This window comes from Peromyscus eremicus, chromosome 10 (assembly GCF_949786415.1).
Source record: "Peromyscus eremicus chromosome 10, PerEre_H2_v1, whole genome shotgun sequence".
Taxonomy (NCBI): Eukaryota; Metazoa; Chordata; class Mammalia; order Rodentia; family Cricetidae; genus Peromyscus; species Peromyscus eremicus.
The window spans coordinates 35,635,325-35,852,505 of record NC_081426.1 but is presented as its reverse complement, the minus strand read 5'-3'; the positions used below and the strand labels follow the sequence as shown (position 1 = coordinate 35,852,505).

Below are 217,181 nucleotides of genomic sequence, written 5' to 3'. Positions count from 1 at the left end.
AGCCCTACATGGTCAGGCCAAGCAGACACTGTGTCCCTGTGTGAACTTTTCCTTTGCATTTCCAGGCCAATTCTACATGGAAAAATACCTGGTACCTCAGGTCTGAGGAAAGTGGGGCCCAGTTATTTCAGGGTTGGAGAACTTCTCAGTTTCACTTGTCTTCAGGGTCAAATCGTTGAATGGTGACCAGAATTTCAATGCCACTGTGATGGCAGGGCTGGCACCTACCAGTTGATCTTTGGAAAATAAAAATTCTCACTAACTTAAACCTGGAATTTCCCAATTTGAGGAAAAAAACATAAGGTACTCAGTCATTAATAAGGACATTCTGGTGGAGCTCACATAGTAGAAGTGGGCAGGAAGGTGCTTTAAGAAGTAGAAACCTGGCTTTGTGAGTGTTTGTTTTTAGGTATACAATGACCTTCCACCACCTCCTCTGTTACATTTAAAAAGAGAAAATGTGATAGGATCCCTATACATTGATAAACTGAAGAATTCCTGGTAGACACCAGGTTGTTTCCACCTCTCATTTCAATTCCAGCAAGCCAGGGAAGTTTATCCCACATATCTAGTTTAGAGCATGCGGAGTAACCACAGTTCCAGTTCCTTTCTCACAGGGCGTTTGTTTTGACTTGCATAGTATATTCATGAGCATAATGACTCCACTAACACCTGTCCTCCTACTCAATAGTCTACAAGCCTCACACTTAGGAGAGACATAAGTAAGGTAGAAACTCTTGGTTTTCATTAATTATTTTCTAAGGAATCTATTTGTAACACTTCCTGTGTAACTGATCTGATGATCTGTTCAGCGGCTTCACTAGTTCTCTGGAGAAGTTTAGATTCTTCTTATGGCTCTGAAGACCTCTTATGGCATGAGCTCTTGCTCCCCACCTGGACCCCACATCTCTCTGCTATCATTTTTACTCTTTAGATTGGCCCAACTTACAATTCCTTCTTATACTTTGGTTCAATTTCTCTTTCGTTAATTTTCTCGTCCTATCCTCCAAAACCATTGATCAAGCCAAGCTGAGACTGTCCTTTCTCAGGAGAGGCTGGGAACAGTAAAAATCAGAGTAGTTGCTCCCTGCCTCTTGGGTTGACAAGAGGAAGCTCATGGATATTCTTGTATTAAGAAAAATTTTATATTATGACCAAGTCCCATGAGCTTCCTGTGGTCATTCTCTAGACCCTTCTCTTTGGTGCTCATCAGCATCTTCAAGGTTCTGTAGGTAGTTTCCTCCACAGACCTGATCGCAATACTTTGTGTGTGTGTGTGTGTGTGTGTGTGTGTGTGTGTGTGTGTGTGTTCAGCTAAGATGATATACTATTGATACTTTTCCTTAACATTTTAGACATTTATTTATTATCACAAATTATTGGAGGAAATTCTATGACCAGACATCATTATAGAATGTGAGCCATTAAGGCCTGTGAGTTATAAAGGAAGGACAAAGAATATTATATAGAAATATCAAAAGAATTGTGATGCTGTCAACAAACCATCCCCAGAAGAACCATGAAAGCATTCATAATTTCAGTGTACAATGGCTGATATCTAACCCCTTTATAAGTATGTTCCCTCTCACATCATCTCATACTGACAAGAGTCCTTTGAGAGAAGTATGCTTGTCATCATTTTGCAGCATTAGAAACTGAGGTTGAGGAACATGGCATACTTGTCCAAAGTGACAGCTCGTCTGCAGCATATATAAGATTGCTTTCGTGTTTTCCTCTTTTAAGTTTTTGAGATTTGGATATACTCAGTGGAGACTTGACTAATGTACAACTTAACCAGTTTTTCCATTTCTTTTATAAAGGAGAACACACTTCATTGCTCCAGACTGAATGGTTCATATTGGCATAAGATTGATCAGTAAACTACAGCTTTTATTGTCAGGGAATTAGTTTTTTTTCATAGCTTTTTATATTACAAGATAAAATCTAGGAAATGTATTTATTTATGATCATGTCTCCTTTGACCTATGAATGTCTTACATTTTCTTAGTTTTATGACCTTGACAGCTTTGGAAGATTATTAATAAAATATTTTGTAGTATGACCATCAATTAGGGTTTATCTCCCCACCTCAACTCCATGGTTGGATTGGATAGAGTATTTGGAGGAAGGCGTGTGTAGATGTGAGGAACCCATCTTTCACACTGTGTCAAGGAACACAGGAAGTCACAATGGCTTACGTCGGCCCATGGCAACCTTCAGTTCTGGTGTTTTTTAGGGGTGTCCTCCACAGGGTTATGGCTGGACTCTTGCCATGTTGTTTTTCAGAAGAAAGTCACAGTGAAGGGTGAGTGACTAAGCTCTGTCCTCCTGAAGAGCAGAAAGTGTTAGTGGAATTCTTTTGTGGGCAAGATTAGAAATGCAAGCTTGATCTCTTTTTAAAAAAATTATTTCCTTTATGTTTGAGATTATAATTACTTTGATTCCTCCCTTCCTTTTCCTCCATCCAATTAAGGAATTTTCGAAGTAGGAGCATTATGTAAAAAGAATAATGATAACAGTACGACTCATGAAAAACTGGGGCCTTCTTTCTACGACCTGCATTCTTCCGATGCCTTTCTTTTTTGCCTGTGCTTGTAGAAAGGGTACTCCTTCAGTATCTGTCACGTGTGTGCGTGGTGAAGATGAAGAGCATTTTCTCAGTGCCCAGGATCCTCAACTGAGCTTCATCAACCAGACTTTAAACTACATGGGAAAGACCATGCCATGAAAAAGTACAATTGCCAGTGTTTCCAGGGAAACCAGCGTACAAAAAGGCTGTTTGCCTGGAGAGGTCTGCTTATTTTGTTTTATTTTTATGGAAACCTATCAAGAATAACCCTCTGAGATGTGACGTTCTGTTTTCACAAGCACAGTCAAGGTGTCAGACAGAGCCCAATTTCATATTCCTTGAAAACAGAGCCTGCTGCAATGTTTGCTGGACTTTTCAAAATGTCACTTTCAACCAATTTTATGTACAAATGGGTTACAGTCCCAAGAAAATATTGAGAAAAAGAGGAAATAGTTTCAAAACGTTGTATTAAGTATTATTACGTTGAAAGCCATTCAGGGCAGAAAGCCTTCCCACCTGCCTTCCACGTTTCAAACACCAGGGCAGCAGAGTATCTGTGTGATATGGGAAAGCCCATCTTTAGCAACCTGAGGTCAGTGGAAGCCACTTGTTCAATTGTCCATTCATCTCCCCTCCTCAGTAACCATGCTTGCTTTGGTAACAGCCAAAAGCCACTTTCAAAGGCATCAGTGGTCCCAGGCTCTCTTTGGTTCATATTTTAATTTTTTTCTTTGCTATGGTTGCATGATTCATATACTTTGCCCCAAATTAGAACTTTAGACATGAGGAGAATTTATCACAGGAGATTTATTGAGAAACATTGGATTGCAGGGTATTCTGAAACTCATTTCCATCTTCATAATATCTTCATAATATCTTCATTTAGAGGACTGAAGGCTTCTTTCTCAGATCTGTCATTTTAAAATATGCCCCATCTCACACTACTGAGGCTTTGATGCAACCACGTCTGAGCAGCAGGCTTTCAAGGTTGTGTCATGACAAGAAGTAGGGATAATTTAAAGTGATGGGCCCAATTTAAAAACAGAAGCCCAGTGTTCCTTATTTTGAGGACTGGGCTCCAGCTGAGGTACTTTGTGGCCTCCAGAGCTTCTTAGAGAGTTTTTCAACTTTCACTTCAGTCCCAGGAAAATGAGATTTTTCCACCAACCATCCATGTGGGGGCTTTGCCCTGAGTAGATATCTACGGCTGAACTCAAGGGGTAGCATGCAAATAAGTGAGGTTTTTGTTGACTCTCCCATGCTTGGTTTTTTTTTTTTTCCTCTTGGCATTGCTTATAGTTTATAGATACATAGTCTGTGCACAGAAATTTTTTAGTTCCCACATGAAATGTCCCCAACATTTCATCTTGTTGCCTCAGTGAAGTGAGAATCAGAAGTATCAAGGACAACTGTAGAGGAATTATCACCTATGTAGAGGGCTCAGTGCCGCTGTGCAAATACCTCTGCTGCTGTGCTTTGAGTTGTGGTCCTAGAAACAGTGTGTTCAAATATTACCTGTCAGTGTTTGTGAATACGACCTTACTTAGAAATATATTTGCAGGGATTTTGAGTGGAGATCATCCTGAAGTAATCAAGTGAGCTTTCAATGAAATCAGATAATCCTAAAGAGACAGAGGAGGAAGAGCCATAGATGTGGAGGAAGAGGTGAGTCAAGAGCCAATGGAGGTGGAGACATGGATTTGAGTTACACTTTCGAGTGCCAGGGAATGGCTTGTGGATTAGTTACTTCTCTAGTGCTGGGATAAAATACCAGGACCAAAAGCGGCTTGAAAAAGAAAGTTCACTTGGGCTTATGACCCCAGAGGGCTAGATAGCCATTAAAATGGGGGGGAAGGCACAGTGGCAGGAGCAGAAAGCTGAGAGACCATATCTCAGGGGCACACAAGAAACAGAGAGAGCAGGTAAAAGCAGGGCAAAGTTACAACCACCCCTCTCCCCAGCTTGTCCATGGAGGTACACTTTCCCAGCAAAGCTGTACTTCTTAAAGTTTCAGTAACATCCCCAAACAGTGCCAGCAACTGGAGACCAAGCGTTCAAATCCAAGCAGATAAGGAGGACATTTCTCATTCAAGACATCTGGAATCACATGAGACAAGGCTCCTGAAGGAAACATGTTGCCAATATGTTCGTTTCAGACTGGAGACTCCAGAATGGAAGACCATAAAGTCCTGTAGTGTTTCAATCACCCACCAGTGATTTGTTCTGGCTGATACATGCCCTGGGACTGCACAGGGAAGGAGATGGTCTTTCCAGCTTTAGAAAGTAGCATTAGAAACTTGCAGATGTTGTTATGCCTCTGTGTTTTCCTGGGGAGGGTTTCTTAGCCCTGGTCAGCATGGTTTGATATGGAGAGATTTTGGTGCTAGGTTTTTTTCTGTGCATTATATAATGTTTCACTACACTCTGGCTTCTACCACAGATGACATTAGTAAGCAAGTCTGTTCTCAATTGATGGTAACAATGAAAAGTACACCCACCTAGTGCCAAAGATGTGCCTTCTGTGCTGTGGACATGGCCCAGCACCTATATAAAACTCAAGGCATGGTAATACGTGTCTGAAACTCTAACACTGGGGTGGGCAGGGGAAGATGGGACCTTTGATGCTTGATGAACAGTAAGTCTAGCCATTTGATAAGACTTAGTTGTTATAAGAGACCTTGTCTCAAAATGAAGAGCACACCAATTGGTTATCCAATACCAAATGGTGAGACCTAAAAACATACATATAAGTAATATCATACAGTATGAACAGGTTATATTTATGTACTTAGGAATCAGTATCTATACACATATATGAATGTAACAACAATTAATGAAAAAAGAGGCCATGAATTTGAAAGAGAGCCAGGAGGGATATAGATGAGGCTTTGGAGGGAGAAAAGGGAAGGGGGAAAAGGATTTAATTGTTTTTTTAATCTCAAAAAAATAAAAGAAATAGTAAAGAAGTAACATGGGGAGCAATAAAGACACCGATATCATCTACATGCACATACACATGTATTCATGTACAAGTGCACACCCAGAAATACACACACACACACACACACACACACACACACACATATGCTACAAACGTCATAATTTAAAGAATGCATCTTGGAGAGAACTTCCATTGATGTGGGGGCACTTTTCTGTTGGAACCACCTTGGCATTTTAAGCTTTTGAAGCATCTCTTGCTTTTCAGGTCTGAGAACCCATTCTCATTTGCCACATTTCCTTTGTGCAAACTTTGGTTGAAGCCGCCGGCTCAGAGTCTTTCTGTGTTTTCTGTCCACACCTCTGTTTTTCTGCAGAGCATAATGTTCTGCAAGAGAATAATAAAATGTTATCTTCACATCTTTGTTTCCCCCACACCTAAGGCTTAGTGGGAAAAGAAGGAAAGAGCAACCTGAGCATACTGTGAGGCCCCCACTGGAGACCCAGCAAGACCCATCAGCCAAACACCTCAGCATGAGAAAGAACTTTGTCCCCAGGTCTCAGTGTCATCTCCTGGTGAGCCAGGGTGAGCCTAGTGTAGACCACAAAAAAGCTTCTTTTGTACCTCTGGCCCACAGCCAGCGACTTGAGTAGTGTGGGCAGCTTCTGCAGTCCCTTTGCTGGGACCAGCATTTTGTAAGCTTGTTCTGGGGCCCAGATGCTCTTGGTGAAGGTCCTCTAAGGAAGGGTCTTCATGACCACAGATGTCTAGGAAAGTTTACCTTCTAGAGTCCCCCTTAGAAATTCACCAGGCACATTAGTGTAGATTGGCGATCAAGAAGGGAAGCTTGTTGCACATTATTTAGGTTAGTTTTCTAAACTTACCAGACCATGGAAGTTATCAGACACAAGAACTTGGTAACATCATGAAATGTATTTTAAGAAATTAATTTAAATCTGTACCCTAATCTTTTCCTAATCTAAGGCAGCATTTGTGTACTGGCCTATACAACTACTAAAATAACATCTAGAAATTAGTTTCACATAAACATAAGATTTGACTTTATTATTATTTTTTTCCTAACTTGTAGAGTTGGCTAGAGCAGCCGGGCATCTGCTTTAAATGGCTAAAATGTCCTTTGGTGAATTCGAACCCCTACCATCCCCTTTCACCTCCTGAAAGATACCTTTTATTATATGCTATATACTCTTTTTATGGTGTGAGAAACATTACTATCTTAGCAATGGAGATAAAGAAAGAGATGCTTAGATTGTGGATGTAAGTAATTGATATCTTGATACTTGGGCAGGTCTACCTCTTTTTTTTTTTTTTTGGTTTTTCGAGACAGGGTTTCTCTGTGTAGCTTTGCGCCTTTCCTGGGACTCACTTGGTAGTCCAGGCTGGCCTCGAACTCACAGAGATCCGCCTGGCTCTGCCTCCCCAGTGCTGGGATTAAAGGCGTGCGCCACCACCGCCCGGCGCAGGTCTACCTCTTACACACTAAAACTTTCACTCTTTCTATGGCGAAGAGAAACAAAGGAAAACTAAACTTTAGGCCAAGCTCATCTGAGCAAACAAAGACTCTTTCCTGTAAGACATGAAGCTACACATCTAGACAGTTAGAGTTCCTACTAGAAGTGGGGACTACCCATTTTTCTCCCTAAGGAGGGTCCCTATGAAGTGAGGGATCATTAGAAATAATCTAATTTGGTATCTGAATATGAGGGAGGGTATATGAATATGTGAATTCCTGCTAGAGATGGTAGAAAAACAAGTTGAGAGACTAGAGAAGGCAAGCCGTGTTCACCGCATCTGTAGGACGACCTACTAAGAAGCTGGGATTTGCTGCGGGACTTCATAAGTCAGAGCAACATGCTGTTCGCCTGAAGTATATACACTGAGAAGAAGCTGTTGCATCACTTCTTGGGAAGTAGGGAAAGGATTTGGTAGTAGACAGGGAAGAGAAATGAGATGTAGTAAATAAAGCACCCCTCAGAGCTTAGACTTACTGGATTGGAAGGACATCAGCAGACTCTGGGTTACCTCTTCTGAATTCTAAGACACAGACGGGCTTTCCCACATCAGAGAGTCATGAAAGTTCAATAACTATAAAGACTCAAGCCAAATAAGGTTTGGAGAAGTGGCAGATATCAGAGGGTGCCTGGGAAACAAGTTGGGTCCCTCTAAGCTACTCTGCCTGAGGGACTGGGGTGACACAATGCAGTGTTTTGAGGGTCCAGACAGGCATTTGAATTTCAGTGTCCAAGCAATAACAGCACCTTCTTCTTGATGTAATCTGTCTTTATGAAATTGTTCACATTTCCCTAAGAGTTAATCTGGCCCCTGATCACAACCAGTGCAATTAAAGTGTCATTCACACTCTCAGCTCTGGGCTTTAAAGGGCCTCAAATAAGACCTGAGGGCCCTTTAGGGAATGAGATAACATTGTTATTGGTGTGAAAGGCGGGTGAGGGGGCAGAAGTTCAGGGTCTAACCCAGGGAAGATAAATGGTCCTGTGCTGAGCAGAGGCCTGGCCATCTCCCAGCGATGTGGACTTTATATACAGAATCTGACTTGAGATTCATTAAACCATTCCTGTCCTAGCCACCAGTGCCCACAAAGACAGATCTGTGCAATCTCACACTGCAGGAAGTCAATGCAAAATTGCAGGCCCGTGAAATGAACTAGGCTGACAGGAACACACAAACAATCAGGTCGTAGGCTTCGCCCCATGTCCCCCTCTGGTGTTTATTTAGGAGTGGAGGTCCATTAAGTGCTCTTCGATGGTCTTCTGATAACATCCCCACCTTTGGAGGGCCCACCAGAGATGGCTGGCTGCCCTCAAATGTGGTGGCTGACATTTTAGGATGCACTTAGCGGTAGGCTTGTCCAATACAGTGCAGAGGACAGAAACCACACACTGTAGAGTTACATCTGATAGTCCACACTTAGGATGGCAGGATTGTTACAGGGCTTTCCATTAATATGGAAGGTCTCTTTCTCCTGTGACAATATTGTAAAACATGGCCCTAGAGATTTGGGACTAGAGGGACCTACATTTGGCACAGGCTTCTGAATGTGTCAGAAAAACCCATGATGAGATACATGGATTTTATCAGTAGTATAAACTTTGAGCTTGGGATATAGTGACATAGCACAGTGGTAGAATGCTTGCCTAGCATGCATGAGGTCCTAAGTTCAATCCCCAGTACTGCAAAAAGAATTTATAAACTAGCAAAATATATTGTATGAAAAAAATTAAATTAAAAATAAGTTAAAAAAGAAAAACAAATAGTGCAAACTTGGAGGGACCCAGAGGTGAGGCCGTTTACCCCATTAAACTTACATTCTTAGGAACCAAGTCTCCAAAATTTAGAAAGAGAAGTTTAGCTATGAGGACCGCAGCCTACCCCTAAATCGTATCTCTTTGGCTTCCTCCAAGTAGCCCAGTGTTTTATTTACACTAGCCTCACCTTTGTACCTCTGGTCACCACTTCTTGTCTCCCACATTGCTAAAAGGACTTACCTTTTTCTTCTTCTAATTCTCTCCTTTTTCTTAATAATAACCAAGTACTTGGACCTGCCCTGGTGCTGTGGATGCTGCAATTAGCCACTCTGAAAATTCTCCGTTGTGGACTTTACATTTGAGGGGTAGGGCAGGAAGGTGAAAGTAAATGAATGTGGGTGATACCTTCTGAGAGGGATTTATGCTATAAAGGAAGTGAGATGAGGTGATGGGAACCAGAGTCATGGTGGACAGATTTAATCTGGGTGGTGAAGGAAGACTCCCTGAGGGGCTAACAATGATCAAAATGGTGAGTGGGACACTTGGCTTTGAGGTAGCTATTCCATTTGGAGAGGTGGCAGGCAGTGTGCAAGTGAAGCTGAGGGACAGGAGAAGTCCAGAGATCATGGAAGGAATGTATCCATGGTACATATAGGTGATGAGGTCACAGAACTAAGAAGGGCCATTTTCAGGGCTCTGAAGGTCATGCGTAAGGTACAATGTCCAAAGTACAATGGAAAACATTGAGTGCTATGGATATTACTCTGTATAAATAAAATGCTGATTGGCCAGTAGCCAGGTAGGAAGTGTAGATGGGACAAGCCGAGAGGAGAATTCTGGGAACAGAAAGACTGAGTGAGGAGATGCCAGCCTGCTGTCCAGGAAGCAACACGCAAAGGCATCAGGTAAAGCCACAGAACACGTGGCGACATACAGATGAACAGAAATGGCCTGAGTTTAAGTGTAAGAGCTAGTCAGTGGTAGGCCTGAGCTAATGGCCAAGCAGTTTTAAATAATATAAGTCTGTGTATGTTTATTTGGCTCTGAGCAGCTGCAGAAATGCAAGGACGCAGGAGCTGGGTGGACACAGGAAAACTTCAACTACAATTGCGTATTTAAGTGGGGCTGAAATGATCAGATATGAATAAATCATTTGGTTTAAATCTCTTGAGTTCAAATGTATCTGGAGCTATAGACATGTGCTGGTAGAATGAACCAGTCCTGGGGTCCTGGCCTCATAGTACTAATACAGACAAGTTAGGGCATATGTTCTCACTGATGGGGAGCCCCAGGACAGTAGGAATCACCACTGAGTTGGCTCTGCCTCCCACAGTGCTTTGCACACAGTGCCTTGATGGTAAATGTCTACTTCACTGGTCTTAATTATGAGCTCTTGGAGGTTAGTAACTTCTGGCCAGTTTACTTTGTAAAGTTCCAGTGGGCCCTTAATAAAAGTCCTTTCATGATGAATTGAGCTCTTGGAGCCCCAGTTCAAATGGATCATTCCACAGGTGGCTTCTACCAAGGCAGAAACTAATCAAGGTGAACATGACCAAAAGAATTTATTCAAATGACTTCCCCATGGTCATTCAGTTTCCTGCAATGGCTTTAGCATATTGCTTAAAGGTTCAGGCAATGAAACCAAGATGAAAACCCTGCACTCCATCTTGTGTGTCCAGAAATAACCACACATTAAAAATGGCTGCTCCCCCAACTTCGAAATTGAACATACTACATTCCTGGGAGTGCGATTTCAGCTTCTTTACATTTATGACGCAAATGCAGCCGTCCGTCCTCCCTCTGGTCTATAAAGGCGAGACTCATTAGAAGGAGGAAATTTCCTTTATCATTAATAGGCCTCACTCACATGATAAAAACCGTCTCTGCTCCTGCCTCCTTCGAAAGCTCCGATTCTCATTTTAAGCAGTTCCCACATAGACTATTTATCTTCCACAGTTTCCCAACTCTCAATGGCACCATTATATCCTTTATTTGGAATCATAAAACATTGAGAATAAAAAAGAAGCAAATTAATCCTCCCAAGGGAGAAAAGGAAGACAGCCCCTGCCAGCTTTTAAACTGTAGGTTGGACTGGCTTCGAGACACAGTTTTCTTTTTCAACAGCTTAGCCGGTGGGGGGAAATGAATGGTTCTGACAGAGAGTCCCGCAATGAAATGCAGAACTATGCAAACGTGTTAAAAACTGACATCTGCGAGTAAAACCTGTTGAAAGCCTAAGAAATAAACAATGCGGGCTGGAATGGAAGCCTCTGGAAGCGCCAAAATGGGTCACTCTGCTTTTATTATTCACGGTAGAAAAATAGCTTCCACCATGATGCGAAAACCACAGTTTCCTTTATCTGTGGATCATGCCAGACTGAAAACAGTCAGAGAAGGAGAGTGGCTGGGAGAAGCGGCAAGTCCAGGATCCTGTCTGGGATGCTGGCTAGCTTCGCGCAATTGCATAAGTCACTTAACCTCGGCGTGACTTCTGCCCCATCATCAGCCTGGAATTAAGGAGCTGGCCTTTCCTCTTGGGCTGTGATCTGGGCTTCCTGGCTGCCAGTTAGAAAGTATGCTTTGCTCATTGCAATTTGCTCCTAAGGAGTCTCAAGGTTGTTGTGAAAACAAAGGATAAAAGTCAGTTAATAAGCCGGCTGCCATCAGATCAGCCAATGAGGAAGCAAGGCCACAGAATGCCTCAAAGCAAATCTTCAGGTTTGGGGTTCTGGAAACAGATTGTACGGCTAGCAAAGCTTTTAGTTCTTAAACTTTAATTGATTTTTTATTACCTTTTAGATTGTAAGGTTCAGTCCCGGGACAATGGGTGGATATTGTGTTCTCATAAAGTAAAATGAGAATCATCAACTTGAGAAACTGTATACACATGGAATATAGTCGGAAGTCTCTCGGAGATGATCTGGTCTAGCATGTTTAGTTTTTGGGGAAGACACTTGTAGATGCGGAGGTCTGAGTCACTCACCTATGCTCCTGGACTCATTCACAGGTCAGACAGTCTTGCCAGCTTTGAAACTGGACTTGGACCGTGGTTACATTAGTTCAACAGATTGGATATGGATCTTCCAAGATGGCTGACAACACTGGAAGCTTTTACGTAAGAAGCTTTTACGTAACAGTCAATTTGATGGTAGGCAGGAGAGATCCAAGTACTATGGTGATAATGTCTTTTATTATGAAAAATGTATTACAAATGTCAAAGGGGCATCGTTTAGAGAAATAGTGGGGCATAGCTGTTGACTGCAACATTGGAATACAAATCTTCCACAATCTTGTTTAAGTTTTTCCTCCCTTCTACCTTTCCTTTCTTCCTTTCTCCCTCCTCCCTTCCTCTCCTCTCTTCCCTTCTTTTTGATCCTCTCTTACATCTTAGCATTGGTTTAACTGAAGAGTCATTCTGGAGAGAAAGCCCTGCAAGGCTAGGGCTAGGCTCCTCTGGTGACCTAACATCCAGAGGAAAAACCAAGAAAGCAGAGGGAAATGCAGGCGAGACAGGAAAGATTTACTCTGCCTTGCTAATTTTCAGAAGGAAATTAGTAAAATTGATTCCAGCAAAAACTCTAAGTGGACAAATAGAAGAAAAACAGATCAAGAGTTGTGAATATGCTGGGCAGAGAGCAAGTTCTTAGAGAAATCGTTCCCTGAGGGAGAAATAAATATTTAGGAGAAATCACTGACTGTAAGGGTCGTTAAAGCAAGGATCACTCATAGGATGGAGGCAAGCACTTCTGTCAGCCAAATATTAATCTGGAGTCCTACACTCGGTGGCAGTAACATGATTAGTTATTGTGGGTTCTGGAAGAAAGCAGAATCTCTGGCTATAAAGCCATGGAAATATGTATTTTTAAGTACTATAAAAGCCATGGGCAGCAACTTTTCTTTTCATCCCGGGGGCTAGAAATAATACACCTGAAAGGACAGATGGATGGCAGAATGTTGGCCTTCAATGGGGCATTAAACCTTCTGTGCCACATTTATGGGGTTTTCCTGTCATTAATTCTAGGTAAAACAAACTCTAAAAAATGTTTTGTTGTGCTTTTAGACCGTGTTTATTTTCCGCCAACTTGCTTTTCTTTGCCTTCCGCCAGCCAGCTAGGTTCTCGTATCTGTTATGTTTCCTTGTGTCCATCATACTCATGGCAAATTTTTTAACTGTACCTCTGGCTTGCCACCTTCCTTTTTGATTCTTTGCCCCTTCCTTGGCACTCTGTCTTTTGGGCTGGCTGCACGTGTTTGGACCCATGGTAGGGTCGGATGTGGCTGATCCGGTGGCTGGCGGGAGTTTCTGTGGTTTGCTTGTGGCGCCCTGGCATTGGCCTGGTCTTGGTTGGCCTGTCCAGAAACTACAAAGATTGGGGCAACCGGAGTCCCTCTGTTACTACGGTTTCCAGTCTACAATTGGTTGTGATAGTGAGGCCTTGTATTTCTTTCTAGTTTTATTTGCGGCCTTCTGTCTTAATTTGGTCTGTCTCCTTAAACCAAAGGACCCCTCTGTATGAGCAACCCGTCTGTTTTCCCTTTTCAGTTTGATGAAATTGACAATGAAGGGACACGGGATGGTATTTGGGGAGAAGCAAGACATAAATCTTGAAATACCTGGCCCATGGGTCTCTATTCAGCCACTCAGTGTTGTATGAGGTTGTGAGAGCCTTGGAGCTCTCTGACGGGCAGTCTTTAGTGATGATCTCTCCTCTGCCTCCTGAGATCTGTAGTGTATCTACTGGAGAGACACGAAAAACATTGGTTCATCTCAGACGATGTCCATCTTAGACAGTGCCACACAACAGCTGCGTTTCTGAAGCCCCACCTTCAGCTAGCCTTCTACCACCTAGATCCTTACACTCCAGCTCCTCAGTGACTGTGAGTAGTTGGGAGACAAGAGGGTATGGTAGTCTGTATCTCACGAGAAGTCCGATGATCCATCCCCTTCTTTTCTTCCTTCCTTCCTTCCTTCCTTCCTTCCTTCCTTCCTTCCTTCCTTCCTTCCTTCTTCCTTCTTTCTTTCCCTCCCTCCCTCCCTCCCTCCCTCCCTCCCTCCCTCCCTCCCTCCCTCTCTCTATCCCTCTCTCCCTCTCTCTCCCTCCCTCCCGAGGGTCCTCCTCATCCTCATCCTCATCCTCCTTCTCCACTCCTCTCCCTCTCTCTCTCTTTCTTCTTCCTGGGAATGTTAAGCCCATAGCAGAACTAAATGTTCAGTGAATAAACATCCCATTGTCACCATGCAGAAAATGTCTCCCAGACACACTGTTCCTCTGCTCTTGATCTTTTGCAGTTTTGATCAGTCCCCCATGACTAACCATCAGTTTATGAGTGTCATCAAGCCATGTCCTTTCTGTTTGAGTGTCCTCAGTGACATCAGAATGAAATACTGTGAATTATCATCACGTTTGCTGATATAATGAATACGACTAAATTAATGAATTTAGATCTAACATAGGCAGTTTGTCCAATGCAAGGCTTATCAGCATGTTCTGAAGAAGTCTACAAACAAATAAGAATTAAAGCAGAATACTAAGAAGTATATGTACAAAAGACAATATGAGCAATCTTACACTAGATAAAGGAGTAAGCAACATTTGATTTCACTGTTATAAGAAAGCAAACAGCACACCCTTCACTGATAGGTTGTTATGGCTTAGAATCATCTTTGTATTGTTAGAAACAATGTTATTGGTGCACATCACTTCATATTGACAATGTGTATCATAACTCATAAAGCATTCACATGTTTTGACATAATAACTCTATTACTGGGAACTTATTACAAGGAATTAATTAATCACAAGGAATTAATTCTAAGTAAAGGTATAGTTATCTATACTTTTCCATAGGCCTGTACATTATTATGATGGAGCAAAGCTGAAAATCTCATATCCAATAAAGAAGATTAGATTCAACCTTACACAAACACCTATGTGAAATATATAGCTACTATAAAATGTATTTTGGAAGGCTCTTTTTTTAAATCAATATTGAGTTGGAGGTTTAAATACAATATCCAAAGATAGAATATTATCATTATTTGGTAGTAACACTAAGTAGAGGAGAGTGGGTTGAGTGAGTTTAACAAGAGTTAAAATTCTAGGGGTGGTGTGAGGACATTTGTCTGGCCCTGCCTTACCATTCTTGTTATCGTCTTTATATACCAAAAGGGCAATTTTAAAAAAGTGTGGTATCTGATGTGTCCAAAGTCTAGGGCCTATTAGTTATAAGCAGCTGTAGTAAAGTATATGGGATAATCAGCCAAATAAAGGACAAAGCTTTGAGGTTGTGGCTTAAGTTTCAGCATTTTCTGTCCTAGTTATTTGGCCTTGTCACTTTGGGCTTGTGTTAGCTCAGCGTATCATGGTGGGAACATGTGAGAGAAGGCCCCTATATACCTCCAGACAGCCAAGATGGAGAAAAGGGGAGGGAGGGGGGAGAAAGAGAGAGAAATAGGATATGCAAGGGAGGAAGCTCACATCTTGAAGGATCCACTACTTCTAACTATTTATTACGGAGTCTAGGACTCAGTCTTTCACACACAGGGTCCAGGAACCTTCCAGATCCAGTGTGTAACACAGAGTTTAAGCACAAATGTGTGTTCATGCAATCACTATAGTATTATGATTAGCAAAATTTACTATGTCTAAAATCCAGATCAAAAGGCCAGGACTATAAAAACTAGTTCAGACTGAGTGTAAAAAAAAAAAGTGTTAGGTTAAAATTCCATCACAGATGAGAAAGGGATGCCCGAGGTCCTATTCCTAGCTGAAGAGCTGTTAGCAGGTGTTGGCTGCTGTGGAGGGAGAGTCATTTTTCTTTGGGGTGTGGCCCTTTTAGATTCCCAGTGCTCTTGTGGATGGCCCCACACATAGTGATGCCCATGTGCATATGGGCAGCACTAATTGGACTCAGTGGGACTTAAAAAAGGGAGACATGAATTTGGGAGGGGGACATGTTGAGCAGATTTGGGGGAAGTTGGAATGGCAAAATGAGGGGTGATGGGTAGGATCAATATATATTGCTTGTATATATAGAATTCTCAAAGAATAAGTGAAAAATGTTATTAAAACATGACTTCTGTATGCAATGTGGAAAATGGATTGAAATTCTTTAAAAATAAAGAACAAAAAATGGGCCCACATGTTGCTCCCTGCTATGGTAGTTTGCAGGAGGGACCGATGCTGAGATGAGGCAGGATTTGGGGGCAGTTTTGAAGGATGGGGAAGTGACAGCAGCTAGCAACCAGAAGAAAGAGGGATGGTGTGGACAAGTAGGGAAACAGAGTCAGTGTGGGCTGTCAGGGGAGGCTGCTGATTGGTAGAGAGACCTGTTTATATGAGAGTGTGTTAGGATAGATTAGGTGGACATTCTTTAGAGGACTTTTCTTGGAATCCAGTTTTCAAAATAAGTATGTTTAAGTGATGATAAATATTGAAACACAAAGTTTTGGAAATTGAAAGCCAATGCTGTTCAGGATGCTTCAGGATGAAGTGAAAGCTGTAAACAAATGGCCCAACACCCAGCTGGAAAATGAGCTAAAATTAGTCATTTGTATATTAAATCTTTTTCCTATTTTTAAGAATTAAAAATTCTTTAAAATGCTTACACTTACAGTTGAATAGACTGTAGCCCATTGTTTTGTGAGAGAAGATAACTAGTCATTGGGGACAGTAGAAAGAACTACACTCTTTTTTTTTTTTTTTTTTTTTTTTGGTTTTACGAGACAGGGTTTCTCTGTGTAGCTTTGCGCCTTTCCTGGGACTCACTTGGTAGACCAGGCTGGCCTTGAACTCACCGAGATCCGCCTGGCTCTGCCTCCCGAGTGCTGGGACTAAAGGCGTGCGCCACCACCGCCCGGCTAAGAACTACACTCTTAATTATGACATTTCATGCATATATTGCCATCAATTATGTCTGAATATAATGCCACTTTTAGCATAAACACATGACTTAATTTGATCATTAACTGACTCATTTATCCATCCATTCATCTAATTATCACTTACTCTGCAACCTTTTGCTAACTATTTGCCTCATGGGAACAGAATGGTAGGCCACTGGAATTACAAAAGTAGCTGTGACAAATTCTTGAGCCAGGAGATCTTAGATTACGGTCCACACAAGACCCTTTGAACTTCTCTATCAGTGTGTGTGTGTGTGTGTGTGTGTGTGTGTGTGTGTGTGTGTGTGTGTGTGTGTTGAATTACATAGATACAGAGTGAAATAAGATGAATATTCATGGATATGGAAATCTCAGATCCAGAGGTTTTGAACCTGCTAGGTAGCTAAGTAAGCCCTCACTAGCCATGAGTATAGATTCCAAATTGGATACTGTGAAGGGCCCTCAAGAAGATCCCTCCCAAGTGTTCCTAGCTTCATCCCACACCCCATGCCTTACTCTGAAACTGACAGTTAAATATCTTCAACCAGAGTTTGCTTCTGAACATGCAAACATTTCACAGCAGTGTGCTTTTGTGAACGGGCTGTAAATAGTTTCTCTTTGGAAAAGGCTTCTTCCATCTCTTCTGGTCCCCACACTTGTCCTAATCCTGCTCCCGTTCTGTGCTCTCTGAAGCCTTGCTGGTCCTTCCCAGGTGGAGAAAGCCACTGTCTTAGATATGCTCAAGGGACCCCTGGCCACAGTGTAAACCCACAGTTGTCAGGCAAAGAGGAAAGCTTGTGATTTTAAGGACAGAGTTGACCATGAATCTAGGCTCCAACCCTTGTTTACGGACTTCTTGACTTTAGTCTAGCTCTTCCGATTTCTACATTCCTGCCTTTTTCTCCTGGTGATGTAGCGGGGCTAGCGGCCATGTCACCAAGAAAGGACTGATCTCTGCTTTGCATGTGTGTGTGCTCAGTATTTGCTCATGTAGCTTCACCGTTTTCCTCTTTGGTATGGCTGACTCCACTATATTTGGTGATTGCCAGTGTACTAGTTCCTTCTCAGTACCCCATAGGATTAACTTAAAGGAAGATTTATTCTGGTTCACTGTTTTAGTCCATCATAATGGGGAAAGTTTGGAGGAGTTCATTATGGTGGGCATGTGGGGCAGCTTGTTCTGTTCATATGTTGTTAGATCTGGAGGCAGATAGCTCAGACTGGAGCCAAAACCAGCTATCACCATCAAGACCTGAGAAGCAAGATGCATTTCTACCAGCAAGCCCACATGTCCCACAAGTCCACAACCTCCCAGATGGCACCACTGGCTGGGAACCAAGCACAAACAGATAAACCTATGGAAGGAAGGCATTTGGCCATTCATATACTTGAATCTGCATCTTTTCTAACAGCCAGCAAACACTTCCCAGAGAAAGCATGGCATAGTGGCTGTGCTGGGGATGGCCTGGGGAGTCTAACATCAAACTGTTATGTGAGGCTGAGGCTTCTACTTCCTAGCTAGGCTGAGGGAGGTGACTGGCTCTATGGCCTGGTTTTCTCATCTGTCAAGTGGAGATAATCATAGTTTCTGCTCCCACAGGGATTCTAGGGGTTTCCATAAGGACCTGGCATTGGTAAGCCCTCATTAGGGGTGGCTATTATTAGTAGGTGTTTGGGAACTGCTTATTGAGAGGCCAATGAATAGGTTTTAGTGTGTGATAGTCTGAGGAGGCCTGGCTCATGCGAAGGTGTTTATTTGGTTCAGGATGGCTGCTTCTTGATCTATCTATAATTAGTTTATAGTATGTTGAGTGGAAATACTTTCTGTGATGCTCAGTGTCCTGAATTCCTGCAGGGCAATGCTCCCGATGCTTCACACACTAAAGTGGAAATTATTTTGTGGCTTTTAGTAATATGGCTGAGTTCTATGGTGAGTAGTTGGTAGAAAGTACAGATTTTCCTGTAAGCTGTGACCAGAAGTAGCTGCTCTGGTCTGGGGAATGTCTGGAGGCCTTCTCTTCGACTCTTATTTCTCCCATGCTAAAGGACTCCAGGCTGCTGCTTGTCTTGTGTGTGAGAAATTCAAGAAGATTGTAAACCACCTCTTCCAACCCCAGTCTTCAACCTCCACAGAGGGAAAGAGGCTTGCCTTATTTCTTGAATCCCATCCAGCTCCTAGAACAATCCTGACCCTAAAGCTCTGCCCAGTAAAGAGTTATAAATTAATTATTAAAATAATGAATATTTCAGCTGGGTGGCGGTGGCGCACACTTTTAATCCCAGCACTCGGGAGGCAGAGCCAAGCAGATCTCAGTGAGTTCGAGAACAGCCTGGTTTACAGAGCTAGATCCAGGACAGGCACCAAAACTACATGGAGAAACCCTGTCTAGAAATATAAAAAAAAAAATTTTTTTTTCCTCCTTTTTACCTTAGAGAACACCTTGAAGTCCCCACAGTGGCCTCACTGGCCTCCGGGAAAAAACGTTGTGTCATTCTGTGTACATTGTTTCTTGTTTCAACTTTAAAACAGTTTGAGGAACATAGTGGCTTTCTGTGAAAAGTATGGCGAGACCTGTGACCGGCATTGCCTCTGACTTCACTGAGATTCTGGTCACCACCACCACCCTTAGAAATTTCGTTTCTTTGCCCTAGTAGAAGACGGTCAGTATTCCTGAAGACATCAGTTTTGATTGCCCTCCTGTGACAGCTTTGTGCCATCTGGCATTTCACTCCACAGATAGATACCCGATCAGTGGTGACTTCAGCCCTGCTCCTGTAACAGCCGAGGAATAGAAGCTGAGGGTGGAGGTGCTCACTAAAGGTATATAATGGACTCAGATTTGAGCCTTAGCTTCTGTATACTTCCTGAAGCCACGACAAGTCATCAGTGACAAAGAGCCTTCATACGAATGAGGTTTTCCATGGAGCATTAGGAGATGACTTCCCCAGGGTGCTAAAATCTCCCTTTGTTCCTCACTTCCTCCCTCCCTAACTCCACCCCTCCCAACACTCATTCATTTAAGGCTGACCATGTCCACAATAACGTTCCCTGGATACTCTTCCTCTATTGCCCTGTGCTTCTCCTTTATTGTATGGGTGATAATTGTTATCAAACCATTATTTACCTGCTTATGTCTGTAGCTAAAAATGGAAGCCCCAGAAGATCAGGGCTTCCTCTGTATGCATCCTGAATTGAGAGCTTATCTAGTTCAGAAAGCTAGACCCTATGAGCAATGTTTGTGAGAGAATTGAAAGAATGATCTCCCACTGTGTGCCACATGCTGGGTGAAGTCAGAGGAATGAGTAGATGATAAAAGATAATAATGTGTCTGTCGAACCAAGCCTTTCTAACTGGCAAACAAATGAACATGCTCCACCATACATCAAGTGACCACCCTTCTGGAGTGTGCTAAAAGATCTACTCTGATTGGACAGAAAGTCACGCGTGATGAACGTTAAAGTCCTCAATGATCGTGCTATGTTGATTAGTGTTTAGTCACTCACTCAGTCTCTCTGTTAAGCAATGATTCCTACTTCAAACATTTACTGAGCACTGTGCGAGCTGCTGCTGACACAATTGTGTACAAAGAGCTTATCATTTAGTAGAGAAGAATGCTAGTCCCTCTTTGCCAGTACCTCCCAGGAAGTATATACACACCATCTGTGGTCTTCATAATGACTGTGAAGGTCATTGTTGTGGAAAAGGTTCAGGAAGGTTAAGTGGCCTAGCTAACTAAGGCCACACAGCTAGGTGGTGGCAGAGCTGGGACTCCCACGTGATATTGATAAGATTCTGCTATTCAGTGAGAGTGTGCTGTTTTAAAAGGACAGCGTGTGTGTGAAACATGAGGTTGTTAAGTCCAAAGTTTGCTTGTTAAGGTGCTTCACAGAGGTGTAGAACCCCAGTGCAAAACTTAAGGAGGTATCAGTGCAAGGGGCAAATGCAAACCAGCTGCAGCTGGACATGCTCCTCCAATAGCTCTGTGGAGAAGGTCACCTGGAGACAGTCTGGGTGGAAAGACAGGACCCATGGATGGGGGCTGTTGAGGCTTCCCAGGCAAGGAAAAGTCTCACACACATATTTTATTTTTTTTATTTTGATGGGGAAAGAGGTTGAATTTGACTTTTTTGGGATCGTATAACTTTCTTTAGCTGCTCATTGATGCTTATATTGAATGATGGGGTTTGACGGCTGTGCATCTGTTGACTGCACACCAAGGACTTCCTGGGAGAAGGTAATTTGCCCTTGCACAGCCTTTACCATGACAAGCAGAAGCTGGGCAAACACAGGCAGCCAGCATTAAGAGTATTCAGTGTTCACTTTCTAAAGCCAGGATGGTGTTTCGTGGGGAGCTGAGCACTGATTAAGCATAAAGAGTTTGGGTTTCTGGTTCCTCCTGGGACTGCTTCTAAGATGATGGTTGTTTTGCTGAACGGTCATGCTGTCCAACTGCGCTCTGTATGTTTGTGTGTCAGCCTATAGATTTGTGCTGCTCTCAGAAGCTTCATTTTGCAGTGGATAGTGGTTAAGGAACTATCACTCATCAGAGTATGACTATGAACAACTGTGAATGCTCAATAGTGAGGGGGTCTTCTATATCCACCTTCCACTGTTCAGGGCTCACAAAAATTTTTGGGAGAGGGGTGCTAAAGAATGGTAGAGCAGGTAGATGTGAGTGTAATGTTTCTGCACATGACCTGACTTGGCTATAGCAATTCACAGCAACTGTGGTTACCTGCATATGACCTGCACAAGATAAAGTCAAAATTCTTGCATGGATGGGGGAGGAACCTCCAAATCCCACCCCTGTTGGGAGAGTTAGTGGAAGTTGATGGCTGCTGAGAGGTATGGGAGAGTGTCACTCCACTTTGCTGGTGGATTGCTCACACTCCATTGGATAGGCACACACACAGGTGCATATTGGGAGCATTAACTGAATTCAGGGAATTCAAAATAACAAAATAAAGAGGAGATGAAGTTAGGAGGGAGGTGAGGTGTGGAGCACTAGGGGAACTTAGATGGAGGGAGGAGTGGATGGATATGATTAATATACATTGTATAACTGTGTTAGACTTTCAAAGAACAAAAAGAATTATTTAAAAATAACACGAAAAACTTATTTTTAATAAGTAGGAGGCCAGAAAGGCCACAATCAAGGTGCCAGTGGATTTGTTTGGCAAAACTCCAGTTTCTGGTTTTGAGATGTTGATTATTTTACTTCATCCTTACATGGTGGAAGGAGTAAGTTAGTTTCCTTGGACTCCATTTCCCAGAGCAGTGATCTCATTCACGAGGGCTCAGACCTCTTCCCAAATGGCCCGCCTTCTGAGATTTTTACCTTGAAGCTTATATTTAAACACTGTTTTTGAGGGCACATACAAACTTTCCATTTTTCCTTAAGTGTTTTTATGATTTTGTTCCTGTCCCTAGAGTAATTAGGCGGCCTGAACCAGACTAGAGGGTGACAGTCTACATTAGAGCGTAGTGTGGGCTCTGAGGAGGGCTCAGGTGCACCTCAGCAGCACTGTTCTTGCGTGTGTTCCTCACTGGTGTCGGCTTCCTGTTTCATTTGAACCAACGTTCCTCTTTTTGAAGGGAGGAACAGGTCTCTGGGAACTGCAGTGCTTGGAAGACTCCTTACAGGGATCCTGGCTGCCCACTGCACATTGGGCTAAGGTTTCCCACCACCTCGTGTAACTCCGGTCTGTTACAGTCATGCAGGCCTGCTCCAATGCAGCCCCGAGAACCAGGACTTGGTTTCAGGCCAGGAATCTTGGTAATGTTGGTGTGGACTGGATCTGGATGCAGAGCCTTCCAGAGAGTGTGACTTTTGGGGAGGACTGGGAGGAAATTTAGCAAGTCATTAAGGAAACCGGCTGGTGTGAGTTCGTGATCTGCGGCCAGTGTCGGCTTGTTTGTGTGACTGATGGTTGAAATCGTATCCCACCTGTAGCTTCCCCTCGAGTGGCTCCAAGCCAGCCCTCCAACAGTCCGTCTCCAGCGTCTAGTCCCCATACTTCTTGAACTGTTAGGACCCGTGACACATCAAGTCAGAGACTGAGGAACATCCAAGAAAAAAACCTGAAGCCAAAGAAAGTTATCTCTTGAGGTTTCTCTCTTTGACAGTCTGGAAAGTTCTAGTCTAAATTCCACGCAAAAAGAGGCCATGGATAGAACTGAGGCCTTTGATTGCGTAACTCTAGACAAATTACTCTTCTGAGTGTCAGTTTCTTGGTAATATAGAAACAACTATTGTATATGCTTCCTCAAAAGTCTATAAATTCTACGCAATAGAAATATCTGCCTGTCACATAGCAGAGACCGTGACAAAGGAAGAAGTTATTTCATTTAATATTCAGTTCTCTGGAACCTTATTATTTCAATTAAAGTAGTTATAAAGACAATGAAGTAGGAAGCTATTGACTTTTGGGTCTGGGGACAATGACTTTTTTTGTATGTGAGTGTTTATGTATATCAGTGCATATGATATGCTCTTCTATTGCTTTGGTATGATATATGTGTATGCGTGTATATGCCTAGGTATAACACACACACACGTATGTATATGTGTGTATATATATATACATACAAACATATCTACACATACACATGTGTGTGCATTGTGTCTAAGCAATATCTGAGCACATAATATATTCAACAAACAATGTGTATCTAACCATGCCGAATAGGTAAGAAAACTTTTCACTCATGGTCTCTGCTCAGTCACTTGCTTCAGGAAGAAGGAGAGTGTATCTACCTCAGATTAGGCATGGTGCTAGGTGTTGAGGATGCACTCAGGGTGCCTTCCTCAGTTGACTTCGCTAACACAGCTGTATAGATTTTCATCCTCTCACTCACTGAACAGCATTTAACTGGTATCGACTTTGTGCACAGAATTCTTATAAAAGTTATGTGAGGCAAGAAAACACTGAAGATCCTTTTCCCTCTCAGGAAACTTTGTCCTGTGCGGCAAGGGGGTTAGTTTGTAGCAGCCATAGGTATATAGTGGCTAGGATCTTAAGGCAAGATGATTCGGGCTCCCCCCATGGTACCAAAATCTGCATGACCTAAGGGCTCTTACTAGCAGTCTTTCACTAGAGAAGGACTGGTTCCCGAGGTGGTTTGCAAGCTCAACATCAGATATAGGAGAGTCGATCAAATTTCAAGTGGGAATCAATCATTCTCCTTCTATTTTGCTTAATCAGTTAAAATCCAAAGCCAACACAATATGGGTAATGACTTACTCTTCCTGGGGTTTTATCCCTGAACCAAACAGTTCTAACTTCGAAAGCATTTAATAAGTATTTATGGAACCGAATAAGAAATAACGGCATTTTTGACATATTACTTAAAAAGAAATGCTTGAGAAGCACTGCCACTGTGTGCAAAACTCCGAGGTACTAGGTTTTTTGTGCAACCGTTATTTTTAATAGAAAGATCCTCTTTGTATCCTCCTTGCTTGCAACCTGTGGCTCCAACTGTGGGTGTTCCCACAAGACTGCTGAATCAGTGAAGAGTATGCTGCAAGGTACTGAGAGAAAAGGAGAATGGTGTCTCTGTGGGGAGGACTGTGGGCATTCTGCTTCCTCTCCCACCAACTCCAATTGGTGTCAGGGGGAACCAGTGTAGGGGAATGCTTACTCAGAAGAGAGGAAAGAGATGGAAGTGGGGCAAAGCTGAAGTGATTTAGGGCTGGGAGATGGTATTGATCTGCCCGGGACACAAAAAGAGAAAAACTCTTTATACATGTACATATATATATATATATATATATATATATATATATATATATATACATTTAAAGTCTCAAACATTGGGTTATATTTTACAATTTCGGTTGTATGGCAGAGATAATGCTAATATTCTCATTCATAGATTAGGACTGTATGTTAAAATTGGAGATGGGGTACCAGCTGCTTTTATGAAAATTCTGGAGAATGTACTGGAGCATGCATCCAGGGCTCCTGGTGACCCCACGGATGGTATAGTATGTGGAAAAGCATACCCAGTGATGACTGATCAGACAGGAGATGTGCAATCTGTGCATGCGGCGATTTTATAAATACCTAGATGATTTAGTTTTGCTTATATTTTCTTTATGTATTCAATCCTTAAGTAAGTCCCAAAGTTCTTTAAACCAGTGGAAAATTAAAGTTCTGGTTTAAAAAAAAAAAAAAACCCAAAGCCAAGTGCAGCAGGCTCTGCAGTCCCTCACACTTCTTGTCCAACTTCGTTTTCAGTTCCGTGAAAGTGGACATGGCTGTCCTTACCATGTAAAAGAGGCCTCTGAAGTTCTCAGGGCATTTCTGTCCCTTGTCTCAGGTAGCTCTGAGTTTCCTTTGCAGAACTGAGAACTGAGGCAGGGGGTTGAAGACAGCGGCACTTTAGGGGCTTCTAGGGGAAAGCCTGGATTCTTACAGCCTCACTTAGAGAAAATGATACTCCCTGTCCGGCCATATTCTTGTTTTCCCACTTCTATCCTCAGGAGCAATTGTAGATCTCTTTTGAGTTATCTCTCTGTGGGGGCTAATAACCCTTCCTCTGGTGGCCATTTGCATTTAGGTCACCTCCATCTCAGCTGCCTTCTCGGCTGGGGCTCAATAGATCATTTCTCTCCCTGTCTCATCTATTTAGATAGAGTCTTTCTATCCCACTGAGTCTATTTTTAATTTTCCAAGAGACCCGTGTGTTAGAATTTTAATACTGGAGCCTGCTTCCCGGTTGGGTCTTGTCTCAGCCAGCCAATGATATCATGTTTCTTTTAAACACATGGCCGGTGGTTTCATTCTCTCCCACATTTGGATGCTGTTTATGGCTTCTGTGAGGGAAAGGTTAATTTCCCTTCTTGGTGTCTGAATTTCTTCTTTTTAAGACATAAATAGCTGCATGGTTTTAGTTGGAATCAGATGTCTCTGTGTTGACCTGAACTCTTAGTGTCTGCACAGTGCTCAACAGTGCTTGACTAGTAATTTGGGAAGTACGCTCTGCGGGGATGGCCATGCTTGCTTTGGCTTTCAGGTCCTATTGTGTCTCGCTCAGTAAAAAGCTGTGTCTGCTCTCTTCTCCCTGTTCCTGTTACTTTCTGCACTACTCAGGCTTCTGTGTCTTTTTCCTAGACAACCCTAGAGCCATTGGTCTCCTTGCTCAAGTCTATGCCTGCCTCCCTTTTCCATCTCACCCACTTCTACTAGATTCTGGAGAGATTGCTCAATGTAGTGGAGAAGGTACCCGCTGCTTCATTTCTTAAGTCTTCTTCAGCATATATTTCACATTTTTCTGTCTTATTAAACCTCTATCCTGTTGTTTTATACGTCAAAGAAAGATGTCATCTCTGTTTCTTCCAGGCAAGCCTTCCAGAGGCACAGCTTGGATGCTATCATACAACCTCCGTAACCATCCATGACTACTACTTCCTACGACAACCAAGCTCAAACACCTTATATAAAATCTCAGCTGAACCCTGAGCTTTTTTTGTGAGATTTTATAGCTCAAAGTCACACATAATAACTGGGAACTTTAAATCTTCTGAAAAGTACTCTCATCAACTGGGAGCTTCTTTTTACATCACTAATTTTTACTTAGTGTGCAACAATGATGGGCTTCATGAGACTTTCATGGGCGTGTGTGTGTGTGTGTGTGTGTGTGTGTGTGTGTGTGTGTGTGTGTTATTGTCTCTCCATTCTATTGTTCCCCTACTGCCTTCTCCTGTCCCTCCCTACTTGCTGGTCCCTTTCTCTTTCCCAGTGGTCTCCCTTCTGTTTTCTTGTTGAACCTCCCAACACACACATAGTCTAGATTTTGCATATGGAAGAAACACGTGATAGTTCGTTCCTCTCTTCTTCCTTAATCTCCTCTCCTTTTAAATATCTTCTCTCTCTTACTATCTTCCCTCCCCATCTACAGTCTTGTCATTCATATTTGTGTACAAATTCCACAAACAACAGAAACTGTGGAAAACTTGCCTTTAAGCCTGGCTTATTCCAGATAATGTGGTGATCACATGTTCTAGTTATTTTCCTGTGTCAAATTTCATTATTCTTTATGGTTGAATAAAATTCCATGTAGTGTATGTGCCACATTTTCTTTTTTCACTCATCTGCTGATAGATATCTAATCTGACTTCATGTCTTGGCCAATGTGAGTAGTGTAGCCATAGACACAGATGTGTAAGCCTCTCTGGAGGGTGCTGACTTGAATGCCTTTGGGTGAATAGCCAGGAATGAAAGGTTTGGCTGAATCATAGGGTGTAGTTTTAGTATGTTTTACGTGTGTGTATGTGTGTGTGTGTATGTGTGTTTGTAGGACAGAAAAGGGCATCTGATTCTCCTGAATTGTAGTTACAGATGATTATGAACTGCTGTTTGGGTGCTGGTAACCAACTCCAGATTCTCTGGAAGAATAGCCAATACTAAGCCATCTCCTCAGTCCCTACTACATTAAAAAAAAGATTTATTTTTTTTATGTGCCTCTCTCTTTTTCTGAGTGCATGCGTGTGTGTATGTGTGTGTGTGTGTGTGTGTGTGTGTGTGTGTGTGTGTATCCATGTGTATATTTCTATGTATACCAAGTGTGCATGGGTGTCTCCAGAGTTCAGAACAGTACCTCAGATCCCTTGGAATTTGAATTATAGGCACTGTGAGCCTTTCTGTATGAGTGTTAGGAATTGAACTCAGGTCCTTGGGAAGAGCAGCAAGCTCTCTTAACCACCAAGCCACCATTCAGGTTTCTTTCTTTCTTTTTTTTTTTATTTTGCAATACAGTTCAGTTTTACATATCAGCCACGGATTCCCTTGTTCTCCCCCCTCCCTCCCCCCTCACCTTCCCCCCAGCCCATACCTCCTCCAGGGCAAAGCCTCCCCCACAGACTGAGATCAACCTGGTAGACTCAGTCCAGGTAGGTCCAGTCCCCTCCTCCCAGGCTGAGTCAAGCGACCCTGTATAAGCCCCAGGTTTCAAACAGCCAACTCATGCAATGAGCACAGGACCTGGTCCCACTGCCTGGATGCCTCCCAAACAGATCAAGCCAATCAACTGTCTCACCCATTCAGAGGGCCTGATCCAGTTGGGGACCCCTCAGTCATTGGTTCATAGTTCATGTGTTTCCATTCGTTTGACTATTTGTCCCTGTGCTTTATCCAACCTTGGTTTCACCAGTTCTCGCTCATATAAACCCTCCTCTTTCTCGCTAATTGGACTCCCAGAGATCCACCCGGGGCCTAGCCATGGATCTCTACATCCAGATCCCTCAGTTGTTGGATGGGGTTTCTAGCACAACAATTAGGGTGTTTGGTCATCCCATCACCAGAGTATGTCAGTTCGGGCCAGCAGTCTGTTGTTGGGGTATCTTTGTGGATTTCTGTGGGCCTCTCTAGCACTTTGCTTCTTCCTATTCTCATGTGGTCTTCATTTACCATGGTCTCCTATTCCTTGTTCTCCCTCTCTGTTGTTGATCCAGCTGGGATCTCTTCCTCCCCCAAGCTCTCTTTCCCTCGACTCTCGCCCTTCACTACCCCCACTCATGTCCAGGCTGTTCATGTAGATCTCTTCCATTTCTCCGTCACTGGGTGATCCCTGTATCTTTCTTGGGGTCCTGTTTTCCAGGTAGCCTCCCTGGTGATGTGAGTAGCAGTCCAGTCATCCTTGTTCCACATCTAGTATCCTCCTATGAGTGAGTACATACCATGTTTGTCTTTCTGAGTCTAGATTACCTCACTCAGGATGATTTTTTCTAGATCCATCCATTTGCCTGCAAACCTCATGATGTCATTGTTTTTCTCTGCCGAGTAGTATTCCATTGTGTATATGTACTACATTTTTTTTTTATCCATTCTTCAGTTGAAGGGCATCTAGGTTGTTTCCATGTTCTGGCTATTACAAACAATGCTGATATGAACATAGCTGAACAAGTGCTCTTGTGATATGATTGAACATTCCTTGGGTATATGCCCAAGAGTGGTATAGCTGGATCTTGGGGGAGATTGATTCCCAATTTTCTAAGAAAGCGCCATATTTAAATAGAAACAGTCATTAAAAGTCTCCCAACCAAGAAAAGCCCAGGACCAGATGGTTTCAGCGCAGAATTCTACCAGATCTTCAAAGAAGAGTTAATACCAATACTCTCTAAATTGTTCCACAAAATAGAAACAGAAGGAACATTACCAAACTCCTTCTATGAGGCTACAATTACCCTGATTCCTAAACCAAACAAGGATACAAAAAAGAAAGAGAACTATAGACCGATCTTCCTCATGAACATTGATGCAAAAATACTCAATAAAATACTGGCAAACAGACTCCAAGAACACATCAAAACAATTATCCACCACGATCAAGTAGGCTTCATTCCAGGGATGCAAGAGTGGTTCAACATACGAAAGTCCGTCAATGTAATACACCATATAAATAAAGTCAAAGAAAAAAACCACATGATCATCTCACTAGATGCAGGTTTCTTGTTTGTTAACTAACAAATACTTAATTTTTCTTCTTTCCTAAACCTCTGCTCCCCCCTCACTCTCATGTGTACAAAAGCAGTTGTCACAGAACTGCAGACTTCATCATGCAGCCCATTCCCTCACATGCTATTCTGCCCTCCCTCTCCCCTTTAAGGCTTTCTTACCCTCCTCTGGTCCTCTGCAACCTTTTTTCTCTTTTACTTGCTCCTCCTGTGACAATTTCCTCAACATCTTGCCACAAATGGCACTTTAAAAACAATTAAACACATTTGTCGCTTTCTTATCATTGAAAAAGAAAACAAATCCTTCCTTAACCCTCTCTCATTCGGCCCAACACCCTAACCTCCTCAGCCAAGGATGAAATCAGAAACTGCTTGGCTTGAGGAACTGGAAGATGGTCCATATGAATTGACCTTGTGACCCAGGAGTTTGGCTTGGAGACGGGGCTGAATTTGATCCTTAAGGGATGTTGGCTAACTTGGATGACACAAAGCATTACATTACCAGGTGGTGGTGGTTTTTTTTTTTTCTTTTTTTTTAAAGTAACATTTGTCAAGGGTTTAGTAGCCACATCGAAATGTGAGTCAGAGTCATTGCTTACAAAGAAGTTAAGATCTAGCTGGAGAGAGGCATTATCAGTGCTTGAAGAGGTGGTCCGAATAGGTAGATGATACTGAATGGGTTAAATCTGAGCACACATCCTGAACTGGATCATACCTTACTACCCTTTCCTTTCTGTGATGGGAATTCACAGCCCCATTCTTCACTGGATTTTTTTTTTTTTCATTAATGTTCTGGTTGACCTTCTCACTATCCTCTTCCTTACTTTGGCCAATTTGCCAAGTTCTCTATACGTTTCTTTGCTCTAAACTTTCTGTCTGGATTCCAGTCTTCAGGAATATTCAAGTCAAATACTTACCACAATCAGCATGACCACTGACCTCTGGCATCATCCTCGACTGTCTAACTGGTTTGATTGGCTACAGTTACACAGACCTGTGTGCTGAGGCTGAAGTTTACCGACTGGATACCTGCCTCAGGGACTTTGCACTTTGTGCCACTCCTGTGTGGCCAACTATTTCCTTACCTGTCATCTTGGGTGCTCTTTTCCATCTGTCACCTTACTAAGGGATCCTCTCCTGATCAAGTGTATGCAAAACAGCACCTCTCTCTCCTGGTTATATATTGTTTTACCTTTATTTTTCTAGTGCTCATCACCATCCATAAAGCAGTTTTTAAAATATATTATATTTATTATATTATGTTATATTATATCTAATTGGAATATAGACTCCATCAAGGCAGAGTCCTCATCTGATTTATTTTCTGATATACTTCTAGGCCATTGTACCTAATAATTGCTTGATAGTGTATGGATGAATAATGGATGATGAAAAAGAATCTATTCCCCAATCTGTCCTGTATAATGATTAACTTGACAGATGTAAACAGAGATGGAGTTTTTCTGTCCCAACTGCTTGGTCCCAAATAAACACAGAAAAGCTTATATTAATTACAAAATCATCGGTTAATAGCTCAGGCTTATTACTAACTAGCTCTTACATTTAAATTAACCCATTTCTATTAATCTATATATTACCATGTGGCCCATGGCTTTACCGGTCCTCTAGCATCTTGCTTCTTGGGTGGCTCACTGGTGCCTCTCTGGACCCCACCCTTCTTCAAGCCAGTCCTCAGTTTGATTGTCCCACCTAACTTTATCCTGCCTTGCTATATTATTATTTACCAATGAGAGTAATACATATTCACAGTATATAGAAGGATCATCCCCCAGCAGACAGAGGTTTAAGTACCTATTATGTACTAACAGAGGCTTACTAACATTTTTGAGAGGCTATGTGTTGAGTAAATCATACAATCAATCCAAGTGCTTCAATGACTTCCAAGGCAAACTGAGGTGACCCAGTTGCCCCCGGTTCAAATTCTGTGGCTGAAGGCTGGAGTGTAGTTTAGTGATAGAGTGTCTGCCTGGCACTCCAGAGTGTCTGGGTTCCACCTCCAGGACAGCAACAGATAAACAGACAAAGCAAGCAAACCCAGCCTGGTTAAGAGTAAATGAGTCCCACACAGCAGGTCATGGAGTGAGCAGGTATCCATATTCTCCTGTTTGGTGTGGGTGTCAAATAGAAATTCTGAGCATCCAGAGGTTGGAAAGGAGAGTCAGGCCATCTAGACCTAGGATATGGCTTTACAAAGGAGGACACTGAAGCCGAAGTAGGAGGACCCTTGCCTCAGGTTAGAACAATCCTGGAGTGCTGCTTCATGGACTCCCAGAGGAGCTTTCTGCTCCACCACACTGCCCTTCCTACCCACTCCTTCCTTCACCCCTTCCTCTTAGTGTCCTTTCTTTAAGACAGCCAGAAGCTTGGTAGGGAGCCAGGTAATGTGTGCTATAAAGACAACTTTACAGTCCTGTGCTGTTATGATCATATTTGGGAGGTGGTGAGAGAGTGGGGAAAGAGCCCGGAAGACTTGTCTGCAGGATGCTGTGTTTTAATGGGATCCCTGCTGGTCATTCTCACTCTGGGGCTTTCTCACCTGAGGGCCACATCTCGGTCACCCAGCAGTCAGGGAAATGAAAACAGTAATCTTAGAGCCCAGAGCAGAAGAGAAGACAAGACCCCTCCCAGAGAGGCCCAGACAAGGCAGCAAAGGAAAGGAAGAAAGGCAGGGAGAGAAGGGTCAGCAGGGACCCTCCAACAGGAAAGATGGAGGAATTTATTTTTTCAGAGAAGTCAAAACAAGAGTGATCTAAGCTGATGCATTTTTGACTAAGATGAAAACTATGATAGGAGAAACTGGTGGAAAAGAACCTACTGTGTTCACTTGATTCACTACTTGATTCACTTATGAAACATCTGTCCTTAAAACTTCTAGAGGCAGAATTTAGAAAGCTGTGATTGTCTGATGAAAAGTATCATTTGATAGCCCTAAAATAGCAATATCAATAGTTAACAATCACCAATGTGTCTCAGGAAGTGGAATGATGCCATGCATACACTCTTCAGTTTCCTCTTCAATCTGGTAAGAAAGGTGCTGTCTGGCCCTGGCATTGCAGTGGGGAAACAGAAGGTAAGAGAAGTTAATAGCTTACCTCAAGTTAAAGAGCTATTAAAAGGTTGCAAGAGGAATCTATTCCACAACCAGATTTCAGTCCCATCTTAGTTAGAGTTTCTATTTCTATAATGAAACAGCAAGATCAAAAAACAAATTGGAGACAACAGGGTTTACTTGGCTTACTTTACTTGTTCATCATGGAAGGAAGTGAGGACAGGAACTCAGGCAGGGCAGGAATCTGCAGGCAGGAGCTGATTTAGAGGCCGTGGAGGGGTGCTGCTTACTGGCTTGCTTCTCATGGTTTGCTCAGCCTGCTTTCTTATAGAACACAGGACCACCAGCTCAGGGCAGGCATCACCCACAATGGGTTGGACCCTCCTCCATCAATCACTAATTAAGAAAATACCTTACCAAAGCCAGAGGAGTCCTGAAGAAGAGGAGGAGGAAGAATTCTAGGAACCAGAGGGGTCAAGGACACCATGAGAACATGACCCACAAAATCAACTGGAGAGGGCTCATAGGGGCTCACAGAGACTGAAGTGACAATCATGGACACTGTGGGTCTGAGCTAGGTTCTCTGCATATACCTTATGGTTGTATAGTTTGGTGTTCTTGTGGGACTCCTAACGGTGGGAATGGGGGGTATCTCTGATACTTTTGCCTGCTCTTGGGACCCTTTTCCTCTTACTGGGTCACCTTAATGTGAGGGTTTATGCCTGGTCTTTTTGTAATTTGTCACGCCAGGTTCAGTTGATATCCCTAGGAGGCCTTTTTTTTTTTTTTTTTTAGATGGAGGAGGATGTGGGTGGAGGAGAGAAGGGAAGTGGCATGGCTGGGGGAAATGGAGGTAGGGGAAACTGCAGTCAGGATGTAAATAACAACAAAAAACAAACCTGGAAATAAAAGCTAATGGAATATATTATGTTGAAATGTAGAGAAGAGTTATTTTGAAGCCTTATGTGGATTGTTGTCTTTAAAAAAATCCTGGATTTAAAGACAGCTGTAATTTACTGGGTTGTTAGTAAATCTTCTAACCACCTTCACCCTAAAAAAACCAAAAAATCAAAAACAAACAAACAAACAAACAAACAAACAAATGTCCTACAGGCTTATCTACAACTGGATCGTATGGAGGCATCTTCTCAATTGATGTTCCCTCCTCCCAGATCACTTCCGCTTTATCCAGTTTACATAAAATTATCCAGCATCCTCCCCAACCATGTTACTAATTCTACTGATGTATTTCCTCATATTGTTTTGGACACTGATAAAATGACACAAACTGAGTAAGAATAACCCAACTCCTGTCCACCAAGGGGACACTTCTCTGAAGCAGCCAGCTGGTAAGAAGTGATAGAACTGAGTTGAAAATAAAGGCAGCTCACTTGATGTGGTGGTGAATGCCCATAACCTCAGTCTCAGAGGAGCTTAGGAAGGAGGCACAAGTTCCAGGCCAGTCTAGGCTACAAGAGATCCTGTCTCAAAACACAAAGGGCTAGTGATGCAATATAGAGATGGAGTGCTTGTGTGCAGGGTCAAGACCCATGATTCTATCCTTAGAACAGAAAGAAAACACAATAAAAACACAAATATGTTGATTCTAATGTTTGTGTACTCTACGTTTTCCTGGGATTTTAACCTTTATCAACACAGACCCACTTTACCCTATCCTCCCATCTTCCCAGAAATACTCCACTTGAACTAACTCCAACTAGTCTTCACATAACCACAGCAGGTCTATGCATTTGTACTGTGTCCGTCCTCTGTCTGAACAGGATGCCTGTTCTCCTCGCCTCCCAGCAGATATGTCTCAGGACCTCTAGGGTCCTTGAGATTGTTCTAAGATTAGCTTATCGCAGCTTGTGGCGTTCCCATGCCAATCTTGTCGACTGTAGTAGAGGCAGAATGTTTTGGTGTACGTACTGGCAGATGAATGGATGTGGTGATCTCTATCAGGGGGTATTGATGTGCTCTTCTGAGATTATTTATTAGTTTTGATTAGTTGCTGATCTTTTCCAAGATCTCAAATCACAGACTGGGTTAAGAGCTAAGTTATTCCTGGGTAGCAGGTTGTGGACTAAGCTGACATTCGCATTCTCTTATTCAGGTCCCCTCTCTCAGTGAAACAGGCTGCAAGGACACCATGTGAAAGTCCTGAGGGAGAGGCTTGGGGTTTTTAGAGAGAGATGAAGGTATGGTCGGCTGTATGGGAGACTAGAGAATCAGAAAGCAGGGAGAAATGCTTGTGTCAGAGGCATTCCTCCAGAATGGGTGCCTTGTATTCCAAGTGACATCTGTCTCTGTGGTGTGTTTTTCTCTAACCATAATCAGCTGCTTGGGTGCAGGAGCTGTATTCAATTTAGTGGAGGCTAGGTTTCTCTAGGTGAGTGCAATAGATGGTGTAGGAACAAGATGCTGAGCACATATGCTAGAGCCTGGGGAACATATGCCAGGACAGAAGAGAGCCAAGGATAGTGAGAAGAACCCCAGCAGGAAAGTTCCTGCATAGAGGGAGCTGAGGGACAGGGAAGGGCAGAGAGCTGAGGAAGCTGGCACAAGGAGGTAGGGACAGTAGTTAGTCAGGACAGCATGTCAACTGCAACCCTGGAGGGTGGCCAAAGTCCAAGGAGAAGAGGCCAGAGATTAAGAGGACATTTATCTTCGAGTGTGTGTGTGTGTGTGTGTGTGTACTCATAGGAGAGAGTGCTGCAAATCAGTTTCACAAGGGAGTGTTGGGGATTCGTCCCAGGGGGGTGGGGTGATGTCCTACTTCATTTCTGTTGCTGTGACAAATGCCTTGACAAAAAGAAATCTAGGAGAGAATAGGTTTTATTTAGCTTATAATTCCACACTACAGCCCACCACTGAGAAGAAGCCATGGCGGGAACTTAAGCAGGTGGTCACACCGTGTCCATAGTCAAGAGCAAATTGAGAATGAACACGGACTCTGCTTGCTTGTTTCCTCATTGCTCAGCTTAGCTTTCTCTACTCTTAAACAGTCCAGGGTCCAGCCCATGACATGGTACCACCCACAATGGGCTAAGTCTTCCCAGATCAATCAATAATGAAGACATTCCCCCATAGAAAACCCCCACGTGACAACCTGATCTCAGTAATTCCTCATTAAGACTCTCTTCCCAGGTTATTCCAGGTTGTGTCAAGTTGACAGTAGGAACTAACCGGAACAGGCAATGTGTTCTTTTGGCATACATTTCTAAGTAGCATTGTGCTTCTAGGGTGGAGGAGTGGCTAATGGTCAGAGTATTGACAAGGGAAAGAAAGGACACCCATTCCCCCTGCAACTCCGCAAGGTTTGGTAGACCGTGGTAGAAATGGTGTTCTCAGGGAAAGCAGATTTAGGTAAATCAAAAGATGTAGGGACCACCCTGGGACGAAGTCCAGGCACAGGGACTTTTTCTGATGACAGATTATGACTTGTCCCAGACTTTGCAGTTCACCTTTTAGCAAAGAGCCTGTCTGGACTGGTGCTCCTTTTCTGCTGGAAGAGTGAGGAGTGGCTGGTGGATGAATGAATGAATATATGAAGGGATGAAGGGATGTATAAGAGCCAGCTCAGAGTGCCTGGAACAAGAGGTTCCAATCTGTCCCTCAAAATTAAGGCTGAGTTGGCAAACATTTTGCTACCTGACTTTCAAGGCCTTTTGTATTTCAGCTCATTCCAGCCTATCCTATCTTGTTTCCTCTTAGTCCTAATTTCAGCTTCTGTACCTGACAGTTTAGGCTTCTAGTTGCCCATCCAAATAGTGCACACATTCTTACTTCTCGGTCAAGCTCTGGTATTTCCTCCCAGTAGAATGGCCTGTTGTCACCTGCCTTCTACAGCCAGCTCTGCTCTCTCCTTCAAGGCCATGGCAAGTCAAACTCAGGAAGATTTTCCCTGATATGAAAACTTGCCCATTGCAGATTGTCTAAGGCATTTGTGAAACGAACATCATGCTGCATGGTGAAGTATGCCTCATCTTAGATTATTTATGTTAATGAGCTTTGCGTTTCCAGGTAAATACTGGGCTTCTCCATGAAGGCATGTGTCTTCTGCAGTGCGTGTGATTCCCTCCTGGCAGCTTCCTTCCCTCTGTGTCTGACGGTGGCTTGTCTGAGTCGTTTCTGTTGGCTCTGCTGTTCTCCTCTGACAAACTGAATTCTGCTCACTCTCCCTCTTAGGCTTCCCTAATAACACTGCAGAGAAATGGTAATAATAATACTAAAAATAACACTACAGAGAGATGGTCCTACCTTTCATCTTCCCTGGCCTGGTTTCTCTTCTTCAGTGTGAGGTGTGAGCACACGTGTGCTCAGTACCTTCTTATCTCTTTGTACCTTCTCTAGAAAATCATGGACATTTGAAGCATTACTAGTTACAATTACACAGTAACTTCAAAATTAATTTCTCTTCAAAATTAGAAGTATTTCTGTAACTATATGTTGAACATTTCTATGAGGGTGTCTCTTCCAATTCACCATGCTTGATTCTATCTCTCTCTTTCTCTTTCCTCCCCTCCTTCCATTCATCTCTCCCCCTCCTTATCTATCTAAATCTACTCTTGTATCTGTGGGTATTGTCATATGTGTATATATGTAAATAACTATATATAATATATTAATAAGATTGGCATTCTTAGCGTACTGAAGACTATTGGATTCCTTATGACCCATAGAATAAAATTCTAATTTTTTGTTATGATGCTGAATAATGTTGATTGGATTTCTATCATCTCTCCAGCCTCATTTTTCTGATGTTACAACTTGAAATTCAAGAATAATAAAATTATCCATTTCCCTCATGTGAGATTCAAGTTCATGCCTCTATGTTTGGTTTGTGTTCATACTATTTTTTTCTGCCCAGACACCGTTTCCTTTTTCTCTAAGGAAACCTTTATATCCAGTGCCAGTGTGTATTAGTTATTTTTTTTTTTTTGTCTTTCAAAAGCATGTTCAAGGAGGAGAGATTTATTTTAGCTCAGGTTTTCATGGGGTCCATTCCATCATAGTAGGGGAAACACGACACAGCTTGTGGCAGCAGGATTGTATGGTGGATGCTTGTCTACTTTTTCGTGGATAGGTGCTTGGAGGGCTAAACCAGATTTGGGATCACAGCCTCTCCTAAAGGTACACACTTCCCTCAGTCAGGTTCTGTCTCTTGAAGGCTCCAGAGCCTCTCAGAATATGCCACCAGATGGGGGTTGAACACTCAAACTGTGAGTCTACAGGAGACATTGCTCATTCAAATCGTGACACCTTTCTTACTCTGCTGAGTTTTTCACTGCCATGCTAGTGGGTGTTTTGTGCACTGGGGTATACCAGGTCTAAGACTCATTGTGTCGTACTGTTTATGTCCACATGGAGCGGTCTAGAATGCAAGCTCTTTGTTTAGAGTCTCTAGCACAGTGCGTGGGGACAATACACAGTCATTGAACAGATAAAGGTACAAATGACCAAATGCAGGCGGCTTCTCTGCCTCCTCAGGCTTTAAATGTTGGTTTAGATTTCACTTCCTCCTGTTCTTTGGCTCATCTATAACTGTACTGAAAGCACACTGTCCACGTCATAGTCTTTACATCTAGACAACCATGATAAAAACAAAACCTGAACATCTCTGCTCCTACGTCTGAGACTTCTGTCATAGCCATGGATACTATTACTCCCACCACACCCAGTCTGTCCATGGCTCATCTTTGTTCACAAAGAGCCCCACGTTCAAGTGTGAACTGAAAGCAGGCGGGTAACTTGACTGTTCCCCAGAACTTTTGAATATGGTTTGTGTCTCTGTTACCAAACACACTTTCCTGTATCCTTTATCCCTAGGTTGTCTACCACTGGGCACTTCTCTGTATTTTCTTTCCTTTTTTTTTTTTTCTTTTTGGTTTTTCAAGACAGGGTTTCTCTGTGTAGCTTTGTGCCTTTCCTGGAACTCATTCTGTTGACCAGGCTGGCCTTGAACTCACAGAGATATGTCTGGTTCTGCCTCCTGAGTGCTGTGATTAAAGGCATGCACCACGACTGCAGGGCTCTGTATTTTTCTGTAATGCTCAAAACAACAGTTTAATTTTATAGCTATCTATCCTTTAAATATAAGGAATCTAATTCTCAGGTGTGCTAAGTAACTTATTGGAGACTGCCAATATTACAGAATCTGCAGTTCCCAATAGACATCTATATTATGGGATTCATTTTTCTTAGGTTTAAGTCTTATTTTCCCACCCAATCCTACTTGTTCATGGAAATAAAATCATGAGCTCAATGTTGACATACATATCGTTTTCAAATACCCTTGAATATATTTTGTAACCACAGGTTGAAAGTGATACAAATCTTCAAAAGTGTATGCAAAATTCAGGAGGAGTCGGTTACATACAATATTAAAGAGTATTTAACACAATTCTGGCATCTAAATGAAAAACCAGGCCAGCAGTTACTCATCATTTCCCACGACCCTGGGCTTTTATGGACTTTCTCAGGTGGTTCAAGCCAATGATTGATCAACTTGATTATCCCTCTGAATGTCTGAAATTTATGAGGTGTCAGCCAGTCTTTCAGCCACGGTTTAATTGTGTTAACTGCAAGTGCAATTAATTGTGTCACCTTTGGGGAAGAATTTCACAGCTACATTTTGGGGGGAGGGTGATAAGTCCCTTATTAAAGTACTATGTGTTGAAAAATCTCAGGAGAAACTCCAGATTCTATGATTTTTGTGAGGCCTGATCATATTCATCGTTTTACGTTTTTGCTTGTTTTTCTTATTATTTCTTAATTTCTGTTCATCCTGGCAGGCAGTAGCTGCTTGTTGGTTGCAGTTTAATTTGGGGAACAATAGCAAGAGTGTGTGTGTGGGGGCATTTTACCTTCTTTAATACCAGCCGTCCAAATCAATAATACCCCAGTGCCTCTCCCCAAACAGCAGTACCTGTTCTCCTGACTTGATTTGCTTAGGCTTATCCTTCTTCATCTCTGGCAGCATCCAGGCACTCTGCCCGACCCTGGGGACCCAGGACAGGTTCCAAATACCCCCTCCTGCTTCCAGCCTTCCACTCACTCCCGCCTGCAGTGGCTCCGGGTCTGCAGAAAACAAATCATTTTTACCTGTTTCTAAAACATCAGTCTGTGCTGTGATTTCTTGGGAAAGGAATTTAAAAAAAAATAAAATAAAAAAAAATTTAGGGAATTCTCACGCTAGAACTCACGGCCAAAGAAAGAAGAGTTGGGAAGTCTCCAAGGAGATGTGTGTGAGGATTTGGGGGACCACGGATCTAGGTGGGTGTTGGTGGTGAGGTTGCGCCAAAAAGGCTGAAGTTTTCTTACTTTGGCCAAAGAATCTCTGCAATGTGTGTGTGGAATTCCACGCCAGAAATGCTGGGAGAATTTAACATATCAAGCACAAACAACAGTGACATGCAGATGGCTCGCTTGTGAAGCAGCCTTGTGCGGCGCTGGGCATCCTCCATGCCTGCGGTTTTCCGAAATCTCCTAAGTATACACACTGGATTAAACTTGCTCTCTGCCTTTCCAAGGCTTGCCCTTCAGTCCGAAACCCGCTCAGGCTCAGGTCCTGTCGGTGGAACCCAAGGCCAGCCAGTCCCCAGCTCGAGAGCCATTTAAGATTTTCTGTGGCTCAATTAAGCATGTGCAGTGCCCCACAGCCGCAGAGGGCTGTTTATTCAGTGAAAGTGCTCTGTAATTTATTTAAAATAATCCATCTTTCACAAATAAAGGGGCCATTGATGGTCCTCCCGCCCCCCCAGGCAGGCCTCCGCGCAAGGACCCCTCTTGACAGTGGGCTTTGCTGGTCACAGCTTAAACGGCTGACAAAAGTGATTCAGGCTTATTAATTATTTTTTCCTTTCTCTCAATTTTCTCACATAAAAGCTTAGGGTTTTACTAAACTGCCTTGTTTTCTTTCGTACTAGTAATCACTGTGAGGCTTCCTTCCCTTGTCTTTTAAAAATTCATTTTTAAAATTAAGGGAGAGAGAGAAAAAAATTAGTTTGGCCATTAAAATGATTAATGCCGGCCAATTTGATAATTGCCGGGTGGAGGTGCCAGCCGTTCTGGGGTTTAGGGCGGCCGGAGACCCAGCTTCTTTATAGCCCCGGGCTAATGAGGAGCCGCATTAGGGCCTTTTTACTCTATATGAATTGATTGACTGAAAATGAGATTGCGTCCGAGGGTGACACCCACGACAAAAGGTTCTTTCTTCTCTGCAACTTCCAGTACCGGGTCACCACTTGAATCTGAAGACAGGCCTTTCTCTTAGAACTCCAGAAAAACATGGGAAGAACCTAGGGAGTACTACAATAGAAGTCGGGTCAGCCTTGAAGACCTGCCAGAGGAACAAGAATGTGATCTTTGGGACCAGCATTCAGGTCTCTGGACTGGACAGGTCTGAGTGAGAAGTGGGTCAGGAACCAGAAGTGTGCTTGATAAAATCGGACTCTTTTCTTTCCTTCCATTTTTCCTCCTCCATCCTTTCCTCCAGATGAACCACATATATGAATCTCGTTTATCAAGCGTGTGTGTGTGTGTGTGTGTGTGTGTGTGTGTGTGAGAGAGAGAGAGAGAGAGAGAGAGAGAGAGAGAGAGAGAGAGAGAGAGAGAGAGAGAGAGAGAGAGAAGCTGGTCACTGAACACAAGGCTTGCACCCTAGTTTTTTCCCCCATGTTTTTGAGAATTTCATACTTATATACAATGAAATATGATCATATCTACCCTTACTTACCTTTTAACATCCATCCATAACACCCCAGCACACCATCTTCCCAACTTCATATCTATTTCTTTTCTTTTTTTGAAACCCTCTAAGTCTAGTTAGTGCTGCCTATGTATGAATGGGTATGGGACTGTCCACTGGAGCATGGAAAACCTACCAGTGGTCACATCCTCAAAAAATGAATGATTCTTCCTCCCCACACCTCCCAGCAATTATCAAATGCCAATAGCTTTTCAGGTGGATGGGGCCTGGAGATCACTTACCCCATCTGTGATGAAGCTTTTGCTAGTCTGATCTTGTGTAGGTCTTGTGCAGGTAAGCACAGCTGTTGTGAGTTCACGATGTCAACAGCCATGCCATGTGCAGAAGTCAGCATTTCACAGTACACCTCCACATCCTCTGGCTCTTCACGTTCTTTCTGTCACGGTGCTCATGCATTGATCTAGGTGTTCTGAATAGGGCTGACCACTCAGGCTCATTCTCAGGACTTTGGCTAACTATATACCTCTCCATTGACTGCTGTCTACTCAAAAACAAGTTTGTCTGACCAAACTTGAAAATAGCCCAAGTTTATGGGTGTAAACATAAAAATTTAGGAGGCAATTTGACCTCACACATCTTAGCAAAATAACAGCAGGTTTTACCCAAGGACTCATGACCTTCCCAGCCATTTTTTAACCAGTCATGACATTCCCTCCTGTGGAGAAGGCCTCATATCCAATCAGAAGGCTTAATATATAGTGGTAGTGTCCCTATTTCATCACTGGGCACATCTTTCCAGGAAGGTCAATATTATAGTATTCAGGCTCCAGAACTGGGGGAGACTGATGTGTTTTCTCCCCCAACAGCCTGCATAGAAACTTCTGGTACTATGAAAGCTAGACACCAGAGAGAAAGCTTCCTGCTTAGTTTGAGATTGATTTCTCTTATCCCATAGGCAAAGTGCATGATGTCTTCAGCAATGTGGTCTTTACATGTAGTTATGGTGGGCAACCAGAGGAAATGGTCATAGCCTATGTTGTTTTGGAGATCTCTGGGGCCTCCCTGACCAATGTCTTTTAGGGAGGCACCCCATGCCTTGTAACCTGACTCTCATTTAATAACCTATCTTGTTGGAGAGCCATTGTTCACCCATGCAGGATAATTCTGTTCCATGACTACAGTAGTCTTTGATCTGTTGTTAAACCTCAGAAAAGACTTGCCTAGGTAGTCCTGTATGAAGAGAGAACCCAAAAGTTGTGTCTTCTCAGGGAGAACCATTTCAAATGAATTTGTAAGTTCTATACATTGGAGCCCATGAAATGTAGAATCTGGCTAATTCCTGAGATGCCCTCATGAAATTTTCCTGTGGTCCTGGTGTAAAGTATTTGTTTTCACATTTTTCTCATTAATTAATTAATTAATTAATTAATTATTTTTTTTGGTGTTGAGTTTATGGCCCTGTGTGCTGCTGGACAAGCACTATAACACTGAACAAATCCTTTAGCCCTTTCTTTTCTTTACAGTTTTTGAGTCGTGGTTTTGATAAGTAGCCCAGGTTGGACTTGAAATGACTCTGTAGCCCAGACAAGCCCTGAATCTAGCTTCAGAGTTTCCTTTGAGAGTCAAGCCAAATTAAGCCATGAGTCCTTCTGTAAATAAATAAAAGTTAGCTGTCACTTACTTCTAATATGTAGTGACTCAGAGTAACCAGACCCATTTCAAAAAGAAGGAATAGAGATGTGGAAAAACAGAATTGGACCAAAGTAAGACAGAAACTCAACACGGAAACCATTAATCCTAAAGTTCAATGAACAACACTGGGGTCACACTGTGATCAAATGTAGAGTTGAAAGGGTATGACAGCCATGCACCCGTAACCTTGCTGGTTAGGAACACCAAAATCTATCTCTTGAGTCCCTCTTGTTCCTTAGTACCTGTTTCTTTCCTCAGTAGGTTTTCCATGACCCACATTTCTGGAGTCCTGGGGCCCTTCATTGCAGCGTGGGCTTCACTACCACACCTCTACCATCAACCTGCCGGAAACCCTTTCTAAGAACTCACTCTAAAAGTGCCAGCTCTCCCACGCTTTCCTTAGAAACCCAGGAAGAAGCCTTTCTGATTCCACGACACTTGATTTCTACAAAGGCAGCATCATATTCATGATTCTGAGCATGAGTGGTATTTAGTCTGAAATGTACCTGAGTGTCCTGAGAGCTAAACACAGAACAGAATTCTGGGGAAACAACCCCATAGGTGGGTCTATGCATCAAGTCATGCTGTTTTGTTTGTTTGGTTGGTTGGTTGGTTTGGTTTTTCCCACACATGGAAGTCTTTGTAGTAAGCTTACACTTAACTTACATTACTTTGGGCCTTTGGGGCTTGCTGATTCATGAGCAATCCTTGAGTCCTCTTGGCTTTTTGTCTTGTGCAAAGTCCTTGGCTTCTTCTCCAGTGGTGCTAATCTCTTTAACAACTGTACTCTTCTTGGAACCACCCTTCAACTTTCTTTGTTTCTGGTTATATTGCAAGCTGCCCAAATTTCCTACCCTGCCATTCTTTGCTCCTGATTGTCACGGCACAGTAAGTTTATTTGGAAGGAGCCAACAATGTTTCGGTCTAAATGGTGTGCTTGGAATTTCCTCTGTCAAATCAACTAGCATATGCCTTTACACTCAGCCTCCTCCAAGATCTCAGGGCACAGACATAACAATTCAAATTCTTTGCCCTAGTGTGGCAAAGACATATGCGAAACATTGAGAAAATCAGTAGATGTTCTTATATAGTAATCCTTGGTTTATGGTGGGTTTTCCTGATAAATCTATTGTGAATTGGATATATCCCAAGTTAAAAAAATACATTTAATCATACATTAGCCTAGCTTACCTTGAATATTCTCGGCACCCTTATACCAATTAACAGGTGGGCATAATCACCTATCACTAAGCATATTTTATAAAGTATTTAATTTCTCACGAATGTATTAAATACTGCATTACAATTAAAAAAAAAAAACCAGAATGGTTGCTGAGGCACACTGGGCCTGGAGAACATCTAAAATGTTGAACAAAAATTAATTGCTGCGTAATTGAGCTGCTACAGTGACAGAATCATCAATCTCTCTTTTGTTGATATTCTAAAATGTCTTGTAGACTACCTCGGGGCATCAATACATATTGCTTGTTGATAGGAATCTGTAGGAAGAAATCAACTTTTGACTGTATGCTATATTTTTCCTTTACATTAATATTTCTCTTCAGCACATGAGAATCTTGGTTAAAGTCTTCAGATGTGTTTTTGTGTCTTCACAATTTCCTTCCAAATGTCATTCATTGTAGTAAAGTGTGAACATGTAGCAGCAATGTTGTATGTAGATGGCCCTTAGAATAGCAACACCTTTCCCAAACTTCCGGAGAATTTTGCCAAGATTCATTTGCTTCATCAGGATGCCTACACACTTGTATAAAGGTTATTTTCCTCCATTGGTTGAGTGAGTGCAATTGTTTTCTGCAGCAAATACATTACCTTTACATCAGTCAAGATACATGTCCTGGCATGCTGTAGGTGCCCTGGAGCATTGTCTAAGACTCTTGATTGAGATGCCATTTTACCTCTCATATCCTTGTACCTGCAGAAGTAAATAGATCAAGGACAAGTCCTGAGACAGCAGTTACATCACTCAGGCTTTCTTGCTATGTTTATATTAGATAGGAATCTTTATACACACACACACACACACACACACACACACACACACACACACACACACACACACAGTCATATCCTTGAGTGCTCTTGTGCTCTTGGCTACTAAATTAGGAATGGTTTCACCTTGACCTTGCAAGATCTACACCCCCAGATAGCATTACACAGTATTCCTTGGCTATCTTGATTGTGATATTTTCTTGGGTTCTTGATGAGTTTTTGTATGCTTTGCCATACACTTCCAGAATAAGACCTTTTCATTTATATCATGTCCTTGTGATGATGACCTCTCATTTGCAATTATCCCATTCAGCTCTGCCCAAAGGTACTGGTATTTGTGGCCTCATTGTTGACCTTCACATTATGAATATTACATTACCTCTTGAAGTACTTGAAGTACTGGAGCAAGTATGTACTTGCTATGAACATTCTCATATATGTAAGATCAGCAGCACATTCTGTGTGTGTGTTGTGAATCGACTTACAGTTAGGCCAGCGTGACAAGGAAATGATATTGCTGGAGGCTCCACTCATGATTCTTGAAGCAAACCTTCTCCTGGTCCAGCCTTGGATGACCATACCTCTGCCTAACACCTTGGCTGACACTTCTGAGAGACTCTGAGCCAAAGGATCCAGCTAACCTGTACTGCAGCTTTTTGTTTGTTTGTTTGTTTGTTTCACTCTTTGCTCTTTGAGGGCCTGCCACCCAGCTCCCAAATAAATACACAGAGACTTATTATTACTTATGAATGCCCAGCCTTAGCTTGGCTTATTTCTAGTCAGCTTTTCTTTTCTTTTTTTTTTTTTTTTTTTTTTTTTGGTTTTTCGAGACAGGGTTTCTCTGTGTAGCTTTGCGCCTCTCCTGGAACTCACTTGGTAGCCCAGGCTGGCCTCGAACTCAAAGAAATCAGCCTGGCTCTGCCTCCCGAGTGCTGGGATTAAAGGCGTGCACCACCACCGCCCGACATAGTCAGCTTTTCTTAACTTAAATTATCCCATCTACCTTTTGCCTCTAGGCTTTTACCTTTCTGTATTCTATATACCTTTCTTTGCTTCTTACTCTGTGGCTGGCTGTGTGGTTGGGTGACTGGCCCCTGGCATCTTCATCTCCTTTCTTTTGCCACTCCCCCCCTTCTCTTTCTTCTATTTATTCTCTCTGCCTGGTAGCACCACCTATTTCTATCTCCTGCCCAGCTATTGGCCATTCAGTACCTTATTAGACCAATCAGGTGTTTTAGACAGGCACAGTAACAAAGCTTTATGGAGTTAAACAAATGCAACAAAAAAGAATGCATGTCGGGTGGTGGTGGTGCACACCTTTAATCCCAGCACTTGGGAGGCAGAGCCAGGCAGATCTTTGTGAGTTCAAGGCCAGCCTGGTCAACAGAGCGAGATCCAGGAAAGGGGCAAAGCTACATAGAGAAACCCTGTCTCGAAAAACCAAAAAAAAAAAAAAAAGACTGCAATACATCTTTGCATCATTAAACAAATATTCTGCAGCATAAACAAATGTAACACATTTTTAACTAATACTCTACAACACCGTACCCATATTTGGGGCACACAGAGCTATCTAATACATGTTGTTTTAATCTGGTAAGGCAAAGGAGCCATCTTCACTTGTTCATTTCCATACCTGTAAATGTGGGGCTAACAAACAGTAATATGTGCCATGTTTCTATGTTGTGTGACAAAACCATATATAATATGCCTAACACATAGCAAACATTCTATTGAGATGATCTATTATTGCCCTTCAGACTTGTTCCATGGAAGTGTTTAGTTCATTTTTCCAACATGCATTCTCATTAGTTCTATATATTGGATCTTGAATGTTCCTCAAAGGCCCATGTGGTAAAGGTCAAGTCCCTAGGTGGTGCTATTGATTAGATGATAGAACCATTAGGAGGTGGGGCTTAGTGAGGGGTCCTCAGGCATCATCAGCTCTGCACTTGGGAGAGACTGTAGGACTCTGTCTGTTCTGGGTCTTTTTGCTTTATAGTCTGTCTTGAAGTGAGTGATTTTGCTCATCATTCATTTCTGCCATGATGGACAGCCTCAACACAGACCCAAAGCAATTGAAGCAACTGATCAGGGCTCAAAAATTTGAGCTCAGCTAAACCTTTCTGTTTATAAGATTTTTTTTATCCCTGCTTTTTGTTTTGATTATTTCTTGTGATAGGAAGTTGACCAACACAACAGGAAACTGAAATTCTCTTTACAGCAGTTGACTTCCAAACTAATTATTAAGAGCTTTAAACATTTATTTATTTAGTGCACATGCATATTCATAGGTGTGGTATGGTGAAGTGACAACTTATAGGATTTCATTCTCTTCTGCCACATTGGTTCTGATGATCCAACATGGGTCATCAGATATGGTAGTCATCTTTGCCTGCTAAACCATCTTGCTGACCTAGAATCAGTCTTTACCACTTCTTTCAGTTCAAAACAATCTTTTTGGTGTCCAGGGAGATGGCTTAGAAGATAAATTACTTGCCATGCAAGCATGAGGACCTATATTTGGATCCCCAGACCACAAGGAAAGAGCCAGGCATGGTGATATGTGTCTATAACCTCAGTGCTGGGGGAGAGAAGACAGGTGGTTCCCAGTGACTCGCTGGCCAGTCTATGTGAAATGGTGAGCTCCAGGTCCAGTGAGAGACTATGCTTCAAAACAGAAGGTGGAGAGCAATACAGGAAGACAATATCAGCCTCTGGCCTCCGTGTGCACAGACAAGGGCACAGATTCACACAAAAAGCTGAGAACCTACAATGGCTTGCAATTACTATAGGGTTTCTTCTCTGCTCCAAGTGAGTTGTCAGGTCTTGAAATTTACTTGCCTTCCTAGCCCACAGTTTACTTGTTTATGACAAGTAAAAGATGGTGCCTTCCTGTGTTGCCAGAATCGTGCGATGAAGTAGGAACTACAGGCACTCCTTCCCTGACATTTTCTCAGGAGTTAGTATGAATCAATGCTTGCTTCCCTCGTCCCACACTTCTCTTTGATGTTCATTTCCTTCACCTATTTCCCTTCCACACATAGTACTATAATAAATGGTAAGAACTGTGAATTTTGCCAATTAATTAGTTTCATGCAGTGTTGCTGGGTGGCTTAATTCTCTTTCCTAGCACACCTGGGACCATATGAAATACAAGACAAGCATTCTTGCTGTAAAGTTATATTGAGGAATTTAATGAACAGAAAATGCTATACACCATCTGTATCAAAATAAAGTGTGTGACTTGTGCTAGCCACAGACTAACTGGGCACCTTTTTGTGCAATATCTGTTCTTTCTGCTTTCACACACTCTCTGCTGCTCTTTTCTAGCTTTCTACTATCAGTGAATTCATCTAAATGAGAGCATTTGGCCCTCTCCTGGGTCCATGCTTGTTCATGGTGGATTAAACTCATGGAACCAGGGCAGTTACCTGAATTCAAATGCCAGTTCAAGTAACAAGGATGGCCAGTTTCTATAACAATGCCTCAGTTACCCCTCACATAAAACAGTTGAGTGAAGACAGGGTGATTTATACTGTTTTTCTAACTAAGCAGGTATCAATGGCTTGATGCAATTATATTTTATTTCTTTCTTCCTTTTTAGCCTCATGATGGAGGGTATGGAAGGTTATAGTGGTTATCACAGAGAAACTATGCCTGGAGGTAGGAAGATGCCCTCTGCCTAACTTCCATGAGCCAAGATCCAGGAATCAGTTCTTGTTGGGAGTCAGGAGAGAGTGGTAGTATGAGATGTGGCCCTCTTGGGTGTCAGAGGAAAATGTGGTAGTGACTAGAGCTTTCATCATTGTCTCGGCCACAGCGGGGACAGTGGTGACAGCCATGATGACTAGGAAGTCTCTCCATGCCTCGTGCACAGTAAGACCTCAACAAGCGACAACTACTCTCATCAATGCTCCCTTGTCAACATTGCCATCTGATGGTCTCATGGTCCTTGCTTGTCCAGCTGGTTGCAGGGAATCCCAGAAGAAGCAGACATCACTGTTTTTGGAACCATGACCTCAGGGTAACTGTCAGTCTCTTGGAGAGGCAGCTAAAATTAGTGAAATTTTTTGGTAATTTGTGATTCTTGTATTTATTTTTGGCTTCTCAGTTGGCTTAAGGCGACTAGTAATTTCTGAGTATCTTCATGGTGATTTCTTGAGAGTATGAACACAATGGGGACCCTAGTTAGCTTTATGGGAGAAATGGATTCAACTTAAACCTCTCTGAATCCTTTTTCTGTGAGGATTATTTTTCATCTCCTGAGTTCTCTCTTTTGCAGCTACACTACTGGAGTCATCATTCATTCATTCCTTCATTCATTCAAAAAGGTTTCACAGGACGTTATGCCTTGGGCAGTTCTGGGGAATTTATCAGTGAACAAAAGATACAAAAATATCCTCAAGGGTTGATGTCAGGGTGAGTGGGGACTGGCAGGAATTGGTAATGCAACTCTAACTATGTCCCATCAGATTCCACGAATGCCATGAAATAACAACCATGCTCAAGACCTGGTAAGTATGTGAGAGAGGAAGAGAACTGTCGTGTTTGCTTCTTGGACTGTTTCTCTTTTAGGTTTACAAACTAAGCAGAGACCGTCAGTAGTCTTTCTTTCTCCCAAACCTCCTTGTTGCTATTGTGAACATTTTGTGGTAAGGGAAGGTACATGTCCTATACTTGATGAATTAATATTAAAACATTGATTTCTTTTCTTTTCTTTTCTTTTTTTTTGAGACAGTGTTTTTCTATGTCATCTAGGCTGGGTTCAAACTTACCATCCTCCTACCTCACGATCTGAGTGCTGCCATTACAGGTGTGTACCACCTTACCCAGCGACACACTGGAGACACTGATAGTAATTAAACTCCATAATTTAAGTTAGACTGCACATCCTTATAGCTCTGTGGGTGAGCAGGAGCTTTAACGCAGGTCAGTAATTGATACCTCCCGCACTAACTTGACATCCTCTCGACTCCCCTTTTAACTGCTTTTTCATTAAGCTGGCTGTTCTCTGCCTGCTGTCTGACAAGCATGCTGGGAAATGCCCAGCCATTCTGATGACTGGTCCTATAAGCTTGACGTCCAAGGATATTAATTATTTCATGAGGAAGTCCTTGCACCATGGAGTGTAGATCTGTTGAGTAAGATCCCCTTCTCCTATCCTTGGATGACAACTAGCTCTGCAGGAAGTTCTGCCTGCCTACTACTGGTCTTATCCATTTGCCTAGGCTCTTGTCTTTCTATTGTCCTCTTTCTGCCTACTAGGCTCAGTTCCATTCTTTGTCATCACTTATCTAAATAAAATGTCTGTAAGCAAGTCTACTTTTTCTGGGAGACACTTGCCAAGTCAGCTCCATTTTTTTTAACTGTTTTGTGTGAATGATAATTATACTTTACTCATAGGACTAAACACTAATAATAGGTGAGTTTGGAACAGTATCATGTTCATGGTGAGCCTCATTAAATATTGGTGGTCATGGTGGTAATCCAAGCTATTGGCATGTTAGAGTATGTCTGTATTCACCATTTCACTTGAGTTTGACATTAAGACTGTCACATAGGCAGTTATTATTGCTCCCATTTTACAGATGACAGAACTAACAATTGGTATGGAGAAACTACTTGGTCAAGGTCTTGTGACTGAGAAGCATAAACTGATGTTGAACACATTGGCAATGCAGGTACAGAGAGGCTGAGAGGTCACTCGGACCACAGAGCTCTTCAGTGGATATTCTGGAGCTGAGCTCTAGATATTCAGGCTTGAGTGCTGTACTTGGTGAGGGTGGAGAAGGATGAACACATTGAACTGTCACCAGGTCCCAGTGGAAACATAGATGGAGATAGTCACACTGGCCTATGTCTTCCCACCACATTTTGTGTCATAGTTCCTATTCCCTGCCATGTATTCAAATGTTTGTGAAGGGGAACTGAATGCCTGATGCCAAAGAACAGTGTTTCTAGTGCCTCATTCTGGAGGAAATCTGTACCTGAACTGGGTTATCACAGATCTAATAATCTGCACTGTGCTTGTCTCTCTCTCCTCCAAGTCGGTCCTGAGAAGCTCACAGCATCCACAGCTCAGGGGGGTACCACAGTTTCCATTTTACTGTGAAGGTTTTGGATCAACTTCCCTCACTCCAGGATGCTGCTACTTGACTCCAAGGTGACCTGGGCTGACATACCTCTGAGAGTTCCAAACTCTGAACTTTCCATACTCCTTTAGGCACTGGGCTTTTTATGAGTAAGTTTTGGTGAACATAAAATGTCTCAGATTCTGCCAAGACCCGTGTAGCAAAGACATCACAAGTCTCATTGGTTTTCCAGCACATTTTCATCCTTTACCTTGGACTCCTCTTCTCCTCATGTCCTCAGCCTCCATAGCACCAGCCATGCTCCCAAGACCTCATGGGTATGGAGTCATGGGTTTTAGTGAGTTGTAGTAAAAGATGTCCCTTTGGGTGACCAGAAGGAAAGGCTAGAGTTTTCTTTTTTTAAAATTGCTCTTTCATTGTGAAACAGAAATAGGACAGTAGTCAGTAATAGATTCTTCCGAAGCCTTTATTTGTTGTTTTGTGGTAATAACTGACATGTATACAAGGCTTACATAGTTAGACTCTTATCTAAGTCCCTTCAAAACACTGCTTAGCCTTCACTATGATCCCAGGCAGTACTTATTGCTATCCTATAATATCATCACCACTCACCACTCTCGGCATCATCATAGTCACAACCATCACCACCATCCTTGGTTTTCAATCCTGGCAAAGATATCAATCAAGGCAGAGAAAGGTAAGCTAATTTGCTTGCAAAGTGCTTGGACTTGGGCATGGTCTGGCTCTAGGGCCTATGCCTGAGTATAAACCATTACCTAAAACATCAGAAGAATCAGGAACCATTTCAGCCAACTTATTTAATGATGTTGCTCACTCAAGTACCACAGGGAAACGACCCTCCTAAAATGATAGTGTGTTAGTGGCAGCTCAATTTTAGCTTGAGGTTGTCTCTTGTGTAGATTCATCATGCTCCTGAACTTTAGGAGAAGGCTGAATGCTGATTGAAGTAGATGTTGGATGGCTTCCTATTTGAGGTAGGTAAGTAACCTGCCTAGGAAGGCAAGAGAGAACTGACGGAACAGTTGGGGAGAATGTGTGTGGGAGGAAGGAGGATGCTGATTTTAGAAATCGTGTTGCATTACGCTCTGGCCAAGCTCCAACTACTTTTATTCATTATTATTATTTTTTATGGGAAAAGGAACCTGCAACAGTTTAGTCTTTGTTATTTGCCTTCAGGCATTGGTTTGTCAGATTGGGATCCAATGCCAGCTCAGCACAGTGGGTGTTCATGGGTGGTGTGCGTGTGCCCTTCTCTGTGTGTGTCCGTGGCGTTGGCGTGAAAGGCCCCATCCTAGGACCTATGTGTTGCTTCTCCCTCCAGCCCACCCCCCTAATGTGTCAAGAATTATAAATTAATCACCTGGCTGGTTTGCACTGAACTTACATGTGTTTATGAAAGAGAATTCATTGGATATGCCTGTTAATGGAACACGTGTAATAATACTAAAGCCTGTGATTAAAAAGAAATTTAAGGCCCACGAGTTTTTAATAGAAAAACATGTCATTTGAGTGTTTATTTGCTAGTATAAAAGGGGTAATTTTTTAAAGGGAGGAGCTTCTCTATTGCAGTTTCAGGAGGACCAAGCCGTTCATACTGAAAGCTGATGATGCGGGCACAGCAGCCCTGTTGTGTTTTCGGAGCACTATCTGGATAAAGTAGAAGCCATTTGTTGCCTTGAGCAACAGAAAATACATTCAGAATGCTTTTGCTCACCTCTTTAATTTATTCATTCACTCAAAATTTATTTTTTTTTTATCTTAACAAGGCACAGGTCTGGTCTGGGATTCAAAGATGAAAACATTTGGCCTTTGAATATGCATGGTCCTCGGATGGCCCACAGTTTGTTGGAGGAAACAAATTAGCAGAAATACTTCAGATAACTCCCTCTGAAGGAGGCATGACAAGGGACAAGGAGAAGCCCATGTCTTCCCAGGGGAGGATGAATTCAATCCAGGCCTGATCCTGTCCACGATGATGGGAATGGCATTCCAAAGTGAATTTGAATTCAAGTTGTCTGAGGACCAAGATGCATTTGGAATAAACTCTAAGTAATCTTTACCTTTGGGAAAGAAGTGTTAGTCACCAAAGAAAAAAAATATTGGCTCTGATCTCTCACTCCTGCATTTATTCTTCAGTTTACACAAAGTTGCTATTCTTTTTCAGAAATGTACACGCTGCATTTGCATGCACGTGTATATATCTAATATTCGTTGGTGAGGTATGTTTCTTTGAGATATATATGTTACATTTTGGTAAGATTTAATCATCTACATTATTTTATAGTGAGGTGTAGAAAGTTCTGCATGTAAAATGAAACTAGTTGATTTTGGCTTTCCTGAAGTTTGCCTGTGGGTTTTAAAAAAGTCTTTCGATTTTCCAGGGAATGTTTGCATAATTCCTCTACAAATCCTATTTATCTTTCGAAATGGCGAGGAGAAGAAACTGCGTTGGGTTTCATAGACCTGGGAGACAGTGCAAAGTCTCTGCATGCTTTGGGGACATTGGAGGAAAGGCTTAGGAATCTGGGATGACTTTAAGAGAGAAACTGTTTTTGCTTCACTCTTTTTCAACGTTGCTAGTAGGTTTTAGGAGAGTGGAAATAAGGCTCTGAAAACTTGAGCTTCCTAAAAGCTGAGCAAATAAAGCATTCATTAATTGGTCACTCCCCAAACGCCAGCCAAGCACTGTGAAGATGAAGCCTAAGAAGAAACGCGAGACGAAGTAAACCCGAGCTTTGAGAAGCTTCATGCTGAGGCGAGGGAAGGAGGACACAGGAAGGACATGGAGGATGGTGGAGGCCGTTACAGAAATGTTCTCAAGAAAGAAGAGACATGGGCTGTGTCTTGAGCATCGAGGATGGGCAAAGCTGGGAGAGACATTTCAATAAAAAATGAGCACAGGCTATGTTGAGATTGGGGTTTAACTGATTGTGCAGGGGCAGGAGGATGCCTGCTTGTTGACCGTACAGTTCTGCTACTTCTCAACCACAGAAATAACAGGTGAAACACATTGAATGAAAGGGGAATGCACACGAGGTAAATATCAGGACCAACATTTCTGTGTTTCAGAGAATGAAAGGACACATGAAGGTGAGAGCTTATCACCCAGCAGGTCACTGGGTTTCTGACAAGACAGAAGAGTCCCCGTATTCAGTTCTTGGAGGTAGGTGCCATTGACCCTGCCTCCAGCTTCTTGGTGGGGTCTCCTAATGGGAGTCAAACAGCTCCTGTTTGGTTGTAAGATATGCACAACTTCCAGACCTGAGACAAGAAAATCTCCAGCTCAATGATTGTGCCCACATGTTTTTTAAGGATAGCTGAGCTCCAGGAGGCAAAGAGGTAGAGAAAGCAAGGCCCCAGGAGAAAAATCAAGATGGGGACTCGATCACAATCACTTCCATCCACAGTCAATTCCATCCACAATCAAAACTACCATGTTTTCTCTGATTTGGACAAACCTCGCAGAGCAGTTGCAAAACCAGATGTAGGAGCCACTTAAAGGAAGAAAATATGACCCATGGTTGGATGTGTATGATGCATGAAATGATAATAGAGCTGCAGAATACCTCCAATTAGTAAGCAGCAAGAGATGCAAAGGTAAGGTGTGATAAGCAATCAAACAAATTATAACAGGTGTATGTTTTAAAATATCATAAATTAAATTGAAAATTAAAAACCATAATTATAGAAATAAAAGACTCAATGGTGCATTTCAGGCTGGGCAAGAAAAACAGTTAGAAGATGTCAATAGCTAACTTATCTTAAGTATGGAAGAAAATATAAAACAAAATCATAAAATATTAGAGAAGAAACTTTGGAAGGTGAATGGTCATTATTGTCAAGAGTTGTAAGATGGGGGAACTGGACCAGATAGACACACCTAAAGCCAAACTATCACAAGACAATGGAGGAATGTGAAGGTTAAAAATTGGTCATAAAACAGAGACAGCAGGGACTGATTAATGATAAAGGAACTTACAAATAACCTGACTGTGATTTATCTTTATGAGAATAGATGGTGGAAGCCACTGGAATACCATCTTGAAAGAGAAAATCACAGTGAGTTATAAATTCATACTCAAATGGCAATTGCCACTCACTAGGAAGGGTGAAATTTAAAAAATCTGAAGAGCAAGATTAAAGAAATTCATCATTTAAATATCTCTATTTTTTGAAAATAGATGTTTTATATAATGTGCCATTTGCAAATCTTACTGATAGAACTGATAAATTATCTACTAAAAAGAGAAGTAAATCCACAAAGGAGAAATGACTGTGAGTAAGAACACAGAACAGAAATTATTTTAATATTCTGTCTTGATGTGTTGAATGAAGGTGAAAAATATAGAAAAGAAAATCACTAAGTGAAGTCTAGATAGCAAGAGGAAGAAAATAAAGACTGAACTGTATATGAGGAGTTGAAATATAGTAAATTCCTCAGCATGTTTGGGAGAAGACAGTGGGAAATTTTAGGCTTGTAAAACAGTTATAAAAATTTGATATTAATCAGCAAAGGAGAAGCACAATTTGTGGACTGCAGGAAGAGGAATAATGGGACCAGGAAGGCATATAGAGGGAACTTTAATTCTGTTTGTAGAATTTACGTCTTCAGAGTATCAATGGAAACAGATTTGGGTGGTGGAAACAAAGTCATCCTTATTTTCTGCTTCTTTAAATATTTCACACTGAGTATTTCAGTGGTGTGGAGACTGTTCTGGAGGTCTTAGCAGGACCATCAGGGACAGTGGACTTTCCACAGATTCCATCTATAACTAAATACTATCCTCAACATCATCATTTACAGTGGATGATAGAGCAACTTGACACTACTTGGGTTTCCAAACTTGAGTTTCCAGCGTCACTGTCTGAACCAATATTGGCTTAAGAAAGACACAGGCAAAAGATAGGCAGCTGTCTGTGCAGCACCCTCTGGCCTTGATGCCCTTGTTCAGGATCTAGCTTCCTGGGAGAATTCCTTTCTCATACTCCTATCCAGGTCCATTGGAAACTTCATAGAGTGAGATCCCGCCTGCCTTCCCCAGCACAGAATGCCTATTACCTGTTGCATTTTGAGATCATATTCTTATTTATAAGCCCACAGTAGATGCCACCTCTTTAAAGTTAAATCAATATTTTTATTAATTCCTTGAGAACTCCATTCAATGTATTTTGATCATATTCTTTCTCCATTTTTTCCCCTAACTCCTCCCAGGTACATCCACCTCATTTCCTCTCTAATCTTTAAAAATAACCCATCAAGTCCATACACTCCTGTGTGTGGGGCCATCCATTAGAAGGTGGTGAACCTAACACGACCATACCTTTAAAGAAAACCAACTCTCGCTTTCTCAGAAGCTTCCAACTAGCCACAGCTTCTCAGTTAGGAGTGTGGGGTCCATGAGTTCCTTTCCCTTTGTAATACCTTCTTGGTATATAAGTCCTTTATCTCCTTAAGGTCTATTTTAGACAGAATGAATGATGATAGAATTTTATGACCCTGTATCCAGTGCATGCATTTCCATGGCTTCGGATAACAAACTGTTTAGATGCCAACTCCCCAAGTACTAGGTTTATATCTTTTTTTAAAAAAATCACTGTTTCTATGATCTTTGTGCAGTGAGCAGAACAGAGTGAGTCTTTAGTATGTATTTGCTGAACTTAGGACATCCACGGGAGAGCTATACATCCATGGTAAAGCTATGTCTCATTCACTCCTCAATCATTCAAAACTTAGTGATGCTTCCTTCCTCCCAAGGACCACTGAATGATCCTAGTCCACAGGTAAATCTTCCATCACTTCCGTGGGAGATTGGAATTAGTTCTTTAGGGTTGATGCCATGGGAGGGTCAGATAATGTGAAAAGCAGAGAGAGAGGTCATCTTCTCTTCCCAGGTTGATGGCCAATGAATGGCCTGAGGCCTAGCTCCAGCCCCCCTGCAGGAGGACTCTTCTGCTCTCTCAGCCCCCCACTGCTGCCATCTGTTGATAATTACTGTCCGGTCTCTGCTGAGAACTTGTGATATTTAATATTTCCTCACCACTTGAACAAACATATGGCGATAACAGCGAGGCACTTGGCCACAGGAGTAGAAAGATATATTTGCATAAAAGAGTCAGTGTACACCTTGGGCCAGGCAAACAACTGCTGCCTTCTCTTTGCAAAGTTATGAGAGGTCCCCATGGTTGAGATGCTGAAGAATAGTTACATTGATTTAGGAAGTATTTTTGGAAGAAAACTCTTAAAATCCTAAATATCAAGAAGATTGGAAAACAAAACAGAACCATTACTTTTCAGAACTGATGTGATTTTACTCTTAATGAGCAATCCTCAGGCCTTCCCTGAAACTCTGCAGCAGTTTTGGAGGGAGCTCATAGCCTTGCTAAGCAGTAGTGATGAAAGAATGGCATTTGTATACTTGCTAAAGAGGCCTCCCAAACAAAGCCCCCCCTTTCCTGTAGTCCTTTTTGGGGGAGGGGAGATGAAGTTTCCAGTTTCATTTGCAGGTGGGGAAATTCAACTTCCTGCTTTAATAATAGCAAGATTCAACAGGGCCAGTCTCCCTGCCCTGATTTGTGCATACAATAAACTGTAGGCTACTATCTTGATCGGAAATAGAGTGTTTTCCTTCATGAAACATTGGGACCTGAAGCAGGGCAAAGTGAGACTACTGATGACCATCCTTAGTGGATGATGGTTAGGGGTGTGAAATTCAGAAGTTATCATTTTACAGGAATTAAGAAAACACAAAACAACAACAACAACAACAAAAACACAAGCCCCTCCCCAATCTTCCTCTTCAAAGTTTTTTTCAGGAATACTTTTGATTTTCTTGATATTTATTGTGGTACAGAAAAGTTAAAAGAATTTTAGGGCAAGCACCACTGTACTTGACTAGACTCCACCAGTAGCATTTGCTCTGTTATCTTGTACAGGACAAAGCATTGACTAGCTTTACCTAATGCTCATTTTCTATTTCCCTCCTAGTCTTCAATCAACCTATAGTATTAATGTTGATGAACTTTACAATCTGTTGCAAGAAGTCATGAGAGCCTTTCCTATGCCTATTGAGACAGACTCTCTGTTTGCTTAGATTCCTTCTTCATCAAAAAGGCCTTCTCTGAAGATCATAGCAGCCATGGTACTAGTTTGTGCATGGGTATTGAAGATATTGACCACTTGGAGGGTGGCAAGTTAAACACAAAAAGACAACGATGTACACAATTGTCCTTTGGGGTTATAACTATGACGGGGAGGACAGAATAAAGGGGGCATCTCTTTCTCCTTTCATATTGCTACAAAAATAACATCTTAGAGCATAGCTCAGATTACCACATTTGATAAGATAAATCAAAGGTCATTAGCAGGATACTATAGAAGTTGTCTTGTATGCCTAGATAAAGTTTATTTTCATTCTGTATTTATTAAATTCTCATAATGATGCACTTGGATAGATGTCATAGCTATTAGAATAAACACACCATGGTTATTAGCCTTAAAGATTTTATGGTAAAGTTGAATAAATAGATCATTTCAACATGATACTTAAAATGCTATGAAGCATGAAGGAGGAGCAAGGCCAGCTACAAAGCACTCAGAATTTGCTGGAGTAGTGACTGTGAAGTTAAATGGATGATGAGGTGTGAAGGCTACCTTACAGGGGGAGCTGAATATGGGGCTTGGTGGGAAGAACTTTGTCCTGTAGCAGCGAAGGAACCACTGAAGCACTTAGAAATACAGGACAAAGCATTACTTAGAGGATGATAGGTATGAGCAACCGTGTGAGCAGGAAAACAAAACAAAAATCAACCCTAAGATTGTGCTGCAGTCATGCAGCTGAGATGACCTAATGCCAATTGCCATAAGTACTGGGCAAGGATGACTAATGCAGAGAAAGCTTGCGGGGTGAAGCCAGGAGCATTCAAGAATGGAGCAGGTAAGCACAGAGGTGTGAGAAAGGAGAAGGTCAAAAATGAATCCTTGTTTTCTGGCTTAAATGGGTGAGTGAACATTGCATTTGAAGACTGGAATTTAGCTGCTGGGAGGAGAGTCAGTTTTCTCTAAGGGTAGCCTCTGGTAAGTGGACCACTTTCCAGTGAAAGACCACAGATCCAAGAGTATTTGGGCAGTACAAACTGATCTTGAAGGATTAAATTGCAAAAGGACACAAAGTTGGGTGAGTAAGGAAGAGGGGATTGATCTGGGAAGAGTTGAGAGAGTGGGTTGAGTATGACAAGAATGCATATAAAACTCTAAAAAACTAATAAAAAACAAAAAAAAAGACAGGAAGGATGGAGTGTAGTGATAGAGGTAAATTTTGGAGACATACTGGTAGAGGCACCCAGAGTATGGTAGATACATGAATATGAGGTTCAGGAGAGAATTTGGGTGTCTAGTTATGTGCTGGTAAAAGACTAAAAGCATGCAAGCAAGACACCACATTCATCATACTTGATGTGTGAGGGAACTGAGTCAATTTTATACCAATCATTATTAGTTATTGAATACTTCCAGGAAGTATAGGGTGCTACAGACTTCTGGTCTGCCTTTATAGTTAGGTATTAACCACGAAAGAGAATTTGATTATGCTAAGTTGGCTTGGCTAGAAGTCAGTCTTCTAATTTCTGATTTTGTTGTCTTTCCCCTGATTTTGTCTCATTTGCCATAACAATGGTACATATCATTCCATTTGTTCCTCCATTCTTTCTTAACCTCAAGCATTAGACACCTCCTAGTGCCAGGCAGGACCACGTACTCTTTCAATAGGTACTGGATGTTTAATGCATACACATCCTTGAAGAACCTCAATATTACTCCAAATTGTTTGCATTTCCTGAAAGGAAGATATGTACAGAGAAGAGGAAGACAAGCAGGAAAGGAGATCCTGAATGGCACCTCTCAAGGGCTTTGTGGGCTTAAATGACACGGTGTTGAGGTGACAAGGAAAACGATCCCTCTCCGAGAGTAAGCATTACATCAGCCTATGTGAAACTACAAAGAGCTCCCTGTCTGCATTTGCAAAAGGAAAATTCATGTTTCCTATGGCCTTTACCTTCTAATCTTTACTGGTTACAGGAGGGTACTCTAGGCAGTCGAGTGCTTAATAAATATTATATTGTTTGCTAATGGCAGTGCTATTGGGGAGTGATATTTCCTTCTGAATGTGCAAGCCAGGTTTAACAAATCTGTCGTGTGTAGTTTCACCTTTCATTGTGTTGGTTGAGATGTCTCAAGGGCACCTTCGGCGGGGGCTGGGAAACAGTTCAGAGACGCAGAAGTAAATGAGTCTGCCGGATGTGTTAATAGTTTTTGTCTGTGCTCACTTCCCCTCTGTAGTAGGAAGGTACCAAATACCAAGGGGCTGCACTGTGTGAAGTAATCAGTAATCGTGCGCCGTCTCACCGAAGATGCAAGATGCTTGCGGGGAGAGAAGAACATTTTTTTTCTACACACTTGCTGTGCTTTCCAACTCTTGAATGCACCTGAGCCCTCACATACATGGGTTCTCATCCAAATGTCCCTTTGTGAAAGTGTTTTGGTTAGATAAGTGACAAGTATATGAATATTTTCTGTTTTCTTCAGTCCCTGGGTAAGTGAGGTGCAAAGGCTGGGACTGGTGATCATGGTCTTCTTGAGACCTGGACAGAAGTTTGAGTCTTGTTTGTGCCTCTGCTTTCCTCTTTAGCCTCCTCATTCATGCTGGTGTCCTAGGAAGGGCAGTCAGCCCCTCGTGTGAATGCCCTGCTACACTATTCAGTCTTCCTGCCTCCTTCTTGTTGCTTCTTTTCTCCTTTTCAACCAATGTAGACTCTTGTAGGAGGCACAGGGGTCCTTGTGCTCACAGATAAGCACTAGGGAACCTGGGATGCTAACCACATGGGGTTGTCCTTTAAAGGAAGGGATTCATAACCAGCTGTGCACCCAGAAGGCCGGGGTTGGTTGTGGCTAATAGCCTGGTGATCTTTGTTCTATCTGCCCGACCAGAGACCACACAGGGTCCTCCCCCAGATCCTTATCGTAATCTTGTTTTTCTCAGTCAATATACAGAACCCATCTTTATGGAAGGTGTCATGTATACTTTACAAAGAATTTCAATGTAGTCACATCCAATCTTTATCTAGGTTACTTTGTGCTTTATTGTACATGAGATTGAGTTTATCGCCAGGAAAATTTTCAACAAATTTTGCCGTACTTAAATATGCCTAAAATATGCCTAAGATAGGCAGGCAGTGGTGGCACAAGCCTTTAATCCCAGTACTCGGGAAGCAGAGGCAGGTGGATCTCTTTAAGTTCGAGGTCAGCCTGGTCTACAGAGTGAGTTCTAGGACAGCCAAGACTGTTACAATGAGAAACCCTGTCTCAAAAAACAAGAAACCAAACCGAAACAAAACTGTCTAAAATAAGCTACTCAGGGTCAGACTCCTTGAATCAACACCAGCAACTTAGTTGTGCTGAACCAAGCTCCCTTTTTTCCTCCCATGGATCATTACCCTGCTAGCAATGTTGGTCACAGAGACCCCCACAGACTCTTTCTTCTTGCAGAGTTTTATTCACTTTTAAACGCACAATAGAGACCATTCCTCTGGAAAAATTAGGTAAAAATCTGTTTTGACTCATACTTTTCTGCTACGACCTCATTTTGCTTGTCCTGGTTGAGTCACATGTTTCAAAGAGTTATCTACATATGCTGCATACAACTCCTCATCTCCCTTGTAGCCTTTAGCCTTCTGCAGCCTGCGTTCAGTCCCTTCTGGTCCCCCTAAATTACTCTCAAGTAGATGGAAATTGTCTCTTAATGAAAATATTTCCTCTAAACCAGTTAACCATTTTGCTGTATCTACTAAGCCACTTTTGTGTTGTTAGTAGTTTAAATTTCTTTATATGTTTTATTTGATAATCCTGTTCTCAAAGGATGCTTCTTTTTAGTTAGATATTTTGCATGTAATGGGAGTAACACCTCCCCCCACCCTCTTTTAATCAAATGAGCCCCAGTAACTGTTCTGTAATATGGACTCAGAATTACGGTGAGGAGGGAACTAAATAAGCCCAGCTTCCCTGCCTGTTTGTGAATTTTACATATGAACTGAAACCTGTTTAAAGGAGACAAACACTGGTACTGTAGCACTGACACCAATGTGTTTGTCTGATACTAAGGATTCACAGCCAGATGTCCTACAGATATGTTAATAGATAAAAAAGACAATGCACTTTTTAAAGGTAACGAGGTATGTTTCGTCAATCCTTTATTATTCTTCGTTTTGCTTGAGCCATGTCAGGTATTCATTTTGACTAAATTATTAACTACTTTCTCAACTATTAGAAGCTATTTATGCTTCCTGGTGAAACTTCTATTTGTAATCATAAACATATGTCATTTCATATGTTTCAATTGTTTTTTTTGACAATTTCATATGTGTGTATGATGTATTGCTCCCCCACCCACTCTCTCCAACCTTCCTCCTGTCCCCATGTCCCTTTATCCTTACGAGTCCTGTTCTCAGGGTTTGGACTTCTGGTTTTATTTTGCCACACATTTAATTTAACAAGGAATGTCTGTGTGAGCACTAGATTGGAACTGCCATTGAAATGTGTGGAATCACCAGTGGGTATACAACCGAAGACAATGAGTCTCTCTCCCTCCTGAATCCACCTAGAGCAGTGGTTCTCAGCCTTCCTGATGCTGCGATCCTTTATACAGTTCCTCAGGTTGTGGTGACCTCAACCATAAAATTATTTTCACTGCTATTTCATCACTGTGATTTTGCTACTATTATGAACTGTAATGTAAATATGTGTGTTTTAACTCAAAATAGCTTCAGGAAGTCCCTGAAACTGACCGGATTAATCAAGGCCCTTCCTCCCCAAGCTTTTATAAGCTATAAGGATTGCTGAGAGATACTCTAAGAGCAGCCATGCTTCATGGAAGAGGCTCAGGAGAAACTGAGTAATCTGGAAAGGATGTTCTCTGTGGTGGTTTCAATAAGAATGCCTCCATAGGTTCATATATTTGAATGCTTGGTTATCAGGGAGTGGCACTCCTTTAGAGGGATTAGGAGGTGTGGCCTTGATGGCATAGGTATGACCTTGTTGGAAGAAGTGTTTCACTGTTGGTGGGCATTTTGGGGTTTCTCTTTTCCTGCTGCCTGTAGAATAATACTTCCCCAGCATGATGTCTGCTTGTGTGCTGCCCATGCTCCCTGCCATTATAATGGACGAAACTTTTCTACTTCTAGTATTCGCCCTTTCTGTCTTCATATTACCCAGGTTGCACTACTCCCATCCATCCCCTGAGGCAGTCCACTCCAAACAGCCTCTTTCTCATTTCTTGACTTTTACAGGGACTCCATGTTGAATACACAGAATTAGAGAGTTGAAGCCCAGATCCACACATGAGAGACAACATGTGGTGTCTGTTTAAAACAGAGGCTTGGCTTACATCAGTACAATTTTCTGCCATTCTATTTGCTTATGAATTTTGTTTTTCTTTATAGCTAACGAAAAATTCCAATGTATATAGGTACCACATTTTCTTTCTCTTAAGTTTAGAAAAAGATCTTCTGGTTTATATGTTTGGATGCATATATGTCTGTTCACCACACAAATGAAGTACCTGAAGAGACCAGAAGAGGGTGTTGGATTCCCTGGGATTGGAGTTACAGAGGGCGGTGAGTCATCCTATTGTACAGCAAACTAGAACTTGGGTCCTATGGCAGAGCCACCAGTGCTTTTAACTGCTGAGCCATATCTCTAGCCCTACAATAATGAAACTGGAATGAATACAGTTTCATTATCCACTCATCAGATGATGGATGGACATTTGGATGATTATATTTTCCAGCTATTGTGGGTAGAACATCAATGAGCATGGATGAGTAAATATTTCTGTAGCGGAGTAGAGTCCTTTGGTTACATGCCCAGGAGAGGGATAGCTTGGTTATTCTGCTAATTTTCAGAGTGGGTGCACTAATTTTTGATTCCACCAAAAATAAATAAGTGTTTCTCTTTCCTCACATCCCTGCCAACATTTGCTGGCATTTGCCTTCTTAATGATAGCCATTCTGACTGGGATGAGATGGAATGTCAAAGTGGTTTCAAGTGTCATTTCTCTGATGGCTAAGGATCCTGAACATTTTAAAAGTTATTAGTTATTCACATTTGGTCTTATGAGAATTCCCTGTTTAGATCTGCAGCCTCGTTTTTTTTATTCAATTGTTTGTTTTCTGAGTTTGATATATATATATTAATCCCCTGTCTGATGTACAGCTGGTGAAGATTTTCTTCCATTCTTTTTATTCAGTTGACTATTTCTTTTGTTTTACAGAAGATTTTTGGTTTTATGAAGTCTCATTCATCAAGTTTTGGACTTATTTTCTGAACCACCAATGTTCTATGTACACATCTTGATTTGTGTCTGTGTTGTGGCTGACTCTCTACCTTACTCCTAGCAGTTCAGAATTTCAGGTTTTATGTTGGGGTTTTTGATCCACTTGAAGTTATGTTTTGTAGAGGGTAAGAGATAAGGGTGTAGTTTTAATTGCCTGCCTGGAGAATAAACACTTGGCTTCAAGGGACCTCCAGGAAGTCAAGAATATTCAGAAATTTATTTTTTGTTTCCTTTTCTTCAGCACCCCAGACCCAACTTTTGTGTGCTGACTTCTGGTTCACACAGTCTCTGTTTTTAACTTCTATCCTGGAGAATAAACCTGCATTTGGTACTGGTACTGGAGAGGTAGTTAGGATGTAGAGATGCCACCACTATTTGAAGTTCCTCATCCATTTCATCTTTACGGTTATGCACATCTCCTAGTGCTCTGTCGATGCTAATTCCTCAACCTCGTGCAGGTCGCATGGTATGGGATGGGTGGCTCCCAGATCTCTGGTATCTTCTAGGTTGAGTTTGCATGTTGATTTGCTTACTAGTGCCCCAAACCCTATACCTGCCGTGTCTTTTCTGATGTTCTTTGTCCATGATGTTTCATAGCTTAAAGCATCAACTTATTGGTTTGTTGGTCAGATTTTCAGATGATAGGATGCTAAGTGCGTGTTTTGCCTGCTGTTCTCACTTCAAAACCAAAACTTGTTTCTTCCTCTACTCTCTGGCTAAGGATGTGAGGATGAGAAAATGTTATTTCACACAAACACTCGGTCACTCTTTCTTTTGTTCCCAGGGCGTGTTGGCTGACTCTGTCATTTGATGTAGACAGTTTTAAAAAGTCTTAGTATTTTTTTTGATACAACAACAAACTCAACAGTATAATCAAGACCTTCACAACTCAAAAATGTGTCCTAAGCATTCACAGTATATGGAACCTTGGGACCTAGCCACATTCTCCAGCATTTCATGGTCTAGTGTGAAAAATTGATCTGTAGGGCGAAAAGAAGTAATTTAACAGGATACTGCAAGTAGTTGCACTAGTTTCTACATTACTGTGCCCACATATACAGAAGCAGACAGGTCCTTCTACAGGTACCTACAAAGAAACTGCAGATTCTGACCCATGCACCAGGGTGGGGGAAAGGAGCCATGTGATGACTGAGAACTCAGTGTGATGATGACCGCTTCCTCTGCGGACATCTTTAAACTAAAACTGTGATCTTTCAGAAGGAGTGTGGCCCATTCTGGAAGAGATGGAATATTTTTTTGTGCCTATTGGCATTATAACTAGACTCCTCTCCACGTGATGGGTAGCTCACATTTCCTAAACATAGTGATTATATTAATTTATACTAGGACAGAATTTCGAATAAACAAACAAATATTTTTTTAAAAGGTTGATCAGATAGTTTCATCTAAGGAGTCATGATGCCAAAGTTATGAGTTGCTAGGACCTTCTGAACTGCCTCCTCATGGTCCAATGTATAGATTTCTTATTGTCTAAGACAACACCAACAGCTCTTAAAACAAACAAACAAACAAACAAACAAACATCACAATTCTTTACTGACTCTTGGGGAATTTCACATCATGTAACCCAATCCCACTCATTTCCCAGTCCCTCACCCCCACAGTGTCTCCTCAAAAGAAAATTTAAAAAATTAATTAAAAATAAAACAAAAGGAACAAACAAAACCCCCACTGTGCTCCTCTGTCTTTCTCGCCTCTACAGCACCTCTTCGCCTCTTCACTAGTCTTTGCGTCATTGAGAGCTGTGGTGTGTCACCCATGTACCCTTTCGTCTACTCAGCTTTTCTTGCAGAAGTTCATTGCAACGCAGCTCCTCCTCCTTCTAAGTGCTGGAGCTTTATGGGACTGTGGCCCGCAATGTGGAAATCGAATCCATTTAACTTCCAGTCCTATATAGGTTGTTCAGCAACTGTAAATATTATGTAAAGTCATATGGAAAGCACAGCACCAAAAGCAATTTTTCTCAAAAATGACTACTGATCTTACCAAGATGTAATTTATTTACTAATACTGGTTTCTATTAAACATGAACAGATAAAGAAGTAGACCACAATTTGCACAATACTCGAAGGATATATCAGGTGATATATTTAAAAATAAAACTTCAATTTAATGAAAATATGTAGGTAGAGACACATATTAGTCACTTGACTACAATTTTTAATAATACAAACCATTTTACATTGTATACTTTTCCTTTTCCCTTTTTTCTTTTCTTCCTCCCTCCTTGCTGAGGAATTAATCTAAAGCCTCGACCATGCTATACAAGTGAGCTATACTCCCAAACCTACCTCTTCTTCTTCTTCTTCTTCTTCTTCTTCTTCTTCTTCTTCTTCTTCTTCTTCTTCTTCTTCTTCCTTTTTTTTTTTTTTTAAAAAAAAATTCCACTTGGGAAAAGTAGCAACAGTTCCTACAGTTCTACTTGATTTTGGTCTGGTTCTCCAGGAAATATACTGTGTATCCCTATGGCTTGTATGTGGTCACTAAGAGTGTAAAGATGAGTGGAAGGAAAGATTGAGGAGAGGCTGGTCTGGGATGTAGTTTCATGGACAGCCTCAGCTCAACCCACAGGTGCTCTGAAACTAGGGAGGCCCCATAGTGCCTTGAGAATGTAGTCATTTCCTGGCATATGCAGAGGTGGGATGAGATGATACCCTAGGATGGATAGGATCATGGCCAAGGGACTTTGTCCATCAATGACTGTGAGCCTCTGAGCCACCGTCCTCCACCTGAGTGGTAGCATCTTCCTGTCACATGGTTTCCCCAGTGAGGAAGTATTCCCCATTCATATGTCTTAAATAGCCATGCTGTTTTGTATGCTGCTGGACTGTTGGAAAATTCTAAGTAATTCTACGTAAGACTAAAAGGCCTGCTCATTTTTTGAATTATTTTATTGTTTGAGAGTTTTATACAAGTGTAAAATGTGTTTTGATCAAACCCATCCCCATCCCCTCCCCTTCTCCCCCCCCCCACCCTCATGTGAAAGCCACTGACTCCACTTGGTGCTGCTTCTTTATGCATGGGTGTAAGACTACCTACAGGCCCCTGGATAGTCTCTTAGGGGCTGCGTCCATGAAGAAAATTTACTCTCCCTCCTCTGGCAGTGTCAGTTGCCAACAGCATCTCTTCGAGGAGTGGGCTTCATGAGCCCCTACATTGTTTCCAGGGTGATATTTTGGCTGCCTGTCCTGATCTCCTACTGGTCTCATGCATGCAATCAGAGCTTCTGTGAGTTCGTATATGCACCGTAATGTGTCAAGCTAATACTGCTCCCCTATAGTCACCTACCGCCTCAGTCTCTTACATTCTTTTTGCTTTGTCTTCCTGGATGTTCCCTGATCCTTGAGGGAGGAGATATAACACAGATGTCTCATTTAGAGAAGAGCACATCACAACCTCTTATTCTACACACACTGAGCATTGTTAGTCTCCGTATTAATCATCATCTACTACAAAAAGCAGCTCTCTGGTGAGGGTTGAGAGACATACACACAAAGATAAACATTTAGGGGGTTGTTTATTAGTATGTCCATTTAGGAGAATAATAGCATTCAGTTCTCCCATGGGGTCCATGGTGAAGATAGCTGGTCTTTTTTTTTCCCCAGTTAGTAGTACCAGGCATGAGTTACATTTGTGAAACAGGCTTTAAATCTAGTGAGGAAGCGGTTGGTTATCCCTCCTGTAACTTTCATAACATTATTGCAACACTAGGCCTATCTTTCCTGGCCAACTGTTAGTTTAGCTTGCAGGGTTCACAGCTAAGTAAACCTGTTGATTAATTTTCTCCCTGATTGCTTATGTAGCAGCTTCAAACCAGGAATCCAGTTCAGTGGTCAAGTGCTTGTCTAGCATGTGTGCCGCCCTGAGGTGAATTATGAGCACTGTCAAAAGAAAAGAAAAAACTTAACCAACCAACCAAACAAACATGAAAGAGGACCAGAGAGATGGCTCGATAAAACACTTGCTACACCAGCCAGAAGCTTCTGAGCTGAAAGCTCAGAAGCCATGTCAAAGTTGAATGAGGTAGTGAGTCTGTAATCCCTGTGTGTCTAAGGAAGGACAGGAAGTGGAGGCAGCTTTTCTGGAAGCCTGTGAGCTTATATACACATCACACACCAGGGACAAACCAAGAAGTGACTGTCTCAAACTAGAGAGAAGGTGAGGACTGACCCTTGAGTTTGTCCCATGGCCTCCACATGTGTGCCTTGTCAAATGTATACCCTTCACACATGGATGCACATGCAAACATACACACATATGTACACAAAAATACATGGAAGAGATGAACTATTTGCAGCCAAATTTTTATAAACTATTAAACTTTTTAGTGTAAAACTATTGTTTCTAGAAGCATCTTTAAGGAGGAAAGATTCTGGGTCTCTAGCCCACTGGAAATACCCTGCTGTTAGAATTTGAAGCTACATTTTCATAGTTCCTAGCTGTGTGGCCCATGAAACTTCTCTGTTTTAATTTTTAACCTAAAATAAAGCACTTATTCCTGGACTTACTTGCCATCCAAGGATGCTGATTTATGAGGATATGCAGCCACTGCCTCCAGTAGAGGAAAACTAAAACTTGGGCCAGTGAGATGACTCAGTGGACAAAGGAGCCTGCCTGCCAACACTGATGACCTGCCTTGGAGCAGAATGTAGTAGAATAAGAGAACCATCTCTATCAAGTCATGCTCTCCCCTCCACATGTGTGTCATGCCATGCAGGCACAGACACATATACAAAATGAATGAATGAATGAATGAAAGAATAGAATAGAATAGAATAATAATAAAAGGACCATTGTAGGCCTGACCACTCTCCTAGCCATTTGTCTGTGGAATTAGCTTACCATCAAAGAGCCCCTTAGGAGGTGATGCTCAACACCACTGATGCCATTGGAAAGCAGTAAAACATAACCTCATGTCAGAGCTTCCATATGTCCAAGTCCACATTAGGAAAGGCTTAATTCGTTGGCTCAGTCTGAATGGGGAGATTCAAGGAGGGGCACCCAAAGAGGTGCCAAGTTGGGAGGTGCAACCTCAGATCACATTTCAAACACTGGGATCTGTGCAATTAGATTGCATTTGCCCAGCACACACCCACTCTGGTGGTCCCTCCTGAGCAGCCACTCACTACACTGGAGTCAAAGACTAATGAAGACAGAGGGGCTTCCCACTGTGAAGAGCTGGACTCTGTTCAGCTCTTGAGCTCAGCAAGCATGACTCATTCCCTGAGCTAGTGTCCCTTTGAGACTCCAGCCCGGGCTGTCAGACTCCTACACATGTACACTTCCCTTCTTTTCCTTTCCATTCCTAATTGCAAGAAGACATGCTTTATTTGAAGTGAGAATCCCCTTGTGACCACGAATGTCCTCCACTCCTGCAAATGGCTGCAGAGGGAATAATAATTCAAAGAGTGAAGACAGAAGGCATCTTGGTGACCTCATAGAAGAGCTGGTTAGCAAAGCAGGGCCAGGGGCTCCAGCGGCTTTGACTGAAGAAGGTCTATTGAAGAACTGGGTGAGCATTCATCTCCATGTTCAGGGCAGGGGGGGACCATTCCCAAGCTGTGCCTTCTGGGGCTATGGTGCAGCACAGAGTATGACGGATGAGAAGGATCACTGCTCATGGAAATCCAGAATCTGTCAATCTGTCAACAGCATCACCTGGGAGTTTATTGAACACGTGATACACAAGTGAGCAGAAACCTGCATATGCTGTGATTCATTACATTGAAATGGCCTAGCCAATATTCAGAGTGAGGGAGTAATTGGCTTCTTTAAAAACTGGCAGGGTTGGGGATGTGAGAGAGAATGAAAATCTACTCATACACAGTGTGGTAAAATGGCATCTTAGCTTTTCCCTTCCCCTAAAGCAGAATTTTCATTTGTTTGTTCAGATATGAGACCCTGCTTACCTTAACTCTTTTGCATTCGTCTTTGTCCTGGTTTTGTGCTCCAGAGGTAAGAAAGTGGCTGGTAGTGGGCATTTCTCATTGTGGGGACACCTATCCATTAACTCTTGAGTTATTCTTAGATGGCAGTAAGATGTCCTTCTCCTGCCTGAGCCTAATTCTTCTACTTAGAACTAGTGACTCACTTGGCAAGGCCCCAGACAAAAGAAAAATGTTAGGTTGAAAAGTCAGTGTCCCCTCACATGGCAACTGCCTCAGTCTACAATGCACAACTGCTCTCCAAAGGACTGCTAACACTGTAGAATGAGTTCAGTCACAGGGCCCAGGATGAATGGGAGACTTCCACTACATTGGCCAAGAGCCAACCCTGGTGCTTCCTACCTCGTTAGTGGACACTTGCTGTGACCTGCCTCAACACGCTGTGGACCAGGCACTAAGCATTTAATCACTACCACTCCAGAGCCCAAGACACAAGGGGGTGATGGCACACAGGCCTTTCCTCTACCAGCACCACTAGGTTCCTACTTAGAGCAGAGAGTGAAAGGCACAGGCAGACCTAAGCAGAAAACTGAGAGGGAATCAAAAGAAGACTTAGAAAATGTCCCAGGGAATCTAAAGAGGGAGTCTGACTGCTTGTTTGTCCCTAATGTGGTGTGTTCCATTGTCCTGTGGACTTTATGGACAGGGTAGAAAAGAAAGATGGCACTGTTTCAGCCCCTCACCCAGCTCTGTTCCAAGTCGTCGGGAACTTTCTTATGGGGGAGCCAGTGATTCTTCCTGTGCCTAGACAGGGCTGGGTGAGCATATTTGCCACCAACTATCCTTGTTTTACAGTGACATAAATGCCATCCTGGTATGATCTTACGTGGGACAAAAGATGCATGGAGGAGATAAGACCATTTAAAAGCAGGGGACATAAAAACCATGCCTGCTATCTATCTGCCTCTCTCTCTCTCTCTCTCTCTCTCTCTCTCTCTCTCTCTCTCTCTCTCTCTCTCTCTCTCTCTCCCATCTATGTAGCTATGTATGTATGTATGTATGTATGTATGTATGTATGTATGTATGTATCTCTTGTACATGCATATATGTATATATACTCACACAAATATGCATGAGCCAGATAAATTGTAATTGTAAAGCTTCCCTTTTCATATTTGCATATCCATGGGCTTCTCTTCTGTCAATTCAATTAACAGTGGGTGGAACACATTTGAAAAAGAAATTGTATCTGCACTGAGCAAATGTGAAACAAACTTATTTTTTTAAATATGAAATTATTCTCCTTAGACAATATAGCCAAGCAACCATTTACATAGACTTAGCTCATACTATATGTTATAATTAACCTAGGGATAATTTCAAGTGTATTAAAGGGCATACATAGGGTATATACAAAAGGTATATAATTTTACATATAAGACTATGTAGATTTTGATATCCTTGGGGGTCCTGAAACCAATCCCTTGTCTATATTAAGGGATAGTTACATATGGGTGATAATTCTAAATAAAATACGACTTACGTGTGTTATATTAAAATTTTACCCCTTTTACCCCTTTTAAGTTTTACCTGTAAACCCACCTTTGGGTCTTTGCTAAGACACTATTATTGCTTCAATGCCTTCTATTCTCAATTATTTATCAAAACCTAACACCCAGTATAATAATATTAAGGGGTGGGGTTTTTAGGAGATGATTAGGTCATAAGGGTGGAGTCCTCATCATTGCAAAGAAGCCCAACCAAGGAAGCTTGTTTACCTCTTTGGCCCATTGAGGACACAACAGGAAGACTCTGTCCATGAAGAGCATACCTTCTACCAGGCATCAGATCTGCATTTCCTTGAACTTCACAGTCTACCTACGAACAGTCCATAATGACTACTTGTGAGTCACTCAGTTAAATTACATCGTTATAGCAGTCTAAACACAAGGGCAGCCACTTTCCTAGTAAGTAATGCCATGTCTCTAAGGTTAGTTATTATTTTCCAGTTCAGAAAATAAGCACATAAAAATTCTTCCATATTTCAAAGTTTATAAAGTATACAAACAATAAAACTCATATCATGCATTTAGTTCCTGTGGCTGTTGTGGCAAAATACCACAAACTGGAGGATTAAAATAACACATTAATTCTTTCCCAGGTCTGGAGGCAGAGTCTGAATGAAGACTCGGCAGGGTCATGTTCCTTTAGAGCCTTGGCATGAGGTGTTTGCCTCATTTGTCTTCTCAGGGTCCCAGGCATTCTGGCTTCTCTGCAACCTCTGTCTTCTTCGTGTGCATTGTTCTCTTCATGTGGCCGTCAGTTTGTAAAGAGACAAGTCATATAGAGTGTTCCAGTCAGACCTATTTCATTTTAACTGCTTACATCTGTACTCATTTATTTTCAAATAAAAGGACATTCTGAGGATAGTTACTGGGGATTAGGATGTCAATATATTGTTTTGGAGGCGCATAGTTCAAGTAGCAACACATTATAAAAATGAAGCTGTTTTGATCAAGTGCATGCCATTTAATTTATCCAGCTTTGGCTTACTCACTATGTAATGAATAGAACAGCACTTGAATTAAAGAGGAAACTTAGTCTGGATGTGGGAGGCATCAGGAAGACTTTGTCAATAAGGAGGTTTCTACGACTACGAGTAAGAGGCCCCCTTTCACCTAATGTTTGCTAGGTTGTGCTTTCTTAGGGTCAGTGTGCTGCTTCTTTCTCAGCAGGAAATTGATTCTGGGACCGCGCACCCACTAGGTCTTTGTTTCTTGCAGGTTGTCTTGGCAGCCCCATGCTTCTTAATATTTTCCCAGCCGGAAGGTACTACTATGCTGTGAAATGGGGTGAGTCTTGACTGATGGATAGCGAGTTGTAGGGATGGCAGAGGAAGCCAACAGCGGGGTCAGAACTTACATTAAGGACCATGAGATAAAATGCAGCACTGACTGGGTTTCTGGCCCCACTCACCCCCTAGTCTTACTGGGGGGGGGGCACAAATCAAGTCTGCCATGATTATGGTTCTTGGGAGAGTCAGGTGCTGGAAGCTGAATTGGAGGAGCCTTGGGATAGCTGCTTAGGAGTCCACATACATGTTACTTTCTTGACCTGGCAAGCAAGCAGCCCTGCTTCACTGTGGCTGGCTCTAGGCTCTTGGGAGATAGGTCACTGGTACCCAGAGCCCTTTGCTTACATTCTTATCCACATGCCTTCCGCCCCTTGTGCACCTGCTGATGTTAACCTAGTTCCAGCATCACTTGGATCTGAGAAAAAGTATCCATCTCCGACATTAAACATGCCATAGGAAGCCATCTCAGCTACTAGGCTGTTGCTTGCTCACTTGAGTTGCTGAATCAGATAAGCTTATGTGGTGAAGCAATCCTTGCCCAGGTTTTCTGTGGATCAGTGATCTAAGATACTCCAGGGGAAAGGGATTCTCTAGCAGATGAAGTGAGAATTTGCAATTTCACCCCACTTTCAGTTCTCTCTCTCCTTACTGTGTGATGAAACAGGATCAACCAGCTTCCTAATCTTGATGTGTGCTGCCGTGTCTTCCTCACCATTATTTAACATGCCCCCCTGGAAACATAAGACAAAATAAATTCTTCCCTTTGTAAGTTGCTTTTGTTCATGAAGTTTATCACAGCAATGAAAAGTAACTTATAGAATGATTGAATATGAAATGAAATTATACCTGTTCAGACGATGACGCACTAGGAAGGCTATTTTCCTTTATCCTCATGGCATCCTGATATTTCTCTTTTTTTTCTGCCTTAAATAAGTTTTGAAATTATTAAATCAACATGTATTTGTCACAGGCTTGAACAATTCCCAATAAAAAGAAAGTTAAGAATTTACAACTGTATGTGCAGTCTCACCACCCAAATACTCTAACATCTTCTTCTGTGTTTAGATGTGTGTATTTAAAACATTATTAGTTACTATGTTGCCATGTATTGCACTAGAGGAGCCCCAAGTCAGCATCTTGACATGATGAGAGTTAATTTGCCCTCATGTAAAGTTTCTGACTGGAGGGCTCCTGTCTCTAGACAGTGACTTAGAGACCCAGGTTCTTATCATCTTGTAATTCTGCTGTCTTTAGCCCATAATTCCTAGGTTGTTGACTGGAGGCTTTTCAGATGGATATTTTATAGGTAGACTTGGAGGTGGCCATGATGCCTTTTCTATACTGTATTACCTTGGTTCAGAGTTAGTATGATGAGCCCTATGTTAAAACTATGGTCATAGCTAACACCAAGAAACAGCACTATATCATGATCAAGAGTCAAGAAGATACAAGTTGGTGAACTTTTAACACATATTCTGCAAATTGAAATAATTCTATGCTTTAGTTCATAATTTTTAAATTAAATTGTTACTAGGCTTTCTCCATATTATTATATAATCTCTCTAAATGGTAGGTAGATGTCATGTTTCCATTACATAGAGTTTCAGGAACATGCCTGAGGCCCCTCAGCAGATGCATGGCAGAGCTGGTCCTTAACCCTTTACCTCCTGTCTTCTGTTCTAATGCTTTGTAACAGTGTGCATCTTACACTAGCATAGGGACGAAGAATAAGAAAATATCTGTCATGATGGAAAAATGGGAAGATAATCTAGACATTATTTCAGAGTTTGCTACAAAATGACAGACTACAGCTCAGATATTTCAAAGAGAAAAAAATGAAAACTCTTAGTATAAATGGAATATGGATGTGGCTTGGTGGGTTGTGAGCGTTTAGAGAGCTCATCACTTCCACTAAGTGGTTGGTGTGGCCCATGGCCACTGTTCTTTGAATTAGCTTTGACCCTTAAAAACTTAGTCAACTGGCTAACTGCAAGGCCATCCAACCTATGCATGAGGTTTATGGAAGATGAGGATTGGCCTCCTCTGTCTGTTTTGGAATGTCAACACTGACTCTTGGAACCAAGAAAGTGTTTTGTTAGGCTATTTCTTTCTCATAGTATCCCATTAAGGGTCACTAGCTCTTGAGGTTTGAGAGTAAGTGGTACTAATTCAGCCTATATCTATTTTCAGGCTCCCAGAAGCCATGAAAAATGTATATGATACACAGAACAAAGTCTCGATGTGATATACACATATGTATATGTATATGTATGTATATGTATTGAGTACCCTGCTGTGACTAAGAGCTATCTAAAAAGAAAAAAAATACAGCCATCCCCTGAAGCATGTATAAATTGCTTTTTTAGACCCTATAAAATTTTAGCTAGCACCAAACATAGACCTTCATTCATCATCCTGCAAGCGAGGCCTGCCAAAGGAAGCCAGTTCTTCCCGAGCCCAGAGTGGCAACACTCCAGGATTGGCAGAAATCAAATGAGTCATTTCCTGGTTTAGTTTTAGATAAATAATCAGAAAGATTGTCTAGATTATGATCCAAAAGGCATTTTTCATGGCTCTGAAGACCTAGAATGTCGAAGAGCTTCAGATGGAGGCGCCCTTTTCTGATGACTTGATTGTACAGTACTGAAGGGATGACAGATAAACCGACAGGATGCAGACTAACATTTCAGCACAGAGAAGATTTAAAAGTTCAGTGTGGTGAACACACAAAGAATTTCTTTCACCTTTCACATTTTGATGCTTTGACCTTGGAAGCCTGGCCGATGTCTAGGTGTACTGCATTTGGCCATGACCACATGTTCCTGTGCAAAACCACATGTCTAGTGCCCACCTGGGTTCTCTCTCTAGGTCACTGTCCACTTGTCTCAATCACACTGGGGCCAGATACCAGACAACAAGGAGAATCCTGCTTGTCCTAGATCACACTGAGATAATTCAAATGAGCTACCCCTAAGCTCGCTTAGAGAACTCTCATTGGTTTTTTTTCCTACAGAAATCACAGGATATTCTTTTGCTGATATTTCTACCACTCCCTCTTTGCAATAGCCTGACCTTCTATTTTCCTACATGGCCCCTCATGTCACAGGGTGCCCCTTCCTCTTGGGAAGTATAAGCATAGCAAACTCTTTCCAGTGGCAGGCATTTCCTTATCTATTGGCCTTGTCATCTCTGAATAATAATAAAGCCAACATTTTAAGGTGGCAAAGGGGAAAAACATGAAAATAAGAACAAGGATCAACATGGGTTATAGTCTCAATTCTGTCCCTAACTTCTTGGGAGACTTTTGGCAAAGTCTCCTACTTTTCCTGTGTGTTAGTTTTCTGGTCTCTAAATAGAAGCAGCTGGATTTTTTTCCAGTGAATCTTTAAATTTCTTTAAGATCTTCAATTCTACCAGTTTATTCCTTTAGCATGTGGAGGTCTGTTCCTTGAACAGTTTGAAGTGATGCAGTTTCTTCATTAGATATTTGTGTAGGATTTGCTGTTTGACAAGTAGCAACATAGGTACGATGGATCAGAAGAATTTTTTAATTCAAATGTGTAATGTGCTATCCCATTAGTCGTATTACCTCTGGGGGTCCAAGAAATACCCCTGTAATCTCTTAAAGAAGGCTTGCTATGTTCCTAAAACACTAGGAAACACATGTTAAAAGCTTAAATATCACACAAGGCAATGTAGAATTAACTTTAAATGTATGGACTAGTTATTGTCATGGTGAGATGCCTCCCATTTCCACTTTCCTACTGCATATAATATATATATATACATATATATATATATATATATATATATAGAGAGAGAGAGAGAGAGAGAGAGAGACCGTTCTTCATGGATGCCTTCCTTATTTTATATTTTCTTTATGTTCTATGGCCTCCTTACTGCTGTTAGCCAATAGTCAACACTCTGCTGCTGCCCTTCTGGGATTTTAATGTACTCCCTCAGATATGCTTTCCTGTTTGCAGTATGGATAATATTTTCAAAAAAATATTAAAACAAGGTATTTTTCCTTTCCCATAAAATATGTTGCATAGCAGTTCAGCCTGCTCAATGAATCAATGCCATTCATTGCTGTGGGAGATTGTGGCTACTAACTAGAACAAAGAATTCATTGCTCAATTTTGAGTTTCACACTAGATTTTTATTTTAAGTACATGTAGAGATAACAGTCTTGACAGCCTACTTTTCATGGACAAAGATTTGTTTTCTTTACTTTAAATTCCCCAAACCACCCTTTATGTAAAAAAAAAAAATGAGGCTAAGTATCTGAACTATGCTTGCTCTTAGATGTAGTGTAGAGGGGATATTGAAATTCATTCCAAACAGGACAGAAAGATACGAGGAGGGAGCTAGTGAGTAGGAAGATGTTATCTTGAGCTTTCAAAACTACATGAAGTGTTAAATTCATTGCATCCTTATTCATGGTGATTAATATGCTGGTCATGCCATGGAGAAGCTGAAGAAAAGAAACAGCTTGCTTAAATTTCCTTTGGGAATTCTAGAAAGTGTTTTCAGTTTGGTAGCCTCTGGTGAGTCAACCAGACTCTGATGATTAGTCCCAAACTCAGGAGCACAGAATTAGTGGTGATGAAACTCTGTGAGAAACTAAATAAAACCGAAACTAGTTAATAAGGATAAAAGATTTATAGCAGGGGGAGGAGGAATTGCAGGGGAGGAATAGGAGAGACTAGAATACACAATGCACATTTATAAAATTGTGAAAGAACAAAATTTACTAAAAATAAACTGAACATTCAATTTAACAGCCCAGGTTAAGTTGTGTGATGTGCACTGCATGTTTATCAGTTGGTTATCCTTTATAGCACATATGTAGTTATAAATACCTTGTATTTTATGAAAGAGATAGGAGTCTCAAAATGTACATGAAGGAATCAGGAGATGGCCCTGAGTTTACATGTCCAGAACCCATAAATGACATATAAGCATCTAGCATCCCAGTGCTTCTATAGGAAGACAGGAGGTGGAAACGGGTGAAACTTGAGAAGCTGGTGGGCCAGCTACTCCACAGAAAAACTACAGAGATTTCGTCTCAAACAGAGCAGAAGGGAAGGACTGACATGTGGGGTTGTCTTCTGACCTCTACATGAAGACCACATTCACACATACAAATGAATCTGCACATGCACATACATTGCACACACACACACACACACACACACACACACACACACACAAAGAAAAACACAGATTTATATGTTGAATGTTATAGTATAATTCAGCAGACATCAGAGCTGCAAATGTACCTTGCTCTGGGCCTTACAGCTGGTTCACTTGAAAGCTGAAACTAAACTGATAACCTGAGGAATGGGTTGGGGTAGGCATCTCTCCATGACATTAGCTGTATCTGAAATGTTCGCTTTAGTTATACTATTCCTGACATCGTTCTCACAGAATTTTATAAATTTGAACAATGAATTACAGAGGTTTTCTTTTTAGCCCAGTTTTTAATCTGTAGAGAATTCTAGATGCTATCAAAATGAAAAACAGTTGATTATTTCAGTGGCACTCAAAGTGTGGTCCTTAGACCAGCATCACCTGGGAATGTGTGAGGGATTAAAATTCTTGGAACCTAAGCCAGAACTACTGAATTAGAAACTCTGGGGTGATTCCCAGAAATGTGTTTCAACTGGCCCTTCAGGAACATCTGATACAACACAGCGAAATTTGAAAATCCACTGTGTTATCGTGACAATCATTAGTGTATCCAGAAACTCATTTATTTCTTCTTTCCAAGACTCACAAATAAAATTCCTATGCATATTTCTAAATGGGGGGATGGCTGCCTGTTAAATGTAGTACATAAAAGAACATTTCTGTCTCTACTTAGAGAACCACAGGAAACCACAAGAGAAAGGGAAACAGAAATAATAAAATCTAAAGTGAAATGACTAATATATGCTAAGCCCTAGGAAATGTGAATTGGATAAGGAAGGCATTGTGCTAATGCACATATACTCTCACACTTGGAGGGAAACACAGGTTTCTCTAGAGTTTAGTGTCAAAGTCTCAGAGAAAACTGGGTATAGATGAACATGCTTGTAATCCACAGCACTGGGGAAGCTAGGGCAAGAGGGTTGTGAGTTCAAGATCAGCCTTGAAGACTCTGAAAAAAAAAAAAAGAAGATCCAGGCAATGGTCATCTCACTAGCACACTAAGCTGTAGGTGTGGGTACTGGCATGAAAGGTCTCTGTTTGACACAGAATCAGTAGAAAGGCATGAGGCAGATAAGAGTTTTAAGTAGCTTACAAAAGTAGTAGAAGATGAGGACAATAAGGCAAAGGGGCTGATTAGTGTTAGAAAATGAGAAACATGATGAAGAAAGTGAAGCAGAGAAGAGAGATGGAATCCAAGGGGTGGTGATTGCTATAAATTTTCATGGCGAAGATTAGCAATGCATAAGGATTTACTATTTTAATTTAGACTGGAAGAAGATGAGTGAATAACAAGTCATGTGCTCACCTGTGCATGAATAAGAATGAGCAGCAGGTGCAAATGGCCCAAAGTGGGAGTTTAGCTAGTGATCTGGGGATGCTAGAAGACAAGTATTGCTAGGAGGCATGAACTAAGGCAGAGTTAGAAAATGTAACAAGCAACTCAGGCAAGATGCTGAGGCCCCTGTAGCTCACTGTTGGGACTTTGGTATGTGTGAGAGATGGAGTTCCTATAGGCTTCTGAGCAGAAGGGGCTTTTTGTAAATTTGGAGTTGAGAAGAGACTGTGCAGGTGGATTTAGAGGCCATTGAAACCTTTCAGGTGACAGATAATGGTGTCATAGTTGAAGGCAACAAGAAGGGGTTTGATTATAGATATTCATTGTCTGCATATCTATACTGTGATGTGATGAAATATATTTTCTTTTTTGGCAAAGATACACTTCTCAATTGACTTGATCCAGCAGCCTCTAGTTAGAGAACATCATTTGGAAAAATTAGAATTGCATGTTCTGTTCAGAGGGAGTAAAGTACTTTGTGACTAGGACAGACGTTTGAATCTTCTAGAACCCTCAGTCTGCTGTATTCATACTCTATTGACAAGTGTGCAGACTTAATCTTTACTTGCCACTGAAGATGTTCCTATGTTCTGTACATTTATTTTCAAGAGCAGTCTGAGACAAGATTACCTGAAGGCTCAAAAATTTATGAAGAAAAACATGTCTAAAAATAGAACTGTGTAAAGACTGGCACACCTCCAACTCTTTAAAGACAAGACTTCTCCTCATTTGTACTAATTTCTCATTTCATCTACAGTTATAATTATTTACTCCAAGTAATCTTGTCACCTATATAAGCATTTAATACGTTTATATAAACCTTTTCTGTTGAGACATCTTTTTAAATCTGTAGACATTGTTTGAGTATCTTGAGTTGAGATAGAAAATGCCATAACCTCCTCATTAAAAACAATGCCCTTACTACACAGACACCAGAGGTCAACAAATAAGAATCCTAGTCCCAGGAGAAGGTTACATTTTTGGAGCTGTTGGACAATGAGGTTCCATAGATCCCCAGACATTACAGGTTATTGCCACTGCTCTTGGTTACCCTCTAGAACCTGATGGTAAGACCCTACTGCTGGAGACACCACATACTTGAGTAATAGAACATGATGAAATCAAGCTGGCTATGGACCTGGACACTTCTCCTTACTGGCTAGCTTTCATAGTGCTGGGCGTGCTGTTCCAGCCACTGGAGAAAAAAAAATCATCAGTCATAACCAGCTGTGAACTCTGCAGCAATGACTGACATGCCCACTGATGAAACATTGGAACAAATATCATGTCTGTAGCCAACAACTTTCTGGTTGGATTTAAGATGAGGCCCAAACTAGCACCGTTGTTGAGCCAAGAACCTATGGCTAGATGGTCATAGGCTCTAGGGGAGAACCTACCTTTATTATGTCACTAAATATACATAGGATTAAACTGACTGCTAATGACATTTCATTATACCCATAGATCAATACATCCTTTATCACTTAGCTGAGAAGCCTCTATTTATAGTATATGATGATTAGCACAGAGACTCTCAATTCACTAAGGTTCAGACAATAAAAGGCTGCAGAATAATCAGCCCTAAAGTGAATTTATATATTATGCACTGCCTTCCAAGGCTCAGGGATCATCCTGGAAGAGTGAGAAGGAGTATAAGACCCAGAGAAGGTGAATGACTACAAGGAAACATCTGAACATAGTAGGGCATCTGAAAATATAAACTCACAGTGGTTGTGACAGCATGCACAAAACCTGTGTAAGCCCAAACCAGACCAAATACCAGCATGGACAGAGGAGTTGGGCATAAAGTTCTATCCATAGCTGCGGAGTGATTGGTAATTGTTAGCTTCTAGGAAAGAAGGGTCTGTATTCTCTAAAAATGTAGCCTCTGGTAAGTTGAACGTGCCCCAGTGTAAGAACACACATCTTTAAGGTTTAGGAAGAAAGAAAGAAAGAAAGAAAGAAAGAAAGAAAGAAAGAAAGAAAGAAAGAAAGAAAGAAAGGAAGAAGGGAAGAATAAAAGAAAGAACATTGAATGACAGGCAAGTGGGATGGATCTAGGAAGAGTTAGGAGGACCAAAACAAGTTATACAAAGCTTAAACTCTGAAAGAACTCATAAAAATTTGAAGGAAAAAAACCCCTGGCTTTTCAGAAAACAATTGTTGAAGGATTTATATCTCTGTGTTCCAGTCTTGTTTTTGTTGCCATGGTAAAATATCCCAACAAAAGCAACTTAGGATAGTAAGGGCTTGTTTTAGCTCACAATTCTAGGTTACAGTCCATCATATCAAGGAGGTCAAGGAATGAAGTAGAAGTTGATGCTTTCAGTCACATCTAGTGAATGAATGTGTGCATTGATGTACTAAGCTCATTTTATTTACTCTCAGGCAATTGAGGATCTCAACCCAGGGAATACTATTGGCCACTTTTAGGCTGTCTCTTTCCCACATCAATTAACAGAATCAAGACAATCCTACATGTCAACCTTATCTGAACAATAGACATGGCCACAGGCCAACCTTATCTAGGTATTGAGACTCTCTTCTTTGGTAGGTTATAGAAGCTGACAATTAAAACTAACCAACACACTTAGTCTACTCAGGCTGATATAGCAAAATACAATAGACTGGGTGGTAATAAGCAAGAGTAATTTATTTCTGATGGTACTAGAGGTGGAGAAGTCCAAGATTAGGTCACTAATAATTATGTGTCTTCTTAAGACTCACTTTGTAGTTCACAAATGGCACTCTCCCACTGTTTTCTCATGTGGTGGAACCAACTATGACAGTGTCTTGGATATTTTTCTGAGGACACCAATCCTAATCATAAGGTCCCCACAATCATGCTCTAATAATCCCTGGAAGGCCCACTTTCTACCATCAACAATAATTTTACAGTGACATTTACATTGATACCTTATAAGTTTCAAGTACAAATTGTGGTCATTTAAAAATATAAGAGCAGAACTTGCAGAATTGATGACAGTATATGAAGCATGTGTGTCCAGAGTAAACCCAGGGTTTGACCTGGCAGTGTGACCAGGGTCTCTCCCTGGTGCATGAGCCGGCTTTCTGGATCTCATTACCTATGGTCGGACACCTTGCTCACCCGGATAAAGCAGGGAGAGGCTTGGTCCTGCCTCAATTGAATGTACTAGACTTAGCTCTCCCCCCATGAGAGAACTTACCATGTTGGAGGAGGGGATGAGGGGAGGGAGTAGGTGGGGGGAGCGGGAGGAGAGACGAGAAGGGGGGAATCTGTGGTTGGTATGTAAAATGAATAAAAAAAATAAAGAAAAATATTATTAACAAAGAAAATGAATGTTATAAGGTTGACATTAAGTTAAATGAAGATTGTAAAAGGATGACATTAAAAGAAGAAGATTGTAAAAGGAAGATAGATAGGGTCATCAATGAAATATTAAAGTAAGAGAAACAAGAACAAAGAAGCAACTGAGTAGACTGTTGTATGACAGTCTAGATTTCAGAGAAGTAGTCTACATTAGAAATATAAGTTTTAGTGGTGTCAGATATCGATCACAGCTATGAGTCTGGATGTAATTGGAGAAGAGTAAATGAACATTGGTGCCCTTCAAAATGAAGAAACTTGGAAGCCAAGAAGGAGCTACCAAAGGAGATAAGGGGCAGCCATTTGTGGGAAGCAGGAGACTAAGTGTGCTCAGTGTTCTAGAAAACAGACAGAGGGTGGCTCCAGAAGACGGGCATGTTCACTGCTGGTTATGGGTCAAATAAGATGAGGATAGAGACTCAAATCTAACAATCAGGAGAACTTCATTTTTCTTTTTTTCTTTTGTTTTTTTGAGACAGGATTTCTTTGGGTAGGTTTGGAGCCTGTCCTAGAACTAGCTTTGTAGACCAGGCTGGCCTCAAACTCAACAGAGATCCACCTGCTTCTGCCTCCTAAGTGCTGGGATTAAAGATGTGTGCCACTATCGACTGACTTATTTTTTGTTGTTATAACAAAATACCATTTTTCAGGTAACTTACAAACAACAAAAGTATATTTAGGAAAGAGTAGAAATGAAAATTGAAGTAGAGACACAGGCAATAGACTCAAAAGCATGAGTCTATCTGTAAGACATTATAGGGAAGATGAGTAGTCTTCATCACTAGTTTTCATTGCCTGGGCTGAGAGTAGATGATGGCAAAGCAGGATGGAGACTGTGACTATAGCTGTTCTGTATCTCAATTGTGATAATATTTATGATTATGGCCTATGTCAATATTCTCTGAAAAGAATAACATAAGATGATTTTTGTGGTGGGTAGCCATTCCAGCTTTGACCTGGAAGCTCCAACCCCCACTGAGGCTTCGGTAACTGTCACGCCTACAAGGCGGGGCTGAGAGAGGACCCTGAAGACCTGAGAGAGGACGCTGAAGACCCAGGTTCCAGATGCTCGGGCTCTCTTAGTTCCTGGACCCTGGACACTGGAGGTAGACTGAGCAGAGTTCTCCAGAGAACACCGCCGGACTGCGCCATGCCTTTCCCAGACTCTGTAAACTATCCATTCACTTGTAAGTTACCCCACAAAATAAACCTCCCTCTTAACTACGTAGAGTGGCCTTAATAATTTCACCAATAGATTTTGCTGTATGTTGTTATAGAAAGAGGTACTGAGAGAACCAATACTTCTTTTTAGAAGGTTTAGATTTAAAGATTAGCAGAGAAATGTGTCAAAACTTCAAAAGGAAGTAAAAATATTATTTTAAAATTGCATACATATATTTTGATTATTTCCACCCCACTAACTCCTTTCAACTCCCTTTCTTCCAGTCTGTCTCCATCCTAACTTAGTGTCTATTATTATTATTATTATTATTATTATTATTATTATTATTACTGTCATTGCTAACCCCCTAAGTGCAATAAACGCTTCTCATGTGACAATGGGTGTGGGATCACCACTGAGGCACGGACAACCTATCAGTAGCCACATTTCCAAAGAAAATGACTATTCCTCTCTTAGAACCTATTAAGTACCAATAGTTCCTCTTCTAGGGGTGGAGCATTGGGATCCATCCATGCTGGAATTTTAACTGGCTTTGTCTTGTATAGGTCTTGTACTATTGCTGGGAGTTCATAATTGCAATAAACACATCATGTCCAAAAGACAGCAGTTTATAACATTTTTTCCATCCTCCACTCTATATTCTTTCCAGTTCTTCTTCCATGATGTCCCATAAGCTTTAGTGGTGGTGGTGGTGTGTGTGTGTATGTGGGGCTGATATACATGTCCCATGATCACTCAGACTCTTATTCTTAGCCCTTTGATCGATTATGCATCTCTCCCTGGATCTGCTATGCCCTGAAAAAATTAGCTTCTTTGACCAAGGTTGAGCACAGCCCATATCTATGAGTATAAACATAAATATTTAGAGGACAATTTGATGAAATGACCATTTAGGAAAATAACAATAACAGGTTCTACCCTTCTTATCAATGGGCTTTTGACCAGGATTACAGCACTGACATGAAATTCTCCCTTGTGGATCAGGGTTCAAGTACAATTGTAAAGCAGTTATTTATACCATAACAACTGTGCCACAATTGTACCAGTAGGCACATCTTCTCTGGAAATTTGGTATTGCAGAATGCAGATGTCTTTTCTTTCCCAGCTGCCTACATAGCACCTTCCAGTATTGTGAAAGCTAGTCAGCTGTGGGGAGTTTCCCTGGTAGGTTTGAGATGGATTTCTTTAGGTCCCACAGCCAAAGTTTGTGGTGTCTTCAGCAATAGTCTTACTATGCAATTATCATGGGTAGCCAATGGAAATGGCAATAGACTGTGTTGTTTTGGAGACATCTTGGGCCACCTTGACCAACCAATAATAGTTAAGGAGGCATTACATGCCCTGTACTGTGATGCTCACTTAATAATATAGCTTATCTTCTGTAGCAACAGTGTATACCCATATAGGATAACTACTCAGACTCTTTTTTTAAGTTGTATTTTGAAATCAGCTTGCTAACTTGTGGAATTTAGTAAAGCTTTTTATAAATCCTTAGTTTTGGATAAATCACTCACTATCCCCCTGTCTTTCCTACCCCTGCCTCTACATCCCTGCTTAATCCTTCAATTCTACCATATAGTCATCTTTCTTTTCACATATTCTTTTTTCACCTATTCTGTGATTTTCCCTGTTCCTTTGCTAAGGCGAGGATGATACTGATGTCTAATATTGATAAATATTCAAAGTCATATATTCTCAGCATTTGGAAAAGTTATGATTCTCTTTATTAACCATTTCTACTGCAAAAAAAGCTTCTTTGACCAAGGTTCAGAGAAGGAGAAATCTATGTATATAAACATAAATATTTAGAAGGGAGCTTAACAATGTGATCATTTAGTGAGATAACAACAGTAAGTTCTTTCCTATCTAGAACCCAAGTTCCCTCTAGCCACACGCTTGTGACCAGGTTTACAGTATCATGCAAGAAATATCTCCTGTGGCACAAACTTAAAATCCAATTAGAAAATGGTTGGTTACCCCCATAGCCATTGTACCATGATTTCACCAGTGAACACAACTTCTCTGACAGGGTAGTATTGTAGCACTCAGGGGCCAGCACTGGCTAAGACCAATGAAGATTTTTTCTCCCCAGAAGCCTGCATATCACCTTTCTGCCCCATAAAAACTAGATAAATGAGTAAGTGATGCTTTTAGTGACTGACAGCCCACATAATTTATAGTTCCCTAAAATTTTCAAGTCACTGTCTTCAATAGTTAAATTTTAAACATAGGATTTTCTATTCTTTGGGTTTTATAAATTATGTTTTCTAAGAAATTTTCATCTAAAGTTCGACATATAATTGCAATTGTTGTACTGTATTTCATACTTTTAAAATGTAGCAATTTGTGGTGTGCACACATGTGCATATACACACACACACACAGACACACACACGCTAACATGAGCAAGAAGAGAAATTTGCTAAGGTGATGTCCTTGCACAGGCTAGACAGAAAGCTGACCACATAATAAGGAGATGAGGGTGGTTTTAGAGAACCATATAGACAGATCATCTCACCAACAAATACTGACACTGGGTAGATGTGAGTGGAATGGCAGGGAGAATTTCTACAAGTCTTCTTTTTACTGATTTTGTTTTCTCAATGAATCAGAAATCCAGAGAAGACAGAAAGAGAAGATGTTGGGGTTTGAGTAAGAGAGCATATCAAACATTTGTCTTAGAGGATATGAAAGGGATAATGAGATAGTGCAGTGTGATTGTAAGGTGCTAAGTGGAAGTGAGTTAGGTGAACATGATTCTCTGAATTCCTTTGTCCAGAGAAAGAGGTGAGCTATATGTAACCTGGTCTGAGGTTTGGCCAGAAATGAGGAAAATTCATAAAGATGGTGAGAGGTTCTTCAGACTGACCTTGCGGAGGGAGGTGCTTGATTAGTCTCTCCAGTTCTGACTGTTGTAGTTCCTTGTCATGAACTAAATTGTCTATCTCCTCCAATTCACATGAGGAAGAAATCCCTTTTGTAATGATATTTGGTGGTAGGCACTAAAAGGTAATTAAAATTAAATGAGGTTATGGAGGTAAGACCCTCAAGAAGGAATCTAGCTCCTGCCCAAGGAACAATGCCAGAGACATTTGCTCCTCTACATTGAGAAAATACAATGCACAAACATAGTGATGCATTAACTTTTCTGAGAAGACATGAAAAAGATCTGTTCACCTAGAATTGGGGACCAATGAAAGACCAAAGGAATGGTTTCATCTACTTTTAGCTTTATGAGCCACTGATTTCAACTGAGATTACTTACCGGTCCATGGATTACCTACAACAGTACAGGTAATTTGTGGGTGGCTATACCCTGAGGGGGTTCATTACACACTGGTTTGTCAGCCTTCCTCTGTGTCATCTCATGAGCTACTTTTGTGAGCCTTTGTTCAATATCTCATGAGCTGATTGTAAGCTGCCTTATGTTCTATAGAGACCCTCCTTATCTCCATGAGGGAGCATTAGTAAGTTCAATTTTGTGAAAACCTGTGGATAATCATGGCTTCTCAGATTTCAAGATAGCAATGACCAGGGCATGTATGGAAGACTGTATCCCATAAGGAAGAGGCAGGCTTATTCCATAAGCCAGGAGGTCAACTCTTATTAAAAACTGAATCTGTCATTGCCTTAAATTTGGACTTCCCATTCTCCAAAATTGTTTAGAAAATTAATGTTGTTTTAGCCACTTGGGTATGACATTAATTTTTTATTGATATTTTACTTCTACATGTGTGGGTGCTTTGCTTACATGTGTGTCTATGCATCATATGTGTGCCTGGTGCCTGCAGAGGTTAGAAGAGGTTGGATCTTCTAGAACTGAAGGTACAGATGACTGTGAGTCACTATGTAGGTGCTGGGAACCAAAGCTGGGTTCTTTGGAAGAGCAACAAGCGCTGTTTACTGTTGAGCCATCTCTCTAGTCCTGGAATGTTACATTTTTGTTATGGATACCCCAAGCTGGATAAGACACCTCTCTTCTATTCATCAGTTTTCAAATATATGTTTGCCATGACACATGTAATTTCTCCTTTAGTGAAAATGGTTTCAATTTGCTTACCCCCATTTTCTTTGAGAATGTAGTCAGATGTCACATTCGATTAGGCCTTCTATAGCTAGTCACTATCGCTGAACTCCTCACTATATAGTACCTTATAATCTCTACTCCCCAATAGCTTTATTTTTCCCATCACATATAAATTTTCTAACATTTGGTATGATTTACTTACTTGAATTCCTCTGCCATGTTAATAGACTGGTAGCACCATGAGAGTAGAAACTTTGTCTTTAGCTCACACTGACACCCATAATGTCTTCAGAAAGTACTTGGAATATAACAGAAACTCAATAAATATTTGTTGAATCAATAAATGAAGTCAGTATATTTTCACTATTTGACATTATGTGTCATTATGTGAATTAGAAATTGACATTCAAATATTCCATGTGGTTGTCAATGCGGCTGTTGAATTTTGGTTTCTCTACCTTGAGTCCTAACGTTTCCCCTGACTTTGTGGCTAAGTCTTCTAGGTATTATTTTAGATCTCACCCACCTAACTTTTGAAGGTTTGTATTAAGACACCATAATATGTGGTTCTTGTGCGGAAGAGCTCTCATTAGCAAGAGTTCCCAGGGTCCAGTTGATTCCAGTTCCATTTTAATCTGTGGTTCTTTCTTGCAACTCCAAACTTGAAGTTGACTTTGGATCATCATCTTTCTCAAGTTCCCACAGTATTTGCTCTAGACTAATGAAAAAATGAATGATCATAAATATAATTACTCAGAAGGCCCGAGGGTATTTTTGGTATACTTGGGAGGAAGATGAGCTTGAAAGAAAAGCAACCGCCTGTAAAGCCTTTAGGTTTTTTTCTCTGTTAAAGTTTAGGGGGATGGATACCAAAAATAAATAGCACCTCTCATGCCCAATTGGGTTCTGAGAGTTGGAGCAATAAAAAATAAGGGCCATGATATAATGTGGACCAAAATGTCACTTTAATTACTGCTAGACATTGGGGAGGTAGTTTAGTGTGAAAGCCAGAGGAGCCTGTGCCCAGGATGAGGCTGATGCCCCATGCTGACTGTGGCAGTGGAAAGAGCTACTTTTGACTTAGCCAGGAGACTGGGAATCCCCAACAACAGCAGAGCCTTTGGCTGTCTACAGAGAGAAAGTAGGGCAGGCCAGGAAGCTGCCCAAGAGACATTTCTTTGCTAGGATGGGAACTGCGCCTGTCAGTTCTCGATCTCTGTGACAAAGCAGCCAAGGAGAACAGCTGAACGAAGGGGAGATTCATCTGGCTCCTGGACTTAGAAGTCTCAGTTCCAAGTTCCCCTGGCTGTGGTGGTTCTGAGGGGAAATAGTGTATGACAGGAAGGAGGACTGGGTGCAGCAATTCAGCTCACTTCATGCTGGCTAGTAGCAAAGACAAGGAAAGACGTGGTCACTGTCCCCATTTCCCCATAAAGTGCAAGCCTTCAGTGATCTCTTGCTCCTGCTAGACTCTACCTCCTAAACATCCCAGCTCCTCTCAGTAGTGCAACCCTTCTTCAATACATGGGGAAGATTCACACCCAAACTACAATGGCACTTCCTAAACATGTTCGTGGGACTATTCTCATGTTTGATGTATAGTAGTATGGTAGTATAAGGAAGTTTCCCTGCTAATGTCTGCATGGACAACTGAGGCAAATCACATCTCTAATACAGTTAAGAAACAAAACAAAACAAACAAACAACAACAGAAACAAAAACCACTTCTCTTTGTGAAGCTCTTTTGATTGATATTCTCATCGATGGCAGATATTTAACGAACTTCTTTATAAGATACTATTCATTATGCCAAGTTACTGGACAGGTAGGAAAAGGAGAGAGGAGGGTACAAAGACAAGATGTTCCCTTGCTCCTAAATAACATATAATCTGAGCAGGTCAGATGGGTACATATTTTTAAGATCACTTGTAGATGTGGTTTGAAAAGATTCTTCAGTATATAATGAAAGTGTGCCATAGTGGATTTAGATGACTTGCCCTGTCCCCAAACTTTGTTCTTCCTTTTCATCAGCTTACCATCTCTGTGACAAAATATCTGATGTAAACAACTTATAGGAGGAAAGGTTTACTTTGGATCTTGGCTTCAACCCATTGTCATTTGGCCCTTTGAGCTTGTAGAAAGTACATTATGATTGGATGTGTGTAGTTGAGCAAGATGCTCACAATACTGTGGTTAGGAAGCAGTAAAGGAGACAGGAAGGTGCTAGGGTTTCACTGTCTCCTGTAAGTGTACACCTCCAATGACCTAACTTCCTCCCACTGGGTCATGTCTACTAAAGACTCCACTACCTCTCACTGGCTCTCTGGGCTAGAAGTTAGGCTTTACAAACATCTGCCTTTGAGGAACATTCTAGCTCCAAAGTAAAATGCATGTCTCTTTGTAAGATAGGATTTAACAATGGTGAAAGCCTTCTGAACTTCCAACATCCTAAACAAAGACGGAGATGTGAAATCTGTGAACTTTGCTATAATATGCTAAACTAACCTCACTGCAATCCTGCAACACCATCTGGAAATGTCCCGACTTGCTTCATTTTTTTTCCCCCTCTTAAACTGTGGTGTAAGGTGTATGGTTTTTAATGATACGCCTTTAAAACATGAATTATCAAGACAGCGTAGAGAAAACACACTTAAATTCTGTGAGAAAAATGTTTGTTTCGTGCCTTGCTTCCAAGAGTTCATTTTCTTTAAATGCATTAATACTAAAATACAAACCACCACCAACTTAAAAAAAATAGACTTCTAGAAGGAGAGATATTTTACTTGAAATATCAACATGAAGAGATTTTTATGGCTGGTTTAAAACCCCTTAAATTAGGGGGTTGTAATGGAAAATCTGACAAGCTCAAATAAGGCAATTCAAAAATATATTCTGAACACTTAACACATACTATACATGAAATGTATTTTTAACATCTATATGTTTATTACAGATTAAATACTTAAAAATGGAAAAACAGCCCAAATGTTTCTTAAATATTTACTTAATATAGTTAGAACACGTTGTGAATTGTAAGCCTGGAGCATATATGTTAAGTGTTTGACTAACAACAAATGTAATAAAATGTTTCATTTGAAATGTGAAGCGGTTGATAAAAATGCCATAGGAGTTGACAGATTACAGTTCCCCTAAATGTCTCTCTAATTAAGGGTGAAGCAAGGAAAGACACCCTTTCGGCTCTAAACTCAGAACTTGTGAATTCCGTAATATTACAAGTTCCTTGACTCATCTCCCTACTCACAGTCGCCTGTTTAAGGGTCTCTGAAATACTGATTTCCTCTCAAAACCTCAGTTCCTTTTTAAAGCCATTTCTGACCACTTTAAGACAAGTTTGGTAGTGTTCCTCTTCTCATCGTGTGTGAAGAGACAAATCATGTATCAATAAACTTCATTATACACCATTAAACAAAAAAGTGTCAACTGTACTGTTACCGGCTGTGTGACCTTGGACATGTTACTTATGTCTCTGTACCTTACATTCTTCTATAAAATGTTCAAGATGAAAGAACCAAGTTCATTGGGCTGTTGCAAGAAGGAAGTGTGTTATAATGAAGGGAGATGTGAGATGTTTGGGGAGCAAGGGTCAATCAAAACTATAGACTATGAAATCACATAGGAACAGACTACTTACATACTAACCAACATAAATTTATATATAAAAATGAACAACTTGAATGAAGCTGCCTGTATGGTGATAATTCTGCTTTCAGAAATCATAGGATTTTAAATCAGAGTTCTAGTGCCAGGTGTGGGATAACTCTATGCATTGTTGACCAGGGACCAGAGGCTCTCAAAACAATATAGTCTATTGCTAATGCTCTTGGCTGCCCATCAGAGGCAGATAAGACCCCGATGATGAATATAACAACTCTTTGCATCAAGGACAGAGAAAAATCCAGAAGAAAGTAATTTGGAAACTTCCCCCTGATGACTAGGACTTCATGGTCAAAAATACTACACAGGCTATTGGGAGAGAAAAGTCATCAACAAACTAACCTAACTTTGGACCTTGTGTGATACAATGCCTAGCTGCTATCCAAGTCATTCGGATGGGTGAAATAGTGGTATGGATATTCCAAGGGCAACCGTCCACTTCTTTATTGGATCTAAGTCCCACTCCATGGGAGAGAATTTGTGTTTGGTGCTATAGACCTGATCAAAACCCCAAGGTTAGTGAAGCCATAGTTATAGGCCCTATGGAGGAACATAGTACTATTATTTTTTTGGTTCTAAACATTTGTTTTACTAAATTGACATGGCATCAAATTACTTTACAAATATACATGTTTATAACCATATGCAGACAAATGTTATTGTTAGCCTTGATCAGGGATGTTTCTTTACAGTGAGTGGCAGTGAATGCAGAGACTCACAGCTACTCAAAATGTTGAGAATAAGTTAAGGCTGAGTGTTTAGCTTTCAACAGGACATTTACATCACCCTTCTAGGGCTCAGGGAAAAATCATTGCTGGGGATGAGGGAGAGAATGTATGATTTGGGTGAGATGTGAAATGCTGTCTTCTGGGCATGACATGCCTTTGTAACCTTGAACTTGCAGCAACTGATGCTGCCTATACTGGACCTGGACAAAACTAGGTATGTCAACAGTTAGTTATGAATGAGAGAGGAACTTGTTGGGTCCTACCTTCCAAGTAAGCTACTGGCTCTATATGAATCTTGTGGATAAGGAGTCATTGTTTTCAGTTACCATGGTGACCTCACCAAGCTTCCGTGGGATAGTTCCACACTCATGGTCATGCAGATAACCCTGGGTAAGTATAGTGTGTCACAAAACAAAAAAAGATGTGAAGGTGTGAAAGGTCCATGTAGGGAGGAGCAGGTATTGCCTGAGGTGGGAGGGAGATAAGAGATGAGAAAGGTAAGAGTAATCATACATGAACTTGTCAAAGAACAAATTTAATTAAAAATAATGTATAATGAATATGCTTAGATCAAGTCCCAGCAATCTGCTACCTCAACACTTGACATCTACTCTTCACTCTAAAACATTTCAATGGATTTTAGATATATTAGGCAAATATTGAAGGCATACTTGGGTTTTCTGCCTCAGTTAAATGTATTTTAATTAAAATTCTTTTCATACATAACATATGTAAGATAAAATTTAACTCAATTATTTTTTTGAGAAAATTTACTTTTTAATACTGTTCGGGGGTTATCTGGTAGAAAGTATGTGTTCTGTCTCCCATTGCATTGTGATGTAAGTGATGGTATTTGCTGTCCATCATGAATCTTGATAATGAATAAATGTGAGAAGGGATGATAGGTGTGCAGCCTCCACCAGGCCACTTAATAAATATCTGTCTCATTGATCCGGTGATATTCTTTTTAGCTTTTGACAGTTCCTAGGATCGCAGAGATTTCGGATTAAATGGCACTAACTAGAGACACTTCTGAAGTGTAAATTGTTTACTGTTTGTTTGGACCTCCCCCTCAAATTCATTAACTAATAACTCAAGCGAGGCCTAAGGAAATGAGGTTTGGCAACTGTTGCAAATGTTAGGAAAATGCTTCCTAATTCCATGACCTTGGCCATTCGCATAACTAGATCTTGATTTCCTTATCTGAGTACTTGGGGAGAAATACCTGCTTTGCAGGCTAAATGAGCGAATAATTGAAAGATCTTGGAACAGGGCCCACTCCATAGAATACTGTTAGCAAATGTCAATCTCTGTTACTATATTGCTTCATCTTATTATAATAATTACTATAATTGCATACACAATAAGCATCACATGATTTCCTAAACACATTACTTTAGTGTTGTCCCTATTGCTTAGCAAAGTGGAGGCATCCCATTTTTTTCTTTTGTGTTCATGTGTTTTCATTCTTATTTTCCATCTTTAGGTTGTCAGTAAGCCTGGAAAAGAGGGACCTTGTGAATTTGCTCCATCATAATTCCCCAGAGTTCCCCTCATTGTTCTGATTGGTAGAGCTCATTGGACTATGGTTCACTTTTTTTCTGCCTCTTTCCATGTAGGGACAAATACTGCCAGAATGAGAGAATGGAACCCCATTGCACCTAGAAGCAGATACCACCAAGCACAGAACATCCATTTCTTGGGTGAATTAAATGTGTCTCGAGACAACAAATTACAAAACCTATCCCCACATTAAAAGAAAACGTTGGTGGCTTGAAAAAAAAAATGAAACCAATAATTGAGTCCAGATGGCTCAGCTGCCAACGAGTCTGCTTCCTAGAGCCAGTGTGGTTCAGGGTACTTGGAAATTAACACGGTGGAATTAATTTGAAGTCTATAGCAATTTTGTACATAAGTTCTTTAACACTAATCTCCAATGCTTTATCTCCACAGCACTAATAGGTCAATGGCTACTTTTGGAAAAGTCTCAAGGATTATCCTCCTTCTTGACAAATTGGCCCAGGTTAAAATTGACTTCTTTGTTTTCTCAAAAATCTTGTGCTATTATTTAACTTTAAGTACACTTTCTACATCTTTACCACTCTGTCCTAAACATGTGATTTCCAGTGGTGAAACACACTAATGATTAATTTAAATGCTCTGTTTTTAAGATAAATAGAAATTGAGCATTTTCTTTGATGTAGAGTTGACAAGACTTATAAGAGAATGATGGGTTTTGTGGAGCACTGTACATATACTAGAGAGTTTAAAAAATAATGGCTTTATTTAGATATAACCACATACCCTAAAATTTTCCCTGTTAATGTACACAGTTTGGTGGTTTTCAGTATATTCATAGTTATTCAACCATCATTACTATCTAATTTCCAAATGTGTTCCCCCCCAAATAAAAACCAGTACCTCTAAGCAGTTACCCCTCACCCCCTGACCAATTCACAAAGTCTGGCAAGCACTGATCTATTTTCCACTTCTAGGTATTTGCTTATGGATTTATGTCTATAGATTCTGGGAATCCCATATGGACAGTGTAGACAAATTTCTAAACAGTCTTATTAAATAAGAAACACAGAGCCAGATACAGGGGTGAAAGCCGTAGAGATCAGAGAGCCACCAGCTAACCTTAGCTCACCACGCAGCTGTAGCTTCCCAAGAGAGAGCTTCTTCCTATCTAACCTGTGCCTTTATTGCCTTGCTGTTCTGCCTTCTCATTGGCTCTTAGCTCAGCTACCTCACTTTCTTGTTACTGCCTGTCTGTACAGACCTCCAGGTCTCTATGGTTGGTACTGAGATTAAAGGCGTGTGTCACCACGCTTTGCTGTTCCCTGCGTGTCCTTGAGCACACAGAGACTCTGCTTGCAGATGACTGGCCACACTAGTGGACGCCCATGAACTCTGGACTGGTGACTGTGGAGCCCCTATGGGACTGGACGGTTGTTTGGCTCGAACTGTTTGGGGGGCACCCAGGCACAGGGATCAGGATCTGTCCCTGGTGCATGGACAGGCTTCTGGGAACCTGGTGCCTGTGGTGTGATGCCTTACACAGCCTTGGTGCAGTGGGAAGGGGATTGGACCTGCCTAGGCTCAGTGTGCCGGTGCCTACCAGATCTCACAAAGGTTTTCCTTAAAAAAAAAAAAAAAAAAAAAAAAAAAGTGGAGCCTTTGAATAGTTAAGTGGCCTGGTTCTGAGGCTTCAGAAAGAGGATAAAATGTGTGTGTGTTGGGGGGAACATCTGATAAATTCTAGGAAATAACTTCCTGGAGTGATGCTCATTCAGGGATGAGACAGAGAGAGAACAGAGGTGGATGTATTAAAATGCTGAGAGGTGAAGCACTGGGAATGTATTTTACAGAGCAATAGCATGTGTTTCGAGTGGTTAGAGCAGAAACAGCTTCCAAATGCAAACTTTTTGGTTTTTCGAGACAGGGTTTCTCTGTGTAGCTTTGCTCCTTCCTGGAACTCGCTTGTAGCCCAGGCTGGCCTCGAACTCACAGAGATCCTGCCTGCTCTGCCTCCCGAGTGCTGGAATTAAAGGCGTGCGCCACAGACCAGCCCGGCCAAACTTTATTTATTAATGTACAAATAAAATATCACCACATTTCAGCAAAAATAAAATATCACCACAGGACAGACTCAGACTGTACATGGTCTTTTGCATCAAGTTCCATGGTCTCAGCACAATGTCTCCAAATCCCATCCATGTTGCACTGTGTGTCAGTAACTCGGTCTTTGCTATCACTGATGCATGGATGCACCGGGTTTTCTTCACTCATTTTTCAGTTGCTGTGGAATTGGATTGTCTCCAAGTTTTTGGCTGTTTGTGAGTAACACTGTTATGAATACTTATTTTCTAAATTTTAGTGTAGATATATATTTTTAAGGTCTTTTGGGTACATACATACTCAGGCGTGGAATTGCTGAGTGATTAAGGTCTCTTCTGGAATTATTCAAGGTCTTTCGTATATTAACATTCATGGTGAATCATAAAGGTGAACAAACAGAACATCTGTATATTAGATTTTCCATATCCATAACTCAGTGTGTATATGTAGCATTCATCAACTTGACCTATAAACATTCTTCTGCAATAGGTTTTCTCTATTTCTCTAGTTCTTTTTCATTGGTCATTTCTATTCCTAGAGCTTGTTGATTTGAATTGTGGTAAAAGAACAAATTAAGGTCAAGTCTTATTATAGCAAATATGGTTATAAAAATATTAGTATAGCAAAACTATTTTAAAATCCTGGCTGTTAGCCTAGAGCAATAGAGGCTCACTGATTTCTTGAATACAAATGTCTGCTCCAAATAATTTAGTACAATGGCTGCTTTTCTTCTGACTCATATTTTTTACAATAGAGAAAGGGGGATCAATGAGTATTCACTGACTGCCTCCCCAGCACTACAGTGCCCCCATAGGGGACACAAGCTTTCTCTGGCCCAGGATTCCAGATCTTCAGATACTCACGACTTGCTTTAGGGACTGAAAAATGCAGAATCTCGGAGCTTTTAGATGAACAGGGAATGTGGTTGACATCTCAAAGTTAGCAAATGACTGAAGGAAGCAAAGTGAAAGAAGGCACAGGGTTACTTGGACTTTGTATCTGGAAGTGAAGGAGGGCCAAGAGGACTGGGCCTTACTTGTCCTTCTCTGAAGAGCTCATACAGCAATTCCCTCAGTCTAACCATGGCCTCAAAGTCTGATCTCTTAATACTGTTAGAAAGGCAAGGGGGTTTCCACTTGACTCGAAGAGGGGACAGACATTTAGAACCATACATTTAGAACTCACACCAGGGTTGATCCTCTGTAGGCACACTTCATCTAGGGTCCTCTAAAGGAATCAGGAAGGAGGGAGAGAGAAAGAGGAAGAGGGAGAAGGAGAGGGAGAGGGGGAGAGATAATGAAGTTGGTTGGTAGAGAGGTTAGGAAGATCTGGGAAGAGTTGGATGAAGGAGAAAACATGATCAAAATATGAAAAAAATTAATTAAAAAAGAAAAAAAGAAAGAATATAAAATATTGAATGGAAAAAAAGAAAAGAAACGGCATGCACATTTGGTAGTCCTGGTCTTAGTCCAAATGAGACCGCCTGCTGCAGAGATGCCTTCAGGCCACTTATGCCAAAAAGCTACTCTCCTTGTACTAAACTGTAGAATTATTAGTTCTTGAAAATATACTACGTCTACCCCTTCCATTGAAGCACTCCAACTCAATTAAAACACCATGGTAGCCCCACAGGGCACAGTTGCCCTGGGAAATGATCTTGGGGTGTTTCCCTGGCTGTGAATGGTCCCTCAATGTGCAGGCGACCACACACATGTGTAAAAATGAAAACAGCCCTGGTGGTAATGGAGCAATTCAATAATGCTAACTTGCATTTATAGAGCAAACCCTCTTCTCAGGTTAAATACTGGTTGGGTTAATCATGAGCAGAATATAACCTGGGCTTTGTCTCAGCTGTGAGCTTATTCTCTTTGTGGATTTCCTTCCCTCATGCAGGCCTTCTTTTTTTTTTTTCTTTAATTTTTTTTATTCATTTTACATAACCAACCACAGATCCCCCTCTCATCTCTCCTCCCTCTCCTCCCACTCCCCCACACCCCTCTTCCCCTCCTCCATTGGGGTAAGTTCTCCCATGGGGGGACAACTAAGCCTGGTACATTAAGATGAGGCAGGACCAAGCCCCTCCCTGCTACATCAAGGGTGAGCAAGGTGTCTGACCATAGGTAATGGGATCCAGAAAGCCAGCTCTGTACTAGGGATAGATCCTGATTGTACTGCCAGGGGCCCTTCAAACAGACCCAGCTACACAACTGTCTCCCATATGCAGAGGGTCTAGTCTGGTCCCATGCAGGTTCCGCAGCTGTCGGTCTAAAGTTCATAAGTTCCTTTGAGCTTGCTTCAGTTGTCTTTATTGATTTCCCCATCATGATCTTGACCGCCCTTTGCTCATATAATCCCTCTTCCATCTCTTCGACTGGACTCCTGGAGCTTGGCCTGATACATGGCTGTAGATCTCATTCAGACCTTCTTACTTGTCCCATCTTTTCTCACTCTTTAAGGTCTATGTGCAGTATAACTCCACATATCCAAATTCACTTTGATCCCTTGCTGTGCTTTAGGTAATACATGGGTCCTGGGTCTTCCCTTACAATTAACATTGATTCAACCTTGTGGAAACTTCTTCCACTTTAACCATTCCCTACCTGGACTGTCTTTTGGTAATTTAGACTCAAGAACAGAAGCACTTGGGATGATTTTTGAGTCTGTTCAGTATGAGATCATTTGTCTCCTTATACCTGCAGCTATGTTCTCTCTCTCTCTCTCTCTCTCTCTCTCTCTCTCTATATATATATATATATATATATATATATATATGTATATATATATTTGTGTATGTATATAGTTTCTCCACCAGAAAAATATATGTCTGCCTTTGCCTGCTGATTATATTCTGCCTATCCTTCAATACAAATCAAACATCTTTTCAATGATTACTTTCACCTCTCCCAACATAATAATTTCATAGGGTTTACCCATTGTTGCATGTAGTTTTTTTTTTATTAATGTATCATTGACAGAAACTCCAACACCAATGGGACCATTATTTACCACTGTCTTCTTGCACCCACAAAGAGTCTGGCATAAAGTTAGCAGATGTATATTTGTCAGGAGACACTACAGTATTCTGGGTAACAAACATCCTCAAATTTCTGTGACATATTATAGCTGGTTATCTCTTGCCTTTGCTAATACAGCCTTAGTGGTAATGGAAGGTGCTTTTCCCAGAGTCATCTAGGAATCAAGGATGTCCTGAATGTCTTGGCAGAACAATCTGGAATCTATAATCTCCTCAGTCATATCCTAGAGGAATAAAAGAGTTTCAGGACTCATGGTTTTAACCCAGAAGTGACCCACATAACTTAAACTCACGCTTTACTGATCACACTTAACCTTGTGGCTGTTTCCACCTTTACAAAGGGTGGGAAATACAAGGAGAATGATACGCATTCAGTGACTGTTTTCTACGACACCAAGCAGTGAAAACTTGAAGAGGCCACCTAGGTCTCATGAGTCTCAACTTTCACTTCTGTCTCAGTGTTCTATTGCTATGAAGAGATACCACAACCACATCTACTCTTTTAATAGAAAGCATTTATTTAGGGCTGGTGTACAGTTTCAGAGGTTTGGTCCATTATCTTCATGGCAGGGAACATGGTGGCATGCAGGCTGAAATGGTAGCTGAGAATTTCACATTTGGATCTGAAAGCAGAGGAAGAGAGAAGTAGATGAAAGTTCTATTTCCAGTTCTGTGAACAGCAGGAAGAGAGAGACTCTGGGTTTGACATGGGCTTTTGAAACCTCAAAGGCCACCTTCAGTGACACACTTCCTCCACCAAGGCCACACCCCCTAATCCTTTCAAATAGTGCCACTCCCTGGTGACCAAGCATTCAGATCAAACCTATGGGAGACATTTTCATTTGAACCACCACAACTTCTGAGAATTATTGCGAGAGACACCTACCTGTTATTATTTCTATTGTGAAAGTGAGATGATTTATAAAAAGCCATAAAGATACCCTTTAAAAGCAGGGCCAACATGATGGCCCACTTGTGTCTGTAATTTCAGTGTTTAGGGGGAAGAGAAAGGGGAGACAGGGATCCCTGGAGACAAGCTTACTAGCTAGACTAGACAAGTTGGTGAGCTCTGGGTTCAAGTGAGAGACCCTGTCTCAGTAAGTAAATGATTAAGGAAAATAACGTCAACTATGACCTCTGTATTCAGGCACTCATGCATGCATGTGTACCCATACATGTGAACAAGATGTGTATGCACATTCATACCACATACACATACGTATACAAAATGGATGAATCCCAGGCATGATGCAAGGCTACACCATTTCAGGCACTTAACAGGTATTATTCATTTGGTGACATCTGGTCCCAGGGAGGCTGAGTCACATGACTGTATCATCTAGTTAGAGAGTAATAGATCGGGCACTTAAATTCTGGATGCGTAATTACAGGTCCCTTGCTTATAACTCTTATCTCAAATCAGTTACTAGCTCTTATGGGGGCATCTTTAGTTTCTTGATATCTTTTGGGTAGAAAACTTGACAACCTACATTGACAATAATTTAGAAAGAATAGAAAATAAGTCACCGTTGTACCTTTTGAAGTTATAGCTCTATGGCTTAATTGGTATACAAATGAAATTTCAGTGAAAGCCTAGGACAAAGCCTGGGGCCTCTTCTTAGCCTTCTCCAAGGTGCTGCTTGGTTAATGAGGCTATTGAGCAAAAGTGAGGTGCTAAGTGTGTGGGTGGCATTTGAGGGAATGTGATAGGTCATGATGGGTACCTATGTCTGAAGTTTTCATGGGTTAAGGCAGAAGTTGAAGGTGGTCTTTAATGCCAAGATGAGCGAGCTAATGAAGGGAGAGCTATTTGCATGGGTTACCAAAAGCAATCTACTTGGACTCTGAGCAGACGCTTTGACATTCTCCCCTCTCCCTTTCCTTCCTTCATGTTGCTTCCCCTTCCTTCTGTCATTTTCTTCATTTCCCTTCTTCTCTTTTCCCTAGTTTCATTTTGCAGCGAGAAAGAGCTCTGTATAAGTTACTCCATCGCTTGTCTCAACATGGCCAAGGAGTTCCCTGTCTCCTTCATCCCCACATTCCTCTAAATCCCTCAGTCAGGACTATGCTCACTCTGTATTATACCCACCTCTTCTGTTCCTGACTAGGTAAGTACATGGAGAAAATTCCTTATTTATCAGTAGCACGGATCACAGAGGCTTGTAATAATCAATATCAATTTCCTCTTGTAGATTAGGAAACCTGGATCTTAGATGAAGGGTCCTGTTCTGTCTTTACAAAAGCAGCAAGTTACAGTAAGGTAGGCTAGAAACCCACATAGGTTTAATTCTCTACGAAAGGGCCATTTTTACAGAATAAATTCCATCATGTCAGCATCACCTCCTTGTTGGATGGGATCACTGCACCATTTTGAGGGGGTCTGATGGGTGTTCTGAAGCTAAGCATCATCTGTGGCTCCTTCCTGATGTCCTCTCATCAGAGATGGACACACATGGCCAAATCAGAGTGCAGGTACGTGAAAGAGTTAGTAGAAGGATAACATTCATACTGTCTGGTATGTGTGAGATGTGCGAGGTGTGTGTATGAGGATGGGAGGGAGGACGGGAGTGAAAGTAAGAATGAGAGAGAAAGAGAGAGAGAGAGAGAGAGAGAGAGAGAGAGAGAGAGAGAGAGAGAGAGAGAGAGAGAGACTGCTATCCTTTTTGAGGAGAGTAAATCACATTATCAGAAACATCGGTGTCAAACAAGGCCAGCCAAGGGTTCCTTTGTTATGTAAGAACAGAGATTTAGGAGAAAGTGACTCTTAGCATTGATAAAAAGTGAGTCCCTGGGGCCTGCAATCTGGCTTTGCAACCTCTGCAGCTTGTGGCTCTTAGGCTTGGTGCTCTGGGTGCTTCATTGCTCACAACACTGGGCTTGGAATGTGGTGAGTTATCTTCATTCTCAACTTGATGCCTTGAGAACCACCTGACAGACAAACCTCTGGTTTTGTCTGTGAGGATCTTACCAAAGAGGTTTCCCTGGGGAGGGGAGACCCACTCTGAATGTGGGTGGAAACGTCTTAGAAGCTGGGGTGCTCGGCTGAATAAAAATGAAACCGAGCTGAGTACCAGCACTCATCTCCTCTGACTCCTGAATGAAAACGTAATGTGACCAGCTTCCTCATGCTCCTCACCACGACTGACTTCAACCTCTGACCCAAAGTAGATCTTACTCTTTAAGTTGCATTTGTTTAGAATTTTGTCACAGCAATGACCAGCATGTCAGACACAGACCCAATGGTTGTCAGTTAAGTCACAACTTTTGAACCTCAGCCCTTTAACCTTTCGCTGCTCTCTGGAACTCTTCCGGTGATCGGGGCTTGAAGTCTTCACAGACTCAACATGCACCTTTAGCTCTTATGGCCTCTTGCCTCTGTGGTACTAACTTCTCCAACATCTGTTATGCTATCAGCACTTCTCGGTCTGAACTTCTTATAGATTCTCCTGTTGGTCATTCTCTGGTATAATATAGCCACCTGCTAGTGTTACTCAGAACTGCATTAGAGCACTTTGTTATCTGTGGCTCTCTGGAACTCTTGGCTACCTTCTTAGGTCTATAGCCACTTCCAGCACCTGGGTTTTGTCTGTTCTTCTGCAGCTAGCCCAACCTGCTTTGCCCATGATAAAGACCACAAATAGGCAAAAGACCATTCAGGAGGAGTCTTTATTGAGTTTGATGTTATAACGTAGGAGGAGAAAAGAGGGCACAGCTTCCAAGGCCAAACCAATATGTCTTTGAAACAGCCTTCTTTTGTAGCTTCTAGAGGTACGGGAATGTGGGTCTGCTTATAATTCTACCAGTCACAGCCTTGCATGCACACAGCTTCCAGTTTTACTAGTGATATGTGCCACTTACTAGCCTCACTTCTGAGCCAATCACAAACCCAGATTACACCAATCACAGGCTTTTTGCTGTAGGTCTGGGAAAACGCACCCCCTTCTGGCCTGAGAGTCTAACTCAAGGGTGAGTAGGGACATACAGAGTTCACCTGGGCTTGCTGGGACTGCCTGGAGTAGGGTCTTCCAAAGCTCGTGCCACTTGCTTATAGGGTATGTGACTGGAGCAAGTTCACCTGAAACACAAGTTCTGGCTTCAGCAGCTGCCACAGTTATACTGGTCTTTGGAGCTTGAGTGGAGTTTCCTCATAGTGATCATAAAGTATTAAAAAGAGCCAGAGGGCAGTTCTGCTCATTGCCAAAGAAAAGGCTGCTTGGCTCACAGCTGCTTACTCATGGTAGCCTAGCATAAGAGAAGGGTCTGTTAGCTGCCATCAAAGGAGCTGACTGGCCTGCTCTTGACAGTTTAATTTATTTAAAGGGAGAAAATGCATCAAATACTACTTACAACAAAGATTTATCATTGACATCAACATTCACTGTCAGTAACTTAACAATGCTTATCTGCCAGCCAAACACCCTTAGGACGACCTGGGTCCCTCTTATCTGTCCTATCAGGGCAGGGGAAATAAATTCAGGCACATAAATGATGGAATATATTCAAGTCAGAGTTCTGTTTGTTTGTTATGCAGTAACACGAATCATTTTACTAAGAAAAGAAAAGAAATAACAGGAAAAATAAAAGTAAGGAGGAAATTTGTATAGAAGATATACCATGCCTCAAATTTAAATAAAATCCCCATTTAATTCTCAATTTTGGTTAGAATACAGTTGTAGAATCTTCCTTTCCTTGATAAATGAAAAACAAAGCCAACCAATATGGATTTACCTCTAAGTCTTACTAGAAGCCCCTTCATTCATCCAATAAACAGGCATTGAATGTACATATAGGGTTAGGTGCATGGGCATGGGAGAGGCACTGAAGAACTCAGCCCAACACTCTACATTCTAGGCAAGACATTGAAGAACCATCAGCGGCATTTGAAACTGATCTGACAGAGGAGAGAAATGAACAGTAAAGCAAGGCAAAGTGGGCATGGCAAGAGGATAGGGCTTTACATGGCTGATGGAGAAGGCTCATGGTCAGCAAGTATCACAGAGTGTCTTGACCTGTTATAGGAGTGACTCATGGGATATGTGGTGGGAGAAACAGACAAAAGGACACATGCAAAAAGTCCAAGGCCAGAGCTTGCTTGATAGGTGTGAAGAAAAGCAAGACTTACAGTTTGGCGGAATAGAGTGTTGGAAGATAGGAACACTAGATGTCAGGGATGAGATGGGAGAGGGACTGAAAAGTGCATGCAGTTCATCCACTTAAAGGACTTCAGCTTTTTGTCTATGATTAGTGACTCCTTATAGGAGGTGTGGATAATCTAACTTGGGTTTAGCGTCATCTTTCTAGCAACAGTGTTGAGTTTCTGCTATAGAGGAAGCAAAGGTGAAGCCAGGCAGATTGGTTAAGCTTTGCATTGGCCTTAGTGCTACTCAGATACCTCATACAAAGGGGTATGAGTCGGGCCTGAATATTTCTTTTTCAGAACCAAGGGAATTTTTCTGTCATGTTCTCTGGAGTTTTACGTAGAAGACTCTCAGACAAATTGGCCTGCCTTAAAGAAGCTCAGACAAACCCAGCTGCCAGGAAAGTACATGCCCCAACCTGTTGAGGTGCCTAGAGGCTGTGCAGTGTGCTCCAGGTTTCCAGCTTTGGTGAGTTGTCAATCATGCTATGGTGGGATTTGGTGATACAGTGGTCTTTGAGTCATTTCTGCTTCTATAAGAAACCCCTCACTCAGTACAACTCATTGGTATGCCCTGGATCTTGGTACTATCTTTTCTTTACAGTCATCAATCCTCTATGTGGGGTGAATAGGCATATGATTTGTTCACATCTCCTCAGGTATACTGTCACACAATATTTTGTTCATCCATCTCTGGAGGCTCTGCCTCAGCTAGCATCTGGGGAGCAGGGCAGCCACTTTTAGAAGGTGTGGTAACATTACCTACACTACCATGAATGGAGAGAGCCAGGGACAGCCCTCAAGATGCAGTTCTTGAGGACCTGTGTGGTGTCAGAGCCTCAGAAACCAATCAAGTGCCCAAACCACAAGGGCAGAACAGATCCCAGCTAGAAGATCAGTCCAAGGGTGATGCACAGGGGAACCTCATTCAGAAGGTAAACAGACTGAGGGTGCTATACTAACTGGAAAGGGTTGTCTGCATTGTGGGTGAGCAGACAGACACAGTAGGGATCACTGTTGTGGTTTTCCTTCCACTCTAGGTTCCAAGACAGGAGCCACTTTGCTTTGTCAGTTTTGCGCTGTGAACCTGGAATGAATCAGTGATGTTTAGAAAGGGAAAGGCTCTTGTTCTATGTTCTTTCACTCTATTGATTAAGAATGTTAGAATGGAAACAGTACCAGACAGCACTCACAGTCCTGTCTCCAGGACTGGAATTCTCGAATGCCACCCCCTTGCAGTCCAGGCCTTACACTGCAGGGTTCCCTACCCTTGACTTTGCATGTTATTTAAATGACCATACCTGGCACTTTGAAGATATGAACCATGACCTTTTCAGATCTCATGCAGCACCTGGAAAAGAACCATTTCCTGGGTTATTATCCATGGGGCTAGAGTGTGGTGGTGGTTCCAAGTCCTTGTCCACACTCTGTTTATTTCCCACCAAGCAAATTTGAATACTCCTTTCCTTGTTCCCCATCTCCCCAAAGTCGAGTGATGGATCCTAAAAAGGCCTTTGATTCATCCAACATCTGTTTCTCTGATTTTCCAGGCTCCTTGTTGTTTGGAATACCCAGAATCAATGTTTTAAGTGCATATGGGCATAATATTCAGCATATTAATACACACTGGAGACAGTCTTGCCTACTAGAAAGCCAGGTACTACAGGGTTATAAAAGTCATTTGAAACCTTGTAAAGCCCAAGACACCTAGCCAATGCCCAGGCCCTGTTTCTTGATGTAGTCAGGTGATAACACATGAACACTTGTACAGCCTTCTCCAGCATGTGCCAAAAGTTCATGCTAAGTACTACATAAATTATCACCTAATTAAGTACTGTTATGATTTGGATTGGGAGGAAGTGTAAACTTGATTCTCCTTGGAGAGCAGTATGCAGCAATATGATGTGGAATTAATTGTGTGGGTCCAGGTCAAAGATCAAAGTACACGTGGAATGGCTATTGCAAAGGGAGACTTGGAAAAGGATTTTTGTTGGCATCTTAGTAACTTCATGTTTTAAAATCATTCCGTGTCTGCCACCATACAACTGTTCCCTTTCCTCTTTCTTCTCTAGCTCACTATAAATGGCTTCTCTAGCATCGCTCTGGTTTACCTTCTGCAGTGTTTGTCTAGCTCAGTTCTTTGCCAATTAAGAACAGTGGTAGGAAGAAAAATCCACCTGCATTAGACAATTTTGTTTGAATACTCTTTCTGCTGAATATTGACTGTCTTTGGGAAAGTGCTCTAATTACAGGGGACTCAGTTTCTTTTATTAAACACTAGTGATCACAGTTCCTATATTATATGCTTTGTGTATGTGTGATGCTGTGTGCAGACTCAAAGCTTTGAGATGGGAAAAGTTAAATAATTTCAACCATTTTCCCACCATCCCTGCTTCTGCTGTGCCATCTCTCTGGGTATCCAGTTTTGCTGGTTGTATTGTCTCTTGGCTCTGATTATACCAGCTGGGTCTTATGTCTTCACCAAAATACCTCTCTTTGGTGTTGTTGTGTCTGGTGGACTTTGGGTGGCCTTAATATTCTCTTTCTGGTTATTCAGTTTTCTAATTAGCATTGTAACTTGCTTTGTGTGTTAATTTCTTTCTATCGAACTATCTAGAATGTGTTCTCTTTTGCTCATTGATAGTTTTATAATCTACAACAGATTCATACACACAGCTATTTAGATGGTTATCGGCTTGTAGCAAATACTCAGCACGTCTGAGTTGTTTGCTTTGACCAGTGAATTTGTCATGTCAAAGTTTGAGCAGACATTTATTTGATGTATCTCCCTGCCTTGATTTAACACCTGTCCTGCACTTATGTGTTTCTGTGTCTCTACTACAGCAGTTCACGAAGCTGGCAATGGCTGTTCTCCTCTCAGTGATCTCTTTGCCACTTGCTTGTGTCTCCCATTTCTTGAGTCTCGGGGAGCTGACTCTTCCATGTCCTGCCTGCCCACCTATGATGTAAGAGTGGTCATCTCATTGCTTGGATGGATGCACAAATCTCCCTGACCCCACATTACAGCTTCTGAATGCCTACTGCCTTATTTATAAATCGAGTGGGCTGCAAGATTGACAACATCCCCTGCTGGCCCTGAGATTACTCAGTACCATTCTTCCTATTGGAATTACCTCGTTTGCCATACCTGTTGGCAAAAATTTGTCCTCTGAAGTCCTTATTACTACTCTAGGAATCTTTTGATGAGTACATACAAAGGGCTGAAAGCCCTCAAACATCTCTAGGGTCTTCCTTACTTAAGTTGAGTGAGTCCCCTTTTCAAAATAATTTCTTGTGCATTTTTCAAAACACTGGGACAATTTCCAAACCATGTCATGCTTTTCCATGAATCCATGTAACAAGATTTTTGTGATTAAACACTATGGCACAATGCTTTCCACATTTATTTTAGATGTTCATCCTTTCATTATTCCTCCAAGATAATAAAAAGTTATTGACCAGAGCCAGCTTATTTGAAGGTACACAGTAGCAGAGTTTATCTTTATTTTAATTCTATAGAGGGATAGACAGTTTAGGAAGACTCCACAGCAGTTGGAACTGAATTTTCACTGTGATTTAAGTAGTCTGTTAAGTGCTGGAGATGTCCTCACAGGTCAGACATGAATCAAAGTCTTAAAGAGGCAACAGTCAGAGAAAACATAAATCTCTATGAGCATACATAATACAGAACTGCAAAATGCTTTGTGGGCTTGGCAGGGGCACGGTGGATACCCTGAAGTGGGGAGGATTTGGAAGCTGGGGCCTTGGCTGATAGAGATATTTCAAAAGCTAAACATCAAAACCTGAGTGTCAATGTTTCTTTACCTCTGGACATCTCTGATTTGGTTGCCCTCCCCTCCAACACACCCACCCACTCCACAGCATTCAGTTACATGACTGTGAGCAAGAATGGCTGCTTTCAACTAAAGGCCCTGGCACTGTACCATCCAGAGTTAACAAATCAAAATTATGTTCTGCTTGGTATCTTAAGCTTATTACTAATGATGATGTTACTATAGCTGTCACTACAGTTAACTGCTCAACTGATTCTGATTCTGCCATCACCACCACCCACGATTCCTCCTCTCTATTCTTCCTTTACCCCCTTTACTGCTATACAATGCTTATTTCTACCTAATTTTACTGTTTTTAAGCTCTTTATGTATTTAAATTAGAATGCTGCATCATTTTTAAAGAAAGATTTTCAAGCATACTGACTAGTGGTGCATTTTTGTCATTAGAAAAATCTTAGCCAATAAAACGCCCTCCCTTTCAGAAAGTCCTATGGGAATTGGGTACTGGTGATCTCCCTTTCTGGGGATTCCTGGGAAGGAGTGTTACTGTTTTGCACATAGTCATGTCTCAACTCTGTGTCAGTGTGTTTAGGACACCAGACGCTTTCTTCTGAGTCCTTCCGCACTGCTTTCTTTCTGAAGCATTTCTCATAGTAACTGTCAACTCTGGCCGAGGGTTTGCTATTTTCAATTCTTCCCGAGCCTGATATTTTCTCACGGTTCCTCAAATTCAGTTTGCTGTCTTATAAATCCAAGCCTCTGTGCACACATGTTCTTCCCTGGTCTGAAAACCCCCTTCCTCTTCTGACTGGCCAACCTTGAAGCAGTCCTAGAGGACAGTCGGTCAAGTCAAAGGATATTTCATTTTCAAGCCATTTCCTTATTACTTGGAGATCTGAACCAGCAGCACTTTGCATTCTCAAACATAATGAGCTCCTTTTAACCATTAGATCTTACAGGTTCAGTGTAGTACATGCTATTATTGATTATCATTATATGTCCACCGATTTACTTGTTTTTCAACACCTCTGTGCTATTTGGAGAAAGGACATTATCTTCCTTTCACTAAATACAGTGTTGTGCACAGAGTGATAGTAGGAAATACATATTGGATGAATGAGTAAGTGAATGAAGTTGGGTTCAGGGATGATGATGAATGGAGATAAAACCCCTTTCCCTGTCATAACATTTCTATGAACAGTTTTAATTTTATTGCATTTGTAGTGCTCTCTCATCTCCAAATTCAACCACATTACAAAGAGTTATATGCACATATGTCACCCTGACCACCTAATTGACTATAATGGCCTCGGGGACAGCAGTGGAAATATTTTACTCAGTCTGCCAGAGCTAGAAGAATGTGATTGGAGAATACATCAAACACCAGCAGTTTAACCCAGGGAGCTGGAGTCTATTTTAAGTTCAAGAACTGGATATATTCTCAGGGTGGGATGAACAGAGTGTAATAACTTTGTGTGAGCCTCTCTACTGGCAACACTAATGAGAAGCGACCTCACTCAGTGCTGAATGGCATGAGCTCAGGAAAGGCCCTCTGAGGTTGAGTCTGTTGTAAATCTCACTGCCTGACTCATCTTGGTACCAGCTCCTTTAAGTTCACGGAGTCTTGGACAGTTTCCTCTCTCTGAAATTAAGTGTGTATGTTGGCCAGGACAGGCACAGCAATGGCAATTTTGGCTGAGTTGATTCCTGGAGGAATGTTCTAGTTAATTGGATAAGAAAATTTTGAAAGAAATGATTTTGAATACAACATTGTCTTTAAAGAAATCACCTTCAAATGGAGCTACCTTCGTTTAGGCAGAAGACATTTGATGGGTTGTATGAAGAGGCTTGAGGTTCAAGTGTAAAAGGTTCAGAAGAAGTCTAACAGTCTATTACAGAAAAATGGAAGCTGGAAGAGATTATTGGGACTTGAGAAATAGAAAGGAGAAATAAAACCTTCCTAGGCTCAGCTCTGTCTTCTCCACACGCATCGAGCAAGAGAACACTGCTGTATGCCTGTTGACCACTCACAGATCATCCTTTTTGAGAGGTCCATGAGTTCTGTTCCTTTTCTTCTCTCAACCATTTCTACATGTATTATTTAGTTTTTACTTTTGCCTTTGAATCATAGCTGTTAATTTTGTATTTTAATACCCTTCTGTGATACTTCCACTGAAAATAGCTTTCTACCATTTCACAGTTTGACTTTTCATTTTTATTTTTGTAAGTATTCTTTCTTGTTTAAAATTTATTTTTATTGTATGTCTTTCTGTGTTATGTGCATATGCACTCAGGGGACTAGAAGAGAACATCTGATCCTCTAGAACTGAAGTTCCAAGTGGCTGTAAGCTGCCTGGTGTGGGGACTGGGAACGGGACATGGGTCCTCTTTAAAAGTAATGTGTGCTTTTAATGACATAGATATCTCGCCAGCCCTCAACTTGTCATTTTAAATTATATCTTTTGATATAAACTTTAGGGAAGCCTAATTTGCACACACACACACACACACACACACACACACACACATTTGATTTTTTTTTTTTTGGTTTTTTGAGACAGGGTTTCTCTGTGTAGCTTTGCGCCTTTCCTGGAGCTCACTTGGTAGCCCAGGCTGGCCTCGAACCGCATTTGATTTTTATCACTGATATCTTCAGATAGCTTTTGCTGTGTCGATGTCATGAAGATGTACTCTTGTGCGTCATAGTTTGTCTTTTACCTTCTGTATGCAATTATGGGAAACAATTTTACATGGAACATGAGGGTTTAGATATTTGGCCCTTTATGAATATTCTGTTATTTTAGCACAGTTTATTAAACATTTTTCCTACTGAATTATTTCAAATACTTCATCAAAATTACTTCACATTAGAAGTGGGTGAATATTATTTTCCCTGTTCTCATTCTCAGACAAAAAGCTTCCCACTGGGTTTCTGATGTGAGACCAACCAAACATTGTTTGAATCGACTCATGTCAATCACAGTTCATTATATTTTTATTATAGAGCTAGATTTTATTTGCTAATATTTTAAAACTAATTAATCTAGGTACAATATTAGATATTTTTTTCTGTGAACGGCTTGGGGTCTTTATTGTAGTGGGCCCATAAAATAATTGCTCAAGATTGAAATGAGAACATCTTTTTTACCTACAGATTTCTTATGTTTTTAAATATTCATGCTCACCATATCCCCAAAAATTTAAATAGAAATTTAAGAAATAAGAACTTCATCAGCTTTTGTAAGTAGTGTAAGAAGACATCACACTACCCTACTCCATCCCACCCAGGGCTCAAATCATCCCTTTACATAATATACCATGTTATAGCTGCCTAGTCATTAGTAGCCACTTGTTAAGCAGATCAATTGTGTTCACATAACCCCTACTTTATTCAACAATGGTTCCAAAGAAGAAGAAGAATGATTCTGGCACGTGGGATATGTGAAAGGGGAATGTAAAGCTCTTCCTTTAAGAGAAAGAGTGAAAGTACAGGAAGATATTTGGGAAAAGAGAGAGAGAGAGAGAGAGAGAGAGAGAGAGAGAGAGAGAGAGAGAGAGAGGAGGGAGGAGAGCACAATCATATAACTGTTTCTGTATGTGTGGAATGTGTGTGTATATGTTTGTGTGCATGTGCGTTCAAGTAGAGGCTGGAGTTCAGTGTCTAGATCTTCTTCAATCACTGTCCTCATATATATATATATATATATATATATATATATATATATATATATATACATACATACATATATATGTATGTATATAGTTTTTGAGACAAGGCCTTTCACTGAACTTGGAGCTCACTGATTTGGCAAGACTAGCCTTCCAGCAAAGCCCAGGGTTCCTCCTGTTTCAGCTTCACCAGTGCTCAGATTTTAGGAGCATGCTGGCACACTTAACTATTTTTGTGAATGCAGGGAATCCACACTCAAGTCTCATGCTTACGTGGCAAACACTACCAACTGAGCTGTCTCCCAAATCCACCAATATGCCTTTTACTATAGAATTATCATATAATTGTTATATTTTATTGTTACTGTTGTCAATTTCTTACTGTTAAACTTAGAAATTAAACTTTGTTATTGGAATGTGCATGTAGGAAACAACCCTGATATATGTAGAGTTTGGTACAGTGTGTGGTTTCAGACATCCACTGAGGAGCTTGGAATAGGTCCCTTGTTGATAAAGAGAGATGACTCCATTTCTTATTTGGCAGAATAAACTAGTGATGCTGTGTGGTTCTGGATGTTTCTTTGTGATATGCTTTTTAAACACTAGGAAACAGTTACAAACATTCTTCTTTGAAGAGAGTTTTCCCACATTTCAACCATAATCCTTTCCCTTGTCAGGAATGAAGGTTTGCAGCATCACATCTTTTTAATAATTTAAAACATGCTTGCCAAATTTATCACATGACCATCCACAAGGCTCAACTATACTCCCTGTAGATAGATACCAAAAAGTAAGACAGACTCTTATCTTAGAAAAGCCATGGCAACTCACGACAAGTCAAAAGTAATTAAGTACAGTGTGTGTGGGAAGTGACCAAGAGAGAAAGAAGCACAGGGACTTTCATAGGTCAAATGGTGACATGGTCAGCCTCCAACCATTCCAAGTCTTGTCTTGGAGTATTTCCTGAACGTCCTCTGGTACTCGAATGACACAATCCATGTGGAAGTCACTCTTATGGAATTTAGGGTGGGGAAGATAGCCTTTCAGAAGAGCCAGAGTTGCAGGGCCTCCGAAGGAAGCTTCCAAAGAAACTTTCTTGTACCCACAGGGAAGAATGACTATCATTGGTCCAGGCACAGAGAGCATGAAGCCACCAACCCAAGTGGAATCACCTCATTGCCATTTCTTCTCTTTGGGAGCCTTCTCTCTTTGGCATTAGGGGATGCATAACAACTACTGGGTGAGAAGAGGATGAATCTGACATAGAGAATCCAAACACATCTCCAAGGGCAGCTGCCCTCCTGCGCTGAAGTGGATGTTGGGAGTAGGAGGATAAACCTAACCTTGCTGGAGGATTGACCTGGTGTGCAACCATTGTTAGCCAGGTATTGTTAGTAACTGAATTAAACTTTCTTTGTGGCTGTCTGATGGTAAAGCAAAATGTAAAGTTACATTTCCTGATATTTTTTTCCTTGCTGAATCACTTTGAAAAAGGACACAAAAGACAATCCAGCTCTTTACATCATTTCCTGTGCATTGTGATAATTTAATTATCTGTAGTCAGAAAATGCTCTCTACTTGCTCATTGTGATTTCTTCTAGTTTGCAGATTCCCCGATCCCATTACACTAGGCTAGGGAAGGATTTGACTATCTTGTCAAAGTTGCCACTAGACTGGAGTCTAATAGAGGACTCTGGTATAAAGGAATAGCTTTATCTGCTCTGGGACAGAGTTCCAGGGATAGGACACTTGGTTTGGAGGCTGGAATGTTCAATTAAATGAATTTTAAGTGTGCTTCCAGTGTGGAGTGTCTTTTTTTCAAGGCAAGGGGAGGGAAAAAGAAGCATCAACTAAAATCCCCACTAATAATGGGGGAACATCTAGTCAATGAAGGCTACCCAAGGAACAACTTTTGGTGATCATTTTACCAACCGCCTCTCTAGCTATTTCTTCGGTAAATCTTGGTTCTATTTGGAAAGACAAATAGCACTAAAACTAAAGAAAGTTCCATGGCTGACTCTACAGCCTCAGAACTGCCCAACAAAATTGCTGTCTGCAGAGAAAGTGTGGCTAAAGGCATCCCAGGGAAAAATAGAACCCTGTCTAGACAGATTGGAACAAGTCATGTGCCTAATTAAACAGTCCTTCTTCACAGGGCCAGTGCTATGTAAAAGTTGCTGGATTATATTAATTGCTTGCAGAACACACCTTTAAAGGGACTCCATGTACTATGCTCCCTTGCATGGGTTCACGGGGATTGTGTCAAAATTAAATAATACAATACTGTTACACTTCCAACAAAGAAAAAGGAAAGTGTTACACAGTGCATTGATGGGGATGCCAGAGTTAGAATCTAGGCTTCCAGTACATGGTCCTGAGCAGTCTCTGGTCAACCTTCCTGTCAAATAGACTCACTCCTCAAAAAAAAAGTAACAAAAAGCTTTTTGTTGAGATTTCTCTCCTCTACATGAATATATTACATATGCATGTCTCTCATTTCTGGTTCGTCTCTTGAGTTGTTGGTCTGATTATCTGCTTTAAATATGCAAATGCTATTTAATAGACTAGGTCCTATAAAGGGACCCTGGAAAAAGGATTTGAAGTCATGTCATTTATTTTAGAGGTGACATGGAAAGATTAGTATAGGAATGGAGAGGACATGGGGGTGGTCTACAAACCAGGAAAGCCTGTACAGTTAACCACCCCGAACACCAGAGCTCAATCACTTTGGTGGGCCCTGGGAGGAAATGTCAAATGTTTCCCATCAGACAAGCAGCTAGGCTCTGTATCTTCCAACTGTTAACTGCCATTGGCTGAGAGCTAACCCTGGGGGCTATTATCCCTACGGTTTCCATCTGTTGTGCTTGGGCTAAGTTCTCAGACAATGTCACAGCGGCCTTTATATATATAAGATATATATATATATATATATATATATATATATATATATATATATACATATACATATATATGGTCTGTCTCCACAGCACGTCCTAAGTAGAGGACAGGGATGGGTCATGGACAGTACCTGCTACTGGGCTGCTATTAGTCAGTCCTTCCCAGATTAGCACACACGAGTCTGTCTTCATGCTTCCCTCCATGGTACCTAGTTGTTAGACCATAAGAGAAATAGCACCCTGCTGTGGTGGGAGGAGTCGTGGTGAAGAGTTTGGGCAAATAGACAGAATCTAGAGAATAACAGGCACAGACAGGTGATGAATCTACAAAGCTGGCCTCTGGAGCGCCGACCAGGTCACAGGTTGCTTGACCCAATTAAATGTTTTACAGCCAAGAAGTTATGGTCACTGGCGTCCCTAGCACTGAACTCCCCATTTTTATTTCTACTCTCAGTCTTGGACAAAATATAGTAAGTTAGGAAGTATAGGGTAAAGTAGTATTCATTCATGTTAACTTGTTTCAGGATGGACTGGAGGTCATCATATTAAGCAAAATAATCCATTCTTGAATAGACAGAGATCACATGTTTTTCCTCATACATGGATCCTAGATTATATATGTATATATATATATCTATTTTATATATATAAATAAAATATATATACACATATACATATATTTACATGTACACACACACACATATATATATATATACTTGATATATTTTATACATATGTGTGTGTGTGTGTGTGTGTGTGTGTGAGTAGAAGCAATAATATCTGAAAATATGACAGCAGCATTTGGGAAGGGGGACAAAAAGGGTGTATAGAAGGGTGAATATGGTATAAAAATAAGTCTGACTACTTGAACAAAAATGTTACAAACACTGTCACTTTACAAAATGAATATATACCACTAAACAAATACATACTTTAGATCTGACTCAATTAAAACCAAACATCATCATTGTTTTTTAATTGATTTTATGTGAAGCTGTATTGGGTCAAGGTCTTACTGATTATCTTTAGGTAATCTTTATGTACTCAATTACTATATATCTTATGACTTCTCTTTGGCTAAATCCCCTTGCAGTAGCCTTGTTGAAAGACTGTATACTGAGCTTGATCTTCATATATACCCTAGCTTGTTCAGTGACTAGTATTGGTTGGGAAGAACAAATTGGATTAAAATAGGCTTTAGTTCTGAGGCGTCTCTCAGTGCCTGCTTAGTAAGTGGATTCTACGGAAAAGCCATTGCATTGGTAAATCTTTGTTTCTAAAAATGGGGTAGTCACCACTAAACAACATGACTGTGTATTCTGTGAAGAATGAGTGAAATAACAGGTAGGAAATCACTTGTATCATGTAAAGCAGTTATTATAAAAACATTCCTTCAATGTGCACTGTGTACCTGAGCACTGTATACTATGTCACACATAGTATAGGGAAATATGGATATGCAGGCTGTGTATGAGAAACTCCAGCTTTCATTCTCATAGAGATGGACTCTAGAGACAGCACTGATGTCGCTAGTATCTACCATAGTTTGCGAGGCAAAAAAATATGCAACATACATAGTTATACAGTTCACAATTGAGGAAAGGGGATGAACATTAGTTAAAAACAAGAGAGCAGCATATATGATTCTAGCATAGTGCTAAGAAGTATGGAAAAAGAATCATATATGCTTAAATGTACAGCTCACGCATATGTGGGCTGCGTGGCACAGCCTGTGACTTTAGGCCACAGGATTATGCAGTAATTTGCTGCACTGAGTCATAGCCAGTTACTTCATGACATAGATGTTTATGTATCTAAACTTACCTAGTACTAGAAAAGGTACAGTGAAATTATGATAGAAAAGTTAAAAAATAGTACACCTGCATAGGGAGCTGTTGCAGAATATTTGTTTATGCTGTGTGAAAATGTGTCACTGTGATTGGTTTAATAAAGAGCTGAACAGTCAATAGCTAGGCAAGATTTCCAGGGAGAGAGAAGAAAAGGAGGAGGAATCTAGGTGTGTGGATTAGGCTACGGAGATGCCAAACAAGTCGGACTACAGAAATGGAGAAGAGGTAAAATAGCCACGCGGTAGAACATAGATTAATAGAAGCAGATTAAGTTGTAAGAGCTAGTTGGGGGAAAGCCTAAGCTAAGGCCAACTTCCAAAACTAATAATAAGTCTTTGTGTCATTATTTGGGAGTTGGCTGCTGAGATAGAGAAAGACTCATTACAGGAAGCTAGCATGAATTGAGCTTTCAGGACAGGAAGCTGGGTGAGTCAGTAAGTACCTGATGATTGAAAGGGTAACTTGGGACATCACTGTGCATTGCTGTGTGCCTACAAAGCACTGGACACTTAGGTGACACCAACTTCATATTTTTTAAATTATAAATTAACAATAACTTAGTTGTTAATATGCAGACTTTTAATTATAAAGTAACTCTCTTGCAATAACAGTTTAATATACAAACAAACTGTACAGGCAGACAGTATCATTTCCTTTCCATGTCTATTCTATACATTTTTTCCCTCTTTTTTCCTTTTACTTTATTTGTATGAAAACCTAAGACAGAAAATTGCATAGGAACCTAAGCTACACAATCATTGGCAACACTGTCTTATTCCACTGGGGATTATTCAGGGTCACAGCAGGCATGGAGCCATCGTCTTCCACGACACTTCTATCTCTGGGTAGTCCTCAGGAAACTGCCTGGTGCTGTTTTACAGTTAATTTAAAAATTGTGTGTGTGTGTGTGTGTGTGTGTGTGTGTGTGTGTGTGTGTGTGAATGTTCATGATGCGAGGGCATGTGTGCTATAGCATGTTTGTAGAGGTCATAGAATAACTTTCTGGAGTCAGTTCTCACCTTTCACCTTTATGTGGGTTCCTAGAATTGAACTTAGGTCACTAGGCTTATACAACAAGCGTCTTCACACATTGAGACATTCTGCTGGCCCAGCAGCTAACTTTAAGAAATAAGTAAGAGTATAGACTACATTAATGAAAAGTAGTTAGCACTGTTCATATAAAAGCCAGCAATAAGACTTTGTCTCCATCAAGTATCATGTGCTTCATTTAACTATGTACACTATCTGATTATGGGATGAATATCACAGTGGGCTTACTGCATTGTGTGATAATGGGTTATGCTAAAATGTTAGCATAGGTCCTATCTTAGCAGGTAATAAAAATTCCCAGTTCCATTACACTTTTGTGAGATCCTAGACCTCTATGTGGTCTGTTGTTGATCAAAATATAGGTATGTGGTATGTGGCTGCTACATTCCAGACAAGGTACCCATAAAGGAAGGGATTGAAGAAGGAAAGTGTTATTCTAGAAATTGCGGGTCCCAGGTCCCAGTATTGGCTTTGGAAACCTGGAACACTGACACAATAATTTCCTATTATCTATAAAATATCCTTATATTCAAGTAACTGAAATCACTTGCAAGAACAACAAACAGTGGTACGAAAATGATGATGCTAGGTTCAGGGACCAGTTTTACATATAGCTCTAACATGTTGAACAAAATGACTTAAGCTGCTAGATTCTTTATAAGATATGGATATAGTAGTCATATGGGGAAGGAGTGTTTAAGCTAATGAAGGCCTCTCCTAGGGTTTTGCAACTTCTTTGTGAAATATACAAATGATAGTCCAAGGCCAGCAAGATCCTCATGGTTTACTTATTCTGTAATATATTTCTATGTCCTAAACTAAAGTTTCTTGCTGACCATCATTTCATGTGAAGAGAGAATCCTGTTAGATCATAGAACCTCTAGCCACTGTGAAGAGTCTCACAGACCTAGCTACACTCTGGTTGTCTATTTCTTTTCACAGCATTCACAAGAGCTGAGTCCCTCCACTACCCATTCCACCTCCATTCTCCCAGGGACCCAGCATTTCCAGTGAACAAATCCCAGCCAGAGAAAGGCTGAGATGGAACTGTCTTATCTTGTGTTTTCTATCATGATAGTTGTTGTGCTTCCAGACATCCCTTACTCAAGAATGTTTGTGGAACCTTTTAAATATCCGCTTCAGCCAGAAATACACACAAACACAACATTGACAAGTCTAACTGGGTGAAGTCAGCTGTCCTTCAACCAATTTCCTTGGGCAAACACCTCTGGGTCCCTTCTTTCTATCTTAAGGGGCCATAAAGAACTATGCACTGTCTCTGAGTGGGTGGATGCCTTTTCCCCCACCCCACTGTTCTGCCTGACTCTCTCAAAGGCCTCTGACTGAGGGCTGAGATGCCAGTCTCTCTCAAGCCTCATGCCTCTCCCAAGCAGAATGAGTCCTCCATTCTTATCTGCATTGTGTGGGCTGGACTTTTGGTTGCAGATCAGACCCCATGGCTCCAGTGAGAAATGCTGTAAGAGTCTTAGAAGTGAAGGCGCAACTAATATTTTGGGGCTCTGCCCCCCAAAAAAGGAAAGGGGGTGACTAACAGACTCTGAGAAAATGATATGGCTGGTGTTTAATGCAACATTTCTTTTTCCTAAGCTTTTTCTTTTTTTCTGTCCACACTATGAACTGAGCTTTCTCTCTGTATTCCAAAGACCCTCCCCTTGCAACCATATGGCTATTCTTCCTGTTCCTGCTGTTCAGAAGTGTTCTCCATTTCCTGCCTCAGTTTTCCTCTGTCTGAGATGTTTTAGGGTTTCACAAGTGCCTTGCTGTGCAAATTCTGTGTCCTAAGTAGAGGGTTAGGGATTTTCCCCCCACTGAATGAAACTTTCCTCTTTAAGGTAAGTCAGTTATTAAGAAAATAGACTTGTCACTATACTACCTCCCTGCCTAAGCAACATACCCTGGCTTTCCTTCGCTCCTCCCATCCTTCTGCATTTCCAGAGCTAGAAATAGCCTCACATTGGGGAGTCAGATTCGGGAGGAAGAATCAAGACTTGGAATTATTTTCCAATCTAACTTTCTTCTTAGTGAACACAAGTTTGGAACCTGTGGCCAGTAGAGAGGTTGTGTAAACGAAAGCGAAACATCAGGGTAGGCAAAGGAAACACGGTAACGAGAAGCCAAGAGGCAGGAGCGGTTCTGAAGGAGGCATGTAAATCAAGGGATTCCTTTTTACCCTTTTATGAGAGGCCACCCGGATGGTCGGAGTGCCACCCCAGCCATGATGTTGTGAGAGACAACAATGCAGACTGCAGGATGTCATAATACAAACAGCTCTCAGTCAGGGGAGGGTGGGTGTCTGCTCCAGCCAATGGTCACACCCAGCCTAGTTCTTCACTTTCTTCTTCCTACCTTCCTTCCCACATCTCCCTCTGCTGGTGTCTCCACATGGTTTGGGTTGAGCCTGGATGGTCCCTAAACACCTGGTTGAACAATAAACACACATGACTCTGGTGGTCCTGTCAGCCCCCAGCTCTCTGTAAAGGACTGCTGATCTACAGCCCTGGTTACAATGGATTTCCCAGATCACACCACATCTTTCATTGACAGGCAGGGACGTGTGCCCTGTACTGTCCTCCCTTCCAAGACGCTAAGGTCCTCAGTAGCAGAGAGCATTGAAGAACACACCCTGGTCTTGGCCCAGGAGTCAGTTACAAATCAAACACTGTGCTTACAAACTCTTATATTTTGAAAAGCACACTTTGCAGTGATTAAATATTTATGCATGGCACGCACTTGCAACCTTGATGATTTATTTGGTCTCTATAGCATATAGTAAAATATAAATTCCTTCCCAGGGTGACATTAAAATATATAATGATATAAATACATGTTTTTATGTAATTTATTTTCCCTGAATATGGGGTATCTAAGATGCTGGATAAAAAATGTATCTGTTTTCGTGTGTGTGTTTGTGTGTTTTTAATGGTCTCCATAAATCCAGGGAACTCCGTCTTGGACCACTAGCCTCTTTCAGTAGAAGAAGAAGCATGTTTTCACTGGGATTTCCACGTTCATAATTATCCCTCTCATTTCTCTGCTGTGAGAAGACAAGCTGGTATTTCATTGCTTTGGGGAAGTTAATAATATGGTAGGCAAAACATCAGGAAAAATCATAATGAATGAAGCTATACAAATCAGAGGGAAACATGTGTTGCTGTTCTAAAATGTTCCTGCCATAAATCCTGGAAATTTCACTATAGTCACAAGCAAGTAACTCCTTAGCGCATAAACACTCAATTAATTAAAAGTAATATGCTACATAAGCTTGAATGGATTCTAAATAGAAAAATGGTCAAATAATGCTACTGTAGACTGTTGAGTAATTGATGTTCATCTCAGCTATTCTGTATTTCTAAATTAAAGGACTGATTGTGGTTGAAATGGAGCATCCATGGTCCCCTTTAAGAGAGCTCCACACATAGCTTATAAAAATGATATTAACTCTGTATCTAGTATATAATCATCAAGCCTCATACCCAGGCTAGAAAAAAAAATCTTTTTTTGTTTTAAATGTCTACCCCTTGGGATGTCTCCGGAGCAGAGGTTTGAAGAGTTCTGGTTTTCCCATTATTTCTAATTTATGGAAGCCTGGGTTTTATTGTCCTCCTGCTTCTCTTAAGTTTCTTGAACCGTTATTCTATGGTGCTTAAGGGGACACATGTCACCTGACCAGTATTTTGTAATCCCTAAATAGCTACTTCTTGAACAGGACTCAAAAAAACACTTCTTATGGATGTACAAACATTCTCAGAAATGAAAAGCCCCCTCTGACACCAGGCTGGCTCAGGTGGCTCTTTGTAGCTCCTCATTTCCCCAGGCCTTAGCCCGTGCTGCACTCACCATGTTCTAGTGGCGGCTGTTTTAAGTCTGTCTCTTCCCCCTGCATGTTTGGAACTGTATCTTTTCCATCGTTGTAATCCGGGAGGCCAGCACCAGGATGTGTAACCCAGTGCAGAGTGGAGTTCAGTCTCACCCTGTCACTGTCACTCATTGGTTCAGTGAACACCTATTGAGTGTGGCTTCCTTACTTGGTATAGAACCAGATGCTGGAAAGTGCCTATAATCAGGGATACGAGGTTCTTAGTAACGTAGGGCTCATTAATGTTTAGGTAAATAAAAAATTTTCTAAAATGAAAGGACCTGGCTAAATTGATTCCCAACTTTTTTTAAATTATCTAATGGGAGGATATAAGCCCTTTTTGGTAAATAACAAAGGTAGATTATTTCTCTTTTCCTATAGAGTTAATCTAAACAGGAAAATGATCTCCAGGAAAGCTGTGTGTCTCAGAAACTTTATGAAATAGAATTATAAACCGGAGTCCCCAGGAAAAAGCCATACCTTGATACAGATTCCATAAGGTTAGTTTACTGCTTAGAACTTCCATGATTATGGGGACTTGGAATGTTGCAGCTGTAGAGCCAAACTATCTTATGATATCTTCAACCCCCTTAATGGCCAGTCATTGCCCATCTCTGTGTTTGACTTAACATTCTCATGACTATTAGTTAGATTCTTTTGGAATGCCATCAGATAGCATCTGAAGCCTTATAGCAGAGATTTCCTGGCTTTGCTATAATTTGCCTACCTGATGTTTCCATTAAGGTATTTGAAAATGCCTTGATTTATGACTTTTTTCTTTTATAAATATAAAAACTTTATGAATCTGTTATCATATTGGAACACTATAGCAGAAGAGTGGGAAGAAAATTAGTGCATAAAAGAAACCAGACTGGAAACCCCTCCCCATCAAGGTTGACATGCAATAGCATTCTCAGAAAAAGATAAATACACAAATGACTTCTAAAGGTCTCCAACTGCTGGCCACAGTACCGCTGAGCTTCCAACCTTTTCTCCAAGGTCGGGTCCGCCTTCACTCTCAGAGGTACCTGTTTTACTTAGTAAGTGGTCTCTGTTTCCACCACTATTCACTTGCCTTTGTTTTTTTTTTTTTTTTTTTTTTTTCTGGGACACAAAACCTTGGTAATTCTGGCAGGTGCCTGCTAATCCCTAATATTTGTCTATAATGGTCAGCAAAACAACCAAGAGGTAAGATTTATGCTTTCTTGAAAACTTGCCTCTAGCTCCGAGGGTGCCTAAGAGAAGCTGCTTTAAACACAAAGGAGCCCAAAATGCTTTCTTTTTCTTTCTTCCTTTACCATTGGCTCCGTCTCAGGGGCCCACGTTTTCTGCCTTCTCTCCCATCCTCCTTTTCTTAGGATGCATGAAAATGGCTGGCAAATGTCTGTAGGAGGTGTGAGGAGGTGTTGTAGACGAATTTCTAATTGGTCTTATTAAATAAAAAACACGGAGCCAGAAATTTGGGGTAAAGCCTCGGAGAGATCAGGGAAATATGGAAAGCCACCAGCTAACCTCACCTCACCAACTCTGCAGCTTCCAAGGAGAGTAACTTCCTGTCTACCCAGGCTTAGATGCCTTGCTTTTCTGCTCTCTCGTTGGTTCTTAGCCCAGCTACCTCGCTTCCTTTTCCTACGTAGCTCTGTCACTGTCTGTCTGTCTGTACAGACCTCCAGGTCTCTATGGTTGGTACTGGGATTAAAGGCATGCGTTACCACACTTGGCTCTGTTCCCTAGTGTGGCCTTGAACACATAGAGATCCTGCCTGCTAAGGGATTAAGGGCACTACTGCCTGACTTCTTCATTTAATTGAAATGGCTGGCCTCCCTCCCACCCCCATCTCCAGGCAAGCTTTATTTATTAACGCACAAATAAAATGTCACCACAAGGTGTGATGATAGTGTCACAGCAGCACTGAGTCTCACAGTTACTTCCCTTATTACAGTTTATCAGGAGTTTGGAAGTACAATCAGACCCTTGCCCCACTGTGACTGGGAGCATGTGGGGTTGCAACCACCTGAGAACTTTGGGATACAATGATAGCTGTCCACCAGCTTTAGGTGTACAGCAGCCAGCCACAAAGATAAAAGACAGCAGTGCAGGCACAGGAGATGCCAGCCAAAGATGATAACACTTATGTGGAGGCCTTAGCATAAACGATCTCTTGTTCCCTTAGGGATGAGAGCCCCATTTTTGCATCGACAATATGTAGCTTGTGTAAGCATGTAAGTAGACACAGTGGTCTCTCTGGTTGTTGTGGCCCTTTGGCCTCATTTCTTGTGCCGATAGGTACTCTCCTCTCCTCTGTTTACTCTAATCAAATCTATCTTCTAAACTATGCTTTGGGTCTTATTTGAATTCACTGAATACAGAACTTGTATTTTGGCCTGGGACCTGGGAGGGGGTAGCAGAGTGCTATCTAAGCAGCTTGACTAGCTTTAACTAGGGCAAAGTAAGAGGAACAAAAGAGAACAGGCAGAAATCCATGTAATGATTTTGGGCTCTTCTGGTAAAAGATATCAGATCCCAAGTCAGGCTGCAAGTGCCATGGTAAAGGCTGACATCATTGGGCTAGCAGTGGCTACATTTTCACGATACATCTCTGTCCACATCCACAGTTCCTTGTTGCTTCAGTCCAGGCTAGAGAGCGACTCACCTTGGAGTGAGTCACTTGGATTGTGAGTCCTGAGCTCTAGAGCTCTGACTTCTCCCCTTAACCTGCTATTCCCTAGCAAGGAAGTTGGCTTCCTGCTGCTTCTGACTTCTGCCTTACATTTTCCTACGTGCTCTTTGGACCCTCACAGTGGGATTTCAGATAGATCTTTATAGTAATTCACACATACAGCTTTTTTTTTTCTTCTCTCACATGGCTTCTATTTTCCTTGATGGTTTTTCTAGGCTTACAGGCCATCTGGACTCTCTCTTAAGAAAGGAGACCAGGTTAAAGACACATAAGTCATATAAGACATTTCTTGACAGTGAATGTGGCTGTGACCTATTCTGTGAGGGCCAGTGGGCATTGGTCACACACAGAAAGGACACAATGTGTAAAATGAATAGTAAATGCTTTCTGCTGTTACCTTACTGTTGAGTCACTGGATTGATTTGCTCTCCAGGAGAAATGGGGGTTGGGTGCATCTAGCATATGATTGTACTCAAGGTATGATGGGAATGCCAAAATATCAGGGAATCAGGAAAAGGTGAGATCCAGGGAAAACAGACAATGTATATGCTTAGAGTAAAGGGACAGATGGAGGAGAAAGCTCAGTTACAAATTGTCATTGAAGGCCAGGGCCGGTTCTGCCGTGTTGAGGTCCTGCTGTGTTGACTATATTGTTCTGTTACTGCTTTTAGAGGCTCTTGCTACTGTCATCTACAACATGCTTGTAGTGGTTTGAAAGAAAATGGCCCCCAAATGTAGTAGCACTGTTGGGAGATGTGGCTTTGTTGGAGTAGGTATGGGTTTGTTAAGGGAAGTGTGTATGTAACTGTAGGGGTGGGCTTTGAGGTCTCCCATGCTCAAGCTCTGGCCAGTGTCCCCAGAGTTGCTTCTGTTGCTCCGACACCATGTCTGCCTGCATGCTGTCATGGAGATAACTGACTAAACCTCTGAAACTGTAAGCCAGTTTCAATTAAATGTTTTCCTTCAGAAGATTTGCTGTGGTCATGGTGTCTCCTCACAGCAACACAATACTGATTAAGACAATGGTCATTACTTTATTCTTTGTTTAGCCACCATTTCCTGAGTTCTTGCTAGGAGTGGGGCACCCAAAGCAAAGAATGCTCAGCAACTACCACCTTAGGGCTCAAAGCAGAGTGAGAATGTCAGAATGAAGGGGAAGAAAGGCAGAGTCATTCTGTTGCAGCAGACACGCACACAGGAGAAAGGGTTGCCTGTTGAGTGGCCTGGAAAAATCTAAGAGATATTGGGATGTCATTGGGGGACATGTAGGTAGCTATTGGTGCAGGAGTTAGAACTAATGTGATGTTTTAGGCTTGCCACATGCCATGAAAATGACTGTTGTGAGGTAACACTAGGACAGAGGTACATTAGCTGAGGCAAAGTCAGAATTCCAACCAAGGAGCTGAGTACCAGAGAGATAGTGCAGAGCGGGGAAATGCTTGCTTAGCATGTACAAGTTCATAGGTTCAACCTGCAAATATCTCAGGACCAAAATAAGCCAAGTGGCCATCGTTCACTTTTGCTGTTTAATGTTTTTTCACTTTTCCAAATGAATCCTTTGTTAGCATATAGAAATGGGTTTAACTAATATTTTCATTGTACTTTACTCTCATTCTCATTCACCCCATTGGCCCACCCACATTCATCCTCTTCTCCTTTTGTGAATCCCTTTTCTCCCTACAAATAGTTCCCCTACCTGCTTTCATGACAAGTATATTCAACTATCCTATACTGTTCTACCTTCTACCTCCCTATAGACTCCTTTTCATTTCCATAATCCCGTTTCTACTTTCATATCGCACATACAAACACACATGCATGTCTGTACATATATTATACTGTATATATGTATGCATCTTATATATTATATTGTATATATGTATGTGTTTCTATACATATTTAATCCAGATTCTGCATATGAGAGAAAAATGTGAAATATGTCTTCATGAATCTAACTTATTTCGTGTAAACTTTTCCAGTTTTATCCATTTTCCTGTGTATGTTATTTTATTCATTTTTTTTATAGCGGAATAAAATTCCTTTGAGCGTATGTACTCCATTTTCTTTCTCCATTTATCAGTCGATGGTCATCTAGGTTGGCTATATCTAAGTATTATAAACAGTGCATGACTATTCTGGAATCTTTATGGTATACTGACACAGCCTGTCAGTTATACATCCAGGAGTGGTACAGCTGGATCATATTATAGAAGCTCTGTTTTCAGTTTAAGGAATCACTATACTGATTCCCACAGTGGTTGCATCTGTTGACATTCCCACCAACAATGATGAAGAGTTATTTTTCTCCAAGTCTTTGCCAGAATTTGTTGTCACTTAATTTTTTTATTGTTAGTGACTATGGATGATCCAAAGAGGTTGTACTTCATGTTTCCTTGATGGCTAAAATTGCTGAGCACTTTTTCAAATATTTACAGGCCTTTCATATTTTTCTTTGAGAACCAATTCATTAGCCCATTCATCAGTAGGGACATTTATCTATCTATCTATCTATCTATCTATCTATCTATCTATCTATCTATCTATCTATCTATTTATGGTATTTGGTTTTGAAGTCCTCTCCAGATTCTAGACATTAATCCTCTGCTAGATATACACATAGCATAGTTTTTTATTCATTTTGTAGATGGCCCCTTTATCTGCTAATTCCTTTTACTATGCAGAAGGTTTTTAATTTCATGCAGTCCCATTAGCATTTACTACAATCGTTTCTTGAGCTTTCAGTATCATTTTCAAAAAGTCCTTCATGTGTCTGTATCTTGAAGGGCTTTGCCCCTTTTCCTCCAGCAGTTTCAGAGTGTCAGGAATTATATTAAGGTGTTTGATACATTTTGAATTGAATTTGAGTGATGAAGGATACAGATCTAGTTTTATTCTTTTAAAAATTATTGATGTGGTTGAGCATTCCTTGGGTATATGCCCAAGAGTGGTATAGCTGGATCTTGGGGGAGATGGATTCCCAATTTTCTAAGAAAGTGCCATATTGATTTCCAAAGTGGTTGTACAAGCTTGCATTCCCACCAGCAGTGAAGGAGAGTTCCCCTAGCTCCACATCCTCTCCAGCATAAGGTGTCTTCAGTGTTTTTGATCTTAGCCATTCTGACAGGCATAAGGTGGTATCTCAGAGTTGTTTTGATTTGCATTTCCCTGATGATTAGGGATGTTGAGCAATTCCTTAAATGTCTTTCAGCCATTTGAGTTTCCTCTGTTGAGAATTCTCTATTTAGTTCTATAGCCCATTTCTTAATTGGACTGTTGGGCATTTTGATGTCTAATTTCTTGAGTTCCTTATATATTCTGGATATCAGTCCTCTGTCAGATGTGGGGTTGGTGAAGATCTTTTCCCATTCTGTAGGCTGTCGCTTTGCCTTGTTGACCGTATCCTTTGCTCTACAAAAGCTTCTCAGTTTCAAGAGGTCCCATTGATTGATTGTTTCTCTCACTTGTTCAGCTATGTTCATATCAGCATTGTTTGTAATAGCCAGAACATGGAAACAACCTAGATGCCCTTCAACTGAAGAATGGATAAACTAAATGTGGTACATATACACAATGGAATACTACTCAGCAGAGAAAAACAATGACATCATGAGGTTTGCAGACAAATGGATGGATCTAGAAAAAATCATCCTGAGTGAGGTAACCCAGACTCAGAAAGACAAACATGGTATGTACTCACTCATAGCAGGATACTAGATGTGGAACAAGGATGACTGGACTGCTACTGACGTTACCAGGGAGGCTACCTGGAAAACAGGACCCCAAGAAAGACACAGGGATCGCTCAATGACAGAGAAATGGAATGAGATCTACATGAACAGCCTGGACATGAGTGGGGGTAGTGAAGGGCGAGGGTCGAGGGAAAGAGAGCTTGGGGGAGAGGGAGATCCCAGCTGGATCAACAACAGAGAGGGAGAACAAGGAATAGGAGACCATGGTAAATGAAGACCACATGAGAATAGGAAGAAGCAAAGTGCTAGAGAGGCCCACAGAAATCCACAAAGATACCCCCACAACAGACTGCTGGCAATGGTCGAGAGACAGCCCGAACTGAGCTACTCTGGTGCTGGGATGGCCAAACACCCTAATTGTTGTGCTAGAAACCTCATCCAACTACTGAGGGATCTGGATGCAGAGATCCATGACTAGGCCCCGGGTGGATCTCTGGGAGTTCAATTAGCGAGAATGAGGAGGGTTTATATGAGCGAGAATTGTTGAGACCAAGGTTGGATAAAGCACAGAGACAAATAGCCAAATGAACGGAAACACATGAACTATGAACCAATGGCTGAGGGGTCACCAACTGGATCAGGCCCTCTGAGTGGGTGAGACCATTGATTGGCCTGATCTGTTTGGGAGGCATCCAGGCAGTGGGACCAGGTCCTGTGCTCATTGCATGATTTGGCTGTTTGAAACCTGGGTCCTATGCAGGATCGCTTGGCTCGGTCTGGGAGGAGGGCACTGGACCTACCTGGACTGAGTCTACCAGGTTGATCTCAGTCTGTGGGGAAGGCTTTGCCCTGGAGGAGATAGGAATGGGGGGTGGGAGGGGGGAGAACAAGGGAATCCATGGCTGATATGTAGAACTGAATTGTATTGCAAAATAAAAATTAAAAAAAATCTACTTGCTTAAAATAATAATGTCAGGGTTTTTTTGTATTGTTTTGTTTTGTTTTTGTTTTTTGAGACAAGATTTGTCTGTGCAAAAAAAAATTATTGATGTTTTATTTTGGCAGTTTATACACGTGTACAATGTATTGTGATCCATAGCCAGCATCCATTGCCCTCTCTTTTCACCCTCTCATCCTCATTAATCCTCTTCTTCCCATCTAGCCTCTCCCTACCTTCATGTCTTCTTTTGTATGTGCAGTTTATGTGTATCTAGTCATAGATTCTGTGTGTTCTTGATTGCAACCACCATATCATATGTAGAAAAGAACATTTTAAAACATTCCCCTTTATCCTCTGACTCTTACTTTCTTTTTGCCTCCTCTTCTGCAATGTTCCTTGGGGTACCTTGTGGCTGAACACGTAATAACAACAATAACGTTAACAACATCACACTAAGTCTAAATGGAGGTAGTCTGGATAGGTAGATAATGCTACTCCCAGAGTCTTAGGTTCTTAAGCAAAAATCCCAGTGCAGGTGTGGGATACCAGTGTCTTAGTACATGTTCTATTGCTATGATGAGACACCATAACCATGGTAACTCTTACAAAAGAAAGCATTTTATTAGGGTTTGCTTATAGTCTCAGAAGTTTAGTCCATCATCATCATGGTGGGAAGCATGGTGGGAAGCAGACAGACATGGTGCTGGAAAAGCAGCTGAGAGTTATCTCAGTTACCATCTGAATCTACAGACAACAGGAAGAGAGAGCAACTGGACCTGGCTTGGGCTTTTGAAAACCTCAAAGCCAACCTCAAGTGACACAGTTCCTCCAAAAAGGCCATACTTCCTAATATTTTCAAATAGTGCCACTTCCTGGTGACCAAACATTCAAATCTATGAGCCTATGAGGGCCATTCTTACTCAAATCACCACACCTCTCTATGAGTTTATGGCTAGGAAGCACCTCAAGGGCCCCAGAATACATTCTTGTTATTCTATTTGGGGTGGTTTGAATACATATGGCCACCATAGACTCATGTGTTCAAATGCTTGGTCTGTGGAGAGGTAGAGAGTGGCACTATTAGGAGGTTTGGCTTTTTTAGAGGAAGTGTGTCATTGTGGAGGTGGGTTTTGAGGTCTCATATGCTCAAGCTGCACCCAGTGTGCCTCACAGTCTCCTTCTGCTTCCTGTGAAGCTGTAGAACTCTCAACTCCTTCTCCAGTACTTTGTCTGCCATTCAAACTATGATGATAATGGACTAAACCTTTGAAACTGTACACCAGACCCAATTAAATGTTTTTCTTTATAAGGGTTGCTGTGGTCATGGTGTCTCTTCATGACAATAAACACAAGCTAAGACATTACTTCTTTTAGCTTCCAACTAGAACTAGATAGTTAGACCCTATTGCTGAAGATATACACATTAGATGTAAGACACAGGGAAATAGGGCTGGAACTAAGATGGAAGCTTCCTCCCTGTTAGTTTTCATTTATAGTGTTAGAAGGAGCTATATCTTGCTAGAAAAGGTAAGTCATCCATAGTCTTACCCAGCTATGGAACCTGTGTGCTGTAATACCAATCTGCTAGGCAACATGTATGCACTGATGCAATATGGTGAGGCGGTTTTTGGGGGGTAACTGACCATTTTCTAATTGAAATTAAGACCTATTCCATAGGAGGAAGTACAGGCCTAGTAGTGATCAAAAGCCTGTGACTTAGGAGGTCATAGATTCTAGAAGGATGTGTACTACTGATGTTTTACTAAATGGACATGTAGTTAAATTGCTTTCTCAATATTTCTGTTTATATCCTTGGACTAATACTGATCTCAATATGGATCTGAAAAGTCTTCTTTTGCAAGTAGGTGATGATAAATGCAGACTCATAATTGGTCAAAGTAATGATAATGCTTTCATTCTTATACAGACACATTCTATGAAGCCAGAACTATATCGATACCAAAACTAGCTAAGTAAAAACAACAAAAGAAAATTATAGAAAAATTTCCCTGGTTAGCATAGATGTAAAAACTTCAATAAAATACTTTGATAACTATATCCAAAAACACAGGAAGATCATACCTTATGACTTAGTTGCTTTCATTCTAAGGATGCAAGACTAGTTCAGCACATATGAATCAATAGACTTAAAGATAGAAATTGCGTATTCATCTCAATAGAAGCAGAAAAGATCTTTGACAAAGTTCAAAATTCCTTCATTAGTTCTGAGTAAACTGGGATTGGAAGCAGTTTATATCAACACAATAAAGAATATCTATCTATCTATCTATCTATCTATCTATCTATCTATCTGTCTGTCTGTCTGTCTGTCTGTCTGTCTGTCTGTCTGTCTGTCTGCCTGCCTGTCTGCCTATCTATCTATCTATCTATCTATCTATCTATCTATCTATCTATCTATCTATCTATCTATCATCTACACACATACATGCACACACATAATAAACACATCTATAGTTAACATTATACTAAATGAGAGAAAACTGAAGGAAAATTTCCTTTAAAATCAGAATTGAGATAAAACTATTCACACTTTCCATGTTTACTCAATATAGTGCTCAGAAATCTTAGCTTATTCAACAAGAGAAAGAATTAGAGGGCTACAATAAAAAGCAAGAAGTAGAATTACCCATAGTTGCAAATTATATGGTTTCTATAGTTTTAAAACCTTAAAAGGTACATCAAATTCTTAAACCTATATAGTTTCTCAGTCAAGTAGCAGGCTACAATATCTAGCTTTGCTATCTGCTAATAACAAACTTGTTGGGAAGGAAGCTGGGGGAAAATCTCACTTACATTAGATAAAAATAAAACCAGGAAAAATACTAAATATGGAGATGAAAGATCTCAACAATGAAAGCTTAAAAACAACAAAGAAGACATCAGACAATGGAAAGACCTCTCATGCTCATGATTGGTAGAAATGATGTTGAGAAAATGACTGTTACTGAAAGTGATCTACAGATTCACATGCAATCCCAGTCAAAATCCCGATGATATTTTTCATGAAACTAGAAAAAATTTTAAAATTCATATGGAAGTACAGTGGACCAACCAGCAGAAGCAATCCTGGAGACATCATGATACCCAATTTTAAACTATACTACAGACCAGTTAAGAAAAGCAGTGTGAGCAGGACATGGTGTTGCATGCCTTTAATCCCAGGCAGAGGTAGGTAGGTTGATGTCTGTAAGTTACAGCTCAGTCTGGTCTACAGAGGGAGTTTCAGGAAAACAGAGCAACACAGAAAAATCCTGTGTCAAAAGATAGGACAAACAAACAAACAAAAAAACAACCAATTAACCAACAATAACAACAACAACAACAACAAAAAACCAGTCAACCAACCAACAAAAGACAAACAAAACAAAACAAAACCCACAAAGAAACAAAAGGAGTGCCATCCCAAAGCAGATACATAGACTGGTAGAGTAGAATACAGGGCCCAGAAACAGACCCATACAGCCACAACCTAATTTTTTGACAAACAAGTAAAAAAAATGATAAAAAATCAGCTTCTTCACCAAATGATGTAGAGAAAGCTGGGATCCATATTCTGGTTTAATCTTATTGATTATTTGGAAAGAAGACAACAAGGGGGAGTGGAGGATGATGGTTCTTCTGAACCAGCAAATTCTATTTTGAGACAACTTAAGCAAGTAATTTACTGTGTAGGGGTTAAAACCAACAGAATTCTCTCACTGATATGCTATTACATTGTAGGGTTCTACATTTTACTTTTGAAATCCCCCCTTATTGAGCTATAACTCAGACATGATGGAATTCACCCCCTTGAAATGACACTTAATAGTTCTTAGTATGATCAAAGAGTTGAACAGTTGTCACCCTGGATAGCCTGGAGCACTGCCATTTCTTAAGAAGGTGTTGTCACAAATCTCCTCATTCTGCATTGCTCTTTCCCTCTGTCATTCTTTCCCTTCCACACCCTGCTCTTTCTGTCCATCTCCCCATTTGGATATTCTGGACCATTTGAAACATGTTCTTCATATCCATTTGTGTAGGTGTACCTGTGGCTAGGTCCCCACCTTCAATCTCTCCCTCCAGCCAGTGAGTTGCTCCTCAGCTGCTGACCTCTGAAGGACCATCCTGCTGGAATAAATGAACACTCTACCTGCTTTTCCAAGTGTTGACATTTGGATCACAGAGATGTGGGGATGGAAAATGCCAGTGCTTGGAGCATGGTGTGATTCTCCTAAGATGCCAGCTTCAGTTCCCTGTACTTGTGCCTTTTTAATCCCTAATATAAGGTCAAGGAAACAAACTATCCTTGCTCCCTAGGAGATGCTCCACAGTGTTCAAAACTCATCAGCCAATTAAGAAGAGTTTCACTGAAAAACTACGTATTTTGGATGAAAACAAAAAACAAGACCAATGACCTGCTTAGGGTGTGTTCCAGATGCTCAAGTGTTACTAGAAATTAAACACATTTTAAAGAATGCTCAGTTGGCCCCTCAAATTCTTGCAGGTATTTTCAGGTATTTGGGGTTCTTTTATGTGTAAAATACAGTGTTTTTGTAATGTAGGTAATTTGGTGACAGAGGCTTCTGGGTTCCATAGAATGGAGTATATAAAAATGAGGAAGTGATTATGGCATGTTTAGCTCCCTCTAAGGCTTGCAAAATTTGGTTAAATATATCTATCCAAAACGACATACATTTTTTTTAAATCAAAGCCAAATTTAAATGTTATTGAGTGTTCAACCTCTCAGCTAGGAATAGATGTCAAGTTTTTCTTTTTATTGTTATTTTTAATTTAAACAAATGTAGCCTTGGATAGTTTCCCTTTAGCAGAATGTTTGTGAGTCTCAGAGGGAACACCAAGCATGCTTTTCTTTTCTTTCTTGTTTTTTTTTTTTTTTTTTTAACTTTCTTGCTTTAGTATTGCAAAGGATGCTGGCTCTGTAGTTGACGGGAATACTGCAAATATTAACAGCAAATGCATGGCAGAGCACAAGGCTTGATCATTTCCCACTTTCTTCTCCTTCATGTCTCTGCCATTTGGAATCCCACCTACCTTTTAAAGCCCAGCTCCAAGGCTTTGAGGTGGAAAGAGCCTACACTCTGCTGCCAGGGGAAAAAGTGTAATAGTGATGATCTTGGGCTCCAAACTCAGCGAGTTCTCCTTCCTAACTCCTTGAACTTGTTTCTTAAACTTACAAGCTTCACTCTTCCCTTCCAATAAGTGCAAAATCACAGCCCTTCAGACTGTGGTTGTGATGAGACCACATGTAACAGTTGTTTCTGCTGTGACTACACCCAATATCCACTCCCCTTTCTTCAGGTACCAACTCTTTAATTGTATGTTAGAGATCCCCAAAGTGAGACTCATGCTCAAAGTGACCTGTTTCCCCAATTAAGGGTTGGCTGTGCATCCAAGGTGTGGCCAATCAGGGATTCTCTCCCTGAAACCTGAGTCTTAATGGAAAGCCACCAAGATGGAGGACTTTGAACTCCTTCCTACCCATCATTGTCTTTCAATACTTACAATTCCCTGAAAGTGTCTTAGCCTTTGCTGTTTATAAAGTTTAGTTTTTTTTACTAAGTTTCTTTTTCCTTTCATAAACTACTCCCTATATTTTCTATAATTTTTCTTAAGTTATATATAATTTCTTTTTGTTAAGAGAATTGCCAATAAATATTAGAACTATAGTTTCTTCATTATAACAAAACTATGTAATTTCAACTCAAAGTGCTGATACATGGTAGATGTGGAGAGTTTGGTTTTTATTTTTGATGTGTTATACATGAATGTACTCATGTGTACACATGTGTTTGGAGATGAGGTTAATGTCAGGTATTTCTCTACCATTCTTTATTGTGTCTACATTAGTTTTGAGACGGGGTCTCTAGCTGAATCTAAAGCTCACCAGTGTCGATAGATTGGCTGTCCTATGAGCTCCAGGGATGTGCTCATCTTTATACCCAAGAAATGGAGTTACAGAGATATGTTACCATGTCCATGTAAGTTCTGGGGATTGAACTCAGGATCATATGATGTGTAACTGGTGTTTTACCTACTGAACCAGACATGGGGTATTATGAGAGTCACGAAGAAGGAACTTCATGGCTGAGTATAGTTTCAGAGATGAATAGGAAGTGTCTTTGTCTTCATTCCTTGATCTATGGTGAGGTTATGCTAAACATGCCTATTGTAAACTGAAACTATTCTAAACTAGAAATAGGTTTAGTACACAAAGTTTGGAGCATCATCATTTAGCAACACAATGTACTGTGAAGCATGTGCTATTTCCCCTGTGGTCCTATAGCCACTGGGAGCCATGACTACTGAGAGTATTGCACTGCATATTACTAATTGAGGAAAAGATCCAAATTAAATATTTGAAGGTTAGCTTCTACTAACTATGGAATCCATTGCACTATTATAAACTCAAATCTCATTCGATTTTGTGAATACCACAGTCCTGGTTAACATGGCAGGAACCTGAGAGTGGTTCTTTTATGTATGTTTTAAATTAAATCCTCATGGTGACTTCACCATTAGGTTTAGCCTGTAGTCAAATTTTACTGATGTAGAAATTAAGGCACAAGGAGAAATTTGTATCTGAGTTCCCTGACCTTTGGCCTGAGGTCTTTCCTCTTTGGCTTAAATCTTTCCTCTTTCACAACACTTTACCCATCCTCATAGATGTTAACCAGAGGCTGTAGGTTTCTCCTGCTTCAGCTTTCAGTTTGGAGCCTATGCCAACCAATAGGATAGTTTCACAAAAGAGCAATCTCTGCTTCTTTCATATTGTCAGTGCTAACCACTGTCTTGTAGGTGACAGGCTGTATATGTTCATCTTTGATGGAATGGGTTATTAGCAGAGTAATGGATTTGCAGGTCCCAATTCCTGGATCCAGCTAAATTTTTTATATTTGAAGATATTTATCAACTTCATCTACACCAATATGTAACTAGATTTCAGGCACAAACAAGGGTTCTAAAAACACTGTGGGGAGATTCTGAATTAAAGTAGGGATGTCTGGATGTGTCCCATGTCCAGTGAGGTTAGGGATGTAAGGTTCAAAGAACAGAGAGGGGACAGACGTTTTGAGGTGATGGTAGCCAAAGATCCAGAGCTGATGCACCATGAACTCTGTGACTTGTGATTTCCTGTGTCTAGTTCCAAGCTCCAGGATCACAGATGGTGGTATGCACTTTTGCTCGAGGTTACCTAGAAATAAACTTCTAAACTTTATTGAATCTAACAACCTATATGTTAGTAATTATGATTTTTTTCTCCCAACGGTTGAGTGTCTAATCAGGGCTCAACTTAGAAAGCTGAGTGGCTTATTGACTGTGTCTGATTACTTTCAATACAACTCTCTCCTGCAACAAAGATGTCTACTGTCCATCTCTTGTTTAAATATCTCTTGCCTGAAACACTCTAGAGGACTAACCAAGCAAGGAAGACAAAGAAGGCTCTGTAGAAGGTGATCCTCAGCCTAGGCCAAGCTGGGGTGGATTACCTGTCTCACATGCTGACCCCCTTGGTGACTTGACAGGTTAGACACCAGGCATCACAATTCTTAAGTTCCGTAACTTAGAAAAGGTAAAGAAACATATTCACATGTTTTCTATTCCTCTGCATTTCATGTTTCTAACATTTACAATGTCCTGCAGTCTTGAATTGTAATTACCAAGATAGATGATGAACATATTTTTTGAAAAGCGCATTTCCTGGCAGAGGTGCTTGCCAGGCTGCTTTACTCTTGTTCCATGTGTCCTCGATGAGGTGCATTGGCAAGCGTCTCTGACAAAACTTTCATCTTTCTTAAACTAAGATCATAATTTTCTGAAAAATGCCTCTACATTTTCCATAAGTTTTTTTTTAAAACGTATTTTCCATATCTTTGTAGACCCAAAGAACTCAAATCTAAAACCTAGTTTAGCATTTTTACTTAAGAGTTCGGTACTACAAACACCATGATTTCTCTTTCTGGTTTCAGACTTCCCCTTGTTCTTCATGATCACCTTCCTTACTAGCCCTCATTCCTTGCACATCCTTAAAATGCAACACACCCAGAAAGCCACGCAGAACTCATTTGGTGTCCAGATTCCATAGCATATCTTACAATGGAACCCAAGAGAATCTTGCGTGCAACAAAATATGTGTGTCTTTTTCTTAAAAAAAAACTCCCCATATAATCTTTCATAGGCAAAACCTATACTGCTCTGGACACTTTGCTGAGTGTCTTTATTTATTTTGGCCGCTTCTTTTAACTTTAAATGCTCTTGTTTCACTTGGTCCATAATCTGTAACTTATATTAGACTTTAACATTGTACCAGTGAAAATTCTTAGCATATAGAAAGTGTTTGTGGTATAAACCTAAGTATCTGAGGCCAATCCTTGAAATCTGTCTTAGAAAGCTGGATATAGTCAGTGGTTTGCATCTGTAACTCCAGTACTCTTACGGAAAGATGGAAGTAGAAACCAGAGAATAAGCCAATTCTCTGGTTTCTACCTCCGTCTCTTCATAAGGAGAATCAGCAGCAAACTTACAATGACAGCACAGTGTCAGAAACATGAGAAACCTTGCCTCAGAAAGAAGACTCTACTCCTCAGAAATGAACTACTGGCTATAAATAGAGTTGTTGCCTTCAGTTGTCTACTCACAAGTGAGTCCATCAGACAAATGAATAGTTCTGTCAAGAGTCACACAGACAGCCCTGGTAAAACACATTTGGTCACAAATAAATACAAAAGACATGAATCTGAGAAAGGGACTTTTAGGGAGGAGGGTTGATAGGAGTGGAAGGGAAATTAAAGAGGGTGAAAGGGGAGAGTCATCAGAATAGATTGCACACACGTATGAAATTCTCAAAAAATGAGCTTAATTAAAAATAAAAATCCAACCCAAGGTGGAAGGAGATAACTGACTCCTGAAAAGATGTCCTCTGACTAACACATGTGCACTGTGGCACACTTGCTCCTGCACACACACACACACACACACACACACACACACTTTTTTTTGTTTGTTTGTTTTGGTTTTTCGAGACAGGGTTTCTCTGTGTAGCTTTGCGCCTTTCCTGGAACTCGCTTTGGAGGACACACACACTTTTAAAAGAGTATTAAGAATTGTTTATTCTTCACTCTGAACCCAAGTCAGCTGGCTAATCTGACTGGACATGAAAATGCTCTGCATATTGAGGACCATGAACCTTGTCCTATAAAAATGTGTGTCAATCAAACATTATGAGTGTCCAACAGGTTGGGTTTCTCATTCATTTGCCTGCTCTACTCCTCCAAATTCCACCTCTTTTGTAGTCATTCCTCCCCCATGGGCCTCTCTCTCTCTCTCTCTCTCTCTCTCTCTCTCTCTCTCTCTCTCTCGTCTTTTCAAGACAGAGTTTCTCTGTGTAACAGTGCTGACTATCCTGGAACTTGCTTTGTAGACCAGGTTGACCTTGAACTTCACTGAGATCTGCTTGCCTGGGCCTCCCAAGTGCTGGGATTAAAGGCATGTGTCACTACCACCCAGCCCTATGGGAATTTCTTAATTATCCTACAAGATAATGAAGTTCTCAGTCATTATCTTTCCACAAGAAATGGCTTTTATTTAGCTAATGGATTAGCCTTCAGGGAAGGACTAATTATGGAATTAAAAAGATCAACAATTTAACTCCCAGGCAGCTACCCAAAATAAATAGAAAAGTGTCTATCTACGAAGTCCCATGCAAAAGTTTATAGCAACTACATTCCTATTTGCCCCTAAACTAAGAACAACTAAATTTCAGCTAAAGAAATTTAGTAAAGCTAAGAACAACTAAAATCAGCTAGAGAACAGAGAGATAAAAGGGGGGGTATCTGTGCAATAGAACAAAAAGTTTTGAATTACTAACAAATGCTACATCTCAGATGAGCCTCAGAACTATTATGTTAAGTGAAAGAAGTCAGGTCAAAGAGACCATGTATTATATGACTAAGTGTACGTGAGAGGTCCATAAAAGAACATATTGTAGAGGTAGAGTAATAAAGCAGATTAGTCATTGTCTGGGGCTAAGGATAGGGTTGAAGATCACAGCAAATGAGCTTGAAGGATGTTACTGAGGATGAAAATGTTCTAAAATTGATTTGTGGTGGTGGCTATACCATCTGGTAAACTAACTCAAAAGCATTAAAATACACACAAAGGGAATGGGTTTTATGAATTATAAACTGTGATAGCTTTTTGAAAGAAGAAAAACAATATCCAAGTATATTGAAGAGGGGAAAATGTAGCAAGCTTTTTTGTCAGTCGCCAGCTCACAATTAACGACAGGGAGACTTCTTATTAATTATGAAAGTTTGACCTCTCCATGTCTGCCTGAAAACTCTGCCTTTCTTCTTCCTAGAGTTCTCACTCTGCCAGGAAGTCCCACCTACAACTCCTACCTAGCTATTGGCTGCTCAGATTTTTATTATATCAATCACAGCAATACATCTTCACACAGCATACAAATATTCCACAACAGGAAAGCATGAAGGTGAATCTGAAGAAGCAACAGTGATGGTGATCTGCAGCACACCCACCTCATGCAACATCCCTGCACGACCTGCCAGTATTGTGGTGTCTGAAGTTACAGAATACTCTTACCTTTCATAACTGATAGCATTGCATGCTTTACAAATGGCAGTCAATATTTCTGAGTCTGTTCTATATGCCGTAATATAATATTCCCATTTCTTCCTCTTAATACAAAGAATAGATATTTCCAACATCCAACTAACCTGTCCTCAGCTATTATTTTACCTACATGTAAATTAAATCAGTTCCAGTAACACAAAGAGGGCGATTAACTCTAGGTAGTTGGAGACGGTGGTACTGGACCTGACATATTTGATCAGGGTCCATTCACTGAATATTTTCACAGAGAAGATTGTATGTGGCATACCCTCTTGAGAAATAGCTCATTAAAGCTTCTGCATAATGGATGGTGAAGTAGTTTTGCAAAAGAAAACATAATTAGTCACGCAACCTCGTCCTTCATCCTGAGTGACAGAGCCACTTCCCCAAACACAAGGACATTCCAAACAGCATTAGCTATGCCCATTTCTGACGGGAAGGAGACTGGACCATTTCACTGCATATCGTAAAGAACCAAGCCAATGTTCTCTTAGAACTGCCCCAAAATCTACCAGCTGTGTGCCATGCTTGGTTTGGAGCTATTAAAAAGGAAATGCTTGAAAGCCAACTGGAAATAACCTGTTCACAACTATCAGCTGGAGGCACTGCCTTTGGGGCGGATTAGCCAGGCCCTTTGCCAACTGCCAAGCTGTGATATTGAAAGGATGCTTAGGGAATTCCTGAATCTCTGGCATCTTTTGCCAGTCATATTAATTTGCTATGTTGCAGAAAAGTCTAGAAATATTTCCTGGCTAGAATATAATTCTGTTTGTTTTCTACATAAATTGGTTAGTTAATTGCTTCAAATCTACTTTTGAGTAACCTCTAATATAATCTCAAATTTAAAAATTATGTATACACATCACAGATCAATTAGTAATGGTGAGATATTACACATCACAGATCAATTAGTGATGGTGAGATATTAATACATTTCATATATCTCACCATCACTAATTGATCTGTGAATGTGGATACATATTGTGAATGTGATACTCAAATAATCAAAATGTAACCTGGGGGTCCTGGGAGATAAGAACTGCTAGGTTTTTAGAGATCTAGACCCAGCTTTCTGATTTTGAAAGCTTGGGGCTTGGAGAAGATGGTTGCTTTCCTTGACAGCTCACATCAAGTTAGTAGCAAAGCTGAAAGTAGTGTGAAATATTCTCTGGAGTTTCAGTACTGTCCTTTCTCACCACTCCAAGCCTTCTTCATCCCCATGCTTTCTTAGCAGCTTTCCCCCAGGAAACAAGGCAATGCCTTCTAATATAATTTGTATCTACTAATCCATCCATTCATCCATTCATCTATCCATCCATCCATTTGTACCTTTTTTATCAGAGGAAGGGGAAGGAGGAAAGTAGATGTTATAACATTACATTATCATATGTCATGATAAATAAATACATGAAACTATTATGTTCCTAGTATCTCTAAGATGTGGAGAATGAGAGAGAACAAGGGTCAAGAAGCTATAAACGCAGCCTTGGAGAATATACAAAGAGTGTTTGGCTGTTGCTATTAGATTATCTGGTATTATATATTATATATGATGGTCTTAAAAACTATACAATTCTTAATGCTCATGGCCAGAGACCTGGTGTACACACCATGGCAGATCAACTAAATACAGGTGGAAAAAATAACTGACTTCCCAAAGTTGTCTTCTGATTGCCACATGTATTTGTGAACATTCTTGCACACACACATTATTAATAATAATAACAAAAATGATAATAAAATAAAAATAAAATAAAAGTATTTTGACAAGCTAGTTCAGTTTTCTTGTACCTCAGTTTAACAACTACTTAATTTCTTCTTATCTACTTATTGCAATTCTAAAATTCTATTTGTTCTACTAAAATATATTTTTATGAATATTTAAAATTTACATGTTGTCACAGATATGCACAACTAGTTGACAATTTCCGAGTTGGTTTTAGTATTCTGTTCTACATATTGTGACCTGAAGCGGAGAAAGCATATGACTTTTGATTTCTCTGCATATGATTTCAACGACAGCTTCTCTGATCACTGACTAGGTATCTGGGATAGTCATTTATTATTTAATGAACATTGTATTTTATTTTCAGATATGAGAATGAAACTATAAATGATGTGGTAGCTATTCTTGGTTGTCAAGTTGACTTCATCTGGAATCAACTAAAATAAAAACAATGGGTATTTCAGAGAGGGATTTCCTTGGTCAGATTATTTGAGAGTGGAAAATCCACCTTAAATATGGGTGGTACCTCTCAGATAAAAAGAAATGGCAGAAGGAAACTGCTTTTTCTTGCTTGCCCTCACTCTCACTGGAAAGTTCATCTATCATATTGCTGAGGCATTCCTTCACCAGTATGAGAACCAATTTCTTCTGGATTCCAACACTGACTAGACCAGCAACTGTCCAGGAATCCTCTAGGCCTTCATGGCCAAATTGGGACGGTAAGACATCCAGGCTTGTGGACAGAATGGCTATAGATTTCTTGGACTCTGCAGTATGAGACATCCATTGTTGGACTACCTGGACCATATCCTGTAAGAAAGTATCATGAATCTCATATATACACATATATTCTATCAGCCCTGTTTCCTTAGAGAACCATGACTAATACAAATGGCCAGACTTTGCAATGGTTAGAAAGAACAGATTTACAGTCATTGAGCACCAGAAAAGCCCATTGCTACTTTCTTCCTGTGTCTTGGTGTCAGTACATATTGGAGTGAATGTCTAGTGATGAGAACATATTCACTTAATCAAAATTTTATTTTACAAAAGTATATTTTTTTTTGCACACCACCCTTTCACCTGCATTGTAAATTTTGGGTCATTTCAGTCAATTGTTTTTAGTTTATGTTACTACAGAATATTAGTGTGAAAATGTCAAATAATACTGATATTTCCCCCATCATCATTATTCTATATAGTTATCGTCTGGTGGTAAACACAGGTGATGCTTCATAGAAGACTTCAGGTGTGTAAGTATTACCAACTATAATTGTGCTGTATACTAGATCCAGAACTTATTGATCCTAAAAATGAAATTATGTCCCTGAGGCGATACCTTCTCTTATGTCTGAGTCCCAACCCCTGGTAGTCACCATTCTACTCTCTCTTGCTATAAATTAAATCTTGAGTTCTTAGATTCCCATGTAAATGTGGTCGTACAGTATTTGGTATACTGAGTCAGATTCATTTCATTTAGTGTTCTCAAAGTAATGGTTTTTTTTTTAAATCTGAATAATATCCCATTACCTGTGTATCTGTGAATTTAAATGACATTTTTTTTGTTATCTATTTATCGGGGAGTCCAGCTATCTCTGACTCACTGATTTTGTTTTTTGATAGATACTCGGAAGCAAGATTACTGGGTTATATGGTTCTTTTCCTCTTATTTTTAGGGGTGTGCTCTACTGTTTTCAGTAATGACTGTACCAGTTTTCACTTTCACCACAAATGTGCAAGGATTCCTGTGGTATCTTCACTGACACTCATTTTCTCTTGTCCTGTGAGTGCTATCTACCCCAGACAGGGTACCTCTCTGTGGTTTGACTTTATTTCCTTGATGACTGGTAATGTTGAGCACTTGTGATTCATTCCCTAGTCCATCATACACCTTCTTGGAAAACATGTCTATTAAGGGTTCTTTGTCAATTTGTGAAACATGTTATTTTGTTATTTTTTGGTTGTTGTTGAATTGTAAGAATTTCTTAAGTGTTTTGGGCACTAGCTTCTTTTTGAGTATATGACCTGTAAATATTTTCTCTTACTCTGTAGCTCACCTTTCATTTTGTCATTTTCTTTGTCGTATAAAGCTTTTTAGCTAGATGCAACGTCGCTTACATGTGCCATTTATGCCCGTGTTTCAGGTGTACGTTTCAAGGAGCTTTATTGTTTTGGGATCCATGTTTAAGATTTTAATCCAATGAGTTCATTTTTATGTATGTGGGAAGATAAGGTACAATTTGATAGTTTGTTTGTGGTTGTTGAGCTTTTGGAAAAATGGATTCTTTTCCCTCATGTTATACCTTTACTGCCTTTGTCAAGAATTAATCTGCATGTATACCTTGTTTCTTTCGGGGGCCCTTTTTGGTTCCACTGGTCTAGGCATCTGAATTTATGCCAAGATCGTTTTGTTGTCATTTCAGTAAGTTTATTGCATAATTTAATATCAGGAAGCGTGACAGAGTCAGATTTACTTCTCTTACTTCAGAGCACTTTACAGTTTGGGGTAGTTGTTGTTTCCGTAAACTTTAGAATTACTTTTTCTATTTCTTTGAAAAATACCACTGGAATTTTGGTAGAGATTGCACTGAATCTGTAGATGGGTGTTTGAATAACTTGAGTTCTTCCAGTCAATGAACATAGGAATCCTTCATTTTATTTGTATCATCTTCAGTTTCTGTCATTAATATTTCTACAATTTTCAGTGTACAGATATTTCAAATTGTTGGTTAAATTTATTCCTGAGCATTTTATTCTTTGTGATGTTGCTGATAACCAGACTGTGTTTTACATTTTTTTTTGGATAGTTTGATGTCCATCTATAGAAACACAAACTTTTCTGTTGATTTTGAATCATGTAATTGTACTGAATTTATTCACAGGTTTTTTTTTTCAGTGTAGCCTTCAGGATTTCCTATATATAGATTACATCACAAAAACCCCCAGAATTTTAATATCAGCCCTCTGATTTGCATGAATTTATTCTTCCCTTGTAGACTTGCTCTGGCTGGTCCTGTCAATACATTACCCATTAGGAAGTACAGAGAGTGTCTAACTCACCTTCTTCTTCAGCTTTGCACTGGTTATGTTTTACCAACATGACATGGAAAGAGGGAAGGACTCTTAGTTGGGAGATTTCTTCCATCAGACTGACCTGTGTCTTCTCTCTTTTCTTTTCTTAGTTGAAATAACCAATCATCTGTCAGTTTTGTCTATTTTTATGAGCACAACTCATTTTCATAGATTTTTTTCTTGCTTCCTAGCCTATTTCTTTTATTTCTACACTGATGCTCGCTATTTCCTTTTTTTCCTATGAACTCTGAAGTTAATTTGTTGTTGTTTTCTGATTCCTCAAGGTGTAAAATTAATTTGATTTTTTGAGATATTTCTATTTATTTGTTTGTTTGTTTATTGTGTGTAAGTGTGGGTGCGCACATGGCATGCAGATGGAGGACAGTGGACAATTTTCAAGAGTCCTAATCTCCTCCTACCTTATTGTGGCAATTTCTCTCTTATTTCTTTTTGCCCTGTGCATCCATGTGCTTGCTGCTGGATTTTTTAGTGGTAAAGGTGGCTCAGGTTCTCTGCAAATCAGGGCACTGGGATGATACGATACTGCAAACACTGGAGTTTCAGTAATAAAATCTACATGGGGAGCTCCATGGTGGTTTGAGAGCTGGTGAATTCCTTTGCAGAAAAGCCTGCAGGAGTCTTCATAGGACAGGTCACAAGGGACCATGGTTTCCTTACCTTGTTCTGCATATAATCACTTCTTTCCTTCTTACTCCTGAAGACTCCAAGCGTCTCAGCATAATGTGAACACATTTTTACTGTTCAGCACATGGAGAAACTAAAATGGTGACTTTGAGCATGTTGCAAGGACTAAGGAAGCTGCCTGTGCATTTGCTCCCCTTTCTATCAGAGAAACTCACAGGCTGGGGAGTTATCTGTCACTTCAGTGATAGCTCGGAGAATAGGATGGAGTAGAGAAAATGAAACTCTTCTTCCTATGTATTTTTATGTGGTTATCCTTGCGGAGTGGGCTGCCCAATTGTGTTGCTGTAGCTTCTCTCTCCCTCCTTCCTTTTCCCTCCTTCCCCTTCCCTCCACCTCACTGTTTGTGTGTGTATCCATATTCTTGCTTGTGTGTTCATGATTCCAGATGTCAATTCCAGGCAGTTTCCTCTATTGTTTTCCACCTGGGTTTTTGAAACATGACTTCACTGATCCTAGAACCTACCGTTTCAGCCAGTGAGCCCTGAAGATCCATCATTCTCTATTCTTTTCTCCGCATCTGCCAGTGCTGGGGTAATGGGTGTGTTCTGCCATACTTGACTTGGACATGGGTACCTAGGATCCTAACTCAGGTTTTTTTTCTTCATTATTTTGTAGTGAACATTTTTTATACTTAGCCATTTCCCCAGACTCTGCTACAGCTTCTTTGCTGTGCTTCTGAGCTCTCACAGATCTATTTTCATTATAAATATCTAATTGGCTTATTTTTTATGGGTAGGACAATGGCTGGCATCTATTTCTCTGTTATGTTCCCAAAATAACCTTGTCTTCTAAATTTCAAGCTTTTAATATATACATACATACATACACATACATTTAAGAAGACTTGAAAATTATGCTTTTAAGAAAACTATAATAAAGATTAAATAAAATTTTAATAATCTTTGTTTTGTTCAATAAGACATTTCTTAGTTCCCACAGCAGAGGAAAAATAGGAAAATATTACTGTAGACTCAAGTCTTTGCTGTTGGGATATTTTAAAGGAGAGTGGGGAGAAGTGGCTAGGAGATAGTTCTTTGGTTTGGTTGGAGACATGTACTGAGATTTGAAGGTTAGTAGGTGCAGAACATACTTGAAAATAAGAGCAAGTAAGAGTGAGGCAGAGACCTATTTAGTCATGATGATTGCTGTGAGTTGTAAATATCTAGTCATTTGTTGCAAATAAAATGATAGCTTAACTTTCCTTCAGGGCAGAATAAGTAGACAATGGCGTTCCTAACTGCACACTAGGAAGCCAAGTGACAAACACAGGTTAATTTGTTCCACTTCTGGGCTGGTTAGAAAACTCTTACTTGTGATGTCCTTGTATCTTGGCATCTTTTTGCAAAGCTGTGCTTTTCTAGGCTATCAGAGGACTCCTTTGATGCAACGTGATGTAATTTTGATGTATTATCCTTGGCTATCCTTGTGCCTTTTGTTAACTTGAGCATTCATGAATTAATACAATGATTTCTATGATCTTTCCTCTGTTAATAATTCAGAATGAGACAAAACACATGGAAACTCAGGATCATGGCAGAGTGCCAAAATTGGATTAAAAGCACAAACTAAAGAAGCTAGAATAGAGTATGTTCCAGGAACAGTTATAATGTTGAAATTATAATGAACATACTTACTTTTAGTAACTCTATGCTAGGCCAGATGCCACTTGGGTCTCACCTTAGTCCATATGGTGAATTCCTATACTCTTCCTTTTGTAGAGAAGAAAAACAGCACTGAGAGATTAAATGATTTAATACATGTATACACACACATGTATATATATATATATATATATATACACACACACACACACACACATATATATATATATAGATAGATAGATAGATAGATAGATAGATAGATAGATAGATAGATAGATACACACACACACATATGGTTAGAGCTGAAACCAAGGGATGAGATTCTAAAGTTCTTGACCTTAATTTTTGTTTCTATGCCATCTCATGTTATTGCAGGTAATAATATTTCATCTTTTACTGCATTCCAGATGTCTTGGTCCTGGATCCTGACTAGGGCTAGGGAGAAAATGGAGCAAAAACAGAGGCACAGACAGACATACAGGAAAACTGGGGTCAGGTGGGCCATGTGCACCCTGATGGAGTGACACTGACTACTTTAACAACCCAGAACCTCATCATGTTTATTATGTGCAGAACACAGGAAGGGGTAGTTGGCCTAGGTAGGAGGTATCTGTAGAACAAGCTTAGACTCTAAACATCTGGAAGGAGGAAGCTGCAGTTGCTAGTTTTTACACACAGTGGCCAATTGTTTTTATACACTTGTACTTGGACAGAGGAAGGCTTTGACTTTCCATATGTGACCCAGGGGAAAGGCTTTGCTAATTTCATTTCCCATGGGTCTGCTTACTTCATCCTTGATGTGGCTAGCTCACTTCAAATAATACATATTCACTCAGGACTGCACTAGTTCCCTTCAGTATTCAGTACTTAACTGAGAATTGAGTATCTTGAATATTGTCTCAATTTTTTCTGAGCATGTCACCTGTCAGTCACTGAGTAAGTTTGACCAGGGATACAGCATGCTATCAAAGCCCAGGGAACTCATTCTGTTTGGAGGCATTTTGCAAGACATATTAACCTGTGCTATGTCACTGAGTGGTATCTACCTCTGTTTCAGAGTGAGGAATCAAAGCTCAAAGAGACGATTTCCTCAGCAGTTCTGGAAATTTGTGATCAGATTTAGTGTTTAAAGTCAAGTTTTTTTCCCACATGAATCTTGGTTTCTAGATAGTTCAAACCATGACCCGTGGCTGTGTCTCAAAAATCAAAAGGCTGTGTGAATTGAATGAGTCAGTTATTAACTTTGGAATTACAGTTTTCCCACTTTAAAATTGAGGAGCTTAATTATATGATCCAAAGTCCTTCCTTCTTCTGATTCATACTGAATTATAGTAATTTATGAATAGATTATCCAAGATAAGTGTATTGATCAAGATTCAATAGGTGTTTTGCAGTGTTAGATCATTAGTTTCTCAGTTCTGTGCATTTTTGTTAAAGTTAGAAGAATGCCTGCACTGAAATGAGAAAGGAGATGTGTAGAACTCTCCTCAGAGTTCAACTTCAAAATCTCATGAGGCTGAGAGATGGGAAATAAACTAGCCATAGTTGAGATACAAGAGTGACTCTTTGTGAGTATTCTTCAAAGCTAAAGTCCTGACTAAAGGCTTCTGAACTTTGAGATGGAATGGTCAAAAGCATTTCTGAATAAGTGACAGAGGCACCTTCATGGTAATAGAATGGTCTTTCTGCAGAAATTTTAGGTGTGAGAACAGTTATGACAATCAGGGCCAATGGGATTCTTATGAGCAGTTTGGGAAATGGAAGCTATTATTAATAAACAAAAGGAACATTCTAGTCCTTCTGTAACTGAGCCTATGAAGCATTCAGGAGTGAGGCAAATTAGTTTATTACCTCAGAGAGCAGCATAAATGGAGGCAGAACTCAAATTAGCATAGAAGGCATTGTGGTAATCCTAAAACTAGTCTCCAAAAAGACATGTGCAAACCCAATTTCTAGAACCAGTAGATGTTACCTCTTTTTTGAAAAAAAAAAACAAACAAACAAAAGATTTCAGTAGAGGTAACTAAGTCAAGATACTTCAGATGAAGAACTTATCCTGGGTAATCTGCCTTAGCCTTAATTATAGTGATGTGTCCTTATAAAAGGCACACAGAAGGCAAACAATGTGCTCAGAAGGCAGAGATACCATGCAAGGATGCACGTGAACACGACAGTCTGCATAGACAAAGAGGCCAGGATTCCCCTTTAGAACCCCTCCCCCCAAAGGAAGCCTAAAAACACCTTGACTTTGGATTTCTCACTCCTAAAGCATGAGAATAAGTTCTGATTGTTTTATGACATCCAGAATGTTGTAAGAACACAGGCAAGGTAGCAGACATAGTAGGGCCTAGCAATGATAAGCATGGCAGCTACTCAGAGTTGTGATGGAGTTCCCATAGAAACTGTATTTGGGAAATACTCTTAAAAGCCCAAGTACAATGATCGAGAGAAAGCCCGAGCTGACCTGCTCTGGTGATCGGATGGCCGAACACTCTAACTGTCATGATAGAACTCTCATCCAGTGACTGATGGAAGCAGATGCAGAGGTCCATGGCCAAGCCCCAGGTGGAGCTCCAGGAGTCCAATCGGCGAGAGAGAGAGGAGGGATTATATGAGCAAGAAATATTGACACCATGACTGGAAAAAGCACAGGGACAAATAGCCAAACTAGTGGAAACACATGAACTATGAACCAATAGCTGAGGAGCCCCCATGGAACTGGATCAGGCCCTCTGGATAAGTGAGGCAGTTGATTAGCTTGAACTATTTAGGAGGCCCCCAGGCAGTGGGACCGGGACCTGTCCTTAGTGCATGAACTGGCTTTTTGGAACCTAGGGTCTATGCTGAGACATTTTGCTCAGCTTTGGTGTAGGGAGGAGGGGACTGGTCCTACCTCAACTGAATCTACCAGGCTGAGCATAATCCCCAGGGAAGACCTTGCTTTGGATGAGGTGGGAATGGGGGGTGGGTTGAGGGGGAAGGCTGGGAGGTGGGAGGAGGGAGGACAGGGAAATCCATGGGTGATATATAAAATTAAATTAATTATAAAATAAAAAAGCCCAACTACAGCTTGAAGAACTGAGAAGGATCTTTCTAAGGACATTTAATATGGTCCCAATTACACCAGGCATTAGCAATTTTAGGATACTCTAGATAATCTCTTTAGAACACAAATAAAAATGAACTCCGAACTGTAGTCTCATAAAAAGGCCAAGTTAATATGAAATGTCCTAGCAAACAATACCAGCATCTTGACTATTCACATTATTATTAAGGAATTTAATTAGTAACTGGCTCATCTTTTTATGAAGGCTAACCAGTTCTACTCCATCTTGTACTAATGCCATATGAAACATTCTTTCTGGCTCTCTATAGCTGAAAAATAGAGGCAAATGAGCCACACAGACTCTCAATTTCCTGTATCTGAAATAGTGACTACATATAACTTTCAATTATGGCCCATCAGAGATCCTCAAATGTTCTCAAACTAGCTGGAGAAGGCTGGGAGATAAACTATGTATGTTTGGCAGATCCGTAGTCTTTGTCACATAAGAGCGTGGACTGTAAATCTTATTAACTTATCTTTCATTGTCAGACATGGGCTACTGTTGAGGATCTAGTTATACTAATAAGCAATTGCTTCTTGAACTAGTTGATTCAAATATGAAGTCTGTTTCAAGTAAATGAAGTCTGTTTCAAGTAAAAGTGGAAGCCATTGTCTCTATAAGTACCAGAGGATAGAAATCTGATAAGCTTTCAGTTTTTAAAAGAAATTCTATTATAATTGAACAAGAAAATAAATCAACGAACCTCTTTCATAAAAAGAAATGATGAAAAAATTCCAGTAAGACTGATGAATTTAGGAGAGCATTGAATTATGTTGTTAAAGGTGCCGTTATTTAAAAAATATTAGAGAATTTTTATCAGTTTCATACATGTATACAATGTGTTGTAATCATCTGCATCCCCCACTTACCCTCTCTTGTCCCATGTGTACTCCTGCTTACCATCTTTTTCCTTCCAAACTGTCCCCCTCCTACTTTGAAAAATGTGTGTGTATGTGTGTGTGTGTACACATGCACTCGTGCATGCACATGCACACAAGACCACATGTGTACGCATGCATGCTTGTGCAGGTTTTGTGAATGTATCCACATCTGTGGTGTGTTCATGATCACAACATCCATGTCACAGTCAAAGACAACATTTCACAACACTCTTCCCATCTTCCATCTCTTACAATCTCTTTAGACCCTCTGGACCTTGGTCCAAGCCAAAAGTATCATTCTTGCAGTTTCAGTCAGCTTTTACATAGGAGGACACTTAAAGAAATAGCACTATCAGAATGTATAGAACAATGAAAGCTAGCCCTTTACCTACAGCCCAGTCCATTGTGTAGGCTCAAATTTGGTCCTGGGGAAACCAGATTGCAAGTCTTCTGTCTATTACTAAGAAAATGGAAGAAGAAATTACCGGTTTAGTGTATTGCTCACTGTTAATCAGGACAGCTGATGGATGCTTTACATTAATTATCTAACTTAGTGATTGCCTCAGTCCTATATGTTAGACAACATTGTTCCCAAGTTAAAGTAGAAGGAAGCACAGATGTTGCGAATAATTGTAAATATCCCTACATTTCTCATTCTTGTCTTCTCTCCAGTAGTGCATTGCTTCCCTCATTAGAAAACTAATTTCTTCTACTTCCTTGGTGGTAGGTACTACTAGGACAGTATTTAAGCTTCATGTGACTACAAAAATGGGTTTCAGATCACAAGCTCAAAAAATTATATCCCCCTTCGGAGGGTCTTTGACAAATAATCTATTTGTTTTTGTCAAGGACCAGCTTTGGTTTCGTGGGATACAGCTTTGTTTTCAACAACTCATTAAAGAAAGATGACTTACTGCCCTGTTTTCTAAATCTAGTCACAGACCACAATCACTTGCAGGAAATGGAATGTTTACTTGAGTTTATTATACAAGGCTCTGGATATGAGCTGTGGGATTTTTACACCTCATAGCAACGGTATTACAATTTATTTACAACTTCATGTTGGCAGCTGCACAAACTCTTATGAAAAAGGACAATCACACCTTGGGGACCAGTAATTACAGAAAAAGGTATAAATTGGGCAAAGCAGTGTGAGCATTTGGCCCTTAAGTTGAAGAGAATAGAAATGGCCCTGGCAATGGGACAGAGAGCCAGTCTCTTGTTCATTATGAGGCCATGAACTAATTAAACAGAACTTGTCAGAATAGACGGATGAATAGATTGAACTGGATTTTGGCACAGGTCGGTCCCATGCTCATGAAAACCAAGTTGTTTTAGTGATGTCATCATTTGGAACTTCAAACTATGATATCACTTTTGACAGAATTAATGTAGAATTAATACCATATGTAAGAACATTAATAGGTATTGACTTTGAACACTGAGTGATTAGTTGGGATAGTTCCAGGGGAGAATTCTGAGATAGCCTCCAAGCATCTTCAGTTTTCAGATGCCAAATTCAGATTAGATGAGGATTTCCATGTTTGTCACAGTTCTTCTGAAACAAATTCATAGATGAGTTTCCAGAAGATCTTTTATAAGAACATGGGTTGAAGAATCTTTTAATTTGCCATAGAGGATGGGGGTATTTAAAATTAAGATCATGGTTAATGAATAAGAAATTTCAAAGAAGGTTTCATGCAATGAGATTTTTTGGATTTTAGTTAACATTAAGACATAGGCACGACATACTCACTAGCTAAGAAATGGTTATGCTTTATACTTTTCTGGAGTAAATACACTCTCTGGATTCCCCCTTGTACTTTATAGACACTGTCTAAATAAAATTTATTTTTTCTATGCATACCACAATAAGTTCTTTTGAATCTTGGGGGAGTATAAAAAGTAGTTTTTACTTGCTAAGACAATTGTGATTCAATGCCTTTGGTGCTCTCCTCAGATTCCCTGTAATTAGTTTCTTGCACTTGCATGGAAGTGCAAATGTCAAAAGTGTGATTATAGCACAATACTCTTGGTGTGTATGAGGTAACTAACCAGTAGAGATGCGTCTAGGAAACCCAAAATGGCAGCCCTAGGATGGCAGAGCTGGTGGTATTGAGTCAAGTCTTCTTTTTAGTAGAGCAATACAGATCATTTTCTGAGGGTGACATGTGATAATTTATCTCAGCCATCACAAGAGTTCACTTGACATTCAAAGAGGCTGAAGATATGTGGGATTTCATTTCTGACAATTGAATGCATATCTGTCCAATTGCAAAAGTTCTTTGTGAAGTAAAACACCATCACTGTCTAATGCTTGTTGATTTCAGGTAAGAGGTAGGCATGGCAGGCACAGACAAGGCAGGAAAACCATGGTAGGAAAGTAGATGGACCACAAAACCTTGGCTCTAGTCCTGACTTGTCCACAGGCTCATTGCCGCACTCTGACGAGTTCCACATCCCTTTCTCAGGTGTTCCTTCTCCAAGACGCTGAATTATTTTCATGGGAATTCATGCAAAAACCTAAACTAACATCAATAAATGCTCTGAAGTAATGCTTAAATATCCTTATAATTATTAAAATTTGATATTTCTCATTAGATCAGGCCAATAGTATCTTTAGTAGTCTTTTTGTAGATAAATAACTCCTGTAAACTAGATGTGATTTCTGAAGCAGTTTAGCTATCCAGTGTAGTATTTCAAGAGTTGCACACTTTCTCTTTAAAAATATTAGAAAGAAGGTGAAAATAAATCCCACATAAGCCAGTAGCTTGAACTTTGAGTAAAGTTTCCCCTGCCAACCTGATCAATACCCAGTGGTCATATTCTAGGCAAGAAAATCAAACTCACTAAGTACTGATTTTCCAAAAGTATAAAAACTAATACTCCACTCTGTGGATTGCTATGTGAATCCTTTAGAGCTTTAGTAAGCAAGCATCATAGCCTAGTTGGCTTAAGGAAGAGAAATTTATTGTCTTGAAGATATGTGAACTAGAAGTCCATGACCAAGGAGCTGAGAAGTGGCTTTGCTTTGAGAAGTGTGAATCAGCGAGATTACTCTTCTCTCATAGACTGTGGTAATGTTGGCATTCTTTGGAATTCCTTGGTTCACACAAGCATGACCTGAAGCACCACCTTCAATGCAACATAGTGTGAATGCTGTGTGTATATCAGTGTCAGTGTCCAGATTTCTGTTTTTCAAAGGGCTTTACAAGTTATATTGGATCAGAGCCCATTCTAAGGGCCTCATCATAAACTGAGGGCCTCATATCCAGATAAGGTCACATTCTGAGGTATTGGACTTCAGGAAATGACATTTAGGGGAAGTCATTCAACTCATAGACATTACTTGCAGAGATAGTATGAGATACATATGAAATGACTAGCACATTTGGTTCCTGGCTAGTGTTTTGTGCCAGAAAGGCCACACACATCATTGTAAGTCTGGAGTTAGGTGGAGAATTTGAAATATGAACTTGACCTCTTAATGGCTCTTTATAGAAACTATATCATGAGGATCAAAACTAAGATTTTTATCCACCCATTACTTACTTACTCTTCACCATTATTTTGGATTCTTCACTTAGTGTGTACTTTTGAGAGAAATCCATCCCTTGGAAGACACTAATTTGTCCTCACCAGCCTCCTGAATTAAATCAAAGTGTTTTCTTACAGACAACTCCCAAGGATTGTGTAACAGATGTGTAACTACTCCAGGTTACAATTTCATCATTTCTATTAGATTAAAGCAGAAATAACAACAATGAAAAAACTATATGAAAAGTTTTTCCTAACACATTCTCTACAAAAGATATATTAGTGTCTCATTAAAAGAAAAGATTGAGGTAAAAAGAAATTAATAGATACAAACGAAAGCCACTGCAACGAACACTTAATGGACATCTAAACACTAAACTCATCTAAATAGTAGAGTGGTTTGTACTACTACCCTAGCAGGTAGATATTTTGCAGATAAATAAACCTTATATGATAATTACATGGAATATACCATCAAAGGTGTCAATTTCAAATGTCATCCCACAATCAACAGCAAAAACCAAACCAACCAACCAACCAACAACCCAAATGTCCATTTGCCATGAAACTTTTGTTTTTATATCCTGGAACTATATTTACTATTGTTGACAAACAATATTCCCAAGCCTTTGTTTTTTGGAAAGGTGGAGATCATGATACCATGTCTATGGGGAATTCTATGACAGTTGAATATGAGGGCCTGTCATAGAGGATTCATCTAATACTAGAGGCTAACCCAGGTTGCTGAAAATGAAGATAATAAACTAATGAATGGATGAATAAGGAACAGAATGGAAAGACTCTTGCAGACTAAGCAGCTATCACTGACTGCAATAGCATATGATTTCTAAAGTTAGTTTTTTGCTACTCTTAAAAGTATCTGAAAAGCAGAACTTACTCAGGAATAAATCAATCTTACTTGTGAATCTTTTCTTGGGCATTCCCTAGAAGTGGAAGAGAGGGTTAAACTCTTGTGTAGGGGTATCTTAATCTCTAGAATAACCCCATGAGGTAGGTATGATTTAGCTTTTATGTTCTTGAGCACCAGTCTACAGATGAGGCAAAGAAAACTAAAACAAAATGGTTTGGCTGAAGTCACCAGGTTGCATGTGTCACAGACTATGACTCTGAACCCCATGCATTGTCCCCACACTGTGTACATAGCCTTCCTCATGCAAGACCAATATGTCTGGGATCTGGAAGTAACTCTTAGACCAGTCTGTGCATTATTGAGAAGCATGCTTTACTTCTCTGGGCTTCAGTTTCCTCTTATGTAAATTGGAGACTCTATACTACTTACTTCATAGGGTTGAGGTGAGGGGTGAAGGTGTTGATTGATACTAAATGCTTAGAAGTGGGTTTGGTAAATAGTGGGTGTTCAAGAACTGTCCTCCACTGATAGAGCTCCTATAGTGCCATGTTAAAATAATAACATTCTTAGTTCTACCCTCTGTACAGGGTTAGGATAGCTGACAGTACCCAGACATTTCAGGTTAGGACAGCATGCTTGATTCAGAGTCTTGGCAATTGGTTGACTTGAAAAGGTCTCTGTAAGAAAGCAAGCTGCAGAGTTCCTCAGTAAATCTCTTAAGCTGTCCTGGAGAAACACATTTTCTGTGCTTCATATGCAATTAAGCTGTTGCATTTTTTTTCCTTGATAAATTTGCAAACCGAAAACCAGCATTGGCTGTATTCCAAATAGTGTTTTAAGCATATTGCATGTTTTTTTTTCTAATTCTTACTTAGATGACCACATAATGTTCTTATGCTTGTCATTGGGCAGATGAAGAGACTAAGATATGGGAATCATTGGTAATTTGCCAGGATAACTCAGCAAAACAAAAACAAACAACAACAACAAAAACAGGTGAGCTAGACCTTCCTTACATTGAAAAGTCTGACAGTGTTAGTTGGTTATGTCCAACACTTAAAAAGAAAGTAGAAAAGTGTCTTAAGTATAGACATCATAAAAATAGTAATTCTCAGGTGAAATGACCAATCAGTTTCCCCCAACATCATTGATGCAGCTACCCAGATTCTCAAGCAACACAAATACTCCCCCTCTAATTCTTCAACTCCAACTCACCTTACAAGTTTTTTATTGCCCATCTTGTGTTTATTGCATTTACATATATTTAATTTCATGTGCTGTTCTTTATATGTTACAATCCTTTAAATTGTATTTTTATTTATTTTGCACATACATATGTATGCTCATGGGTATTCATGTGCCACAGGGCACATGTGGAGGTCAGAGGACAGCTCGGAGGAGTCAGCTTTCTCCTTCTATCATGTGGGTTCCAGGGATAGAGCTTAGGTCGTCAGGCTTAACGTTAGGTGTCTTTACTGCCTGAGCCATCTAGTCAGCCCTACCTAGCAACCTTAATGAGATGAAATCTCCTATGGCTTTTCATATGTTGTATTGAAAATTATGATATCTTGAATTAACTATTTCATGTCTCCTTTCAAATGTTTGGAGAATACTTATTAGATAATTTAGTTCTATGATCAGTACTCCAAACATATACATTGGTCAGCGAGATATTTAGAGTACAGGCATTTATCAAAAAATTGGAGGAAATAGTAGAAATTATATATTCTGTGTCCAGAAAAGAAGGAAGTGACATATGCACCATGTAGCTATCTCCTAATTGTGGAAAGCTGTGGGTTAAGTTTAGCTTATAACAGTTACTTAACAAACACCTTTTCCACTCTCTAGAACAGAATGGAGGAGTTTTCTTGATGCAGATGACCCTGGAAAACTCCATATCATGGCCAAGAAGAGACCATCTGTGTTACTGAAACACTTGCCCAATCCTTTCCTTTTTAAGTTCCTGTTTGTGTCAGTGATTCATCACAACAGCAGAATGCAATCTAGAACAGTGTCTGAAGTGCTAGAAATGACCTAGAAGAGGTGGCAGTGCCAGGCTCGTTTGCAGCCTCCTTGTCAAACACCTCACGGATGGTTTTGCTTTGGACAGCCTCAGCTCTTGCCTTCTTGTTGTCCCCTTCTCAGAAGTGATAACTTTAGCTGCTGAGTCTAGAGTTCTGTTCTTCTTCATCTCCTCTGAGAACTTTACCCATCATTTTAACTCTTTTTTTAAAATCTCATGTTGCCCCACTCAGCTCCTTCTGAGGGATTTTCTGACTATTGGCCTATGAAGAGTAAGGATTTTAATTTTGTGTATGTTTACACCTCTTAGGAAAATAGCTAGCGTATAGCAGATATTCAATATGTTATTTGCTTTATTCATTCATCACCCAGAGATTTGTTTCTATATGCCACAAATAGTTCAATGTACCCTGGGAAGTGCTGAGCATATGCAAATTATGAAATTATTATGTAATATGAAATTACAAATGATGAAGGTGGTAGGATATCTCAGTTTGAAGAAATTTATGATATGCTTTGTAAAAGTTATTAAATACTATCATTCGAATACATGTATATTTGAATAAACATCTATTGAACATGTGTTGTTAATGGATAAGTGAGACAGTTGATTAGCTTGCACTGTTTGGGAGGCATCCAGGCAGTGGGACTGGGACCTGTCCTCAGTGCATGAGCTGGCTGTTTGGAACCTGGGGCTTATGCAGGGACACTTAGCTCAGCCTGGGAGGAGGGGACTGGACCTGCCTGAACTGAATCTACCAGGTTGAACTCAATCCCCAGAGGAGTCTTTGCCCTGGAGGAGATGGGAATGGGGGGTGGGCTGAGGGGAAGGCAGGAGAGGCGGGAGGGAGGAGGACAAGGGAATCCGTGGCTGATATGTAAAATTAAATTAAATTATAAAAAAATCATATATAGTATCTTTATATGTTATGAATACCCAATGTTTATATTATGATCATCTTCTGTAGGATATTCATGTCTTCCACACAAACCATCACTTTTAATTACAATTCTTTTCATATACAAGGAGAGAAGAACACTGAACATTTGGTCTCTAGTCTTGAACTTGTAACGTAAAGAATTTTAGTTAACAGTCATTTAAATTTTTTAAAGAAATTTCTGACAAGTATAATGAATTTGAATAAAAAAATGCAAGTAAGTAGCACATAATTTCATTGTTTTAACTGTTTCTGACTAATGGTCACTATCACAAAGCAGCTACCAAACAGGTTGAATTTCTGCTACGGAACTGAGTTTCTGCTGATCACGTGCTCAGGAGCCTTGGGTATCTAGAATACACTGCTGTCATCCTTGAGCATTTCTCTTCCATGAAAGCTTAGACTGATGGGCTTATACCTGTTCTTCACATATTATGAAGGGAGAAATCTGACTTCCATTCATACTCTTTCCTGCTATCCCAGAAGGCTCCAGGTTTACTCCCCTCCCCTAAGTCCCATCTGCTCCAACAAGATGGAGCTATGTGTACTCATTTTCTTGTTATCCATTTCTTGGGGTTTGAGCAAACTTCAGTTGAATTTATGCAGATCTGATTAGCTCTAGGAAGTTTATTTGTCTCCTTTAAAGTAGTACTAGGATCTGGGCATTTCTGTTTGTTTTTACATTACAAACCAGCATGAGGCTGATTTATAGCTATCCTTTTGAGACAATGGTGTCTTCCCTTAAGTCTAACTTTCTATTCTTGAAGACAGCAAGGTCCATTGACCATTCTTAGGGAAAAGATGATACAGTGACTGGTATCAGAGAAGAGGTTGGAAGGGAAAAATTTTATCCAAGACAGAGAAGACAGAAGGCAAATGAAAATACAGAACTGTGAGGAATAGAGACAAGTTGGATATTGATTCTTCTATGTGGATTGATGAAATCATGAAGTACTTAGAGAAGACATGTATGTAGTAGCTGCTGAAATAATGCTGTGTAACCATCCACCCCAAAACGAATGACATACAATGATAAATGTTTATGTCTATCTTGTCAGTAGGGATCCTACCATCTAGGCCGAGCCTGATAGTGCTGGCTGGGTTCAATCACATGTCTGTAATTAGTTGGCGTTACTCATCTATCTGTAAGTTGGCTTTATTTTACATGTCTCATCTTTTTCTGAGGCTAGTAGATTATATTAGAAGTGTCTCTTTCATGACAATATGAAAGAGCAAGAGAACCAATACCAGCCATACAGAACTCTTTGAATCTCTGCTTGTATCATGCTCACACCCATCACACTGTCTTACATCAAGGCCAGAGTGAGGTTGAGACATTCTAGAGAAGGTATGGACAGTGTGAATACGGAAACGGAGAGAACTATTATGCAATTCTACTAAAAGATTGTTCACTGCTACATAGTCTCTGACCTCATTTCCAAAGAAAGTTAATAATTTTAATGCTAGAAAGTACAGCAATGTAAGAACTATGATGGTAATTCTTAGGGTTTAACAACTCAGAATATAATGCTGTAGCTACCAGCTGCACAGCAAAGGAAAGAGTATTGCACTTCAAAATCCTCAGAGACTAACTATTTCTATCTGTTTATGTTGTGGGGAAAATTAATGACAGAGTGAATGACAGTAGAAAGACTTAGAAACCAAATTCCATTCCATTATCTCTTGGACTATATGTAGTTCTGAACTGATGGACAAAATGAAGGCCCCATTTTACACATTGTCAACTACAGGATGACATGCTATAGTGTGGTTAGATAACCATTCTGTCTAAATTTTATTGAGTCAATTGAACTTTCCATTCTCTCTGTCTCACAATAGACTACAGAAGCAATTTTCAGGAGGAAGATGTGAGTGATCCTCTGGAAGCCACTATACTGAGAAACAGAGGTGTGATATAGAACTTACAAATTAGATATTAGTCTGTAATGAGATCTGGCCATGAGGAAAGCTGACCCAGCTGGGGCCAGCCTATACAGGCAAAGAGTCAAGCTGCAGGAAGGAATAATCCCTCTTTTATATGGCACTGGTGAGACCGCACCTGGAAAACAGGCCTTTGCTCCAAGCCTTGGTACCCAGGCCATGTGGATGGGGAGAAGGAAACTGTATGATTCATTCATAGTTGGAGGAAATGATCTGGGGGAGAGATTAAAGTGCTTAATGAGTTCTCCCCTGCAAAGGGACCCCCAATGGCCTAGAGGCCCCACTGGCTGGGCCACTGTGTTCAGATGTTTGGGTTTTTAAAGTCAGAGAACCTGCAATATCTGGCTCAATTGCTCAGTCCATCTCTGATGCTCTGCCACTCGCTCTGTTTCGTCCACTTCTCTGGACTTGTTGTAGTTAGGGGTTTTATTGCTGTGATAAACACCATGACCAAAGGCAAGCTGGGGACAAAAGGGTTTATTTCAGCTTAGAGTTTTCAGATTACACTCCATCACTGAGGGAAGTCAGGTTGGGAACTCAAGGCAGGAATCTGGACACAGGAACTGAAACAGAAACTTCTGTTCCAGAAGTCTTCCTCCCTTTGTGCCTTTTTGTCTATCTCCTTTCACACTCCTAGTGAGCATGGCCTGGTAAACCTGGCAAGATCAAGGCCTCTTTCGTGGCTCCCAACCTCTCCTTCTCTCTGGTCTCATCATTAGTAGGCTGTGCAGTGTTTCTCTCTAGGGCATCAGAAGCTGCAATTTGTCTTCTGTTCACTATATCCCTGGCATGCTTCATGGGTCAAGGACATTTGCCAAGGGAATGCAGACCAGTTATCAACTCAGTGTTGGGTTTAGCTGTGCTGAACCGTCTGCCTAGGATATACCACTGCTTGGCTTCTGTTATCCATAGGCAGTGGGAAGGGTGCTGCATTAAGATGCAGCCATTAGTCATAGTTTGGAGAAAATTTGCTGGCCTATCTGAGCCTCAATTCAACAGTGTGTAAAGTAAGGATACCAAAACCTTTTCTGTGAGAATACTGTGAAAAGGCATGAATTTGGGAGAGGAACAGAGGGAGGGAATCTGGGAGGAGTGGAAGTGGGGAGCAGAGGATAGATAAGATAAAAATACAGTTGATATGTATGAAATATTCTACACAGTCTTAAATCAGTGCTACACAAATGCACATGGATAGAGTGTGATCTATCTACCAGGGACCAAACCTCAAAGAAAATTGACCTTCCCTCCACCAGCAAACATCAATGCCATTAGCTTCTCAGCTAGAAGTGTGGCATGCACACACAGCACACACACACAAACCACGTACAAAAACCATAACATACCTCTCACATATACACCTCACATACTCATGCCAACACAGGCATACGCACATGCACACATGCACACCCACACACCACACACAATGCACTCATATACAAGCATATTCACATATTAATACATACACACACACACACACACACGTGCACGTGCACAGAGTCTCATTTGTGTTGTTCAACTAATCAGTCTCTGATGTCTTCTTGAACTATTTTTCATGACAACTAAATGCAGATGGATTCTACAGTGCAGATATCCAGTACCCCTCCATCTCTCTTTTTTTATGAGTTCTTCCTACATGAATGCACTGTGATTTTGGCTTTAACTCAGACCTTTCTGGTGGTGACTCCAAAAGGCTTGTCTGAGCTGAGAGCTCATGTACTCATTTATGTAATTTATATCCATTTTCTTATTTGATGTCCCCTATGCAGCGTTCTTACGTTTGACTTTTCCAAGCTTAACCCACAGCTTTCACTTGACTCTTATGATTCTTGGCTCAGTCAGCTGTGGCCACAGTAAGTGGCCAACGACAATCTGCTCCCAAACTTAGTTACAAAACACATTTATTCCATGCACACAGGCCTCGATTAGCTGGGCTCATTCCCTTTAGGCTACAGGCCACTCGTCTCACATCAGGAAATGTCACTTCCACTAATGGTTGAAAACAAGGGCACTGGGCCTCGCTTGTCCCTCCCTTCCCACTTACATTAGCTGCATTTGTAGCTTCTCCATTTCTGCCTCTCACACGTCTCAAATCTAGCTGCTTCCCATTCTACGTTTATTACTGTAACCAAACTGTAGGAATATTCTTTTCTAAAAGTTGGTGACTTTCATTAACACGTACTGGTTAAACTTCTCTTAAATGCTCTATGTGAGAGTTTTCTTTTGCGTCATGAGTATGGCTGCCTTCATTCTCCATGAGAGCTCAACCCTTTCATGGCACGAGCCTTTGAAGAAGCAGAGGAACACTTGTGACTCAGACATATTACTCTTTCTCTCAGGGACCTTACAATCAAGAGAAGGAGCAGAACTTCAAAAATGTTGGTTTATTTTTTGTGACTGTCATACAAATACATAATGTATTTGGATCATATCTACCCTCAGTCACTCACTCCTAAGTTACCTTGGGTCGCTTCCCCAGAGTGTCCCCACCAACTTGATATCCTGTTTATTTATTTGAAAAAACTCACTGAGTCCAGCTATTGCCGCCCATATGTGCCTAGGTATAGGGCCATCCTCAGGAACATGGAAAATCACGAAGGGCCCTGCCCCCTGAAGAAAAATGACTCTCCCTCCCCCAGCAGGTCTCAACTGTCAAAAGGAGGAGAATATTTTGGTCTTCTTATGTCTTGTTCTAGCTTCACCATTCCATCCATCTCACTGAAGCGAGAGTGACCTAAATACTGAGAGAGATGGTGCCATTTCCACCTGTGGTCTTCAGTGGCTTAGCAATGTAGATATAGCGACTTCCACACTCCTTTCTATGGCCTCTCATCCCCCTGTGAGGCCTTCTCTGAGTTTAGTTTCTCCTCACCTCACCTATTTTCTGTCTCACTTATTCCGTTCCACCCACATCAAGCTCCTTTACTTTCTATGTATGGAATTAACCAAGCCCCCTTCCAGATTAGAAGCTAGCACATCAGTTCTCAAATAGCATAGCATCTAACGGAATCTTCACATCCATTTCAGGTCTCATCTTAAAAACCATCTCAGTGGTTTTACAAATGACTTTGACCTTACCAGGTTTGTACTCTCTCCCATGGTGCTTTGCTCTCTAACTTTACAATGGGCTCCTGATTTGAATGTGTATAAGTACATACATATGTCTACACTTATGTAGCTTAATTTAATCTATTTCTTCCAGAAAGACTAAGCATAGGATCTGTCTCTTACACAACTCTGTGTATCCCATTCCTAGTTCAGTGCCAGACATAAAGTAGACACTTAAAATTAATTGTAGATTAATATGTTGATGAGTCTCTGGTATTTCAGGCTTGGATGGAAAAAAAGTGCAATGGGGAAATGTTAATGTTGTAGCCTAAAGTTTTAGTGGTGCCTTCCTGGCATCTTTCAAACCATAAAATGCAAGATAATAGACATTCTTGACCTCATGAGAAGAAATTGTTTTGGAGTTAGGCAAAACTATGACCGGGCAGGGGGAATAACCTGTTCTGGATCCTGCGGGAAGGCATTGTGAAGTTGAGTGAGAGATGGACTGTGGCTGTGGGGAGGCCAGATTGTCAAAGTCAGCCCCAGCACAGGCCCTGAGGGAACAACTTTGTATTGCAACCCCACTGTGACCCACTCACCCAAGAAGGGGCCAGAAGGGACAGGCTCAGGCCAAGTGTGAGGGTTTCCAGGCCACTGTGCTTAAGGCTTGGCTGAGGGCCCTTGCTTCCCTTTGCTATTGTCCCTGGGGCTTGTGGCCTTAAATCAAGTTCTCAAGCCTTTCTTCTGTTCCAAATGAGCTGGTGGCTTTTAATTGTATTTTTCCACCCAGAGTCTTTGAAATCCATCTTTCTTTGCTTTTGTGGCTTTTGCTTGACCTTTGATGTTCTCTTGGCACATTTCTGATACTGGAGGGAACAGGGATTTTTGATTTGTTAGAGAGATTGGAGTCTGAGCTTTGGACTTCAGGCCTGTAAGCTTTCCGTTAAAAACAGAGATGACTAATAACTATTTGGTGTGTAATGATGGCTTAGCACTATTTACCACTGATTTAGGCTCTCTGGCTCCATTACCTAGGATATTTTCCTGACTTAAACATTCCTCAGTTCTTTAGCCAGCAGCTGTCTACATTTTAAAAGTCCCCCAACCTCCAGAAATTATGATTTCACATTTCTAATACTCCTCTCACTGTCCAATCAAAACGGCCTCTTCAGAGTGCCTTGTAGCATATTTCCCTAAGTGAATTCAGCACAAATCACAAGTAATGAACACAAGCAAAGAATAAAGCCCAAGTCCTCCCTAGCACAGCCCACACCTAGGACGGCTAACAGTAATCTTTGGTTGTATGTAAAGTAGGTGTGAGAGGGAATAAGGGATAAGGACAGAGATAAAAAAGAAATCTCAGACTTACACCATTTTCTTCCCTCCAGTCCCTCCCAGCTATCTCCCCTGGAACCCCTTCCATGTGTCCCCTACTCAAGTTGATAGTCTCTTCCATTAAAAAGAAATAAAGAAAAAGAAGTCATGAATTGAGAGAGAGAGAGAGAGAGAGAGAGAGAGAGAGAGAGAGAGAGAGAGAGAGAGAGCACAAGGGGACACATGAGAGGAATCAGAGGGAAGAAAAGAAAGGTGGGATGACATAAATACGTTATGATCTCAAAAGACATTTAAAAAAGGAAGGACAGCCCTTAAGTGGGAATGAGTGACCCAGGCTCTCTTGATGGTTAAGAATAGGCTCTCTTTGCTAGCACAGCTGAGGGATACTCTTTTCTTGTAGGGAAGAGGACAACCCACCTACGAACTTAAGGTAATTACCCCCTTTGGATTGTACTTTGAATTACTGTGTTAGCATTGCAATCATTTATTAACTTATACATATGGGAAAAATAAATTTGGGGGTGAAGGAGACCCCTGAACAGGGGGTCTCCCTCCTGGACCTGGATTAGGCACAAACCCCACCCAAACGTCTGTTTTCACAGAGAGATCCTTTATTAAGCAGGGAAGAAAAGTTTAAAAATGGCCACTTTCTGACTCGGGCAGAAAAACAGCAGCAAATGATCTTGAAGGTGTAATTTTTAAGAAGAGAGGAAGGGGAGGTCCGTGTTAGAATGGGCTAGGATGTGATGGTGAAGGAGATAGGAGCTGAGGGAGAAGAGAAAGGGGACAAGGGAAAGCGGTCAGGGGTATTTGCCCTGGAGGAGATAGAGAGGAGACAGACATGGCACATAGGCAAATGGAGGTAAAAGGAGAAACCACATGTTAGAACGAGGTGTTTAATTTTAATTGGACATGTTAATTAGGTGAACCAAAGGGAGCTTTTGATTGCCGAACTTTGGTAGTCAGCCTGAGGAGTAGGAAGAGGACAAATAAAGGGAGTGACCTTGGTAGCTAACTTTAGGAATGTTAGCTAATGGTTTTTAGCAAGGCAGAGGGAATGGGAGAGAAGGGCAAGGCTTGCCAGAGCCATGTTCGAGTGGACTAATGTCCCTTCAGGGAGTATAAAGACAACAAAGATGAGGTCATCGGCCTCAGTGGTGTGTGCATGTGTGTGTGCATGCGTGCGTGCACGTGCGTGCGTGCGTGCGTGCGTGTGTGTGTGTGTGTGTGTGTGTGTGTATGTATGTATGTATGTGTGTGCGTAAAGTTTGTAATATGGGAAGGTAGCCAAGAGGGCAGAACACACTTGTAGTTCAAAATCCTGAGTTCATGATAGTAAGCATATGGTAATTTCATAATCTATGTCATTCCCAAAGAAATTTTCTAACTGCATTTTCTCATTTAATTCTCTCTCTTCACAACAGAAGAGGAAGACGTTTAGGCTCTGTAATGTATACCCAGAAGCCTTGCAAAGCTTCTACTTGCTTAAAGTCACAGTACTGATCTTTTGCTCTCTATCTTTTAATGATAATAATAATGAAAGATTTTTTTCAGGGGGTATGGAAGATGGAGTTTGAGCTCTCAGATGAAGAGTAATTTGAGTGGGGAATGAAGCATTGGGTATGTTGAGATTCAAATCTAGCTCAGCTTTATTTCATAGTTGCTTAGCTTTGTAAAATGTACCTTTTCACAGGCAGATTAATTTAAAAAGTGAGAATGATAACTGGAATCTGTCTTGGAGACCTTAACATCCAGGACTACCTGCTAAAATTGTGTTCATAAAAATTACAAGGCCTGCTACTTACATTCAATGTTTGAGTTATGAGTCTTTCAATTTTTGAGTTATCTAAACCCAGTAGAAGCTGGCTTTAAAGGACAATGGACTTCACTTGTATGTGTTAATGGAAAAGGAGTTTTGACCATGCTGAATCAAAGCCATGTCAACCAAATTCATTCTCATCCCTGAGCTCACTTTCTTTTGCACTGACTTCACAGTAGTTTCAAGCCTACATCATCTTTGCTGTGAGGCAGTGATGGGAGAAATCTATCTCACCCTTGTCTAATGCCAACCAGCCTCTAGTGGGTCATACCTCTGTTCCTGAGTTGTCAGTTTATACAAATCATGTGATTATCTAAGGCTCCTACATTTTTACTAAACCTATGTGTACTGAGGTAAGGGGAGAAGTGGTCCATGAAGGAAAACCTGGGTAGCTTTTTTTGGAGAATGCAGGTGCAGATTGTGTAAGGTAAAACCAGCAGATGCTCTGATGCTCAGAAGGGCCCCAAACTATTGGGGCAGTTATCAAAGTCATTTCTTTTGTTTGTTTTGATTTCATCTTGAAATTTCTCCTTGGCATCTCAAAATAGATTCCATGGAATCAAAGTATAGGACCTCTCCTTCATACATGGTATAATGCCAGGGAAAGTTAGTGTGCCAAGCAAAGTGTGCCAAGAGACTTCCTTAAAAGGTGAGAGGCATGTCATACATATAAGACCATGAGGAACACTCTTCACTAATGCTCTTCTAGGTGCTGCTGATGGTCCCCAGCCATCACAGCCTTGGGTGATGGAAAGACTGAAGAAGAGAGAGGTGATCTTTATGCATAGACAGAACTGTGCATCTCTCCAGGTGGGAGGGAAACACTGATCCTATCTTCTCTTTTAAAAATCCTCATTCATGTGGATTTCCCTCTGGTTAAGCTAGAAAAGCCCTTGAGAGAAATAGAACTTAACTCTCTTTTGGATTTTCGATGCAAATGAAATTAAGCAAATGTAATTCCCTTTCCTAACAGCACACAAACCAGGAGAAGCACAGAGGGGCTCAGAGCCATAAACTTCAGACTTGACATCACTGAAGAGGGATGGCTGTTTCTTGTAGTCCCTCTGAAACACATGCTTGTATGAGTAAGCGAGAGCCTGGCATCCAGCAAGATCAACTCTGTGCTGAGGACTCCCATGTTCTCTCTTGACCTTGAACATTCTCATAAACATTTCGGTGCTGGAGGAGAGGTTATAAACCCAGACCTCCATGTTTGTGCTCCTGTTCTGCCTTAGATTAAGTTAAATATTGTTTGTAGATGATAGAGATAAATCGCCTCAACTGTGAGCCTGTCTGGATGGTTAAAAGGATGCTGTTTATTTCTCTAAGGAAGTTGCCCAGCTGAGTAAGAGAGCTGTTGGATCACTGCCTGATTTTGCACACAAATTTCCTATTTATTTCAAGACTCAACTTCAGAGAGTGCACTTAATTGATTTGCCTGGCTGTCATCTGTCATGTTCTATTGGACTCAAGTGTCACAATGGCTGCGAACTTGTCATCTCCTTCCTAGCCAATTCCTCTAGTGCCTAGAATGGTGCCAGCCATCTGTGGCTGCTCCATCAAGGGAGACTGAAGTCAACACGAAAGGGTGACTGGTTAGTTAGAAAATTCGAAGAGGTTCTCTGGCTTCAAGTGTAAGAATGTGTAATAGATGAGTGACAGAGAACAGTTGATCTCTGTGTCCATTCATGCAAAGAAAACAATGAGAAGAGATTTATTTTAAAGTTCTTGGAATGCAGACAACCCATTAGGGAATGAACAAGCAGTCATGGTGCAATTATCAAAATACTTTTGGTTGTGGAGAGGACGTTGTGTTTAAGTACCACAACTGTCATTTATTAGCAGTGTGTCATCAGGAACAGTCATGTATGTACCTCTTCACCTTTTACATTATAGGTGCTTGGGGACAACAACTGAACTGAAAGTTGGTGTAAGACAACATCCTGTAATGTGTGATGATCAGAGAGCAAGGTACACACATAGTAGTTGCTTTACATGAAAAGTCTCATCTTTTTCTTTTCTTTTTCTAACCTTAATATTTAACCATTTTAAATTCAAACACATAAAATAGCCTTCCATTATGAAAACATCACACATTATGAAGGGCTGGACCAACACAGCATAAATGGAGAAGGAGATGGTAAAAAAGGATGAAGAAATAGTATGAAACTTGGGTTGACAGTGTTTGGAATATGAATGGATGTGAAAGTTACAGAAGAGGAAAAGACAATGTCATTTCTAGAGATGGGATGCCCTGCTGGAAGGATGTTTGTTCTGTTATATAGGTAGGTCATCAGAACAAGTCATGTAACGATGTGCCTTTTCATGTATGCGGTCAAAGCAACATAAAGTCACTTTTGTATATTGAGGAATCCTATCTTAATCCAAGTGTTAGAAGACCTTTTTTTCCTGAGTACTGGAGGTTCCATTGCAATGATTTTTATAGCAGGGTGTGCTTGAGAATCACTTCAAATGTTTCTTCAATGCACAACTTCCTCTACTCTACCATTAGAGAATTTTTCAGTGGTCAGTGGTGGGACCTTGGCATCTGCATTTATTGATAAATTCTAACAATAAGTATGATAAGAGAGAGAATTAGATGAAGAAGAAATGATAAAGAGAGAGTGGGGGCAAGCACTCATCAACAATCTTTTATCAACCCAAGGCTAATTTTAGAAGTTTGACACCAAGACCACTATAGGTCACAGAGGGACAACGACCCGTAAATTTACCTGTCCCTCAGAGTCCTGAGTGGGGAGTGAACAAGGGGGCGGTGATGTCTTTCCTAGTCCTTTGGGTTGGCATAGGAATTAGATACATTCCTTATGGCCCTTTGGAGACTTCAGTGCAAACAAACTTCAACAGTTTCTCTCTCTCTCTCTTTCTCTCTCTCCCTCTCTCCCTCTCTCTCTCTCTCTCTCTCTCTCTCTCTCTCTCTCTCTCTCTCTCTCTCTCTCTCTCTCTCTCTCTGTGTGTGTGTGTGTGTATGTGTGTGTGTATGTGTGTGTGTTTTCAGATTGGATTCCTCTGCATCTCATCACCCTTGCTGTCCTAAAACTGTAGACCAGACTGGTCTCAAACTCAGAGATCAGCCTGCCTCTGCCTCCCAAGTACTGGGATTAAAGGAATGTACTACCACTGCCCAGCAACAGTTACCTCTTAACACTTAAAAAAAAACATTTCTGCCCCAAAAGTGGATATTACTGTGCCTATTTTATAGATAAGGAAGCTGAGTCTCAGGTTTCTATGTCCCCTTAGATAATCCAACAGTAAACAGCCAGAGCCCCTACGTGTGATTCTCTTCCCCTCCCCTTTGCATCTTTTTATTCCTCTTCCACTTCTTAACACACTAGGATGCTTGATTTTGATTGTCAACCCAACCAGACTGAGCATCACCTAGGAGATTAGTGAAGCATACTTCTGGGTGTGAGGGTGTCTCCAGAGACAATTAGAGCATCTGCTCTCTCACCAAATGAACAAGTTCATTCTTCAATGAAGTCATAATGTAGGGGTATTATTATTGGAGGTTCTAGTAACTTCAGGAAGTGGAACCAAGCCGGAATAAGCAGGTGAGTGGAGGTAGGCAGACCCTTGGGGTCAGGTACCTTGGTACCTTCACTTCTTTCTGTTTTTATGAACTGTTCTGTCCCACCATACCCTCCTTGCTATGATTGATTAAACTATCTGAAACTAGATATTTTTTCTTTAAGCCATTTGTGTCACATATTTGGTTACAGGAATACAAAGGGAAGTAATGTGCATACATCTTCTCGCACTGTGAAAAATTTTGAAGATGGGACTTGTGTGCTCTGTTCTGTTTCCAATTTATATCCAGCATGCTCTTTGTACCTGATAAATACTTATCAAGTGTGTCATTTATTTTTTAAGCATTTAATTAATTGTTTCACTGATTGAAGTGAAACTCCCAAGCACATAAGTATTATATTTTATATTTCTTGTTTTTGCTAATGTGTGAATTCATTATAAAATTGTACAATTAACATCATGTGCCCATAAAATTGGAGGAAATTAGTTTAAATAAAATTGGTGGCACAAATGTGTGTGTGTGTATACCTTATTGATGACTTTCATTAAAGCTTCTATTGGCTTCTTGCAAACCTAGCTAGGACATGCCATCTACATCTGCCTAAGTATGGCACTTTTCAAGATCTGCAAGACTGCATTTTCTGCTAAGGATATAGAAATCTGGATTTGTAGTCAGTCTAGTCTGAAAGTTGTTATCACAAATTCTTCCTTGTCCTGTAGGCACTCCAACTGTATAAGTTATCAATCATTCTCCTGGTCTCAATGCATGCCTGGTACCTATGAGTGAAATGGACCACAGAGGGTAGTAGTAGCTTACTCTTTGCTCTGGATACAACATGGAGCAAAGATGTATTTTTGGCTGAATCCCATGGAGCCTGGGCCATTTTATTATGGTTATAGACCAGGAATTATAGTGTATCAAGCTACACCTATTCCATCATACCATTTAGAATAATTAGTATCAAGCACATATGTTTATCTAGACTATTGTTACATCAGTCTTTTGAAAGAATTTCCCTCAATAAAATGTGGTCTGAGTAAGATCTTCAAAATTCCTATTTAGCTACTGATGTACTATTGGGATGGACCTGGTCCCTGAGATTCTCTGAGATGGAAACATTTTGTCCTAATCAATGCAAAATTATTGTCTGACATTTAGGTCCTATAGACTAAAGGTTATAAACTGTGAAGTGAGCCAAACAAATTATCAACGATATGTTTCTATTAGCATTTGGGTAAAAATAATATGACATTCAATATGCATTTTGAAATTAAGTATTGATTATGTACATTGAGATTGTATTTTGGAAGATTAGATCTTTACTATACCATTGATTTTCTTGAAATTTCTCTGCCTTGAAATTTTTGACAGTTTGTCTGTAAAATCCTTGTAGTAGGGAAAGGGTTGGTCCTGCACACTATAGGATGCTCAACAGTTGCCCATAGATATTGATAAACATCTCTTGGCTTGAGAGTTGGAGTAAGAGGGCAGAGGAAGATGGTGTTTAGGCAAATGCCTTACTAAAGAACAGTCTTGGGAAACATTTTAGGGATTTGATATGTTTAGTTGTAAAATGTGTGTAGTAGAACCCATATTATACTATCAGCAAGAGCTATAGCTCTAAGTCCAGTGCTGTACTCAGCATCAATCAAGACCAGGAAATACGTTAGTTACAATATTACACACCTATCATTTACTTATTAATAACACACAACTGGACAGCAGAAACCAGGCTTTTATACAACTTAACTAAATAGGCTATCATTTTTCTCTATATTTGTGTATGATGCTTGAGTATCTAACTCTTTCAAAAAATAGTTGTATCTAGGGGTGTCAGTATGAGTCACATCCCTCATAAACTCTTTGTCCATTGGATCAATTTCAAAGTTTTAATCCTAGTAACCAAACAACTTGTTCCTACAAAGGTTGTTTAAAGCCTTCATATGCTTGGAAAGGAACAATGAAGTTATTAATTTAAAATTATTGCACTTCAAACATGAAATTCTAGTCTGATTTAACCATGAATACAGAACATACTTGTGACATGATGGAATCTTTGCTTTGGCTAGCCATCCCTTAAAAGGAAGGGCAATCAGTGACTTTAGTTACTTTCTAGAGAAATTCTGTGTTCATGGGATTATATACAGGTTCCACAACATGAACCCTGAGTGTAAAGGCATTTCTCACCCCATGTAAATGTAAAATACTATTTTTACCTGTGTTACAATGAAGGATCGGGCTGGCTTCCTTTAGAACCCAGCCATAAGCCATTTGTATGATGAAGTGTGCTTTATGGTCTTCAGTTTCCTGGTAGTGAAATGAGGTGATTCTGATCTAGATGTGGTTGTTCATGCCTGTAATCTCAGTATGTGGAAGGATGAGGCAGGGAGATTACAAGTGTGAAGTCAACTTGAGCTACACCATAAGTTCAAGCCTGTCATGAGCTGTGTAACAAGAGATATTATCTAAGAAACAACAACAACAACTGACAATTGAAGAACACATGAAATGACACAATGAAATGATATCTAAAGTGCCGTCTTAGTTCTAACATTCTACTATTTCAAAGTTTTGACTCATCTCTACCTAAATAATTTCCTTTTCAGTATTCTTACATTCATCTTGATAGTTAGGTTTTGTTTTTTTGTTCTTTTTCTTTATTGGTTATACAAAACAATTCATGCCTCTGTTTGATAAACTGTTCTAAAACATCCAACAGAGTAACACGAGTGGCCAGAAAACCACAGCAAAATAAAGAGGCCTGTGTGGCTTGGTTCAGAAGTGTTACGGACACTTAGGATCCCAGTCTGGAGTTTCAGCAGGAAACTAGACACTCAAGTGCACATGTCTGATACTGCAAACAGCTGTTAGCCCTAGAAACAACTTTCTGGAAATACCCAGTGGGAGTAAAAGGATGATGTTGACCAATACCCCTATTGCTTTGATTTGGGAATAAACTTTATAAAACATGTATTTCCTGGGTTTGTTGGTCCCTTTGTAACCAATAACGCAGAAACTGTTTCTTTCCCAAGAGGTGAACAGTGCAGCCTATTAAAAACAGAATGGGAAAGAAAGTGAACTAAGGATTTCAATATCCTGGAGGAATGTAAAGTTCAGTGGTGAAGACTTGCAAGGCATGATTTTCATTTTCTTGATGTAGAGAAAGAATAACACATTAAACTAATTACTATAAATAACTATATCCTTATATACACTAGATTATAATGAGTGTATTTGTTTTAATGTCATTAATTAGAATCCTAAAACAGAGCCTGGAGAACTAGGAAAACAATCTCATAATGTTTATGCTGTGGCATTACTGGGAGAAAATTCATCTGGGTGATCTAGATGTCTGCTAATGTTCTATCATGTCCAGGTATATTGGAGCCCCACAATTCCCAATTCAGATTGACCTTTACTTTATAAGAGGTAAGCCAAGATTCAGATATAGAGAAGAACAAAGATAGTTGAGAGTCCATCAAAATAAACAAACAAACCAACAAACAAACAAAATGCTAGTTGAGTAATCAACATTAAAAAGAAAATCAGGTTACTAGAAGTGACAAGGCTTAATTCATTTCAGCTAAGAGGGTTCAAAAATTTCTGCTCAGTGGTAGGGAGATAAGTCCTCAGGACTTACTAGAGCAAAGGACTAACTTTAGTTTTAGGACTGAAGAAATTCTGGGGATTCCAGTGCCAAATGGTTCCCTTAGCAACAGTCTGAGAAGCTTCTGATGTCATAAACTCTATCACTAGAGCTGCTCAAGTAGCAGTGGATAGACCAGTTTCCACTGGTATACTGGAGAAGCTCAGGCTTGGGAGAGGAGAATGAGCTCATTGCCCTTTGCAAGAGCCATGCAAGGCCAAGACACTGACTGACACTGGAAAATAATCTGATTTACAGATCCTTCCCTATTGAGTCTGCGTGTCACCTGAGTGATTTGATTCTTCTCAGAAGTTCCCTAATCTATCGAGTAATTGAATTTCTACAATAAACTCATCAATTGAGATAACATTCTAGACAAAGGCTGACATGCAGCATACCACAATCAGAAAAACTAATGGTTTGGAATCAGAAAATGTGTGACTCAGCTCTAAGGTTGAACACTAATTAAACTCAGAGAGTATGCTCACTCACCTCTGAAGTGAGGATGATCATCTTGGGAGCTTCGTGCATGCTGAAGTAATTCAAAATGTTATGAACTATAAAGGGTATTCATTTTCATTTTGGTTTTCTTCTTAACAAAATTTTTCCTGTCATCTGAGATGCTGACCAGTCTGGTATTGTTCTCATACACAGAATAGCTGTATGCATGTTGTGTGTAAACAAGGGCACAGCACTTCAAAGATGGCCAAAGATGGCCACCCCCGAGAGAGAGAGAGAGAGAGAGAGAGAGAGAGAGAGAGAGAGAGAGAGAGAGAGGAGAGAGAGAGAGAGAGAGAGAGAGAGAGAGAGAGAGAGAGAGAGAGAGAAAGAGAGAGAGAGAGAGAGAGGGAAAGAAAGAGAGAGAGAGAGAGAGAGAGAGAGAGAGAGAGAGAGAGAGAGAGAGAGGAGAGACGAGAGAGAGAGAGAGAGAGAGAGAGAGAGAGAGAGAGAGAGAGAGAGAGAGAGAGAGAGAGAGACCACTTCCTCCAATAGCACATATCTCTCATTGGCCTTGATGCTGATCACAGTAGCTCATAGACACCAGAACCTTGCGTCTGGTTGCTCCAGCACTCCCTGTATTTTACTGTCAACCTTATCAGGTTTATAAGACCATGCAAAAGAACACAGAAATGACACAGTTGCTTTTTAAAAGCTATTATCAGGAATGATATTCTAGAACTTAGTCATTTTATCAAAGCATGCTTGGGAATTTGTCATTGTAGCCTAGTGTGTGCTCAGCATCCTTGGGAGGATGCTAGCAGGATGCACCAAATCATAGTGAGGGGTGACACCCTTCCATGCTGGTTGTGGATTCCTGCACTGAGATCCATACTGAGCCTTTGGAAAGCTGAATGTGATCTTAATTTTCCTCAACATTACCCATCACTGCCTCTAAATTCTCATATGCACCACAAATTTACAGTTATTTTGTATCCACACTGGTGTTTGAGGTTAGCTCTTGCTACCAGCCCAGCCTGCCTTACACTTAAATATGCTGTGTACAACCAGGAAATATCTTCATAAAACTGAAAATAAATATAAATTTCAAAGTCATTGGTTTTCTTTAATTAACTAATTATGTGCCTACAAGGCACCCAGCATTATCCAGTCATGTTGTTACATTTGGGGCATGAATCAATAGGCAAAAATGGTACATATACATAGGTATTATTTTCATCTTCCTTGGTTTTTCCCAAGGGAAAATTGTTTCTCTCCTCGACTTGTTATGCCATTGTACAATGTGTAAATATTTTAACGGTTACCTTCAATTTGGGAAGAAACTGTGACTTCATCTGATAAAATAAGCTCATATTTTTCTTCTGTCACATTTATTGACTGTTCTTCATATTGTATTCTAAGAAAAAAATGTTTGGCAACAGGTATAAAACCAAATGCAAATAAGTGACTAGGGAATAACAATTTGTGAACCGAGTTGTAAAAATTTTTATCCTCCAGTATCAATTTGGATACAGTAATTTTGCAGAATACACATGGGACTGGGTCAAGAACTCACTGAAGTTACAAAATCTGAAGATGATCAAATTCCTTATTTTAAACAGTATAGTGTTTGTATCTATCCTATGCATATATTCTCATCTATTATAAATCATCTATACATTGTCCCAAATACCTAGTAAAATGTAAATAATATGTAGATAGTGTTTACTGTAGTATTTAGGGAATAATAACAATAACTAAGGGTCTGTGCATTTTTTAATATAGATTCAGTTTTCCTTTTAATCTCCATAAATTAAGAGCTCTCAGATACAGAGGGCCAACTGTAGTTTAACAGTACCAGAAATCCCCATTTCAAAAAATCTTAAGTGGAATAAAGAACTAATATTTCTTCTCAAAACAGAACAGTTTCTGGGTTGATTAGTTTAATGATTTTACTGGGAAACTGAGGATGTCTATGTAGACATCTTGCAGGGTGTTCTCCTAGGTTGTCAAGATGACTCTTGCAGAGCCACATTTAGAATTTTCTAAGAAACTCCTTAATTCCTTGAATGAAGTTCTATGGTAAGCTAGAACAACACTTCCTCTCTCTCTGTGCGCACACACCCACACTACTCAGCAGATAAAAGAGGGTGTCTTATAGTCATTGTGCTATTGTAGGATTAGGAACACTCTTCACAGAAATCCTGGTTTAGGCTATCCCTCCGGTGACAATGCCATCCTATGTCTATTCTTAATGTTGGTAAGGAAATGAATTCCTATAACTGGCCTGGGTAAAGCAAGCCTGGGTGGAGGTATGTGCACTGTCCAAACAAAATCCTATTTCCATTGGCTAGAAAGAGGGATGGTGTGTGCATTTCGTTTAGCAAAACAGCACTGTTGGCCACACCATCAATACCCAATTTCATCCTCCCCGGTCTTGACACTTAATCTGGCCTTGTTTTATAGTCCTCTCATTTCTCTTTTCCACTTGATCCAGCATTCTTTCTCCTAGCTATACTTCCTGTGTTGAACTCTTTAGGCTGGTCTGGCCCAGTCTGCAGGAACACAGGCCACAGAAAATATTCAGACAGAGTACTGCATACTGAGACAGATAGGATTATGGGATTTAAGAGAACTCCCGTCACATGGGGATGATAAGACATTGCTATAAATAAAATAAGCTGAAGTCATCGATGATAAGAGTTCACTCCCACTTGACACTTGCCAGTTGTGAGTTGGTGTCTGAAATCAACTCCATGGGGTTCTCTAGAAGCATATCAAGGGCTCCAAGAGGAATAGATAGATGTCGGCAGGAGGGAACCTACATTCTCTTCTCCACTCCAGTGTCATGTTTTATCCAGAATAGCTCTGCTTAATCTCTTACATACGTAATTTGATTTCCATAGAGCTCTTATTTGTAATGAAAGAGTTTTAGGGGCAATCACTCGAACTCAATTTGTCTTTGGAACAACAAAAACTGAGTGTTTGTGACAATCATTTGGAGTCTCTCTTTTCTTCTGAACGAAACTTGTTTAGAGTAGATATTTTTCTATTCCAAAACACTGACTCCACAGAATGACTTTGATCTTTTGTTCAGGCCCAGGAAACTGTGACCTACATTTGGATTTTTGTTCCTTGCTTCTCTGCATAGGACTTCTCGACAGACAACCACTTTCCTATTTCTTATCATCTCTCAAAAAAGATGTAAACATCTTTTGCTGGTGAGCCTCTGCAGGTTAATTTTTAGCTCAGCTTTTTCCAGCCCCATTCCTATGCTGTGATGTTAGGTTTTAGTGACAATTTGCTACAAATTAGAATCACCTGAGCTGGAATCTGCAGCTGAGGAATAGTCATGGTTGCTGTAATTAATGTGGGAAGACCCACCCCAGATAACAAACATCACCTTCTGGTAGCAGCTCAAATAAAATGAGCATGACAAAAAGAAGCTTATTTTTCTCTAGATCTCTCTTTCTCTTCCCTCTCCCCATTTTCTCCCTCCTCCCTCCTGTTAGTTTTGTTCCTCTAGAAAGAATCAACTTATAACAAACAAGTGTCTTCTGTAGGGCAGAAATGTTTAAACACTGATACTGAATTTTCCTGGGATGTTCTAGAAGTTGACATAGGTCTGAGGCTGCTTTTTCTATTGCTCATGGATGGCTATTTTTTGCACATCAGTAATGTTTCTTCTAGTGCCTCAAGTTCATTTTATACTGAGAGAATTTCAACTTGCAAAAGCCCATCTCTGGGGGTTTGAAAAATCTGAACCCATTTTTCGCTGATTGAAGTCTTTCCTATGACTGCATTTGCCTTTTTAAATATAGTAAATATCTTGCCCACAGAATCTGTGGAATTGATGTCTCTTGAGACATATGACTGGACTTGGTCCTCAAAAAGATGATTGTTGTATTGGTGAGAGGATGGATAGGATGACCTAGAAGGTCTATTCCTGCTCTCATTTTGATGATGTGATTCTTACCAGATGGGACCAATGGCGAATTAGACATGTATCGATGGTACCCCTGTGCTTTTCATCCTAGGTTTATTCTACTGGTATCTGTATATTTTCTTTGGCTGGGTTCTGCATTTGTGATGCTCAGCATGTGTATCACAAAAGCTCTTTGTTTCCCACATAAAGCAGGCTGCAAAGGGCTTGTGAAAGAATGGAGCAAATCATATGTCTGCATCTACATTTTCATGTTTGTGTGGAAACCCTGCAATCTTTCACAGATTGTGGCTTTTAGTGTATTTTATTTATTTGAATATGGCTAAAGACATGACTTCTTAATGTTATGGTGTCATGTCTGTGTCTCAGGAAAAATAATAAACCACAGTACAATATCATACCATGTATGGATTTTCCTTAATAAGAGAGGAGAGTAGCTATTAAACAGTAACTTAAAAGATACTTGGCTAGTCACTAGGTAAATATACCTTGCTTGGAGATTAAATATTTTATACCTTTAGCAATTAAATTTTTGGCTTCACACATTACTTGAAAAATGTGCATCATTTATTCCTGGGCTGTTAAAGTCTATGTTGCCTGCTTCTTTTCCATCTATTCATGCTATACTGGGAAAAAGTGTCAAACAGGACAGAGTCTATTGGTGATACAAGTTGAGGTATTTCTTTGTAGCACAATGTTTGGGAAATCATCAATACACATCAGCCCATCTCCTTTGTGTGTTCTGCCATGAACCAAGCATGGAGGCTATCTGAAGAATCTCTAAAGATAAAAGCTGTGCTGAGAGAGAGAGAGAGAGAGAGAGAGAGAGAGAGAGAGAGAGAGAGAGAGAGAGAGAGAGAGACTAGCCAACACTAGTCATTTATCATTGTAGAAAAAACTTCATAATTTCTATTATTTTCTACACTTAGAATCAACCTATGCATTTATTGGTCTGTCTATCTTCTTCCAATAGAGTCTGATACTTTACCACTGTATATAGGATAAATTTCAAATTTCTTAGCCTAATATAGCAATTATTCTTTTGTTTGACTTCCACTCATCTTTTTTAGTTTTGTTTCTTATTGCCTTTTACCCTTAACTGTGAAATTAGAACTTCTAAAAGCATTAATTGCTCATGAACATTTTCTGAAACATCTCTAAGCTTTAGTGTACCTTCCTTTTGTTTAGATTTCCCACCTAAATGCTCTGCCCTGAGGGGCCTTCCAATATATCCTTCAAAACATACAGGCTATTTTCTTGCTATTCAGTCTTTCATCAAATCACTCATATATTATGCATACTAGATATGTCCCTGACCTTATAGGGCTTTGGCATCCAACGTGGTGGCAAGAGTTTCCACCTAAAAACTGGGAGAACAAGGGAATCTGTGGCTGATATGTAGAACTGAATTGTATTGCAAAATAAAAAAATATTTAAAAAAAAAAAGAATATAAGAATGCTAATTAAAAAAAAATTCCACAGGGGGGGAAAAAAAAAAAGAATCTTAAATGGAGCTAAAAATAGCTTCCTAGCTACTGTTGGGTTCCTATCATGCACACTCGACCTGCCGTATAGCGGGAATGAGGCTTCTGCAAGTGGCACATTAAGCTGCATGGTGGATTTAGCCTTTGCTAGTACAAAACAAAACAAAAAAAAGAGGTTTCTGGGCTACATGCTGCTTGGATAAAAGCATAGACCCACGATAGCTCCCAGAGCTGGCTGGAAAATGCACCACCACCATGTAGGGAAGCTGAGGTGGGCGGAGCCAGCAGCCACAGCTGCTGCAGTTTAAAGCAATAGCTTCACAATAAGACAGATTCAGATGTAATAGTTTACAATGTGTGTAAAATATACGTAGGCTTGAAAGAGACAAAAAAGGTGATATATACAGTTATATAAACAAATACATAGTTTTAAAAAATAAAGTCTTTAAAGAGACAGTAAAAATTAATATAAAAAATAAGCCACATGAAGATGAATATTACACAGAGAATCTGGATTGTGTTGTCTTTGGGATTTTTAACTGCAGAAAAACATTTGATTGTAAAAGCTGTTGAGTTATGCCAAAATGTATATTTTAAAGGTACCTTGACTTCAAAATTTGGATATAAGGATATGTTGCTTTGGAAAGGAGACTCTGTTTTTGTTCCCACAGAAAGCCAGAGGCTATGGATTTGTTCCAGATTAAGATACATCAGGTTTGACCAGCCAAGACCCCCTGAAAGGTCTCCGATGACACCATGGCCTAGATGATCCAACATCCAGAACCGTTTCAAGGCGACTGGCTCAGACAATACAACCTCATGGACTACTCCATAATCCTAAAATTTTCTTTGTGTCCCCATAAGATACAGTGCCCCCCTCCAGCAGGAAGTAGTAAGAGAAGCTACGCCCAAATTCCCAAATTATATGTAATTTTACTTTGTTAAGGTTAAAACCTTCCTTTTTGAAAAAAAAAAAAAGGGGGAGGGGAAGTGCTGTGGGATGGCCTGTATGTCAAGTGTGTTGCTGATTGGTCAGTAAATAAATCACTGATTGGCCAGTGGCCGGGCAGGAAGTATAGGTGGGACAAGGAGGAGAATAAAGCTGGGAAGTGGAAGGCTGAGTCAGAGACATTGCCAGCCGCCGCGATGACAAACAGCTTGTGAAGATGCTGGTAAGCCACGAGCCACATGGCAAGGTATAGATTTATAGAAATGGATTAATTTAAGCTGTAAGAACAGTTAGCAAGAAGCCTGCCACAGCCATACAGTTGGTAAGCAATATAAGTCTCTGTGTTTACTTGGTCAGGTCTGAGCAGCTGTGGGACTGGCAGGTGAGAGAGATTTGTCCTGACTGTGGGCCAGGCAGGAAAACTCTAGCTACAGGGCTTGTTTGATCAAATAGAAATAAAATGGAGGCCCAAACAATTACAATACAACATGCCTTCTATCATGGATATTGTTTAGAGTGTTATCAGATGACAACAGTGTGATATACTTAGAGCATGCTGTGTTCATCTAGTTTTGTGGCTTAGATAAAAGTGGTCAGTTTTCTTCAGCAGCTGATTAAGCTTAATTCCAAAACCCCTTTCCCTTACACAATCCTACTCCCAAGTCACCTCAGCTTCAGAAGGAAGACTATTACAGACAATGCCAGTATCTTTGACATGTATTGGAAGCAGCAAATCCTAAGGCAGCTTACTTTGTGTCATCAATTCCTTCTCATGGAGCCACAGTAAGGGTACTATTCAGAGTACTCCCCTATTTGTCTGTCTTTGGATTAACTCAGTGCTTCCAAGTGTTGATCTCAGCACATGCTACAATTTTCTTCTGGAACCTGTGAGCATTAATTACAATTGCAAACCTTTCTCTGGTTTATTTCTCTTGATCTGTGTACCACCTTTAATCATACATTATTGAAGGTTTGGGTAATGTGGTTAAAACAGTAAGTAGGGATGCTTATTGTAAGCTGCAGTCATAAGAGGGTAGGGTTTGTCCTGAATTAGGGGCCAGTTACAAGGGTGTGGCGGGTGGTGATTGGAGGAGGAAGAATGGGAGGGTAGAGGAAAGGAGCTATATGAGCGTCTGGCAGTATAGCCATGTGGCAGGTTCAAAGACTGTTCTAATTGGCTTCCCTATTGCTGTGATAAAACACTGACAAAAGCAACCTGGGGGAGTAAAGATATACTTCATTTTATAGTTCATAGCATATTGTTGAGGGACTGCAAGTTAGGAATTTAAGGCAGTAAGCTGGAGTCCAGAGTTGACATAGAGACTGTAGAGAAAATCTGCTTATTGTCTTGCTCAGTTAATTTTCTTTTTTTTTTTAAATAATTTATTCATTTATTCTATGTGCTTTTCATATCATATATCTTGATCCCATTCATTTTCTGTCCCTTTGAATCTGCCCTCCATCCCTGCACAAACACCCTCCAAATAAAACAAAATTCAAGAGAAGAAATGACGAAAATAAAATGAGGAAAATTTTTAAAAAGGAATTAAAAATATCATGGAAGCTGCAGTGCTGTATACCCCTTTGTCCAGACATCTCTGCTTGCAAGTGTTCGTTGCAAAGAGTCATTGGTCTGGTTCAAGGCTCCTGGTCTCCACTACATGTTCGATGCTGGGCCCCCACTAGGACTCTTCCTGGACATCCTACTGGTGCTCTGTGTTATGGAGATTCTGCAGCTTTGGGTCTGCAAGTCAGGTCCCCTTCACATGCCCCAGCAGATCACAGATGGGGCAGATGTTGGAGCAGGCCAAGTCATAACCCTGGGTCTGTGCCTGGGCAGCTGTAGGGTTGGTCTGTCAGATGGGAAATGAGGACAACTGTCTCATGCTTACAATTTCAGGGCTGGCTCACTCACAGCTGCACTAATAGTGTTGGCTCAATTGTGCTGCCCTGGCAAGGTGCAGCTGGTGGGGGACAGGAATGGCTCTCTCACTCTTATAACTGCACGGCCATCTCTCCCACCTGGCTCTGGCATTGATGAGCAGGGGTTGGGAAGGAGGCCTCTTCTCCCTTGCCCCTATTGCCACAAGACAGATAGGTAGTAGGGACAGCTAGCTGCACTAACAGTGTTGACTCAATTGTGCTGCCCTGGAGAGGTGCAGGGCCTGCTCTCCTGAGTGTTGCAGCTGGTGGTGGTGGGGGTCAGGGATGGCTCTTTCACAGTTATTGCCACAGGGCTGGCTCTCTCACCTGCCTCAGATATTGATGGGGGACCCCCCCCCCCAAGTCCATGCAGCCATAAGACAGATGAGAAATAAGGGCAGCTCTCCCATGCTCACATCTTCTGGGCTGGCTGACCCACACCTTCACTAACAGGATTGGCTCCATTGTGATGCTCTGTTTAGGTGGAGGGCCTGCTTTTCTCAGTTCTACCTGCCCAGGGATAGTACAATCTATGATCCATGGCCTCTTAAATCCATTAAAAATTAAGACAATACCTCAGAGACATGCTTGCAGGTAAATCTGATCAAGGCAGTCCATCAGTTGAGGTTCTCTCTCCCCTGGTGACTCTATGTTTGTGTCAAGTTGACAAAAACTGACTGTGAAATGGCTCAAGAGAAATTCATAGTGGTAAGAATGGATGGCATAGAAGAGAGGATCATGGGAAAAGAGGAGTGGGCCAATCAGGGAGGGACCAGTGCAAGCTCATTTAATGTTGATGACAATATTTTAAATATTTCTGTTTCTATTTGCACATTTGTCCTTTTCACTAGGTTTAAACTCTCTTCCTATAATATTTTATTTTTATTTTAATTATTTGGATATGTTGCAAGTGAATGCATGTGCCTTCAGAATCCAGAAGAGGGAATCATATTCCCTGGATCTATAGTTACAGGTAGTTTGATCTGCTTGAAATGGGCACTGGCAACCAAATTGAGGTCTTCTCTAAAAGCATTATGTGCTCTTAATCCATCTCTCCAATCCCAGGTTTAAACTCTCCTAAAAGAAGGAATCTTTCCAATTCCTGTCTGTAGCTTCCAAATTTAACAGAGTCATCTTTGGGGGGGGGCATTGAGGGTTTTGTTGGGTTGAATTGGTTCAAGTAGACTGATAGTCTTCCTCTCAATGGTATGAGAGAAAAGAGCAGAAATAAAATTTTCAAGACCACAATGGATTGGCCGGAGTCTTGCAACAGTAGTTTATTTAAGAGAAGAAAATACTTACTCATACTCTTATGATACAATTTTGGAAATGTGGTGTAATCCACTCTATTTACTAACCTCCTCAGTATAATATGTATATTGTAATAATAGCTCAGTGTAATACATTTTGGTGAGATTTGATACTGAATATAAAACACTCAAATATATCAAATATATAATAACTTCTAACACTAGGTTCTTAAAAGAACTAGTTTCTTTATCTTGTTCTTCCTGCCTCCCTTAGGATGCTCATAAAAGATTTTTATTTTTTAATTAAATACACTCTTTGACAATTTCTATATGTAATCATAATAGGTGCTTCAAGTCTATTTATCATGAACTGATATGTAGATTGAAAGAAACACTCAGATCAATGATATAGTTGCCCACAAACTTCTAGAATTGAATGAAAACTCAGAGAGCCTTTGCTTGAGTGTACCAGGAGGTATAGTCATTTGGTCAACTGATTCTATTATACTTGCTATCATGGCCCCAATTCCTTGTTTTATTTGGTTTGTCTGATACATTGCAGATTCTCTGGTGTAGTGGTTTAAATAAGTTTGTCCCCCATAGTTTCATATAATTGAGTGCTTAGTCACCAGGGAGTAGAATTCTTTGAGAAGATTAGAAGGATTAGGAGGTATGGCCTTGTTAGTGGACTTGTGTCACTGGGGTTGAGCTTTGAGGTTTCAAAGCCTATGCCAGGCCCAGTCTCTCTTGGCCTGCTGCTTTCAGATCAGGCTGTAGTCCTTAGCTATTGCTCCAGTACCATGAGTGCCTCTGTGTTTCCTGCCATGGTGGGAATGGACTAAGCCTCTGAAAACGTAAGCAAACCCTCAATTAAATGCTTCCTGTTATGAGAGTTGCATTGGTTATGATGTTTATCCACAACAATAGAACAATAACTAAGACAGATTTTGGTGCCAGAGATTGGGGTATCGATGTGACAGGCCTGACCATGCTGCTTGTTGGTGGAATGTGGACTTTGGGACTTTGGATTAAGAAAGCAGTTGAATTTAATGGGCCACACTAGTAGGAGAATGGAAGACAGTGGTTCTGAGAGCAATGTAAATTATAATGGCCCAGTTGCAGAAGTTTCAGAGGAGAAGAATATTAGTAAGTTCTCTAGAGGCCATTCTTGTGATACTTTGTCAAAGAATGTGGCTGCGTTTTGCCCTTGTCCTAAAATTTTGCCTGAGGCTAAATAGAAGAACTTTGGGTTAATGACATTGGCAGAGGAGATTTCAAGACAGCATTGACTATGTCCTGTGGTAATCACTTCTATACAGATCTAAAGTGAAAATGAGCAAGTGGGCAAAGAGAGATACACAACGCAGAGTTTCAGGAGAAAAGGAACATCAGGAAGTGTAATAGAGTCAAGTCCAGTGGTCAAGGAGATAAGTTTTTTTTAAAGCCTGATGCTAAATGGGATAAAGGGAATGGTGACCTCACTACAAGATCCCACCTGATAAGCTTCCAACTTGTGAAAAGGAATTAAAGAAAAGCTGAAACAGTAAAGGAAACCACCAACAACGGAAAGCTATTTTTTGAAAAGGTAATTGAAGGAGCAGGGCAAATTCTGGCCCCAGCAAGCAGCAGAACTTTTCAGCTTTGGCCACAGGGTTTTGATTTTAGAATCAAGAATCCAAAAAATAGAGGTTGTGGAATCCCCCTTCGTGGTTAAATAAAGCCTTTAAAGCCAGGTGTATAGCAGGAGTATCCCTTCATGGAGGCCTAGAAAGGCCATTAAATGAAGCTGTGAAGGTATATATGAATGAATGAATATATATATATATATATATATATATATATATATATATATATATATGAAGCCTGGATTATACTAGAGACTCCAAGATGTTAGAGATGCCAGAGTCATGGTATACCTGCTAAGGAGAACTGCAGATTGTAGGGTTCAGAGAAAACTCAATTTCCCCAAATTCTGGCAGTTAGGCAATAGACAGCATTCCTCAAGAACTTGTAAAGCCAATTCTGATTCTCCTGTACCAAAAGGAGCCAATTCCCTATCCTTGGTAGAAGGGACAAATGACTACTTGTGGTGCCTAATTGCACACACTAGCCCCCAGGCTTCCTGTTATACATTTCATAGTCCATACTAGAATCCACCTTTTCTCACATCCTCCTCTACCATAAACTTCTTCACCTTGTGGGCTTCCCTCCCCTCAGCTACTCATTCTCTTCATATCCCTATTTTGACTATGCTTTGTTCTTTTTCCTGCATTCTTTTTGTCTTCTTCACTCAGTCTCCTTCTCTTCCTTTCTCTCTCTGTCTCCCTCCTCTCCCTCTCTCTGCTCTCCCATGCTCTCCTGCTCAGTATTCCCCACCCACCATCTCTGTTCTTCTGCTTCTTTGATGACCAGGACCAGTCTGCTGGTCATGTTCAGCCTACTGCTTTTTCTCTTTGCTCTGGACTCTTCTACACACCTCTGGCTGCCCTCTCTTTCATATCTGCAATAAAAGCCTTTCCTTTAACCATACCATGGAGCAGTCATGCTTTCAGTTTCTACACATACCAGGTATGGAACCAGCCCAAGAGAGAGAAGTATGTTTTATTAACAAAGCTGAAAGGAGTTGAAAATATGGAGAACGCTGTGACATCAGACATGGAGATGTAGAATTTGGAGTTTTCCCTGCTAGGTTTTGTTCTTTCTTTGGTCCAGTATTTTTTTCATTTTAACCTTTTCATTCCCTTTATAATGGTAACATATATTGCATGGCATTGAATATTGGAAGTATGTGATCTGCTTTTTGGTTTTGGTTTTACAGGGAGTTACAGTTAAGAGAATGCCATGAATACCAGAAATGTTGGACTTTGAAATGGTGTTGAGACTGTGATAGACTATGGGGACTTTTGAAGTTGGATTTCAGGAAGTTTATGTTAAATTCAATCTCACTGGGTTTTAAGGAAGGCTTTTTGCCTTACCTGATGGGAGATAAAGAGTCAAGGCCACTCTGGGCTGAATTACACCCTTATTCTTTCCACACCCACCTATAGCTAAAGGATCTTTTTCATGTAAATGAAGAATTTTGTTCAACACAGATTCAAATCAAGTTGAATTTTTTGTTATCAGACTGTGAAAAAAAATGAAGCAATTAATATCTAAAATATTGGGTTCAGTTTAGCTCTTTGGAACTTAACACAGAGTCTTAATTGCATTAGGAATACCCCAAGATTCATTTCCATTGATCAGTGCACAGTTACATATCAAACCTAGTGTATGAAGGAAGTTCACAAATATTATTAGTTAAATTATCATTAATAGCCTTTCCTTTGCAATCAAATCTGAGTATTTGTGATAGTACTAAATTCAAAAAGGTGGATAACTGTGCTATAGGTATAACATCTATCTTTCAACATTAAGTTGCAAATAAATTCAATTGATCTAAAGTTACTAGATTCAATTTCTTGAGTTTTAAAAATTGTATTAATTAGTATGTATTAATTGTACAAAGTAATGAATTTCATTATGGAATTTCTATACATTTTGCTTATATTCATTGCCTCTCTTTCCCTTTCTTTTTTTATACATATTTTTAAATTTAATTTAATTTAATTTTACAATACAATTCAGTTCTACATGTCAGCCATGGATTCCCTTGTTCTCCCCACTCCCGCCCCCCTCCTCTTCCCCACAGCCTACCCCCCATTCCCACCTCCTCCAGGGCAAAGCCTCCCCAGAGGCCTGAGATCAATCTGGTAGACTCAGTCCAGGCAGGTCCAGTCCCCTCCTCCCAGGCCGAGCCAAACAACCCTGTATAAGCCCCAGGTTTCAAACAGCCAACTCATGCAATGAGCACAGGACCCAGTCCCACTGCCTGGATGCCTGCCTCCCAAACAGATCAAGCCAATCGACTATCTCACCCATTCAGAGGGCCTGATCCAGTTGGGGGCCCCTCAGCCATTGGTTCATAGTTCATGTGTTTCCATTCGTTTGGCCCCAAGAAAGACATGGGGATCACCCATTGATGGAGAAATGGATGAGATCTACATGAACAGCCTGGACATGAGTGGGGTTAATGAAGGGCGAGGGGCGAGGGAAAGAGAGCTTGGGGGAGCAGGAGATCCCAGCTGGATCAAGAACAGAGAAGGAGAACAAGAAATAGGAGACCATGGTAAATGAAGACCACATGAGAATAGAAAGAAGCAAAGTGCTAGAGAGGCCCACAGAAATCCACAAAGATACTCCCACAATAGACTGCTGGCAATGGTCGAGAGACAGCTCGAACTGACCTACTCTGGTGATGGGATGGCCAAACACCCTAATTGTCATGTTAGAAACCCCATCCAATGACTGAGGGAACTGGATGCAGAGATCCACGGCTAGGCCCCAGGTGGAGCTCTGGAAGTCCAATTGGTGAGAAAGAGGAGGGTTTATATGAGCAAGAATTGTTGAGGCCAAGGTTGGATAAAGCACGGGGACAAACAGCCAAACAAATGGAAACACATGATCTCTTTCCCTTTCTTATCCTACCATTTCTCTCTCTCTTTTTTTAACCCTACATATTCAGGAGTCCTCCTTCATTGAATATAACTTCTGTAACTAAGCAAATCTATTGCTGGCCTGAAAAACATGGGGGAATAGAAAGACACTGAGATGGCCTGTATGTTTTGCTGTTACACCTTTCTTCTATTAAACGGAGGATTTTTCCCCCTTTCTGCACTGATAGTCTTCCAAAGGTAACTGAATGTCAAAACTGAGAATATGAGAGAAGGCAGTAAGTAATTTGGAAATTAACTGAGGCTTAACTACTGATTTGTTGAGAAATATGAGATGATCTGATTGAACTGAGATGCCTACTTCACTTAACTGGTTAATAGATCTCCTTCATCTGACACCATCAGGGACCATGGAAAGCAAAGTTAGTAATTAGGGTTTTCTTGCTTATGTGTTAAGAAATTCCCTTCTTGGGTCACATTGTCTGTTTTAAAAATCATTTTCATTAGTTCTTTGAGGATTCTGTACACTATATTTTGGTTGTATCCACTCATCCCCCAACTCTGGATCCATCGCCTTCCCTTTTTCCACCTAACTTTGTGTCCTTTCTTCATTTAAATACCCATCAACTCCAACTTATGCTGCTTCTATACCTTGAATGTGTAGCTGTGCACTGGAGTAGGATTGACTTACCAGGGGCTACACTCTAAGACAAAACAGACTCTCCCTCTGCCAGCAGCTGCCAATTGCCAACTGTGCCTCAGTTAGGGGTGAGACTGTTCATGCTCATTTCCCCTCTGTGCTAGAATTTTTGGTTGGCTTGAGCTTGCACAAGTCTTGATGCAACTGTTGTGAGTTCAGATGTGCAGCTGCCCGATATATCTGGAAGACACTATTTTCCTGTAGTCATCCACTGCCTCAGATCCTCGTGGTCTCTTTTCTTTTTTTGTTTTGGGGGGACTTTCTTATATGAGTACTATATTTGAACCATTTGCATCCTCTTTTTCCCCTGTGTAAACTCATTCCGTGTTCCCAAGCTCCTTTCAAATTCATAAATTATGCTTTAATTGTTATTTTTATGTATGCACACACACACAACCTACTGAGTTCATTTAATGCTGCCTATATGTACATGGCTGACCACTTGGGATTGGATAACCTATCAAGACTAGTCCTTGGAGAAAGCTGGCTCTCTTCCCTTCAGTAGCCATAGATTACCTATAGCTCTAAGGGTGGAGTCTTGTAAAATTTTCTCCATCTATACTCACATGTTGACTAATGCCATTGTTCAGGTCCCATTTAGGCAACCATAGTTTTGAGATCTTATGGGTGTAGCTTACACACACACACACACACACACACACACACACACACACACACACGCAAGAGTACACACAGATATACTCTTAAAATCTTTCTGTCTCCCTCTCTTGTGATGTTTCATGATTTTTTGAGTAGGGGTTGCATTGTAGACATATCAATTGAGGTTGAGTAGCCCATGTTTACTTATTCTTTATGTTTTTCCCAGTTGTGGACCTGTAACAGTCTTTATTAGCTACAAAAAAGAAGCTTCCTTGATGAGGTTTGAAAGGTATACTTACCCATGGATATAAAGATAAAAATTTTAAAATACACTTAGTTATTATATTGGCTTAAGAAATGGCAGTAGTAGGTTCTCCTCTTGGGTCTATGGCCTCAGCAGCCATGCAGAGTTGGGTAGATTTAAAGTACTAGGCAGGGATTTTCTCCTATTGACTAGGTCTTAAGTCCAATTAGATGGCTGTTGTTTACCCCCAACACAAAAGTGCCACTATTGTACCCTTGAGAACATCTTGTTTGGTGTTGGGAACCATACAGCCCAGTTTCAGACCAGTATAAAAATGCTTGTGCAATGGGTCTCCAGATAAGGAAAAAGCCCACAGGCACAGTCTCACTTGGCAAGGAGCAGTGGACTTTGGGACAGCATAGAATACTACAGAGACTGCGTGGCCTGCACACTCTCTTTTCTCCCGTAATATTGATGATTCATTCTCTTGTGGTATTAGTCTCATTTTGTCAATCATGCATGGGACAAATGTGATCATTCTTGGAAACCCCACTTTTTCTCAAATATTTTCCCCTAAAATTCCTTTGGAGCTTATGCTTCTTAGGTTTCTTGTCTGGGGATGCCAGATGTCACTTCTGTCTCCGGAGCTGTTCTAATTCAGGGCTGACAGGATCACAGACAGATCACCCCCTTTTTCTGAAAATATATTTTGCATTATAGTATTCTTGAAAATGTGTGCCTATGTTTATCACCTTTTGTTTTGTAAAGACAGGATGTACCTGGATCAATATTTGGTAAGGTTAACAAAATGATAAGTATTGTTATTGGTTTAAAGATGTTTTGAGGTAAAAGTGGAAAAAAAACGCATATTTGACATATTTGCTTTTGCTGGGGGTTAAAGTTTGGAGAAAAACTTGCTTGTTAGTATCTAAAGCATGCTTGTTTTTGATGTATAAATAAAGATGGCTGGAGCTATTCAGGGCAGGCCACTTATGTGAAACTCATCTGGTGGTAGGATTTTTCATTTCCTTGTGCCGATGTCCCTTCCCCATCTCAGGACCTGAATCCAGACTGTGGCTGGAACACTGCAGCTTGGCTTATTGTTGTGGTTTTTAGTCTGAAAATCTGGGTAGGATTGACTGCTTTTATTCCTTGGAAGCTTGTGTAGCATCTTCTAATACTATAAGAGCTAGTAGTCTTCGGGGGGAACTTCCAGGTTAGTTCCTGTTTGATTGCTCTAAGTCCTATGTACAATATGTGCGGTATCTTCAGCAATATGGGCTTCCTTTCAAAGTCTGGGAATCAATCAAGGGGAACAGCAATAGCCTATATTGTTTTAGAGGCCTCTTGGACCTCCTTAACCAACAATTTAACAGGAGGTTTCCCACGTCTGATACTGGAGATTTTGTTAGATAGTCTATGATTCTTGTAGGGATTATTATTCTTCTGTGTATCATAACTTTATTAAAACACACACATACACATACAAATTTGACATTTCCTTACGGCTTTTGCAAATAACCTTGGTGTAACTTATCTCTTCTTCCCTCTCCATTTGTGTTCTTGCTTTTACCTCCCCAGTTAAAATTTCCCCTTGCTTTTTCCTTTCTCTTTACATAGCATCTATGGTCTACTAAAACTAAATGTTTCTACTTTAAGGCACGTATGTATTTCAAGTTAGAAGTACAAGTCCACATAAAATTTTAAGATAAAAGAAAAGTATAGATTTTGTGCCTTCTGTAAGATGCTATAGATTTTTTTCACTTATTTCAAGGGACACAAATGACTTTTCTCTGCCAGGAAGGGAACCTCAAGAAAAAGGCTTTATAAACACTGGCTTTAGGGTTGACTTCTAGGGTTAAAGAGGTAGATTATTGGTAAAGCATTTGTCTAGCATGTGCAAGGGCCTGGGTCCAATCCCCAGAACCAGAAGCAATGAGGTAGGAGGTAGAGCCTGGCTTCTTCAAAGTAATGCTTCCAGTATATCCCTGTGGTGAGAACTCATGGATGCTTCAAAATTTACTAAGGAGATGCAGAGGCTCTGGGGTTCAGAGTTTGTTTCTGTAAGTTCCAGAGAAGCAGAGGTGCTGAGAGATAAACTGAGACAAAAAGATGGCAGGGATGCGTGAATTAGAGGAGAATTTTTAGGTAAGTTTGACTAGAAATCTTTTGCCTAGACTTTCTAGAATAAAGTTAGTCAAGATAAAGTTCTCTCCAAAATGGAATTCATAGTTTTGTAATGGAGAGTCTTGATCCTTTAAAATTGCTGAAAAGGAGAATTATGACACAGCTCAGTTGGTGGAGGCACTTGTTGCCAAGACTTAAGTCCTCAGTTTGCTCCCTGGGACCCACATGGTAGAAGGAAAGGACCAATTATTACAAGTTGTCCTCCAACCTCCACACATGTGCATGCTACATACAGTTCTCCATGATAAAAAATATATATTTTATATATATATAAATATATATAATATATATAAATATAAATAAATAAATATAAATATATATAATAAAATAGTTTACTGTGTAACTGGGTGCTTGAGGCTCAGGTGGTATGCCTAGAATATGTTTTTATTCTTCACAAAGTGACATGGAAGTGAAAGAATAGAGGTTGAGGGAGATGAGACAGACCACAATGGGGACTCAGCCATTACAGGCCATTATCTGCATTGGGCAGAAGTAGAGCCCAGGAGAATCAAACCTCACTTGTGCGGTTTGAATCCATTTTGTGTGGTTATTGAGCTTAACTCCACCACACACATATTTGGTGAAGAGTTGATGACAAAAGTCTGAAGACATGTTTCTTGTTTTGTTTTGTTTAGGTGTCTTGGTGTATTTAAAAATCATACTTACAGGAAAATTGTTTAGTAGGAATGAAGATTTTCTTTTTGAACCAGAATCCCCCACCCTCCAGGAAGCGGCTAATTGGTTGTGTGACTGCAAGTACATTACAACTCTCTTATTGGGATCATAATGATCTTGTCTTATTGGATGGACCCAAACCATCAGCCACCACAATAAAAGGCCTAGTACAAAGCAGACATATACACTTGCATCCATCCCACTCCTCTTCACCCAGGCATCTCCTTCCGATGTTTATTCCAGGCTGTTTCTGCTCCTGGTATCACTATGCTCTTTATCTTTAGTGGTCATGGAGTTGAGGCAGCATGAACATACACAGTGTTTCAAGTCTCTTAGCCCAATGTTCTTTATAGCTCAGCCATGAAGGGGCAGTTTTGATCATTAGCTCATATCTCTCAAGATCTAATGAACTGAATAACCCAAATAATAAAGACCATCTACCTAGATCAATCTCTAGCCTTTACTTCCTCCATCTTTTAGAGAAATTTCAAGTTTAAAGAAGAACATGTTGTCCCTCTGGAGACCAGTGCAGCAAATGAGCTGACTATTTGATGAGAGATGCAATTATTTTACCAGCAAGGTAATTCTGAATGGAGTGGTATAGTCAATGTAGATCTGATAAATACCTATATAATACCACTAATTCCCAGGCATTCCTAGACACTAGGGGTAAAGGAATGATTTGGCATAGTTCTTTTCATACAGAATTTTATGAATTAGTAAGGCAGGCATATATATAAAGAAAAATGTATGATAGAAATATATTAGTGTCATGAGTAGGTTTAACAATTCTTTATTTTCGTGGGCTCATATTAACTCATATTAAATACCAGACTGCTTTGGCATCAAGACTTCTGTTCAGGTGTGTGCAGCTGTGGTCAACATCCTCCTTACCCATGTCAACGATACCACTGAAACTAAGTCATAGTCCACATCATTAACACTGCACAGGAAAGCACATGAACTCTTCCCTCAGATTGCCAATACATTTCACACGGCCGCCTCTGTTATGAACTCACAGCTCTCAGCCAGCCCTTATTAAATACTTGTTCAGAAATAGATTGAAGCAGTCTTTTATCCCCCAAGGGAACACAGGGGATTAGCATTTATTGAACTCAACTAAGTGCCAAGTTTGTTACACTAGTTTTCCACACTCAAGGCTAAATCAAGATGTCTTCAAAGGACTCCAGAACAAGAAAAACAAGATTACTCTCTGAAGGTTAGACTACAAAGTCAGCACGTGGTGGAGGAAATGAGACAGCCCTAAAAGGAATACTTCAAACTAACAGAGTGAAACTGTCTCAGGAGATTACTTAAATCCGGGTCAGCCCTGGATATAATAAGCCACACCTACATTATAAGACTGAGTCACAGACAATGGAATTAATAATCATGAAGAGAAAGGAATCATGCCAGCTGAGGTGAGCCAGACCACTGCAGCCAAGAAAATATTAATGATGACATGGGCAGTACGGCAGCACTGCCTGGAGGACAGGGTACTGTGACTCACAAGGTTCCGGGTGGTTTCTGTTCATGGTGGGTTGGCCCATTGGTTCTGGGCTCCCTAAGGTGAGGCAGAGCCTCCTGGTGATAGGCTAAGGAGGAATGACATTTCTTACCTTGTGGCAGCTGGGGAACTGAAAGAGGTAGAGCTAGAGGAAGGGAAAAAAGATAAGACACATCCTTCAGATGCACATTTCCAGTAACCTACTTATCCCCACTAGGCCTACCTGCTGTATTTCCATCCCCGCTGATGATGTTATCAAATGAGCAGTCCATCAGTCAGTTAATCTATTTATAATCAGAGCCTCATGATCATCAATCAGCTCTCCAAATCTATACCAGTGAATGCTGCTTGTATAAGTGGCCAGCCCTTCAATACGCAACTTTTGAGTGGGGCGCTTTATATCCCAATATTTAGAAGATGGGTGCAGGCAGATTTGGAGTTCAGGATCATTCTTAGCTACAGTGCAGTTGGAGACCTGCTTGGGGTACAAAACAAATGAACAAACAAACAAACAAACAAACAAACAAGTCAACAGCAAGGTGAAACTAAAAGAATTGGCATTCTAAGGAATATGATGGCAGAATGCTTGCATTCCTCCTATCGATTTTACTGGTTTTATTTCTAGGACACAGTTTTCCTCATTAAAGTGTTACTCCTGCTTCTACCACTTATGATCTGGAAAGTATTAACTCAGTCTCTGTTTGCATGTTTTGCTCAAAAAAGTATTGTTCTTCCTAATATTTCCTTGTTTTCTTCATCTGGTGGCAAAGGGGTCAGCCTTCCATTTTTAAGGTCACCTGTAGCTTCTATTTATCATCATTTCTTCTTGTAAGTCTTATGGCTATTCCTCTATCTCTGCCATTGAACTAAATAACCAACCTCTTTCCATAGCCACTGTTTACAAGGGAGACTTGGCATGAACCCTTTCTCTGAAGCCTTAAAATAATATTACATTATGTCAGTGAAAGTAACTGACCTTGAACATTAGATATTATTTGTGCTTGTCTGTGCACATACATTAGTGTGTGCATATGTGTGTGTTTACATGCTAAGGTATGTGTATGTGTACATGGAGGACTGAGGTCAACCTTACATGTCATTACTCAGGAGTCATCCACTTCTCCCTAGAACCTAAGGCCCTTTAATAGTTCTAGGCTGGCTGGTCAGCAAGCCTCAGGAATCCATCTATCTCTACCTCCCCAGAATTGAGACTAAAAGCATATTCTCCCCCTACCCCCTACCCACAAGCATATTCTTTAATGCTGTTCTTTTATGTGTGTTCTGGGAATCAAACTCAGGTGCTCATGTTTGCTCTTAATCAACTGAGCCTTCCTCTGGGCCACAACCACAGCAATTCTGTGTTTTCATACTATCCTGACTTCTCTCTGCTACCATGTTCCACTCCTTTCTTATAACTACCTGTTTAACACACACACACACACACACACACACACACACACACACACACACATACACACAAACACATATACACACCCTCTGCTACCATGTCTCTCAGTTTTTACTCCTTTTTTATAATTACTTTTTTTTTTTTTTTGAGACAGGGTTTCTCTGTGTAGCTTTGCGCCTTTCCTGGATCTCACTCTGTAGACCAGGCTGGCCTCGAACTCAGAGAGATAATTACTTCTTAATACACACACACACACACACACACACACACACACACACACACACACACACATTCTATTTAGGGTTGCAAGCTTTCTCCTAGTATTTCCTCACTATTAACTAAACATTTGAAGACACCATCAATGAAGACATTTTTATGCAAGTCCCCCTTCCCAACTCAGTTTTCATTTCCAGTTACAATGACATTCTGTTGTGTGTATTTTCTATTCTGTACATTTTAGTTAGTTTTTAAAAAAACGATTAGCTCTGAGAATCTCATAGCCTAGAACCATGGGCTTCCAGTTTAGGGGCCCATATCCATGAGATAAAGTCTTACTAGGCCCTAGATAAATTGTCTTTTAGTCACAGTGCTGGCTCCCTTCCTTTGTCATAATTCTTTATATCTTCAGTTGTCTGGTAAGGTTCTGGACTCCAAGACAACTAACATAGATAATATCTTTCAATGATGGTGACTCTTCCAGATGTTGGATATTGATATTGTTTCTATTATGTAGCTGATAAAGTTATGTTTAGTGGAATTGAAGGGTCTTATCCAAAACTTCCCAACAAATTGCAGGTCTGGAGTTTATCTTCCTGTTTAACTCCATCTCTGTTCTTTCTGTACAATGAAGCTCACATTTTACTTAGAGCTCATTGCTAGGTCTACCTGGCACAAATATTCTTTGAACTGAAATGAAAGCACATTTTTATGAGCCTTTTCATAGCTCTGCTAAGATACTGTGAGACCTTGTAAATTGTTCCTCAATAGTTCAGAGTTTTACTTAGACTAAAGGACTAAGGAAACTGCCTTCAGTCATTTACTTCATGTCCGGGACAGGTGATGTGAATACACTGAGCCTGACCTTTCTGTTTTCCCGAAGTGGGTATAAGGACAGGCACATGTGCTTGTTTGTAGTAAATGTCTTACAAACGAGGACTAATAGTTATGTGCACATGTATGTGGCTCAGTACCAAGAGACTCCCTGTAGCTGAACTCATGCTTTCAAGAGCAATTGGAACAGACTGAGATCATATGAGGAGCTAGGATATAGAGAAGGCATTTGGCTACAGTTGTTTAGAATGCCTTCAAATCACTTTGGTCCCAAATAAAAATTAGTTTGATGGGTATTTAGGATCAGGAGCTACCGCCAACATTAAGGATGCAGTTTGTGTGAACTGCTACTTTAGATGTTCTTTTTGTGTAAATTAAGCACAGAGCCAATACATGTTTGAAGGTTGATAGTTCAGCTGGAAATTTGGGGGAGCTTGCATTTGCAAGAAAAAGAGGAAATGCAAATCCCATTCTGAAGCATCTTAATTTCATTCTCTAATACACTGTTGGCATGAGCTTCAACTAACTTAATAGTTCACTGTGCTTCCCTCCTCCTGATAACATACACTTTTGCATTTTGGTGTGCATTTTAATGTAGAAGAAATGGGATTATTAGATTCAGAATAGATGAAGAGGTCAGAGAAATGTAGTTCTATAGAGAGGAAGACCCCATTCCAAAAGCAGTGAAGAATTCAGTAGGAGAAGAGGAGTGTTTTCATAAGAGAGGAGGGAGTGCAGGAAAGGAGGAGAAAAAAAATCAGATTCCACGCAATGGAGGTTCTGAGTGCTGTGCTAAAAAGCCAAGGCTGTATCCTATGAGCAACATCTGATGTAGCAAATTGCTATGCACTGAATTCTTCTTCCAACCAGAGGGGCAAAATAAACAAATAAGCATTAAAATATTAGGTTGAAAGAACAGAGAAATGGGGAAGGTGAGATGGCTCAGCAGGTAAAGGTGCTTACTCTCACAGGCCTGATGACTGGAGCCTAATCCCTGGGACTCATGGTGGAAGTAGAGAACCAACTCCTGAGAGTTGTCCTCGGACCTCCTCATGGATGCCATGCTCTATGTGGGTGCATGTATGCGAGTATTTGCACATACACAATAACAATAAAAATAATTTTATGAAAAGAACACAAATTAGATAAAACTGATTCATATATTTCTTACCTTGTCAGCAGGATGAATCCCCAGTCTTTCCACCAGCAGCAGTAACTTGCAATTGAGAGAAATAAAAAAATTAACAGTGACACCCACGTCCTTGGCTTTGGATAGGGAGGTATAATGGTTAATATTGTTAAATTGATAGGGTCTAGACTCACTAGAGAGACGAATTTCTGTGTATGTCTGCAGTGGGTTTTCTAGATGAGGTTAATTAAGGTGGGTAGACCTGATCTAGATGCAGGTGACACTATCCTGTGACACTATTCCAGAAAGAATAAGAAAAGAGAAAACCAGCTGAGCACCAGTCTTCATCTCTTTCTGTTCTGTGACTGCAGATGCAGTATGACCAGCTGCCTCAGGTTCTGCCACCATGCTTTCCTTGCCATGATGGGCTGTTCTTTCAAATTGTGAGTAAATGTAAACCCTGTTACAGTCCTGGAGAAGTTCCACAAAAGACCACAATCCATGTCTGCAATCAACAAGAGTGTTTATTATCTTGAGGAAGTTTCCAATATGCTGTTCTGGGGTGTAGCTGGAAGTTTTCCTGTGTCCTGCTTGGCCCTTAGGTCCTGCAGCTGCTTATAAAATAATCATTCAGAGGTTTATATTAATTACCAGCTGTATGGCTTATGGCAGGGTTCTTGATAGCTAGTTCTTTCATCTTAAATTAACCCATTTCTATTCATCTATGTTCTGCCGTGTGGCTGTGGCTTTACCACTCTGCTCGCATCTTATTCCTTGGGCAGCTGGCTCACATCTTCCCTCACTCTCTTTTCTCCTTTTACTATCTCTCTTGGATTTTCCTGCTTGGTTCCATCTTGCTCTGCCATAGGCTAATGCAGCATTGTTTATCAACCAATCAGAGCAACACATATTCACAGCATACAGAAAGACATCCCACAGCACTGGGGTCTGCTATCCCACATAAAGGCAAGATGGCAAAGACCCCAAGAAGGATGTGTGGGTTCCTTTGAAGCACAGCTAAGGGGGGTGGGGGTCCTAAGGCAGTTAGGTCACTTTAGACATGATTGGATTAAGCAAATGGCAATCACATTAGTAAGTTTTAATTGTCCAGGGCCAGTCAGGGCTGATCAGGGCTACAGTTTTCTATTTTTAGGCAGGCCTGGACAAGTCCCAGGTTTTGTACTTGGGCTGCCATGGAAGCTGGCTGGACTCACAGGTACTGACTGTGGGGGTTGGCTCAGTGACTCAGTCTTGGTGCATCCTATTTCCCTTGTTTCTATTGTCAGGGCCAGGAGTGATTAATTGGCCTTTGTTTGTGGCTCTTTTAGAAACTGCTTATTCAGTCCTGGAAACTGAAATTGAGACCTGATCTTGGAGAGAAGACTGAGCAGCCTGTAATGGCGTCTGCTTGGTCCTCTCAAGCCCTTCTTTCTTTAATTTTTTTCATCATGTATTTTTCCACAGTAATGAGAATTGAAGCTAATACAGCATGTATTAGCTGCTGCAAAAGAGCATCCCTCAAAGGGTAGAATAAAAACTGTATGTAAGTGCACTGGGTAATTGTCTTTCTTGTGACGATAACAATACCCTTTATAATAACAGCAGCTGATACATAATAAATACTTGGTGCACACCAAGTATTGTTCCAAACCTGCCATTTTATTACCTTATTTATTTTTCATGGCAGTCAGATAGGAAGCATCATTTTTATTTCGCACATGGGAAAACTTACAGCACAAATAGGATAAGGGACTTAGCCAATACCCCACACTCAGCAGATGGCAGAGTAAAGCTCTCAGTCATTTTCTGCTCCAAATCACAACCTTATACTACTTTACATTATTATTTTATTATTCATGCATGAGTATGATATTTTAGCAGTGATATATAGGTTAAGGGACATTTTTTGCAAATATTTTGAGTTAGTGCTTACCACTGTCTACACTCATCCTGGACTTTAAAATTGATAGATTCTTCCATAATTGTACCTCTAGAAATCAACTATGAAGTGTGTATAAGCTCCAGAAGGTCATAGAGGTTCATCTTTTTTCTCCTTTCCAATGTCTCCCATCAATAGTTTTGACTTTTTTTCCCTCTAGAGTATAAGCTTTTATCTTCATCTTTTGTAGTTCTGTTTAGCATTCAGACTCCCACACTTCTACCGGGGCTCTGGTTGAATGTCTACTTAGTGTTATGAAGCTCACACACACCCAGGCATCATCCATGCTGAGTGGTCACTCAGACAAGCTTCTGGCTTGGTCAAAGACCAGTTTGGGAAGTCAGGGTGTACATATCTCACAGAACAAGAAATTGGCTTCTGGAGGCCTTCAATCTTGCTCCAAGTTATAAAAGTTATATACAGCAGCTGATACATAATAAATACTTGGTGCACACCAAGTATTGTTCCAAACCTGCCATTTTATTACCTCATTTATATAAGGTTATATAAAGTTATAAAAGAATCTGTTTGTTGTTTTCTTTGTTATGTACTTACAGATTTAAAATCTCTAGCTGGTCACATGATCTAATACAAGACTCGGTGTCCTTGAAGATAGTTGTGACTCATGACCAAGTACTATTGAAGGGACTTTAAGAAAGGTGGATGCTGCTATCCATGGGGAGAGGCTAGATGCTTTTCACATTTGTTCCTTACATCTTTGCTGATGGCGGTGATGTGTATAGAATGGTTGAAATCTAGGCAGCCACTGAAAAGCAGGAAATAGATGCTACATGTTGGGAACAATAACATTAAAAAGTCCTATTCCTTTGTTACCAAGCAGTCACCTTTCTAGCCACAGTGTGCTGGCTCCTGGACTCTGTAGGATCAGGGATTAATAGACCTCTCTCTTCTCTGAGCCTCTGTTCAAAAGCATATTCCTCCTCTCTAAATTAACCTAACTCTTAATCAGCATAAGACTACACAGCCCGTGGACTTCTCGGTTCTTTTGAGTCCAGTCCGGTTGCTTTTAACAACTGAAACCACTGACAACCACAGTACCTGTTAAGACAACTGTGACAACTGACATCTCTCTCTCTCCCTAGCTCACATCCAAGGCCCTAGCGAAGATGGAATAGGCAAACAGGTAAGAGCTTTTTGAGTTGCAAGGCTTCCTGCAAGGCCTCCTTTATATGCCAGCAGAATCAGCCTTTTGCATTTGTGGAGAAATGTGGAAAAATACTTAATGGGGAAGCTTGTTTCTGGGTTGAACAGGTAGAAGAGGGAGGGAGGAGAAAAAGAAAAAAGCCACACTGTGTTGAAGACCCAGATTCCAAATGAACAGGAAACTCCCTTGGCTGATGGTTGGCCCCAAAGGTTTCTTTCAAGTGGAGCAAGAGGGATTACTTCTCAGCTTCCAGGACCTTTCACAGACTGGCCGTGGTTTAATGTGCCCAAACCTTTGTGTAAATACACCTACATCTTAAGTAAAATAGGAAGGACTGGGGTCTGAACTGCCCTTCTTGGGATGTTCTCTGTATCCAACATTTGCTTACAAGGGAAACTATGTTACTAATAAATCAGATTCCTAGTTTTGCTGGTCTTGAGTTGCATCAGGAGTGTGTGGCCAGCCTTCTAGAAGCTTCTTGGCTTTATGAAGAGTATTCCAGCAGTCTTTGCTGTCCAGAAGTCTCTTACCAAAAACAGGTTTTCACACAGGCTTTTCATATGCTCTGCCTTGGGCCAGGCTCAAATACCAAGAGGTCCCCTGGGGGTAGTTTTGCAAGTTTGTTCTTTCTCCTTTTGCAGCTGGCAACTAGCAACAAAAGCCAGTACTTAGAAGACATGCCTATAGGCTGAACTCTTGATTTGGGCTCTTTTGAAAGGTGTTGGGCTACATCCCAAAGCAAAACACTGCTCTGGAACACACTGCAGTTGTTTTCAGTTCACATGGCCGAATCTGTGACACAGCGTTGTGAAAGGACAGGGCAGCAGACTCTGAGGGCACAAAAGGCTGGTCAAGGACCATGGGAAGGAAATCAGAATGGCAGAAAATACCTAATGATGCCTGAGCGGATTTATGTACCGGGGGTTGTGTTGGCGCTCCACAGATGTTGAATAACTTGATCATCATAATAAAATGTTATTGACGTTTCTCACAATGTTGTGTGCCGGGGTATTAACTACAACAACAAGCAAAGCAAGCGCAGCATCAGTGGGTGACAACAGATGTTTGTTTTGTGCAGGGTCTGGATCCTGAGTGCTCCCTCCATCTCTAGGCATTAACCCTTTAGTATCTGGACAGCAGAGGAGGATTAGAGCAGGAATGACAGGAAGCTCCTTCTTCCCCCACCTTTGTCTCTCATCTTCTAATCAAGATTCGAGATGGTGAGAGAGTGATCCTGTCAAATATCTGATGGTCTAGTGAGAACTTAGAGATATGACTCTGAAAGAAAGAATATGAAACTCAAAGTTTGATTGAAACAAGCAGCTGGATTCAAAGAAGAGGGGAAGCGGTAAGTAAGAAGAATGAAAGGTTACCCATGTCAGTATCAAATTCTGACCTGAAGATTGCTTCCGGTCTAAAGAACTATTGAGGACCCAAAGAAACATGAATATATACACACACACACACATATATATATATATATATACACATATGCATATAATATACATATGTGTGTACATGTGCATATGGTGTGATAATTCAGAGTTTGTTAATTTATTTAAGAATGAGTTTTAAAATAGGAAACTAAGGAATAGTGAGAGCAGGAAAGTAGAGGAACCCCCTAATTGGTTATCTGATACCAAGAGAACAGCCTGAAATTATATACATAGAAGTAATATTATATGGACTGAGTATATTGTATATATATATATATATATATATATATATATATATATATATATATGCATACACACACCTGTGTGTGTGTGTGTGTGTGTGTGTGTGTGTGTGTGTAGCAACAAATCAACAATAAAAGAAATAGAGGCCATGAATTTGAGAGAGAGCCAGAGGGAGTTCACAGGAAAGGTTTCCAGGAGAAAAGAGAAGGGAAAAACTCTGTAACTATATTTTAATTTCAAAAACTTAAAAGTATATTTGTTTTGATAATTGCAACCTACCTAGCAATAAAAGCATTTGAAAATGGGAAAAAAAAGTTTTACAAATCATAATGTTGAAAATGCCTGAAATTCAAGTCTGCCATTGCAACATACGTGCAGTTACATCTCTGATGTGGCCAGTTGAGAGTCATGGAGAAGTGACAGTGTGTCATTCCCCCTGATGTTTCACTCTGCAGGCTGATCGGGGTCAGTTCTGCAAGGCTGCATGCAGCTCTTGGCTCTGGAGTCCTCTCCATTAGCCAATGCAATATGGAGTTTCTCTAATAAGATGGTTTTATGATTCTTAACTTGAAAACTAATAAGTCAAAGAACTCACTGTTCCTTCATTTAAAATATTCCATTTTCAGCCAGGCCTGGTGACACCTACTTATAATCCTAGCACTAGGTACTCAGGAAGCCAAGGCAGGAGGATCTGGAGTTTCAGGTCAGCCTGGGCTACATAACAAGTTCTAGGCCAGCCTCAGATACATAGTTTGCCCTGATTCTCCCTAAAAAATCCTATCCTGAACTTTGAATGTCTTTTATGCAAATGTAGCTGACCTTCCCTGGCTCCTTGGTGCTATTTAGAAACTGCTATGCTGTCTAACACAGAATAAACCAAAACATTTCAATATCAATCTTATCTTCCGTTTATTGTGCTTTCACAGATGACTTTTCATTGCAATGTTCTCTGCTTCCTTTGACAAAGATGCTTCTGTTGCTCTGGCCAGATAATTATCTGAAATTTCACTTTATGTGTCATTCAGAGTATCTAGAGACGTGTGATGTAGCTGTGGATGCAGATGGCAAAGCTTTTAATCACCCGTTTCAAGACAACAGTCTATCCTACATATAAGAATAGGTCCTGTGCCGTGTTCTTATTTCTCACTTTGTTTATAGGTAGGTAGCTTCAGGAATGGTTTGATTTTTATTTTTGAGAGTGTAACTCACTGTGCATCCCTGACTGGCCCAGAGCTCACTCTGTAGATCAGGTTGGCCTAGAACTTGAAGTCTACAAGCATGTGTGCCTCCAGCTGGTCACAGTTTGGAATTTCAAATGAATAGTTTATTAATGATTATGATATTTCATGGATTTACCATAGATATAATCCAAACTAACTAAAAGAGCAGAGTGGAAATGCTAAGAATTAATTTAATATCTGAAAAATGTACAGATTTATTTTCTAACACTATGGCAATCAGAAATTCTTGCAAATAAAATGAATAAATGTACCTTTCCATTAACAATGAGAGTGTTGCCCTCATTAATAATCACCATATAATCATGAAAAGCTAAAATAATTAAAATAATCTTTAGCATTAAAATAATTAACTCATACATTTTCTGACAATCATGGGTGTACACACTGGGAAATGATATTTGAATGTGTGTCTAGTATGCAAAGTTGGAGAATCTTTATAGCCTGGAAGAATCGTGATGTGAAATGATTAGTGGTAGGAGCTCGATTTTTATCTCCACATGATATGTTGCAATCCTAGCCCCCATTACCTAAGAATATGACTTTATTTAGGAGGTCACTGCAGAGGTAGTGAGTTAAGAAAATCCATCATAGACTAGGATTGATCTATACTGATACGTGATGTGGTGTCTGTAGGTGAAGTGAGCCACACAGGAAAAGAGGGGCATGTGAAAACAAATCAGAGATGAGGTGTCTTTCTCTGTTAGGCAAGAAGAGCAATGATCCCCAAACATTGTGAGAGGGTAGAGTACAGTATGGAACGAATTCCTTCTCAGGACCCTCTCTAGGAGCCAAATAACCTGGCTACAATGGGTTTTGGATGGAGTCTGTCCCATCCCCCAGAACTAAGTGAGCATAAACATCTGTTGTTCTTTGTCACAGTTTATGGTGTTCTGTCACAATAGCTCTGGCTAACTAATGCATGTGTTGTCCTGAAGAGACATAGGTGAGAGAGACATTAAGGATCTGGAGGTCTGGTTCCCTGATTCCTAGCTCAGCAGCTGTCCTTAGAGTTGTCCACAACAAGATCTTGTGCTGCTGATGGCCCCAGTATGTGGTTTCACCCTTATAGATTCTGGGCTGTTTGGGAGAAGAAAGAATCCTTTCTGTCTCAGAGCATCAGAAATCAGTACACAAGTATCCCAATGCCTGCCTAGTATAGAATAACGGCTTTGAGATGGCAGCATCTTTTGTCTCCAGATAAGCTTCAAGAGGGATATTCTGGGCCATTTTTAAGTCAGAGAGAAAAAAAATCCTGTACCAATACACAGAGCCCATCACCCTTGGGGAATCTCCTTCTATGTCCTCTTTGGAAACCATCTATGTTTTGTGACATCCATTTTGACATTTTTAGGTCTGTTTTCGTCCTCTGTGTAAAACATTTGTTGGTTGTATCAAAATCTCATGCACTCCCTATGACTGGAGGGGAAAATCGAAAGTAAATCACTCTTAGGAAAAGTGGGCTGCAGATTATCATGACTTGGCTGTGTTTAAAAGATAAGGAAACTCAGATGACAGAGAAAGACAGCTACATTGATTAATAATGGAGCACATGGAGGCGAGAAATATTAGCCAGAAATGTTTAATGCTTTGACTTCCAATCACTGCTGCTTAAACTTGTACCCACCCACCCCACCCCCAAATCCTGTGAATAACCTCACCTGCCATTGAAGCCGTCCTCAATACCAGACCTCCCAATGACTCCATCTTCAGAGGTTAGGAGCTTTCCCTGGCAACAAAACACGGCCCCATGCTTCTGCCCTCTCTTTAACTAATTCATGGTCACTATATGTGGGTTACTCTGGTATTGCTCTTTTGCTACAGACACAAACTATTTTGCCACAATTAATGTTTTGGTCAACAATGTGCAGACTTAAATCCCTGAATTATATGGCTAGGCAAATAAAAGCAGACCACAGGATTTGGTCTGCTCAGGTTGGCTGAGACTCACCCAGAAGGACAAGCCAGAAGTCTTGGTGCTTTCCCAGTAAGCCTAGGGGAATCACACTGTTATATTATGGTTTTTTGTCCCTGTACACAGATGTAGTCAGTCTGTTGGACTTGTATAACACAGTGGGGCATTTCAACAGGTAGAAATTAGTTGAATATCCACAAGGAGAGTCTTCACACATCACTTAGAGACTCTGAAGTTCTGGTCATCATCACAGGAAAGGAACCAAGTTAGGAGTATAAGAGATTTACAGATTTACAGATTTCACAAAAGCTGGATATAAAATCTCTCTCTCTCTCTCTCTCTCTCTCTCTCTCTCTCTCTCTCTCTCTCTCTCCTCCCTCTTCTCTCTTATTGGATCTGAAGCTGAAAAATAAAAAAAATATTGATTGTACAAATAACTATATTTTCTTAAATGATTTAGAAAGCTCTGTTTATTCATTTACCGACAGTGTTTAGAATATATAGTAGCCAGTGTGTCTGCAGATATATTTATGTTGGACTGTTTGGCTTGGCTTCACCTCTGTAATAATTTATAACAGTTTCAATGTAAACCTACCACCGAACAGGTCAAAAAGGTCCTGGATTTTAAGCATGGTCCTCACAGATAACTCCCAGTGCTGGTTTCCACTCAGACCCCAGTTCATCCCTCACCCTCAGGATGTGGACATTTTTTACTTAGAAGAATGAAAGGTGAAGGATTTTAATTTGTTTTCTCATGTCACAGCTTTAAAGCCCTTCTAAAAATCAGATTATATTTGCATTAAGTAGATAAAGCTTCTGGACCTATTGAACTAAAATTATATCTTATCATAATTTTTAGGTTGATAAAGATGAATTATTTTATGCTTATTTGTATTATGTTCATTATTGACAAATATTAACAAAATGAAAAAATGAACCTAAATTTTAGGCACTTTCATGATGTGTACTAATTTTAATAATCTGAGCAGAGGCATTAAGGTTCAATTTTTATATATATTTTATTAGCTATATGTAGCTATTTCTTTCTAGATATAATTTTGACAAGCTGTTAGTGACAAAATATTCTTGCTGTTAATAGTTTTTATTGGTTATCTAATACCAAAAATGGTCAGTCCTGAAAACATATACAAGTAACATTATATAGAACAGGCTGTATTTAGTAATATATATGTATCTATATATATATATATATATATATATATGCATGCTACAACAGTTATTGAAAAAAGAGGCTATAAATTTGAAAGATAGCAAGAAGGGAACATGTGGAAATGTTAGGAGAGAAGAAAGGGAAGGGAGAAATGTTGTAATTATATTCTCCAAAAATATTTAGTTTAAACTACCTATATAATATGTTTATTAATTTGACAGTGGTGGAAATATATATTAATTTTTGCCCAGAAAATGTTACGACTTTGAAAATAGTTAAATGAGAAAAAGTGAACATTTTTTAGGGAGATCAAACAGAAGATAAAGGACCACTTAGCTGTGAGTCAAGCCACACAGCCTTATATCTTACGATGGATAATCCCTTGCAGAAGATGTTTTATGTGCTTTTATTTCACTAGTGTGTTGACCAAACTGCTTATCATGCTTAGTTTAGCTTCCACTCTCCCCCACCCAAATTCATTCATTTATTTAGTCAAGAAGTACTTACTAAGCACCTATTCTGGGTTATGACCTTCGTCATCTGTCAGTGTTGCCTTTTCCTCAATCAATTTTACAAAATGTGTGTTGTTACCTCAATTTCCAGATGGTGGCCTAAAGATCTGTGAGTTTACTTAAGCTGCTAAGAAGAGGCATAGTCAAGATTTGAACGATAACAGACAATTACCATTGCTCTGTTTGCAGAACAGTGTTGGGTGGGAGCACAACTAAGTCTGGCACTAAACAGAACAGCATCCACTTCCTACTGTGGCATCTCACTGAAAATGTGACCTCAGATACAGGTGCTTCTGACTTATCATTATGTGTTGAGATCCCAGAATGTGCACTCATAGCTTGGGTCTGGTATTGGGAACCCTTCCACTGGGCATAGAACTTGAGAGCTCAAAGGAGGCTTATGGTTACCAACATGAGTTAAAAAATCAACACACAGCATTTCACAACAATCCATTAAAAAAATTGATAATTTCATATCTCACCTTTCCTAGTAACCATCATTCGTATTAGAAGACAAGGAGTAAACATCCCCTGCTTTATCAATTGATAACTTCTTGATTTTGTCATATAACAAATTCATGTTACTTTCCTGATATAGCTCCTTCTGTCAGGAGACTAAGGTCAAGCTCCCATGAGCATGTGGGTTTGGGAGATAAACCAGTAGCCCACTTCAGGATGCCTGCTCTTTGCTGTTCTCTGTCTCAACTAGCCATCAAAAGACAGTTTTCTTCCTTTAGACGGAAATTTTCTATCTGCATCAACATCAGGAAGTCATTAGTCATAGTATCTTTATCTGCAAGATGGAGGGCATTTTTTTTATTTAAACAGTGTTTCTCCAGGAAACAGAACTATTAAGAATGATAGAGAATGCAGTCTTTATTATGGGAATTTAACCTTATACCAGATGTGAAAGGTTAAACACTAGAGGTGGCTTTATATTGCTTCTATGTTTGTGGATGGGACGGAGGTGTGCAAGGGAGAGAGTTATGGAGGAAGAGCTGTAGGCACAGTTTCTATGTAATGAGGGAGCCATGCCAAGCAGGTCAAGGATAATACACAAGGGTTCCAAGGGTATTGGATACTCCACACCAAATATTCAAGTACAAAGGGTTTGGCTTCTGCTTCACTTTTACCTACTCATCTACTTCAAAATTTTCTCATAGGTCACTAAAAGCAGCCCGTTCAAGGAGATTCTGAAGCCTAGTACTGACTTAGCTTGGCCGACATCAAGAATTTGCCATATTTTGGATTCTTTGAGGTGGACACTTGTGGCATAGCTTCTTCTTCAGAGCAGGGATGTTCAACAGTAGCCAATGGTGGAAATGGCAGCTATCTGGTCAACAAAATATAACTGGGAACTGTAGTGTGAAATACCAAGTGAGTTTTTCTCAAGAGGTTAATCATATGGAACATGACTTGCCTTTCATGTCTTCTTATTTTGTTTGGGAGACTGATGCCATTTTCAACCCTTTTACACTTTGGTATGATAAGTGTAAAAAAACATACTTACAAAATAGGTAAGAATAAAAGCAAATGGATCTTGTGTCTTCAAAGAAACAGTAGAGTCATTGGGTCAGCCAATCGACCACAGGATGGTTAATCTTCTCAGGTTTTGTGAAAACGTGTAACTTCTATTTTGGTAAGTCACTGTATTTTATGTCATCTAAAACAAAACCTAGCACAGACCTCACTGGCATATCACTGCAAGTTAAGAAAGAGATAAAATCATTGTGGGTGATGTGAGTTAGTAGAGAGCATTTGACATTTGCTGGACTTCAGGGGGCTTTTTGCAAAGAGCAGGGTTAAAAGGAGTTATCCTAAGTCTAGAGATAGAAATATAGACAGTTTGTTCTAGTTTATCTTGACTATGATGCAAAAATCATGATAAAGCTGTAACTCTGTAACAGGATTTTTTAAGAACATTTTAAAGTATTGAAATGGAGGCAATCAGGAATTTTAACTCCTTATTATTTGGCTCTGGTAATAATATTTTCAGCTAGTCTAGGTTTCATGTTTGCACATCTAATACAGAAGATATGAAGAAATGAGACAGAGTGTCCACATTATCTGGTCCACCCTGCAATCAAGTCTCCTGACATTTGAATGAATATGCTAGAGGATTCATGTAGAAGAACAAGTAAACTATATGCAAATCAACCCCCAAGATGGCTCCTAAGATTTCCCCACTTTGGTATTTATTCCCTACTGTTGTTCTCATCCAAATTAGGCTTGTGTTGATCTCTGTGGCCATTAGAACTCAGTATAAGCAATGTGTGCCACTTTGATGACTAGTTTATAAAGGGTGGTGACCTCTACCCCAGGTGTGTGCCATCTTTCTCTGGTCACTTGCTCAGTTCATTTGTTAGGGCAGGCATCCCTGTAGACTCCTCCTTCTCTTATAAGAACATCAATCATATTAGATAAAAGTCTCATACTTACGTCTATAATGATAAAAAAGAAAGGCAAAGTGGATCTCTTTCAGTGGGCCTTGCCAAGGTATGCCACTAAGCAAACATGCCACCTTCAACAGAGTTAGTGCAAGAGGTTTATTGGGGGAGTAGGGAGAGGGAAAGAATGAAAGGATGTATTGGAGTGGGGACATGGGAGAGGCAGGCAGGCAGATATCGAGACAAGGGGAAGAAGAGAGGCAAGAGGGGAAAGAAGAGACAGAGAGAAAAGAGGAGGCCAGAAAGAGGAGTAAGACACAAGAGAGACAAAAGGGGAAAGAAGAGGTCAAGAGAGCGAGCTGTGCTCTGGCAGGCACTTTTAAGGGGTGCATATATCGCGTAGCTGACAGTGGAAAGGCACCTGGCGACAGGTGATGATGTAACTGCTGTCTTTATTGAATCTTAATTACCTCCTTAAAGACCGTCTGCACTTGGCCATAGAGAAGGCTATCGATCGTGTACAATGAAAGCAATGGCACAAAGGGACAGAGGGACTGCTGAGTGAGAATTGTTCTATAATTCATAGCAGACATCCTGAATGACTTTCACTAGAGATTTCATTTCTTTGCACCTGCCCACAGGTTGCTCTCGGGCACGCCTGCTGCTAACCGACACACCGTTCTGAGTTCATCTGAATGCCCACCCTACTCTGAAGGCAGCATCTCATCTTTTGTTTCTGGTCCTTACCATCCAAGGCTAGTCACTGCTTCCTGAATTCCCATTCGAACAGCACTCTTAGTAATCCTGTGAGGTTGCTGGTAGGGAACTATTATCCTGAGCTGTGGCCCAGGAAGGCTAAGTGACTGATTTGGAAATCTCCGTGCTAACCAGTGGCAGTGCCAGGCCTAAGACTTGGAACATCTGGCCTTTTGACCTGTGCCATGTTTTTTTTTTTAATTTTTAATTTTTAATTTTTCTTTATTCTGGTTATGGAAGACCAGACTCAAGAGGTACAGTGGCATCAGGCCACTGAAAGATGGGCAAATTGAGCTGTGTTTAGGATGTGTGCATCCTAATGTCTTAAAATATTTTTCTAACATTTTAGGTTTGGCATAGCAAATTGTGCCAACATTCCTTTCCTTTCATTTTTAAACCCACATGTATTCTTAGGGAAATTAAGCTCATATGTTTCTGATTCATTTACTGTATAACTCATCAAAATATTGTTTTATAACAGTTCTTGGCAGGCTATGAAACCTGTTAAAATACAGACTTTCCTCCTCTTGCTACCATGGAAGCTGTGCTTAAATGAAAGCATAGTGTAAATTAGCTAGAAAGCATTTTTCAAGTGGGTTTCCCACAAAACTGAAGATTTAGTTGAGTTCTCTGTGATCTTTGTAAGTTAAAGAGGGGGGCGGGAGGGGGGAGAACAAGGGAATCTGTGGCTGATATGTAGAACTGAATTGTATTGCAAAATAAAAATTAAAAAAAAAAAATCCCACTGACTATATTGCATATCTGTGTGGGATCTGTTGGGATCTGTTGGGATCTAGAGTTGGAGACAGGAGAGGCAGTTCTGGGTTTCAGATACCTGCAAGTGATAGAGGTTGAGAGTAATTAATGATAGCTAGAGCAGAACAGCCCTAAGACTTTTTCAGCTGGGCGGCAGTGGTGCATGCCTTTCATCCCAGCACTCGGGAGGCAGAGCCAGGCAAACCTCTGTGAGTTTGAGGCTAGCCTGGTCTATAGAGAGAGATCCAGGAGAGGCACCAAAACTACCTGGAGAAACCCTGTCTCAAAAAACTAAAAACTAGGGAAAAAAAAGGTTTTCAGTACTTGCTGCTAGGCTCAACACTGTATACACACTATCTCCCAGGAACTTCCCCTGTGCCCCATGTCTTGCCATCATTACTTCACACAGAAGACAACAAAAAATGAGTTCTTTGCTAAGTCAAACCATATTATTGTTGCCCATGGATTCATGATATTATGTGGAGCAATTTGATTAGTATCCAATCTCCTAAACTTGTGGATAGATTAGGGAATAGAGAGCTAGATGAGCTGAGAGACACATCCTACTTGCTGTGGGATGGAGAGGTGGAAACTCAGTGACTTTCATGTTCATTAATGACATATAATTTATTTCTCTTTAAACTTTAATTCTGACCACAAGCTTATTTCCTTCTGGGCACTTTGCTTACATTTGGGGCAGGTTTTTGGCCAAGATTTTGAATGAGCAATACGAAATTCTGCTCATGCCTTATGGGTGGTTTCCTTGAGATGTTGTCATGTTCACAATCATGTGAGTAGCTGCCCCTTCTCAAATAGTGAGGCTTTCTCAGAAAAACTGTCACACCCACCCTTCATAAGACAGTCGCTCCCTGTTTTCTCAAAGTTAATTGTAGGGCAAAAACATTTGTATTTATATTTATAATACAAGAGCTACTGTGGCTTAAATGGTTCTTAAAGTTTGATCTATCTATTCAGATGGTGGTGGTGGTAGTAGTGGTTTTGTGGTGTGTGTGTGTGTGTGTGTGTGTGTGTGTGTGTGTGTGTGTGTGTGTGTGTGTTTGTAGGCACTCATCTGCCGTGGTGCATTTGTGGAGGTCAGAGGCATCTCTTCAGAGTCAGTTTCCTCCTGTGAGCTATACATGTCAATTTCAAGTTGTCAGAACTGCGCTTAAACTCCACTACCCACTAAGCCATTTCAGCAGTCCTGAGTCTTTCTTTACCTTTGTTAGGCATTGCTTAAGGAATTCTTAAATGACTTGATTTTATCCTCGTTGCTCCCACATTAATCATGAAGCTTTGGTATCCCAGCTGGTTGAACAGTAAAGTAGCCACCAAGAGAAAGATAACAGTCTGTTGTACCCAGTGTTATGAGGCTAGAAATATATGAGATGAACAGACAGATTCTGGCCTCTTATGGACAGAGTTCTACATCTTCAAAGTACTTAGGTTTTATAGAATGCAGTGCTATCTATGGTACTGTAGAACTGGTAGCACTAAAATAAGGAAACCATGTTTTTATACTTGAGAATTTTAAATTTTTGTCTTTATATGTATACATTTGTATATATAAACATTCTACTGGAAAGCATAGTATATACACAGAGTTTTGGTACTATTACCAATTTCTGATGACTACTGAGGATATGGGAGTATCAATTTTATGGGTAAGGAAAATTGACTAAATCATAATGTATTATCTTTCATATTTAATATTGGAATTGTTAATTTAAAAAATTTTGTGTGTATGATGTTTGTCTGTATGTGTTCACATGTGTGAGTATGTGCTCAGCTGAACTCAGGCATGCATGCATGTGTCATGATGGTAATGTGGAGGTCAGAGGACAGTCTCAGGCATTGGTCTCCACCTTCCATCTTATTTGAGACAAGGTCTCTTTTCTGTTCATTCTCCTGTGTATACCAGGATAGCTGGCCTGAGAGTTTCTAGGGATTTCCCCTGCTTCTGCTTCCCATCTCCTTAAAGGAGCACTCAGATTGCAGACATATGCCACTCTGAGGCTGACTTTAACATAAGTCAGGGGACCAGAACTCAGATTCTTATACTTGGGTGGCACATACTTTACCCACTGAGCCATCTCCCCAGCTTGGAATTGTTAATTTTTTAAAACCCTTGTCTGTTCTCATACAAGCCTTTGGTACTCAATGTCAAGAACTTCTCTGATTAAGAAGTCTCAGATGTTCTGGATATGCTCATGTCAGCTACTGTAAAACAAACTAAGTTGCTTTTCACCTCCAACTTGTGTTTTCAATTTATACTTTAAATAGGAGTGTTTAAGAGCTCTTTGCATTTTACAACCATGTTAAATAATGTTATTTTTGTCAATTTGGTTGGTAGTTGCTCATAATTATCCTTCTCTTTGACATTATTGAAGTTGAACACTTTTTTAATCTTACCAGGCATTTGTGTTTTCATCACACTCAAATGAAGACTACAGAAACAGCTGTGACAATTAAGATGGAGAGAGGTTACTGCAAGGCAAAGTTGATGTTGCCATGGGTTATTAAAAACTGAGCTGGAGTTGCTGAGAAGCTAGCAAGCTGGGGCACTGGCTCCTAGGATCTAGCTGAGGCACAAAGGTAGAAGGGAAATTATCAACATAAAAAGACTGGGGCCACCACTAGCTTTATATTCATTTCTCCCATCTCTCCAAAAGATGGACATGGTGGTAAAAATATGAGATAAGGGCACAGTGAGGTTGTATAAGTAACCGGGAACATTGTCAAAACAGGTGAGTTCAATAATGAAAAACAGGTTGAAGAATTGTATAAAAACAAGAGATTTTAAAGGCAGTGTGAGTCCTGATGATGACATGTGCATGACCTACAGAGCGAATATGTGAAGTCTACTGAAAGTAGTAGTAGACTACTGTAGTCAAGGAAAGCAAGTAATAGAGGGATTATGATGGCAATGAATTTTATATTTTAGGGGAGCTGTTTATATTATCAGTTATGATCTTGGTTGGGCTTTGAATGGTTTACTCACAGAGATTTCTCACTTATATACGCAGTAGTTAAGACTACAAGCATTTGACTTTGAAATTTTCATGTTCTGTATTAGATCCCTAGTAACTAGTAGATGCTTTTGTTAACAAATAACTCAGGAAATATTTGCTGGATAAATAAATCAATGAATATGTCACCATAATTGAGAAGACCAAACTATAAACGAAGTTTGAATTACCAGCTAAAGACTAATGGATGAGGAAACATGATGTGGAGGTCAGCAGGTGAATAGCAAACAAGCATCAAAGCTGAAGATAAAGCATGATGGCATCCCCTTTTTAAGCAGCAGGAGTTCCTTTGCCTTAGGTATGTTCTTGGGATAGAGAGTGGCCTGACTGCTGTAATGTTCTGCTCCTAAGTCATGAAGTGTGAGATGCAAGATATTATACTGAAAAATGATTTTGGAAAAATGAACTCAGGAAGACCAGTAGATTTTAGTCAAAATGGTAGAATGAGTATTCTAGGTAGTGGCTTGGAGTTAGGCAAGACTTCCAAAGATAAAAAGATACAGTACCCAACAACCCTTTAGAGGCTTTTAATGAATCAGTACCTTCCAAGCATGTGTAGGCAGAATAAAGGGGACCAGAAAGAGATTTATGCATCCTTCCATGAATATTGGAAGACAGCTATTGCCACCTGTAAAATGAACTTTCATTAAAAAAAAAAAACAAAAAAAAAAAACCCAAAAAAACAAACTACATCTCTGCTGTAGTCTATGAACTGAAGTTCCTGACTGGTTAGAACTCCCTAGATTTGGGGTGTAAGATTGTTGCAGATTGAGAGTCAAAATGTAGAACTGAACTGTATTGCAAAATAAAAAAAAAGTGTTCTAGACATGCTTTAGTCATCTTAGTAGCCATTTCTTATAAGCCTGTGTATTGAAATAACACCCTTTTTAACTATCAGGTAAAAGTTAGGAAATGTATTCTAGAAGACCATAGCTTCTAGCAACTCTAAAGCCAAGAGGGTAATCATATAACTTCTGAAACCTATGGCACAGATTTCTCTTCTTTGCTGTAGCCTTCCTACCCACTCTTCTTATCAATGCATTTAGTAAATGCCTTGGATTGTAGCTGTCTTTTGTCCCAGGACTGTAAAAGTTCATGTTACCATTTTCATGGTAGGTCATGGTATAAGTAGTGACCCGACTTGATGCTTCTAGGCCACTGTTAGTTACATTTGGTTCAGAATAAACTTTCCATATTCTTCTGGGGGTGAGAAATGTGTTTCATGTTAATATACCCCTAAGTTCAAAGGGGCAAGGGCAAGAAACCTAAAATGTCTACTATGGATTGTGACAGCCAGTCTTAGTTGTCAACTTGATCGCATCTGGAATCAACTGAAGAACAAGTTGTTGGTCCTCCTGTGAGACTTTTTTGCTCAGTTATTAGTTATGACTAATGTGTGTCAAATAGACATGTAGTTAAACTGACTTCTAAACATTTCTGTTTATACATACAGACTAATGTAGTTCTCAGCCTTGGTCTGAGAAGCCTCTTTCTCCAATGAACAATAGTTCAAAGCAGGAACTCATAACTGGTCAAAGCATTGAGAATAAGAAACTGCTGAGTGCTCAGCCCCAAATATGACATCTAAATCACCCCCTCTGAGGCCTATGGAACATCATACAGAGGGCGTAGGAAGGCTATGGGAGCCATAGGGTGGTGAAGAGAAAGGAAGAGCATGAATTCCGAATATGATAGAGTTGATGCATTCATGAACATAGCACTTGTGACTGCTGTCATGAGACTTGCAAAAATTAAAGAGAGAGAGAGAGAGAGAGAGAGAGAGAGAGAGAGAGAGAGAGAGAGAGAGAAAAGAAAGGGGGGATGAAAGACATGAGGGGATGAAAGCAAGAGGGGGACTAGTTGGGAAGGAAAGGGTCAGAGGGGGCAGGAGGGGAGAAGGTGGCGTCACGGGAGATAAATATATGTACAGTTTATTTTGTACAAGTATTATATTATAAAAGTTTAAAATAGTTAAAAATGTATAAAGAAAAAAAGGGAAGAAAAAATAGCAACTCCTTCTGTAAAGTAAGGATAGGTATCAGACTTCTCAGAAACACTGGATTCAGAAAACCATGGAATGGTGCCTTTATGATTTCACATAAAATGCATTCCAAGGGTTAATATGATCAACATGCATATGTGAAAATATTGCAATAAAAGCCATTGATCTTTACAATTAATACATGTTGGGAATTATGCTATTTTATCAAAGTGGCTGCTGTAGGTTCTCCTCCAAGATCTTTGATTTTGCTAGCTCTTGATGGCTGGCTAGCCGATACCAAGAATGATTTTTCTCTTTTTGAAATGGTCTTAAGCCCAATTAGATAGCTGTTGGTTACTACCAAAGTGTGTGTGCTGACACTACACCATTAGGGATATTATGCCATGCTGGTTGCTGTTTTAGTTCATAGAAGTCATAGCTGGGTAAGACTCTTGGTTACTTCCCTCCCTTGGATGGTTGCATGGCACTAGAGGCCATGGATTTGAGAAACAGAGACAGTGTAAGGGATGCATGGGAGGGGTTGGAGAGAGGAATGGGAAGAGAGAAAAATCATGTGGTCATACTTTAATTCCCAAAAATGAAAATGTGTTTAAAATATATCCTAATAACAAGGAATGGGAAGAAAGAATAAAAAGAAGACTGTTCTACTATGAAAAACTGCAAAGGAGAGAAATAAATTTATTTTTTTTATTAAGAATTTTTTTCATTCATTTTATACACCAAAGATCCCCCTCTTCCCTCCTCCCCAGCCTTTCCTCACAACCCATTTCCCACTCCCTCCCACAAGAAGGCAAGGCCTCCCATGGGGAGGCACATCCAGTAGAGGCAAGTCGAAGCCTTTACCCTGCCAAAGGCTAGGCTCACAACCAAAAATCAATTCTTTTTAAAAACCACGCGTGGAAGAAGAAATCCCCGAGGCAGTGGAGGGAGTGGAACTATGGCAAAGCCTTATCAGCCAAGCAGTGGGATTAAAGCTCGATTCCGTTTTTTCCTCCTAGCCTTTTCACTAGTGGAGTTTATTTTTTTAGGCAGGAATAGGAAAGAGGAGGGCAAAGCACATCCTGGGGTAGACAGCAGGTGTAGGGCAGCCAGCAGGAGGGGAAAGGAAAACAAATGATGGTAGAAATGTGGACAAAGAGAATCTGGATGATAATGTAGAGCTGAGGTACAGTTGGATGGGAGAGAAGATGGCTTGGAATTTGTATTGTCTTAGAGAGAACCTCCCTCGTCCTTCCTTAATAAATTGTAGCTCACCTTTTCACACAGTGTCCCTAAGTCCCATTCACTGTGATCTCTCACTTCTTGAATATTCACTAGAAATACATGCTATAGTATGGGCTTTGGAGCTGGGATATGGTCATTGCCACCTTTTTGGATATGGCAGACATAGTTAAAAGTATGTCTTGTATTGCTAGAGAAAAAGGACCTCAATTCCTCTATGCATCCCCAGGGCTCTGCAGACATCAGAAAGCCCTTTTACTTGGACATAACCCAAGTCCATCTCCAGCTGTACTTACTCACTTCTTAATCCTTCCCAATGTCAAAGACTTGTATTTATTCTGCATTGCAATGCCTTTTCCAAATGATCACCCCCTCTCCATTTAGG

At 40.5% G+C, this 217,181-nt stretch overlaps 2 long non-coding RNA genes across 5 annotated transcripts; one reads left to right on the top strand and one right to left on the bottom strand.

Annotated features, from left to right (window-relative positions):
• Window positions 1-86,394: 86,394 nt before the first annotated feature.
• Window positions 86,395-92,690, bottom strand: LOC131920615 (uncharacterized). Of its 4 annotated transcripts, none has more exons than XR_009381722.1 (3): window positions 92,632-92,690; window positions 88,492-88,678; window positions 86,395-86,940 (listed from the first exon to the last, which is right to left on the bottom strand). It is a non-coding gene; the product is annotated as an uncharacterized LOC131920615 (long non-coding RNA). The 4 variants fall into 4 exon arrangements; XR_009381723.1 differs by lacking the exon at window positions 86,395-86,940 and adding an exon at window positions 87,698-87,863; XR_009381721.1 differs by lacking the exon at window positions 86,395-86,940 and having other exon boundaries at window positions 88,291-88,678.
• Window positions 92,691-92,697: 7 nt separating this feature from the next.
• LOC131920614 (uncharacterized) lies at window positions 92,698-208,053 on the top strand. Its single transcript, XR_009381720.1, has 4 exons — window positions 92,698-92,758; window positions 104,461-104,629; window positions 206,737-206,932; window positions 207,809-208,053. It is a non-coding gene; the product is annotated as an uncharacterized LOC131920614 (long non-coding RNA).
• Window positions 208,054-217,181: the final 9,128 nt, after the last annotated feature.